Consider the following 234,131-nt stretch of genomic DNA (forward strand, 5'->3'; position numbering starts at 1 on the left):
TGTTCGGTTGCCAACAACAAAATACCAACATCCAGCAATCTTATTCACTCAACTATAGTGAACTTAAACTAATGTTTGTATATTATTAGTAGTATTAAAATAACGAAAATATTTATTCTAATAAAAATTTTTGTTTGAATATCCTCCCTAGTAAGGTATTTCCTTTGGTTGGAGATTTGTCAACAATAAATGCTATGTTTAAACAAAACATTTATTTAGAGCATAATGCTTCAAAAATGTATGCTGGGATCCCTAGAAAAAAAATATCGCCGGAAAATATATCTCCGAAAAAATATTTAATTATTCATATTCTTATGATTAATTATTAAATAATTAATAACTTTTATAATTATTAAATGAAATGCTTATTTATACTTTACCAAATGTACAGCAACACTCTTTCTTTACAAAAATACCATATTGAATAAATTATATTGTAAGCTAATAAGTAACAACATTGCTTTGTTTAATTAAGATACAATAACAAGCCGAACAAACATTAAATTGGAAGTCAAACAACAAAAATCAGCGTTATATTTTCAAATTTTCACAATCTAATTTTCATTATATCTTATCTCGTTCATTTGCGCTTTTGCAGCTGAAGATGATGGTTCGGTAAAACCATCGAAACTAGTCCTGTGAAAATTTGAAAATATAACGCTGATTTTTGTTCTTTGACTTCCAAATTAATTGCTTTGTTTGTTATTAATATGTCTCATCCTTCCTATTTAAGATAAAATTTACTAGTGTTTCTTGGACAGGCAAGCAAGAATTTTTAATTTGAATCCATAAATTTATGATACACTGAAAACGGTTTCATGTTATAATTCCCTTTCTGAATATCTTGAATGTATATGAAAAAGTAAAATGCAAATTTAATATTAATATTACCACCCTTAAAAACACCCAAATATTTCGTTTATTACTCTCTTAAAACTACGTAATAATTAAAGAAAAAAGAAATTATTTAAAATAATTATTAGTTGCCTGCAGTTGAAGAATATAGGAAAATGCAGAAGGTTTTAAAGATTTATAATTAATGACAAAAATACAGAAAATCGGAAATAATACGAAATATTTCAGCAATATCTCAGAAGGAATGAAAATTGCACCAGATATTTGTCAGAATATAATTTTAGTGATAACAGTTTAATCAGTCTGCATTGAAATTCCGGTGATAATCAGTGACATACAGATTTAGGTTACTTAGGTTAAAAATGCGTAATAATTTAAAATTTAACCGGGTAAATTTTAAAACCGATTTATTTGAAAACTATCAGCTTCGCTGCGAGCCTTCGTCTGGCTTTTAAATGTACCGGAAAAATGGCTGAAGGGAACTCCAAACGTTAAATTTAAAAACTGCGTAGGATTTTACTCTGCAGAACAACTTCATAAAAAAAGTTATTACGTATAACAAAATTACAATGAAATAAGCAATGTCCCTTAATACAAATATTAATTATCCTAATAAATAAATTAACCAAATTCCCTTTGCAAAATCTTAAGAACTCTAACGGTATAAAGGAGGTTAATAACTTTGTTTCCTAAAAAAAATCAGTCAAAACTTTTCAATATCTTAAAAACAGTGAAATGAGCAATAAATAAAATAAAGGAATGCAAAAACCAAAAATTCTGAAAAGCAAAGTATAATTAATGATATTTTATCTTATGTTTTCAAGGGAAAAAATTACAATGAAATAAGCTATATCCCTTAATACAAATATTAATTATCCTAATTAAAAAATTAACCAACTTTCCGTAGAAGAACAAAAATCATGTAAAACTTTTCAATATCTTATAAACAGTGAAATAAGCAAAAAAATGACATGAAAGCAACTCAAAAAACATAAAATTCCGCGCAGAATTTTACTCCACAGAACAACTTTATCAAAAAAAAAAAAAAAATCAATAAAAATATATTATATTTATATAAAAATGACAATGAAATATGCCAATCTCTTAAAAACAGTGACATAAGAAATACGATGAAAAATTGTTGCCAAACCCATATTTCTAAAAGAATGAAACTATTCAAAATGATGCGATTTCATCAAAAATCTATCAACAACAATAAGACAGGAAAATTGTTGCCCAAATCACATTTTTAAAGATGTGAGATGTGAGAAATGTACTCGGAAGCTTCATTTAAAAAATCTTTTAAAAATACAAAATATTATCATTTTTCCAAAATTTGTTTTGTAAAAGCATTCGCAAGGATGAAAGTTTAACGTGTCCAAAAATCAAAGAAAAATAATCTATACATTTTTAAAAATAAACTTTTTTAGAAAAAATCCCATTGAAAAAGTGTTAAGCTCCCTTTGTTAAATAAATTCGTATTTAATCGATTTATTGAAACACGAAATTTATTTTAAGTTCGTAAAATAGCTAAGTGCCTACGTTTCATGACGATGTGAAAATGGAGTGTGTAGAGTAAAATCTCACTTTCCTATAGCCCATTATGTTTCAAAATGACACGATTTCGTTACAAAACATGAAATAAAAAAAAAATTCGAATTCGAATTTCGAAAAAATCGCTTCGAAGTGCACTGGCTCTTGTGTAGATGTACCTATGTACCAAATTTCGTAGCCGTGGGTCTATTAGCTTACGCGCAGCGCGAACGAAAGGCGCGCACACACAGACAGACTCTTTCTTTTATTATATGTAGAGGTAAGATTATTTAAGGGAAGGAAACTTTCAAGTTTCGCAGCTGTAGCCTGCGGCATTAAGACGGACATCACGGAGAGTCTAGCCTTTTGCAATTCTCTTGAGAGCTCACAGGTACTGAACAATATATGGCAATCAATCTCACTTAGCGGAATCATTGAAGTAAAATTCTGGGAGGGATGGGAAATAACAAAAGAACTGCTTGAGAATTTTCAGAGGTTTAGGGTTATTTTCGCGACATTTTACGGGAAGTTCGGTCCAAAACTAGCGACAGTTTTAAAGAAATTCGCAGATAATCACTCGACAGGCCAAGGGTTAAGCATAGCAATGCATATCATAAAGATGAGGTAAATAAAGGTACAGTGAGAATTATACATGCTCTTAATAGAAAAGAAAATAATTATTGATAAAATATTGTAAGCAAAAGCTACAATGTCATTTCATCAGAAGTACAGGCAATTATATAAAGCATCGGTTAGAGTAGACTGAAGGGTACCCCTTGTATTATTGCAAAGATGTTGTTTCATTTATTGCCAAGTTGTTGTTTCATTTATGTTGATTGTTGAGTAGTTGAATGTTCTGTACATCTGTAAATATACTCAGTCAGTAAATAAAGTCAAGGGAGTGAACAATGCCAAGTTTCTGCAATTCTCTGGTGATTTTTTAAGTGAAAATAGGTCAACGTGTACATGGATAAAGTCAAGGGAGTGCACAATGCCTAGTTTGTGCAATTCTGTGATGTTTTTTTCCATTAACAAATGTATTTGTTATACCAATGTTTTATTATAACTCTCTTGTTCTGATCATAATTTGTAATTTTTCATGTAGCATTTATGTAGGTCAATGTGCACAAACTCGGTATGTATCCATGTGCCACCAAAAATCACCAATGGGTACTCGTAAATATACTTTTACCAAAACATCACTGTGCAAATAGTAATACTTTATTGATTATGCCAAAGCATTCAACTAGTTGATTTATACATGTATAATGGAGAGAAAATTTATGTGAAGAGGTCCTTTGCAAATGATTAGCATACTTGATATAAAATAAAATAATGGCTGATAATAGAACATCACTAATAGTATATTTCCTTAGATAACCACTCCCATAAGACAAATCTATTTAAGTAAGAGGTTATTCTCTTTGGAAAGTTCGATTGCATTTTCTACAAAAAAAGCACACACTGTTTTGCATATCATTACATTCGTCCATATCTGTGTTGATAGCAAAAACTGAATCATAATATTAAATGATGAGAAATATGCCCAAGGAAATTGAAATACAGTTTTTAACTAAATAAATGGATGTATAATAGAAATATAAAATTGCATGTTTCCACAGGACTTTCATTAAGAAATAAGAGCTAAAAATACAATAATAGTGGACAGCATGCAGTTGTCATGAAAAATTTCATTCATACACAGTTTATGAGCACTGGGTGAGACAGTTTTGAGGAATAATAAGTAAGAAAGTTTTCTCATCATCATATTCAAAGACATTTTTTTCATATTTTGTACTTTTGATTTTGATCTGTTTGGGGAAGTGACTGATTTTGCCATCAGTAAAAGTTATCCTGCTTAAAACAGTTTATTATTGTGTTTTCTGAAACATGGTTTCAAAATATGTATTTAGAAGATGCAGTAAATGCACCAAGTCCTTATTAATTCATTTGCACTTTCATCCAAATTTTCCACATTATGAAGAATACAGCTCACCTCACGAAGATCATATTCTTTCATCGCTCTATAAAATTCCTTAATCACAAACTGGAATAACAGATATCATGTTTTCTGGAAGGAATAAAACTCCAAATTTTCCTCATTATGAAGAATACAGCTCACCTCACGAAGATCATATTCTTTCATTGCTCTATAATAATTCTCTGATCACAAACTTGAATAATAGATATCATGTTTTTTGCAAGGAATAAAACTTCGGCATACTTTATGAAGTATGTTTTGTGACATGCAGTTGTGAATCAGATCAAAGGTAAAATTCTTTTCATCTTACAGTTTCTAAATTCATTCATTAAAAATTTCTGTCATCATCTACACCATACGTTATTTTTTCATAATTTCAAATTCATCAAGGAAAAAATCAAATACATTGCAACATTTTGCTCACATTAAATGACATAATAATTACAACAAACGATGAGTCAATTTCCCATGTTTCTGCACAAGTGCCGATGGAACATTGACATTTTGATACACTTAAAAACTCGCAAAACATTAGGATAAATTTTTATTTCAGAGGCAGAAACAATTTAAAAAATTATCACATCTGAAATTTAGTGTCATTCACTTCACAAATGATGTTAAATTATGCGAAAGCACAGTCATTTTACGATTAACTAGATTATCAACAGAAAAAATGCGTTCAAAATTCAGTATTAAAATAGTATATTTATAATTAAACAGTTTCAGTGCTTTCGTAAGGAAAAAAAAAAAAACTCAGTTTTGTATCTGATTTTAATAGTTTTAAATCAATATGCACAAATTTTTTTTCATACCACTAAAAAAATTATATGAAGTGCTAATGGAGATATTAAAAATTGAGATTGTTTTGTTCTTTTATTTATAATATGTTTAGCAGGAAATAAATGTTAATTCAAAGAACACTGCAATGGAAGTTCTCACATGTTCTATCAAACTTTTGTCAGTGATTTTAACTAAATTATCACCAGAATAAATTTATTAATAAGCGAACACTACAACCAACGAATATCTGAGATATCCTTTGACTACAACAACGTTTACACCCTAACACGAAATCTTCGATTTTGTTTACATCGCACGATAAATTGTTAATCTTTGCCATAATTCACCGCGAAATATGATAAAAAGCCAAATATTGTAATCCATCCAGAAGCCCGTGACGTCACGGTACACTTTTCCGTACACCTTTGGCGTGTGTCTGTACATAATTGTGACGGACTATTTATTAGCAACCTGTTGGGTGTACTTTACAGTTTTTCCTTTAAGAAGTGATATTTCTGATTTATTCACAATATTGTAATTTATTAAAGAATCATTTAAAATATATTTAACCTGAAATTAATAGCAGATAATTATCTAAAAAAAATAGTCACAGGCTGCATTTTTTTAAAATGAAAGTTTTAAATAGATTCTTTTCACAACCAACTTACTTATAACAACAGGGAAAAAATATTAATAAAATAAAACAGATTTATGTGAATTCAGTTATTTTAGTTTATGCGCAGTTATTTTAGTTTTTGTTATCTTGATCAAATGCACAAATTATATTCTTAACAGTTCAAAAAACTTTAAAATGAATAACAATTAATACATACATTACTTTATTTAACACCTTTACAATTCATAAAAATAGTAACAATTGGTGTCTTACTTTTCATGAAAATTATCAAACGAATTACCTAAAACGTTCAAATTATACAGTTTAAATCCTAGCATACATCATTGTATGTTAAGAAACAAAGATGCCAGCTATAAACAGAAACATTAAAATGTATTTAACATATTTTGATTCTTATTAAGTCCTTTTTTTCACATCTGGAAAGAAAACAACATGACATTGTGATATTTTTTTACCATAGTTATCAAATTACATAAAAACAGAAAATCAATACTTACGCGTGAAAAGTAATCCCAGGAATCTTTTTCGAAAATCTGTTTGTGCATCCATATACAACACAAGCTGACATGCTTCAAAAAGAAAAGAAAAAAAATTATTGCAATTACAGACTTCCTTGCACAAGTCACAGCGATAACAGGAGTATGGCCGCTAAGCTTCACCGTTTGAGTTGAACCTTCCCTCCTTCTATTCTAACCTCCTTGTTTTAAACTGCGCGAGAACATTTTATTTTAATGGCTTTGTTACTAGAGGGCGAGCATTTCGCTACAATCGCAATTGGCTGTTTAAAGTTTGGCAACACAACATTTGAAAGTTTCCTGGAAAAGAAAAACCAATGAGCTGCGAGTTCAAAACCCGTGTTATGGTGTTCTATAGTTTTTGCAAATATCTTTATTGCTGGGAATTTTTAGTTTCTGTAGCGATCTTTAATTAAAATGAATGCTTTAAAAGTAGCTGTTTCCTTTGTAATACTTACTACGCATAGTTATTTAACTTTTCGCCTGCTGTGGACCTCATAAATTTGTAAAATTTTAAGCAGGCTTATAATAATAATAATATATAAGTAATTAATTGCCATAATGTTAACTAAAATATTGAAACGTGTGAAATTAAAAAGCAGAATTGATACTCTTGTTCGTGAACAATACTTAAGAAATGACCTACCTTGTCATAGCCCAGTTTGTGGATCATGCACCTCCATCCAAACCAAGAGTAAGTAGGGAATTGCTGCCTCTTTTTAATTGAAAAAGATTAATTTAGTTAATTGTACTTGTTTAAAACATAATTAATATTAAAAACTGTAACAAGGCCGTACGTTACTATGACATATTTCCTGTTTTAAATTGGAAATGTTTTATTATATTATGTATAATAAATTCAGGCAAGTTTATAAAATTGCTAACAGTGATAGTTTTGTTTGATTTTGCTTTGTACTGGAGCTAGCTGATTGTTTTAGTTTGATTGTGTACATACATAATATGCAAAGGTGATTCCAACCCGTGCTTGATCTGATTATTTGACAGTTTATTCTGAAAAATCCCATTTACAACGCAAATAGTTCTTTTTTACTATCCATAATTAATCTAAAGCAGAAGTTGCTCATTTTTATAAATAATAAAACTTTATATAACTTGGTATGGGTTAAAAATTTTATCAAAATTTAGTGGCCAGCTAAAAATATATTTTAAGGTACCCCTTGGCGTAAATTATAGATTTTTTGCCGCCATTCATGTTTACGTCCCAACGCACTCCCCAGTAAAATGACGTCCAAAGCATAGTGCAATAGAACATAATTAAAACAAACAAAAAAAAAATCTAATCTCAATAAACTGCATTTTAAATCAAACAAGGAAATAACATAAGAATAGAAATACATGTTATCTAATCTACACAGTACAAAAAGGAAATGTCGACTTACCTCGTTTAAAAATTTTTGTTTCTTCGATATGTGCAACACGCAGAATTCCTTAACAGCATCCAAAAACTATTTAAAATTATCTAAACTAGAATCATTATACTGCCATCACCGCATCAATTCACAAAAATAAAAATTAAAAATATTCTTCCGACTGCCGGTAGCATTTCTTTTGAAAATCCCGTTTTATCACACCCCACATACCTTTCATATATGAGCTTCAGTTTTGAAATCCTTAAATCTCGCTGTGTAATTTACCAAGAGGTGAACGAAGCCATTTAAATCTTCGTTTTCACACCAGTCAATCAATGTTTCCTTTCTCGCTCGTTCCAAAGTGTACAGAAACTTCAGGTTAAACGTACCACCAGCAGGCATCTTTTGGTGTAAAGCACAAAATAAGCAATGTACTTTCTAATTAGCATCCATACCTAAGTAAGCCCTTACAAATATTTTCCTGTCAATAAAATTCACTGCAGTCACGCATTACAATCAATCACATCATAACAGGGTTTCCATGACATTCAACTACCCATGTTACTATAAATGAAACAACAACTTGGCAATAAATGAAATAACAACTTCCAAGAAGGGGTTAAATATAGACTAAGTCAGTGACCATTTTAAAAAGGAATATAGTCAAAAGTCGTTAATTCGGACACCAATAATCCAGAATGATCTATAATCCGGACCTCAAAGCTACAAACTTTCTGCACGATAAATGCGCGTAAGACCTTTCTTTACAGCTGCGAATACGCGTGTGCGCGCGAGCAAAATAAGGATTTAGGAAAAGAAGGTTTTGAACATTTATTTGTGAACCATAGTATGATGTTTGTGGATAGCGAGTCTGGCTGTCATATAAATACCGTAGAGAGTATGTGGTGACATGTTAAAAGCTACGTTCTGCTGTCCGAATAAACATCTATTATGGTAAGTGCATTTTATTTTATTTTTATTTTGTAGAATGTTATGTTCATTGTTTTTTACTATGAATTTCTGTTGGTATTGTTGTTTTTTGAATTATTTGTAATTTATTTTAGTTTATTTTGTTGATTTGTGCGCAATGCTTGATTGTGCAATTCGAAGATCTTTTTTTTAAGTTTAAACAGAATGCTGTGTACATGGTAGTCTTTGAAATTTTTTATGTCAGTTTATTAAAGCGAGGTGTGCACAGTTCGTAGATTCCTTCGTAGATGTTTTTTCAAGTTAAAACATATCGCTGTGTACGTGGATTCTTGTGAAATATTTTTGGTTAGAAACTTTGTGTTTTAGTTATCTAAATTTTTTGTTTTGGATTTTTAGCTTAAGTTGTGTGTTCAAAACGTGGTTTTTGCATGTGCAAAAAGCATGTTTTTTTGAGATATTTTAGGCTCAAAGTTTGAAATGTAGACAAAAAATTTAGATAGTAATGTAGCACCGTGAATTATTTGCAATTTATTTTAGTTTATTTTGTTGATATGTTCGCAATGCCTAGATTGTGCAATTCGTAGAAGTTTTTTTAAGTTTAAACAGAATGCTGTGTACATGGTATTGTTTGAAATTTATTGTTGTTTTGTTAATTTGGTACTTTTCCGTTTCACCGGCGCAAATCTCGCCAAGCAGACTTTATTGACGACAACATACACTATATACATAAACAATATTAAAAAAATTTTAGTTCTAAGAATTTTTTATTTTGAAGGCATAAACTTTTTAATATTGCTTAAAACTTTATAAAAAGACAATAAATTTGTAAAAAGACATTGATTTAAGAATTTACTATGCTTTCATGGTTCAACATCCTAATTCGCCGGTTCATATCACGTGACCCCAAGCGATCTCATCTCACGTAAACTACTCTACAAAATTGTAATGCTCTCAGTAACTATCTACATTAATTTCAAGTTAAATCTTAATTTGGAACACAAGTTTAAATGCAAGAAATATTTCAATGCGTACGAATAGCTTACTCAGAATTATGTAAAACTGCAGTGCTTTACTTCACTAATGCATTCTCATTAGAATTGATGAATTTAACCCTTGACTTTTCTTTTCTATATTTTCGGCCTCGGGTAAGTGCTGTGATTGCATCCTAATTGACTTAATTACCGAAATTGGCCTTAGACATAAAACTGAACTATCTGATAAAAATTCTATGTAATTATATGCCAGTATTGAAAGAAACAATCAATCTGATGAGAAAAAGCTGTGACTTGTTTTGAAAATGAGGCGTAAAAGGTTACCAACGAGAATATTCCGTTTGACATCGGTTGTACCATTATTGGCGACTTTATCGCTTACGCCGGCAAAACGAAAAAGTACCGTTAATTTATTAAAGTGAGGTGTGCGTAGTTCATAGATTCCTTCGCTGCCTATATTGTGCAATTAGTAGTTTTTTTTTTTTTTTTTTTTTTTTTTTTTTTTTAAGTTAAAACATATCGCTGTTTACATGAATTTTTGTGAAATATTTTTGGTTAGAAACTTTACATTTTTGCTATCTAAATTTTTTGGGTAAAAGTATATTTTAGGGTACCCCTGGGCAAAATTTGGCAATTTTTGGCGGTTCCTGGATACCGAGTTTGTACAATTCTTTGACTTGTTATTTTGGCTTGCGTAGTGGCGATTTTTGCCACAAAGCCAAAATAACACAAAGAATTGCACAAACTCAGTATCCATGTACACATCAACCTATTTTCACTTTAAAAAAATCCCAGAATTGCATAAAAATGGCATTGCGCACTCTTTTGACTTTATCCATGTACATATCGACCTATTTTCACTTAAAAAAACATCAGAGAATTGCACAAACTAGCCTTTGCGCACTTCCTTGACTTTGTCCATGTACACATCGAACTATATTCACTTAAAAAGGCAGAGGAGCAGCCAACAAAAAAATTTATAATCTGAATAAAGTACATTTTAAATCAAGCAATGAAATAACATAAAAAAGGAAATTCATCTTAGCACTATGCGAAGGAAATAATATCCACTTGGCTTATTTACGAATTTACGCATGTTCAGTCAAACGAAATTCCTTAATAGCATCCAAATGCTTAACAGCATCCAAACTATCTGAACTAGAATCTGTATACTGGTGTCACCACATAATGCATTTCCGTCCTCCAAACCAGATACTTAATAATGGCTACTAAGTAAACATTAATTTACGCAGCAGTCAATTTATGCTTTTTTCCCTTTCCTTCCAAATTCTACAGAAACTTCAAATTAATCTTACCACATTCAGCCAATTTACCATGTAAATTACAAAATAACAATGTACTAATCCATCACAGACAAGCCCTTACCCCAAATCCTACACACACTTTCCACATTTTTTCCCATGATTCAAATTCACCGCAACCAATTACGTCATAATAGGGTTTCCATAGCATTCTGCTCAGGTTGTTATAAATGAAACTACAACTTGGCGATAAATGAAACAGCAATTTCGCGATAATACAAGGGGCACCCTAAAGTCAACTCTAACCATTTTTTGTTTTTGTATCGGATTTTTAGCTTAAATTGTGTGTTCAAAATGTTGTTTTTGCATGAGCGAAAACCGCATTTTTAGAGAAATTTTCAGGCTTAAAGTTTGAAATGCAGGCAAAAAATTTAGATAGTAATATGGCACATGGAGTTTCTCGCCAAAAATGTTTGGCGAGAAATTAGGCGACCTGACAGTGCATATAAGAGTAGTTCCGAGATTCCAAAATTATTAATAATAATTTAAAATAAAAGTTTTACTTGTTAAATATATGGGAACTACTCTCATATCTGCCCTCAGTTGGCAACAAATAGAAACTCCACGCCACCATATTACTATCTAATTTTTTTTTTCTACATTTCGAACTTTAAGCCTAAAATGTCTGTAAAAACATGCACGTTTTAAACATACAATTTAAGCTAAAAATCCTAAATAAAAACAAAAAATTTAGATAGCAAAAGCGTAAACTTTCTAAAAAAAAAAATAATAATAATTTAAAAGAATCCATGTACAAAGAGATATGTTTAAACTTAAAATTACAGAATTGCACAGTCTATGCAGCGAAGGAGTCTACGAACTACGCACGCCTAGCTTAAATAAATTAGCATAACAACAATAAATTTCAAAGAATACCATGTACCCAGCATTGTGTTTAAACTTTAAAAAAAAAAAAATCTATGAATTGCACAATCTAGGCAGCAAAGGAATCTACGAACTATGCACACCTCGCTTTAATAAATTAACATAACAATAAATTTCAAGAATACTGTGTACAAAGCATTCTGTTTCAACTTTAAAAAAATCTAGGCATTGTGCACTAATTGACAAAATAAACTAAAATAAATTTCGAACAATTAAAAAAAAATAGAAATTGGTACTAAAAAAAACAATGAACATAACATTCTACAAAATAAGAACAAGAATAAAATAAAATGCACTTACCATGAATGAATGCTTCTTCGAACAGCAGAAATACCAATTTCATACCGCCACGTAATCACTATCGTATTTATATGACAGCCAGACTCACTATCCACAAAATTGATCTTTCACTAATAAATGTTCAAAACCTTCTTTTCCTAAATCCATGTAGGATTTCCAGCCATCCGAAAAAATGTGCCTCTCATATCAGCTCTGCATTTCAGACACGCCAGACTCCGCTTCAGAAGTCCCGACTCCCACAGAAATTGCAAAAATACACTTTGATCTGCATAAACACACCCATGAACAAAAGACTGATTAACAACTAAAACATCGTACTTTTTAATACTAAATTTACTTTGCACACAATCTAAAATACACGACTGAAATTTTCCCACTATGTCTTCCATTGCAACATTCCATTTCAAAACGCGCATAATGCGAACCAATGAGCAAATAAAACCACTGCAGTGAAAGAGTAAGTTTCAATGTGAAAAGGATTTTCATACAAACATCATCCCCAAAACCATTGCAGAACATGCAATCACGCCAAAAACCAGCACAGAACATATATCGCCACATTTGCCTACCTGAGGGCACATATAATAGTACCGATAAATGATATATTAAAATATGTGTGTGGTATATTTAAAAAATAAAATGCTTACATTTTCTAAAAAAAATCTTTCTCTTTAATTTTTAATTTTTTAATTTTTCTGCTCTGTTTTTCCTATGTGCTCAGTCATTTGCTTTTACTTAAACAAAATATTGCAGAAACTTGCTATCGCACATGGGCTATCTACCAAATGCATATCATGGTTCTCTTAGTGATTTTGCTGCAAAATACTGTATTCCAACATAATTTTACAGTTTCTTCCATTGCTGGCAAACTCCACAGACACATATTTGAAAGTAAAAAATATCATAATTCTAATGATATAATTAATAACCATTAGACTGTGGCATAAATAAAGGTATGCAAGGAATACCATCGCGTAGGGACCTGAATGCTTATGGGGCTTTACAACGTCTTGCTGAACTACATTTATATATTTAAGATGGATATATATATATATATATAACAGATTCTGTCTTCTTTTAAGTTTTTGCCATATACTACTTGCCATATACGCGTACGTACGTACTTTGCCATATACTACTTTACGTACGTACTTGCCATATATGTACTTTGCCATATACTACTTGCCATATACGCGATGCAGATAGAGGACCCTTGCAAGCAGATAAAACAGCTGAATTCATTGTTGAACTGAATGCAGAACAATAAAGCTGTATGCTTTTGTTTTGATTTTCTTCTGGATTAGAGCTATTATGTCATTTTCTCTAAAATTTTCATTTTTCTCTTGAATTTCCAGCAATTGTAGTTTTAGGAAACTATCTTATATTGCTACCACATGTCATATTTTCTTGCATGCAAAAACTGTGAGCTGGCCAAGGTAAAAATTACTACTTCATTTGGGTGCTCTAGACATAACACAAGTTCTTGTTATACAATTATTTTTTTTTTTTTTACGTGTATCCCATGGTTCATTCCGGAAGCAAATTTTAAAAAGGATTAAAATCTCTGTTTTTCCTTTCTTTCTATTCATGTTTCCTACTCTTACAATTTTTCATATTTTTTCCCATTAGTCAGACTCGAATAGTTTTTAACTCTTCTTCTGCACATTAATTTTAATACCAGTTTTTGTGCATATAATTCTGAGAAAAAATGTCTAAGCCTCTTTGCTTAATTATTCTTTAAATTGAGAAATCATTTTTGATATGTTTAATAAGATACTGATGTGTAAATATATTAGGACTTCTTGCATTGGATAGAAGAAAACATATGTTATAATCAAATGATGGTTATTCCAAAAATTGACCCAAAATAGACTTTCATCAGTTGTAGACTTTTTATATTGGTCATTGTACAAATTCATAAACCTGCACAAATGTAATAAAATAAAATCACGGCAACAAGAAAATGACATCATCAACGGTAGATTTTATATATAAATTATATATAAAAACAATATATAAAAAATATATTGATGATTTTGCTTCTCTAAAAGGAAGACTAATCAAATTACAGTTACATGATAATTAAATTGCAATTACAATTGCAATAATTAAATTACAAGATGCCTGAAATCAAGTATAATAAATTTTTATTATACTGGTATTTTATTTTTATGCAATTACTTTGTATATTATTTTATTTTTATATACACTGATCGACATTAAAAATGCAACACCAAGAAAGAGCGAGTGGTCAGAAATTTATGCAAATTTTACAGTAGACGCACGTCACTGAGTTATGCAAATGATGTGAAATGCGCAGCTCTCCGATGCATGTGAAGTAAGATATAAGGGAAGGAACGTGCAGAATGAGCAATATTCGTTTTGTTATTTCTGCCAGACGAATTATCGAAGTCCTGGAGGAAACGTGTAATAGTAGAGAATGCCAGGCCGCCGTCAACCGAAGGCACTTCCAGCAGATAGACAATTTTGCGAGGAGTATGGTGATCGGAATGAGAAGGGCGTGTTGGTCGCAGCTGATACCCACATGGATGGGAGCACGGTGCATCAGCTATGGCGAACATGGTTGGAACAAGGAAATGTGGGAAGAAGGAGGGGTGCAGATGCAGCCAGCGTGACGTCAGCACACGTGGATCAACACATCCGCTGACAAGCTGTGGCAGTTCCGCAAGTCACTTGTAGCATGATTCTGGAGCATGTGCAGGATACCCTGGATGTTCCCTTGTCGACCAAAACCATTTCATTTCGATTGGTTGAACGTGGCCTGCATTCACGCTGTCCGTTAAGAAGACTGCCATTGACCCCACAGCATAGAAGCCAATGTCTAGAATGGTGCCGAACTGGAGCGATGTGGATGAGAGAATGGCAAAACGTCGTGTTCCCTGATGAGTCGTACTTCTGTTTATCCAGTGATAGTTGGCGCATATGTGTGTGGCGTCAACATAGAGACAGATCTGATCCGGCTGTGGAATGCCCCACCGCGTGACAACATTGCATATTGGTTTGAGGCACTATTGCCTGTGATTCCAGGTAACCTCTAGTTTATATTCAGGGCACTATGACGGCCCAACAATACTTGGATAATGTATTGCGGCCGGTGGCAATCTCCTACCTTCAGAGGCTGCCTAAAGCAATTTTTCAGCAGGATAACGCCCGACCACACAGTGCTTGCATCTGCCAACATGCTCTGCAAGGTATACAGATGCTTCCCTGGCCACCGTACTCTCCTGACCTGTCACCAATCGAACATATGTGGGATGTGATTGGACGCCATTTGCAGACTCTGCCCCTGCCTCATTCAGAAGACAAACTGTGGCAAATGGTTGAAAGGGAATGGAGAGCCTTCTCTCAGGACACCATCCGCACTCTTATTGACTCTATACCTAGACGTGTTTCTTCATGCATCGCTGTCTGAGATATGGTCCTACCAGGATCATTAAAACTTTGTAATTTGTTCTGCCATTTTTCGTTTTTAAATTTATCAATATTTTTCTTAATTATTCTGCTAATTTTGTGGAGTTCACTTTTGATATGAGGATCCCAGGTCAGATTCCATCTTTTCTGAAGCTTATTCCTTTCTTTTATAAATTGCCTGATGTTATGGGGGAGAATCTCCGGTACTTTATTGGCAGGGATTTTCTGAGTGGCAATATTATAGGCATTTTTAATATTATTAGTTAGGTTATCAATGGCGCCTTCAATGTCATAAGTAATCTGCAGTTTACTAATTTTTGGAGGGTTATTTTGCAGTAAATCATGAAATTTAGCCCAATCAGTCTTGTTGAATAATTTATTGTTAGCAACTTTATTAGTGCCTAGGGTGGCAATCACTGGGATATGGTCCGAGGTAAGATCGATAACTGACTCAAGATAAATTGGGATAGAGGTATTAGTGATGAGAATATCAAGAATATCTCCTCCTCTGATATTTTCTGGAAGATAGGTATAATTTTCAGGAGCATATAAATATACCAATTGGTTAGTGATGAAGTTTTTCATGATATTGCCGTTACTATTTGTTTGTCTACAGGTCCAATCTGTGATTTTGGTGTTGAGATCTCCAGTAAGTATAGCTATTTTGTCAGGGCGAAGAATATCTTTAAGTATCTGCTCATCTAAGGAGTTGTTTGGAGGATTGTAGAAAGAGCTGAAATACGTAATTCCATAAAAAGGTAGAAGAACTGAGATTGTAATTAGTTCGTGGCTGTTATTATGATCTTCTTTAATCAAACTAGATTGAAGGCAGCTTTTAACAAAAATAGCTGTTCCCCCACCTCTGTGACTTAGTCTATCACACCGGTAGCACCGGTAGTTTGGAATACTCATGCGCTTGCTAGGGTTCGCATGAGTCTCTGTGATGAGTGCGATGTCTATGTCTTTAGTGATTAAGTAGTTTTGGAGCTCCGGAATTTTATTGAGAACATTATTGGCGTTCCATATCATGATTTGAATGGGTGCTTTAATAAGAAGGTTATGACCCATTATTAATAGGATTTTTTCAGTTGTTTTCCTGGTTGGTATCTTTTAACTGTTTTATTTGTTGTGTAATTTGTAGGAATCCTGCACTTTTGATAACTGAAACTAGTTCAGCAAGGTCTGAAAAGATTTTCTTAGCTTCACTTATTGTTTCATTAAAGGTTCCTGTGGCTAGGGTTTGAGCATAAGATTTTCCTTCTATTATTCGTCTCTGATATGTTTTTTGTTTATCTTGCTTTGGTTTAGAGAATTTGTTACACCCTTTGAAGCTCGAAGTGTGAGTTTGGCCACAATTGGCACAAAGCAGGGGCTTATCCTTATTATTTTTGTCAGGGCAGTCCCATGACTCATGGGAACCTGCGCACCTGACACAGCGAGGCTGATAGTTGCATCCTATTTGTGTATAATTAAACCCTTGGCATTTGAAGCATTGAAGAGGGCCTTGGCTCCCTTTATACTCCTCAACATTGATTTTTAATCCGCAAAGATATTTAACCTGATATATTTCTTTTGATTCCTCTTTTTTTGGTAAGGTTATGAGAAAGAGGGGAAGTTTTGAAAGTTCGCCGTTTCTTCTCCTAGTCATTTGTTTAATATCCTCAGGTTTAAAATTTAGTTCTAAATCTTCTTTGATTTCCTCTATCTCGGTGCTCCTTAGGAGACCTTTAATCACGACCTTAAGTTTTCTGTCCTGGGGGAGAATATAGGAATGGTGTTCCATCCCCAGGTCCTTAAGCATTTTTACCATGGCCCTATATATATTTGGATCGGTAGTAGTAATTTTGACTCCATCAGGAATGCTGTTTCCAATAAAATCGAATTTCTGTTGGTTGAACATTTTCTTAATTTTACCATAAGAGTATTTGTTTTCTTTTAATATGATAGGTGGAAGTTTATTTGGCAGAGTTTTCTGATTAGTATTATTGTCAGTAGAGGGATTATCAGTAGTGTTTGTAGTCTCATCCTGATTTGTGGTGTCCATGGGCGGATTATCCACTTGCACACTGGTAGTTTCATTAATTGGTTGAATAGCACTGATGCTGTCTTTATCAGAATTTATTTTCCTTGTTTCCTGATTTTTATTGTCAATTTTGGGAGATGTTTCTGGATTTTGTATACTTAACTTTAATTTTTTCGCAGCCATGTGCGAAGTTCTTTTCCGTATAGTGTGATCACCTCTACTTTTATTTGTGACATCTTCATCTGAAGAGATGTCTTTATCGAGGGTGATCTCCTCATCAGTATTCGTGGATGAATCGTCATGAAGTTTGATAGGGCTGCGGCCTCTATCATTATCTGAAAAGGAATTTTGATTAGTACATACATCAAGATTATGGTTTTTTGAAATTTGATCCTGACATTTTTTAAGATTCTCATCATTAAGTATCTTAATCATACCTAGCGAGCTGAGAAGAAAAGAGTGAAATTTCTCTTCAATTTCAGTGAAGGAGCCATTCTGCTCCTTGGATTTTTCGAGATCTCTCATCTGAATGTTATAAAATTCAATCAGCCTCTCCAATGACTGGTTTGTATCCATTGTGACGCATGGAGGCCATAAATCCTGCACCCAAGAGTATGGAAAACCTGTGCCCCGTGCCCCGGACCCGCAAGAGGGCGTTCCGGCAGACGGATGAGCAGGTGGAAGTCTATCTGGCCCCTGACTCACTCCTGACAAAGTGAGCTTGCTGATTCGTCCTCTGTTTCCTTCCTTTTTATTTTGCGCTAGAATCACATGACCGCTTGCATCTAACATCATCTGCATGACTTGTTTCTCTAGGCATTCCTTGAAATTTGCTATTTATACGCCGAATTTTCATGCTGTTGCATTTCCAATGTCCGACAGTGTCTATGCATGTAAATTTTCATATGCCAATTATATAACGAATAACAGTCCCAATTGAACTATATCATATCTTCGTTCAAGAATTCTGTGTCATACATTTCGAACAATCAGTAAAGATGTTAAAGTTTTTAGGAGAAGACATGAAAAATCCATTATGCCATCACCGGTTGCCAGGTTTTCCGACTATAGTAACCTTGAAAATTGTACTGTTTACAAATTTCAAAAAGTATGTGGTATGCGATGTAATTTCTAAAAGCTACCAGTAGAAAGATCAGACATTTGGTAACATAATATATCTTGTTTTATAAAGTGGCTTGTAAAAGTATATGCTTTTTAATGTATAAATATTTCTTTATAAAGAAAATATTACTGTAGATGCCTCTGATGTTGTTATTGCAGTTTATGTTATCATTTGAATATTGTTATTGAATTCCCACCTATTTGTATTTGAAAATGTAAAAAGTACTTCACTTATTGTGATCATCAATTCAGATCATATGATCAAAATAATGTAGAATAAATATTTTTAAACTGAAATAAAGTCATCAGTTCAGGTCAAAATCGATTATAAAAATTGCTTTTGATTTTAATCTATGATTTAAAATTAGGCAAAGAAAACAACTTTAGTTTGATATAGATATTGAAGATAGCCTCAGTACACTTTTATTAAGAAACTAAAAAAAAAAAAAAAAAAAAAAATCTCCAAATTTTACTCCTGAAAATAAAATATATCATGATGTTCTATTTCACATGTTCTGTTCATCATCATTTTTATCACTTTGGTTAATTCAAACTAAAATTTGGCAAACAAATTTCTTTTTTCTTGTTTAATGGAGAAAATACATGCTGTATTTATTACTTTGTGTGTCAAAATCATCTGTATTTCTTTTCTGGGTAAAGAGGGGCATTCCTAGACTATTGCATTTCCACTAAACGTTAGTGGCTGTTATTCTACTGTCCACCTGTTGTCAGTGTTTAGCAGGCAAACCTTCCTGTTTCCTTGGATCATTCAGAAACCTTGGTTGGAGTAGGGGGAGAATCATTTGTTTATTTTTTTCTAATTTTTTTTAGAATTTCTGAAAACCAGTCTTTATTACAGATTCCAGAGAGCTGCATTAGTTAAGCCTACAGTGCAGACAAGTTAATGTGCTCTAGTTTTTCTTCCTCAGTATGTGATATGAACGTATAAAAATTCAGGATGTCTAAATGTGGAAAGTACAAAACTCTTAACTTTGGAGACAAAGGTAAAAATTTTAGAGAAAGTAAAGAATGGTGAATGTAAAACAAAACTAGCAACTGACTATGGAATTTAAAAAAAGAAATACCTTGTCAGCTTCTTTGAAAAACAAGGAATCAATTTTGGATTCAAGGGGGAAAATATAAATTTGCTAGAGGAAGGAAATGCATCCCAAGAAGATCTAGAAAAAGCTCCACTGCTGTGATTCCAGGAGGCTATCTCGAAATTTTCCAGTAAATGGACCCCTATTGCAGACGAAGGCTGATGAATTGACAAGTCGAATGAGTACTGAAGATTTTAAATGCAATGATGGAAGTCAAAGCAGAATATTTATTATCAAACTGTATGTGGCCAAAGCTGTGATGTAAGCAATGACGTATGCACTAATTTCAATAGGAAACTGCCAGGACATTTCTCTACTTACCTGCTGAAAGGTATTTTTAATGCAGATGAAACTTTCTTTTTATATATATATATATATAAATTCTTGTCAAACAAGATTGTACATTTTAAAGGGGATGCTTTGCATAGGAGGTAAAAGCAGTATACGGAGGCTTACTGCTTTAATTTGTGCTAATATGAATGGGAGCGAAAAGCTTAAATTATTAATGACTGGAAAGTCAAGAATCCACTGTGTTTTAAAGGAATTCGAACACTGCCAGTCGATATGTGTCTAATACAAAGGCATGGATCACATGAAACATCTTCAATAACTAGTTAACTCTCTGAGGAGCAGGAAAAGGCATTTAACTTTTTCAGTAAAACTCTTGTTTTATTTACTATATCAAGTGTTACAATATGAAATTATTTGCACCAATTACACGTATCTTATTCAAGACGCGTGAAAAAAATAACCACTTCTGGTGGTTAGTGTCCACCGCCCACAGAACACATTCCTACAAATAAGTCTCTATGGTTACTCATGGAAACAGTTTTTCTGTTTCAAGGAGAGTGCAACTTTGGATGTGCTGCATTTCCACACTGTTCTTACAGACTTTTTCTTGGTGCTGCAGAGTGTACATCATCGTGATGTTGTCTTCGATGGCTTATTTTCTTGGAGACGAATTCCTGCATCAACTTCTGACTTGTGTTTCTTTTGCCATCTAGTGAGCTACAAGTGTACTTCAGAAACGGTCAGTCTTGAAAACCACTCGCATGAGTGAGTAAGACGTTCAATAGAAAAGGTGGTTACTGTAGATAACTACCGCCCTTCAAAGAGTTAAAAGGAATAGGTAAACAGTTTTCAAGGGTATAAAATTTTCTTATTTGTGGATAATGCAACATGTCACAATAACCTTCAAGAACTGAGTTCCATATATGTTGAATATTTACCACCAAGCAAGCTACAACCAAGGAATCATCCAGAATCTCAAAACAAGTTATCATAAGAGACTGTTACAACAAATAATTTTTTCTTTAGATTGTGGTGAAAAGTATGACATTACTCTACTGAAAGCTGTAAATGATTTATATGCTAATGGGATGCTGTTATAAAAAGCACAATTAGTAATTGCTTTCGTCATGCTAAATTCATGCACACTGAAGAGAACAATCATGTTGAAGAATGTGATGATACTGATACATGTTTTCCTGAATTCAAAAACATTTAAATGTGATAGCATTACCTTTTCTGATTATGTAAGGGGAAATGAAGACTTGCAAGGCTTTGGAAAACCGAGCAACGAAATGACATAATAAAAACTATCTGAGAAAATGAAAAAGAAGAGACCTTATCAGATTCAGAAGAAAATGCAGAGACTGTTAAGTGTGTAAGGTATTTCTCTCGCTTTCCTAGTGTGCCTTCGTGGTGTAGTGGTTCTGCACGCTGGGCCGGTATTCCAGAGGTCCGTGGTTCGATTTGATGGTTGCTAATTTTTCATCTTGCCTGCTTCAAAAAAATACCTAATGTCTCTACCGTGGCACCCGAACTAAAAGGATGGTGGATGATGATTTCTCCTCACCCAGGATTTGGCGATTGGGTCCCCTAAAAACCCCAGTCGCCCTTTAAAAAGGGGAGTATATAAGGTATTTCTCCCACTTTCCTAGTGTGCTTTCGTGGTGTGGTGGTTCTGCACGCTGGACCGGTATTCCAGAGGTCCGTGGTTCGATTCCGGCGAAGGCGGTTGCTAATTTTTCATCTTGCCTGCTTAAAAAAAATATCTAATGTCTCTGTGTTGAGTGATCAAGCCATAATGGACTCTAAACTCTGAAAACATTTATTCAGATTGAACCTTCCTCTAAATATGAACTCAAATGTTTACTTCAAATCCAGAAGCTGGCTGAAAAATGTAGGCATAATAAACAAAAACAAACATCCATTCTACAGTTTTTCACAAACCTGTAATTCATATTTTTAATTAAAGTTTACTTTCCACTCATATCTTCTGCTTCATTTTATGATTAAGGTTAGTCTTTGTTGCTTTTTAATATGTTTAATTTTAGATAGCATTGTATAATATATTTTCCTACGTTATGTGTACTAAATGATTTTTCTTCTTCAGTGATACTCTTTTTAAAGTTATATTTTCTCTTAATATTGGATAATTCGAACTTTGGATAATTCAGACTCTTTTCTGAGAAGAGTTTCAATTAACAAATACCCACTGAATTATAGCTGTAAAAGAGCTACAGACGATCTGAATATAAAAGCAAAGTATATAGGAAATCTTTCTGATAAATGCTTACAAATTTCATTTAAAATTATTTAGTGTTAAAGACCCTCCATTGAAATTGCACAGTGTTTCTTATTTACATTATGTTATACAGTACAAAGTCCGAAATCCGGACTCGTCGGGACTTCGGCGATTCCGGATTTGAGATTTTTCCGGATAATAATTATCAATTTAAATCTGGTAAGATGGCATGCAGAAATTACACACTTAAAAATATAAAATCGTAATTTATAAAATAAAGAACAATTATGATCTAAAAAACATCAAAATTAAAAAAAAAAAAAAGGCATAGTATTTATTTGTTTTCTTTATTAAACATTTCTTTCAGTGTAAGTTGTTTAAGTTTGTTTCCATAAAAAATTCAAAAATTTCCTTTTTCTTATGTCATATACAGTTGACTTTCCAATGCCATACTCCTCGCATAATTTTGAGACGGATATGCCTTTATCCTAAAGTGATCACATCACACTTCCCGATTTCCGCAGGACACTCTCGCTTTTTGGAGGACTGTCCCGCGTCCCGCCGATTTTTAAAAATGTCCCGCATTTTAGAAAACATCTGCATTTCTTATTTTAAATGAACTTTAAAAATATATTACCTATTATTTATTAATTATTAAAGTGAATATAAAGAAATTAAAAAAACACATAAAATGCATGCAGAGGCGATGTAACGAGTTAGATTTACTCGGTGGTGTTCGATCATTGTCTTTATGTCTCGTCAAGGAATAGTATGTATTGTCAGTGGAGGAACGGCTAGCAATAGCTGAATGGCTATTTGCTTTCCACACCATAAACCACAATCAAAGTTTCAGATTAGTTGATAGTACGTCGCAAATGATCAAAACATTGTACGACAAAAAATTTGCATGTGCAAGGACAAAAATGCAAGCAATTATAATGTATTTTCACCATATTCGTTTTCACAATTGCGGAAAGAATTAGATGAATACACATCTATATCCATATATTATGATGCTTCCAACCACAAAAATTTAAAATTATTTCCCAGAATTGTTAGACTTTTGATCCAAAAACAGGGCTTAAAATTAGAACATTAGATTTTGTTTCATTGCTGGGTGAAACTTTATAAATAATTTTTGAGTGCTATTTTAAGAAGGAATAATTTGAACAATAAAATTACTGTCTATTTTGGGAGGATAAAACTAACGCAAATTTTGTTGGAAAAGCTAGAAGAGGCATCAATAACGTTTTTACGAAACTTAAAGAACGTTTGAAACAAAAAATTATTCGAGTAGGTTGTGTAGCGCACATTCTACACAATATTATTCAAACAGCATCTGACTTACTTCCAGTGGATGTTGAAAATATTATTGCAAAAATTTATTCGTATTTTTATATATATACTGTGCGTGTTGAAAGTTTGAAGGATTTTTGTGAAAGCGCAGAAATCGAATACAGAAGAATTATTGGTTACAGCAAAACAGGATGGCAAGCTCTTTTACCAGCTCAGTTCATCCACAACGAAGCTATTATTTCACAGTGCTGTGAAAATTATTGAAGGGGACAAAATTTCAGTAACAGAAGTGTAAAATGAAATCAATAGTTTAAAAACAAAGTTGTGAGAAAGAATTAACGATTACGTTTCTTTAGTTATTCATCACTAAGTTGGAAGAACAAGGTGCCATTAAACGACCTGATTTTCTGAAAGACGTCAGAAATTTTTATTATAATTACTTGAAATATCTTGAAGAACGGATAGTTCAATTCGAGGATATTAAAAACTTGCATTGGGGGACATTAGAAAAGGAGATTTTATGGGAATATGTGGGAAAATCTTTTAAATATATTAGTAACCATTTTCCGAAAAATAATATTTGCGAAAATGATATTTTTGATGAGGTGTCGTTGGTTAAACGATACGTTATTAGTGATGAAAAAATTAAATGTTGTTTGTCTGCAAATGTGAAAGCAAACAAAAAAAATGGACGGAGTTATTCCTTTTTTACTTCCTTTTACGAAGTAAAAAGGAAGTATTGTAATCGCGAAAAGTTTCAGGCAGCATATTTCAACGAAAATATCCATTTTGATCGCTATCGAATGCAATTACGTACGTACGTATCTCGCATAACTCAAAAACGAGTAGCCTCAGAACGTTGAAATTTTGTATGTAGGACTGCTATAACATGTAGATGTGCACCTCGTATTTTGGTTGCAATCGGCCGCACCAAACGTATATAAATATATTTATATATATATATCCACTCTGTTACCCGGCTCAGTGATCTCAGTTTCTTTACTCTTATATGTTTGTAAATTGTACATTTCTTGCTTTAAAAATGATTCAATTATGTTGTTTTTATCTTCCGGTTAAGGTTTTTATGCCTTTAGTAAATCTGTATGCAATATTCTTAGAATTATCAACAATTTTAAAGTTGTCTAAGTGCCGCTAAGCCTTTTTTTTTATGGCGGTCATTGATGTTTACATTTGAAACAGGAGACTAGTGGATTTGTTGCCAATCTAGAGAAACTTAGCTTCCAACAACAAAGATAACGCATTCATTTATTATTGCCAATTAAATCATGCTTAATTCTTTCTGGAATTTTTTCGGGGAAATAAGTGTTTCAGATTTACTTCGTAATTTTTAATATAGATATTTTGAGTTTTTATGTATTTTTGCCTTCTCGCGAAGTGAGAACTGAATTAATTAAATGAGAAATACTCAATCGTCTGTGAAAAACTGTTTCTTTTTTGTTTTGTTTGCTTAATTTCTTTTATACATTATTCTAGCTTTATTATATTATTTGAATAGAACATGTGGCAACGATTAGATAATTCTATTCTTTAAATGATATAAATTTTGTGCATTATGAGTTATAATATGAACGAAATATATACGTTAACTGTTATATAATTATTGGATTATATAACAGTTAACTTAGTTTCCGTTATATAATTATTATATTAGTTAACTATTATATAATTATTAATACTGTTAAGTGAATCTAGCGCCAGAGTGTCGCTATCGTAAACAAGTACTAGAGTGAATTTTAAAGAATGCATTTATTCTATTGTGGTTTATGCGCTGTCAGCGAGTAGATTTAATTCAATCCAATAAGTTTAAATGAAATGCAAGAAAAAATGCGTATAATTTAATATTCCGTACAAGGAAGTCATGTGGTGTACACATCAGATTTTTTTTTTTTTTAAACAGAATAATATTCCTTATGAAAATAATTTGAAAATTATAGAACATGCGCTCTCCTTTCCAGGAATAAATGCAGCAACAGAGCGTGTTTTTTCCAGTATCAATAAAATATGGACAATTGAAAAACGAACATGAACATTAAAACTTTAAAATCTATTAAGCCTAAAATATCATTTGACCAATTCATGTGAGAAATTTCACCACATTTTATTAAATGATCCGAATCTATTGTAAAGTATTCACTCGTATAAAAAATATGACCTTAAAAGAAAATCGTAATTTTTTAAATAAAATATTAAATTAATTAAAAAACATAATATTCAAATTATTGTTTTTTACAAATATTTTATAATTACCAATAGTTAATAATAAATATATTTTTGTATATTTATAGACAAGTATATGAATGTATATACTAAAATATATTTTTTGAATTATTGGTCTGCTTTCATAACTAAATTATAATTCTCATTTCATTCTATTTGTCCAGCTTTGTCTCAGTGAAAATTTGGTCACTTTACTTTATCCACTTTTTGTTTAATGGACATCACTTTACTTTATCCACTTTTTGTTTAATGGACATAGAAACATGGTTTCGCGTTGTAGATCCTTTGGCAGCTTCAGAACTGGAAACTCTTTTCGATGTAGTCCATGGAGGTAGGAAGTAAGATGGAGTCGCCCTAAACAAGTTCCTCCCGTACCCTGCTCTGAAGCACCGGCGATCCCTACGTAGTGACCAAAACATTGGGTCATTTATCATTGAGTTCAATGGGATTTGACGCGTTCGGATGTAAATATTTTGTAATTACGTCGTAAATATACATATAAATGTATATATTTTCTTTTTCTACAACACTTCAGAGTCCTAAGTATATGAAAACAACATATTTTTAAACAACATTTCATTCTGAACGGAATTAAATGCTATACTTTTCACAGGACAGTTTTCTCAAAATAGTTTAATTTGAATGAAATATTTTCACAAGTTTTCGTTAATTACATTAGAAAAAAAAATTAAGGTAATTCGATTTTATTCGGTTAAGGTATAAAAATTAAGATCAAAGTTTATTGTATTATTAATATTAAAATTATGCATTATTTTTTTTTCTATTTATAGAGCTTCTTCCTAAAATACTTTCTAAAATATGACATGATTTTTTGGCTTCTGAGGCATCTTTTAAATAGAAAAATGTAAGTCAATTTATAATTAATGCTCTATTCGGTTCATTTTAAATTAGAGAATTATTAGGAATTAGCGAAATACTTTAAATAGTACTTGACTTTCTCTGAACATTTTTGAAAGGGAATAAAATAAGTTTTTTTTAAGTATTATTTAAAACTTATAACTGAGTTATTATAAAATGTAAGGGGAATAATTCTTTTAATTATACTTATCAGATATTTTTTTACCCTTCATTTCAACAATACATATTCCAAAACTCTTTATTACGTTCTGATCGGATCATTCATGATCGGACCTCCTTTGACAGGATATACAAATGTTTTCACCTGCGTCGATTACCCTATTTTCAAATTCTTAATAAGCTGTCTTGATGATGTAGCACGTTCACATGGTCACATCATCTTCACCGCACATGGTATTTCCGCCAAATTCGCAAATGTATCCCTCTTCTGTTCCACACATTTGGGTAAAACTGTACATAATTTTACACAAAAATGTGGTTCCAAATCAAGGGAAAGCTAACTTGTTGGCATATCTGTGTGTATATTTATTAATTTTGACGAGGATTGCAGCATTTGATGATAATTTTATTTTTAATTAACCCAAATAAGTAAAACGTGTAAGCCCAAAGTGATTATTTTTCAGATATATAAAATTAAAACGATGGGTTTAAAATGAGCAGCAGTAAAGCCTGTCCTCTAAAAAATTTTAAAAGGTACATGTTACAATAATATATGGATGTGAAAACAATTTCTTTTATTTAAAACATTTTGACGTTTGGAAAATAAAATAAAAGTAGCGAATACTCTATCAAGGGTATCGAAAGACGTATACAATTTTAAATGTACCGCAAGGTATTTTTCATTCTTTAAGCATAACATTTTTCTTAAAATCTATATTTTTGTAGTGCAACAGCTTAGAATTTTATAAAACAAATTCATAATCAAAATCGCTGTTGTTAGTTATCGAAAAATAACCAAGATGTGATTTTTGCGTAAATGTCACTAAACTATACAAATCGCTATTATCTATCACACTATGAATGTTTCTTTCATGCGAAAGTGTCCCTTTTTCGATTTCTATAGAACTGTCGTGTGTCGAAATACTATCAGAATCTTGTCAAGCGAGCTTCTGAATGTAAACAAAGAACACCCCATCTGGTGACCCAAGCTTCAAAGTAGTGCTTCACTTTTAGCGCTGGTTGGCCCCTCCTCCCTTTCCTACCTCCATGATGTAATCGAAAGTTCAAGCTTACTTTGGATAAACTTGCTGTAATAATAATAGTCTGCAAAAAGTAATAAACTGTATCAAATTAGAAGATTAAGGAGCAGCGCAGTCTGCTTCATTAACTGAAATGCCTTAGAATCAGTTAAGGTAATTTTAGCCTAGCTTAATAGCTTGCGTAATACATTATTGGTTGTGTATTACAAGATGGGCGACGAAAGCCAAGTTGTTCCGCTAAATTTTGTCTTGCTCCTATTGCCTACGGAATTAAGCCTGAACTGTATTAGTTATTTACTATACCTACGTTTATTTCTTGCTCATGCTTAAAACAAATCTGAGTCCTGAATAAATAAACTACCACATATACTTAAGGCTTTATCTAGGGCTTGCGCTAGATACCGCCTGGTGCAGTCTCTAAATTCTGCTACAAAGCGCCTCCCTAAGTTCTAAATTTTCGCCGCTCCTAAACTTTGGATCTCAGTGCTTCCCCCTCCTAATTATAAAAAACTTCTCATCCCTTAATTTTGCCGCTCGGTACTTCCCCAAATTCCAAAAATTGTATCTTCCCTAAATTCTGCCGCCGCTTCTGTGTTTATGGTGAATAACATATCAGTTATTCTTAATTAAAATAGCACTAAATGTAATGTCTTGGCCTATGAGTTTCATGAACAAAATCTACTTTTAGCATATGGAAAGAAGTTTTTGTTGAATTTTTCCTCGTCGACATTTCTTAGAGCATTTAAAAAATATATCGGGTTGGAGGGAAAGTTCTGTCGTATTTTAAATAGGCAGGTGATTTTTCTTGTAAATAAAAAAAAAAAAAAAAAAAAAAAAACACCTGGCTAGTGAGTCAATCAGATTTGTTTTTTGTTTTTTTAGCTGCTGTATAATATAAAAGGTGCCCTTTTTTACCGTTCGTCATTTACTTGTAATATTTAAAGGGAAAAACATGTCGGTAGATAAAGTGCATTTACGATACTGCATTTTATATGAATTCCAAAAAGGAAGCAACGCATCTGTTGTATGTAAAAATTTATGTGCGGTATTTGGAAAAGATATTGTAAATGTTCGTACTTGTCAAAGATGGTTTAGCAAATTTCGTTCCGGGGACCTGAGCCTCAAAGAAAGTGTTCGATCTGGACGACCATCCAAGATCGATAATGATGTTTTGCGATCCATGTTGGAAAATAATCCACATTTAACAAGTCGAGAAATTGCAGAAGAGTTTGGCATTCATCATACAACTGTTGGAGATCACATTAAATCTCTTGGGTTTGTGTTAAAGCAAAGTGTTTGGGTTCCACATGAATTAACGGAAAAGAATTTGTCTGATAGTGTAAGAATATGTTCATCACATCTGATTAGACACAATGTGGAGCCGTTTTTGGACAGGCTGGTTACTGGAGATGAAAAGTGGATTCTTTACGAGAATATTAAAAGAAAAAATCTTACTGCAAACCAGGAACATCATCAGCAACAGTTCCAAAATCAAGTATCCATCAACGAAAAGTACTGCTTTGTTTGTGGTGGGACAGGAAAGGTACAGTGTATTACGAGTTGCTGAAACAGAGAAAAAACATCAACGCGGATCTGTACTGCAATCAGCTGGATAAATTGAATGCAGCTATCAAAGAAAAAAGGCCAGCATTAACGTCCAGAAAAGAAATAGTGTTCCATCACGATAATGCTCGCCCGCATACTGCAGTGGTGACACTACAAAAACTGAATGCGTTAGGATGGGAAATCCTTAGTCACCCCCCGTATTCACCTGACATTGCACCTTCTGATTATTACCTGTTCAGATCTCTGCAAAATTATCTAACGGAAAAAAAATTCAAGTCTTTTAAAAGTGTTTCTAAGGCAGTTGCTGACTATTTTAACTCCATGGATGAGAACTTCTACAAAACAGGAATTTACAGGTTACCTGGAAGATGGCAACAGGTCGTAACAAATAACGGAGCATATATAATTGATTAATATTAAACACATATTTTTATAAATGAATTCAAATATTTTCTTTAAAATACGACAGAACTTTCCCTCCAACCCAATATAATCATGGCCAAGCGTAATTTTAGCAAAAAAGGTTGCCTTACTCTTGTTTTTCAATTACTAATTTAAAAAAAAAAGTTTAGACATCACTGCATGAGTTATTACTGAAGCTGTCATGTATTGATAAACATGCGGTGTTGAAAGCAAAATACAGTCAAAAGTCGTTAATCCGGACTCGTCGACGATTCTGGATTATAGATCATCAGTTTAAATCTGGTAAGATGGCATGCAGAAATTATAAAATGCACTCAGAACTTGTGCGCATCCCCCGATAGCCGAATGTGGCCGAACTCATGGTCTCAGTTTTCCAATCATAGTTTTGTACGATATATTAGTGCATGCATGTGCATGCACTTTGCTTTATTATTAATTATTACTTAATTCATATTGTTACGGATTTCATAGTTATTTATTTATTTAGTTTTTTTTATTTAGAATTGTAATTAGATTTGCTTCATGTTGCCTTAGCAACGCAGACGATTTTTGAAAAGACAGCTGCGTTGGAAGGTTAAAAATAGAACTGCGCGTGCATTTAATACCTAATAAATATCTCGTAATTGCTGTTGCCATCCACAAAAATCCAGATATTTATAGATGTTTCCAGTATATTCGAGAAATTAATTATAAAGCTTATAAAAGCCGAGAACAAACAACTCATCTCAGTAGTAGCTGTAGTTCTAGCGAACTGTTTGTTTACTTAATGCTGTGATTGATTTGTAGCGATTTCGCTGTGAGATAGAATTAGTTTCTCTGTTTTGAATTGATTTTTGCTAAACGTTTGACATTTTGTGATATTGTTAGAATATTTTTGAAGAAATATTTCAGCATTTTGATTTATCTCTTGTGGAAAGAATAATTTTTTGTTAACTTTTTAACGTTAACCGTGTTTATTCCAGCCCTTTGTATTCAGTATGTCTATATCAAAACCAAGTGGTAGTAAAATTAAACGAAAAATCGCTGACGAACATAGAATATTCCAAGTAAAATGGGAATTAGAATATTTTTGCTGTGAAATAAAAGATAAAATAATCTTCTTGATATGTAATAATACTATTAATGTACCAAAGTTATATAATATTAAACGTCATTACGAACAACACAAATCGAAATATAACAATTACGAAGGATTAATGAGAGAAGAAAAGTTGAAAGAGCTCAAGTTAGGAGTGAAAAAGCAACAGTCCATGTTTAGTAAAGTATTGCAAGAAAGTGAAGCGGCGGTACATGCAAGCTACGTCTTGTCCGAGTTGATAGCTAAATATTCGAAGCCTTTTACTGACGGTGATTTCATCAAGGAATGCCTAATGAAAGCTGGAGAAATTGTTTGTCCTGGAAATGTGAAGGCTTTTCAATCAATTTCATTGTCTCGAAATACAGTAGCGGAAAGAGTTACTGATTTAGCCGCGAATTTAAGTGATCAGATCAAAGCAAAATCATCTAGTTTCGAAAGTTTCTCCATTGCCTGTGATGAGAGCACGGACATTAGTGGCAAAGCTCAATTAGCAGTGTTTCTTCGTTCTTGTGACAAGAATTTTAACATTTTTGAGGAATTACTGGAACTAATACCGATGCCTGGTACTACCACAGGAGAAGATATATTTACTTGTGTTTTTGGGCTTCTGCAGAAATACAATCTACCTTTGGCAAAATTAAATTCTGTAGCTACAGATGGCGCTCCATCAATGACCGGGAAAAACAAGGGCTTCGTAACATTACTAAAAAAAAAACTTAGTTAAATTCACGGTTCAAACATTCATCATATGCATTGTATTATACATCAAGAAGTTCTATGTTCTAAGTTCCTGGTTTGCAGTAAGAATGACGAAAGTAATAAATATGGAGAATGTTTTGTCATATATAAAAAAAAGTTAAAAATTTTATAAGATCTCGAGGTTTTAAATCAGCGTCAATTCACTATTTTCTTAAGTGAGTTAGATAGTGAATATTCGGGTTTGTCCTACTATACCGAGGTACGTAGGTTATCTTGCTCCAAGATTCTCAAACAATTCTGGGATTTGAAAGAAGAAATATGTCAGTTTTTAAAAACGAAAAATCAAGACGTAAGTTTGTTTTACGATCCAATATGGATACAAGATTTATCTTTCTTGGTTGATATAACCAAACACTTAACCGATTTAAATTTATCGTTACAAGGAAAAGATCATATCATTACTTGTTTGACATAATTAAAGCATTCAAATGTCAACTAGTTCTTTGGGAAAAACAACTTAAAAATGAAGATTTGACGCACTTCTCGACGTGCAGCATGAATAAATCAAGTTTAGATGATACTTGTTCGTATCAAAAATTGCAAATTTAACAACTGAATTTGAAACGAGGTTTAATGATTTTAGTTCCCTCGAAGACAAATTTTTTGTTTTTTTGTTTTCTTCGATTTTTTTCAGTAAGTATTGACTCAGTACCCAGCCATATGCAAATGGAAGTGATCGAGATTCAATGGAACTCAAATTTGAAAGCAAAATTCATTGAAGTGGGCGTGCCTGAATTTTACAAATATTTACCAGCCAGGTTTGAAAATACTCGAAAATTCGCATATGAAATTATTTCCATGTTTGGTAGCACTTATCGGTGCGAGCAGTTATTTTCAGTCATGAAAGGTAATAAATCTCCTATTAAAAACCGTATTAATGATGCTCACCTTGGGTCAGCGTTGAAAGTTATCACTGCAAACAAAATTTCTCCCAAAATAGGAAAGATAATAGCAGAGAAGAGATGTCAAGTATCAGGACGTAAACATTAAATTTTTCTTGTTCTTTTCTATATAAATATATATATATATGTGTATTATTGTATTATTCGAAATAAATCTACGTTTCTATGAATATTGATTTTCTTTTTGCGGCCCGCCTAAAGTTAAACCTTGTTTGTTTGGCCCAAGTGTACCTATGAGTTTGACATCCCTGATCTAAAGGGTATTAAAATTTACAAAAAAAAAAAAAAAAAAAAGCTTAATATTTATTTGTTTACTTTATTAAACATTTCTTTCAATGTAAGTTGTTTAATTTGCTTCGTTTCATGTGATAATACATTCTCTTTAATTCTATAAACATACATAATTTCTTCTTCAGTTACAAAGTTCCACTGTTCAAGTCCTATAATTGCTGTGTCGAGAATACCGACTAATTTGTCAATCGAAATTTTTTGTTTTCAATAACCTCTTTTACTTTCTTCGCTATCGGAAGCGAATTATAATGACGAGGAATTGGATTTAAATCATATCAAGGACGGAGATAAGCCAAATAAAATAAAAACATCTGACCTGAAGATAAGGATAGTACTGACAGATCAACTTCCAATTCATTGCGCGCCGCGGCGTTAAAGATAAACAAAGTTTAGATAAACAAACGTTAAAGTTTAGATAAACAAAGGATATGCCTTTATCCACTTTTTGTTTAATGGACTTCGAAACATACTTTCGCTTTGTAGATCCTTTACATATTAGTAAATATATATCAGAAATTCTATTTGACATAATCGAAAGTTCAAGCTTACTTTTATAAAATTGCTCTAACAGTCTGCAAAAAATAATAAGCCAAATCCAATTCGAAGATTATGGAACAACGCAATCTGCAACATTAACTGAATTAGATAATTTTAGCTTAGCTTATACCGTCCGTTATATATTAAACGCGCATTCTTAAACGTATTTTGCGCACACGCATATTCGCAGCCGTAAAGGTCTTACGCGCAACGCATGCGCAGAAAGTTTGTAGCTTTGAGGTTCGGATTATAGATCATTCCGGATTATGGGCGTCCAAATTAACGACTTTTGACTGTATAATTAATGACTCGCCAGGTCGGCATCAGGGATATAAAATAGGTGAATGTTTCTCAATATGTAAATATTGTAAATACTTGTTTATCTAACATTTAATCAAGACTCATTAATCGGTACTTCGTTTGAATAACTATGTTTTTGCTATTTAAATTTATGTTTAGTAATTTCTTTATGTTCGCATACTCTACTTGTATTTGAATTGCATGTTTCACCACCTCACGATGTAATACTTTGCAGTGGCAAAGTGCCACCTCTTTATTTTTCACATCTTGTCTCTGTGACACTTTCACTCCAGGATGCCATGTTTAAAGACAACTGGCAAAAAGGCCTGCAAATTCACGCAGGCTAGGCCGTGACCTTCGAGAGGAAGGCCAGAAGGAGGCTCTCGAAGGTCACGGCTAGGCCCAGTATGACAGCGGTAAATGGAATGGAATGGGCGGTTTGAGAAGTAACGTCAAGCAGACACTCAGCTGCGGAGCCAAATTATTTTTTTAATCTCACAAATTTATGCTTACATGATTGTTTTTTCATAACGATGTATTTTATTTAGTGCCTAAGTGAAATTAAGAATCGGAATTTTGAAGTGAAAATCTCCACAAGTTTTATTATGGCAGGAAAAATCAAATGCGCATGCGTAAAGCATACCAAAAAAATAACAAGTTTGTGGCTTTGGGGTCCGGATTTTAGAAAATTCCGGATAATGGACGTCCAGATTTCGGACTTTGTACTGTTTATTGTCAGTTGTACGTTGGAACAAAAATTTAACAATAGCCTTTTATTTCTTTGAACATTTTTTGCATGTTATACTTAAAAGCCTGTTTGGACAATGTCATAGAAACAAATAACATACCTGAAGAAAAAACAACATCAGGTGTATTTTCCACCTCAGTTTGGATTTTTGGTGAGTTATGTTGTGAAACTAAGAATGCTTGTCGCAGTCCTAGGTCAAATAGCAACGAATTTAGTGGTTGCATTAGGGAAACATAGCTGATGATATTACCTATTTTCCAACAGCTGGAAAGAATACAAAACTGAAGAACGGAAAAATTTCAGATTTGAACATATTTCTGTCAATCACTCGTATTATTTTGTGGCCCCAAAAAATGGATGCTACACCCAGACAATAAAGCGATTGTGGAATTCTGCAAAATAACATAATAAACGTAGCGTGGAACTGCCAGAAACCACTTAGAATCTTCTTTAATTGAATTTATGTGGTGACGTTTGTATGCTAAGACGAATTTATTTTCAGCAATTATAAACAAAACTTAACTTCATTCCTGCTGCGTAAATTGACCTTTTTTAATTTCAAGGTTATTTTTTTTATGTGTTGATTTATTAGTGGAAATTAAATGTAATAAAAATAAAAGTCTATCAGGGTCAAATATTCTTGTATCCAGCTAACGCAAAAGTATCATTTTTACGTTAATAACTTTTAATTAGCTTTTCAAATGATTTTGATTATTAAAAGTAACAGATTAAATCAGGAAACCTGTGGCTTGGAAATATTTTACTTCAATACTGATTGATGATTATTTGCCTCGTAAATCAGGAGGAAACCCTCAAATTTTGTATCCTCTACAGTAGTTAATAAAGGAATAATACAAATTAAAAAAATGTTAAAGATTTTCAGCACTTTTCTTTTAAATCTTGCATGACAGTTATATGTAGATCACCAGGGTTCAATGAACCTCATAAATGGTATTCCTGGAAAAGTTCTGGGTTTTGCTCTACTGCCCAAAGTGTAGTATCTCAAAAGATTTCTATGTCATCGTTGTAGGGATTAAGATAGACTGGAGCACAGCATTCTTTCAGAGACCCCCCAATGACAGTTTTTCCTTGTTCTTATGGTTGAAACAGAATTATAGGGAGTTACTGAATTATATGGAGGTCTAGGTTGTAAGCAGGTCCTCTAACATGTATATTAAATGGTATTGTCTCTGTGAATTAGTGGAAGTGTGTACATGAGGGAAAACGTGCCCTTGTCTTCCATTCCAGACGAAAAATAATCATATTTACGTTCCTCGTATTAGAATAGCGCCGACATGAATGACGCAGTTTCGACTGTAAATATACTTAATAAATTCAGTCACTTTCGTCTATTTAAACCAAACTAAATACATTTAATAACAAAACATCCACACGTAAACATTTAGTAATAATTCAGCAGTACAGATAAGCATAAAATAGGAATTACAACAGTTACAGGTCAGCTACGCTTTTAGCGACCGAATTCTACGAACGACAAAATCTCAAAAGCATGTTGCCAACGCAGGGCAACGCAAAGGTAGAAATTAATTCGACAGGCGTGGAATTTAGTCCCGATACACAGGCAAAGGTGAAAGTTTATTAATTGGTCTCTTGAAAACACCAGTTTTAGTTTTGACTGTAGCTACGCGAACTAAGCCGTCCTTGCCCGGATGGACATCGATAATCCGTCCTATAGGCCAAGTTAGAGGTGGAGATCCATCTTCGATGACAAGAACCACCGTGTCGACTTTCAGATTGGCTTTGGTGTGCTGCCACTTGGATCTCTGCTGAAGAGAAGTCAAGTACTCCCTTTTCCATCGATCTGAAAATCCGCGACGTAGATTCTGTACAAAATCCCACCTAGAACTCCTTGTGCGAACAGACTGATGTGTCTCTGGAAAGGAAGTCAAAGTATCACCTGTAATAAAATGAGAAGGGGTTAAAACATTAATTGAGTCAATATCAGAATTGTTCACGTAAGTAAGTGGACGTGAATTCAGAATAGTCTCGATCTGGGTAAGTAGCGTTGACAACTCTTCGTAGGTTAAAAGTCTCTTTCAATACTCTTCTCAGATGAAATTTCGCTTAGCGAATGCCGGTTTCCCATATTCCTCCGAAGTGGGGCGAAGCAGGCGGTATAAAATGCCATTCAATAGATGACTTACTTAGTTCTCGGTAAATTGCATACAAGGAAGACCAGATCTGATTTAGTTCTTGTAGTTTTCGGCATGCTCCGATAAAATTGGTGCCGTTGTCACTGTAAATGGGCCGTGGTGCACCGCGACGTGAAATGAAACATCTAAGTGCCGCGATAAACGAGTTTGCCGTCAGGTCACTGACTGCTTCTATATGCACAGCTTTAGTCGACAAGCAAACAAACAGAGTTATATAGCCTTTCGTTGTTTTAGAACCATGACCTTTATTAAATTTCATGGTAATAGGACCAGCGTAATTCACACCAGATGCGTAAAAAAGTCGTTCCAAAGTCACACGATGTTCAGGTAAGTCACCCATGAATTGCGGATTTGAAGCAGCTTTAAATCGATGACTATTAAGCAATGGTTAACACAACTGCGTATCAGTCTCTTTCCTCCAATTATCCAGTAAGTTTGCCTGATGAGGTGTGATAATAAAGAAGGACCAGCATGAAGGTAAGTAATATGAAGTTCTTTCACTAGTAATTCGCTAAATTTATGTCGAGAAGGAAGTATGACAGGATGTTTGATGTTAAATGCTAAAGATGAATTTCGAAGACGTCCTCCCACCCGTAAGAGACCATCTTTATCTACGAATGGATACGAGGAACGTAGTTGGCTCTTCTTGGGTAAAGGTTTCTCTTCTTTAATACATTGTAAATCATCTTTGAAATAATGATTCTGAATCCAACGAATAATGAAATTTTCTGCTAATCGAATCTCTAGAAATGTTAGCGGCATAAGGCAGCTGGAGTTAATGCCACTACGTGAAATGTTCTGAGTAACATGATGCTTCTTGCAATTAGTAATAAATCTTTGACAGTAAGCCAGAATACGAACAATTTTACAACGCGAAGAATAATGCTCGAACAAATTAGCTAACAAATCATTCGATTCACGTATATGAGAAATAAAAATAGGATCAGATCTTTGTTCGGCCTTTACTTCAGTATCATCTTCAGATTTTAATTCATATTTAGGCTATTTTCCCTCTTCCTGACGCAACCATGATGGACCATTCCACCACAAAGTACAATTTGGTAGGAGTTGAGGTTCAATACCACGAGACGCAATGTCTGCAGGATTCTGTTTAGAGGGAACATGATTCCAATGTTTAATAGGTATCACTTCTATGATTTGAGATGTTCTGTTTGCCACAAAAGTTTTCCACTTACGTGGATGAGCTGATAGCCAAGACAGAACTACCTTGGAATCCGTCCACGCAAAGATTTCAAAATCAAACTTCTTTAAAATGTTCAATAGAGATCGCATTAATCTGGTCATCAAATACGCAGCACAGAGTTCTAATCGAGGAATGGATACTTGCTTTATAGGCGCAAATTTAGTCTTTGATACCAAAAGATTAACCTTAACCGTACCATTGCATTTTTGGCGACTGTAAATGGCTGCCGCATAGGCCTGCGAAGATGCATCAGAAAATCCATGTAGTTGGATAACACTGTCCGTTGTAAGTATGACACATCTCGGAATTTCACAATTATTGATTTGACTGAATGTCTCTTGAAATTTAAACCAATCATCTGAGATATGCTGGGGAACAACTGAATCCCAGTCGCCTTTAACTAACCATAGCTTTTGATACAATATTTTAATCAATATAGTTCAAGCAGATAAGAGAACTAAAGGATCGAAAATGCGAGCAGATTCTGCTAATGTGCGTCTCTTTGTTATAGGTGCGTTGATGTGCAGTGTAGCTTTAAAACTAAAGGTATCAGTAGTTGAATTCCAAAAAAGTCTTAAGACTTTCGAACTCGAATTAGGAGATATCTAAAAATCAGAATTCAATGAACAATGTTCCTTAAATTCAGTTAAGAATTCTACAGAATTTGAATTCCACTTCCTCAAATCAAAACCACGTGCATGTAAAATTGAAGATACTTTCTTGCAAACAGATACTGCATCATCAACGGTATTTGCACCCGACAATAAGTCCTCCATATACATATCCTCTTACAATATACGAGATACATCTGATTCCTCTTTAGAATCTAAAGCTACCTGCTTCAGACATCGAGTTGCTAAAAATGAAGCAGAGCAAAGACCATACGTAACTGTTTTCAACTTGTACATGTGCATTTTATCACTGGAATTTTATCGCCAAAGTATCAATTGATAATTCTGATCTTCAGGGGCTACCATCACCTGACGATACATCTTCTCCACATCGGCTGTGAAAACAATTTTAGGAAATCGAAAATTAATCAAAATCTCAAAAATATCTCTCTGTAATTTCTGACCTACCCCTAAAAGAGAATTCAATGATGTACCATTTTCAGATTTACAGGATGCATCAAAAACTACTCTTTATTTTGTAGTTGTGCTGGAAGGTTTAATGACCGCATGATGAGGAAGATAAAACTTTTCTATATCCGATCTGTTAGATAAATCATCATTAATCACAGTCATATGTCCTAACTGTTCATATTCATGTATGAAATCTTTATACTGTTTTTCAAATTCGGGATTATCTTTGAATTTTCGTTCCATGGAACGCAACCTAGAAATTGCTGCCAGTTTTGAATCACCCAACTTCAAATGCGATTTATAAAATGGAAGTTTTGCAACAAATCGCCCATGTGAATTAACAGAATGAGTGTTTTGAAAATGTGATTCACAAAATTGTTCCTCGGGTGTCAGACATTCCTTTTTCCCAACATCGACAATATCCTCCATTTCCCAGAAACGTTTAAGTTCGTAATCAATATTTATATTATCTTCTAGCTTTATGAAGTGTGCATTTGCTGTTCTGGGGCCTTCCATATTATTTCCGACCTTCCCAGCAGTCACCCAACCGAAAATTGTATTTTGAGTTACAAGCTCATTTTTCGAACCATATATTTGGCTACATCTTAAAACGGAGAAAAAATAATCAGCTCCTAAAATCAAATCAATTTCTTTGGGTTGAGCGAAATTCGGATCCGCTAACGGAATAGATTTAATGTATTCTATATGCTTTACATTAATGACTTGTTCCGGCAATGGCAAAGTTAACCTATCCAAAATGTATGCGTTAACATCAATTACTTCATTATTTAACTTTGACTGAATTTTAAAATCAACAGAACCACAAGTTTTGGAAGCTGGCACTCCGCCAATTGCACGCAAAAGTAACCTTTGATTTGTTCTTTTTAATCCCAATCTTCGAACAGCTCATTCAAAAATAAACGAACTTTCACTTCCGAAATCCAATAATAATTTAATTTGGATAGTTTCGCCACTGGACGAAAATGCGAGTGCGAGAACTGTAGGCAAAATCGCCGAGTTGCAATTTTGAATCGTATTACTGATAACTACCTGACCTTGACCCTCGCATGATTCATTCGAAATTCTCTCTGGAGTGCTTTCGGTTTCATTTGGCGCTTTTAAAAGCTGTACGTTGTTAGCTTTAATATCTTCATGCAACAAACTATTATGTGTTTTTGAATTACACAAATTACACTTTAACTGTGAATTACAGTTTTTGATTAGATGTGAATTTAAACATAAAAAACACAATCCTCGTTTTCGTACAAAGTTCTTTCTAGCAGTAACATCCAAATTCTTAAATTTAACGCATTTATATAACGCATGAAGTCCGTTACATTTCGAACATTTAGTATTACTAAATTTAGAATTCTGTAACATTTTCGAACTACCATTACTATTTCTATGAACGACGTTAGCTTCTGCTTCTTTATTTATGATAATTTCGAGAGAAGAACACCTTAAATTTAAAAATTCAAAAAATGATTCCAATGTAGGAAAATCATCTTCCGCTGTTTTCTGTGCCCATAACTTTCGAGTGTCTGAATCTACCTTTTGAAGCAACATAAATATTAACCATGGATCCTTAGAAGTTGCTTCATCACCAAGAGCTTTTAAACCTCTGATAACTTCATCGGAAGTATCAGCTAATTGCCGTAAATTAACATTATCAACCTGTGAAATACATTTTTGATCCATAAATGTTCTAATTAACGATTGTACGATTTGTTTCTTTTTATCGTACCTAGCGAGCAATTTTGCCCATGCTTCTTCATAAGAATTATTTGATAACGGAATATGTTTAATTATAGAAGCTGGTTCATCAGCAAGTGATCCCATTAAATACTGAAATTTCTGTACACTGCTGTGCAAAAATTAGGGATGAAGTCGAAAAATTAGCATATCAGTTGAACGAAGAGGCAGAGCGAACAGAAAGACCAATCAGGAGATTAAGTAAGGTGATGTTCGGTAGCACATGCGCAGATATACAGGTAGACGTAATGGGGGAGTGTCTGAGTAGTATAAAGCATGTTGTCGGTGTAAGATCAGTATTTCTGGCAAAGAGATTGCACGCAGTATAGCAGTTAAAATCACACCGAGTAGCTGCCTCAGCGAGAAATGGCGAATAATCAATCTGTTAGACGACATCTGGATGCTTTTACCCGAGGTCGAATCATTGGGAAGTTGGAGGAAGGCCGCAGTGTGACAAGTGTGGCTGCATAGTTCGGAATTGCTCACAGCATCGTTTCACGACTTTGCAGACAATTTCAAACTACAGGAACAGCTATCCGGGGTTTTAGTAGTGGTCGTCCACGAGGAACCACACCCGCAGATGACCGGTATATTGCCTTACAGGCCAAAAGAAACAGGCGGCAGACAGCGGGAGAAATCGCTAGACACACGACACAGGCGACTGGACGACCGATATCGCGTTTTACCGTGGCCAGAAGACTGCACGGTGGTGGTCTGTTTGCACGACGCCCTGTACGATGTGTACCTCTAACGTCTGCCCATCGGAGAAGGCGTTCTCTGTGGTGCCGGGAACACCGGAATTGGAGAGACAATGAATGGGGACGAGTACTCTTTACAGATGAGAGCAGATTCAGTCTGAGTAGCGATTCTCATCACATACTCATCTGGAGAGAGCGGGGAAGCCGCAATCATCCCTCGAACATCATTGAAAGGAACAGGTATGGAGGTGGCGGTGTTATCGTTTGGGGAGGCATCATGCTTAGTAGTCATACAGACTTTCACATTTTCGACGCAGGTTCAGTCAACGGGACCCGTTATTGTAACGAGATTCTTCTTCCATATGTGCGTCTTTTTAGAGGCGCTATGGGTCTGCAGTTCCTTTTCATGGACGACAATTCACCATGTCATCGCACAGTAGCTGTCGAACAGGTCTTAGAGAGTGAGGATATTGAACGTATGGATTGGCCGGCACGATCTCCGGATCTCAATCCCATCGAGCATGTATGGGATTTTCTAGGCAGACGCTTGGCAGCTCGTACCTTACCACCAGTAACGATTCCGGAGCTTCGATTGGCGCTGCAAGACGAATGGGCAGCAATGCCTCAACAACTCATTGACACCCTCATTCTCAGCATGGGCAGACGCTGTGAAACCTGCCTAGCAGTCAGGGGAGATCATATCCCCTATTAAAGACCGGATGTTTCTTGCTGGACACCCATCACAGGGATGTTTCGGCCTTCAGTCGCATTGCGCTCCATGCTACTTTTTCAATAAAGCTTCTTTTTATCCCTCTGATTTCTCGTTTAGTAAGTGTTGCTTACATTACTCATGTCCTTACGTACTGGGGATCTTACGGTATTAAATGTGTTGATTTGGAAATCTTTTGTACAAAGTTATATTGAAAAAACCGTCTCGTCCTTAATTTTTGCACACCAGTGTATATTCGATAAAGAAGTATTATGCACTGTTGCAACAAACAAATCTTTAAAATTCATTCAGTCATTAAAGTTACCCAAAAAAATAGGGATATTCAACTTAGGTAACTTAAAGTTACTAATATTAGAATTCCCTGGAACATTTGGCACATTCAATACGTCTAATAAATTTTGATACTGAAGTTTCAAACTAAAATACTTCGATTCAAAATCTTCAATTTCTGACTGCTCTTGTGGTAATTGGGCATCAAATTTATCAAAATCTAAATAAATCCTTTCCAAGCGCTCCAGATGCAAAATTACTTCATTTTTAGATAAATCGGAAGAAATAGTATTCTGAAGCCTTGTGAAGGCCGCTTTTGCCCTACCACGCAATCTAATGACAGTAGCTTGATCCATGATAAGTAATCGAAGTATTCAAGTTCAAAATGAAAATCAATACAAAATAGATATAAAACTTCAAGAATCAAATTCAGATGTAAATCGAAATAAAAAGCACTTATCTGTACTTGAACTGCTGACGAATTCCGCCTGAATCACGCCGCCGTGCCTCCAAGAATTTGTTTACGTTCCTCGTATTAGAATGGCGCAGTTTCGACTTTAAATATACTTAATAAATTCAGTCACTCTCGTCTATTTAAACCAAACTGAATACATTTAATAACAAAACATCCACACGTAAACATTTAGTAATAATTCAGCAGTACAGATAAGCATAAAATAGGAATTACAACAGTTACAGGTCAGCTAGGCTTTTAGCGACCGAATTCTACGAACGACAAAATCTCAAAAGCATGTTGCCAACGCAGGGCAACGCAAAGGTAGAAATTAATTCGACAGGCGTGGAAGTGAACAGTGCCCTTGTCTTCCATTCCAGATGAAAAATAATAATATGTATCAAAAAGCATAGTAACTTCCAACTGAACATCAACTTCACTATTGCTGCCATCTTCCTTAACCTTCAGCTTGCCTTTTTAAGCAGTGGTGATAGATTTAATTCTTTAATGTAATTATAATTTGTTCTTTTATTAATGTGCATGTTATATTTCCCAAATTTGAAATGGAATCTGTATGATTTAATAGTTATTACCGTTCTAATGACTACTTTAGTATATATGTCTACAATTTCATCTTTGGTTTCAGTTATCATGAATTGGATTAGATTTCTTTATTAAAAAAATAGTTTTGCTTATTATTAGCATTAATAATATGAAATGACTATATATTCTAAATTGTAATTTTATTTATTTTATGAAATCTCTCCCATAGCACCTAAATCTATGCAACTTGAGAAAGATGCAACCCATTATGTCATTCCTTGCTTGGATGTAGTCACAAAATATTTGGAAGTACTGGAGCTTCAAGATATAAAAGGAATTATTCTTTTACAAAGTATAGCTTCAAAGGTATTTAAATAAATTTCTTTATATATTTGTTGAATATTTGTCTCTTCATGTGCTTTAATTAAACTTCAGTGCTTTGTGTTAATACTTAAATGAGTTTAGTGATTTAACCATGAGCCTTCCCTAGTTCAAAATCACAGAGAATGGTCAAAACTGGAGAAGCTATTGCTATTTTGAAACACTGAAATGTCAAATTTCATATATCTGGCCTTTCTATGTCAGTATTATGCAAAACACATACATTTTTTGTCGTTTTATACATTACAATTATATGAAAGCTAATATTACAAAATGGATATTTTTAAAAAGTTAAAAGTAATGTGAAAGTCTAAGAACACATCTGTAGCTTGTATTAAAAGAAATTCCTGAATGTATCGATGGAGAATGCCAGTTTAATTTTTTTAATGTTATTCTAAAGACATATTATCAAAATCAAGTAGGTTTGAAAATATATATTCTATAAGTATTTCTTGTTTTCATTTGCAAGCACAAAGAGCAGTTTGTATTTCATTAATGGTCAGTTCAGAAATTTTTAAAAATAAATTTGTAACATAGAATCCCAATATTATTTGTATTGTTTTTGTCATATTGTTGATATTGCTGAAAAATTAAATGTAACCACAGATAATATGTCCATCATATCAAATCATTCAAATCTGCCCAGAAGGGATGGCAACTAAAAACGTATATTTAAGAAATAATCAGGAAACACATAAATTTACCTTACATCAAGCAAACAATCTTATAGTATCTCCAACTTCTGTTCTTCCAGTACAACATGCATCCTAATTGTTTTACAATGTCTGATTTCTTTCAATGCATTTGGAAAAAGGGATAAAATGGGAAAATTCTCTTCTGCATAGATGAGATCCTTATTTCTTAAATATTATATCCTTATTTCTTAAATAAATTGGATTGAATTGTAGTATATGAAATGGAGCACTGTTGTGCTGTTTGCAGACAGCAGAAATAGAAGTATCTCCAGATAGATGACAACGTGAAAAGTAATATTAAAAATCATTATTTTGAAGATAAATAGATTGATAGCCAGTTAATGAAAACTTTTAGGGTTGTTTACATATTTTAGACCAGATCAAGAGATTGATCAGAAGTGGCAATAACTTGCATCTGTTTCCCATCTTCAACCATCCCTTAGTCAACAACGTGACATGATATGTTGATATCCTCCACATGTTTCTATTTGTTATTTTTTTCAGGGATTTCTGGGATATATCAAAAGAAAAATTAATATTATGTTATTTATTTACTGTAATAATAATTATTTTGAATCTATAATGTAAGAGATACCTAGGCGGTATAAATAGATGAGAGGGAAAAGTCAGCCAGATTGCCATGGTGGTTACTTCCACTATAGACAGAGTAAGTAATAAGGAACATTACAGCTGGCTTTAAGTATACTGACATAGATAGCCACCTAAAGTACCAATTTTTAGAAGGCATCAGCTATATGTTTTTCTCAAATAGAAATTAAAAGTATATTTCACTCTGAATTTTTAAATGTTTAATTTATAATGAAAGGGGTGATGAAAATGCCAGAATTAGGACTTGTAGTATTTAAATCAGCTTAAAAATCAGCTGTGCATCTCCAGAATAAAATGTAGATAGTATTCCCTCCCTCCATGTTTCTGTTTGGTTTAATAATATTTTCTTTCAGCTGCTAAAATGAAATATGATCTGGAAATATTTTGCTCTTTAAATTTTCTCTAGTGATTTAGAAATCAAAATGCAGATCTTATTGAAAACAATAGTACAGTTTCGTAAAAATATTATGAAAAATAAAATAAATAATATATAAAATATTGTACTTTATATGTTGTTCTGAGGAACACCTCTATTCAGAAAGTAATTTCTTTAATAATAGTTACTTTTAAGCTGGTACTTCTACACTGCATTAACTGAAATGCAAATTATTTAAAAATGCAGAATTCAAATTTAATTTGCTTTAAAAATTATTACATCAATTAAATTATTTAAAATTCCTTTTCTTGTACCAAAAAATAAATGTTTTGTATATAATTTCGTTATTTTTTAACAATTATTTTAAATAATTTAAATCTTAAATTCTTAGTCATATAGAAAAAAAACATGAAAAAGGTATAGCAGATATACCAAATGTTTAAAAAATGATTGCATGCTTGCTTAGCTCTTAAATAAATGGTCAAAGTTCAAGATATAAATCAAATAAGGTAAACTTTCACACAGCAATGATTTTGATCACATGACACTTTTTAATTAAAATATGCAAAGTTTATGTTTTTATATGGAAATTTCAGTGGAATAAAAAAAATGGATACTTTTCTGTTTCGCCGGCGCAAATCTCGCTAAACAGACTTTATTGGCGACATTATACAGTATACACATAAAAAAATATTTAAAAAATGTTAGTTCTAAGAATTCTCTTTTTTTTTTTTTTTTTTTTTGAAGGCATAAACATTTTAATATCGCTTAAAATTTTACAAAAAGCCAATAAATAAAGACAATAAATTTGTAAAAAGACATTAATTTAAGAATTTACTATGCTTTCATGGTTCAACATCCTGTTTCGCCGGTTCATATCACGTGACCCCAAGCGATTTCATCGCACGTAAACTACTCTACAAAAATATAATGATCTCAGTAATTATCTACATTAATTTCAAGTTAAATCTTAATTTGGAACACAAGTTTAAATGCAAGAAATACTTCAATTCGTACGAATAGCTTACTCAGAAATTATGTAAAACTGCAGTGCTTTACTTCGCTAATGCATTCTCATTAGAATTGATGAATTTAAACCCTTGACTTTACATTTTCTATATTTTCGGCTTCGGGTAAGCGCTGTGATTGCATCCTAATTGATTTAATTACCGAAAATGGCCTTAGACATAAAACTGAACTATCTGAATGAGGCGTAAAAGGTTACCAGCGAGAATATTCGTTTGGCATCAATTGTACCATTATTGGCGACTTTATCGTTTGCGCCGGCAAAACGGAAAAGTACCAAAAAATGTATTAAAAAATTATGCTTAAAATACTTTAACAAAAAAGTCATCCTCGTGCTAAATTTTAAAGATTTTTCCATTGAAACCCTACCTACTGGCTGCATTCCAACATATTTCCTCAGCGCCAAGCATCACCAGTTTGGTATGGCTTCTTTTTTGGTGATAGTTGTGAGTAGTATCATTCATGCAATCACTCTTTTCATCTAATTATAGTTTTTTGGATTTATCTTACTTTTGGATTGTTCATACCCGATTAAAAAGCTACCAGTCCATTGGCAACTTTGTGAATTTGAAAGAAAAAAACTTGTGTTTCATTAACTTTACAGCTTATAGATACTGTTCTGTTCATAAATAATAATCCAGTGCTTTCTTTATCATCAGCCAATAAACTCCATAGCTCCATTACAATCTAGTATGATCAAAAAAAAAAAAAAAAAAAAAGGATGTACTTATGAAGGGGTTCAATATTGATCAGTGAAATTATGGTTAACTATGTTATAGATAAAGTGACCACATTTTCATTGAGACAAAGTGGGATAAATGAAATGAAATGAAAATTGTAATTTAGTTATGAAAGCAGACCAATAATTCAAAAAAAATTATTGTATACATTCATATACTTGTCTATAAATGTAACCCCCCCCCAAAAAAAAGAAATGTTTCAGATTTTAAATTACGTCCAAAGGGACATTTTTTTAACGTTTTGTGTTAAAATGTTACCTTTATTACCTTTATTTGTATTATTTGTCAGATTGTTACCTTTATTTATTAAATATCATGTTCTTTGTACTTAAACCATAAATTTCAGTTCAATAGCAATGTCGCAAAATAATTTTAAAATGAGCTTATCTTTAGAATTTCCGATACACTGTTTCCGATACGCAGAATTTCCGCTCGCTGGAGATAAAAAGGTACGTACCCCCCTCCCCCCCGGTAGATTGTTACCATTGCTTGCTTCCAAATCGTTGAGTTTTGTTACTCAAAAATTCGTTACAGTTTTGCAAAATATAAAATCGATAATAAAATAAATACCAAATTTCAAATTTGGGCTTCCACAAGCAGTAGTATTACTTCATTCAAAATTTGATGGCTCTATGTACAGTTGTTTTATCACAAAGCGAGAAATATACATACATTTATGCAGATTTTTTATTATTTAATTTCTTCAAATATAATGCAGGACTCTAACATTTTGTGGCAACAATTTGAAAAACGGACATATAAAATGATTCCACGCAAAATCACAAAATGAAAACAATAGTCCTTCTGGCACAAAGCCCCTTTAGACTAAAAATATATTTATTATTAACTACTGGTAACTATAAAATATTTGTAAAAAACAATAATTTGAATATTATGTTTTTTAATTAATTTAATATTTTATTAAAAAAATTATGATTTTCTTTCAGGTCATATTTTTTATCCGAGTGAATACTATGCAGTAAACTCGGATCATTTATTAAAATGTCGTGAAATTTCTCACATAAATTGGTCAAATTATATTTTATGCTTAATACAGATTTTAAAGTTTTAATGCTGAACTGTGTTTTTTCAATTGCTCATATTTTATTGATACTAGAAAAAACACGTTCTGTTGCTGCATTTATTCATGAAGGGAGAGCACGGAAGGGAGAGCACGTGTTTTACAATTTTCAAAATATTTTCATAAGGAATATATGTTTAAAATGAAGAAATAACTCTGTCCATTTTTTTGTCTATTTCCACGTTTGCAGACAACTAACATTTAATTTTTTCAATCACGTATCTTTTTACCAATGACACCTTATCAAAAAGATCATTTTCACAAATATTATTTTTCGGAAAATGGTTACTAATATATTAGAGATTTTTCCACATATTCCCATAAAATCTCCTTTTTTAATGTCACCCAATGAAATTTTTTAGTATCCTCGAATTGAACTGTCCATTCTTCAAGATATTCCAAGCAGTTATAAAAATTTCGACTTCTTTCAGAAAATCAGGTCGTTTAATAGCATCTTGTTCTTCCAACCTGGTGATGTCCTTTAGAATAACTAAAGCAATGTAATAGTTATCAATTCTTTCTTGTAATTTTATTTTTAAATTATTGATTTCATTTGACACTTCCGTAATTGAAATTTTGTCCCCTTCAATAATTTTCACAACATTGTGAAACGATGTTGCTTGGTTGTGGATGAATTGAAGCCAAATTTGTGATATGTAATTTTCAAAAAAGAGGTGCAATATTCTTGGACATTTATCTTGTGATAAAAAGTATGATTTTTAATGGTTTGTATATTTTTAAACATTTTTCTACAGCTGGTAAAAATCATGTTTTGCTGTAACCAATGATTCTTTTATATTCGATTTCTGCACTTTCACAAAAAACCTTCAAACTTTTAATATGCACAGTTTATATAAAAAAATACAAATAAATTTTTGCAATAATATTTTCAAGATCCACTGGAAGTAAGTCAGATGCTGTTTGAATAGTACTGTGTAGAATGTGCGCTGCACAACCTACTCCAATAATTTTTTGGTTCAAATGTTTATTAAGTTTCGTAAAAAACGTTATTGATGCCTCTTCTAGCTTTTCGACCAAAATTTACGTTAGTGTTATCCTCACAATTAGCAATAATTTTATTGTTCAAATTATTCTTTTTTAAAATAGTACTTATTGAATCAAAAATTATTTATGAAGTTTCACCCGACAATGAAATAAAATCTGATATTCTAATTTTAATTCCTGTTTCTGGATCAAAACGTCTAACAATTGTGGGAAATAATTTTAAATCTTTGTGGTTGGAAGCATCACAATATATGGATGTAAATGTGCATGTATTTAATTCTTTCTGCAATTGTGAAAGCGAATATAGTGAAAAACATTACAAATAATTGCTTGGATTTTTGTTTTTGCACATGCAAATTTTTTGTCGTATAATGTTTTGTACAATTTGCAATGTACAATCAATTAATCTGAAACTTTGATTGTGGTTTATGGTGTGGAAAGCAAATAGCTCTTCAGCTAATGCTAGCTGTTCCTCCGTTAACAATACATATTCCTTGATGAGACGTAATGACAATGATTGAACACCACCGAGTAAATCTAACTCGTTACATCGCCTAATTTAATTTACTTTGTGGCATGCATTTTATGTGTTTTTTATTTATGTATTTATGTATTTTTTATTCTTTTATATTTACTATAATTTTTAATAGGTAATATATTTTTAAAGTACAATTAAAATAAGAAATGCAGATGTTTTCTAAAAAGCGAGACATTTTTAAAAATCAGCGGGAGGTGGGACATTCCTCCGAAAAGCGTGACTGTCCCGCTACAGTCAGGACGTGTGGTCACTTAAGAGTCTTTTGCATAGTATCCTGTTTTGTCGTTCTTAAGGCGAAGGCTAATTCATTGACATAGCTATCCCAATGGTCATGGTAATTCTTAACATATCCCCGGGTAATTTTAACAATATTTTTTTTACGCATTCCGCTATATTCAGTTGCGGCGAGTACCATTTTTATTTGGTGTATGCCAACTCCTGTGCAAAGATTTTCAAATAAGTGACTAACAAATTGTTTTCCATTATCAGATATTACTTTTACTGGGTCGTATTTTAAAATATATTTATTTAAGAACGAATCTGACAATATTTTTGCTGATGCTGGTTTAAGGGAAATTATTTCCATGCATTTTGAAAAATGGTCAATGATAATTCAGATATTATCTATTCTTATTTAACCCTGTTCTAGGATAAGGTCCGATCAAGTCGATGCCCACCAATTCATTGGGGATATTGGTCTTTTATGTTATTTAAGTACCCAGTCAGGCTATAATTAACATCATTAATTAATTGGCACATGTGACATAACTTCACATATGCTGTTACTATTATCTGTAACTGTGAAAAATAAACCACTTCGCGAACCCTTTGCAATGTTTTCCTAATACTTAGGTGACCCAATATGGGTGAATCGTGCAGCTCTGCTAAAATATTTAATCATAGACTTGCCGAGATCACTGGCCGGTACTCTTGATTCTTATTAGTTCTTTTCGTGTAAAGCAGCAATTTATCAATGATTTCATAGCGGGCTGATGTATTTTTAATTGCTTTATGCCCACATTTCTCGAAATGTTCGGGGAGGTCTTCAAAATATGCATTAATATCTTTGAACTCAGGGTGCGACTTAGGTTCTGCAATTTTTATTTCACAGAATTATGTTTCCAAAGTTAACATTGTACATCTGACTGTATATCCCTCTTCATCAATCTTAATTCTTGATCAGGGTTCGTAGCGGTCCTTACAAGTGCTTATAAGTCCTTATATACAGTCAAAAGTCGTTAATCCGGACTCGTCGGGACTTCGGCGATTCCGGATTATCGATTTTTCCGGATTATAGATCATCAGTTTAAATCTCGTAAGATGGCATGCAGAAATTCTAAAATTAAAAATATGAAACCGTAATTTATGAAATAAAGAACAATTTTAATCTAAAGGGAATCAAAATTTACAAAAAAAAAAAAAAAAAAAAGCATAATATTTATTTGTTTACTTTATTAAACATTTCTTTCAATGTAAGTTGTTTAAGTTGCTTTGTTTTATGTGATAATACTTTCTCTTTAATTCTATAAACAGACATAATTTCTTGTTCAGTTACAAAGTTCCGCTGTTCAAGTCCCGTTAATTGCTGCACCGAGAATACCGACTAACTTCTCAATCGAAATTTTTTCGTTTTCACTAACCTCTCTGTAACATTCTTCATGTCTTTATCCATTTTTTGCAGCAATTCCACTTTTTGTTTGATGGACATCGAAACATACTTTCGTTTTGTACGATCCTTTGGGAGCTCCAGAATCGGAAATTCTATTTGACATAATCGAAAGTTCAAGTTTACTTTTATAAAATTGCTCTTACAGTCAGCAAAAAATAAGTAACCGGATCCAATTCGAAGATTAAGAAACAATGCAATCATCAACATTAACTGAAATAGATAATTAGATAATTTTAGATTATACCGTCCGTTATACATAAAACGCGCACGCGAAAACGTTTTCTGCGCTTGCTCACATGCATATGCGCAGTCGTAAAAGGTCTTATGCGCATGTGTCAACGTGGCGCACGCGCAGAAAGTTTTAAGCTTTGAGGTCCGGATTATGGGTGTTTGAATTAACAACTTTTGACCGTATTTGAAAATAAAATATAAAAGCCCTTATAGGTGCTTACTTTTTCTTTAAAGCCCTTATTTTTTTGTTTTTAATGCTTATTTTTTGCTTTTAGTGCTTTTTTAATGAACGTGCATTTTTCTCCCCGTACCAAATCTTAAACTAAATAAACAACTTTTCTTCCTTATATGCAACGTCAGATAGTGAATCATACTCCCGGAAATTGTTCCCCCCACTTTCTCTGCATTAACGTAACCTATGGTGCGCGCAAGAGTACAGACAGGTGCACGTCGTTCTATTGGTCAAAGAATTGCGAAAACGGTAGAAAATTCCGGTACATTCGGTATTCTTTTCCTCCCACCCAAATACTACACACGTTTGAATTTCTATCAAGATTTTAATAATTTGCATTCTCGTTCCACGTGGTCAGTTCATATTCATGTTTATTATGATCGTTATGCTTATATTATGAGCATAAGAAGGAATATTTATAATAATATAGTTGCAGTAACTGCTGAAGTATAGATAAACTTCCAAAAATGGGTGTGTTTTTACACAGATTAGCTTTCTAAGGAATAATATTTGGAATGGCTTAAATAAAAGGAAAGTAACCGAATAGTCAATATATATATATAGGCCAATACATTATATAGTACGGAAGTTGGGAGGTTCTCTCCTTTCTCCGCAAAATCTCTGATATTGAAGCAGCGGACTTTTTTTTTTTGGTCACTGTCTAATCTGGATTCAATAGAATTAAAAAGTTTTTGCGGTCTACCCAACCTAAGCAAAGATTGATTCTATTCCGGAAAGTTAACGCAGTGTGTTGAAAATTAGAATCGGAAACACTCCAGATTAGTAAGTCTCTTTCTTTTCCTTTATTTAGTTCTTTATTCTCCGAATACCGGCAGATGTTGATTCCAATTGCGTAATATGACATGTGGAAGAATTATGCCGCACATATTGCGCAATAACGTTTGTGGTATTTTGCAGAGATAATTAATTTATATGTTCAGTCCGAGATTTGTGTATGAACACTTAAAAGAGTTTTACTGTGCTTTTTAAGCAGAATTTTTCTCAGTTCCGTTGGTCCATTTTTATATGATGCACATATCGAAATGTCAAAATCATTTAAGAAATCTAAAGAACGGCTACAATCTCCCCCACTCCTCTTTTTCCAGTTGCTATCTGGAATATTTGGCAATTTCCGAGTATGTGGGTTAGCTAAGCTTTTACTGTTAAAGGATGACTGCATGAAGCAATTTCCCGTCTTCTGATTTCAGAAATGTGTCTCTTTTTTACTTAATTACTTTGCTTGGAATATATGTTAAAGGAAAACTGTTATGCAATGAAAATTTAGAAAATGTTCAGAATTTTGATTTAAGTTAAATTATTTAAATATTAATATGAGTGGAAAAATAAATTGTATTTATTATTAGGTGCCAAACGAATACAATATGGCTTATTATTATTTATTTTCTATATTTTGAACTGAAATTTCAATGCTCATTCTCTTAATAAATATTGCATTGCTCATATTTTAAATTACAAGTCTAATTTTTCTCTTAAGGTTATGCAGTTGTATATAATGTAATTAGACAGGTGCTTATTTTTTCCTTAAAATGTGCTTGAAAATTGCTTATAGGTGCTTTTTTTTTTAACTAAAATGTGGCTACGAACCCTGTTGATAGGGCATTCGCGACAACATTTTCCTTCCCCGGCATGTGTTTTATTATTAAACTCCTGCAGTTTTAAGATTAAACGTATAAGCCAAGATGAAAGATTTTTGCCAGAATACAAGCGACCAACTGCCACATGGTCTGAGTAGACCATCACCGGGACGCTTCCAAAGTAAATTCAGAGTTTCTGCACTGCTAATAAAACAGCAAGAGTTTCTCTTTCCTTTGCAGTATAGTTTCATTGAGTTTGGTTCAGCTCGAACACAGTGTTTGCCTCCGTGGTTCACAGGAACATAGTTTTCTTGCATTTGAGAACCAGCAAGGGTTCAACTATCTTTGCAAAGTCCTTGATAAAGAATGGATAGTATGAGCACATGCCCAAAAATGATGTTAATGTGTTTTCTGTATGAGGAGGCGGGTAACTCGCCTTAACTGATTGCTAAGATTTTAGAATTGTCAGTTTCAGTACCTTTTTTCAAGATATTGTACCCAAGGTATCTAAGTCCCTTTGCTGCAGATTTACATTTCTTAGGATTCACCTTGAGGTCAGCTTCATTTAATAATGAAAAAAACTTCTTTTAAATGCTCAGTATGCACGTCTATCATTTCGCTTGTAATTATTATATCATCTAAATAAATTAATGTACTTTATATTTATTTAGATGATATAATAATTACAAGACAAGATAGGTCTTAATAATCGCCTAAGACAGGTCTTAATACAATATCCATTACCTTCTGAATGTAGTTGGAGTGCCATTTAAGCCAAACACTATTCTCAAAAAGGCATACATCCTCGACTTTGTTATGAAGGCAGTTTTCTTGACAGTTTTGGATTTTACTGAAATTTGAAAATACCTTGACGTCAGGTCTAGTGTAGTCATATACTTATTGGTAGATCGAATTTTCCATATTACCTCATCAGTTATCAGAATGGAGTAAATAGAATATTTTGTTATACTATTCAGTTTACAGTAATACAAATCTACAAAAATTCGGATCTGACTGTGGGAGGTTGTTTTTCTATCTACATAAAACTACCGGGCTTGTGTAGGGACTGCTACTAGGAATAATTATTTTATTGACCAGCATTTGTTTAATATGACACATAAAAAACTGCATTGCACCCCAGTGTCGAGTAAGGCCATAGTAGGCACGTTGTTTTATAAAACATGAATTTCAAGTAAGGCTAAATTCTGTACCACTACCATATTTAATTTCTGAGAGAGTTTTCTTCATAGGGGGTGACCGGCCACTCCGATCAGTTTAAATCCTTTTGTTCTGCCCCTTGCTTCTGTTGCTCCTTCTTGCGATCTCCAAATACTCCAGATAATCGGTCGTCACTGAATCTTTGCCATCAAACATCATGGCTGGCTTCATAGCTGCCAGCGTGGTTTCTACTATGAAACAAAATCTCTTCATAGGGTTTGCTGGTGGATCAGGGATTTGAAAGGTAGGAGGGGTCCGCATAAATTTTCCATTTTCTAATGACATGGTTTGTTAAAATGCTTCGGGTTTGTAAAATGCTTCGGTTAAAATGCTTCGAAGATTTCCATGAATACAGTGTTCCTCACTTTTATTCTGTTAAACTAAGTGTCAAGGAACCTATTGAACTGCTAAGCGAATAACTGCTTATGTCCAAGAACAGAAACATAAACTCAGGAAGGGTTAATTACCCTTTATTTCACTTGGAATAAGATTAACAGTTGGCCTCTTTCTCAGGGCATACAGCAAAGCCTCCACTTGGGCTTAAAATGTAAGAAATAAGAACTAACTAATGACTAACTAAAGAGATTTAGCTGAAGCTAACACAATTCTAAACTAGTTGGCCCATAATAACAGCTTAGAGAGATGTAGCCCAAAGGCAAATGCCCGCTACTCAGGAATCCTCACTCTCTCTGGTGAAGTCAGATGAATTAAATACAGATGAAAAATTCAGATGAATTAAATACTATTCTCCTTCTCATTTGCATTTAACATGAATCTAGAAACTCATTCTGGTAGAGAGTTGTAAGTTGAAAACAAGGATTGAAAAAAAAAGGGTTCCAAATTTAAAAATAACTTATGAAATTAAAATATACCTTACAGTACAAATCCATGTATACTCATATACAGGTGTAGTACACTAATGCACGAGTTGATTTTTATTCTGTGTGTATTAAAAAATATCTTGATTCTATTCAAAGTTGAAATTGAGGTTGCAGATAATTAGAATGTGCATTTTTTTCTTTTTCACTGCAATAGATTTCACAATTTAGAATTTGCCAAGTAAGAAATATGCTGCTAATCTATTTCTTCAGAAAAAAAAGGTATTTTCCACAAAGAAAGATTGTGCTCAATTAACCATCTCATGGAATTAATGCGACTTGAAACTTTAATGGTATGCAGCCATTTCTCATGCAAGAAAGAAAAAAAGCATGCGGAACAAACACTTGATCCTTCATTCCTTTCTTTACTGCCGTATGATTCATTTACTTACGATGTCAAGAGTTAATGGCTTGCAGCTTCGAATAAATCACAACAGTTGACTGGAATAATTGCATGCGACAGATAATTGATAGAATAATTATAATGGTAACAGTTATGTGCCAATTCCTGGGTATATCATCATAATGTTAAGTAAGACTGGTAGATACAGAAGAGTGGAAATTAATGAAAGATTCTTCAGAAAAAGTTTAAAAAAAGGGGGGGCAGGCCATGTTCTTCCACCAGCTTGCACGTCCATGCTATTGTAATTGCTCCATTTAATTTGCTATCGTTTGCACGTATGTGCTATTGTAATTACTTCCATTTAATTTGTCCTTAGGTAGAATTTTATTCATATGCAGTACACTGCAGAGCATCAGCCATGTTGCTGTGGAGCATCAGCCTCACAATATTGCATGCCAGATGTAGAGAATTTATTCCTCCTACCTAATATCACTACCTTAATTCAATTGTTGGATCAAAAGATCATAAAACTTTCAAAGCCTTTTATACTGTGCATGTTTACACCTCTGCAAGTAAAATGCTAGATGAAGGAAACTGTTACACGGGGATGGCATTTTGAAATCAATTGAACATACTCCATTGCATAGAAATGATTAAACTCACATGAGAGTTCATCAACATCAAAGGTACGGTAACATCAGCTGTGGCCAAAAGTTGTCAATAATTTTAAAGGATTTCCATGAACTGAAAAGCCAAAGAAATCATACAAATTGCAAAATTCAATTGGGGCAAAAGAGTTTTAGATATGGAAGAAGTCAATGAATAAATTGGAAATGACTTTTTAAAAGAGAGAAATGAAGAACTGGATTATCTTATAAACCAGCTGAAAATGAAAGTAGCAATAGTGAACAAGATAAAATCCCTTTAAATTACATGAAGTTAAATAAATTGTTGAAAAAGCCAGAGGAGCTATTGAGTTTTGCAATGGAGATTGGTCCCAAGTGAAGAAAGAAGAAGGCACTTAATGAATGAGAAGAAATGAAGATCTGTGCTTTTTATTTCAAGTTTCACAGAGTTGCATCAGTCATTATTCCAAGCAAGTATCAGCAGATTTGAAAAGAAATAATTTTATCATATTTGTACTTATTAAACAACCTCTCTATTAACTCTTTTTTTTTTTTTTTTTTTTTTTCTCATTTCAAAAAGTGATACTAGAAGTTAATTCCAAAAATATTTAGATTCATTTAATTTATATATATTTTCTTAATTTGAACTGTACTTATATTTACCATAAAAAGGTAACTTTGTGAAATACAGTTTTGCCATATGTGAAGTGTATTAATGACATAAGCCCATCATTCACCAAGGGTTGACTGTATAAAGTGGTATAGCCTAAAAAACTATTTTACTCTTTTGCAGTGTTCATTTGCTTTTAGAACAATTGTAATAATTTTATTTATGTAATTTTAATTGCTGTTTACATTCTTTAGGTGATGCAAAGCTATGGACGTCAGTTTTATGATAGAGTTCTTAACCTATGCAAAGATATCCGGCGCGGTAATGTTGTGTTTCTCAATGAAATTTGTAAAGATGCATATGTTCCAAGGTTCACTTCAGAATCCCTAGATGAATGGATGATGAAGTTTGTTTTCTTTTTTTTTTTTTTTTTTTCTTATTTTTTCTTTCCATCTATATTTTATACAGTCAAAAGTCGTTAATCCGGACTCGTCGGGACTTCGGCGATTCCGGATTATCGATTTTTCCGGATTATAGATCATCAGTTTAAATCTCGTAAGATGGCATGCAGAAATTCTAAAATTAAAAATATGAAACCGTAATTTATGAAATAAAGAACAATTATGATCTAAAGGGTATCAAAATTTGCAAAAAGAAAAAGCTTAATATTTATTTGTTTACTTTATTAAACATTTCTTTCAATGTAAGTTGTTTAAGTTTTGCTTCGTTTCATGTGATAATACTTTCTCTTTAATTCTATTAAACAGACATAATTTCTTGTTCAGTTACAAAGTTCCGCCGTTCAAGTCCTATAATTGCTGTGTCAAGAACACCGACTAATTTGTCAATCGAAATTTTTTTGTTTTCAATAACATCTGTCACTTTTCTTCACTATTGGAAGCGAATTATAATGACGAGGAACTTGTTTTAAATCATATCAAAGACGGAGCATATCGAGATGAAATACTACATTTGGTAAGGAATTATAAGCCAAATAAAATAAAAACATCTGCGCTGAAGATAAGGATAGTGCTGACAAATCAACTTCCAATTCATTATGCGCCCGCCGCCGAGCAGCGTGAAATTGATAAACAGATTTCGGATTTCAAAACATACTTTCGCTTTAGATCCTTTACATATTAACAAATATATATCGGAAATTCTATTTGATATAATCGAAAGTTTAAGCTTACTTTTATAAAATTGCTCTTACAGTCTGCAAAAAATAATAAGCCGGATGCAATTCGAAAATTAAGGAACAACACAATCATCAACATTAACTGAAATAGATAATTATTTAGCTTATACGTCCATTATACATAAAATGCGCACGCGAAAACGTATTCTGCACTTGTGCACACTCATATGCGCAGTCGTAAAAGGTCTTACGCGCACGCGTGAACGCCTCTGCGCATGTGTCAACGCGGCACATGCGCAGAAAGTTTTTAGTTTTCATGTCCGGATTATAGATCATTCCGAATTATGGGTGTCCGAATTAACGACTTTTGACTGTATAAAGAATTATTCATGATACATATACATGATGTGCTCTAAGTATTGTGAAAAGCATTGAGATGCTTAATAAGATAGGTATTTAAGCCAAATCTGCATCCATAATTGGATATCAGTGTGCTATTTACTGCTGTGGTATGTTGCACTAATCAAGAAGTATATTCCATGAGTTCTGGAAGGTTCTAGCTGGAATTTGCCACAATTTTTTCCTTATCTTGTGACAAAACTGCTACCGTATAATGGTCATTTTAATTCATCCCATGGGTAACAGTTTAGTAATTGAACTTGCCGTAGTGATATAGTGTAAAGGTAATCTAAGTTCGTATGTGCTCCTTGTATGAAGTGATGCAGTTATAGACCTTGATCATGAATTAGGGCATGTAACGTTGACCAGAATTTGGATCTGTGCTGAACTGTTTCCACAATGTAGGCAGTTTAGAATAATTGTTAGTGTTCAGTAATACTTGCAAACCCATAATTTACTCTCTAGAGATCAATGATATAGCCCATTAAGTAAAACAGTCCCAATGCAAAAGCAGATTTTATAATGACGATCAGCACAACATATAATCATACATTTCTGTACCAAAATGTAACAATCAGATTGACAAAAATTTAGCAATATTCGGTGTACCATAAAGCATTTTTCCATTCCTCCATACTGCACCACTGTAATCTTTCTTAAGTATTTGGTCATCTTGATGTTTGATTTTCAGCAATTTCTGGCCTAAGTTAGGCATGCATTTCAGTTTGTATCCGACAGTCTTTGTGCAATAGTTGAAGCCTTTTGCATTTAAGAATTCATTCTTATTACAACAGTGTGTGATACTTCTTTGGCAATATGAAGCAACTCCAATGATGGAACACAGAAAAAACTTTATTTAGCACTCAAAATGGCGACATACAAAAGAAGAGAAAACATATTCTATAAACTTATTTAAAAAAAAATAATTGCATGCTTCATGCGAGAAAATGCATGCAGCTCTCGAGCCTGCATTTCAATATTGCCAGTAATCTGTACATTATTTATTATTCATCTATTTCAAATGCACGAGAGATTAATAACGATATTAAAGCTGTTACAAGTGGAAGCACTTTTTTTTTCCAGATGCATTTATACTTTCTTGTGCTGCTTTCTGCCTGAGTTTATGAAGCATATTGCTGCATCTGCTAAGCATATCACTATGATGATATTCATATGGAAATCAAATAAGTTTGAAAGGCTTAAAATTTTATGAATGAACTTCCTATTTTTAATAGCATCTCATGATTATAGCATTTATAGAGTTACTTAATTTTTATGTATGATTTTTTTTTAAGTAAATGATTTTGATTTATGTTGTTTATGAATCACTATTATGTATAGCTCTATTATTATTGCAATCTATGGCAAATTATGTTCATTTCTTTCCTTTTTTATTTTGTTAATAAATCTCTCAAAATAGTTTTCATGAGGTAAATGGAATTTTTATGTTTTTATATAAAATTATCTTGATTGATATCTGTGTAGCTTTTGAAAAGTTACTATAATCTGCAATTGCTTATATATATGTGTGTGTGTGTGTAATGAAAGCAAAAATTTAGAAGTACTGATGTAGGAACACTGAGAGGTAGAAGCGTAGCAATGTTGTTAGGTGTAGAATGTAGATCCATTTTGAAGAGGAAGAATACTGAATGCATAAAATGCTGAAATGCCGATCAATAATGAATAAAAAATTTGTCAGTCGAGGCAGTTTTAATTCGATTTCTATTTAAATTTATATTTATAGTTGCAGTTCACTTGGCACACTAATAGTGCATATTTTCAGAAAATTTACATTTTTGAATACTATTGCAATAAGAAGAGAACACAGCATAATGAAATGGTGTCCAAGCAGCAACAGAGATACAAGTGAAGTAAGCAGTCATCCAATTTCGCAGCTCACTAAAGAGGAAGGATTTGGTTCTACAAAGCATTCAGTTCTCAGAGTTTAGGCTCCGAAATAATTATTTCATCAACACTAAGCCAGCTTTGTGTCATAGATTAATTAGAAATGTTATTATTATTTTTAGACTAATAAAGATGAAATAACCAAACTAAAAACGAGCAAATAAAAGCCTGTTACTAGATTAAATTATAAAGCTGATTTACATATTTTTTATCTTACATATCCCCCCCTCCCTTCAAAGAGAAAAAAAGCCTTTTGAGAAGAAAGCGAAGTAAGAGAAAGTTTTCGCAATATTTAAAGTATACAAGTCATGAGTATACATTAAGGACGTAGCTTGTAGGTTTCAGTATGCCCCATCGTTATTCGTGAGTTCCCTCATATGTAAATTAGAAAATACTGAAAAGTCTAATTTTAAAATATTGTGACAAAATTTCTACTAAAGAAAACTAAATGACAATAACTTGACAAAAACACAATTTTGAAAATTTTAAGCTCTGTTTTCAAAATAGTAGAAAAATGTCCAATGAAATGTTTTTCAAAGTTTTTGATGTAATAGTTCCACAGAGTTCTTACTTATTATGAAAATATGAAATTATAACAGTTTGTGAGTAATTGATTAAATTCTCCTTACTGCAAATTCAATGCAATAACATAATAATAGAATAACTTCGATGATTAGTTGACATGACTTTTCCAAACAAAATCAGTGTACTAACTTGCTGATGAATGGGGATACTTAAGTACAGCAAATTGGAAAACCTCAATTCCTTAAAAAAGGTAACTGGTTTTTAGCATTGTACAATTATCAAAGTTTGCTATTTATATTAATTAATTGAAATATAGAAATTATACAAAACTAAGATTGAAGTTTAAGACAAAAAACTCGTATAATCAAATTAAGTCCTTTAAATTTTTCAAAATAGAATTTCACATTACTGTATAATAGGAAAGAAAAAAATTCAATTTTTAAAAATTTTGTGCTAAACTATGGCCAGAGGATCGTGGCTGATAAAAAAATATTAAAACCAAGTCAGTTTTGTCTGTATGTAAGATAAAAAATATGTAAATCAGCTTTATAATTTAATTAATTTTAATTGTCTTTTAATTACTCTGTTTTAATTTGGTTATTTCCCTTTTATTCTAAAAATAGTAACGTTTCTGGGCTATTTCTTTCATTATTTTGAATATGATTAGATAGTTCTTGGTACTTACACTATCTTCACATACAAAATTATTTTGAAAAAGTTTATCTAAATACCTTTACTTATTATATCTTTAAACTGATATACTTCTTAATTATTAAAATTCAGTTGCATTTTGAATAAAGAAACACAAGATGATGATAATAATAAATATATTAGACTAAAATTGACAACAAAAATATTATATTATTAGCAAGTCTGCCTATTTTACATGATAATTTAATTACTTTGGTCACAAAAAGACCTCCAGATAGAGATATTAATTTTGTGTTAGGGTTGTTCTCAATAATCTGGATTTGTGCATTGATACAGCTTAAAGTAGTTACAGAAATTATATTTATTTGACTGCCAGTGTCAATTATAGCAGGAAGATTTTGTTTTCTTATTTGAATATGTACTTTCAAGTATTGTCACTTCTTATGTAAAGGTTTTTGGGGAGGTGTATGATAATATAGAGCAGGATATGGCTGATACAGATAAACCATGTGTGGCTGGAAATTCCTCTAGGCCTGATTTTTGAGGTACATACCACCTAGGGTAAAATGGCCTTGGGGTACAATATCTAGGCTGTAAAAATTTTGCTGTAAATTTTGTCTGGGAGCTGGTACATTATTAGTATCTAGGTACATTATTAGTATTCTGTGATTCTCCTTGCAAACTTGAGGTAGGAAATATCTTACCCACTAAAATTCACTCTTCTTCCAGTAAATTAATATTCTGGACAGTTAGCAACATCCTTTGTTGCTCTGGCAATCCTTGATTTAAGGCTTCAATTAAAGTTTTGTTATTTAATTTTAAGCTAGATGCTGCAAAATGTAATTTTTGTCTGAAGTACTTTTCAGTATCATTAAATTTGGAATAGGTGACAACCACAAAATCATTATAGGTAATACATTACACTCCCGATTATCCACGGAATTGGGTGGCGCGGCCGCCGCAGATTACAAAAATTGCGGATAATCCGAAAAAAGCTAAAAATGGGTATAGCAAAAGAGAAAACAGTCATTCCAACTTTGAAAATTTGTTTTATGTGCAATAAAACGTAAACAGCAGAAAATGTTTAACTAATGCTTATTATTTTAGTATATCACTCAAAACTAACCTAAAATGCATTTAGTAAATGAAAACAGAAAAGTGTTTTGTACTTTCGAGAGGCGTCAAGGATACACTGAAAAATTAATACATATGTACTGTTTTAATACTGTAATGTATTATGTAATTACAAAAGCATAACTGCAAAACTACACCTTTTTGAAGAAATCAGTCATTTGTGTTTGCTTCTTGCTTTGGAAGCATTTTCTCTTGATCCGAGATTGCATTTTTCGTAGCGTAAGTTTCTCGGCCAACTCCGCGTCGTCTTGTTCTTCCAAATCGCTCAGCAGTCCGTTGACTTGTTGCAAAGCCGCTTCGTAAGTCTTCCGCATCTGCACAGTGGTCTCTTCTTCACCTTCACTTTGCTGTCCTTCATTCTCGGTCTCTCCCCTTGCTTTCTTCACAATTTCGTTATCTGTCAAGCGTTCGAAGCCAGGTTCATTGACGTCACACTCCAACCACTCGTTAATGTTTTCAAGCATTGACGTTCTCACCACGCGGAACTGTTTTAACCATATCGGCAAGAGTTGCCGTGGGGCGTGTCTACATCTTCGTTCTCTTTTTCGCAACTCAAAGGGGTTAGGTTGTTGTTGGCTTCAACTTTAGGCATGAGTTTTCTCCATGATTTTATAAGGTTGATGGTTTCACTGAGTCCCATGCAGATGCAATATTGTAGATGCTGTCCAAGATTGTGTAGTGTTTCCAAAACTCTTTCAGATCATAACCTTCTTCAATTTTGATCATTAACAGCTTGGTTCGGTATGTTGTCTTCATTGTTGCAATGACTTCCTTGGTCCGTGGGTTGGATTAGCGCAGTAACGTTTTGGGGGAGAAACTTTGCAAAAATTTGTCCATCAGAAGACTAGCACGCTTGTTGCTGGGTGAGAAGGTGCGTTGTCGATCAATAGCACAGCTTTTTCAGACAGCGCTTTCGATTTAAGATGTTTACACACTTGAAGAACAAAGATTTTTTCAAACCATTCTTGAAAAATGTTTCGGTTCATCCATCCCTTTTTTTTTTTTTTTTTTTTTTTTTTTAAGTAATCAACGGGCAAATGTTCTATCCTTGTGTTTTTGAAAGATCTCAGGTTTTTTTTTTATTTTCCAATGACAGCAAGTCTAAGTTTATGGCCACTACTTGCCTTACTGCAAGACATGATAGTGATCCTTTCCTTGCTGCTTTTATGACCCGCCACTTTACTTTCACTTTCAAATGCTAAAGTGCGAATGGGAAGACATTTCTACAAAAGTCTCGATTCGTGGGCATTGTAAATTTGTTCAAAAGATAGCTCTTTTTTTAAAACAAATTGTTCAAATTCATGGTGGAAATCATCGGCTGCTTGTTGGTCACCACTAAGTTTCTTCTTATGAAGTCCAATTTCTTGAATTCCATGTCGCTGCTTAAAACGAGTCAACGAGCCAGAAGACGCATCAAAAGTTCCTTTCAGGCCTAGCAACTCAAAAAATGTTTTTGCCTTGGCCGCAATGATAGGACCATTTACAGGAGTACTCTTTTTTCGAACTTGAGCTAACCACTCTGTCAATGCCGTATCTAGCTCATCAAAGGTAGAACTCTTCATAGTTTTTCGCGTTTTCATTGCGGAAGCACTGTCCGACATTGATGCAAAGTTCACCAGTTTGCCTTTTTGCTTTAGAATGTTACGCATTGTTGTTTCCGCGATTCTGTAATATTTTAAATCGGTAACAAAAAACACAAAACCAAAAAGCACAAGCAATAAAAGATAAGAAATAAACTCTGACTGGTTAGCAAACACTATCCATCTTAAACTAACAATGGCAAGTGGAAGGAAGTGGACGTGTCAGTAAGATTAAGACGAGTGAGGGCGGTGGAGCGGTCACTGCAAGGGTGATTAAGAAATCGCTTACTCATCAGAGGAGAAGGTTCCGAGAAACAGGGTTCGTAGCGGTCCTTACAAGTGCTTATAAGTCCTTATATTTGAAAATAAAATATGAAGACCCTTATAGGTGCTTACTTTTTCTTTAAAGCCCTTATTTTTTTTTTTTTTTTTGTTTTTGTTTTTAGTGCTTATTTTTTGCTTTTAGTGCTTTTTTTAATGAACGTGCATTTTTCTCCCCGTACCAAATCCTAAACTAAATAAACAACTTTTCTTCCTTATATGGAACATCAGATAGTGAATCATACTCCCGGAAATAGCTTTTCCCCCTTTCCCTGCATTAACGTAACCTATGGTGCGTGTGAGAGTACAGACAGGTGCACGTTATTCTATTGGTCAAAGAATTGCGAAAACCGTAGAAAATTCCGGTACATTCGGTATTCTTTTCCTCCCACCCAAATACTACGTTATGCTTATAATATGAGCATATGTCTGAATATTTATAATAATATAGTTGCAGTAGCTGCTGAAGTTTAGATAAACTTCCAAAAATGGGTTTATTTTTACACAGATTAGCTTTCTAAGGAATAATATTTGGAATGGCTTAAATAAAAGGAAAGTAATCGAATAGTCAGAATTTTTTTTTTTTTTTTTTTTTGTGCCAATACATTATACAGTACGGAGGTTGGGAGGTTCTCCCGTTTCTCCGCAAAATCTCTAATATTGAAGCAGCGAGCTTTTTTTTTTTTTTTTTTTTTTTTTTTGGTCACTGTCCAATCTGGATTGAATAGGACTAAAAGTTTTGCGGTCTACCCAACCCATGCACCCATGCGAAGAATGATTCTATTTGGGAAATTTAACGGTCTGTTCAAAATTCGAATCAAAAACACCTCAGATTAGTAAGTCTCTTTCTTTTCCTTTATTTAGTTCTTTATTCTCCGAATACTGGCAGCTGTTGATTCCGATTCCGATCGCGTAATATCACGTATGGATGAATTACGCCGCACGTATTGCTCAATCAAGATCAGCAAAATACTTTCTTATAGGATATTTTAGAAACCTTGTTGCGCAGTAATGTTTGCGGTATTTTGCAGAGATAATTAATTTTGATGTTCGGTCTGAGATTTATTTATGAACACACAAGAGTTTTACTGTTCTTTCTAAGCAGAATATTTCTCAGTTCCGTTGGTCTATTTTTATATGATGCACATATCGAAATGTCAAAATCATTTATTTAGCCGAGAAATCTAAAGAACGGCTACAATCTCCCCCATTCCTCTTTTTCCAGTTACCCTCGACTATACGGAGTATTCGGCAATTTCCGAGTATGCAGGTTAGTTAAGCTTTTACTGTTAAAGGATGACTACATGAAGCAATTTCCCGTCTCCTGATTTCAGAAATGTTCCTCTTTTTTACTTAAATTACTTTGCTTGGAATATATGTTAAGGGAAAACTGTTATGCGATGAAAATTTAGAAAATGTTTAGAATTTTGATTTAAGAGCGTTTAATACCCCTTTCTCATGTCGATTTTTAATAACAGATGGCGCTACGAACGTTGAGCGATAAAGACTCAAATCTGTAAGACTACCTACAGCCTGGTTACTATGGCAACGACGCTTCCTTCCTCTGTACTTGTTTGGCGGGAAAGTGAGTAAGCCATAAAACACATCCCCTCAGTTGAACAAAAGACCTGCTGTCATTTCTTCCGTCTGTGACTCAGACTGCAGGGTATGTTTTGAACAGGAATAGAACTTTTTCACCTTTGTGTTGAATGAAAGATATCTGTGAGATACGTGCAGCAGTCACTATTTCTTTTCGCAAAATTTGTTCATCACGCTTTTCAATGTTGCGTAATGTTTCATAATTTGCCGTTATTTTGCGGAAGAAAACAAATTTCATCGCGACATAAAAATTATATATAAATGATTTTATACTTGATGATATGTGTATACATATATAGCACGCACATAATATTCCATTTACTCATCCATCCATAATATTTCATAAATTACCATCCATAATATTCCATAAATATGTGTTAGCACTTTCCAGAGCTTTATATATATTTTTTACTTGTATTATAAAATCGTATAACACTCCTAACTATTATTTTTTTACTTCAAAAGTGGATAAATCATTATCAAATTTTTCTAGTACACGGAGAAATGGTCTATGTATCCACACACATAAACGTAGTAAAAGATACTATTGTTGATTGAATATCTTTTGGCAGCAATATCAAGATGCAACGAAAATTCGAAATCAATTAATAACATGCATTTTATTACAAAAACACTAGCAGGACGTATTATTTGCACAAAAAACTTAGTGTGGAAATAATTTGCGGCACATTATCTGAGATCCGCTTTGAATGAATACATAAAGTGTTATAATGAACAATCAGTTTTAATATTTCACTTGATACTGAAATGCATAAAATCAAATTGCGTTTCTATGTTTCAGGTTTATAAAATACAGCTGATAATTGAAGGGGTATCAGGTTTATAAAGTACAAGCTGATAATACATGATAAGGGAGAAGAAATTCCTAAATTACAAAATTGAATATTATATTTTAATAAAGTAAAATGATACATATTATAGATACATCCTAAAAAACGATAATATATATATATATATTGTATATCGTTGTATACCGTATATATATATTATGTATTTATATGTATATCTACTCTTTTCCGGATGTAACTGTAATTACGTACTGTGCTGGTTTATCATCTTCCTGTAGCGATGCATTTGGATTTGCTGTGTATGAATCTGTTTCATTGAACAGGAACAAATAGGAAACAGAATATTGAAAATTGAATTTTTTTAAAGCATTAATAATTTATATATATTAGATTGACTAAAAAGAGTATATTCATGCATAACGTATAAATATGCGAAGTGAATACTTTTTGGCAATCACCTTTCTAGGATGATCATTTTTAAAAATAACCAGTACTGTTGATAAAATAAACACCGGTACGATCTATCTGCCTAAGGGAAAGGATGCCTTCGTGGAAGACTTTCTAAGGGAAATTGGCTCCTAGACACGTTACACAGGGTAAAACCACGAAAGCGCAACCAGTCCTTTCGCGGGATTCGAAACTCGGACCGAAATACTGGTGTTCAGCTACTTTACCGCTTCGTGCCTCATTTCAGAGCGGATTCGCTATATATGAAACAGAGTAATGTGCTGTTACCGTATTTAGCAGCCTGCCTTTTTCCTTGACCTACCATAAAAAAATAAAATAGCAAAATTATAACAGCGTCTCTAAAAAGATGCTTTGCTATATTCTCATTAAATCTTTATCATTCTGCGCTACTAAAAACGAAGTACGATTATTTCAAATTCAAAATTTTATAACATTACTTTACAGAAAGCGATCTCATGTCTCATAAAAATAAAACCCAACATCTGTTTCTACTCAAGCGCTTACTTTCTAGACAAAGTAATTTCAGTGTAACGTACGTTCAGTTTTATCTAACTTTGAACGGGAAAAAAAAAAAAAAAAACTATGTACATAACAGGCAAAGATATTAACAGCACATAAATTTAATCAATTATATTGGATTACCAGAGGAGAAAAAAATAATTCGATGAGATAATTCTCTGAGAATTCATAAACGCTAAATTAAGAATAAATTTTATAAAATGTTTACTAATGAATACATGTATTTGCATAGTAAGTTTCCTTTTTTAAAAAATTTTTCATCTTTATCACGTTTATCGGAGTGTCGTATTTAACTTCACAATTATGCTCCGAAATTTCATTACTGTAGATTGGATTATTACCAATATATAATTCTACTAGTAACCAGAGCCAGTATTAGAGGTTTTTGCTGCTCACTACAATATCTGTGGCTCTTACTTCTGCCACGCGCCGCCAGTGGCTGAGTGGTTAAGAATATTGATTACTGGAAGTTCGACCTGGTTTCGGTTCGATCCCAGGCGAACCAGCTGGCTGCATGGTTTGTTTTCCTGTTGTGCAACATGAATACGACCCAGTTTCCTTCAGCAATTAGGCTCACCCGCGGCCGAGCGGTTAAATCGCTGAACACTGGTAGTTCCGACCTGGGTTCGAATCAAGGCGAACGGGCTGGCTACATGGGCGTTTTCATAATCTTCCCCGTGTGTAACGTGTATGGGGAGCTTTGCTATAAACTAAACTAAGCCTTCAGAAACTTCCTCCACGAAAGCATCTGCTATCTGCCACCTCGTGGCTTTGCTATATTCAAAGAGCCTAACCCAATTCTAGCACTCAGTTCCTCTCTAAATTCTAGCGGGCGAGCGCTAAAGTCGCCTATTACTGGTAGTTCAACCTCGGCACATTATCTGAGTTCAGCTTTGAATGAAAACAACATAAAGTGTTATAATGAACGATTAGTTTATAGATTTCACTTGATACTGAAATGCATAAAATCAAATTGCGTTTCTACATATCAGATTTATAAAGTACAGCTGATAATTGTAGGAATATCAGGTTCATAAAGAACAGTTGATAAATACATGAGAAGTGGGAAGGAATTCATAAATTACAGAATTTAATGGTTGTAACGAAAATTTTAAGCACGAACGTTCTTCATAAAGTTATGAAAAAAAAGCAGTCAGTACCTTTAGTGCGGATAGTAATCACTACCAAAAATCTATGCTTTTCTGCCAATTTTTTGGTAGTTTTTCAAAACCTTCGGCTCGGAAACTTGGTAGCCCGAGTCCAAACACAGGTCAACCTCATTTCGGACGTCTTGTGCAGAAGTGAAGATAGGACCAGCAAGATGTAGCTGAAAGTCCGAACGTGCGATGTCGGGGTTATATGGTGGATGTGGTGAAAGATCCCTTTCGAGTCCGTACAGAGGCTAGCCGGTGAATGCAGACACGTATGGTATTATCTTGATGGAACGTTACCTTTCTGCGCCGGAACTCAATTCGACTCTTTTCCTTGATAGCAGCGTCAACATGCACTAGCATCTCGTTGTATCCTTTACTGTCAAGGGTTTTACCTTTTTCCATATACTATTTGTGATTAATACCACGGCAATCCCACCAAATACAAAAGAATGATCTTTTTGTTAGTCAAATTACGCTTTACGATGCTGCCGACGGACTCACGGGCGCAGATCAACTAAATTTTTGGCCTATGTTGTTGAAATAAATTTATTTTTCAACACAAGTGACTATCCAGATCACCAGATCCAAAGCATGATCTTTTCGTTAGTCAAATTACGCTTTGCGACGCTGCCGACAGGCTCACCGGGCGCAGACCAGCTCCCTTTTCGACCTATATTGTTTGTGTAAACTTGTCTAACTTTGAAAAAAAAAAAAAAAACTATGTATATAACACGCAAAGATATTACAGAACATAAATTTACTCAATTTTATTGGATTACCAAAGGAGGAAAAAATACTCAGATAACTCTCTTAGAATTCTTAAACGCTAAATTAAGAATAAATTTTATAAAATGTTTACTAATAAATACAAGTATTTTAAATAATAAATTTTTCCATCTCTACATATACCACGTTTATCGGAGTGTCGCATTTGACTTTACAATTAAGCTCCGAAATTTCCTTGCTGTAGATTGGATGATTACCAATATACTTACAATCCTACTAGTAACCAGGGCCACTATTAGGGATTTTTGCTACTCAGTACATTATCTGTGGCTCCTACCACACGCCACCAGTGGCCGAGTGGTTAAAAACTACTGAATACTGGAAGTTCGAACTGGTTTGGGTTCGATGCCAGACGAATCAGCTGGTTGCATTGTTTGTTTTCACCGTGTGTAACATGAATACAAGCCAGTTCCCTTCAGCAATTAGGCCCTCCCGCGGTAGAGGAATTAAATCGCTGAACACTGGTAGTTTCGACCTGGATTCGAATAAAGGCTAACGGGCCGGCTGCATGGACGTTTTCATAATTTTCTGTATGTGTAACGTGTATGGGTTGTCAATTTCTCTAAGAAAGTTCAACATGAAGGCATCCTACTGTGCTTTGCCATAATAACCTAATCTAAGCCTTCAGAAAATGACTCCACGAAGGCCTGCCATCTTAAGAAGGTAACCCTCGTGGCTTTGCTACATTCAAAGAGCCTAACGCAGTTCTAGCAAGCGAGCCGCCGAACACTGGTAGTTCATCCGGAGTTCAAGCCTCGATAACGAGTTGGATGCATGACCGATTTTGGTGTTTTCCAAATTCACCTGCTTTGGCGTAATCAAACTCTATAATTCTAAACAAACTGACGTTCGGTTCGGCTCCAACGGCTCTAGCACCACGTTCCAAATTATAACTACAGTTCAACAAATAAATGTCTGGCGTATACATTCGAATAACCTAAGTAAAAAAAAAAAAGGGGGGGGGTTTAATTTCTTCCACAACCAAGCATGCATGCATGCACATAAAGCGAATAAAGAAAAACTTATGGAGTGCAATAGGGTTCTAATCCATAACATATTTAGTTAGTGATCGCCATCATTGGGAGCTATAAATATGCTATATTGACGGGAAGGAGAAAATTTTACTTCCTGAGTGAGCTAATTCAGAACTAGTCATTATTTCATCTGTCATCTTAAATTTAGGATGTCAAATTACGTGACTAACAAAAACCTAGTATTTATATGAAGCTTGATAAAAATCAAAGTTTTGAAGACGGTATATGTGATCATGTTCGGTTGATTACCATTATGATCAGCAAATAACAACAGCAATTTACTGATGTCTTTCTTATCTTTATATTCAGATGTAGTTTTCAGGGCAACTAGAGAAAATTTATTAATTACTTTTATTATTTTTGATACTTTATACGTACGAAGATACATACTTGTAGGAAGAGAGATATAAATATCATATTCGAACAAATAAAAACAAATCGTGACTTGAAGACCCTAGAGATACGGCTTCTGATTGCTTTTCAAATTTTTACCATATTAGTAACGATATAATCGAATAATCTTTCAAAGATTATTGTTTACCGATTTTAGGTAACAACTAGAAAACATTTTTTCAAACTTATCCTCAAACAAGTTTGCTATTGGTAATGAATACTGCTGTATCATGAATCAGGTACGGCGCTATGCATTTTGCTGACTTTGTACGCAATAAATTCTGTTGTCAAGTGCCCTTCCCACAAAATTCTAAAATTTTATTGCTTGATGCTTCGCTGAATTTTACAATTTTGCTGTACGTAAATTCTGCCGTACCGGCAGTGATCATGATTTCAAATTCCCCCTCCCCGAGATTTACTGTGTTATCTGAAAAACAGCTCACAAGTTGCTAAAAATAGCTATAAAACTGGTTCCACAGCTTTTAGCAACGGCCTCCCGTTGTGCGTTTGGAAACTCAGCTTTTGAAAGAAAAGGAAGGGGAATAATTTCTCTCTGACTACAGTATAGATGAGGTCCGTGACTTTGTTTGAGCTACTGCAGAATGTTCTGAAGTACACTTTTTTCTGTTTCGGCAACATTCATCTTGAGAATTCAACACTTGTTCATTAGCCCTTAGTAATTGACAGAAATGCCTTTAGAAAGTAGTGGGTTCATTGATACCAACAAAATGGTTGGTATCAATAAACTGGGGATACGTTAGTTTCAGTTGTTGGGTTCAAATGAACCTTTCAAATACTAAAAAAGTCCTTTTGCATAATCGAATCCTTTTGCATAAAGAATTTCATCTGAGAATAATTTTTCGACTTAAAAATGAGTTTTGCAGTACTTTTTAAATACTACTTGTATTTTTATTTTCGAAAATTTTCATAAATATTGTAATTAATTATTTCCAATTTTAATAACTCGCAGAAAAAACACAATTTTCAAGAAATTTTTTTATTATGGTTATTCAAACTTATACTAATATACAGCATCTTTTATATTCCTTATACATTTGACACTGCATGCTTCAACCTGCATGTAAGTTTCTCTTCCTTAGTAACTCCTGACCCAGAGACGTCTCAATGAAAGCCAAATCATGCACAAAATTTTCACCTGAAAAGAAAAAAAAAAGAAAATGATAAAATATTTTTAACACCATATTCTCGACCCCCCCAAAAAAAAAGAAATTGCAAGAAATACAAATTTCTAACAGAAAAATGCATTTTCAAGCAGCTGAAATTGTTTCACAAATTAATAATGCAGATAGCAAATGTAACACTATTGCCACTCAGTGCAATCTCTGCATATCCTAAATTCTGCTGGCTGATGTCTTCGTAAGTTCTGAACATTTTTTTGCCTCTAAATTTTGCTGCTCAGTGCCCTCTGCTAAATTATAAAATTTTGACTACCACTGGTTGCACAGGCCCTGATCAAAGCAAAGAGGCAAGATGCTACCTGCTATTGATAAACTGCCTTATAAATACCACAAATGTAAATAAATATCAGTTTTATTTCCAAAACAGAATTATCTCACAGCTAAAGCATTGCCTTTGCAGAAAATCTTCTAAATGGAAATAGAATTGCATCCACATTACATGTGCAGAATCCCAATAATTCATTATAAACAGTTCCAAACCATAGTTAGGCTTAGAACTCACAACAGTATTCTTCTTGGAAGTCTTCCTAAGGAAATGGTAGTATATTCAGGGAACATGTGGGCAAAATCATGACAGTATATCACAAGCCTAATTCTTGACCATACATACTAGAAAGATCACAGAAATTCCTCACAGGAAGCTAGATTCATATAACAAAATTTCATGCAACATATGGCATATGGGAAAAAGCAAGGACATTATAATCACTAGCATAGTTTATACCCAAATGAGTTGCAGATGGTGCACTATGTGCTCACAGCTGATTATCACTAATGCAGATATATATTTACTAATATTTAGAAGATGATGAAGTATAGCAAAATATACAAAACATTAGTCCTTAAATCCAACACATTTTCTGATTTTCATACCATCTAGAATAATAGATTTGACGTTAGGTACAATATCAGAATTTTGGGTACATGAAATGTGAAATGGTTTTTTATTTTTAGTCACTGTTTCTAGTAATTTGTTCGAAACTAACAAATAAGCTGGTTTCAGTCTGTCAATGAAATGTTAACTTGTCTGTCCTTAATTAAGACTCGGAAATATTTATCATATTTTTTCACCACAAAAAAATGGTCCCTCAATAAGCAAATTCAAGTGCCTTTTTCACACGATCAGTTCTCACAAACACATGAGAACATGATCTCAAGTCTTTATGCATAAATATTTTATGTTTGTTAGCAGTTGATAAACTGGTGCTGATCCATAAAAGACAGTAAATTTGTTACAAATGGTTCAGGTTTAGTTTTAGTGGTAGGTAGTCGAAAAACTCACATGGTAACCTTATTTGCATAAAATATACCATTTGAGCTACAGAGTGATTAGTATCAGGACATATTGCAACTCTGAATCCTAGAAGGATTTCTGTCCATCTGATGTTGCTGTGAGCCTTTATTGCATTTTTTTAAGTTCTGAGAAACTGCTCAATTTTCCCACTGCAATGTGGGTGGTATGGAGTGGAACGTAAAACTTTAGCACCACATACTTTTGCAAGGCTCTTGAAAGGCTGCGACTCAAACTGTCTTCCTTGATCTGAGATTATGGAACTAGGCACAACAAATCTGCTAATCCAATGATTGTAAAATGCTTTGACAACCATTTCTCTTGTGATATCTGGTAAAGAAACTACTTCTCCCTAACAGGAAAAATGGTCAATAAATGTCAGATAATACGTCCTACCAGCAGATGGTGGTAATAACCCAATCAGGTCAACTTGCACAATACTTAATCTAGCATGAGGTGCTTGGAACTCGGCTATTTTAGATTTTGTATGCCTGTTGACTTTGCTCCTTTGACAATTAACAGGACTTTAAGTCCTACCAGTCGCTTGGGCGAGCCCGTCGCAGCGGGACATTACCCAGCGAACCTGGGGGAAAACCCCCGGGCTACTAGTACCATGCTGCGCTAGGACGTGCCAGACTCCGAGGCCGGCCAATAAGTGACCTTTCCCAGAGCCTTCAGAACCACTAAGTTCATAAATTTTATACCCCCGTGGCCGAGACTGCCTAGATACAGATCCTAGCCAGTAGCTTCGCAGAGTTCTCTACGTCAACCCCCGGGGGGGGGAATGTCAGGCTGGGTACTGGCATTTCTATTTCCATCAGCTTTTTTGCAGCATCAAAAACCTTCATTCTCATGTTAGCAGACACTTTCCTTACTCTTTCTGGCTGGTGACAAATAGTTTTATTTCTTATTGGCTCATTGCCGGAATCTGAACTTCCGCCGATCGGCTTATAGCAGCTATCATCATTTAAATTTTCTTGCCTGTCGGGTCACCAGATTTTATGACTTTCATCATCCCCAGGTTGCTGTTCAATGCTATCCGCTTGCTTTGAAGAGTTTGGAAACTTTCATCTCTGGATGCTCATTTTTGCTTCTGCAGGAAATCGTTATGAGCAAGCATTTTAAGGTGTTTGAAGAAATCAAGGTCACATTCTTCAGTAGCAGTGAGAGGAACCACTACTTTCGAATATATATTCCAAGTTTGTGATCTCAGAAACAATAAACTGGAAAAAATTGCTCATTAATAATGCAGAAATCAGTAAAAAATTCAATAAAACCATATGGCATGCTAGGCCTTCCTACAGTGCTCCTAACTGAAGTTGGCGCACCAAACTACTATAGCAGTATCAGGCGAAACACAAAGCGAGGGGAACTAGCAACTTAACGCTCACTGTCTCGGAGTCCTCTCCGCAAACGATATCTATACCCTCTTAAGCAATGTCCTTGCCTTATAAAGCACATGTTGTAGCATACAGGAAAGTCCCTCATGTCCAATAGAATTCCTGTAAATCCAACGTATCTTTTTGCTTTATAAAGCACATGTTGTAGCATACAGGAAATACCCAATGTCCAATAGAATTCCTGTAAATAAAACGTGTCTTTTTACTCAGTACAATTGTAATTTCACTTTCGATGCCAAGTTATTAATTTCCAATACTTTCAAAAATTTCTAAAGCCTATCAGAATACACAATGTAAATAATTGTATTGGAGATCTTTCTTTGTGGAGCTTTTCCTTGGAGAACTGGAGTTATACTGAAATTACTGATGAATAAAAACAAAATATTTCATTGCAGACAATGTTTACATTGAAAAGTATAACACTTGGTGCAGAAAATGCTCACAACAAGTTAGCAGCTATAAATGAAAGCACACAGGAATATTTGGAAGCATAACTGGATGAGGAAACATTCGGAAAGAGATATCTTCTGCAATGGGAATGAGCACAGGATATGTAATCTTCAAAAGTTGATTACTGAAATAAGGCAGAGTTCATCAGATACATTTTTTTACAGAAACAGTGACTTTGTGGAGGTCATTACAGAAATGTGGTTATACTTAAATTACTGATGAATAAAACCAAAATACTTCATTGTAGGCACTGTTTACTCTGAGAAAAACATGGTGCAGAAAATGTTCAAGTTAGCAGCTACGGGAAAAGCACACAGGAATATTTAGAAGCAGAAGTGGATGACAAAACATTTGGAAATGAGATCAATTTAATTTTCTGCAATAGCAGTGCAGCACTGGAGATGCTCTCTTCAAACATTGATTACTGAATTATGGTACAGTTATCAGACACATTTTTCTACAGAAGCAGTGACTTTGTGGAGGTCTTTCTTGGAGAAATGGAGTTATACTGGAATTACAGAAGAATGAAACCAAAATACTTCACTGCAGGCATTGTTTTACATTGTGAAGTATAACACGTGGTGAAGAAAATGTTCACATGTTAGCAGCTATGGAGAAAGCACACAGGAATATTTAGAAGCAGAAGTGGATGTGGAAACATTCGGAAAAGAGATCAATTTAATTTTCAGCAATCGCGTGCAGCACTGGAGATGCTCTCTTCAAACATTGATTACTGAATTAGGGCAGAGTTCATCAGACATATATTTATTTCTTGTATTCAAATTAAGTATATGTAGATGTACATCACTTAATGGCTATCACTGTTTACAAGCAGGTGTATACAGTATGGTGGAGAAAATGTTCACAAAAAGTTAGCAGCTGCACAGAAAATATACAGGAATGTTTAGAGAACAAGCATATCAGGCCACATGAGTACTAGAACAAATTCAGAAAAGAAAAGATTTTCATTTTCTGCAACGGTAGGGCAAAAGAAACGATGTTATCTTTAATAATTAGTGGCAGTGCAGCACAGGAGATTATCTTCAAAAAATGACTGCTGAATTATGGCAGAGTTTATCAGACTTGTTTTGCTTTCTACAGAGGCAGTGACTTTATAGAGGTTTTCTTTACAAACATGTGGTTATTCAGAAGTTACTGATGATTGAAACCGAAAAACATCATTACAGGTATTGTTTACATAGCGAAGTATAATATGTGGCGCAGAAAATGTTCACAAGTTAGCAGCTATGGATCAAAGCACAGAAGAATACTTAGAAACAGAAGTGGATTCGGAAACGAGATGACTTTAATTTGCTGCAATAGCAGTGCAGCACAGAAGATGTAATCTTCAAAAATTGATTACTGAATTGTCAGAATTCATCAGGCTTATTTTTCTACAGAAGCAGTGACTTTGTGGAGGTTTTCCTTGGAGAAATGGACTTATATTGGAGTTACACATGATTCAAACCAAAATACTTCTTTACTGCAAGTATTTAAGTTCAGAGGTGTAACATGTGCAGAAAATATTCTCAACAAGTTATCAGCTATGGATCAGAGCACACAAGAATACTTAGAAACAGAAGTGCATGAGGAAACATTCAGAAAAGAGATGACTTTAATTTTTTCCAATGTTAGTGCAGCACAGGTGATGCTATTTTAAAAAATTATTTATTGAATTATGACAGAGGTCATCAAACTTATTTTCTTTTTCACAGAAACTGTGACTTTATGGAAGTCTTCTTTGCATAAATGTAGTTTTACCAAAGTTACTGATGATTAAAACCAAAATATATGATTGCACGCATTATTTACACTGCAAAATATAACATGTGGTGCAGAAAATGTTCACAACAAGTTAGCAGCTATAAATGAAAGCACACAGGAATATTTAGAATGAGAAGTGGATGATGAAACATTCAGAAAAGAGATGCAATGGCAGTGCAGCACAGGAGATTCTAGCTTCAAGTATTGATTACAGAATTATGGCAGAATTGATCAGACGTATCTATTACTGAAAGCAGAGACTTTTTGAACATATTTTTTTTAGAGAAATGGGGTAATATTCTAATTAGGTATGGATTTAATCATAATGCTTTGTTGCAGGCATAGTTTTTATTCAGACGTAGGAAATGTTACGGTGTGCTGGCTTGGCTTGTTACTGATTACAAATCAAAAATAATTTTTGGTTTCCTGATTCTTTTCTCTCCTGCATTCTTTCTAGGAGATGAAATAATTTTATCTGCTTCTGAAATTTCAATTTCTCTTTTTTCTTGTGTTTGTTTTACAGAAGCAGTGGCCTGTTTTTGTTTCTCATTCTGTGCTCTAGCATCAACAATATACTTCGGTTCTCTAAGAGACATTTTTCTTGGTGCTCTTGGATCAACAAGCTCAGGAAGAATACAATTCACGTAAAATTTTTCGAGTTTTGGAACTAAACTGATCCAGAAAGTTTTGTCTTCGGGTATTCTTAATGTGATTGCATCTTCTCTGCACCATATATATAAATCACACCAATTCCTCTCTGTTATGGCTAACTGCCCTTGAATTTGAAAATAATATTTGTGGCTTTTCAGTAAATAAAGATTATTATCAGCATCCATCCGAAGACCAACAGAATTAGGCTTGCTGAAAAAGTCTGACAAGTCTGCTGAGAATCTGGCTGTATAAGGACATTTTATTTCAAGTAATCCATCTTCGTCTATCAATCCATCTGGCGAAGTACAAAGAAAGGGATATTTAGGATCAATAAAAAGGCCACAACGTCTGATGTTTTTTCCCATGTGCTTTTCCTTGTATTGATTTAAGGCTACTGCTTCGTTAGCCAAGCCATACTTTAATGCTTTAGTTGAAACGTTATCATTATATATGATACGTTTCACTAAAGCAGCACTGAGTGTTGTTGGACGCCTATCAGCAACATCTTTGAAAAAGGATGATGATATTCTTCTTGATCTTTCATGACGCCATCTTTCAGATGATGACTGTCCACGTGTTACGGCCTCAAGAGAATCTTTTTTTGGAACTTCAATTGATATAAAAAAATTTTTAGCTGCCAATTCATATGCTTCATCTGATAGGTCTGGTTTCTCAGGAAAATCACCATAAGAAATATCCCCACCTTGCTGAATATGTCCTGCTTTCCTCATATTTCTCTTTTTCTTCTCCATGTCAAAAAGTCTACGTCTCTCAAGACGTTTTACATGGCGCTTATTTCTGGAAGCTAAGAATTTCAAAGTTGGAGTCCTGGGGCTACTTCCTGTTACAGCTTTTTGTGCATTTTTTTGCCACTGCTGTGCTGGATTTTGATAGGCCATGACAGCAATACTCGCACGCCTGTTCATGCCACCAGCTTTGGAAAAATCAACTCTTTTTCCACCAGATGTTTTACACAGTTGACTCATGAAGCTTTCAGCAGGATTATTTGTGGCATTCCAAATAAGAGTACTGCTACACGATATCAGTACTCTTCCCACTTCTGCTTCAATAGCTTGCAACATACCCGAGGAAAAAATTTCATTGTATGTGCTGTCCAACTCTGCACCTTTTTTTGCACAAAAAGCACTACAAGCATCATGCTTGCCAAATATATGATGTGGCCCATTTCTCAAGTCAGATACTAATGCATCAATAGCTTCTTGTGTGTGCTGATAATGGCTAGGTAAAGCATGAGCTTTTATAGCTACTCTAGCACCTCTGACTAACAGTGGCATTTTAATTTTCAGCAATTTACGGGCAGCAATTCCTTTAGCCCCGGGGAAGCGCGCAGTATTTTGCTGAAGTTTCTCAAGAGCTCTGCGATATCTTCGAACAGCATGGTTAGCACATTCTACTTTGATCACCCGTCCTCCATATGAAACGCTTTCTTTCACTTTGGCCATTGTGTTAGCATCTCCATCTCCAACAAGTCGAGTACAACGTATTTTGTGAACACACTGGAGATAATTCAGACCTTCCACAATGGCACTGCTTTCCATACCTGTAGAAGGCCCATTCCAATTTCGCCAACAAAGGTGCACTTTATTTGGCATCTTGCCATCTTCAATAGCACTGCATATAAGGCACACTTTGTTGCGAATTCCAACAAACAAAATTTTCTGGGTGACCATGCCTATAATAACAGATATGCCACTTGAAGCATTGTAACCATGCCCATAGCTTCTTTTACACCAACCTCCATCAACAATGACAGTTATACAGTGATAACCATCATTATCTTTATCATTGCGAAGTTCTGCCTGCCTTTTCTCCTCTTCTATAGCAGCACACATAGTTTCCTGTGCACATCCCTGTATTATTTTGCCAGTAGTTCGCTCACAAGAAGCAAAGGTCGAGTTGCTCATATACGGAATTTCCATGATGCTAAACTTTTCCTCCTCTTGTGAAAATCCACTGCCAGTAGATAACGCACCTAATACTGCAAGCTGATTTAGGCTGCTTTTCTCCATATCAGAACAAATTGTTGCCATTTCCCCACATAAAATTTTATCACATACATAGTTATATGTAGTGACAAGACCACGTCGAATCACTTTGTTAAAAATAAATGATCCTCCAAATTTACAATTTAGGGAATGTTGCTCTAATGTCCTAGCCTGCACTATTACAAAAGACATATTGCAAATTGTTCTGCCAGATGGTAATGGATTTGCCTTTCGTCGATCTTCCCTTTCGATAATTAAATGTGAATCAGGACACAGAAATTCATCATTAAGGTTCTCCTGAAGAGGCTCAGACTCCAAGCTAAAATATATATATATACAATATATATACATATATATAATTAATATATATAAATATTACAAATTAGGTTTAAATTTGGCTTATTTGATGACAGCAAAGCACTTGATCTTCCTAAGAGGAGGAATGCTTTCATGGAGGACTTTCTAAGGGAAATGGCTCATATACACGGGGAAAACCATGAAAACGCCCATGCAGGCAGCCCATTCGCAATTAGGTTTAGGAAATTTAGGCAACAGATAGCAAATAAATTAACAATAATAATACACTGGATTACCAGTATATTACTACAAGAAGATGAGTCATCTTCACAACTGCTGCTTCCATGCTCGCAGTGTCATTTGCTCGTGCAATATTAGTCACTGCTTTGTGTGCCGGAGGTTTCACTTGAAGGGCCTCTACACCTGAGTATAAAATGTTCGTGTTCCAGTAAACACTGAATTCAGAGGGGCAAGAATAACTCTTTCATGGTGGATAACTCAGTTACCAAATGGCTTTCTAAGGCTCTATTCAAGCCGTTGTATAAATGTCATAATTCCCAACTAACAACGCTTTGTAGTCAGACCTTGCTATGTCACAAAAACTAGTTTGGGCATTAAGCTTGAAGTTTTCAACTTTGTGCCGACTTGATATAAGAGTCGGCCAATCAGAGCATATACATAAAACCTATTGAGAGAGAAAGCTGTAGACACATACATGCATGCACAAATTTAGCTTCTCTAATTGGCTATGGCTTAGACCCTCTCTCGCAGGTGTGAATGGAACTCCCACATTTTGTGCCTTATGATTATGCGTCTATGACATTTATACCATCATGTGAACGGAGCCTTAGGATGGCATACTAAGAAGATGCACTGTCTTGTGGGGATAAGCAATTTATACTCCTAAGCCTAAAAAAAAAACTTGGAAAAAAAAGATCACGACTTAAATTTGTTGTCTAATTGCTCTAATTTGAGGCACATTATGAGAGGAAAGCAAAGGTAGTAATCAGAATTATTTAAAAAATTTTATCCTTATATTTTTCTTAAAAATTCTGTAAAATAATAAAATTTGTGGTTTTCCTCAAATAAATATATATGGAAAAAATAACAGCCACATAATCACAGATTTCATTTTGTTATATTTTATTAACAAAATTTAAATTATTAAAAATCTCTTTCATGAAGGGAACATAAAACATCATGAAAACAATGAAAAAGAAGCAATATTTAAAAAAGATAGTAGGCTTATTGATGAGGCTCCCATCAAAAGAATCAAACCCCAAAATATTTTCATTTGCTTCAGTGTCCCGACTGAAAATTTCACTGATTTCAATGAATATATTTTTAAAAAAATCTTTTATTTTCAAGTTCTTTCATGCAAAACGTCCAAATTTAGTACAAATCAAATTCATCCCCCTCTTTTTGATAGCTACAATATTATATTTAACAGTTTTAATAGCTATCAGTATGTAAACAACATAATGTAACACCATAAAAGAAAAACATAAATGATGACATTTTAATTTTGGCATAGAGAAATACATATTTACCCCAAAAGAGAGCTTGTATTTCTACCTTCTACGTCAGAGTCAATAACTGAAATGTCCAGATCAGAACTGAGAAGAAAAGAACCATAATTAGTTTAATTAAGATACAATAACACACCGACCAAGTATTAATTTGAGAGTCAAGCAACAAAAATCAGCATCATATTTTGAAATATTCACTATTTGAAAATATAACGCTGATTTTGGTTGCTTGACTTCTAAATTAATACATAATTCGTTAACCATAATTAAGTAACTGTAATATCATGCACAGCTAATATCTATTTTAAAAATAAACCAACTTACCTCAGGAAAGCCTGGTTTGTCTTAGGAACATTAGCTGTAACTTCTGGCGTAGAAAAGTCAAATTTTTCACTTCCGGACCTAAGAATGAAAGAAATAAACTGCTATAACATAATTAAGAAAAAAAAAAAAAAAAACATGAATAAATAAATAACACATAACAAATTTAAGCATTAAGCTATGTATGACTACCACCCATCTCAGACAGTGCGACAGATATTGCTGTATACTGTTTCGCCATACCCTGTGTAGCTATTATATCATGCTGTATAACCACAGTTTAGAAAAATTACAAAATGTGTTATTTATATCTATCTAAAATGGTACATTACTACATGATTTGTAAGAATAAATTAGAGGGCTCTGCGAATGAAATTCCTTCCAATTAAAAAATGTAGGAATAAAGAAAATGCAGGAATTGCAAATGCAGAAATGAAAAAGGGGATTATATTTTTTGTACAGAATCCAGATGACATATTTTTCAACATTTTAGAAATTTCAATATTAATTTTAGGGGCATAAAATATTAGGCCCCTAAAAGCAGAATATAGTTTTTAAATGTTCAGATAATCTTCCTATGAGAAGAATTCCTTTGAGAAGTACACATCTGAACCACAATTAAAAAACATGTACAAGAACAGAGCTGAGGACTTCTGTTTGCAGAAAGTCTGTCACATAACATATGAAAAGTTTCTTATTGGTAGATTTTTGATCAGACGGATATTTTAATGTTATACAGAGAAAGCATTCACTCCCTTTATACTGGAGATAATTCAATTTGGACAATGGCAAAAAGGCTAAGCAAGCCTGAGCGTATTGGTCCCATTCTTGGCACTAGTTTGGTTTACGCTCAAAATACACAGCAGATATTTTCTAATTACCTGCATCCCAATATCAATTCAATTCAGCTTTTGGTGGAATTTAACATTTGTGACATATTTTTCAAAAACTACACTTCACAACATGCATACATGACAAATACACAGAACCATAAATAAACAAGCAATAATATATATTTATATATAAATTTTAATAAATGATCATAAAATGTTCCAACGCTAAAAGAAAGTTTTAACATCCAAGTAAATGACATAATAAAAAAAAGCAAGTTGAACAGCGAGCACATGAATAAATGTGCATACACCTGTTAAAATATACCATAGGTAACTGACAAAGCATTTTGTAGCAAACATATGACTATAAAATTTCCAATAATACATGTAATGATGGTGAATTCAATTTAGATCGCAAGAACATGCTCATACTTTTGAAAAGATTCAATTATTTCAGCAATTCCTTGTGAATTGGAATTTACCCTTTCAATATTTCCCAACAATTTAGTGTGAATGGAGGAATAAATTCTTATAACAGAATTGAACAATTATTAGCATCCCCTCATACACACACATACAAAAAAAAAAAAAAAAAAAAACTTACTTGGAAAAAAAATCATCCGGGCAATGATTCTCCTTTGACACAGATGCAGTTGTATCAATAATTTCTGACCTTCAATAAAAAAAATACGCATATTTTACTTCGGAATTAACTTACTACGAAATCATAAACACGGGGTAGTCGATATAAAGAATAAATTATTTCTCACCTTTCGAAAACATCCGCTTGTTCGGAATCTTCCACATCTCGGGAATTTAATTTCATATTTTTTTCTTGAGCTCGACGTTTACGCTGAATTCTGGATCTTTTATTAAAACCAGGATGTTTTTTTGGTCGTCCTTGATATTTTCGCATATTTTTTGCAAACTGACCACAGTACAAATAAATGTAAACAAAACGAGTGCGGAATAGCAATGCAATAGGGTTGCCGTAAACGTCATTCTGCTGACAGCTGACAATGTTTAGTGAAAACTGTGTATAAAGGAATATATGAAACGCTTCTAAATATTATTTAGAAAAAAATATGATTTATAACTGATATCAAAATCAATTACTTCGTGAATTTTTGCAGAAATAAGATTACAATGTTAAATTTTAACTCGTATCGCCATCTATTGATGGCTTTCCAAACTACACATTAAAATTACGTATTTCAAACTAATTTTTTTAAAATATAATATTTAAGTAAATTTCATTTCAAACCTGATTCTAACATTGTGATTCGAAAACTGACCTATTGCTTTATATTTCTGCCAAATTGCACGCAACATAGTTTCTTAATTAGCGATTCTGCGTGTAAAAAAATTTTTAGTATTGTAATGCTGCTGTAGTAGACCACCTTAAGTTAAATTATTTAAATATTAACATGAGTGGGAAAATAAATTGTATTTATTATTAGGTGCCAAGCGAATACAATTAATATGGCTTATTATTAGTATTTATTTTCTATATTTTGAACTGAAATTTCATCATTAAATCTTGTAATATAGTTTAGTTCTGCATAGTTTTTTTTTCTCTCATTGTAAACTAATTCTGTAAATTGAACTGTCATTTAAAATTTAAAAAAAAAGTTAATTGTTTTCCATGGTTGGTAATGCTCATTCTCTTAATAAATATTGCATTGCTCATATTTTAAATTGCAAGTCTAATTTTTCTTTTAAGGTTTATGCAGTTGTGTATAATGTAATTAGACAGGTGCTTATTTTTTTCTTAAAATGTGCTTGAAAAATGCTTATAGGTGCTTATTTTTTTAATTAAAATGTGGCTATGAACCCTGGAGAACGCCTGGGATATTTTTGCCATAAATAAGCACAATGTTAGCAAATTTAACGTTTCGCTCAGTTTTGTAAACATTTTTATTTACTTTGCTTTACGCTTAAAAAAAAAAACTTTTTGCGGATAATCGGGAGTCTATTGTATTTTCGGAATTTGAAAAATAAGTTAAGAGTTGTCTTTAAGGACTACACAGTTATCAATACACACTCTCTAGTGTAAAAAGCTAGGGCTTCAACCGTTAAGAATTCTGGGAATAACAACAGTTTGTCCTTGCCAGTAACCTTTTTACTTTCACTCCCCCCCCAAAAAAAATGATGAATACTTATCTATTGAGAAATCAGAATCTTGACTTTTTGAATTTTTGAAATTTTGAATGAAAATTTGAAAAAATAATTTTGTCTACGTTTACGGATGTAGTTTCGAGTTTGTTTAAGAAAAAAGAGCCGGATGAAACTACACATTTCGATAACCTTCAAGGTATCAGAATGATTTGGAACATTGGCACATACTTGAAGCACAATAAACACACTTAGATGACCTTGAACTAACTGTAATGCTGAATCTCTTAAGAATTAATTCACTGATGGTTTAAAATGCTTTCTTTTTCCATGTGAATATTGTAGAGATGGGCGAAACAAATTCAGTATTTCTTTTCACTAGACATTCGAACCTTTGGATTTTATTGGGGGATTACTTTTATTCTGTAATCACTACACATGATTGTTATTATTATTTTGTTTGTTTGTTTGCTTGAAGTACTTGTGAAACACCACAGCAAAACAGTGATATTTTTTTCCACATTTAAATATATAAGAGGTAGCTGAATAAATTTTCCATTTGAAATAAATTTCACATTCTGCCCTTGAGGCAACCTGTCCCGTTAAAAAATGTAATGAACACAAAATTTTAAAAGTACTCATGTACGCTGAGGTGCAGAATTGCAGCAGTGTTGTTAGGAGTAGAACATAGATCCATATTGAAGAGGAAGAATACTGATTGCATAGAATACTGAAATATTGATCCACATTGAATAAGAAATTTGGCAGTTGAGGCAGTTTTAATTCCATTTTTAATTAAATTTACATTTATAGCCACAGTTCATTTGGCATTCTAATCATGCCTGTTCTCAGAACATTTACATTTTTAATACTGTTGCGATAGGAAGAGAAAACAGTGAAATGAAATGTCATCAAAGCAGCAACAGAGACATAAGCGAAGTAAGCATTTATCCAATATGGCAGCTCACCAAAGAGGAAGGTTTTTCTTTTTTAGATGTTTCAGTTCTCAGAGTTTCGGTTCTGAAATAGCTACATCATCAGCATTACACAAGCTTTGTGGCATAGATTATTCTAGAATTGACACAGTCCAGAAATGTTATTATCATTTTTAGAATAAAGAGGAAATAACTAAATAAAAAAAACAGCAATTAAAAGGCTATTACTGAATTAAATTATAGAGCTGTTTTACATATTTTTTTTTTTTTTATCTTACATACATAAATAAGAACTATGGAGACATTTGGAAGTTTATGTTTTTAATAGACCATGCTGCTTCTTATACAGGATGTTTGGAAAAGATGAATTCAGATTTTATTTTCTTTAATGTTGATCTTAAATATGCTCTTCCAATCACATACTTCTCTAAGTTAGGAATATTCCACTTTTATGTAGGGTTAGGGTATGATACACCCCACGCGCTTTCCCGTGGGTTAAAAGGATGAGTATATAAGATATTTTCTCTCTCCGCATGTTTTTGTTGTGTAATTGGAAGCACATGCAAAGCATATTCAAGCCCAGGTGATGGCACTGCACATTTTTCATGTCTCCTGGTTAAAAGAAAAAAAAAAGCGTACACTGTACAACTTCACTAAAATTATTTGCATATCTACAAAATTCATAACAATGTGCATAACATGATGCTAATTTCAAATGCTGAGAAGGAACAACTACAACAAATCCCTCAATAAAGTCAGCTCAACATAGATGGATTAACTCATGAAATAAACTGCTTTTCTGATATGATACATAGATTGCGTCTGTAAATTACATATTCATTTGCTGTTAAATTCAACTTAATTTGCATTCTAGTAATTACTTTTAGCTTAAATAAACCTTGCAGCTCCATCCCCCCCCCCTGTTTTTAATGTTGAGTTTAATAGCATGGAACATCATAGCTTGTAATTAACATTCATCATGCTATTCTGCTTTTATCCTTTACAGTCAGCACTTCTAACAGAAGATCTTTATGATAACTTTATAACATGTGTTAAGAGCATGGGCATAGCCAGGATTGGAGCTAGGAGGGTGCAAACAATCTTAGACCAAAAAAACGAAACTATGATATGACACGAATTCGTTAATGGTAGAGTAGATAAAATTGCTGAGCACTTTAAACTTCCTTGATCCATGTGCAAGTGTTTTTTTGAACAGATTAAACAAATTATTATACTTTACAATGTTCATTTCTTTAATTATTTAACTCTAAGTATTTTGTCAGATTTAAAACACCATATTGACTCGAATCAGAAAAGAGTTTTGCAACAATTTTCCCCTTGTCATAAATCAGAGAAAGAGATCTGGACGTTGCAAATGTCATCATTACAAAGAAGCCTCTGGTTAGCCCCCAGGGTACTAAAAATTATACTTAGACCAGACAAAAAGAGAACACTTGTTTATAGGAAACTCTTGGAATTACAACCAGACATCATTTACTTATTTATATCATTTAAGGTGAGTGCAAGCAAAAGGATGTCTCGAGACTAGGTGGTCCTTATTTGTATGACCGGCTATGAAAAATCTTTTGAGCTGGGTAAATATTAAAGTCGTTCAGCTAAGATTCTACTTGAGTGGGGAGACCTTAAAGATTAATATAAGAAACAGAGAAAACGTTTCACTAACTTGTTAATTGGAAAAAAAAAAAAAAAAAAAAGACTTTAGTGGGTGCAAATGCACCTCACTGTACCCCCATGGCTATGTCCATGGTTAAGAGTGTAGTATGTAGACAATTATTCTCAACTAACTATTTAATAAACTTTTATTATATTTATTGTAGCCAATGTGTTGCAAATAGCCTTTTAAAGAAATTATTTTTGGGGGAAAGGGAAGGGACCTTTATTAAAATTTTATTCTTTGAAACTTTTATCTAAGTCTGCTGCAATCGCAAAATGGAAAGCTGTGTTTTAGAGTGACATGCAGTTTAGCCAACTCAATCTAAAAGTTATAATTTAAAAATTATTTTATAAAATTCTGAGTGCAGTTTTTCATTTCATGAAAATAGAGAAGGGTTGATATAAAATACTAGGTAAAGCATCTTTTATGTTAAAGTAAATAAAACAACTGTATTAAAAAATGCTATCTGAAAAATTCATATGTAATTAAATATATTATATACATTCAATTACACACCTTAAAGAGTGTAAAGTTTAAATTGTAAACAGCCTTAAGATTAAAAAGAATGTGATCCTGATTTCAATCTAACATCCAAAACAATTTTAAGCTAGGTAACTACTATGGGATTATTAGTTTAAAAATTATTCTTCAGAAATTAAAAAAATGTATAGAACATAAATCTTGTATTTAAAATGAGCTTTTCAAAATGGCAAAGTTGGCATATAAACATATACTATGAACAAATTGTACAAAAAATTGTTATATTAGTTTGCAACGAATATTTCTGTCTTGCTGGTATATAGAATCTCTGAGCTAAAAACAATGAATACTTTGTAATGAATACCCCTGCAAATTCTGCAACATATATGTTCAGGTTAGCTTTGCTGGAAATGTAGACTCACTATCTCTCTATTTGCTTTCCAGGATGTTACTGTTTCATGTTGCTATTTTTTAGATATAATATCAGTTTATATTTTCCTTTCTTTTCAATAATATTTTATATTTATCATTGCAGGATTTAATAGTAGGATTTCATTTGTATTTTAAATTATTAAAATGAATGCAGTTTTCTCAAACTATTTATTAACTACTTAATTCATAAAATATATAATTACAAATGTTGACTCAGTTAAAATTATGAAATTCTGGTTTACACCAAAGTTGTTTTAGATGCTTGTATCCTGCAACCCTTTAGTTTGACCAAGAAAATAAAAGTCTAATTTAAAGTCAATAACTGATTAATACATGAAATTTTTTTTTATTAAAGTTCTGATGTTTGAAATATCTAAATATTGAGCTCTAATTTCTTTGTAATTTCTTCCTAGATGTTGTGTTAAAGCTGCTGAATATTATGCAGACCATTTAAAGACAGCAATTCCTATTGTTTTGGTATCAGAAAATGCTGAGGTATCTTATTCCTTTTATGCATTGCAAATGTAAAATTCCAACAAACGTAAAGCATAAAGTATTTATATCTCAGTTTCAATAATTTAGTTCTGGTCTTCCTTTTTGTAGGTGTTCCTTATGTTTTGCAAATGTGTATCATGCAATGTATGCCCATTACAATAATTTTGAGGTTTCCATAATTAAGTTTTGAGTGATTCAGGAAGAAGCGTAACTATTAGGCTATTACATCAAAAAAATTCATCTATAGTTGGCATTAATTTGAGTGGAAATCTCTGCAATTTAAGAGAATCTCGTGGTTTTCTTGCTTCTTCTTCAAACAAACTTATTCTGCTTAAATTTAATATATATATATATATGAGCAAATATCAGTTGAGGCATAATCTTTTAAACTAAGAAAAATAAATTTATTAAAAAACAAACTGAAGTAAAGCTTTTATTAATTTTTTTTAAAGATCAGGATTGAAATTTAAATGCTTTATTAAGGTTGAAACATTTCAGTGAAAATAATTTTTTTTTATTTAAAAGTGCAATTTATTAACTGTTGAATTTTCTTGGACAGGGGATAGTTTTAGCAGAAGATGCTTCTTTTTACTTCTCTCATAATTATATTAGTATTTGTTTGACATAAAATGGAATGATTTTTTTCAAATTTCCATTATATTATTTGTCTGTTTATTAAAATTGCATTAATATACAAGTTCTATTATTCATTATGCAGTCTTCATCTTAGATAAAATGTATTTTCAGGAATATAAGTCAATCATAAAACATGATGCAGTGAAAATATGTTCATTAAAGGAGTACCTTGAGACTATGTGGCCTGGCTTAGATTCTGCTTTGCAACTGTATGAATCTTTTACATTGGCTCTTTCGGCTGGTAGTGTTAAAGGTAAGTTTTTAATGTGTCTTATGGTTGATACCTAACAATATTGATTCTCAACCGAAAAATAGGTGCTACACAAAGAAGCAAAATATTTTTTAACTATTAAATTAAAAAATCTCATGAGGAAAAAGAACAATTGCTAGAAATTTTGTGTTGTTGAACTCTAACTGAAGATTTCAAAATTAACACACTTGTTAACTTTTGGCTGAACCGAGGTAGGTTTCTTGTTGCTTTGATTCTGTTGACAAATGAATGGGCTGTACAAGTCTGTTTTTGTATTTTTCCCCATTGTGGAATAATTACAGATAGTTTCTCTTGAATACTCTTTTGGTGAAACAGCCCTGTGGCGTTCCGACAGATACTTCAACTTCTATTCATGAGATGGCGCCACGTGTAAAATCCAGTTCTTAATCGGAGCAGCAAAGCGACATCTTTACTCACTCAGACTTCTCGTCACACGACGGTACGCGAAGGTAGCATGAACTGTGTTCCGAGCTCTGTGTTGATCTCTGCAATGTAATTTAAATTGTAATTTAGTATTTAATATATTCTTTTGTTATAGGAGATTGTCTACTCTTATTTTCTTTAATTATATCATGCATTAAGCACACACGACCACCAAAAGTGGTGACCTTTTGACTGAGCACGCTACTGAGAATGGATTTTCAACGACCCTAAGCCACGTGCATCCAAGGCATTCTGAAGAACTGACTAAAAATAACAACGAATATGGACATTAAATGTATGCTACAACGTACCCCTTCAATTATTTCTAGATGTATTGATATATATTGCTTGTGTTTTTTCAAAGTCGTGCATATCATCGCAAGGAGCTTCAGCAAATCATCAATGTGATCTGTTCCGTTCCGCTGACTTCGCCAGTCGTGCAATAATTCTTCGATCATTCAAGGACAAATGTGCTACAACAGTGATTTTCGCTAAATGTGCCACATCAGTAACTTTTGTGCAACGTGCTACGGCAAAATTCAAATTCGAAAGTAGTGAATTGTTTTCCCATGTGCTACAGGAGTGATTTCCTTTTTCCTTCGAAAGTGCCTTAGCAGTGTGAAGTGGTGATTTTGTGCGTGCGCAATACAAAATTAATGCATCATTTTTTCTCAAATAGGGGTTTCTTTTCAAATGCATTTCGGTAAAATATTATTTGTGTGTGTAATTGCTGACCCTGTATTATTTGTGTGTGTATCATTACGTAAATTTTTTATGCATGGTTAAAATATTTATTGTTATGGCAAAATATCAATAGTGTATCATCTTGCTACAATATTTGTGCTGTTAAGTGTTTATTATTTAAAGTGAAAATTATCTATCAGTATGCCCGACGATATTCCACCAGAGCCACAAATCACACGCGTTGCGGTGAAGCCACCGCCTTTCTGGAAAAATAATCCTTCATTGTAGTTCGCTCAGATCGAAGCACAATTTTCTATCGCTCGCATTAGTGAGGATTCTACAAAATTCAGCCATGTAGTTGCAGCAATTGAGTCTGATATTCTGAATTCAGCGCATGACTTAATTCTCAAACCACCTGATTGTGATAAATACTCCAAACTGAAACAGTGGCTCATTGAAATCTATTCAGAAAGTGAATCTTCAAAAATACGTACTTTACTACAAGGACTTGAACTTGGAGATCAGCGACCTTCATACTTGCTGTCACGAATGCGTGATCTGGCAGGAAGCCATTATAGTGACGACTTGTTGAAGTCACTATGGCTTTCGCGTCTCCCTAATAACATACAAATAATTCTCGCTGCTTCCAATGAAGATCTAACCCGTTTAGCATCAATGGCTGACAAAATTAATGAACTTGTTACTCCAGCTTATGTCAGTGCTGCTAATGCTGCACCTTCCAGTTCATCCCTCGAACAACAAGTGGCTGAATTGACCAAAAAAGCATCTGAACTCTCTACAAGTCTTCATGCTTCACGGAGATACAATCGATCAAATCAGGGCCCACGTAATAAATTTCGTGCCCGAAGCAGGAGTCAATCTCGTCATAATACTCGAACGCAGTACAAAGAACCCACAAGTGGCATATGTTTTTATCATATGAATTTTGGCTCTCAAGCTCGCAAGTGTGCCCCTCCATGCACTTTTGTACAAGCGGGAAACTAAATGGGCGGTCTTCTGCTGGCCAACAGAATGTCCGCCACATCGACAGAATAGTACTGGCTGATCGTTCAACTCAGTTATGTTTTCTAGTAGATACTGGAGCTGACATATCAGTGCTCCCGAGAACTAAAACAAATGCTCACCAACTTAATAAACTTGTACTGTATGCAGCCAATGGTACCCAAATTGCAACCTATGGCACCAAACTATTGACACTTGATTTAAACTTGCGCCGGACTTTCAACTGGCCTTTTATTATTGCGGATGTAACTCAAGCAATTATTGGTGTCGACTTCTTGACACATTTCCACCTTCTAGTGGATGTCAAGAATAATTGCTTAATTGATGCTACAACTCAGCTGACATCACAGGGCCAAGCTTCTCACATATCGAACGTACCTACCAACATAAGTGTTTTATCGGGCAGCACACGGTTTCATCGGTTATTAGCAGAATTCCCTGACATTTTAAACCCATCCAAATCAGGGCAGCATACTCATCAGCCAGAAGTGTATCATCACATTGAAACACATGGCCCACCTGTATTTTCCAAGCCTCGTCGTCTTTCTCCAGAGATGCTAAAAGCTGCTCGCAAAGAATTTGAATTCATGCTAGCACAGGGAACCATTCGCCCATCTAAAAGTCCATGGGCCAGTCCACTTCACATGGTTAAAAAGTCTAATGGTGACTGGCGGCCGTGTGGAGATTATCGTCGACTTAATGCCATCACAGTCCCTGACAGATATCCAGTCCCACATATCCAAGACTGTACCCATCTTTTTCATGGAACAAACATATTTTCTACCCTCGATCTTGCCAGAGCATATCATCAGATCCCAGTGCATGCTGAAGATGTGCCCAAGACCGCAGTGACTACACCATTTGGTCTCTTTGAGTACTTATATATGCCAGTTGGCCTTCGCAATGCTGGCCAAACATTTCAGCGTTTCATACACCAAGTACTGTCTGGCCTCGATTTCTGCATTCCATATTTTGATGATATCCTGGTTGCATCTACAGATGCGGAAGAACATTTTAAACATCTGCGTCAGATTTTCACTCGCCTTAAAGATCATGGATTAAAACTAAATCCATCCAAATGTGTACTTGGTCAACCCTCAGTTTCCTTTCTTGGATGTCTTATTACCCAGAATGGAGTCAAACCTTTACCGGAAAGAGTCAAAGCAATTAACAACCTACCCCAGCCCAAAACCATCTCTGAACTGAAGCGTTTTCTAGCAATGTTAAATTTCTACCGACGCTTTCTGCCAAATGCCGCAAAAACACAAGCCTGCCTACATGAGTTTCTGAAGAATAGCAAAAAAAAACGATCAACGAGCCGTCCCTTGGACTGAATCTGCATCTGCAGCATTCGTGCAATGCAAACACGATCTGGCAAATGCAGCCACACTTTCTTATCACTCACCTAGTGATCAGCTCTCTATAATGGTAGATGCATCTGACACGGCCATAGGAGCAGTGCTTCAAGCCCATACCACTAAAGGACTTTTTCCAATGGCATTCTTTTCCAGAAAACTCACTACTGCAGAAAGGAAATACAGCACATATGACAGAGAGCTACTTGCTGTGTACTGTGCTGTTAAATACTTCCGGCACAACTTGGAAGGACACGACTTCATCATTTTCACCGATCATCGACCATTAACCTTCGCTTTTAGAAAAAACTCTGACTCAATTTTCTCCTCGTCAGCTTCGACATCTGGATTTCATCGCCCAGTTTAGTACAGATATCAGATATGTCTCTGGTACTGATAATTGTGTCGCTGATGCCTTGTCTCGGGTAAACAATATCAACCTCACTACCCCAGATTTCTCTGAAATTGCAAAAGCTCAATTGCATGATGAGGAACTCAAGAACCTAATCTCAAATCCACAAACCTCCCTTCAGTTACAACCGCTGCACATTGATCCAACGCTTAAAATTTACTGTGACATACAGAACAATAGAATACGTCCCTATATTCCTGTCAATTTTAGACGTGAAGTGTTTAATGCCTTGCACAATTTGGCACATCCTGGAATCCGTGCCACCAAAAAGCTGATCGCAGACAGATTTGTCTGGCCAGCGATGAATCAAGACATCACAGAATGGACTCGTTCATGTATTAGATGTCAACGGTGTAAAGTATCCCGTCACACTCACAGTCCCATTCAACAATTTAACCTTCCAGCAAGACGCTTTGATCATGTACACTTAGACTTGGTTGGCCCATTGCCTCCTTCAAATGGTTACACTTACCTCCTCACTTGTATTGATCGGTACACAAGATGGCCTGAAGCCATTCCTATTGAAAATATATCCGCTGAAACTGTAGCTCGAGCATTCATCTCCCAGTGGCTTTCAAGATTTGGCATGCCTACCACCATCACTACTGACCAAGGCCGACAATTTCAATGTCACTTAATCGCATCCCTCACCTCTCTTCTTGGCATTCGCCATGTTCGCACAACACCATACCATCCATCTGGAAATGGGATGGTGGAACGCTTTCACCAATCTCTCAAACAAGGTCTGAAGTGCCACAGCAGCACACACTGGACAGAAGCCTTACCCCTAGTCTTGCTTGGTCTTCGCGCAGCATTCAAAGAAGACATTGGTAGCACTTGTGCTGAAATGTTATATGGTGCAACCCTCCGTCTGCCAGGTGAATTCTTTCACCCAGAATCTACTCCAGTTATCGACCCTCCAACATTCCTTCAATGTTTACGTGAGACCATGAGCAATATCTCGCCAACCCCAGCATCTTCGCATAACCAGCCAAGCTATTTTGTACGATGCAATTAAGCCAACTTTAACACCTTCATACGATGGTCCATTCAAAGTTGTCAAACGAACACCGAAACATTTCACCATCATCTGCAATGGCAAACAATCAGTGATTGGAATCGATCGTCTCAAACCAGCATTTCTAATGCAAGATCCAACAACTTCCTCATCAACATCACTCCCGGAAGAAAGCTTACATCCCGTTAAAGAGCAACCTAAAACTACCAGATCTGGAAGAAAGGTTAAATTTAACCCAAAGTACTTATAACGTACCGATGGTACTTGGGGGGGGAGTACTGTGGCGTTCCGACAGATACTTCAACTTCTATTCATGAGATGGCGCCACGTGTAAAATCCAGTTCTTAATCGGAGCAGCAAAGCAACATCTTTACTCACTCAGACTTCTCGTCACACGACGGTACGCGAAGGTAGCTTGAACTGTGTTCCGAGCTCTGTGTTGATCTCTGCAATGTAATTTAAATTGTAATTTAGTATTTAATATATTCTTTTGTTATAGGAGATTGTCTACCCTTATTTTCTTTAATTATATCATGCATTAAGCACACACGACCACCAAAGCCCTTCTTAACCAGAGCCCTCAAGAAATCTTTATGATAAATAATATAATCATTCATTTTAGTAATATTTTTCTACTTGGATATTTGAGTTGGGGTTTGGAAAATAATTTTATATCTCGTGTGTTATTCTCAATGTTTCTGTTTGTAAGTTAAAACTAGAATCAAAATGTTATCATGCTTTAATAATGTAGCAAAATATAATTGAAATTTACTGAATTGATGGGAGGCTATATTCATGTGTTTTTATATACTGCTTCCCAAAAACTAAATATATGAGGCAAAATTTCTACTATTAAATACCTCCATGAATTTTATTGGATTACTTATGAATGTAATTGAAAATATAAGAGAAACTAATGTTACATTCAAAAACGATTTGCTCCTTGAAAAGTATGCAGAGGATGAAAAAAACTGATATGCTTAAAATTTTTGAAGAGCGTCAGCATTCATTTTGAGGTTATATTAGTCTTGTTACAGCATAAAATTACATTAGAGAAATTCTTAACATTTGCACTTTGTTGGGAGGCTTCAAGTAGGGAAGTCTATTATGGTACTTGCCAGTATTCTTTCATTTTTATTTCCTTGTATGAAGTAAAGGAAGTATTTGTAATCATGAAAAATTATGGGTATCATATTTCAACATAAAAAGCCTTTTGAGCATTCTCAAATCCATTTGAATGATTTTTTTGTGTGATTTCTGTATGTACAGACAGAATAAAGGACACTTTTTCCAAAGAGGATTGTAAAATGGATTCAGAAGAGATTTTTCATGTTCTTTGTACATACATACATACCTTGCATAACTCTAAAATGAGTAGCCATAAAACATTGAAATTTTGTTTATGGGACTATTATAACATTTAACTGAGCACCTCCTTTTCTTGTTGCAGTTGGCTACAGCAAACATATATATATATATATATACAGTCAAAAGTCGTTAATTCGGACACCCATAATCCGGAATGATCAATAATCCAGACTTCAAAGCTACAAACTTTCTGCGCATGCGTCGCGTTCACGCAGGCGCACAGGCGTTTACGAGAGCGCATAAGAACCTTGCGGCTGCGAATATGTTTGTGCGCACGCGCGTTTAATGTGTAACGGAGTTATACGCTAAGCTAAAGTTATCTAATTCAGTTAATGTTGCAGATTGCGTTGTTCCTTAATCTTCGAATTGGATCCGGCTTATTATTTTTTGCAGACTGTTAGAGCAATTTTATAAAAGTAAGCTTGAACTTTCGATTATGTCAAATAGAATTTCCGATATATATTTACTACAAAGCGAAAGTATGTTTTGAAATCCGAAATCTGTTTATCAATATCACGCTGCTCTGCGGCAGAGGGGGGGGGGCAGAAACGTCATTATTAGATTATGATAGATTAGAAAGATTATGTCAAATAGAATTTCCGATATATATTTACTAATATGTAATTTGTATCTACAAAGCGAAAGTATGTTTTGAAATCCGAAATCTGTTTATCAATTTCACGCTGCTCTGCGGCAGAGGGGGGGGGGGCAGAAACGTCATTATTAGATTATGATAGATTAGAAAGATTATGTCAAATAGAATTTCCGATATATATTTACTAATATGTAATTTGTATCTACAAAGCGAAAGTATGTTTTGAAATCCGAAATCTGTTTATCAATTTCACGCCACGGATTGGAAGTTGATCTGTCAGCACTATCCTTATCTTCAGAGCAGATGTTTTTATTTTATTTGGTTTATAATTCCGTACTAAGTGTAGTATTTCATCTCGATGTACTCCGTCTTTGATATGATTTAAATCAAGTTCTTCGTCATTATAATTCACTTCCGATAGCCAAGAAAGTGACCCAGAGGTTATTGAAAACGAAAACATTTCGATTGACAAATTAGTCGGTATTCTCAACACAGCAATTATAGGACTTGAACAGCGGAACTTTGTAACTAAACAAGAAATTATGTCTGTTTAATAGAATTAAAGAGAAAGTATTATCACATGAAACGAAGCAACTTACATTGAAGGAAATGTTTAATAAAGTAAACAAATAAATATTAAGCTTTTTTTTTTTTTTTTTTTTTTTTTTGTAAATTTTGATACCCTTTAGATCATAATTGTTCTTTATTTCATAAATTACGGTTTCATATTTTTAATTTTGTAATTTCTGCATGCCATCTTACCAGATTTAAACTGATGATCTATAATCCGGAAAAATCGATAATCCGGAATCGCCGAAGTCCCGACGAGTCCGGATTAACGACTTTTGACTGTATATCCACTCTGTTTACCTGGCTTTGGGGAGCTCAGTATTTTTATTCTGGTATGTTGGTAAATTGTATATTTTTTGCTTTAAATGTGGTTTAATTATGTTATTGTTATGTCCTGGTTAAGATTTTTATGCCTTTAGTTTATCTGCATGCAATAGTTGTAGAATTATCAATAATTTCAAAGTTTAATTAGTGCTAGGCCTAATGAGGTCGCCATTTGTTTACATTTGGAACTCTTAGTAGAGATTTGAATTAAGTTAGTTGGTACACCAACTTCAATGTCTTTTTGGACAGTGGGACCAAAAGTAAACTTTCAGTTTGGTGCAATGGAAATTTTGCATTTCTTCCCATTGGCCAAATTGCTGGTTTTGATGTAGAAACTCTAATTTTAATTGTAAAAATTTGTTTAACTACATTTGGAGTTTTAGGATTTTCTGTATTTTACATTTTTTATTGAAGATGTTTTTAGCTTTATGTATTTTTGCCTTGCCGCAAAACCAGTTGATTGAATGAGAAATATATCTCTAATGAAATCAAAGGAAATAAATTTAAATGAGATGCAGCAAAAATGTGTATAGTTTAATAGGGTATGTAAGGAAGTCGTGGTGTACACGTCAGGTGTTTCATTTGTGTAAACAATTCCAAATAAATGGAATAGTTATCTGAAGCTCCATTCCAGTCTTTTTTAGGGTTACAACAGCTGATGGCCACATGTTATTGCCAAGCACATCTGCTGAATGATATCACCAACTCATCAAGCAGTGGTTTTAATCAGTTATTCCAAAAATTATAAAAAAAAATTTTTTTAATCCTAAAAAATTAAAAAATGCATGCATTAAATTGGAATATTATATTTATTTATGGATTTTGATACCTGCACACATTTACATATGCTCTCAGAATTTAAATGATGTTGTAGATTAGTTTGCAGCAATAATTAATCATTTATTTGTTTACAATTAAAATTTCGTAATTTAAATTTAATTTTTAATTATCTTTAAATTTGCTTTTTATGAATAAAGAATGTTTGTTAAATTCAAATATATATATATAAAGCTAGTCAATCCTTTTAATGCAATATTTTCATAAGTGTCATTCAATTTTCCTCTTTGTAGACATAACAATAACAAAATCATATGAACTGTGTCATTCAATTTTCCTCCCTTTAGATTTATCAAAATCATACGAAAATTACTTGCCAACAGAAATTCTTGAAGCAGGCATTAAAGCTGGACGATTTTATAAAGGTTATTTACGTGTGAATAAACATAATGCTTTACAAGAGGCATTTGTTGCTTCATCAAAGTGAGTAAACATTTCATATATGTGCTTTTTTAATAAAAAACTATGTGCATGAAATATTTTTTTCTTTTTATTTAAGTATTAAATAATCTATAATGAATAAACTGTGTAAAGTGTATAAAAATACTCTGTTAACTATAATTGTAATTGCTTTCCTTCTTCTTAACACTCCTGGATAAGAATTCTAAATTTGTATTTGTTCTGACAGATTGAGCTGTGTCGTTGCATGTTGATACCTTAATGTAGGGGTCTTCAACCTTTCATGTTCGAAAGCCACATCAGTAAATTCGCAAAGATCCGCAGGCCACATGTCTGTCAAAAAAAATAGTGTGGTCAAAAAATTTATATAAAAAAGGGAGGTTTGTGTTGCAAGAATACAGTTGATTCTAAGCAAAGAGGTAGTGTTACAGATTTGTATATATATACATTAGTTCTAAAAAGTCAAATGGAAATCAAATTAAAATGGTTTGCAAATGTTTAAACTATTAAAAAAGTATAAAGATGATTGTACCGAACAATGTTACAAAATGCATTTTCAATAAAAAAAATATAAAAAAGAAGAAGAATAAAACTTACCCAGGAGATGATAGTTACTTTAGTTTTAATGTGAAATTTGTTTTTGCTTGATTAAATCTTCAATATCCAATTTAATCTGTGTTGTTGCAATTCGTAAAGTTTTCTCCAAATGTTTGTCTTTCAGCCGTGTTCTTGTTTTTGAGTTTAGGATTTTAATTTTACTAAAAAGCTGTTCACATATACAGGTACTGCCAAAGATAGAAGACATGCAGAATGCATGTTTACGAATTCCTGGATACTTGTCTTCGGTCATGTACTTCAAATAAAAATCAATTAATGTATGAATTTCAAGAAACTTGTGATTTACTGCAGAGTCACACTATAAATCTATAAATTCTAATTGAAGTTCAGGTGGAACACTTCCAACATCTACTGAAAACATTCTTATAAAAACTTCATTTTCATGAAAATTGAAAAATTTGCTTTTGAATTTCTCTTTCAAATTTGAAATGCATTGTACATAATTATTTAAATTCCATGCTGTAGAATTCTTCACACATTCCATCAATTTTGGAAAGTGAGTGGGATTCTTATTTAGCAACTGACTTTGCCACAGAATTCATTTTGTCTCAAAAACTTTTACAAAGTAATAGAAATTATCAAGAAGTAGATCTTTTCCCAGTAAGCGGTAGTTGAAATCATTGAGATAACCTGTAATATTGATGAGAAATGCAAAGTCTCTCAACCATTTCTCATCACTAAAGTCGTGAATGGATTTTCCTTTAGATTCAATGAAATGTTGACTTTTGCTCTTCAAAGAAAACAGATGCTGAAGCATCTTTCATTGGCTCAACCAACATACTTCCACGTAATATACAACATCATTATATTTAGCTTCCAAATCACTCAAGAACTATTGAAATTGCCTGTGTTTAAATCCTTTAGACTTAATGAAAATTAACCACTTTTACAACAACATTCATCACAAATTCAATGTTTGAGAACTTCTTGCAAAAATTTTCTTGGTGGATGAGCAGTGAAAATTCATCATAGCACTATTTCTGCTTGCCTTCACATCAGACTTGAATAATGTTGTTACTCCTATTTTCTCTAAAGTCATAGATTTAGCACCATCCATGGTTATAGCAGATATATTAGTGAAGTCTAACTCGCTTTTATCCAAAGTTTGTGTCAGACTCGAATGGAAATCTATTCCTCGTGTTTAAGTGTAATGAGACTGGCTAATTCCTCTATAATTGTGAAGTTTCTAGCATTGCCACAAATAAAAATGGCTACTTGTGCAGTATCTGTTGCATCTGTTGATTCATCCATCGCTACAGACACACCAGACAAGCTAATAATCAATATTCAATATGACCTGAGCCTGTGATGGACAAAGCACATCAACTGCACTCTGAAGACATTTTTTTTACAAATTCTTCATCAGCAAAGGGTTTTCCACATTTAGCAGTTTTTTCTGCTATCATGTAACTAACACAAACACTATCTTCAGATTCTGTATTCTCTGTGGTGAAGAAAGACTGCTGAAAATTTGGTTTTGATTTTAATTCACTCTCCTTTTCACTTCGAAAATAACCTTTCAATGAAGAATATTCTTCACTGTGGTTAGTATCATAATGTCTTGTAATGTTGTATTCCTTCATCATAGCTATACTGTCGTTGCAAATAGGGCAAACTGCCTTATCCTTATGTACAACAAAAAAGTAAGGATCTGACCACTTTTCTTGAAAAAAATCCCACTTTTCCTTCAACATTCTTTTTTTTTTGTTATCACAGCTAGCCATTGTGTACTCATTCAAAGACCATATACACATCTGAATTTTAGAATGTGGAATGAGCGTGAGTAACCTAGCTTAAAATCAACTGTAGAAAATCTGTTTAGCACCAAATCAAACAGGATGTTTACGATCACCGTTCCCTTTGACAATTAATTCTAACATTAGGAGAAATAGAATTCTGTTAGTTTATTCCCCCTCCCCTCTATAGAAGTAGCATACTCAAGGTCACTTTTGGCGAAGTATTGACGAAACATTGACATCTGTTGCAAACCTGTTAGAGATAAGAATATATCCTTTTTTTGGAATTGAGATTTTATGCGTAATCAAATGTTTTATTTTTAAAATGACATAAGATATAAAGTGAAATTTTTGTAAAATTCGTCATTTTCAGAAAATTTTATCTCAAGTAATAGCAGGCATGCCAATAAAATGTTTTAAATATCAAGAATGAGAGGAAAACAAACTACGACAAAGAGCTGACAAGGCAATTTTTTCTTGAAATCAAAATAACATAAAATTCTTAAATTTTTCTTGAAATTCCAATCTGGGGCCACTAAAATGCCTCTTACATTCAGTATATACAAGCCTGCCATCTAACAGGTTAATGTTACAGCTTACTGCCTCTCTGCCACCTAACAGATAATGTATTACAGTCAAAAGTCGTTAATCCGGACTCGTCGGGACTTCGGCGATTCCGGATTATCGATTTTTCTGGATTATAGATCACCAGTTTAAATCTCGTAAGATGGCATGCAGAAATTCTAAAATTAAAAATATGAAACCGTAATTTATGAAATAAAGAACAATTATGATTTAAAGGGTATCAAAATTTACAAAAAAAAAAAAAAAAAAGCATAATATTTATTTGTTTACTTTATTAAACATTTCTTTCAATGTAAGTTGTTTAAGTTGCTTTGTTTTATGTGATAATACTTTCTCTTTAATTCTATAAACAGACATAATTTCTTGTTCATTTACAAAGTTCTGCTGTTCAAGTCCTGTAATTGCTGTGCCGAGAATACCGACTAACTTGTCAATCGAAATTTTTTCGTTTCCATTAACCTCTCTGTAACCTTCTTCATGTCTTTATCCATTTTTTGCAGCAATTCCACTTTTTATTTGATGGACATCGAAACATACTTTCATTTTGTAGATCCTTTGGGAGCTCCAGCATCAGAAATTTTATTTGACATAATCGAAAGTTCAAGTTTACTTTTATAAAATTGCCCTTACAGTCTGCAAAAAATAATAAGCTGGACCCAACTCAAAGATTAAGGAACAACGCAATGATCTACATTAACTGAAATAGATAATTAGATAATTTTAGCTTATACCGTCCGTTATACATAAAACGCACACGCGAAAACGTATTCTGCGCTTGCGCCCACGCATATGCGCAGTCGTAAAGGTCACGCGCACGCGTAAACGCCTATGCGCATGTGTCAACGCGGCGCTTGCGCAGAAAGTTTTTAGCTTTGAGGTCCGGATTATAGATCATTCTGGATTATAGGTGTCCGAATTAACGACTTTTGACTGTATATCATTAGCAGTAAGATACCCAAGATCTGGCCATTGGCATTTAATAATGCAACTAACTTTTTGCATGGTGCACCCTCTGGTAAAAATCACTGCAACTGGAGGTGACCAAACATCCTTTGCGCTTCCGATGAATTACTTTCATATCGCTACAATTTTCAATAGATGCAAACAATTAAATAAAAACATAGAAATTGAAAAATCTGCAAAAAATAGGAAATTACATTTATTTACACTACGTATTATCATCTAGCAAAATAGCTTAAGACTTATTGTATTCAGCAATTAGCTATAAGGGTTAAACTAAAATAAAAAAATTAAAATATTAGTACAGTAAGCAAATTAAAAAATAACAAAACATATTCAGTATAAATCTTCCACTAAAATTTAATGTCCTTCATTGATTGGCAAAAGACGCAGTTTGGTAAGAGGACGTTTAAGGTCCTTGTGTACAGTTTTTAGTTTTACCACTCAAAAATTGTCTTTTCCAGGAAATGTCCATATTATGCGACCGAATGTCCAATGTGAAGAAGGTATATTATCTTCTTTAATGAGAACCGAGTCTTTTATACAAGTACTTCTGCTAGGCTGCCTCCATTTGTTATGCTGCTATAATTGACACAGGTACTCTTTTGACCTCTGCTTCCTTCTGGAACAGCTGTTAAAGGAGTCTATATAATAAAGTGTCCAGGAGTCAGAGCTGTCAGGTCATTGGAATCACTGGAGATCAGTGTTATAGGCCTCAAGTTTAAACATGCCTCAATTTGGCTAATTAGTGTTCACAAGTCAACATTTAGAATCTAACATGTTTCTTTAAGTGCAGCTTCATGGATATAATAGCTGCTTCTCATATACCACCATGATGTGGAGAAGTTGGCATACTGAAACATAAATATACATTTTCAATTTGATAACCATCTTTCAAATTCTGAATTTGACTGGATAGAAGAAATTGTTTCGTTCATGATTTTATTTGAACCAGTAAAATAAGTTCCACAGTCACTTCTTATTTCTTGAGGTTTTTCTCTCAAGCAAATTTTTTCAGAGCAACTAAGAATGCTTCACTTGATAAGTCACTGATAATCTGTAAACGGATGACTTTTGTAACTAGACAAATGAAAATACAAGCATGACATTTAACTGGCCTTATTCCTTTTCATTTTCACAGCAAATGGGCCAGCATAATCAATGCCAACCTTTAAAAAGATTCTGCTTGGAATCATTCTACTTGCAGGTAGTTCGTCCATTAATTGGGTAGGTGATGCAGCTCATGGTCTGCAGCATTTTATGCACTTGTAGATGCATTTTTTAATTTCATTTTTTGCACTTAATATCCAGTATTTTTGTCTTATTGCAGATAATAGCAGTTGTAATCCTCCATGTAAATGTTTCTCATTATAATGTATAATCAATTTTGTAAAGTAATTATTCTTTGGCGTTATAATAGGATTTTTGCTTTCTTTGGCAATTTCAGCATTTCTTAACCTATCTTCCTCTCTTAAAATTTCATTCTCATTTAGAAATTAAGTGAAATGATTTTACTTTTAGCTTTGATCGGTTATCCTACATTTAAAGCTTTGATTTCTTCCGTAAATTCATTAAACTGAAAGTTTTTATAATAAATTTTGAAACTTTCTTTAGCTCATATGCAGTAAACACACCAGATTTCTTTCCACGGGCCAATTTAAAATTGTTCCCGAAGCGCAGAATGTATGCTGTTATTCCTAGAACCTTGTTCAGGTTTCCATACAGTTAAAGATTAATGGTTCTGTGGATTCCACATATGTTTTTAAGGTAATGTATTTTCATTCTTCACTAATGTTTTGCAAGTCAACTTCAGTATTTATTTCGGTTATGTGTCATGAAATGTCTACCTCTGAAAGCCAAGGCGGTCCCAAAATCCAAACACTATTATTAAATAGAGCTTCAGCACTCATCCCCCTCATTCATTAATCAGCATAGTTGTCTTTTCCATAGCAGAAGTATGGGTTGTTTAAATTTGTTTGTTCATTTATCTCTATCACAGGATATCTAACAAATTATTTCCTCTCATTGGCAGGTCCCTTGATCCAATAGTAGATGTAAATTGGGGAGTCAGTCCAATAATATATATTTCCTTTATCCAGCATTGTAAATATTGATTGCAAATATGAACATAATCATCCAGAATTAAATGTCCGGAATGATCTATAATCCGGACCTTAACGCCGCAAACTTGATTTTGGATGCTTTAAGCGTGCGCGTAATGCGTTTACGCATGCGCGTTTAATGTATAACGGACGGTATAAGCTAGCCTAAAATTATCTTTACAGATTAATTGAAACCTAGGAAATGTTACACTTTATGGGGCTAAATGAGATTTGATATTATGAAACCTGTTTTACATTTGTCTTTCGTCTCAAATCTGAAGTATGCTACCACACCAAAACACATGAAACTGCCATCAGAAAGTATATGAACTTTTAAAAACTTCCAACACACAACACTGAAGTATAGTCTAGGAATTTAAAAAAAATCTTTATTTTTTCAGCATCTTTTTAATCATTCTTGAAATATGAATTCGGTATGAAGGGAAACTTCTTATCCCGTTGAATACACTTTTCCAATATAGTTTGCATTAAGTGTTTAATTCAAACCATAAACAGATTCATGATGCCTTAGAAATCAAATAGCATACCACTTGCAGCTAGAATGATATGTTTGATTATTTTAAGATTTTTTAGCTTCTCAAATTGGGAGACATCTATTTTCAAGTTGTCATTGACATTGTTCTATATAAGACCTAAAACTTTCAATGGTATCATAGAGTCTTCAGTTGTCTCACAACAGTTAACTTTGTTAAATTTCCATAATTCATTCAGCTCAGAGAAATTTGAAACCCGTCTACATAAATTCATACTGGCCTCACTTAGAATGAAGATCATACTTAGCCTTACTTAAATTATCATAGCCTTACTTAAATGTAAAACTTTTGCTACATTAACTGTTCCAGAAATTAAATTTCTACATGAAGCTGTTTTAACATACTGCATGCATCTTTGCAGGCTTTTCCATATTTAACCCACTGGCTGCTCATCCCGCAATTTCCACGGGCAACTCAAATGTAGTAAAATCTTCTCATCCCGCGATTTCTGCGGGCATTTGTTTTTCTTCCTTTATTGAGGAGCACATCCCGTTTTTTCCCCCCGTTTAACCACTGAAATAAATTATATATAGTACTAGACGTTTAGTTTACGTTTTGGCCAACAGATATTGTTAGTTGTCCATTAAATTGCGACATTTGAAGGCACGTGGTATTACCACTCAAACTCCACTTTTTTCTTGCAGAAATGGCTGCTGGAAAACATTCAGAGATTATCTTGATTATTTAATTAAATTATTGAATTATTAATTAGATTTATTGATTAGATTGATTATTAATTAGATTTATTGAATCTGGTGCAAAGACTGTGAAGTTGGACTTTGCTTTGAACCCTATTTTGAACTCTATCATACTAAACTGCATTTCTAAGATATTTTTCCCTCAGTGCTTTATATTTTTTTTAATTTTATATATTTTACTTTTTTGTATTATGCAATAAATAGAAATGCACTATAATTTGACTAAAATTTATTTAACAAAAATTTTTTTGGTGATAACATCTGAAATTGGTTTTTCTGGCAACTTAGTTTCTCAAGATAAAAATCTATATAAAAAATATTTTCTAAAAAGGAAAAATGCATTTTTCAATTCTCCAACATATATAGATTTAAAATATGCAGGGAAAAAATTGCACAATTTTTAAAGCGATTTCGTTCTACAAATTGAGCAGTCAGAGGGTTAATGCAGCCTTATTGTAGCTGTTAATAAATGAGGCGAGCACTTGACCCCAAAAAGTACTCGACTATGTTGGAGAACTTGAAAGTTATGATTATTGTGATCAAGATTCAGCCTTTTCTCATTTATCCGTAGCTATGCCCGCGTCTGAAAATGGGCACAAAATGCCATTGAATGTATCTTGAACATTATGCTGAACTTTGATAAGTTGGGATTTAAATTAGGTCCACCTTCCAAGCAATCATTAAGTGATAAACTTCCCCTACTTTTAGAAGAAGTGTCAAAACTATTCTAACCTTTTTAAAATTCTTCTGCTTACACACTACCATGTTATGAGGCATGTAAGACTCTGTTCTTTAATTTTCATTTAAACACACATGCTCGTTCCACTATACCATCTCTGAAATATTCCTTGATAATCTCATTATATTTTGAATATGGCTGTCTGTTTTTCTGAAACCTATTAATTTAAACCTAGCAAAAAACCTATTAATTTAAACCTAGCAAATGCTGTTTTTCAATTTCATAAATATTTAAACCTTCAATACCCTCTTTCCACAATAATCAAGTCTCGTGCCTTTTATTCTCATAGATCATATTTAAATTTAGTTATCAGATCGAGAGATAATTTTGTCTGAACTTGAATAGCTTCTAACTCCCATAATAATTTTTTAATTCCTTTACAATGGTTATATTATTAACTCATACCTCCGTATAATTTAATCTTTCATCCTTGCTTTGAATCATGAAATCAAAAGTGCTTTCTGTTGCGACTAAGTTTTTGTGAATCCTCGTGTTTCATTCTCCTAAAATTTCCCAAATATAATTCAAACTTTTTAATACTTGAACTTTATTATATGTGCAAGTATCTCCTAATTCTAATTGCTTATCAAAGACAACCTTTTGTCTCTACTGATAAGGAATTTTTACTTACCCCAATGTTATAGAATCAATGACTACTGCATTAATTTTTATCTTTTTATTGGGATTTTTTGCATTCTACAGAAATTTCTACAATACAGTACAAAGTCCGTAATCCGGACGTGCATTATTCGGAATGATCTATAATCCAGACCTTAAAGCCGCAAACTTGTTTTTTGTATGCTTTAAGCGTGCGCGTAATGCGTTTACACATGCGCGTTTAATGTATAACAGATGGTATAAGCTAGGCTAAAATTATCTTTACTGATTCTAAGGCATTTCAGTTAATGTTGAAGGTGAAATTTTCCAGTTATTGGATTTTGTAAAGAAATGTGTAGAAGCAGTAATAAATGAAGATGATATAACAGAAGTTTTTCATTGCGACGACAGTGCCCCAATCATCAATCAATTAACGGATGGCGAAATCTGTAGTATGGTTCTAGATCCAGAAAATACTGCTTCCGATAGTGAAGAAAGTGACAGAGAGGTTATTGAACATGAAAAAATTTTGATTGACAAGTTAGTTGGTATTCTCGACACAGCAATTACAGGACTTGAACAGTGGAACTCTGTAACTGAACAAGAGATTATGTCTGTTTATTAAAGAGAAAGTATTAGCACAAAAAATGAAGCAACTTAAACAATGTACATTGAACGAAATATTTAATAAAGTAAACAAATAAATATTCAGCTTTTTTTTTTGTAAATTTTGATACTCTTTAGTTCATAATTACTCTTTATTTCATAAATTACGGTTTAATATTTTAATTGTATAATTTCTGCATGCCATCTTACCAGATTTAAATTGATGATCTATAATCCAAAAAAAAAAAAAAAAAAAAAAAAAAAAACCTAATCTGAAATCGACGAGTCCGGACTACGGACTTTGTACTGTATCATATAAACACTTTTGTACATTTTTGCATCCAAATATGAAAGTAATAAGCTATTCCTTATTATTAATTTTCAACCCCAGTAAATAAACCACTTATCACAAGATGACTGACTTTGTTGACCCTGAATCTAGCATACAATTTATTACCTTTCTTCTACCCCCTTTGCACCTCACTGGTGCCGAAAATGTCTGTAAAAGAATAGAAGTCGGAGGTTTAATTTTGTTATTTTCATTGCCTAGTTGCAAAAAAGAAGCTTCAGAGATCTGTTTTGTCTGATTGGAGCAATCTGCTTTAAATCTTTCTTTGCAGCTTCACCTATTAATGAATTATGTAATCTCTGGACATTACACAGCCTACACGTTTCATCTTTGAGAACATAGAAATGCCTTGGATGCCTTTTTGAAAAGTGAATAAAACATGAACCTTATTCCATAGATGCCTTTTGGCAAGCCTTTACATTAAGTGGACAATCGTGATTCATATGACAAGAAGATGAACAAAAAATGCAGACATTTTGATTCTATCTCCTCGACAAACTAGAGAAGTTTCGATTTTGATTAAAATGCAATTTCTGCCAGTATGTAGAGCAGGGATGAGCAAACATTTTCGATCGCGGGCCAAAAATCGACCAAAAAAAAAGTTTGTTAGGCAAGATAAAATTTTCTGAAATTTTAAAAACAAAATACAAGTATTACAAGTTTAATATGTTAATGAGATGAATGAAATTGCAATTTCATTTTTAAAAGTTCCTTGTATTGAGGTTCGAAGTAATATGCACTGATTCTAAGGAATGAGGCTAAATGCTGATCTGTCAGTCTACTTCTGATATAATTCTTTCTAAGGTTTATAGTTGAAAACATTTGTTCCCATGTGTAAGATGAAGCAAGAAAAGCACTGATTTTCTGGGCATGAGATATTAAATTTGGGAAACTTACTTTCGATAATGATATGTAAAACTCTAACTTTGGCATATTTAGAAACAACTGCTTGAGATGATTGTTAGATTGCAACTCAGTTAATTCAAGCTGCAAATATGACCTCACTGCTTCACAATTTATTTTGAAAGGCAGTTTAAAAATTTCCAATTCTGTTTGAATTGCACTGTCTTGAAATCTTCGTTCAAACTCAAAATGCAATTTTTTTCAAGTCATCATAATTCTTAAGCTTCTCTTCATTTACTGAGGGTATTGAATTTAACCTCAGGAAATGAGACAAAGCTTAGCTAGCTGCCCAGCTAACAGATTAAGTTTTATTAAATTTTAAGTTAAGTTTTTCTTAAGAGGTCTAATTCAACCATATTGGATTCCCGTATATCTGCTCCTTTAGAAAGAGATAACGCTTGTTGCAGCCAATCTACAGCTATAACTAATAAAGAGCTTCCGCTTTTAACACTTGCCAATTAAAAGCTGTCTGTGTTTGCTATTTCCATCAATTTATGTTTTGTAGAACAAAAATAGAGAAAGTAAAAAGATCATCAGTCCTTTGAAAAAAAAAAAGGGAAGAAAAAAACAATATTTAAACAAAGTAGAAAAGGTGATGGATATATAATATATAAATATGTATTTAATCCGCCTCCGACCGGCAAATTAAAATTCTATCCGTGGGCCGGATAGAACCTTCTAGCACATAATTTGCCCATCCCTGATTTACAGGGAATTTCACTAGTAGTTTCACTTCAGTGTAGTTAAAACTGAAGCCCCTTTACTTATGCATAGAGTAATCGTTCCTTTTAGAATAAATAGACATGAGATTTATTTTAAAACTTCAGTGCAAACTTTTGTTATATAATAATGGCTCATTTGCATAAAAATTTTTAAAATGCGCTAATATTATTAATGTTTCTCTGCATTGTACTTTTGTTTAAAAAACATTAGTAGTTCTCTAGCACTGAATTTTTTTTTATCGCTTCTTTTCCTAGTGAATTCTAAATTCTCAAATATTAACTAGATAGGGTATAATAAATGTCCATTAAAACCGCTAGTAACATTCAAAGAATTATATTTCTTATTTGTATTTCTGTATCATCTTAAAACTTCCTCAAGGCATCTGTACTTCCGGGACTTTTTATAGGTTCTAAATTTAGCAATTTATTTATATGAGCCTTAATTAGCAAGTCATCTCTGCTGAAATTATTTTTTAGTATATCAACAGCCTGTGTATAATTTTCATTAGTAAACGATAGTCTTTTAATAGCATTTAAAGCTAAATCTCTGAAAAGCGATTAACAAAACTTATCAATCAAGCTTAGACTTCATAAAATGAAGTATTATACAATTGCAAAATTGATTCCAGAATTTAAGCCAAGAACAAGGATCATCATAATATTTAGCAATCTTTAATGTCAGTAATTTCAAAGTCTTCACTTTAAAAGTTTTTAACTTCACAAATACATTTTCCTCACAAGAACATTTAGATTCAATTTTACATGCATTTTTTCTTATTTTTTCTTGAACTGTACATTTAACACTTATAATTAATTTGTGTGGAAATTACTTCCATTTTTAATTCATATTTCAAAACTATGAACTTTTCAATATCAGAATCATACTATTTCAACAACTGCAGTTTTCCAAGTAACATTTCAAGCAATTCTTTTAATTTTTCATTTTCCAATTCATCCTCTTCTAACAATGCAGATTCTATTTTACTGATCAATTTAGTAGTTAAGCTACGTGCCGCTATACACAATGTCTTTGCCTTATATATAGCTTTCATTTTAATACTAAATTCTAATCAATTATAATAATCAGCAAATTATAATTTTTTTATTGAACAATTCTATTCTATTCAAAACTTCAAAAAATGAAAAAAGGACTATCTCAAATTCCTTCCCATTTAAATCTCAGTTTTGTGTTTTAAAAGGCTCAATAATTTTCTTGGCCATTCTTCAGCTCCATTAATCATATTTGGCGTTCACTAAAAAAAAATATGCTTAAATGTGATGGGTTAAGCTGAGTGGTTGTGTGTTGATACCTTAATGTATACTACCACAATTTTTTTTATTGTGCATTTATTTACATTCAGTATATACAAGCCTGCCACCTGGCAGATAAATGTTACAGCTTACTGCCCTTCTGCCACCTGGTAGGTACAAAAGGCATTATATCATTAGCTGCAAGATGGCCATGATCTTGTGTGTCCATTTCTTTGGTGTTCTGTAGTGCAACTAACTTTTCATGCAGTACCCCTCTGGTAAAAATCAGTAATCAAAGGAGACCAAACAGTATTTGTTTTAGGATATTTTCGTGACAATAGTGGCGAGTTTCAGAATTAATATTTTCTGAGATACCATTGCTGTGTGAGTATAATATATACAAGCAGGAATCCACTACATTTCACTGGAAAGCACTTAACAAGGTCATAAGAGCAGACATCTTGCTTTTTATTACATTAAATATATCTATTAGTACATACATATGTATATGTATAAACTTAAAGCATTTAAAGTTTAAAATAAATTGGAGTCTGAGCAAGGCAATTCCTCAAAAATATTAATAATTGCAACCCTGTATAAGAGATATAAAACAATATCTAAATAAATCAAAACTGAAATAAGAATTCATAGTAGTACAAATTCAATAAATAAAAATGGAAAAGGGAAAAAATATACAAGACAATACAATTTAAAAATTAATTTCCTTTTACTGAAACTCCAATTAAGAACTCATCAGGAGAAAATGAACTAAAGTTTCATAAAAGTCAATTAAAAAGTCTCAAAAACGTGTTTCATTCTCCTGGTTCATTTGAGATCAAAACCTGAAAAAGAATCAATTAAATTTTCATTTAAAACATGAAAATTCATATAAAACATTTCTGTCGCTATTTCTGTGGCAGAAAATTCCTGTCTTGCCTGGATCATGCGTCATTGCTGAGACTGGTCGCACAACAAATTGCATCAACATCGGCTGACCAAGATCAATGGAGTGGCAAAGAAATCCAAAAAATCCAGCTGGAAGATGGTGACATTAAACCCATAATTGATTTAATGGAGACCTCAAACAGAAAACCTACCTGGCAGGACATTTCAAGCTATAGTCTGATAAAACAATATTGGGCTCTCTGGGACTCACCCTGGATTCCAGCTTTCCTTAAAGAACTACATAGCAGCCCTACAGGAGGTCACTTTGGAATAATGAAGGCCTTGCAGAGAGTTTGTCAGCGCTTTTACTGGAATAATGCAAAGAATGATATGCAAAAGTGGTGCTGATCTTGCAATAACTGTGCAAGCCAGAAAGGGCCAAAGAAATGCAGCCGATACAAGCTGCAAAACAACAATGTAGGAGCCCTTTTTAACATATTGCCTTTGACATTTTGGAAAACTGCCACGAACTGTTGATTGACCAAATACATCCTCGTTGTTATTCATTACCTTACTAAGTGGCCTGAAGCACATCCTATTCCTGATCAAGAGGCTGTCAAAATAGCAAAGGTAATGATACAGCACTGGAGTGCCTCTTCAGTTACATTCAATCAGGGGAGAAATTTTACCTCAACTGTAATCAAAGAACTCTGCAAGCTACTCAGCATTGTCAAAACCCAAACAACATCTTTACATCCTCAGTCGGACAACACAGTAGAGAGGTTTAATTGAACCATCCTTAACAACCTCTCATGAGTGGTTTCTAGAAGCCAACAGGACTGGAACAAGAAGTTACCACTGTTTTTACTGGCTTACTGCAGTGGTGTCCATGAGACTACCAATATTCCCCATGAAAGTTTTTTTTTTTTTTTTTAGAACTGACAATGATGAGTGTATGTATATAGAACAATGATGTTAAGTAGGTTAGAAGTGTTTTTTGTTGTTGTAATAATTGAGATATTGTTACTGTGTTGTGTGAAGTGTCAAAAATAAAGTGATCCATGCAAAATAGTGTCAATTTTAGATAAGTTTGAAATATATTCTCACTAAGTGGTGGACCAGAATCGAAGAACGAGGATTATAAAGGTAAACGACTTCATTTGCCTATCCTGAAGTTTGAATGATCTGTTTTCCTGAAGAAAAAAAAAAATTTGTCGCCCTCTGGATGTGCCTTCATCACCTGAGGAATACGTCCAAGATCTCCAGTCTCAGTTTGAAGTGATGCACAGTTTTGCACTAGAGTGAGTCAACTTGGTGACTGAGAAGATAAAGACCCAATACGACATCAGAGCTACTGGACATCGATTCAATGTAGGAGAGAAGGTGTTGTTGTGGAATCCGACTCGACAGAAAGGACTCTGTCCGAAATTACAGTCACCTTGGGATAGTCTGTACACAGTCCTAAACAGATTGAAATGATGTCATGGTTCAGATCTGTAAGTCATCGAACTCTAAACCTAAAGCTGTTCATTATGCCAGATTAGCTCCTTACTATGACCATAGTACGTAGTGTATGTAATGCAAATAATATAAGACCATGGTCCTTTATGCTTCTAAATTGGTATTTGGTTTGTATTTAGTATTTGATAGTCTTTGATTTCAGTTACTTATTGCAATTTTTGTTTATGTTGTTTGTAATGTAATGTTGATTATTGCATTTTTGTCTTAGTTGTAAGTTTGGCTTCCTGTCCAGGGATTGAACTGCCCCGGACATGCAGTCCTTGGGAAGGGGCAGTCTCATAGATTTTATATTTAATTTGCTATTTTTAGTAGAATTATAATTAAAATTGTTTTATTTCCCCATGCAATGCAGCCTGTGACAAGTTTTAAGAGAAAGCTATGCTGAAAAAGTAAAAATACAGGAGCATGCACATTTAATAAATAGATATCTTGTAATTGTACTCTTCTGCTTTCTAGAAACCTTGAGAAAATACCAGAATGTTCTCATGCATGATTAAAAAGCTTATAAAAGCTGGAGCAAAACATCTCAGTTCAGTTGTTTATTAGTTGTTTACTAAGCTCTTGTTGTTGATTGTAGCAAATTCGCAGTGAGATCAGATTAGCTTTCTCTGCACTTGAATTGTGTCTATTTAATATTCTAGTGGCTTAAAATATAGCTACTGTGTGATATTGTACGGATATCTGTGAAAAAAAAATTTTAGCTCTTTTTTTTTTTTTTTTTTTTGATAAGAATAAATTTTATTAACTTTTCATCAGACTTGTGCATTCAATCTTTTACGAATCCGTATCAGATATGGAAAGATGATGGAAATGCATTCCGATAATAGCTGATATTATCCGATAGTAGCTGATGGAAATATCAGCTACTATCGGAATGCGTTTCACTGCAAGTGCAAGGCACTGTTTCGAATATGGAGACAGTTCCAGAGAGCCCAGTATTGTTTTGTTGTAGGACTAGAGATCAATACGTCCTGCCAGGTAGGTTTCCTATTTGAAGAATCTATTAAGTCAATAATGAGTTTAATGTTGCTGTCTTCCAGGTGGTCTTTCCTGACTTCATCACTGCATGAATCTGGGTCACACGATGTTGTAGCTTCACATGCAACTGGATTAGCTATCTGGTATTTCGTTTCAACCCTGGAACAATATCAGCAGGTTTCTGGGCAGAGTGTTCTAGATAGGATATCAACATTTCCATGTGATGATCTTTCTCCTATGATGGATAGTAATGTCATATTCCTGGAGTTTCTGTATCCATCTAGCTATTTGGTCTTTGGGATTCTTGAAGTTTAAAAGCCAGGTCAACAGTCCATGATCCGTTTGGAGCAGGAATTTTCTTCTGTGGGGTTAATGGTAGAAAGACTGTATGGCTTTAACTATGGCAAGCAATATGATTCAATAATTCTTCAACAGTTTAGATAGACACTTACTCCAGTGTGTTAAAACATGTTCTTGACCGTTTATTTCTAGGGACAAAAGAGCGCCATCACTCTCATTGCTTGCATCCGTATCGAGAATAAATGGTTTGTCGAGCTGAGGGTACATCAAGATTAGAGCAGATGTGAAAGCCTCCTTCAGTTCGTTAAATGCATCCTAAAATTCTTTAGTCCTCAAATACTTTTGCTTTCTCTCTGTCAACTTTTGAAGGGGGGTCTTGCTATGGAAGAAAAGTCATTCACAAATGTCCTATAGTAGGTACAAAGTCCTAGGAAACTTCTCAGCTGATGGACATTTTCGGCGCATCTCCAATCTTTAACTGCTGATAATTTTTTTGGATTCATTCATACACCTTCGACAGAGTTGACATGACCAAGATAAGTCACTTCCTCTCTGAACAATTTACATTTGGCAGGACTTAATTTGAGAATGGCTTTTTTCAATTTCTGAAGCGCCTTTCAATATTTTCTAAATGTTCTTCAAACCTCTTCTGGATGATGTTGATGTCATCCAGGTATATCGGGCAGGCTTCATAGGAAAGACTTCTTAGCACAGTCTCCATGAGGTATTTGAATGTTGCTGGTGCACTACAAAATCCAAATGGCATCACCTTGAACTGATTTATTGAAGCAGTAATTATATTTATAGTCAACACTGATAAGGACAAAATTGTATAAGACTGTATCAGAGTCTCCATTATTATTTAATTTCATGCTTCATCACCAAAGTTTTAATCACTTCAATATAATTATGAAAATTTCTCCCATTCTTTACCTAAAAAAAATCTAACAAATCCCGTTTGTCACCATTTGAGCATATTTATGCTTAGAGAGCATTTAAATTATAGTTATTATAAAGCAGAACAACACAAAAAATAAAAACAAACACTTGTGCTTTGATAATGCTTATCATGTTCATCTTAAATCCGAATAACAAACGGACCAAGATGCTAACTAACATATAAAAATTATGGCTGAAGATATTAAGTGAAGCAACATGAGTCATGGTAAACTGTTATTTACTTTGTATGATTGAGTTAGAAAGAAGTCTAACTACTGTACAGTGCACATTACGGAATATTAAAAATGCATAAATATTTCCTTTGTTCTTCTCTACTTAATGTTTTCATCCTATATTTCTGCCAAATATCTTAAATTTGATTGTATTTTATAGGTCATTCATAAAAGACTCTGGAGATATTTTTGTATGTGGTATGATAGATAGAAACAGAGCCATTCATGGAGATGAGGTTGTTGTAGAAATGCTACCGGAACAACAATGGAAATCCCGTTGTTTGCGCTTGGTGGATAATCCTTATGATGCCAAAGGTCAGATTTTATTTATTTATGGCTCAGCTAAAATTGAGAAATTAAAATTGTAATACTATAAAATGGCTAAATGAATTATTTTACCATGGCATAGTAATTTAAACAGTAAATTTTGCAAAAATTTTACGTTGTGGGATAGGATCTTCTAAGCTGTCAAACAATGTTAATTCATTTTGGTAATTTTTTGCTTACCATCACAGATTAATTTCATGGAAATGTTTACAAGTAATGGAAAAGCTGTGAAAAATCTGTGTGAAAATTAAATTGGAGGGAATGGCATGAAGCTAAGCTACTTACAGTGAATTCTCCTAGAACAAAACCATATAACCTCAGTTTTCTCAATCAGTATTCTAAGACTTATCCTGTGTTTCATGAGTAGTTGAAGAAATTAAGTTTTTGATATTTCATTGGATTACATTAACATCAAGAAGCAAAATGTGTCATGTGCTTCTTTAGGCCCACCAACGATCAACTGATAGAATCACTGGTCACTGTCAATGCTGGTAGTTTAGACCTGGGTCCAATTCCATTGAATAGGCTGGCTGCATGGGGATTTTCATGATTTTCTCCATGTGTAACATGTATACGAGCCTGTTTCTCTTGGAGTCCATAAAGGGGTTCTCTGTTAGGCAGATAGTCCTAGTGTGCTTTAGCATTTTTAACTAAACCACACTATTTGCTTCTTTATAATCTAATAAAACATAATTATTTTTTAAATATTTTTTATGTATTAAACTTTTTTGATCTAGTAATCTTGAAATGTAAGATTTCATATTCAAAATTATTTCAGACATTGTCACATAACAATGTATAACACATTCAAAACATTTTATGTTATAAAAGAACAGTTAATTTCATCAACACTTATTTTGTACATTAAATTTATGTTTATAGATAGTTTTTTTCATTTCACGTATTTAATCTGAGTGAAATTAATGTACATTTTAAGATAAATTTTGAAACTCTTGCAGACGTGTTTAAATTGCATTATAAAATTAGACAAAGTTCAGCTTAACTCTTTCGCATCGAAGTTGCCCAAAACGTTCAACCATTCAAACATCGGCAGGTCGCCTGAATTATTTCTTACGTAGTTCTTTCCCCCGTCATGTTACTAATTTGCTCATTGCTTTCAGGAGTTGTTATATGACATACCAGTCATTGTTTTGAAGTGACTAAAAGTAGTTCTGTTATTTTAACCACTTGCGCTAAAAGACATGCCACACATGTCGAGATGCTTTTGTCTCAAACTATGAGCGACGTGAACACCACATCGACAGGCATTTATCGCAAAAATGAAAATAACATCGTGCACACGTCACCTAACAACGAGATTGTTTATTTCTCGAGTTACAGCTCTGGATTGCACTCGTAGATGCAGACGGCGTAAATGAGACACTTTACTGCTTGTTATATTGTAGCGCACGCCACCGCAACCGTGAAGTTTAGTCGTAGCGCAAGTGGTTAATGCACCTTCTTATTCCTTTGTTTACTATCAATGTTTAACTATTGATGCCCTAAGTTGCAATCGTGTCCTGAAGGTGAAACTTCACACAGGGTAAAAGCATCCAAGAAAGAAGTTGTTGCTTTTCTTAAGTAGATTATTGTTAGCGCTGTAGTATTCTATTTGTTACAGCGGACAGAAAACCGTTTAAAGGTAAATTTATATACACGGGGATTTTCGATGTTGGATGGAAAGAGATTAGGTCCTCTCTTGATGCCAAAGAGTTAAATCGGTATTAATCGTAGAAAAATGCTTTATGTGTCTTAGCCAGCTGTCTTCTGAACTAAAGCCCTGCAAAAACATTATGAGACATAAAATTAGTTACACAACAACCTTGAGTTTGGTGTAGATTTAAGTAAAGATCTGTATTGTTTCCAAAAGCAAACAGAAACAGGTACAGGTCCCTCTTTATTAGGAACAAAGTAATCTGCCAGACTGGAAAGCAGTTTATACTCCACTCTAAAGCAAAACAAGAAGATTGTGCCATCTATGGACAAAAATATTTACAAAATTCAAAAATTAAGTTAATAGAAATTTTAATTTTTAAAGCATCAGGAAGGACTGGATTGGACATAAAGTCATTAACTAAACAAGATTAATCTTTGTGAATGTGAAAAGCCTCAAGAAAATCCAATTCAACAATCGAAGAAGCTTTTTGAATGATTTTTGCAGACCTAAAGTCAAAATTATGATTCAATTTCCAACAGTGGTTAGCTATCAAGGATTTGTTAATTTTGCCTTTTCGAACATAAGATTCATATTTATTAATACAAAACTTTAATGTTGTTTTAGTTTCACCAATGTATCTCTAACCACATTGACACAATATCCTATAAATTTCCCAAGAATTAAAGTTAGAAATGGAATCTTCAAGGGTCGAGCCAGGGATTTTATTGATAGGTGAGAAAATGACATGAAAATTTAACTTCTGAAACATGCATTTTTATTACTGATTGAGGGATAAAATGGAAGCATGACAAGATTATTAATGTTATTTCTAATAGCAGAATGTCTTCTTTGATGGTAAGCGGAAAATTTTCTAAAGGCTTTATCAATGACCATGAGAGAAAATCCTCTTTCTGTTAAACTGTTAATCACCAAAATTTTGATTTAATTATTATATCACTCAATATATATGTGTGTGTATGTCTAATGAAGATAATAATAATTAAATAATTGTATCAGTTATATACAATTTGTTTTATATGTATATAAAACAAAATTATAAGAAAAATATTACACTGATATTACACTGTTCTGGAAGAATTTTATATATATAGAGAGAGAGAGAGAAGGAGAGGATGATTTATTTTGTTGAAGATAACTTGATATTAGATGAGAACTTGATTAGGGAATGCACCAATACACTTTTGTTGCAGCAAAAAAAAAAAAAAAAAAAAAAACTGCTGCTTGGATTACTGGAATATATGGTGCAGTGGGTGGAATTTTGGATAGAAGCAAATCCAGCTTGATAGTTAATCATCATTTATTTTTGGATGGCGAATCTTAGCATGTATCTTCTTAATTGGTAGAATACTGGAGGTACTAAAAGCATTCCACATTTTTAGATATATAGTTATATCTTACATGAGGAAGAATAGCTTAACAGGTAAATAAAAGGCTGATCACATTTCCTCCCTGAAACTATGAAATTCTGATCTGGCTGAGAACCTTTCCTCTAACAAAATATTTACTGTCTTAAAAATTTGGTAATCCAATTGCTTATGCTACTTTATTATCTGTGTAGTAATATGAAGAGTAAATTATTCAATTTTTTTGTAAAAATTATTTATTTAATATTATTATTTTCAGTTAAATTTAATTTTGAGCACAAATATCAGCATCATGTAACTTTTTCCCTCCCTACAGAAAATGGTGTTGATATTGAATTGGCTAAATCCCAAGTTATTCCAACTGGAAAAGTAGTTGGAATTCTTGATAGACGTTGGAGAAATTATATTGCTACACTTCCTGAAGAAGAAGTAACTATTTCTTTGTGTAATCTTTATATGAGATTTTAATATACTTTTATGACATTTCTTAAATGATTTTTTTTAAGTAGCCTTCTGTTTATAAATAGAATCTTAAGACTCATACAATGTGGCTTTATAAAATTGGTGAGTAATTCTGTTTGTTATTTTCCTTTTGTCTTTAATTATTTTCTGTCATTTATTGATGGTAGCATATAAATTAATCAACTTTCATACTCTTAAATTATTGTCACAGACATTTAAATTGGGTGTTTAAACTATCTGAGAAGAAACATTTTCACTGAAGACTTTTCAAAGGACTACCTGCTCTATAACTTTGTGCTTTTTAAATTTAATTAGATCATACTTCATAGGATGTTCTATGGAAATGGGCCATGGCTATGGGAATGTGTTATGGAAATGGCTAGTGTCTTCAGAAAAGTATGGTAGAAGTAATTTTTATTTTGTGGTCTCTGATGATGTTTTAGTGTTAGTAATTTTTAGAATTATACTGTACACTTAATTTTTCTTATTGAAAAGCAGATTTTAATTTTTTCATATGCTTATATCTAGTAGGCTTTAATGTATACCAGCTGTTTCCATATAATGAATGAAAAAATCACTCATCAGCATATATATTACAGATTAAGAAAAAAAAAGTTAGCCTTTGGAAATGATATCAAAGGAAATGCATTTCTGTATATTTTTGAAAGGAGAAAACGACTATAGTAAAAAAAGCAAATTTTTATGATGAAATTTGTTAACATTCTTTGATTTGAAACTGGGCATTAAAACCATTAACAAAAAATTATTGTTTCTTCTCGTGTATTGCTTACTAGGTTAACTCTTTGCTATATTTTGCTGTGTGAGCTATTGCACTTATGCAAAATAATTTCTCTTTAAAACAAAGAGAATTTCTTGTCTCTCAAAATGTATTAAGAAAACTTCCATTCATAATATATAACATCTTTGCCATTCATTTATATCATTTATATATTTATAATTCTATTCATCAAATATTTTTAATTTTCTTCTATTATTATAGCTTGATGAAAAGGGGAAAATTTTACTTGAATTGGGCAGGTTTCATTAACTTATGTAGTTTAACAAATTTAATCATGTTGTATCATATTGTGTAGTGATTTCAGATATTTAAAATACTTTTATAGAAGATCTTCAGCATAATCTTTTATTTCACAGGAATCCAACTCATCATCACGGAAAAATGAAAGAATTTTAGTCATTCCTTATGATTATCGAATTCCAAAAATACGAATTGTTACTAAGCAAGCCGAAGGGATTCGTAATCACAGGTATTTATGTTCATTGGTCTAAAAAAAAAGTTATTGTTATTAAAACTAAAAGCATTTCATTTCAGAAAATTGTTATTATTTTCAAAACTCTTTAATGCAAGTGCTACATTTATTGTGTTCATAAGTTACACATTTACTTGAACTGTTTTCAAGCATAATTGCCATTTGAACTCAGGCTCCAATAATTTTGTGCATCTTTCAAATCAGATAATGGTGGTTCAGTGAGTTCACTAATTTTAACACTTTTACATTTTTAACAATATTTTAATTACTATATACAGAGCGTATTCTTAGGCCGCCGCCTTCGACATGAACAAACTTTATTCTCTTACAACTAAGCGAGCAACAGCGCCCTCTAGCCTTTTTCTTCAAATTACACAACACTCCCCACCTGAACTCGGTGGAGAGTTCATCTTTCAATAATATATTCTAGAATATTCAATTAATATTTCGACAATAAATTCTGGAGAAATGGTTAAATATAACAAACATGCACACATAATTATAAGCACATAATATTTTACAAAACATTAAATGATACCTATCAGCAAGGTCAGGAGAATCAAACCTAAAAATACAAAATACAAACATTAGTTAAGTTCCATATTATATAACAATTGTATAGGCCTTTTTAATGTACCAGTAGGTGTTTTAATTATGCAAGATCTTATTTTACCATCTCTGCCTGGCATTAATTCCAAAATCTTACCTATTGTCCAGAGATTTCTGGGATGTTTGTCGTCATGAATCAAGACAATATCGTTGATTTTAAACTGAGATGCGTTAGAGTGTGGAGGACAAATATTGGCAGATCTCAGATTAAAAAGATCTCCAACGCTTCCAAAAATGATTTAAAATATCTTGATAGTATTTATATCATTTACTAATTGACTTTCTTGATCCAATCAAATTATTTGATGTTATTTTATTAGCAGGCAGAGATAGCAATCGTCTACCAACCAGAAAATGAGAGGGTGTTAGTGGAGAAGGTTCATTGGGATCGGTCAACACGTAGGTAATTGGTCTACAATTAATCATTGCCTCAATTTCAATGAGCACTGTTTCAAGCTCTTTCACAGTAAGGGATGATCGACCAATAATTTTTCGCAAGCTGGATTTTATGGTTCGTACCATACGCTCCCAAAACCCTCCCCACCATGGACCCCTCTCAATAATGAATTTCCAATTTATGCCTCTAGCAGAAAATAATTCTTTCACAGATGAGTCACTCAATGTTTTAAAAATATGTTTTATTTCTTTATCAGCTCTTTTAAAAGTCTTGGCATTATCGGAGTACACGGTGGTACACAGTCCACGGCGATCTAAAAATCTTCGGAAAGCTAGCAAAAAACTTTCAGTGCTGAGATCAGTTACTATCTCTATATGTAAGGCACGAGTGACCGCACACGTTAACAACAGCATGTAAACTTTACCTTGCCTGTCTTTCGTAAAAAATGGCTGGCGAAGTCCAACCCGGTCACAGCAAATGGAGGCGACTCTTGGATTCTGTCTGGAGGAAGTGGAGCGATATCCTGTACCCCAGGACGAGCACTATATCGTTTGCATATCACACATTTGCTGATGATAGTCTTAACATGCTGTCTTCCCTTAATGATCCAATATTTGTCTCTGATCTGAGTTAGTGTCGAATTAACTCCAGCATGGAATACCCTTTCATGCGAGTCCATGATGATCAACTCTGTAAACTTGCATTTTGAGGGTAATAGAATAGGATGTTTTAAATTCTCGTGACAGTCTGCAAATTGAATGCGACCTTTCAACTGAAGAATTCCCTCCTCATCAAGCCTTGGATTAAGGGAGTAGATGGAAGAATCAAGAATTGATTTTTTATTTGATAACTTAATTATTTCTGCTTGATACGATTCTCGTTGCGTAATTTTTACCCAATAATGTTCAGCTGCTTTAATCTCAAAAGCACTTAAAAGTCCATTCCTTGTAGACCTTTTCCGAAGCCTCCCAATAAATCTAAATACATAGGCAGTAATTCAAAGTAATTTTCCTAAAGAACTGAATTTTTCTATATGCAAAATTGGGGATTTATTGTTAATTACAGGTGCAGTCAAAATAATAGTTTTTAACTCCAACGATTCTGAATTTGGTTTTAATTTCTTTTGTTTTGGAAAGTTTTCAGTAGGAAAATGTAACCAGTGTGGCCCATGCCACCACAGATCATTCTTAACTAGTGACTCAGCACTAATTCCTCGAGTTAGTAAATCGGAAGGATTTTGTTTTCCTTCGCAGTGTTTGTTGCATATACTCTGTATTTCTGTAACACGATTGGCGATAAATGGTTTCCAATTATTTGGCGAACCTTTAATCCAAGTAATGGCGATTTCGGAATCACTCCAAAAATAAACATCCTCAATTAAATCACCAAACAATTTTTTCAAATATTTATACATTCGAGCAGCCACGAGTGCTGCCATTAACTCTAAATGAGGAAGAGTGATTGCTCTTAAAGGTGCAACCCTGCATTTTGACATGATAAAGGAAGTTTTAATTTTAGAATCACTCGTACAATATCTGAAATATGCGATGGCCCCATATGCTTTAGGACTAGCGTCCGAAAATAGGTGAAGGCATATATTCATTGGATCATCATCAAAGAGATTTCGCTGTATCGATATTTCAGTTAAATCATTAAGTTCCTCCCGCCAAATGTTGAATTTGTTCTTAATCTTTGCAGGAAGGACCTCATCCCAGTCAGAACCGGAACACCAGATTTCTTGCATAATAATTTTCGCCCGAATAACAAAGAGTGCAATAAATCCAAATGGATCGTATATTTGGGCGATGCTTTGCAAAAGTTTCCTTTTTGTAGCAAAATCGTTTCCAGTAGAAAAGTCAATTAAATTTTTTTAATTTAACTTTATATTGTCCTCAATGGAATTCCAAATCATGCCTAAGAAATTCGATTCACTAGTTAATTTGTTGTCTGATTCCTTAATCCCATCTGAGACTCATAAATCGTTTAATGCTTTAGAATTAGTTCTTAATTTTCTGAAATTCATCCCAGCATCCTTAAATATGTTAACCGCATCTACAGATAACCGATATGCATCTTCAACCATTCCTGCTCCAAAATATAGGTCATCGACATAGACAGAAGAATTTAACATTTGAAAACTGTCCTGCATTTTATCTTTATATTTTCGAATGTGATATTTCAAAGTGGCAGCCAAAATGAAAGGAGATATAGTCAAACCGAAAGCTACACATTTGCATAATCTTAAAGGAGTCATTATTTTCATTAAACCAAAGAAATTTTAGAAATTTTCTATCACCTACAGCAATTCCTATCATCAAAACGGCTTTTTCAACGTCTCCACAAAACGCTATCTTAAACTTACGAGAATTTAACATAATGTCTAGTATATTTGGATTTAGATTAGGTCCCGATTCAAGGCAGTCATTTAACGAATTCGTGTCCTCTGTCCTTGAGCTAGCATCGTACACAATTCTTACCTTAGTAGTTTCACTAGGTCGTATTACTGCTCGGTGAGGCATAAAATATCCCAAATTTGTATCATTATTTGGACATTCCTCCACAATTCCTTCTAATATCTGGTTCTCAATTATATTTTTATATTCCTGAAAAATCTCTGGAGTTTTACTTAGTTTATTGTGAAGGTTTGCGAATCGTTTCTTAGCTACCTCAAAATTATTTCCTAGATTATTCGGACTCTATTTCCAGATTAAATTTGCCTCATATCTTCCGTTTTTAAACTGCAAATTTCTTTCAAACTGGTCTACTATTTCGCAGTCAATATCGGAATAATCATCAGAATCATTAATTCCCATATGTTCTAATTCCCCAAAACCTCTTAAATCTTTCAACACAACAGTGTTTGTCATTACCGCTAAATTTTCAGAACAATTTTTGTTTGTTTTATTTTTCTCGATTCCTGCGGCAACCCAACCAAACACAGAACTGACTGCGTACAAAACTTCAGATATTTTAATTCTTTCAGAATAAATTACATTCCAGAATTCATCCCCCCAATTAATATCTCAACATCTATGTTATTTTTTCTTGTGCAATCGGCGATCTGCAACCCCATATGCTCCATGAAGTCTGCAATTTGTTTACTAGGCACACTGATGGATGCCGAGGAAATAACATCCGAGATCAAACATTCAATTTTTATTTTATTATTTTGTTTCCAATTCTGAATTTCGATTTCAACGACCGGATAGGAATGATTCATTGCCTTCATTGCACCAAATAAATAAACACAAAGTCTTTCATAACGGATTGGAGTAAGTTTTAAATGGTTGGCCAATTTTTTCGTTATAAAGGATCTGTGACTGCCTTGATCAAGAATTAATCTAGTTAATTTTGATTTATACTTAGAACAAGCATGAACTGTACAAGTTTGTAATAATATTTCCTCGGCATTACAGTCATTATTATTATCACCTTGAGGATCAGAAGCAATCAATTTTAAGTTTTGAAATTTATTTCTTTCCTCAGAATTCAAAGTCAGAGATTCAGTTTCATTTTTGGAATAACCTTGTTCCGACTTTTTAGGGAACTTTTTACAAGGGATTTATTAGTACAAATCGATTCATTGTGATATATACCGCCACATTTATTACATTTAGTTTTATTTCTGCACTTTTTTGATGTATGGAATTTTTTAAAACAAGAATAGCAGCGGTTTTCGGATCTTAGTTTCTTTAATTTATCAGAAACATTCACTTCGCATTTAAATGACTCGTGCAAATTATCACAAAAGATGCATTTTCGGTTAACTGCAGTATGAAATGCAGCCGTGGGTGTATTTTTTACATATTTTCTAGTTTCATATTTTGATTGATCGACTCGCGGAGGCACAGGATTTTTCCTTTCGCTTAATACTAGATTTGAAACTTCCCTGCATTCTATTTCCGTTTTAATAAATTGTGTTAAATCCAAAACTTCAACTTTATCTTTCGATCCTCTTTGCCGATTAAATTCCAAAACTAAATCGTCCGGAATTATTTTTAATAATATTGGAATTAATAAATGTCCATATGAGCCAGAAGTTACTTCTAAAGTTTCCAAATTACGAATCGAAACTTCTAATTCGTCATATAATTTACGTAAAGCCTTTACGTTAGCAGAATTTTTAACAGCTTCTAAATTGAGAATTTTATTCATGAATGAATTAATGATCAGGTCTTTTCGACCATATCTGTCCTTTAGTAATGCTACACAACTATCATAATTACTTTCTGTTAACTCAAAGCCTGACACAACATTCGAAGCTTGTCCTGTTAATAATGTTTTTTAGTATACAAATTTTTGTATTTTTGAAAGCGTTTCGTTTTTATGTATCGAATTTTCGAAAATATTCCAAAATTCATTCCATTGTTTGGGGTCTTTCATAAATCTTTCATTTGGGTCTTCATTTCATTTTGGTCTTTCCAAGGTTCGTAGCGGTCCTTACAAGTGCTTATAAGTCCTTATATTTGCAAATAAAATATAAAGGCCCTTATAGGTGCTTACTTTTTCTTTAAATCCCTTATTTTTTTTATTTTTAGTGCTTTTTTTTTTTTTTTTTTTTTTTTTTTTTAATAAACGCGCATTTTTTTCCGTGCCAAAGCCGAAACTAAATAAAAACTTTTCTTCCTTATATGCAACGTCAGATGGTGAATCATACTCCCGGAAATTGCTTTTCCCCCTTTTCTCTGCATTAACGTAGCCTGTCAGTTCATATTCGTGTTTATTATGATCGTTATGCTTATATTATGAGCATATGAATGAATATTTATAATAATATAGTTGCAGTAACTGCTGAAGTATAGATAAACTTCCAAAAATGGGTGTGTTTTTACGCAAATTACCTTTCTAAGGAATAATATTCGGAATGGCTTAAATAAAAGGAAAGTAATCGAATAGTCAAAATAATTTTTTCCCCCCAATACATTATACAGTACGGAGGTTGGGAGTTTCTCCCCTTTCTCCGCAAAATCTCTAATATTGAAACTGCGGTCTTTTTTTTTTTTTTTTTTTTTTTTTTTTTTTTTTCTGTCACTGCCCAATCTGGATTGAATAGGACTAAAAGTTTTTGCGGTCCACCCAGCCTAAGCGAAGATTGATTCTATTCCGGCAATTTAACGCAGTCTGTTGAAAATTAGAATCAGAAACAGCCCAGATTAGTAAGTCTCTTTCTTTTCCTTTACTCAGTTCTTTATTCTCTCAATACTGGCTGCTGTTGATTCCGATTGCGTAATATCACATGTGGAAGAATTACGCCGCACGTATTGCGCAATAAAGTTTGCGGTATTTTTCAGAGATAATTAATTTTGATGTTCAGTCTGAGATTTGTTTATGAACACTTAAAAGAGTTTTACTATGCTTTCTAAGCAGAATATGTCTCAGTTCTGTTGGTCTATTTTTATATGATGCACATATCGAAATGTCAAAATCAGTTATTTAGCCGAGAAATCTAAAGAACGGCTACAATCTCCCCCACTCCTCTTTTTCCAGTTACTATCCCGAATATTCGGCAATTTCCGAATATGCGGGTTAGTTAAGCTTTTACTGTTAAAGGATGACTGCATAAAGCAATTTCCCGTCTTCTGATTTCAGAAATGTGCCTCTTTTTTACTTAATTTACTTTGCTTAGAATATATGTTAAGGGAAAACTGTTATGCAATGAAAATTTATAAAATGTTCAGAATTTTGATTTAAGTTAAATTATTTAAATATTAATATGAGTGGGAAAATAAATTGTATTTATTATTAGGTGCCGAATGAATACAATTAATATGGCTTATTATTATTTATTTTCTATATTTTGAACTGAAATTTCAATGCTCATTCTCTTAATAAATATTGCATTGCTCATATTTTAAATTACAAGTCTAACTTTTCTTTTAAGGTTATGCAGTTGTATATAATGTAATTAAACAGGTGCTTATTTTTTCCTTAAAATGTGCTTGAAAAGTGCTTATAGGTGCTTATTTTTTTAACTAAACTGTGGCTACGAACCCTGTCTTTCATTTGTCTTTCATTTAGTTCTTCCCAAAATTTATCAATCATTAATTTTGGTAATTTCAGCATACTACTCCCACTAGAACTGGAACTTACATGCAAAATTCCATAACCACTAGACTGGTTTAAATCAGAACTTTGGGGATTCCTCGCTGGCGGTACTGCGGTAACCGCACCTAGAAACTGCTTAATTTGACTACAAGCAATTATACATTTGCCATTGTATTCTTCGCTTATACTACAATCTTCTTCAATTAAGTTAACATCAATTAATTCTTGTATTTCATCATCAAGCGTTCTCAAATTATTTTTCTTTTCGGTTAATAATTCAAACTAATCTCGTAATTCTTTAATCGAATTTTCCTCCCCTTCAATTTTTAATTTATCTTTAATCACTTTAATTAACCTAGTAACAGACGATCTCAATGTGGAACGTTTACGTTTCAATCTATCTAACTTCTCTTCCATTTTCTTTAATTTAAATACACCCACGACAGCAATAATAAATACTTACTAATGTACTACAAATAATCACTAAATAATTAATTTAAGATTTCCTTTATTTGGAATTCCATTGTCCCTTAAATATGAAATATCCATTGAAATCGAAACACTTGGATCGAACACCTAAAATCTTCACAAAGCCTTAATTCCTTATGCCGATGCACCATCTAATAATTTTGTGCATCTTTCAAATCAGATAATGGTGGTTTAGTGAGTTCACTAATTTTAACACTTTTACATTTTTAACAATATTTTAATTACTATATACAGAGCGTATTCTTAGGCCACCGCCTTCGACATGAACAAACTTTATTCTCTTACAACTAAGCGAGCAACAGCGCCCTCTAACCTTTTTCTTCAAATTACACAACACAGGCATTTGTGATAACTTGGTGCCATTTTCTGTGTATCCTCGTTGGAGAAGGTTATTATCAGGTAACTCATAAACTCTTGAATACCATCTTTTACTCCTGATTAGTCTGAAATTGCTGTGACCACATCTACTCTTTTATTTTTGCAAGCAAATAATATGTATTTCCATATTGTAAACCACTTAGAATATGGAACCCAAGGCCTGTACATTGTTGACGTAGACAGTAATGAAGCCCTTGTTAATCGCTTTCTGTTAAGCAGTTTTTCCCAAATTTAAGGAATAACACCAAGGAATATAAATTTGAAGTGAAAATGTACATTAAAAAATTATGTTAGTTAATAAGTTTGATGTATAGTGAGGCAAAATAGTGAATTTCAGGCATTGCAAGTGTATAAATATTAGTCATACCTTTCAGAAAATTAACAAAATATCAACAGAAGTTTTTATTTGCTTTTATACTTGATAGTGTATAGTTGACTAATGCATTTTAAATAATTGTAGTTAATGTATGAAAACAAAATTAGTGAAATCATGTTTAACTATGTCCAAGTATACTATTTATCACCCACATATTGTAAGTTTATTTTTTGAAAATTAGAGCAAGCAGATAATCTTCATTTGCATCCATCTATTACTGCAAGCATGTGCATAAGATGTCATACATGCACTTCAATACGTCCTTATTAAAAAGCATTAATTGCTGCCTAGGCTCACAGTATCTGGGCTTAGGGCTCCAGATTTTAGAAAGCCTTCAAATCATTCTGTAACTTCTCATAATCGTGTTTTCCTCTTACAAAAGTAAGGAAAATGAGCTTAAGGACAAGAAAATTAGTCTGAAACCCTGTGCCTAGAGCCCCAAGCTGTGGTGAAACTTAATTTAATGCATCATGGAGCAAGAGATTTATGTAAAGTTAATTGACATGGAGGGTTTTTTTTCCCCCATGTTATCTTTCAGTAATTTAAATTTCTAAATAATAATAATCTTTTTTTTTTAATTACTCCTTAGTTTACTAAAAAATTTTGTTTTTTAATGTACATTTTAAATCACTACTTTACTGTGATGCAGAAATACACTAGCAGGAATAATTGATAGAAAAATATAAAAGGAATCTTTAAATTAATTCTGTTAAAGTCTAATGATAGGTGGGTAGTAGTTCAAGATCAGCATTATCTCATGCTCCAATGAAATTCAACTTCACTATGCAGAAATATGCAAAATTTTGTGCCATTCTTCAGCATGTGTGGAAAGGAATGCTTGGTACTTAAAAATTTCAAGGATTGTACAATTAATATGATGCAATTGTTGTATGAGAAAAATGGAACATATTGTTGAAAAAGTGTATGATAGATGATGAGAAGTAGTGGGCAGTTGGAAGAATGAAAGCCAGGCAGACACTGATACAAGTCTGTAGAGATCTTCAAGTAGGCAAAGCATCGTGTTAGAAATCTGGAAATAGTTTAAAATCATTTTTGATATATGCAGGCATCCAGGTCAAGATAAAAAATGTGTGATAATTGACTATTGGCATTATTTGGCAATGATTGCTTAAAAAAAAATATGCGCAATTGAAATCAGCTCAGATTGTAGGAGACTTCACTGCAGTTACAAGAATCCAACTATCCAAATATACCATATGAGTGACCAGCTACATAAAAGAGGGCTGTATGCAAAAAAATCAATGATTTGTGTCCCAATTGCAATGATACAGAGAGCACTGTGATTGGAGGAGGAGGAGAGCCAAGATTACCATAGGAACCAAGATCTTTTTACCAATAAGTCAGATTTTTGTGGAAAGTGATTCTAGATATGTTATGATCTGGAGGAAGCAAAATACACATAGTAAACCTGAAAATATCTATGAAAGGCATTGGTATGAAGGTGGTGGAATCATAGAATGAACAGGCATTATCCAAAATGGCCATACTGACTTATATATTTGTACCAGTGCAACTATAAAGATGAAGGGCTTGATCTTTATGTCAAGTATTTTAGAGATGCTATCAGTAATAACTTTCTTCTGATGGATGATAATTCTCATCCCCATCATGCTGTACTAGGGATAAATTTTCTTGAAGTCAAAGTGATACAGCAAATGGAGTGATCTCTTGAATACCATCTTTTACTCCTGATTAGTCTGAAATTGCTGTGACCACATCTACTCTTTTATTTTTGCAAGCAAATAATACAGTCAAAAGTCGTTAATTCGGACACCCATAATCCGGAATGATCTATAATCCGGACCTCAAAGCTACAAACTTTCTGCGCATGCGTCGCGTTCACGCATGCGCACAGGCGTTTACGAGAGCGCGTAAGACCCTTACGGCTGCGAATATGTTTGTGCGCATGCGCGTTTAAATTGTAACGGAGTTATACGCTAAGCTAAAGTTATCTAATTCAGTTAATGTTGCCGATTGCGTTGTTCCTTAATCTTCGAATTGGATCCGGCTTATTATTTTTTGCAGACTGTCAGAGCAATTTTATAAAAGTAAGCTTGAACGTTCGATTATGTCAAATAGAATTTCCGATATATATTTACTACAAAGCGAAAGTATGTTTTGAAATCCGAAATCTGTTTATCAATTTCACGCTGCTCTGCGGCAGAGGGGGGGGGCAGAAACGTCATTATTAGATTATGATAGATTAGAAAGATTATGTCAAATAGAATTTCCGATATATATTTACTAATATGTAATTTGTATCTACAAAGCGAAAGTATGTTTTGAGATCCGAAATCTGTTTATCAATTTCACACCGCGGATTGGGAGTTGATTTGTCAACACTATACTTATCTTCAGGGCAGATGTTTTTATTTTATTTGGTTTATAATTCCATACTAAGTGTAGTATTTCATTCTGTCTTTGATATGATTTAAATCAAGTTCCTCGTCATTATAATTCGCTTCCGATAGTGAAGAAAGTGACCCAGAGGTTATTGAAAACGAAAACATTTCGATTGACAAATTAGTCGGTATTCTCAACGCAGCAATTATAGGACTTGAACAGCGGAACTTTGTAACTAAACAAGAAATTATGTCTGTTTAATAGAATTAAAGAGAAAGTATTATCACATGAAACGAAGCAACTTACATTGAAGGAAATGTTTAATAAAGTAAACAAATAAATAATAAGCTTTTTTTTTTTTTTTTTTTTTTTTTTTTTTTTTTTTTTTTTTGTAAATTTTGATACCCTTTAGATCATAATTCTTCTTTATTTCATAAATTACGGTTTCATATTTTTAATTTTGTAATTTCTGCATGCCATCTTACCAGATTTAAACTGATGATCGATAATCCGGAATCGCCGAAGTCCCGACGAGTCCGGATTAACGACTTTTGACTGTATGTATTTCCATATTTTAAACCACTTAGAATATGGAACCCAAGGCCTCTACATTGTTGACATAGACAGTAATGAAGCCCTTGTTAATCGCTTTCTGTTAAGCAGTTTTTCCCGAATTTAAGGAATAACACCAAGGAATATAAATTTGAAGTGAAAATGTACATTAAAAAATTATGTTAGTTAATAAGTTTGATGTATAGTGAGGCAAAATAGTGAATTTCAGGCATTGCAAGTATATAAATATTAGTCATACCTTTCAGAAAATTAACAAAATATCAACAGAAGTTTTTATTTGCTTTTATACTTGATAGTGTATAGTTGACTAATGCATTTTAAATAATTGTAGTTAATGTATGAAAACAAAATTAGTGAAATCATGTTTAACTATGTCCAAGTATACTATTTATCACCTACATATTGTAGGTTTATTTTTTGAAAATTAGAGCAAGCAGATAATCTTCATTTGCATCCATCTATTACTGCAAGCATGTGCATAAGATGTCATACATGCACTTCAATACGTCCTTATTAAAAAGCATTAATTGCTGCCTAGGCTCACAGTATCTGGGCTTAGGGCTCCAGATTTTAGGAAACCTTCAAATCATTCTGTAACTTCTCATAATCGTGTTTACCTCTTACAAAAGTAAGGAAAATGAGCTTGAGGACAAGAAAATGAGCCTGAAACCCTGTGCCTATAGCCCCAAGCTGTGGTGAAACTTAATTTGATGCATTATGGAGCAAGAGATTTATTCTCAGGATCTAAATCCATTAAAATATGTATGGTATACACTAAAATGCCGACTTGCATCATTGCAGCCCTTACTTAGCATTCTCCGGAAGCTACATGGCATTATTCATCATGAATATACTTTGTTACCACAAGAATTCCTCGACAACCTAATATGCAACATGGAAAATCAGTGTAAAACTTCTATTTCATCCTTGGGTGAACACATGCCTTGTTCACGGAGGATGTTTACTCATTTTTAGAATGATTTTGGGATGTTTAAATAATTTTTAAAACATAAAGAGTACTTTATTAAATGTTCAGTCTGAGAACCTTCCATCTGGACTGTAAGTCTGTGTCTTGATTTCCATGATAAAAGGCTTTTTCATAAAATTTCCAGGGATCATTCCTCTTTCACTACTTTCCAGAGTCCAACCAGACTTGTTGCTTTGTCTGGATAAGGTATAATATTCTCTTTAAAAATCACTGGAAAAAATAAATGTATTTTTTTCTAAAAATATTGGACTCCAAACTTTCTATTGATAATATGTTGAGTTGATTTCAATGTTTTTTCCACTCTTCATATTTTTAATTTCCCATTGTAAGGAATCTTGCCATAATCATAAACCCCTTACAGAAACTTTTGCATTGACAGAACCAGGTTTGTATGTTTTTTTTTTTTTTTTCCCTCTCTCTCTTAATTTTCAGTAATAAATAGATCGTTTCTTGTTGTAATCATTTATGTGAACCCATGCTTCATCAATGTTCACAACGTATTTCCATTTATCTGCTGCTAAATAGTTTTGTTTTGATACAGGGTTCTACAAGTTGTTCTGCGTTGAGCCATTCCCCTTGGGGGTTGACTCAGGAGAATTCCTGGCTAGGATCTGTACTTAGACAGTCTCAACCACGAGGGTATAAAATCAGTCTTCACAGGCTGTGCCTGAGTTTACTCGGGACAGTGTATGGCTCGGCAGGGACTGTACTGGCACTGTCTCGTCAGCCCCTGGGCTGTGGGTCAAAACATTGTAGATAAATAAGTTGTCAGGACGGCGCTTAATTTCGATTGGTAAATCAACCTTAGGAGGGAAGTTTTCTCGTCGCAATAGTTGTGTTGAGCCATATGCCTCAGGAAAAACTGGTAAACATTATATTTTTTATCTTCTTTAAGTCATAAATCTTGGTTTATTATTTCATTTATTGTTGCTTCAGATGTATCTAAAGACTTCATAATTGATTTCTGCATCAGCAGATTTTCACTTGTTGCTGATTTAACTGTAGGAACATTAAAAACAGTACATACCTTTTTGAAGTATACATTTGGAGCCTTCTTCCATATAGAAGTAATGATTGATGGTTTTCCTCTTTCTGATTATGCATTGAAGAAGTTTTAACACAAATCATTTCAAATATATGGGAGTTATGGAATAGGTTCCCTTCAGGAAATGCATACCATTTAATCTGCAGGGTTTTTTATTGTTATTGTTATTATTATTATTATTTATCAAAATCTTTCTAAAACTGTGTAAACACCCTCTGTATTTTTTTTTTTTTTTTTTTTTGTATCAAAGTTGTAGCATCATCTTTTGCTTACTCCACTTTATATCACATTTTCTATGTTCATATTTAAATTTAGTTTCTGCGGATGTATGCAATTCTGCATTTTAGAGGTATGTTATGCATGACATCTTAAAGATCTTCTTCCATAATTAAGACACAATAACACGCCGAATAAATACTAATTCAGAAGGCAAACAACAAAAATCAGCGTTAATTTACAAAATTTTCACAGGACTAGTTTCGATGGTTTTACCGAACCATCATCTTCAGCTGCAAAACCGCAAATGAACAAGATAGGAAATAATGTTTAGATAAGGTAAGAAAGCCTGGACAAGAATAAGCAAGTGGCGCCATCTGTTGGCGAAACCAGAACTAAAACATAATTTCTCTAAAAGCCGAAGGCAAATTTGGATTGGAATTAGGATCGTTAACTAGAACAGAAAGATTTTTATGAATGTGAAATGCCTCTAGAAAATCCAGTTCTCCAATGGAAGATGTTTTTTGAATAATTTTGGCAGCAGAAAAATTGAAAGTGTGATTTTCGGACCAACAATGTTGAGCAACAGAAGACTTCTGTGTTTCCTTTTTTCTAACATATGCCTCATGTTCTTTGACGCGAAATTTTAAGGCTCTCTTAGTTTGGCCAATGTAAATTAAACCGCACTGGCAAGGAATCCTATAAATACCCCAGGAATTCATATCCGGAATGGGGTCCTTGAGTATAGAAGTTGGAATTTTATTGATGGGAGAGTAAACAACCCGAAAGTTAAATTTCTGCAAAATATGTGCAACTTTATAGCTAATTGATGGAAAGAAGGGAATGACAACAGAATTTTTATAATCTCCTAAAATAAGAGTGTGGCTTTTAGTGTGTTGAGATGAGAATAGCTATAAAGTTGCACATATTTTGCAGAAATTTAACTTTCGGGTTGTTTACTCTCCCATCAATAAAATTCCAACTTCTATACTCAAGGACCCCATTCCGGATATGAATTCCTGGGGTATTTATAGGATTCCTTGCCAGTGCGGTTTAATTTACATTGGCCAAACTAAGAGAGCCTTAAAATTTCGCGTCAAAGAACATGAGGCATATGTTAGAAAAAAGGAAACACAGAAGTCTTCTGTTGCTCAACATTGTTGGTCCGAAAATCACACTTTCAATTTTTCTGCTGCCAAAATTATTCAAAAAACATCTTCCATTGGAGAACTGGATTTTCTAGAGGCATTTCACATTCATAAAAATCTTTCTGTTCTAGTTAACGATCCTAATTCCAATCCAAATTTGCCTTCGGCTTTTAGAGAAATTATGTTTTAGTTCTGGTTTCGCCAACAGATGGCGCCACTTGCTTATTCTTGTCCAGGCTTTCTTACCTTATCTAAACATTATTTCCTATCTTGTTCATTTGCGGTTTTGCAGCTGAAGATGATGGTTCGGTAAAACCATCGAAACTAGTCCTGTGAAAATTTTGTAAATTAACGCTGATTTTTGTTGTTTGCCTTCTGAATTAGTATCTTCTTCCATGTTCTTAGCTGAATATTATTCATATAGCATGAGTTTGTATAGTTTGTTCCTTTAGTTTTCTCCAGAAATGTACTTTTCAGTTTGATAAAGAATTAATTATTCATAACTGTGTTTAAGAAACTCCTGAATAATAATTTATAATCTATTAAACTATCTTCAGTGCTGTGTAAATGTTTTAAAGCTGTTTCTATGCGGGCTCAAACTTTTAGAAATTAAGAATTAATCTAGAGTTTGTAAATTTTCTTTGTGACTCAGAATGTGAAGCTTATTTTCTGAACTTTCTTCCTCATCTGGAATATCTGCATAATATATCGTATTTAAAATGACTGTACTGTGTTAAAATTTCTTCATTCTTTTTCTCTACACAACGGAAAATGTTTTTAGTTTTTAAATATTGTTCAAATTCCATATGTTCACTTTCAAAATTGATATCAGCATTTTGCTTTTTACTTTTTTGTTTTATTTTGGAAAATGAACAATAAATAAAATACTGGTGACAAGGAGATGAATTTACGTTGACTTGAAGTGAACATCCATTTCGCAATGTGAGGTTAGACCAATTTCTATCCATATCAAAATACAAGTATGTGAAACCAAATTTATTTTTCAGAAAAGTAAAATTATTTGGAATGCTTACTTATCTGAGTGTAGAAATAGTGAGGTTTTTCATTGTATTGTGTTTGCATAACTGAACAGTGTATATTTTGAATTTTAGTTGCTTTAGATTTTTCTAATATTCAATAATGATTTATCAGTTTTATGAAAGTGGCACACTTTCATAAAACTGATAAATCAGATTTATCATCTTTTTGACTAAATTTTTTAATTCAAATTAACTCATAATTCTTTATTATATAGTACACATATCTTGAAATTAAGTTTTTATTATTTTTTATATTAGTATTTTCTGAAATTAAAATTTGCATCTTACAGTCTTTATTACATAAAAAAAAGTTTGGAACAAACAATTTATTACAAACAATCAGAAAAGTATATTTTAATAGTTATCATTATGTTTATTGAAAGTATACCTTTTATCTAAATAAATGAAAAGTGAACTTGAAAAAATTTTCAATTGCACTGGAAATATAGTTAAATGATGTATCAGTTGTACTATGACCAGTGTATCAACTGCATGATGCATAACTATTATAACTTAATCATGCATTTTGTAATATTTATTATGGCTAGAAGAGTTCTCTGTAGTTTATAAATTATATTTGAAAACAATATACAGGGTGATTCCAAAATATCTGGCACAAATCTAAAAACCAATATATAAAGGGTGATTCCAGAATATCTCGCACAAATCTAAAAGCTGATAGAGGGGACTGTAACAAAAAGATTTTGTTATCAGTCTGCAGTGTTCTCAAGAAAGAAAAAGTGTGTTGAGAATGACTTTCATGAAAAGAAAAAAGTACTTTTAAAAACATGGCTATGCTTTCCATCCAAGTTGTAAACAGGAAGTCCATTTACTGGATTGGATATTAACTTATTGCCTTAAAAATATTTTTTCATCTGATGTTGTAAACATGAAATCCATTTACTGAATTAGATATTAACTTTTCTTAAAAATACCTTTCGTATATTACATATTTAATGAAATTGAAATTGCAAATACCAAAAGAAAAATAATAAAACTGTAATTTTCACTCACAGCTGAGAGATTCTAAAAGCTTTGTTACCAAAGAATCCTCAATCATAAAATTAAAACATGGAAAAAGGATTAAATGTAAATTTTGACACTTTTGAATATGCTTTTCATATTTTCTTGTATTAGTGTATCAAAAGGCAATAATTCTGGATTACAGTTGTTATGAATTTTGTACATGGACAGATGAATTTAGGGCAAAATTATTGTATTTTTCTGTATAATGTAACATGAAAAGCTGAGAGAAATGAAACTCTTTCGGAAAGGTCTATGTAACATTGAGTAAATGACTATCTCACTAATTTGGCAAGATATCACCAATCTGGCATTTTGTTGCCAAATTTGGCTAGAAATCGCCAAACTTGGTGACCATTTGATGACATTTTAGTCATATTCCTGTATCATCATAATAGGTATTATAACTAAATAACTGTAATTGATTTCATATGCAACTGTAACTCTATCCAGCCATAATACACTTTCCAATAATTTCAAGAAGCAGAAAGTGCTAGAAATACCTTGGGGGCCAGATGAAAACTATGCAAGACCAGAGAGAGCATCAGTTTCTCAGTTGTTATCAGTTACTTCAGTGGGAGTTCGGAGTACTGAGATATCTCTGGGCTATCTTCAATCTCGAAATGCGCTTTGCATTATATTATGTTTAATGTTCTTAGTAGTTTGAAGTGCAAATACTGATTGTACTCTGTGATATTGTGAAGAACTGTAGGACTCTTTTTGTGGAAAGTTCCAGAATTGTGAAGTGTTTCTTTGGATAAAATAGATTTTATCAAGCTACCATCAACTCTGTGTGCATTCAATTCATGTTCAGTGTTCTATCATGAACCCATATGCACACAACCATTTTAGGTGCCAGAAGTGGGAGTGGGTGGGCCCATCAGCTCCATTAAAGAAGTGATGAATGTGGGCCAAGAATCTGTTAAAGAAGACATCAAAGCTGACCAGGATTCTATTAAAGAAGAGATAAGGTCAAGCTGTTGAAGATAAGGTCAAGAAGAAAAGAGAAATTACCTACATAATAGAAAAAAAATCCGAGGCTATGGAAGGCAGAATATACACGATTAAAAACAGAGTTGGAGAAACTGATTGAAGAGTTTCAGCTGTCCCCAAAGAATTCATACCTACAGCAGGAAGCAATTCTGATAGTTTAAATTTCTACCCATGCCTTCTCGTTCCTCTCTAAAGTCCTCCTGGCAAGTGTAAAAGACACAATTTTCTATAGTGGCAGATGCAGATGATGGATGGGATTCTCAAGCTAAAGCCAGCCATCTCTTTGCTTCTCTGAGAGTCAGTGGATGAAGTGACAGCATAGAAGAGAATTTAACCAGACAAGTCAGTGCCTTGAGATGGAATAATAGTGACAAGAAACCAACCCTGCAGTGCAGAACTTGTGATGCTGAAGACTATATACGAAGGAACTGCAGAAAACTTCAGAGTAGGGAAAATAAGACAACTCCCCAGCAAGAATGCAAGAAACAAATCTGGAAACCATCTCATGGAGCAGAGGTTGCCATATAATGACAAGCCCCATTTTAAAGCACTTCAGATTTCTACAGTGAGGGGTGCCAGTAATGAACTCTATATCACGGGACATATGAATGCAATTCCTTTCAGTATGACCATCAATACTTGAGCCAGTGTTATCATCATTCGAAAAGATTTAGCTCAACAGATGGAAGGCAAACTCATCTGGGTGCCGCCCTACATTACACTTCAAACTGTGCCGGGGATAAAATTAACATGGATGGAAAATTAAGAGTTAAGATCTAAATGCCATCTACCATCACATGGCATATGTAGCAGATATTAAAGACCCTTGCATAATCTGATTAGACTTGCTATGGAAATGTAATTTTTCCTTGACTTTAAAAATAATGAGCTTCATTTTGCCTCTGAGGACATAACCCTAGTTGATGATGGAGTTAAACCTGTCCACCAAATCATAACTCAAGATGATATCACTGTACCAGCAAGAACAGAATTTTTATTTCCTGGATCTATATCCGAAAACAGAAATTTCTGGTATGGTGTAATGGAACATCCCAAGAACTTTAACACCCCGCGAGGCAGTACATCATGCTAGTAGCCTCAGCACAGGATGACTTATTGAGGACAGTTATCCCAATGAAAGTTGTCAACATCAGTGATAAAAAGAAAGTCATTAGGAAAGGTGAAGTGATTGCAGAATGTACTCTAGTAACTAGCATTAAATCAATTAGTTACCCTTTGGAGAATCCAACAGGTGAGTTATTCCAGAATGCACAACTAAGTGATGAAGAGAGAAATTATGTCGGTATCATTCCAGAATCCCAAGATGTTTTCTCCTGCTCTCTTCTGACATATATTGAACCAGTTTGACATAGCATAAAATTGATGCAGGAGAGTATCCACCTATCAAGTAACATCCAAGACATCTACTGATTGCTAAACATGAAGAGGTAGGAAAATTTCTGAAAGTCATGCAGGAAACCGATGTTATCTTACTGGCAGCAAATCCATGGGCCTCTTCCATCTACCTGGTTGGAAAGAAAAACGGTTCAACTAGATTTTGCGTTGGCTGTTGCTGGTTCAACGAGCTTACAATGAAAGACGGATATTCTCTTCTTGGAATTTGTGACATCCTGGAAACTTTTTCTCAACACCGCTCAAATCTTTCATTGACTACTGAAGATGTCCTGTGCAGTCAACATGAATTGCACTGTTCAAACCAGACTGAAGTTCCAAACAATCTATTTAAAATATATCTTTTTATATATATATATATATATATCCATTTGTATCAGTAAAAATATCTTCTCTTGTAATCATATCTTTGCAAAAAAAAATTTTTTTTTTTTTGCTTATAGCCCCTTTTTGGGGGGGGGCTTGAACTAAATCTCACTCGAAGAATAGTTTGACATCTCATTTACTTTGTTGTGTCGTCTTTCAGAAACTGATAAATGCTAATATCTTTGTTCCAAAGCAAGGACAATTTGACACATCATCACGTCAAACACTGATAACATAGTACATTGATAAAATCAACACCTAACAAGAATGTATGACTACTGCATAGTCAGCTGCAAAAATAAATGACAATGATGATTGACAAAAAGAAAGACTCACCCCCAAACTGTATGATATGTGCCATAGCAACACCTTCTTAAACACAAGCCTCCCTACTGAAGGCTCATAGTTTATGATGTCACAAACTGTTGGCTATCTCGATGGGGTGCGAAAGATAGCCACTTCGGTCAAAACCAAGGCCATCCAGATGGCATGAGCAAGTTAGGGAAATTTCATCCTTGGTCGTGAGAGGACTCGTTAATGAACCAAAGCGTTGTTTTAGTAGGTTGAATGTCTGCTTAATTTAATCTTTATATTTTTTTTTTTGGGGGGGGGTTCATTATGCCTTTAAAGTGTTGTGGGCCATTATGCTGAGGATATTATAATGATGGCCTTAAAGTGTCAGTATATAGATTTTCTAAACAATAAGATGTGTTAAGTAGATGGCTAAAATCGACACTGCGAGAAAATTTTACCATTTTGAAGTATTCTAAGGTATGTTATGCCTAACTTGAAATTTAAATTTATTAAGGTATTTGCTTCTGTATTTATTTAAAAGAATGGATACATCAATATTAAGGAATTTCATTTTGATATTATATCATTGTATATAATATTGTGCAAAGTAATTACGTATCATTTAGTATAATTATGTATCGAATTGTATGCTATATATTCACTAAATTTTTTAAATCTCCAATTTTTTGCTTTTTGATTAATTTTATAACTTGGAACTTTTAACTTTATACGTATATAGCAGAAAATGAAATTATTTAATTTATTTTTTACTATGGGTTTTTGTAAAGAGACTGTGAAGGTAATAAATATGCTTATGGGTTTTTTTTTAATTGTAATGTAAAGTGCATAGTTTTGCTTAAAATAAGAAATAAATGAAATTCCTAATGCATAAAAATTGAAATATTATTAAACCTTATGTCACTAAGAATCCTCCTCCCCCCCCCCCAAGTGGGAAATAAAGACACATATGCTTGATATTACATGTTTTGTTAAAAAATAAATTGCATTACAAGAAGTCTTACTTTTATTACTTTATAAAATTTATTTAATTAAGACTATTTTTACATTTGCTGGATTTAGGTCTGTCAATTACATTTCCATAAGAAAGATTTTCACCATTTACTGAGAAATACAGTGAAAAAAATGAGGAAGAAAATAGAAGTTCTATTAAAACAAGTATGATTGAAAGAAAATGTTGTTCCCTCAATTTTCAGTGCTTGCCCTAAATATTTGTCTTCAACAAAATTATTTCGTAAAGAGCCACTGAAGAGAGAAGGGAAAATAGGCAACTATTTTTATGTAATGTTAATTTATATGAAAAATCTACAATTTAAATGTAATAAAAAATGAGCACATTTTTATAATGTTATTAAAATACTTAGTAAAATGACAGCAGAAGGGAAAAAATTAATGTGAATTTCATTAAGGGAGGGGGGAAGGATGGAGTGTTAATGCAAGGGACGTCCAGTGTCCTATTATGTCATAGCACTTCTCCTGATTTAATTAGGCTCTACCACATACACTCTGGTAACGAGGATTGGAAACCTTGGCTAACACTTCGCTATTTGCTAAAAATAAGAAAGAACTTAGTTTCTTTAATGGAAACTTTTGTGCTTATAAATCTGCCCTGCTGAAATTTAAAAGCTTCTAATTTCCTTAAAACTATTTTTATGCTCTTAAGTGACTTGAATGTTATTAATATGGAGGGAGATTTTAACTTTTCATTATTATTACTTAATTAAAAGCCAACCATTGCTTTAAAGCATTATTTTAACTGTAAACATACAATATAAGAGCATAAAAAATTAATAATATATAATGTATTATGTGCATATGAATATGTTTCCAATATTATATCTGCGAATGAATTGAAAATATATATCTTCATCTCTCTCTTTCTCTCTGTATATATATATATATATGTAAAATATAAACATTTGGTGGCTTTGATCTATGCAAACACACAACCTCTAAGTAACTTTCCGTAATTTAGGATCTTCCCCCTTAACCAGTACCTTCCAGAATTCTCTAGTCTGTTACATAAACACTTGTATAAATAACGAGCTTGCACCATTTGCGAGGCAGAAGAAGCTTCCTCTGTGCTTGCGCTACGCACCTCGCTGCTTCTTATGTCATCTTTCCTTTATTAGAAAAAGTTATGACACAGAAAGTCAAAATCCATCGTACTTACTTTAAATTACTATTGAATATATAATTTGGAGAAGTTAATCTAAATTCTGCCATTCGAATGGAATAAAAATATATATTTGAAAGCTAAATCATATGTCGTCATTTTGATTCAGCCTTACCACTAAGCCATCACAATGCCAAGCTTCATCATGACTCTGGAAATCTTCACATATATAAAGTAAAAAGAAAAATAATATGTATCTACATCATTAGGAGAAACCATCCTTATAGTAAAGCTTTAAAAACACATATACTTTTAAGGCAGGTAGTGGGTGACCAACGGCGATTGTCAGCTGCCAGTTTGTGACGTCACAATCTGGTGTTGGGGCTTCTGTTTAAGAAGGTATTGGCCATGGCCTTCTTCTTAGGAAGGTCATGGTAGAGAGTGCTGTTGAAATTGGTAGGTTAAAGTCATTCACTAGTATGAATCATCATTCTCAGGTAGATTTTGAGCAGTATGCATTGCTATATGAAAGTAAACGTTGCTGACATTCTTATTATAGTAAACATCAGCAACGCTTTTTGGCTATGTGTCAAAATCAACCGAAATATATCTAATAAGAAGATATTTCATGTTAGTCTTGGTTTCCTTTTAGAACAGTCTTTCTTGGTGAATGATGAGTTTTACAAAAAAAAAATTATTACAATATGGTTTAAACATTAAAATTAAAATTGTAATTATCATTAAACACAAAACTAACTGAAAGACTTTCCTAACTTTCTCTTCAATATCAATGGCTCTTGGGAATCTGAACTTGTTACATCAATTTTAATCAAGTTTGGCTTACACTTAGTCATATTAAGGTGAATTCCAGCATATGAAATTTCAGTAGTTAAGCTGCTCCTGTTTTTACTTAAAATAAATTTCATGTGTTTGCTTGCATTTATAAGTTGAACCCAATGCAGACAAAATGGCAAAGTCAAGTTTTTATAATTGTAGATTATGGATCAATATTGCCAAACATCAATTTCTTCTTGAAATCGTTATAGTTTTAATTTTGTAAAACTAAAATTGCTTGTCCATTACCGCAACTTTGTAATCAGACAGAAATGTTATTGTTGTTATTTGTTTTCAGTTTTTTTTTATGTATTCTTCATGTGTTCATTTCATAGTTATGTTTTATAATTTATTTTTATATATGATACTGTATTTTTGGAAATCAAATGGGTTACTTGAAATTAAGAAAATGGGTCATGCACTGACCCATGGATCACAGGTGCCGAGGCCTGATCTATGGGGCTATAAACGAAAACAAAGCAGCTACCCAAAGCGTGTACAGAGAATGATTCCTGAGTAAATGGCTCCCAAACATTCAAGAATGTTTCCGAGAGCTGTGCAAGAGTGAATATTGTATTACTATTGATGCATCGACATCAAGCATCGATTCGAGCATCGACAGTAAAGAGATTAATCTTTAAAATGTTTTCTTTCTTTAGAATTTACTTCTCTTTCTCAGTTATATATAACTGTACCTTCTTTATGTGCTAGCACTTGTGTTATTTCCATACACAAAATTCCATAACAAAAGATCCTTTTTTTTTTTCAGTCCTAAGTACCTGTCTTTAAATTTTTTCCAGTTATTTTGAATCCCCCTGTATATCCTTTTTTAGCTGCACATTAGGCCTATTTTTTCCTTATTTTAGGTATATTTAATATGGAGCATATTTCTTAGTTTTTTAAAGCAATGCAATTCAGTTATATCATACATAAAGCTCTCTTATATCATCTTAATTTTTATTTTCTCCATTCCTTTTTTGCTTTTTTATTCAAGATCCCTTAAGTGCCTTTTTATATCATTCTAATAACTATCATTTTTCACCTTTGGAAAATATTGTTTTCCTTGCAGAGATAAATAGGATAAAAATATTGCTGTGAAGTATTAATTGTTCAGAAATTTGTCTTCAGGAATAAACTGCTTCATATGATGAAACTTGCATTGTTTATTTGATTAACAATTTTCCCCCTTCTTTTAGAATTGTTGTGCGAATTGATAACTGGGATAAAGAGTCACAGTATCCTAATGGGCATCTTGTGCAGACTTTAGGAGAAATTGGTGAACTTGAAACAGAAATTCAGTGTCTTTTAATTGAACATGACATATTTGTTGGAGAATTTGCACAAAACCTGGTATGATTGGAAATGGATTTTGGTATTATTTTGTGCTTGAATTTACTTTTTGAAATGTATTTCTAACTTGTTCTTTGTAATAAGCTCATTTATGACTGCTTATATTTAGATTAGATGTGTATTTATCTGGGTTTAAGATAAACTATATCGTTTTACTACCATTTTTTAACTTGTTATTTGATTAGAAACAAAATTCCTTGATTATTTAGTATATTTTACACTGCAATGAAAATTCAAAAGCATTAAAAATAATTATAGGAAATAAGGATTATAGCTAAAAAATTGAAGTGTAGATTTAGAAAGTGTGTGATTAGTGTGAGAAATTTGCTTTGATCTTATTGTGAATAAAATATTTTAAAATTGAGAGACAATTATTTGTTTTTAATAGAAAAGTTGGCTTAATTTCAACCAAATGCGACTTCTATAATTGTGAAAAGGCTTTGACATTTTTTTAAATTGTAATGTTTTTATGAATTACTGATGTATACATTTCATTTTTGTCGTTTATGATATAATAGTTAATTATGTAAATCAATAAGAAACAATTAGTGCAGGGGTTCTCAAACTTTTTCAATACGCGGCACACTTGAAGTTGTGTTATTTTTCTATGGTGCCAAGGCTGCAGTATTTCTACTACAGCATTAATCAAGCACAGAAATGAAAGCGACATTTTAGTGAAAAAGTTTTATTTTAATTGATAAAAAAATATATGAATTAAATACAAATAAAAGAAATCTTCAGTGGCAGATTAGTAAGTCAATGTGACAGGTTAAGCTTGTTAATCCCCACGCAATTTTTCAAATTGCGGAAAAAGGCTTGATACAGCTGTTCTCATTTCTTGCTCCACAATGATTTATGAAAGGTGTTTGGTCCTTAATATAGCGTCAGATTGAAATCCAGCTTCGCGTAGATAGGATATCGCAAAGAAAATGAGCGCAATGAGCGATTTTGATGCAAGTGTTTCCCTGTAGTCCACACAGCATGTGGTGTTTTGCTGCAAATACGTGTCTGCAGTCCTTCTTAGTGACTGAACACTAATCGAGCGCCATCAGTATATGCATCAACACACTATTTCCAACTAACTCATTTTCCATTATAAACTTGGCAAGCATTTCGAAGAAGTCTAGCCTTTGAGCTTCCGATAATATTCTTACAGAACAAAAGATCTTCAACAGCAATATTACCAAGCAGGAAGTGTACATAATATATAAGATTTGCATCTTTGATACTGTCAGTACCTCATCTAACTCCAAACCGAATTCGTTTCATTTCATTTTCTCTATCCACTAAACACTGAGATCCTGAGCTATGCATTAAATCATTCTACTAATTGTGTTGTTGGATAGAGGTACCTTTCCCACATCATATTAATCATCTCAAGATCAGCTGGTATAATAAGCTCTTCTCATATTGTGTGGTTTTTTGAAGTTCTCTCTCCTCAGACTATAGCTGAGCGTTATTTGGAACTAGCATTTGTTTAGTGAATGGGCTACTTTGCTTTTGTAAATTTTGCAACTTCTTACTAAAAAAACGTGAGATTTATCGACCGAGTTAGGATGAAAGGTCTCAAGAAGTAACTTTAGCTTACTTAGGAGCATAATTTTGAGTGCAAAGATTTTTTAAGCAGATATCACGTGTGTCATCCTTGTTTACTTCTACTGAAGTAAAAAAATCTATGTAACTCTCCTTGTAGTTACAAATTTTTGCTTCTTTACTCCTCCACGAATTGTCGATGCTTTATCATTCAAATTATCATTATGCTTGTTTAATAGAATTCTGTTTTTTTTTTTTTTTTTTTTTTTTTTCCTCAAAATATTAGTAAGGACTTTTTGATTTATTGCAATATTTCATCGAGATCACGACTCTTTTTCCTCAGATGTGTAAGACTGTACGACTTTTCCACACGTTTGAGTTCGATACTGATTGTCACGAGTGGAAAAAAGAATATGTCAGAATATGTCAATACATGCCAATGCTGAAAAGACAAATATAGCAGTCTTGTGAAAGGAAGTAATATGTGCGAAAATAATTGAATAAAAATCTTATGCAAAACATGGAATAATTTTCTAATTGAAAAAGCTAAGTGATAGAATAAAATGACATTTTGAGAAATTAAATGAGCAAGAATTATTTTAGATTTAAGGAGAAATAAAAATGTTAAAAATATAATTTAAATGGCATTAGATGACCAACTGAAACATAAGTATTGAGAAAAACTTAAGGAATTATTATTTCAAGAAAAGGAATAAAAAAATAAGGAAATGTATTAATGAATTTAGAATTAATGAAACATATTAATAAACACAGAATTAATGAAAAATATGGTCTAGTGTTTAACGAAAATCTTGTCTCTCCATGATGCAAGGCCAGGGGCGCCCCTGTCCTTACTTTGCAGTGCCCCACACTTTGGAAACCCCTGAATTAGTGTTTTAACAAGTTTAAAATTATAATAATTTTTTAATTAAGGTAAATGAACAACAAAAAAGTGCGAAAATAATTGAATAAAAATCTTATGCAAAACATGGAATAATTTTCTAATTGAAAAAGCTAAGTGATAGAATAAAATGACATTTTGAGAAATTAAATGAGCAAGAATTATTTTAGATTTAAGGAGAAATAAAAATGTTAAAAATATAATTTAAATGGCATTAGATGACCAACTGAAACATAAGTATTGAGAAAAACTTAAGGAATTATTATTTCAAGAAAAGGAATAAAAAAATAAGGAAATGTATTAATGAACTTAGAGTTAATGAAACATATTAATAAACGTAGAATTAATGAAAAATATGGTCTAGTGTTTAACGAAAATCTTGTCTCTCCATGATGCAAGGCCAGGGGCGCCCCTGTCCTTACTTTGCAGTGCCCCACACTTTGGAAACCCCTGAATTAGTGTCTTAACAAGTTTAAAATTATAATAATTTTTTAATTAAGGTAAATGAACAACAAAAAAGTTTTGCCATAATCAGTATAACAGGGAATCTAAAAACTAGTGTCATGAATTAATTTGTGAAACTGGTTATATGTTTGTCTCATTAATTATGCTAAAATCTCGCAGTTAATTTACTTATCTTCATTTTAGGTTTTGATGTGTATATTGCAGGTATTATTTAAATAATCATATGAATAATTTTCTCTTCTTACATGTTTTATTGAAAGAAAAATGTAAATATTTGAAATCATATAGTATTATGTTGAAAAATTGTTCCCGAAAACCTATTTTTTTTTTTTAATTCTAATTTGAAAAGTTTTTAACTTTCAACTTCAAGTTTTGATATAAAAGGTACTGTCTTGAAACATTATGAATCTTTATAATTTTTTTCTAAATAAATGGGCCTCATCATTGACCAGGCGGCTAAAAGACTGTACTGATAATTTGATCTGAGCATACAAGCTTGCTGCATGGGATTTTGTGGTTATATTGCCAGCTGCATTAGAAATTTTAAAAATGATACTGATTAGAGTAATAATAAAAAAAAAGTCTGTACAATAACCTCCATACCTCCAATTTAATTCAAATATATACTGATGGGAAAAAAATTCTCAACATAGAAAAACGTTAACGTAGAGTAATGAAATTTCAGCAGTGCATTTGTCTATGTAACATATTTAATTGATTACATTTTCAAAACCACAGGTTAATGCATGTGAGAGAGCCATTTCAAATTGTGAAATGCTGGTACACTAATAACCATATGACCATCAGAATTTTGAATACAAGCATGCAAAAGTGTGCATGCATTGTGTCATACAGATGCCAGATATTAGTTTGTGGAATGGAGTTTCATGTATTTTGCACTTTGGTTGGTCAATACAGGGACTGTTAATGCTGGCTATGAATGACGCTGGAGATTTTTTTCCAATGATGTCCCATACGTGCTCAACTGGAAAAAGATCTGGTGATCTTTTCCCAGTCAGCAGTGAAGGCTATATGTTGTCACTGTGTGGAGTATGTTGGGTTACAACTAGGGATTGCAACTTTGGACTAAAAGTTCAGTGCCGGTATTCGGTATTTTTTATATCTTAATACCGGAATACTGATTTTAATATGAGTAGTAGGAATTTTAGAAAAAGAAACAAAACACAGGTGTTTCTTTGCTTTATTTGCTAGTTTTATTAGAGAGAGTAAATATCACAAAAATTCATTTGTAACTTATAAATTATAACAGTATATAAAGAATCACAAAAAAGTGAAGAAACAAGGAACATCTTATGTATTTAAATCACAAAAAAAGTGTAAATATCATTATTCAGTCTGTGGTACTATTACGAATTTTTTAAATGTGATCTTAAAAAACATTAATCAATTGTACTGTCATTAAGGTTGGAATGTAATTTTCCACAAAAATTACCCAGCTGTCAAAAACACTCTTTCAGCATCTACACTAGTTGGTGGTACCGTTAGCAATGTGTGATATATACTTTTTCCAATTATTTACCTCTAAATCCCTCATCTTCAAAGAAGTCGATTTCTCATCAGATGGTTTTGGGTATAACTGATTTCTGTATTGTATTTTGGGTTGTTGAGATTTTTTTAGTTATGGCTAATTCTAATTTTTGTTCAAGAGACAATTCCTTTTCACTGTGGATGTGGACATTAGTGTCATCATCATCTTCAATAACTGTACCAAATTCTTCTAAATCTGGATAGGTTTGTGGGTAAAAGATTTTAAGAAAATTTACTATAAGCTTGATCAAATTTGATTTGGTTAGTCTCTTTTTGTTTTTTCCCTTTCATTTTAAAAATTATTCTGATTATGTAAGTACCATAAGACATTTTCTATTTTGGTATGCCTTTCTTCTGTGCGATTTTTCAATGTAGTATACAATTCTTCAGATAGTGATATGTGCTGTTCTTTTAGTGGCTGCAACATGAAATTTATTGTTGCATTAGCTGTTTATAAATTAGAATATCTCTAATGCTTCCACAGCCAGTTTTATTGGAAGTAGAGCTGATGCAGTTCTGGATATTAACACTAGAACGGTGGTAGGGGTCATTTTGACCCCTGAACACTTTTGACCGTTGATTACTTTTGTTTTATTAGAAGAAATTGTTTGGAATTTTTTGGCTTTTCCTAAAGAGATAACAAATATTTGTAAAAATATTTTCAGCATTCTAGGTTTGTTAGTTTCTGAAATATTTGCATGTATTGCTAGAATGGCGGACGGGGTCATTTTGACCCCATAACTTTTATCTCTCTTTCTGCTCGAGGCATTGTTAAATAACCCGTGAAAACATTCACTGATAAAGATTTTTCGATTGCATTCATACTATCTCCCAGAGGGATAAAAACCTGGGTGGTCAGACTGCTTTGTAATGTCTACATAAGTTGTTGTTCCTTTATTTGCAATTATCTATTCATTTGAGGAAAATACTGCAAGAAAGGTAGATGCAGCGTTTTTCATGCTTACATTTCTTTTCAGAAATAGTTTATTTTACAGATGTATTTTGCCATTTGTTAGTTCACTTACTTACTGCACGTGATAACAGTTAAGACAGATGTTTTCTTGGTAATCTCAAATCAGTATATCAGTACATATGAATTCTGCCATCAAGTTCATTATCACTTTTCCTTTACGCTGTGAGAATCATATGCTAAAATATATTCCCTATCATTGTCTGATATTTTACTACTTTTTTCAACTTTTACAAAAATGTCTAATAAGCGGAAAAGAGGTCTTGCGGATGCAGAAATTAAAAAATTGTTGCAGGAGCTATCTGAAAATGAGTCTGACGGAGGTGAAATTGATAATTTTTCTGTAGAAACTGAAGATGAATTCCAGACGAAAACTATTAGTGAATCCGAGAACAGTGAAGTAAACGAAGAACTCAGCAGAAATAAATGGGTAAAAACGGATCAGGTTATTTGCAAAACTGTTTCTACAGCTCCTGATAGCACTATATAAAATGAAATAAATTTCAAAAATTCAGTCTGTAGCCATGTTTCTGCTTATAATGTTCTAAGAGAAACAGCAGGACCAACATCTTTTGCAAAGAGTCGTGTTTCTGAGGGACAAACTGTCTAGTGCTTTCATGCTTTTTATTGATGATGATATCTTGCTGCATGTAAAGAAATGTACAGAATCCAAAGCTCATTGGCAGCTTGGAAATAAAGACTGGAAGTTATCTCTAACTGAGTTAGATGCTTTTGTCACTATATTGTATGTTCGAGGAGTAACAGGAGCAAAGGGCTTAGATTTATATTTCTTGTGGTCTGAAGCATGGGGAATACAATTTGCAAAGGAACTATATCAAGAGATAGATTGAAAGAAATAAAACGATTTTTAAGGTTCGATGAAAAGACAACAAAATCCACTTGATTACAGACTGTTAAATTTGCTCTTGCATCAGACATGTGGAACAAATTTATTGAAAACTGCAAAATGTGCTACCGGCCAGAACAAAATAGTATAACTGTTGATGAGCAATTATTCCCATCCAAAGCTAGGTATAGATTTACACAATGTATGCTGACAAATTTGGAATAAAATTTTGGTTATCTGTCGACGTTGATACTAAATACCTCTTGAATGGATTTTCTTATCTAGGAAAAGATGAAACAGCAAATTCTCAATTATGTTTGTGTGAAAATGTTGTCATAAAATTGTTAGTTTTGGTACATTTATCTTTACCATGTTGGCAACACTAAGTTTTCTTCTCTGCGTGCAAACCATCTGCAAATGAATTGAAATTATATGGAAGTAGAGTGCATGTAAGAAAAACAGAAGAAAGGAGAAAGTCTAAGTGGGATAAAAAGGCTGAATTTGGAATTTTACTTGGATATACAGAAGTTGGCTATAGAGTTTTGATGAATAACAAAGTAATAGTTTCCAGGCATGTTGACATCATTGAAGAAGACATGATGTGTGTAGGTTGGGATGATGAAAATGAGAATGATGATACAAATAAGAAGAATGAACCTCAAGAAGTGTCATATGAATCGAGTAATGATAACTCCAAGGACAGTGTGATAAATGAAGATGAAACAAAAAGTGGAATTAGACCAAGAAGGCAAATCAAACCACCAGTTCGATTTCATGAAGAATTCGGGTACTACTGTGTTAATGCAAATTTTTGTGACGCTACAGTTCCAGGTAACTTTGAAGAGGCGACAACATGCAGTTGCAGTGAGGCTGGACATTGGAAAGAGGCAATGGACAGTGAAATGAACAGTCTTGTTAAAAACAACACTTGGACACTAGTGACTAAACCAGAGGATAAAGCAATTCTAGATGTGAAGTGGGTATTCAAAAGAAATCCAGGTAATGTTTTTAAAGCTAGATTAGTGGTTCGAGGTTTTCAGTAAAAAGATAGTATTGAGGATATTTACTCCCTGTCATTGAGATGCAAACTTTAAAATTGTTACTTTCATATTCTTCTCAATATAATTTAAATATTCATCAAATGGATGTTGAGACTGCTTTTTTAAATGGTTATGTTGTGTCTGAGGTTTATGTTAAACAACCACAAGGCTACAATGATAATTCGAATAGAGTGTATGAATTAAAGAAAGCACTATATGGGTTGAAAGAAAGCCCTCGTGCTTGGTATGAGTGTTTTAACAAGTATATTGAGTGTATAGGATTTTGTAGAAATAAATATGATTATTGTCTTTATGTAAAATCTGAAAATGATGTATTTGTATGTATTCTTTTATTTGTTGATGATTTGTTGATATGTTGCAGATACTCAGGTAATTAATGATATTAAGGAACAACTACATAATAAATTTAAAATGAAGGATTTAAATAAAATAAAAAGCTACATTGGAATTGATGTTGAATATGATAATGAGAATAGTAATATCTTAACATTGAGTCAGGAAAATTATATTGAATCTTTAGCTAAACTGTATGGTATTGAAAATTCAAAGCTTTATGATACACCAATGGAGATTAATCTTAAACTAAGCCAATCTAATTTAAATCAAAATGTCAAATATAGAAATCTAATAGGAGCACTCTTGTATATTAGTCATGGTACTAGACCAGACATAGCTTTCAGCGTAAATTATTTAAGTAGATTTCAAAATTGTTATGATGAGACACATTTCAAATATGCCTTGAGAGTTTTAAAATATTTATACTTAACAAAACATCTAATATTAATCTATAATAAAAATCTTAAAACTGATATTATGAATTGTTATGTTTATGCTGATTGGGTAGGTGATATTGTTGACAGAAAGTCAACTACTGGGTTTGTTAGGCTGCTATCACACGTCGGTTTGTTTCGGAAGAACAACTGTTTGGAACAATTTTTCTGCTTTGTCACAACAGCCAATCAACACAGATTGCTTTGGGGTTAACGCAGGGTAAACTGGTTCCCCATTACAAACAAGCTGATAGCATTCGAAGCTGATAGCTGATTGGTTGAAAACAAACAACCTGCAATTTTTTTGGAAAGGAAGGAAAAAGTCGTGCATCTTTCTTTCAGTAGTAAACCAGGCAGAAAAATTGTCCGAAATAGTCGTTCGTGTGAAACAAACGCCGTGTGATATGGGCCTTATTGAATTATTTGGTAATCCAATTTACTGGAAATCCAAAAAGCAAAACTGTGTTGCTGAATATATTGCTCTATCTGAGGCTGTGACAGAAGTTAATTTCTTAAAAAAATGTTGTGAATGATGTTTTTGCTGATGTAACTCACCCCATTAAAATTTATGAAGATAATTCAGGAGCTATGGCCATTGCTAATTATGGGAATTTCACTAAAAATTCAAAAAACATAGAAGCTCAATATCATTATGTACACGAAAATGTTCAAAATGGAGTAATTTAAATTGTAAAGGTTGATTCAGAATCAAATATTGCAGATATCTTTACCAAGTCTTCAGGAAAGGTTAAATTTATGAAATTCAGAGAAGGTTTGAAATTGAAATAAATTTTGTATACTGTTTATTTAAGTGATGTTTGTTTAAATATTTTTGCTTGAGATGATATAGATTTGGCAATGTCCTTAAAAAAACTAAATTGTGTTTAACTTTGATTTTAACATTTAAGTTAATGAAAAAAACCTCTCCCCCCCCCTTTTTTTTTAAATAACTTGTGTTAAGTGTTGAATGTTATTGTTTATGTCTATACTTAATTGTAAATGGTAAAGATGAAAAGGTTGCTTATATCTATGTTTATTTGTAATTAATAAATATAAATGTAAGGAGGCATGTTAGTTTTGGTACATTTATCTTTACCATGTTGGCAACAGTAAGTTTTCTTCTCTGCATGCGAGCTATGGATGTCGTTGTAATGTTGTGCACGTGTTGTTAAATTTCAATAAAAAAATGTGAAAAGATATGCTTCTTATTTTTGACTTGCTTCTTGATATGATATCAGTTTATTTAACAAAAATTAACAGAGCCACATTTAAACAAAGGGAGGATTATTACCACAGATAACTATTTTACTAGCATTAAACTAGCAGAAATGCTAAAATCAAAAAATACAACTATGGTCAGCACAATGAAAAAGAACAGAAGTGAAATTCCCATATCTTTGAAAAATATGCATAGTAATCTTTATTCATCGACAATAGTGGAACATAATAATAGCACACTTACCATTTATCAAGGCGAAAGAAACAAAAACGTTTTTCTACTGAGCTCATTACATTCTACTGTAAAAATTGAAGACAGTCTCAAGAAGTTGCCCGATTCAATAGCATTTTACAACGCAACAAAGTATGGTGTGGATATTCATGATCAGATGTGCCAAAAATATTCAGTTAAATCAGCTTCTAGATGATGGGCCTATACATATCTTTTTCAATATTTTGGATCATGCGGCTTTTAATGTCTGGATAATTTATAAAAGTGTAAGAGGAAACACCATTAACAGGAGAGATTTTCTACTGAAATTAGGAGAGGAGTTAAGAGTGGTACATATGGCTTCAAAATTCCCAAAGATCCTTCCTGAGTATTCAGAAAAAACACACGAAAAGAAAATGAATATAAAGAGAAAAAAGTGCCAAGTACAGAGATGCAATGGAAACAAATCTCAAGAATATTGTGCATCTTGTTCCAAAGTTGTGTGCGGAAACTGCACTGAAAAAATTGATAAAAATTATTTTTGTATCATCTGCATTAATTCTTAATACATACGTGTAATCTCTAATATTTTAAACATTAAATAGAATTGAAATGAAATGCTTTACATAGTCTATTCAGCTACACATATAATGATATAACTTAAACATCAGAAAACATTTCTCATTTTTGGATTTAGAAAGTGAATCATCCTTCGAGTAAGTGCATAAAAAATATAATATAAATTGTGCTTTATTTTAGTTAGCATTAGTTTTAATTTGTGAAACAATTTGTTTGAAATCAATTGCTATATTAAATCAATGAGTTATTTGAGTAATTGTAGTATGATCCAGTTGATCGCCATGTACTTGATACATTTATCGTATTTTAAAAAGTCAATAAATTATCATGTGATATTAAATGTAAATTATGAAATATATATAAAGTACATATTTATGCCAATGTATGGCATTTAAAATTGTTTTACCGTTGTTATTTCTGTACTTTAATCGAAAGGTCAAAATGACCCCTTACCGCCATTCCAGTAAGTAAGATTTTCCCGCCGTTCTAGTTTTAAGTCAAATTTACTATCGGAAAAATTAATTTGCAGGTTCAAGTTAATTATTGCTTTTTGGATTGGATTTTTCAGTTTCAAAAACCGTTCCATCATTAGGAGTAAACTCTTCGAATGTGTTTTAGAATCTAATATTAGCATATGTTCTGTTTTGTTTTCAGTTAGTAAGTATTTTTGTATTAACCACTTGTGCTACGACTAAACTTCATGGTTGCGGTGCCTTGCGCTACAATATAACAAGTGGTAAAGTGTCTCATTTATGCCGCTCCTCGCCTGTGAGTGCAATCCAGTGCTGTAACTTGAGAAATAAACAATCTCGTTGTTAGGCGACATGTGCACCACGTTATTTTCATTTTTGCGCGCGGTTTGAGACAAAAGCATCTCGACGTGCGTGGCACATCTTTTTAGCGCAAGTGGTTAAGGCATTTTTTGTAGGGAAACTTTTAAATATCTTAACAATTTTTCGAACTTTGTCAATTACAGGAAGCAATTCTTAGTATGTTAAAAGGAAGCAATTCTTAGAATTAGTTAATATTTCATCCTTATTAACAATATCTTCTTCAACCATTACATTGTCAGTATCACTCTCACTGTCTTCAATGTTGGAATCAAAAGTTTCTAAATCCACAGTATTTGGGTTCTTCTATTCTTTATATAGTATATATATTTGGTATAATACATCTATTACTTCTATTTGAATTCCATGAGCATAGCACAATTACTGGTTTGCACCAATCAACTTTCCAACTTTTTTCATAACCGTTGCTTCAACAGTCGTTATGGATACAATATCTTCTTTCAGGGATAATCTGTGTTACCCTAATTTAGATTTAAGCACTTCCATACATTTTTCGACTGGCATACTTCCCAAGACATATGTAAGTCCTATATTCCAATTTTTTTTCTGAATGAATATTTATATTTAAATAGTTCCTATTTCTTACATTTGTCCATTCATCAAATGTAAGACTAAATTTTTCACCATTTACTTTTAGTTGTATTAACTCGTTTTTCAAAGAATTGCTAGCACCATTACTTGTAGTTTATAGCAGTTCTTCTTGTACAGGGTTTGTACGATCCTTAAAAGTCCTTAGCTTTTTATTTTTTGGAATCGATTTTTGGTCCTTAAAAGTCCTTACTTTCGGCCAAAATCGACAGATCGAATTTAATTTTAATTATCTGAAATTTCTCTCTTTTTTTTACCGCTGCCATTTTGTGTGTGAATTAGCATTTTGAAGAAATATTTTTGGCGATTCACTGACAAATATGGTTATCTTTTGAATGGGTTCATGGGTTATAATTTGTTCCTATTTCTAATATAAATGGTGGGATACTTGAGTTTCTGAGCAAGAATGAAACTTAAGCATTTCAAAATTATTTCATTTTTTCTAATCTCTTGATTTTCACTAGACACAGGTATGGAAAATATCCAAAATGCTTCTAATCTTATCATATGGACAGGCATTATAAAAAGGATTTTTTATTAATAAAGAACTTGGAAACTGATGATTTAAAAGATTCACCTAATATGTCTTAATATATCATACACATTTTCTGAGCATTTTACCACCTGATGCAGTCTCTGTGAATCCTAAATTCTGCTGTCTGGTGCCTTTCTAAATTCTGCTACCAATGTTTGTTCTAAATTCTAAAAGTTTTGCATTTATAAATTTAGTTGCTTGGTGTGTAATTAAATTCTAAAAATTATACCACACCAGCTCTGTAACCGGGCCTCACCATATATATTTCATATTACTAAAATAAAATTAGCAGCTTATTGTAAATTATTATTTAGCAACTTATTAGCAGCTTATAAGTGTAAAATATTTAATGCTACTTGATAAATTCCATAAAGTTTATTTTATTCTCAAGCTTATTAATAATTATGTTAATTAAGTTATGTTTAATAACAATGCATCCTACGTATGGATCTATTTTATTTTTAGAATGGTATTATAAAAATGAAGTTCAGGTATATATAATATTTTTAATTGAATTTATTCAGTTCCCATTTGCTCATAGGTCTTTAATTTTTTTCATTAATGGTCCTTAAAAGTACTTAATTTCCATGTGTAGAAATGTGTACGAACCCTGTTGTAGTGTTAATTGATGTTGGTAGATTTTTAAAACCTCTGGCGGATAGTGATTTTCTTAATTCAGTAGAAGTGCAAAACACTCGAAATGACAAACCATCTAATGCTCTCATTTTACTTATAATTTCATCCAAATTATCTTTCCCCCCCAAAAAAAATAATCTAAAATCCTTGATGACTTGGGCTTAGAAACCGTGCTTAAATTTGCATCTTCATCGCAATTAGATTCTTTTCTCTTTTACAAATTTGTATCATGTTTCGTTTTAAAATGTGTATGGAGTCCGCTTCTTCCTCCAATGGAGCTAACTTCCTCCATTCACTTTAATAACTCTTGAGTATTTTTTTCATTGTGCCATCATATTCTTTTCATCATATAAATAAAGAAAACAAACTGAAGTGTTATCAACAGATTTTTTTTATGTTCTTTAAAGTTATTCTTTTCATATTATGGGTTTATTAATTATGAGTGTATAATAAATCTGAAAAAGATTTTGAACCCTAAAGTATGATATGCAAATATAATGTGAATAACAAATTCTCCAATTTAAAAAATATTGAAATTTTTTTAAATACGCACTTTCTTCACAACTACAACCTTGTTTTCACAGATACAAATATCAGACTACTAATTCTGTGCATGTGCTGTATCGCTGTGAGCTGAAATAGGACAGAACAGTTTTAGCCAGCCTCCTTGGATTATTCACCTATTGTATCACTTCTGTAGACTGTATGATGCAACTTTATATTCACAATCTAATTAATTTTGCCCGTTAGGGAGACATAAAAACAAAAACGTTTACTATTTTGCTATGTTGGCAACCCCTGAACATATAGTGGAGAAAATTTTAAAAATTTCTAGTAAATACTGAAAAAACGGTATTTAAACCTGTTAATACCAGTATTACAAAATTGTATAAATGGCTCAAAAGACCGGTATTCAGTATTCCAGTATACAGGTATTGCAATTACTAATTACAACAGCAATATGAGAGTGAGCCTTATCTTGTTGGAACACACCTTCTTGTACGTTGTTCATGAATGGCAGCAGAGTAGGTTGAATCACTAGACTGACATACAAGTTTGCAGGCAGAATGCATGGGGTAACCATGAGAGTGCTCCTTATAATATCATACAAAATTGCTGCCCAGACCATAACTCCAGGTGTAAGTTTAGTTTAAAGTTACTGATTTGTAACAATTTGTTGTCTGACTGTAGTACCAACTGCAGCTCGAATTTCTGGTACAGACGCAGTATGATGGGCCACAGAATATTCCAAACACTGCAGCCTTCCCTCTCAGTAGTGCCATGTGGCAACCTAAAACCCTCTCTTCTTGAGCCAGTTCCTTCCTTTGACCACTGCTGCCAGCAATCATGCACAGTGGATACTTTCCTGCCAAGTCTTATTGCAGTATTGGGGAAAGAATATCCATTTTCTCGTAGCCCTATTACACAACTTCATCCAAACTGAGCTATTCTTAATGGTTTCTTCATGTTCTTAAAGGCTTTCTTGACTAACATCATTTTGCTACATCAAATCTCAGTGATAAATAATGCTCACAAACTTTACAGTACATATTTAAAGCAAACCTGATTTGCATGTTCATAGTGGCGCTACCAGTGCCACATTTATGCGCCACTGGTAGCGCCACTAGCACAAACGAATAGACATCATCTTTCAGATGTATAAACATGGCTACAAAATTTTCTTTATCACAAATCCTTCTTGGTGTTGAGATTTTGTTTCCCGTCAGTTTACATGTTCATATTTGTTATTCAAAATTGTTTTATTCATTATACACTCATGTTCATAAATTAAGGATAATGCAAAATCAGGCAAAGGAAGAGTTAGAAGCAAAACAAATTTGACTTATTTGTAAAGCTTATTTATTAAACAAAAGGTAAAGAGCAAAAAAAGATGCTATATGTTTGATACAGTCAAAAGTCGTTAATCCGGACTCGTCGAGACTTCGGCGATTCCGGATTATCGATTTTTCCGGATTATAGATCATCAGTTTAAATCTGTTAAGATGACATGCAGAAATTACAAAATTAAAAATTTGAAACCGTAATTTATGAAATAAAGAACAATTATGATCTAAAGGGTATCAAAATTTACAAAAAAAAAAAAGCTTAATATTTATTTGTTTACTTTATTAAACATTTCTTTCAATGTAAGTTGTTAAGTTGCTTGTTGTTTAAGTTGTTATTGTTGTTAAGTTGCTTCCTTTCATGTGATAATACTTTCTCTTTAATTCTATTAAACAGACATAATTTCTTGTTTAGTTACAAAGTTCCGCTGTTCAAGTCCTATAATTGCTTTAAATCATATCAAAGACGGAGTACATCGACGTGAAATACTACATTTAGTAAGGAATTATAAGCCAAATAAAATAAAAACATCGGCCGTGAAGATAAGGATAGTGCTGACAAATCAACTTCCAATTCATTATGCATAACGGCGTTTCCCCCCTCCCCCCGCCGCAGAGCAGCGTGAAATTGATAAACAAATTTCGGATTTCGAAACATACTTTCACTTTGTAAATCCTTTACATATTAGTAAATGTATATCGGAAATTCTATTTGACATAATCGAAAGTTCAAGCTTACTTTTATAAAATTGCTCTAACAATCTGCAAAAAATAATAAGCCGGATCCAATTTGAAGATTAAGGAACAACGCAATCTGCAACATTAACTGAATTAGTTAATTTTAGCTTACCTTTTACCGTCCGTTATACATTAAACGCACATGCGCACACATATATTTGCAGCCGTAAAGGTCTTACGCGCACGCGTAAACACCTCTGTGCGTGCGTCAAAGCGACGCATGCGCAGAAAGTTTGTAGCTTTGAGGTCCGGATTATGGGTGTCCGAATTAATGACTTGACTGTATAATTAAAAAAAATAGCAATTTTTTTCTCCTGGGAGAAAATTACAAAAAAAAAAAAAAAAAAAAAAAAAAACTTTTTACAAAAAAACAATATTACATGGTTGGTATGATTGTTAATACATGTCTCCCAGACGATGTAGTACAGTCCAGTATGTCTCTCAGACTATGCAATACAGTCCGTACAACGCCTAGGCATGCTGAATATCAAATTATCGATCTGATCTTGGGGGATGTTACACCATTCAAAAAGCAATGCTCTCCGAAGTTCTGGTAGACATGTAGGAGGAGGTTGACGGGCTGCAACTCATCGGCCAAGTATGTCCAATACGTGCTCTACTGGATTCAAGTCCGGTGAGAATGCTGGCCAGTCCATACGGGTGATATCCTCTGATTGAAGGCATTCGCTTACGATGTTTACACGGTGAGGACGGCGTTGTCATCCATAAACACAAAGTGTACGCCCATCGCGCCCCAAAACAAAGGTACATGTTGTCCCAGAATGACGTCCCGATAGATTTGGCTTGTCATGGTTCCAATTTGAACAAGCAGGTCAGTTCTGGAACCCAGAATAGTTCCACCCCAAACGAGCACTCCTGCACCACCGTAACAATGTCGTTCAATGATGTTTTCTTGGTGGTAACGGGTACCAGGAGCTCTCCATATGAAAGTCCCACGAGAATCAGACTGCAAGCTAAACCTGGACTTGTCAGAAAAAAATCACACAAGCCCACTGTTGCGGTGTCTACAATGCATGCTCTGTACTCCAGGCCAACCGCAGGCGACAGTGAGTTCAAGCAAGTGGAACGCATCAGACAAGTCTACGAGCATATAGACCAATCTGCCCTAAGCGTCTGTACACGGTCTGCCTTGAAATTGTCGTACCAGTGGCTGAAGAGAGCTGACAAAACAGGTCTGAGGCTGTGCTCCGGTTTCTTTTGGCAGTAACTGCCAAATACCGGTCCTCATTCGGCTTTGTAACGCTGGGGCGACCTGTGCTGTAATGTCTACTCACATTACCATCATTTTGGAATCGTTGCCAAAGCCTGGAGATGACACTCTGGGCAATTCCAAGTTCGTCTGATACTTCCAGTTGGGTACGCCCACATCCCAGACGGCCAATAATTCTACCACATAAAAAATCGTCCAAATGTGTCCTTTATGTCATAACTATTCGGTTATTGCACTGAAATGCTTATAAAGTGCCTGCGAACAATTTTACTTCTTTGCCTGTATTTCTTATATATCACTCTCTTACAATCTCGTCATTGTGACGTACCATCGGTGTCATCTGGTTACTTCCTGAAATTTGCATATGATTCTTGAAGATGTGTGTAGTAATTTTACAGGTGATATATTTATTTTAGAGTTTGATTTCCGTATGACTCCGAATTATCCTTAATTTTTGGACATGAGTGTATAAGACCCTTCTAATTTAATTTTACCCACTATATTGTAAACAGAGTGCTCTGTAATGCAGCAATAGGCCTAAATTAAGTCTAACATAAAAATGATTTTGGGCTTGTTGTGAGGTATAAAATTTATGAATACTTTGTATTTTGCTCAACTGAGAAATTTATTTTATTTCATTCTCTTTTATTATTTTACTTTTTCACATTGAACTTAACTCAGTACATATTTTACTATTATCAAGCACCATGCAAATGAGCTGAGAGAAAGGAGTGTTTGAACAAATGTTTCAGAACTTCGAGATGTGTAGATAATTTTCTGTTTTATCTTAATTTCGTAATGTATTTTCATCCGAAAAGCATTTCATAAGAGGGAAGCAGTGGATGTCTCCTTTTCCCAGGTACTCCAACCACTACATGTGTTCTGTCTTTAAAAAAAAAAGGCACTTTAGCATTTGCATCAAAATCTATGACACATTTATTTTTTATCTACATCTTAAAGTCTCTTTTTTCTGAGGGATCTCAATATAAATTCTACTGTCAGCTTTCTCAGAAATTTTGCTACCTTCAGTGAAGATTTTGATGCCATTTTTTGATATGCTGTGTATGATTTCCAAGGTCATCTGTTTAAAGGTGGTCAATGACAAAATCTTTTTAGTTAATAGGAGAAGAAAGATTGTGGACCTTCGAGAATCACTTTGAGGGACCAGAGTAATATTGCAAGGAATAGGGCTCAATGTCACAATAAGGTATGTGCTGACATTAGATATCCGCTAATTATTTCAGCATTGTTATCTTTGCTATAAAATAATTACTTCTACCACATTTCTTTGTCATGTCTTTAATTTTAGAAACATCTGCAGCTTTGTGACTGATATTGCATATATCTAAACAGCTTTCCCATGATTTTTCATTTGATCAAATCTGAAAGATTAGGTATTTCATTCGCTATTATGTTGTTTGGTGGTGATCTCCAAAGAAGAAAGTCTTCTTTAGGTCTTTTTAACTAACTATAACAAACAAATACTATTGAAACTACTAACCCAGTAACATCAATGTATTCATCCATTTATAATCCAAATTTAATTTACCTGATGTGACTAATAAGTGCCTCTTTCAAGTTATCAGTCTTATCTCTGACTCACCTAAGAAAGGGATTTCTTTCACAAAGGGATGTTGGAGGTTAACTTAGAGCTATTTTGTCAAGTAAGCATTTGGCAATATCAGTTATACAATCTTTAGTAAGAATCTTTAAAATAAAACATACTTTACCATACTTTTTTTACTTGAATCATATGTTTTTTTTTTTTTTTTTTTTTTTTTTTGTTAATGGTTTTAGAAATATTTTCATGATTTTTTCCGATGGCAAAATTTTGGTGCATTTCCTTGTAAAAATTTTAGACAGACTGCCTTTCAATTCAGAATGGTTTTCTCAAAATTATGTTGGATATTAGTAGGAAAAATGCAAATATTGGTAAGCATATAATCACAAATTACACATTGAAGTCAACCATCATTTGCTTCTGTGAATACTTTATTCTAGTATTTTTGTTTTTTATTTAGGGGATCCCCCCTCTACTACTGCTGCATTTCTGTTGCATTGTGCAAATAATGATTAAGTGGTTCTAGAAAACTTATGTGACACATACAAAATAAAACAAACACCCACTAATTGCCACCCAGACGGTATAGTGGTTAGGGAAGCCTGGGTTCGAATCCCGGAGAAGGCATGGTTGTAATTGTCTGTCCCTTTAAAGGAGGTGATGGTTGCCTACCTATTAGGTGCCTCCAAAATAAAGAGACCACCACATCTGGCCTTGTATAGATTAATGGACTGTGTTACTCTGTAATTGTTCACAATCTGCCATCGGATAAAAAAAAATCCACTAATTAACTCTCACATACGAAATGAAGCTTACGTACAAAATAAAGCAAATATCCACTATTATTATAAGCAAATAGTATTACTATTTTTATTAAAAAGTAAAATCTTTGAATAGTTTTCCTTTGTCTTGTATATCAGCAAAATTCAGTTATTCATAAACTATGAAATCTTTACAATTCATGATTAATTTACATATTATGAGTATATAGAAGTAAATATTTCTACATTTTTTAGTTTACTTGTCACATGCGTTTAGAGTTAGATATTTCTTCTCAGTGGAAAAGTTTTTTTTTTTTTTTTTTTTTTTTTTTGTTTCACATTGTAGATATGAATTTATGCTATCAGCTTTTAAAATAAAATCTTATTTCACATTTATCCCTTCCCTTCTTTCATAGTTTAAAAATTTTTAGGTATTGAGTGTATTATTATGCAAGCATAAATTGGATTTGTCCAGATTAATTGCAGAAATTTTCTCTAATCTAGATATTGGAGCTGCCTTCTGTTAGTGAAGAAAAGCCGTGGAAACCAGATGAAAGTGAGATAAAAACACGAAAAGATCTCAGATCTTCACATTTTATTTTTAGCATTGATCCTAAAGGCTGTGAAGATGTTGATGATGCTTTATCAGTAAAGTAACTATCACTGCATTTATATAGTAATTATATAGTTTTTAATTTCTGCCTGTTTCTGCTTAAAATGAATATATAATAATAAAGTTACACTGAAAAATAACTATTTCAACTGGAGTTAAAATTTTTACACTTTGGATATTGTGTAGCCAAAAAACTAATAAATATATAATTGCATTTTTATCAGTTCTTCATTATGGCAATTTTCCTTCATTATGGTAAAATGAATTGCAGTTTTAATATACTGTATAGTAGACTTTTTTTAATATATATGATGCTAACTTGGTAATATAGGCTTTTTATTGTACATGAATAGTTTCTTAAGTCCATAGTCAAGACATGTTATATGTAGATTTTTTCAATATTTTAGCCTTGTTTGTGTAATAAGAACTACAGAACGTGCTCTTATATATTTTCATAAATTATAGCTATACACCAATTTAAAAAAGTCTTCCCCCCCCCAAGAGCTTAAAAGGGCTATCAGGTTCAAAACTTAATTTTGCATTGTTTCCCTTTAAATGTTGCCTACTGCAAATGCGTCATTTTGCCTTTCATTCAAGTTTGTTGCCATTCAGTAAAATGTAATATCTTTCAAATTTAATCCATGGTACTGATTAATAAACTAAGCTATTTAAAAGCAATAGGTTCAGTTCTTAAAAATACTAGGTTTTTAATTTTTAATCTGATTGATTTAAATAAAAATGCATTTATTTTTTTATATATCTCATTAAATATTTTCATAAAATTAGATTTTTTTTCACTTTCTAAAATACAGAAGATACATAATGTTCCCATGTTACTCTTAAAATATATACATCTTGTATCTTCTGAAATGTTTCGCTGTTCCACCTAGGTCATCTCTATTGATAATTTCTACTGATAAACCATAACAAATTTTAGAAGAGCCCTTTTGAGCAACCATTAAAAATTTAAACCCTCTTAAAAAAAATTAAACGAAAGATCTTATAATAAATGTTTTATCTCAAACCAACAAACTTTCAATTTTTCTTTTACGAAATTTTTATTCCTGATATGAGCTATTTTAGTAACCATCATTAAACTAAGCCCTGTTCATCCCCTGTACCTTAAAACAGGCCTATATAAATAGGTTTTAAGCAATCTTTCTCTTGACATCTTTCACTTGAACAGTCTGGAAATACCACTGACTTTGTTTCACTCTATATTCAAAACCTAGAAGTAAAATGTTGTTAATCTTGCTTTCCATTGCATAATGCATGTTAATAAGTTTTGAATATGATAATTAGTAGAGAATTTTAAGTGAAATCTCTATTTCTCGCAAGCTTTCTTTTGTTGAAAAGGTCAAGTTCCTTGCATATAACTATTAGGATATGTTTAGCAGTATTGACAGTTTTAAGTTTTGAGGAAGAGCTGATAGTTACTGTGTACTAACTAGATGATAATCCTTTAGTGAAAAAAAAGATATGCTTGTTGACCAATTTATCGTACTATCTTAAAGTTGATTCCTTAACAATGCCTGTTGGTTTTTATTCAAATGTTGGTTAATTTTCTGCTCTGAAAGTTGATAATTATAAATATGGCTGAGTCAAAAAGCGAAAAAAAATTGTATTTGAATAAACCAGTTTTTAATTTAATTATTTAAATGCAATATTAAATAAATCTGAGAGAAATATTGATACTCATTAGTAGTTTATGGGTGCTGTATCTGAGAGCCTATTTGAAGTGAACACATTTTTGTTTTTTTAATTCTTTATGTTTTTACTGAATTATTTTAGTATTGACTAGTTTGTGATCAAACTGTGGTAATAATGAAATAAAAAATCAAGCTGTTAAAAAAAGGTTGTACAGTTAAACTATCAAAAATATATACCCAGTAACCAGTAGCACCATCAGCGCAAAAGTATATCAAAATGGTAGCCATTAGCAGATGTTTACTTATGAAAACATCTAACTTATATAAGATATTGCATAATTATTTCTCAGTGAAGGTTTATAAGCCACCTAGCAATAAGTTTCCTTAATTTTTTATTTCTATGAGAGGAAGAATAAATTGTTTTGTTATATTAGTTTATTTCAAGCAAATCTTGAAATGTTGCTTAATTTTGAAGATAATTCTGGGAAACTAGTTAAGGATTGTAAAATTAATTTTATGCATTATTTTCTTATTTTTATTCTTACTTGTATATATAAAAGACTTTGTTGTTGTAATTTTTAAGGGAGCTGTCAAATGGTATGCTAGAATTGGGTGTTCATATTGCTGATGTAACATATTTTGTTCAGCCATTATCTGCAACTGATCTTGAAGCCAGAAGTCGATCCACATCTGTTTACTTACCAGATCGCCGTTATGATATGCTGCCTCAAGTACTCAGTGGTAATTTGTGTTCCTTACTAGGAAATGTTGACAGGTATTTAGTTCTTTTATATATGCATCTTTTTTTTTTTTTTTTTTTTTTTTTTTTTTTTTTGTATTTTCTATGTAAAGGAATAAGGAGATATTAGAAGAGTTTTTTTTTTTAATCAAAATCTTAGGAAAGTAATTTGATTCTTTAATTCTTGTGGGAAAATGTAAAATGTCTTTGAGTATATGCAGTAATATTTAACAAGCAATTCAAAAAACCTTTGTGAAAGAAGAAATAAATAAAATTTAACGCATTTTTTACCATTAAATATTATCTTTTATCAATATTGTTTTCTGTTTTTATAAATCTTCGTTAAAAAATCATTTCATGGAAAATTCAAAGTATTTCATTGCATTTTGCTTGTATTCAGATGTTCAACCTATGCATTAAAGGTATTTGTGTGTTATTCATATATCTGTTTTGCATTACTTTGTCATATGAAGCACATTCAAAAATAAGGATTAGCCAGTCTTAAATTAAACCTCAACACAGAAAAATCACTTCTAGCGTACTAAGAAATAATAATATATTTCACTAAATTCATTAATAAATGATAAATACTCTCTCCTTGTAGCTATAATGTAACTCCATGCAATTTACCACTCTCTTACATTGTGGGAGGGGAAAAGAGAAAGGGGGAAGTCCTCTTTGCTGGATGACTGCAGTGCATTCGTCAGCTATGCACTGACCTTGAATGTAGTGGCTAATGACCAAAGAGAAACAGGACATGGTAGCACATTTCGCTTTGAATTTTTGATACTAGAACTGATGAATAAATGCATAACTGCAGATTAAATGCAGGTAATAAGAATTTTACTCCATGAATGAGTTAAAAAACAGTAATTCTTTTCTTCAAATTAAATGCATTGACGTGCAGCACAGGCATTAGAACCACTGAGACGATGGGGTATAAGATTCTGGTTAATATTTTAAATCACGTGAGGTCTGAATTAAATCACACATATTATCCAGAATTATTATTTTCATTCCATCACCTGCACATTAGTAACCAAGTGACTGAAGCCGCAGTGTTAGGAATACAGTTTAAAGTATTTCTTTCCCTCCACTAGGTGTTCCACAAATGAAAGTAATTTAGCTTATTGTTGGCATACTTGCTGTAGCTGTTTGTTATATTTCTACTTCATTCTGGTACAAACATATAGAAAATGTTTTATATAATGCATACATCAAGATGTAAAGTGCCGTCAGATTAAACAGCGTTTTGTCTAAAACAAAAAAATCCTTTCTTCAGGTAAGATGCCACCACCATTCAGCAGCTCTTGTCAACCCAAAGAAGGGTAATGAAATTTCTTACTTATTAACAAAAAGTGCAATCATAACAGAACCTTTTGTTGGATTCTGATGCTGTTTATCAATGGTAGTTGATTGATTACATGCAGATTACTGGTAGTTCATCCAGTACATAGTTCCCAACAGTCATACAGACTGGCTGTGTGGATTTTTATGGTTTGCTGTATTTGTAACATAATACAACAGCATTTTTTATGGAAGTTTGTGGCCATTAAATGATATTTTACTGAGATTCGATTCCTGCCAATTACATGGATCCTACCAGCACTTCTGTAATTCGAGTATGAGCCAGTTTTTCTGAAAACATCATCTTTGACCACATCCCTCATTTTTACTTACATATCATCACAACCACCTTATAGAAGTTGCCAAATTTTCAGGATGTACCAAACTCACATAGGCATAAATAACTATTGTGCACAAATACACATGCTGTTCACACATTTTTTAGATGATGTATATTGTATTCACAAAACTAAATTACATAAAATTCTTGTGTTTTAAATGTTCTATTTGACATCCCTTATTCTGAACTATCTTTCGACACCACAATTTCCAGGATAATAATGCCTTTTGAAGTGGCAGAAGAGATATTCTATCCCATTCCTCCCGAACAACTTTCTATAGTTCTGTTAGGGTTTGGGGATAACGTTTGGATAATGCAGTTTTTAAAAGTCCGAAAGCACAAAAATCCACTGGTGACGCATCGGGAGATTTAGTAGGGATATCGTTGAAGGGTATGGCCTTGATACCAGTTTTTTGTTCCATTTCTTTTAGGAAATTTACAGTGGATTTTGATGTGTGACTGCTAGCTTTGTCCTGATGGAGTCTCACAGATTGATGGCACTGTGAGTAAAGCGATGGTATTTCATTCAGAACAATTGGCGATAAAATATGTTCCTGTTAGTATTTGGAGTTAATCTTGACATTTTTTTGCACTCTCTTTATTTTTAACTTGCCATTATAAGAAAAACCAGCAACAATCATGAATCCCTTAGAAAAACTTTCTTTCGATTCTTTGAACCATGTACTTAAATTTTTTTCTCCCCTTTTATGATAATAAATGACTCTTTTTTTGTTACAATCATTTAAGTACACCCATGCTTCATCTATTGTGACAATTGTTTTTCATTTTTCTTTGGATAAGTATTTCTCATATAGAATTCTGCAGCGTGTCCTGCATTGAGCGATATGCTTTGGAAGAAGACGATGCACATTGCATTTTTTCGCTTTCTTAAGATTTAAATCAACGTTTATCACTTTGTTTACAGTGGACACCAAACATTTTAATGATTTTGCAATTGTCCTTTGACTAGGGGGATTTTCTTTTAACATTAAACAACGTACCTTTGCAATAGTCGAAGATGTCCGTTTTTTCCTTGGATACTTGTTTGGAATTTTTGTCCCACTTGAGGCTCCAGTTTGATGTTTTTTTCCTTTCTTGTTGATAATATTACCTATCGACGCTTTAGATATCACAAAACCATGACTCTCACATCGTTTTTGGATAACGGAATATGCATATTTCTCTTTGGAAAGAGCGTAAACATAGCCTTCGAACCACTGCTTTGTTAAATTCGCCATTTTGAATAACAGCAAAACTTTCAAGCCACAGATGATAATTTTGACTTTTAAAAACATAGTACAATTGCAATTACTTCTTTTGCAGCAAACGATTTTTTATTACCGCTTACCAAAATCGTCTAAAAAATGTGCGAACTACCTCTGTATTCTTCAGGTAACCATGCTCATAACAATCTTTCAAATAACAATACTTCAGTCAAGCAACATTGCCATTTTCATATGTGTTGTTTTTAAGTTCCGATTGTTTTTATAAAAAAATTGCAATATTTTTTGCCTTCAACTCAATTTTGAAATATCGCTAGTGAAATTTGCCAGCAGTGGAAGGAAATGTGGTAAAAATTCAGTAGGAATGTGGTATTTTGCTTCAAAATTGCTGAAGAGAGTTGTGATGAGATGAATTTGGTAGATAGTCAGTATGCAATGAGAAGTTTCTGCAGTTCTCTGATTTTTTTTCATCGAAAATAGATTGGTGTATACATGGTGAGAAAAACGGCATTAAAATTTAGAGAAAAATTTCGCAAAAAAATATGTTCTATTTTTTAATCTTTATTTTATAATTAATTTTTTTTTAATTTATATTTTCAAACACATTAAATGTTTTTTTTTTCTTTTTATATGTTAATAATATGTTGCCAACTTATAATAAATATTGATAATTTGAGAATGTTTTTAAAAGAAAGCCACAAAAATCACCAACTCGTACCAGGTAAATAATTTTTACTTTTTCATCTATAAAAGACCGCCAAATTGTGCTAACGGGGTTACATTATGAGAATCCATGAGAAACTAATCATACATTGATACATGAGAATAGTCCTTGAAAAAATATTTTTTATGAATAGTTCTTGTATTTTTTACAGTACATTTCTAGAATATTGTTAGTTTTCATAATTTTATGTGTTTTTATGTTATTTACTTTATATTAATTTAATGTGAAATATAAATTCATTTTTATTTTTTATACTGTTTTCATTAAGCATACATTTAAGAATGTCAGAAGTGTTAATATGTGTTTCTTGTAAGTCTTTTAAAAATATATGCAACTTTTCATCTTAATCACTAATCTTAATTAAAATTTACCATCATTTAGGTATGCAGTTAGTGTCCTATGGGAATTGGATTCAGAATGCAATGTGCAAAATGTTTGGTATGGGAGAACTGTAATAAATTCGAGATACAAATTATGTTATGAGGTGATTATTTTTTTTAACTTGCTCTGTATTTACAGCGTATTTTTTCTTGACAAATATTTTATTTATATGTATTTAAAATATTTTAAAACTTATATAATGAATCTTTGAGCTACAAAAAATTAATATTTGAATAATGATGATATAAATAATAAATAAACCTAATTTCTTAGAAATTAATTTTTTACAGCTGTTTAATCCTTTTTAAGTGTTATGCATACTTAAATTGTAAATCTTACTTTAAATTTGTATTAACTATACAAAATGAAAACATGCTGATGAAATTTGAAATATGTTCTTAACTTTTATTAAAGTTGGTAAAGTTATAAAATCAGCTCATGCTTTTGAGCTTTCTAACTTGAAATATGCAGGGTTTTAGAAATTGTTTTAACAACCGTTTGACGTTATTTAAAAAAAATAATAAAAAAATTAAAAATTAAAAAAACTGAAAAACTGTTTGTTCTTCTAAAATTTCATAACTGACAGATATTTTATGATCTTTGGCATTTTGATAGAAGAAGGCTTGTTCATTTCGATTTTCTGTTCAAAAAGAATTAGGTAGCTCAAAAAATATTTTGCATTTTAATTTTAAAAAATGTAATAATAAAATTCTAAAGAAATTCAAATCTAATCTTATATGCAGATTTCAGTTTAATGCCTGAAACTAATTTATGCTAAGCAATTTGATAGACTTGTTAGTTGAAGAATTAATCCTTCAAAAATTAGGCATAGAGCATGACATCTTATATTTAAATTAGGCTTTTAAATATCGAAACATAATGGTCATACTAAATCTTTTGAAAAACTTTCTATAATATCATTCTATTATAAATTAATTCTGCTTGGATACTTTTACATTTATTTAATGAAGAAAATAATAATTATATTATAACTTTAAATCACTAGATCTCTTGTGCATGAGCCTTGCAAAAAATATTTCCCTCAAATGCTTTCTGTTTTGCAGGACCTAAATTGAAAACAATAAATGTCTTAAAAAGGTTTTCTTAAAGATATTTAATAAGGCAGGTTGTAAATCATCTATAAGTCATTTTATTGCAACTAATTACTTATGTTTTTCCGAGTTTTAAAATAATATTAAAAGGGAAAAAACATAGGTTTAATATATATATATGTAAAAAAGCTGACAAATTACATAAAGATTTTGCATGATGAGAATTTTACTTGGCTATAGAAGAACTCTCAGAACTTTCCCGATGTGTAATATTATAATTTTACTCCAAAATTAACATAGAAAGTACACTGAGAATGTCTGACAATTCATCTCTGAAGAAGCATAGGAAAAAGAGATTCTGTTAAATTAGCTAGCTGTTTTAGACTCCAGAATTGCTCTCACCTACCCCTCAACATGTCTGCTTCCATCATTCTTTCTCATTCTTCTTCAGCCAAAAAACAACACGACTTCACGCAAATGCTCCTAAGTGACAACTACTCTATTGTGGCGAGGAGAACACCACTCTGCATTCAGGCAAACCCAAGGTGTCACAGTCTTCTCCAGTAGAAATAAGGGTATATTAGTAAACTATATAGAGTGTTCCAAGTTTGGCTGAAATTGCTTCTTTGTTGATTTACCTTATTACGTCGTTGGAAAAGGTCAACAGCATTGAAAATGCACTTTCTGGCATGTAGACCTCCATGTGTCCATGCTTCAGACTGTAAGTACATTCCAGCTGCTAGCCCCCAACCATGGTCACAAGCGAGAATCCCCAAGCATCAACCTCTTTCCTTCAACATTTTACAGGGTAAACCGTTGAAGGATTTTTCTAGCCTTACAGTTAAGCCCCTTATCCAATAGTCACAGGATATTCCTCATTCTTTTTTGCCTCAAAAATCTCATCCAGGAGAGAAAGCCCCCCTTCTGTACTGACAAAACGTGAAATTGTAAAAATAGATAAAAAAATAGTTTTGAATATTTAAATTCAGATACAGCTTTTCTAGTTACCAAATTCTTTACAATTACATAAAATTTTTACCATATTTACAAGTAAAATTAATGCCACATTAAATTAGAAGCTAACTAGTTACAAAATTTAATACTCTTTTAAATTTGAGGCCAACAAGTTGCACAACACAAAAGAAGAAAAATGTATGTGAGAAAATAATAATGATGCATTTCCCATATGTTGATATCAAGATTAAAAGTGCTAGGATAAAATGATCTGCAGTATCATGTTAAACTAATCTATAAAAAAGATTAATAAGCTGACTTTATTTATTCTCTTTATGAGATTAGCAATTAATTCTGATGATAATTATCTTTCAGATATGTTCAATTAGGAATAATTTTTTTCTATGGAATCTATTTTATGATTATTGCTTTCTTGGCAATTTACCAGCATAAAATTCTGATTTCTCCAACTGGGCAGTCAAAGTTAGAATAAGTTTTTCTATCTGTTGGTAAAATATAATAAAAAGTCGTTCGTTCCAGTTATTATATTACTGACTGGAACACCATGACGAAGTTCCAGTCAGTAACAAAAGTCAATTCCTTCATGGGTCCTTTGATCATGTCTCTTATAAAAGTTCAGTGAAAATGCATTAAAGTGTAATGATAGATTACCAGTGCATTACTTTTCAGACTCATCAAAATGTTAAATTCTGATTAAATTCAGTCCCTGAAAGCAGCGGGTGGGAAAAAAAAAAAAAAGCTGTTGATTATGATGTCTTAGTTAATTTTTTATTTAATGTTTAACATACAAATTATTATTTTCTTAAAGAACTAATAATGTAAATTAGTACTAAATTTTGATAATGTTTGGAAATTTAAGCAATAAAACATGAAATTTTTAACAAGCTCTATAAATTTGAAATTTTTGTTACACCGCTACTCAGTAACTCTAATAAGTAAAATCCATTAACTATTAAAAAGCAGAAAATTCTTAATTTCATATTCTTGTTAAAAATAATACATCTAAAAATTTAAATTCCTTTTATATTTTACTATAATCCTCAGGTAATTTGCCTTTAAGCCAAAAATTCTAACTTGTAATAACAAATTAGAAATATAGTTTTATGTGATAGATTTGAAACAGAGTTTACTATTAGTCTGGCTTGCAAATACATGTTAAGCAACCCTAATCCAAAAGTCCAGTTTTCTACTGTCATCATAACGCCAAAAGGGAAAAATTACCCTCTTGATCTATGTAAGGTATCCAAAATTATGTTTACAATTTAGAGGAAGATTGAAGATGTAAAGAGTCATATTCATTTAGGAATGTGAGACCAGAAATACTGCAGAAAACTGCTAGAAGAGAGAAAAGATATAGAAATAATACAAGTCAGTCAGTTGTGGGAAAGTTTAATTACAGCTAGTTCATTATAAAGTCAGGATAAGAAGTTCAAAATAAACATCAGTAGCAAATGATACATGCTCTTCTTATGACAGCTGAAGCTTCAGTGAAGAAATCATAAATTGCTCCTTTGAAGCAGTAGTTAACAGCATCCTATTACACTTTCCAATAGCAATTCTATTCTTTTTAATGTTCTCCAAGTTCATTCATAGGTATAATTTGACTCTTTCTTGTATTTGTGTGTGTATATTTATATATATGTGTGTGCATATATAAAAGTATTACAACATTTTTAATTTTAAAACAACGTTATCTCATTATTATTTCCGTGCAGTATGCTGCCAAAAAATTAATCAATCATTTCTTACTTTTTGTCTATATGTGTATATGTATGTGTGCATGTGCATGTTCATATATACACATGTAATTCCTGTATATATATACGAGGTGTATTCGGAAACTAAGTACCGTTTAAAAAAAAAAAATAGTAAAACCATTTTTTCAAATCCAATTTTATTTTTACATGAAAATACATGTCTTAAACTATTTTTCAACATAGTTTCTGCCAATAATCAAACACTTGTCATAGCGGGTGACCAGTTTTTGTATACCATCGTCAAAGAAACTTCCCGCCAGTTTCGATAACCACGACTCCACAGCATTTTTCGTGTCATCGTCAGATCCAAAGCGCTTGCCACCAAGCTCGCGCTTCATGTGCAGGAACAAGTGATAGTCGGACGGCGCCAAGTCCGGGCTGTACGGCGGGTGATCGAACTGCTTCCAATGAAACTGTCGAATTAACGATTGAGTGACACCAGCAGTATGGGGCCGAGCATTGTCATGGAGCAACACAGTTCCTTTACTGAGCATTCCTCTTCGTTTGTTTTGAATTGCACGCCTTAGTTTTGTTAAAGTCTCACAATATCGTGCCGCATTAATGGTTTCACCTCTGGAAAGAAATTCAGTAAGCAAAATGCCTTTCCTATCCCAGAAGACAGTGCACATGATATTTTGTGATGACATTGTCACTTTGAACTTTTGTTTTTTCGGAGAATGAGTGTGTCTCCACTCCATCAATTGTTGTTTCGATTCTGGTGTGAAATGACACACCCAAGTTTCATCACCTGTCACAATTTGGTTTAAAATGTTTTCTCCCTCATCACTGTACCGCGTGAGAAATGTCAGGGCACTACCAAGTCGCTTTGTTTTGTGAACATCAGTGAGCATTTTTGGAACCCATCTGGAACACAGTTTGCGATAATTCAAGCAGTCAGACACAATTTCGAACTAAACAGTACGTGAAATTTGTGGAAATGCCTCTGAAAGAGTTGTCATTGTGAAGCATCTGTTCTCATGAATTGCTTCATCAACTTTCCTTACCAAATCATCGTGACAACAGAAGGCCGACCACTCCGAGCCTCGGCGTGGACATTTGTTCGACCTGCATTAAACATTCTTACCCACTTTCTCACCATTCCATCACTTATTGCATATTCACCGTAAACATCTGTCACTTGACGATAACTTTCGGCCGGTTTAACATTCCTCGCGTTCAAAAATTTAATCACGGCACGAATCTCACAGTCAGCGGGAGAACTAATTGTCTTAAACATTTTGAATGTGCACAGCAAACTGAAAACACAACATAGAGCAACCAAAATGGCGACAATTGAAAGTCAGTGAATAAGAAAGACTAGTGCGCATGCGCGGACGCCTGCCACAGCACTGCGACGGCGCTAGAATGAAACGGTACTTAGTTTCCGAATACGCTACATATATATATAGAAGACTCTCTCTTATGTGCATAATTACTGTATACACTCGTGTAATGTACGCTCCCTAACTTTGCAGATAAAATTAAAAGTGACTTGCACAATGTCCGCACACCAAAAACTAAAGAATTCTTACATTAATTTTTTTTTTTTTTTTTTTTTTTTTTTTTTTTTTTTTTTAAATATCGCCTTTTTTTCCTTTAGTTAATATCAATAGTCAATAAACATCTGTAAAGAAAGAATATGCATTTGTTTTGTCTTTGTTTGGTGCCAGGATTGAAAGCGGTGACTTCCCTTGCATTCTGGTGCAGCTGTTATTCTGTCATAACATCGGCACCAGCAATCCACTCAGCAGACGCGATAATAAATGAAGGCAGTCCAAACAGGTTTCACCACACTGGCTTCCAAGAAATACTGTTTTGTAATGAAATTACTTTCCCCTCCTTTCTCCTTAGAGCATTCACATATTTCAGCCTTTCTCTTTTCACTCATAGTATCATTTAGAATTCTTAGTACAGTACAAAGTCCTTTATCCAGACTCGTCGGGTCTTCAGCGATTCCAGATTAGGGGTTTTTCCAGATTATAGATCATCATTTTAAATCTGGTGAGATGGCATGCAGAAATTATACAATTAAAAATATGAAACCATAATTTATGAAATAAAGAACAATTATGATTTAAAGGGTATCAAAATTTACAAAAAAAAAGCTGAATATTTATTTCTTTACTTTATTAAACATTTCTATCAATGTAAGTTGTTTAAGTTGCTTCCTTTTTTGTGCTAATACTTTCTCTTTAATTCTATAAATAGACATAATTTCTTGTTCAATTACAAAGTTCCACTGTTCAAGTCCTGCAATTGCTGTGTCGAGAATATCGACTAGCTTGTCAATCAAAATTTTTTCGTTTTTAATAACCTCTCTGTCACTTTCTTCACTATCGGAAGCGCTAGGGTAAATGCTTTACGCGCATGCGTAGCGGACGTGTGCATTAAACATGCATGTGTAGCGGATGCGCGCATTAAATGTGCATGCGTAAGTTTGTGGCTTTGAGGTCCGGGTTATAGATCATTCCAGATAATGGACGTCCGGATTACGGACTTTGTACTGTAGTTAGCATGTAACGTGCTTGAAATGGGAAAATACAGCAGCTATACTATCATAGAATTTGCACAGGAAAATGGAAAAAGAGCAGCAGCAAGAGTATATAAGGTGGACGAAAGTCTGTGCACAATTGGAGCAAACAGCGTGATCAGCTGGCAGCAACGAACAAAACAAAACATCCATTTCTGGGTTCGAAATGTAAGTTTTCAAACTTAGAAACAAAGTGGTTGCATATGTTCATGATATGCATGATCAAGGGTCCGCAGTAACATTGGAAATGTGCCAAATAAGAGCGCGTGCTGCAGCATGAGAAGAAGACATTCCTACATCGCAATTAAAGGCGACTGAAGGCTGGTTGCGGTGAATGATGAAATGAAATGGGTTTTCATACAGTGCGTCAGAACAGATTTTTTAAAAAATAATGTGGGGAAAAGGTTGTTGTTGTCTATGCTCACTTGTCTGACGTAGTCAGCCCAAGCCCATGAAATTTCTCATGGCAAATAGTGCTAGATTATGCCTGCCATTGGCAACAGCCTTGAGCACCATTCAGATGACAGTTTGATTTAGCTCGGTTCCACTCCCAATTTTTGATGGAGAGCACACCCCGGGGGTGACGGATCCGAGGGTCTCCAACCTCTCTCCCCTTCCACCAAACCATATGAGAGGACTTTCGGCTCGCCGCATATTTAGAGTGCTACCATGCAGCACCAACACTATACATTTACAAATGCCCATGCCTTCTCTGGGATTCGAACCCAGGCTCTATGGCACGGCAGTCGGCAATGCTAACCACTGTACCGGTTGGGCAGCATTCACGATATTAAAAGAACCAACGTTTATTTAATTTGTGTAAAAGTAAATATTAAAATTGCAACTGTTGGTTAATTTGTGTTTCTATATTGTGCTCCTGTGTGAACTAATATGCGCCGAGTATTGATAATGTAAACGAGGTAATTTATATTATATATGTGGATGGGAGAAAGTGAGTTTGTAAATTTTAGGTAGCTATTAGACAACTTTAAATTTGATACTTTTATTACTTACACCATTTTCTTCCACTTAGAACTTAACTTGGCTGTTTGAAATGAAATTTGCTCCCAAAATTACTCACAAGAAAAAGCGAAACATTTGAACGACACATGTAATGTCTGCATCTGCATTTTAGTAATGTAATTTCAGTAAAAAAGTGCGAACATTGCATGAGCGCATATGGTAATTCTCTTATATGTATTAATTCCCTTGGCCTTTGTTCTTTTAAAACATATTAAGCTATTTAATATATAATAGTTGCTATTTAAGGTAGCAACACAAACAGAAATCCTTTACTGCCTTGTTTATTACCTATAAAAAAATATTTGCTTATTTAGGCTGCACAAGATATACTTTTTGGAGCTACAGCTGAAGAAATGATTTCAGAAATACCAGAACTACAAGGGCTTAATAAATGTGATTTAAATTCTAGGTTTGTATAACTTCGTCATTTTGGCTGTCAATTGATATTCAAAACTTGTGACCGTATGTCAATTTTTTTTTTATTTTGCATAGATTTATTAATTAAGTTTTTTTAGTGAGTAAATGTAAGTTTTAGTGCTTTTTTAGTGCTTTTAACTTTATCATTATTGGGAAGTGCATCAAATTTTCATTTTTTATATTTTTTTGCCAAACTGACCTGTTCTGTAGTCTGTAGAAAAAGTCTTAATATAATTTTATATCAGTTTAAATGTAAAATCATAATGGAAGAAATTAACTGAATATCTGGAAACATGTATTTTATTTTATTTTTGTGCATGTGTGATCTTTTTAATTAATCAGCTCGCAATGGCATGAGACTAAAGATAAAAAAAGTAATTAATATAAGAAGAAAATGATTGTTTTATTATTGTAGTTATTGAAATAGAGTAATTAGTAATTTTCATTATTTGTTCTTATAGCAATAATTGTAGTTGCTTTGTCTTTAAAAGCTATTATTATTTGGTATTTAAACATCCAAAGAAGGCACCATACTTTCAAGTATTAAAATGCCCTTTCTAAAAATTTGCCATCTAAATATACATGGAAATATTCATATAGTGTATACATCAACTCTCTTGTTACATGATAGATGCATTCCAAAATCAAGTAATTTTATAGTTTTGAAAAACCTCAATACTTTTGCGTATAAACACCCAACTATCTTGGCACATGATAAAAATATTCCAAAGTTAACCATGTCAAATGCCACCATGAAAGGTATTTTAAAACCAACTTAAAATCTTTTTCCATAAAGATACTCCCAAAAAGGGTTACTGGAATAAAGTCGGGCAAAGTCATTCTATCACTGTAGAGCTTCAGGATAATCATGAGTATTTTCATTTCCACCCTAATTATTCAAGAGGTCATTCTGAAGGCCAGGGGCTGTACACGTTATTTAATTTAAGAAGACTGGCATGAGATTGCTGTTAAATTTTGAAAATCCCTCATTTTTTCCGGGGGGTGCTTTTAAATTTTACAAATCTCTCTTTTGGGGGAGAGGTTGTATTTAGTGTGTCATAATCATACTTTTGTTAGTTTTTTTGTTCCTGTGAATCGGGGTTATGTCTTATTTCATTTACAGTAAGTCAAACACATTATTAATAATGTAAAATTTAAAAGAGGTGGTGGAAAAAGCTGTCTGTTTTCAATAAATATATTGTTAGTATTGTATTTTTAGTTAGCATGATGACAACAGGATTCCCCTTAGTTTTTTTTTATTTAAAAAAAGTCACTAATTATTACTTAATTTTAAAATCTTATTTCATTTTATGATATTTTTTTCTTAAATTTTAAAGATTTTTGTATTTTAAAAATGTTTTTGTGCATAATTATCCACATTTGTTATTTTTTTTTAAAAGTTAAAACATTTAGTTAGAATTTTTTTTAAGTTACAATAGTATGACCTGTATATGTATATAACTGATGAGATGATTAAATTATATCTAATTGCATTTTCATGATCATGTTGAAAAATTTTGAATAGATTTCAAGAGCTGTCAGAAGCTTTATCTAAGCTGTATCAAACTGCCAATATTATACGCCAGTCTAGACTTTTATTGGGAGGACTCGAGCTGAATAGTATTAATATGAAGTTTGAAATTGATCATAGCCTTGCTGCTGCAGTTACAGATGTGAAGTCATCTAAGGTATCTTGTTTTGTAATTTTAAAAAGTCTTTTTAAAAGTGATTATAAAATGCATCATAAATACTGTTGCTCATATTTAATAAAATTCTTTTGGCATACTGCATAAATTACAGTGAAAATCGTTTAACACAAAAGAGGGAACTGAAATATTTTTTCGCATTAAAATAATTTCGTGTTAACCCTTTCGGTACGGGCATCCCATATACACATTCCCTAAGAACTATTCTTACAGCCGGGCATCCCATCCGTGTATCACTAGAGGATTGCAGTCAGAGGACGGGTGATGCGTATACTCATTTTAAGCTGGAATGTTTTTCTGAAGGCCACTAGATGGCATTCTATGTCCATTACTTTTGAAATGAACACAGTTTTAGGTTCCTGACCTTGATTTTGATATATTCTGTTTGACTTTGGTATTTTACTCATTGTTGCGAGGGGGGATGGAAAGCATAAACAGAGATGGGCTCTTTAAATCGCCGCATGCTAATATAAATATTCGCTTGTCTGATTTATATCCAATTCCTTTTTTTTTAATTCTATTTTTTTCCTCTAATATATATGGTCTTTTAGGGTTACTGTGTGGAATTCTGTTACATTTTGCATTGCCTTCAAATATAGTTCCGTTTCTTCTCTTTTTATTTCAGGAATCCTCACCTCCAGTCTAATATGGCGTGAAGGCGCTATTTATGAGAGGAAGAATACCCTCATATGGTTAATGAACCATTTACTAATGCAGATGAGAGTGATGATTATTTTTCTAAAGGGTTAGAAAGTGATGAGTTAGAAAGTGATACTTCTCCGTACGAGATTTACCATACTTAGTCTTCATTTTAAATTTGTTACTTCTTACTGTAAATAGTCTTTATTGTGTTGTTTTATTAATTTTAAACTTTATGATGGATTTTATCAATTAAAACTTTGGAATAATTTGAATAGCGCTTCCGAAAATTATCTTACAAGATAAGGAAATTTGTGAGTATATTTTCATGTAAAATAAAGAAAAAAAACTTATTAAGTGCTAATTTTAACATATATAAGACCTCAAGTAATAATCTAAAATGATGCCAAAAATTACGATGCTAGAAGTGAAACTATTCTTTCTGATTTTTTTCTTAGCGATGCAAAACCTCCGTCCTGTTCGGCGACTGCCTTCGATTTCCTTCCCGCACGAGCGTCTTAAACAAAGGTGCGCCGTCGCAAAAAGATTAAAGGATATTGGAAAAAACTATATATTCAACTATTAGAGTACATTTTATTTACATAGATATGTATATGCGTGCATTTAATAAAAATCAATAAAACAAAAACATCCACAAGAACATAATGAAATTTAATACAAAATTTTCAAGTTTTTTGAAAAACAAAACATTTATTGAGTTTATGGAAAATGGTCTGATCTTTTTATTTGCATTGTCTTTCTTAGCATTAAATTGTCAATCAATTGTTTGATGTCATCCATTTTGTTATTCATTTCATCATTGGAATGTACATCTAAATAACTGCACATTCTTTACACGATGTTACTCATTTCGCATGACGTGGTATCTGGAACTGCATTATTCATTTCATTTTCATCATCGGAATCTGCATCAATGATATTTTTTTAGCTTCGAACAAACTCCGAAATGTCTTTGTCTGCCATATTTAGAGCTGTGCACACGTTACCATCAACTACTGCAATGAATTCTTCTGATGATACAGTAGGACAGTCCAATAATACAGAAACTTTCTCAACATTTCATTAAGTGTTGGCTGAGCTGCAATATCCTCCTTCTCCATTTCTTTTGGCACCAAAGAATCTGATACTTTTGATGAGAATCCTGCATGACAAAAATAACTTTCAGTCACCCTTGGAGTCACTAAATTTCATGCAGAGTACGACATATGAAGAGTATCTAATAAATTGATTGAGAAATCTTAAATTGCGAGTAAATATTTTCAAAGGAATTGCTTCCAGTAGAGAAGTTTCATGTTTTGTATAATTCCTTGATCACAAGGCTGCAAGGCATGTATTCGGAGGCAAACAGATAAACTTTATAATTTCGATTACAACGTTGAGGTGAGCAGAACAGTTATCAATTATGATTGCAACCTTACCCTTTTCTCGTAAAACTCCCTCTTCTAACTTTAGGATCCAATCGGTGAACATCGTAGCTATCATCCATGCCTTTTTGTTTGCTGTATATTCGACCAGTAATGTTCTTACATTCTTAAAACACCACGGTCTCAAACTTTTGCCAATAACAGGCATAGTTTAGAACCATCCAAAATGCATCCTGTCAATACCGTAATCCATTGTTTATACAGTTTCTCCCCTGAACACAATTGTCCCTTAAACGATAAAGTTTTATTGGGTAAACAGCAATAAAATAATCCAGTTTTATCCGTGTTGAAGACATCTTTTGCTTCATATTCTTCAAGTATTGAAGGCTGAAAGAAACCAATTTGTTGTCATGGTTGGTAAAACTTGATTAGCTTCACTTTAAACATTTTTAGTACTATGCCATTTCTTTTCTTGAAACGTTCAAACAATCCTGGATTTGCAGAAAATGTAATACCGTAGAAGTCCAGAAATCTGCAAAGCTTAGGGCCTGAGGTTGTGTGGATTTTAGAATTTTGCAGATTTCAGTACAGAAAAGGTAAATCATAATATTCAGTGCAAAAAATCATATAAAAGTGCAAAATAAATAAGGCGTATTAGATACATTTAATTAAATTATTGTATATATTATTGCAATAACTTATTATATGCATTAAATTATTATTACATATATAAATTGATTATATTATTTACAGCACCGAGGTTTGCCGAGCATATATACACAGCATCGAGGTTTGCCGATTTCACCTCATGCAAAGATTTCCGAATCACTGTTGCTGTAAAATTTCAACAGCTTTTCTTTATTTTTCCGTATATCATACACAATTGTATCGCAATTCCATATGATTCTGCTATAAATCGAGAAGTAGCACCTGTCTCCATCTTTTGCAGAATTTGCACTTTTTGCATTACTGTCAATGCAACGTGTTTATGTATTTCAACATTTAAAAAAAAAAAAAAAAAAAAAAAAAAAGTCAGCACTAAATAATCTCGTGAAATAACAAAGCTAAAAAAATACAACAACGTGAATCGTAAACTTGAAAGAAGAGTTGAGTGAATCGTCTGCTTTCTTACCTCGATGCATATTAGAGGGGAAAAAACTTTTATCATGATGTCAATAATTTAGTATTTCCGTTATGACTCATTATTATTCGGTAATTATGACGTCATTATTCAGTAAGTATTTTTTCTTTGATATTTTGTACTTAATGCAGTTTCCAGAACCTATAAACTGAATGTTTATATTTTGAGAGGCAACGCGGATTTTCGGTATTTGACTGTACCAATTTGTTTAGCAAGTCATTGCTTCTTTCTAGCCCTAAACGTCCTGAAATGGGAGCACTCCAAGAGCTCTCTTGTTTGAACCAAGCAAGTAAAGCTGTCTAAATCCTCATGCTTGGCCATTCTCATCCGTTTTACCTTTGGCTCAAACTTACTCCCTTCAAACATTTCCTTAATTTGCTCTTTTTTAATTGTTTTTGATCGAAGCTCCATTTTCATTTTAAGCGAAATAGCAGTTTGCTCCCCTTCCAGCTCTTTGCTGTTGTGCTTCAAAAAAAAAATGCTAAAATAGGAAAAAAAAGTGAAACAAACTCACTTATTTTTACTCACATTGAGATGTACTCATCACCGAATTCCAAAGCCGATGAGAGATGATGAGATGTTTTTGTGCTGTGTTTGTATTGGTGGAGGGTGAAAGTAGCTCAGTTAAACAAAATTGGCTCCTATCACAAGCTATTCCTAGGGTATTTTAAAGCCAAGCTAGCCTCCTTTCTACAAACATGTGTAACTACCTCTCTTTCATTTCACACCCTTCTCAAATCTCACTTGTGTGGCTGGTGTTTTCTGTATTTTGTTCATTTCTAGAAGGGAAATCTTTTTCTGATAAGCAATTTTCATTTCGTGTTAAGAGAAAAAAATGCGTGAAAATACACAGTAGTTTATTGGGACTGCTGTATTATTTCATGTTAATTCATTCATGTGTTTCATGTTCATATTTCGTCTTAAGTGTTTTCATGTTAAACGTAATTTCACTGTATATGATTTAAATGGTAAACAGTATTTGGCCCTAAAGTAATCTCTTATAGCTCTTATGTCATTCATTTATTAAAAATCTCTGTTTATTTCATTTTCTTCTTTTTAAGTCAATTTCTTTTTTATAAGTTTATTACTTTGCTTAATATTTAGGAGTCATACTAGGCAAATCAGGTGAATCTAAAGATACCTACCTATCTTTTATATAATTTGTATCCTTCAGTTACCTTCTCCTTTCTCCTTGCCGCCCCCCCCCTTTTTTTGCATGTGACAAAGCATATATGTATAACATAAAAATTAACATTTTGATTTAAGATCTTCATAAAAAAACTGAAGTATAAATTATTAAATTTATTTCAAATATTTAAGTTTCTCTATGCTTTTTGAACGTAAAAATATAAATGAATTTTTTTTTTTATAATGTCCCTTTTAAGATCTATTTCTTTGATATGAAAATTTCTTTTCTGCTGTATATAATTGTGTAATTTAATTTTTCTGTTATAGTGATGATATATTTTTCCTGATAATAAATTCATAATGTAATTAATATATTTTAGGAACTTGCAATACACAAAACAGTAGCAGAATGCATGATTTTTGCTAATCACTGGGTAGCCAAAAAAATTAGTGAAGCTTTTCCTCATCACGCTGTGGTAAGAATGTTGTGGCTTATGCAGAACTCAAATTAGTGACTGTTCATCTCTGGCCTCTGTGCTGTTATCTTTTCTAGAATTCTTGAGTTTTTTTTTTTTTTTTTTTTTTTTTTTTTTTAAGTTTATTATTAGATAATTCCCCGTAATATACAAAAATTCGCTTAGTTTTGAAATAAAGTCAATAGTTTTGTTTATATAAAGAAAATATTAAACCTGTAATTACGTATAAATAATAAAATTAATATGCAAATAATTACATTTTCTGTCCTTCATTATTTTAGAATTTAACGTTCTTGTTTGATCGCTTTAAATTCATAGAACAGCATATAAATATATGGGATTTCAGTTCTTTTTGCTATTATATTGTACAGTGCAGAATGTTTAGTCCTTTTTCATTCTTTTAAAAGTCATACAAAATATTTGAGTACTAATATGTACATGATAAGTTAGCTTTCTTTGATTTTTTTAAGAAAAATTTTTAAAAAAGAAAGAAAAGAGGGGGAATCTAAAAAAATTTCATGTTTAGATCCCTTCTCACCCCATCTGAGAGTAAAATTTAAGATTATTATCTATAGTGAAAGTTTTCATTATTCTCTTTAATCAACAAAAGCAGAAAAGAAGGCTGTAAAATATCAAATAAAGTAGTATAGTCTTTTTCGAAAGTAACCTTTGATCATTTTCTGTTTAAAAAAACAATTATTTAGTGTATTTATTAGCCAGTGAATATGGATCAACATTTATTTAATGATTTTGTTTTATGGTATAAATAACGTTATTTTTAAATGATTTTTTTGTATAATTGTAGTACATTTTCTGGAAAATAACTTCAGAACATGTTTAATTTAATGTAAACCAATATTTTAGTTATATTTATTAATATAAATTTATGTAAATAGTTATTTAGTTAATATTTATTAATATGAATTTATGTAAATAATTATTTAGTTAATATTTATTAATATAAATTTATGTTAACAGTTATTTAGTTAATATAAGGTCTACTGGAAAGTTCTGTCCTTTTCTATGACAACAATTTTGGATGCATAAGCACTTGTTTATTTGGTGCATGTACGGCTCTCTATTTTTATCGCTTAACGTATACATACTGACGTAGCAATTTAACTAAAGCAAAGCTGATTCACATTAGTCTTAAGTGTGAAGCGATAGTGTAGCCATGGCTACTGATAAAGATCATTTACGCCACTGTATTTTATACGAATTTCAACAAGGAAAAAATGCTACAGAAGCATGTAGAAATTTATTAAAAGTGTTTGGTGAAGGTACAGTGTCTGATAGAACATGCAGAAGATGGTTCGAAAAATTTGAAACAGGTGATTTCAACCTTTCTGACAAGTCACGTTCTGGGAGACCATCTTTGATCGACAGCAATATTGTTAAAAGCATGTTAGAGCAAAATCCTTTTCTGACAACACGGAGAATGCAGAAAGGCTTAATTGCCATTACTATTAATGACTTCTTGCCAGCGTGAGGGCAATTTGCATATTCCATTTCTGAAAAATGTTTCATCTTTTGATGCGAAAAATTGAATACGTGCTAGTTTGATATCATTTTCATTTTTGAATTTTTTGCCCTTCAAAAAATTTTTTTGCCCTTCAAAAGACAGCTCAGCAAACCATTTCGGACCATATTTGGAAGATAGGATTGGTGTCGAATTATTCAAGATGGGTGCCACACGAATTAAGTCAGAAGAATTTGGATGATCGAGTCGTCATATGCATATCTCTGCTTGCTCAGAACAAAATCGAGCCCTTCTTGAACCGTATGATAACTGGGGATGAAAAGTGGATTACCTACGAATACATCGTAAGGAAAAGGGCATATTGTGAACCCGGAAAACCTAGCCCTTCCACCTCTAAACCAAATTTGACTCTGAATAAGAGAATGTTGTGTATATATGATGGGACATTCGAGGTCCAATACACTATGAGCTTTTAAAACTGAAGAAAAAGCTAATTTCGGAGAAGTATTGTCAGCAACTGGATAATTTAAAGCCAGCAGTCCATAAAAAGAGACTGGCGATGTTCAACAGGAAGGACATCATACTACATCATGATAATGCCAAGCCACCTGCAGCTTTGTGGACTCGTCAAAAAATTGCAGAACTAGGCTGGGAAATTTTGTCACATCCATTGTATTCTCCGGACTTAGCACCCTCCGACTATCGCTTGTGTTTGTTGTTAAAAAATTTTTTGAAGGGCAAAAAATTCAAAAATGAAAATGATATCAAACTAGCACGTATTCAATTTTTCGCATCAAAAGATGAAACATTTTTCAGAAATGGAATATGCAAATTGCCCTCACGCTGGCAAGAAGTCATTAATAGTAATGGCAATTATATTATTTAGTAAAGTTTATTGATGGTAAGAAAAATTTGTGTTTTATTTTATTAAAAAAAAAACAGACAGAACTTTCCGGTAGATCTTATATTTCATTATTAGTAAATGAATTGACTTATTCTATTTCCCGTCGGTAGCTATATATCACAATAAAATAACACCACACAGATTACAGAAAATAACATACTCAAACTTTCAATACATTTATTTTCCATAGCGACTCTCTGGCGCTAGGTTTCACTTTACAGCGTAACGTATGAATCGCAACTTCGAATGTACCACAAAAATCAAGTTTCTCACAGAATATATTTCAGCGCCAATTCTGGTGCACATACACTATTAGCCAAGATTCTCCTCTGTCGCCAAATATTTCTCAGCTAATACAAAATACTCCCGACGTTGAAATTAACAATTTCAAAACTATTATTACAATAAATGTAAATATAAATTACTGCAATAAATTACTTCACAATAACAAATCACAATATTAAAAAATATACATTCAAATCATTACAACAAATACCTGTTTATAATAGAAATAAACCATCATTCTACAGGAAGTATACATATATCTCGAACATTTCGTTTTAGCAAATGTTGATTAAGCAATCTTACAGTTACTACTCTTATTTTGTTATCCCTACCATGAAAAACCTCAGCTATTCTCCCCACTAATCATTTAGTTAAAGGCAAATTTTCATCTTTTATTAATACAAGATTTCCCAACTGAACGTCATCCTTTAAAAATTTCCACTTGTGACATTCTTGTAAATTATTAAGATAATCACGTTTCCATAATTTCCAAATTTTTTGTGTATACTTAGTTATTCTTTGCCATTTAGAAAGTCTGTTTTCATGTATGTTGGATAAATCTTGCTCAGCAAGAGTTGTGATACTAGGTCTACCAACCAAAAAGTGACCTGGGGTCAAAGTTTCAGAGTTATTGTAATCAGCTGAAATTGGTAGTTTAATACTCCTTCAATTTCAGTTAAAACAGTTAAAAATTCTTCTGAAGTTAAACACTGATTACTAATAACTCTCTTCAAATGACTCTTAAATGATTTAACCCTGGCCTCTGAAATTTGGCGACTTTGGAGGAATAAATTTCCACTCTGTACCTTCAGTGGTATACAAACTCGCTAAATTCTCATCTGGACACTCAATCAATTTTTTTTTTTTTTTTTTTTTTTTTTTTTTTTTAAGTTTTACAATAGTATTTTTGAGGTTTACACACTTACCTCTTTTCAACTTATTTATTTCTTCTTGAAACTCACTTTTTTGGGCCTCTAATAAAATATACACCTCAGCATCCTTTGTCTCTTCTAAAGTAAGTACTCCATACCTCCTTACCTGGGGGTTCTTAAGATTATGGATAAACCTGAAAATGAAACTTACAATATGAATAAGTTTAGTATAATTAGAAGACAAATTAAGAATATCATTAAAGAGGTTTGGTTCATTACATGCAATTAAAACTAAGTTAGAATCATTATGCAGTTCATTGTCCCTTTTAAGTTCATTTGGACACACCTCTTCAGCAACCTCAAGTGGTAAATCCTGATGAGGAATCTCTGAGCATGTTAGAAAGTCATAGCTTGACCACCATTTGGAACAGTTCACAAGAAAGTCAGTTTGAACACCACGCGTCATAACATCTGCTGGGTTCACTTTTGTTGAACAATATTAGAACCACTTTGTCGCCTGTGTTAACTTCCTAATCTCGTTAATTCTATTGGTGATGAAAGATTTCCATTTGGTACTGGTACCTTTAATCCAGCATAGCACTATTTTGGCATCAGTCCAATAAAATATTCTCGAGGATTTCTTTTGATCAAGCAATTTTTTCACACCAAAACCTAAACGCGCTGCTAGTAATGCATCAAGTAATTCAAGACGAGGTAACGTAATTCTTTTCACAGATGCAGCACGACATTTTGATGCAACGAATTTCACAGGAACTTCTTCTTGCTTACGCAGTTTTACGTAGACAGTAGTACCATACGCCCTCTGACTGGCATCTGAAAAGCAATAGATCTGTATGGAATCAGCTTCGAGTTTCAAAATGAATCTTGGAACTGCAATTTTACTTAGATGATGACACTCACAGCACCACTTTGCCCACTCTTGACAGATATCTGTAGGTAGTTCACCATCCCATGTCAATTTTCGAACCCAATTTCGAACCTAATTAAGTTCTTGTAGCAAGAATTTAAGTCTAACAGTAAATGGAGTTATTAACCTAAAAGGATCAAAAATCTTCCCTGCAGTTTTCAAGATGAATCGTTTCGTATTACGCTTATTCTTAAGAAATTCCGTCAAACTGTCTGTGTCTATACTTAGACTGTCTTCATTAGTATCCCAAAACGTTCCCAAGATCTTAAGTGCCTCGTTTGAGTCATTCATTTTATGTGGATGGATCTCAAACTCTTCTTCTTCCCATTTTCTCATCAGCTCAGGATCATTGGATACCCATTTATGCAAGTTCATATTTGCTTCACTCATAATTTGTTTAGCTTTACACAATAAGCTTAGAGCCTCGTCTATACTGACCTGTCCAGTAATAAAATTGTCAACATAAACACATGAATTCAATATTTCAAATACATCTGGCTGCTCATCTCAACATTTTCTAATGTGTTCTTTAATTGTTGCAGCCAACAAAAACGGACTTGACTTAATCCCAAAATTTACGCGCTTGAATCTATATGTCGTTAGTTGTAGATCATTTAATTGTGTGTTTTCCACAAACAGGAATCGCACTGCGTCTTGATCCTTTTCTGCCAAAGCAATCTGCAAAAAGGCTTTTTCCACATCCGCTGAAATTGAAACTTTATTTAATCGGAATTTAATTAGCAGATGAAACATGATAGGATTCAAATTTGTCCCTGTCTAGACAATCGTTCAGTGATAACTACCCGAACTCATGTGAGTTACCATCAAAAACTATTCTAGTCTTCGTTGAAGCACTGGTTTTTCTAAATACCGGTTGGTGTGGTAGGTAAAAGACTGGTTTACGGATAGGTATATTTCCATCTGACACTTTCTCAATAATACCTTGCTTGAGATAATCATCTAATATTTCACTATATGTAGAAAACAGTGTTTTGTCATAATTCATTCGCTTTGCAAGAGTTTTTAATCTATTTTCCGCTACTCGGTAATTATCAGCTAATTCACTCCAGTCTCTTTTCCAAGGTAAAGTAACCTCGTAGTGACAAGCTTTAAAACAAACTGTGTTATTAAATATTTCCAGTGCTTTGTCTTCCTGATGACAATAAGGATCATCTTTAATTCGTAATGATTCTAGTTCGAAAAACATTTTCAATTCACTCTCTGAATTATCATTTATTAACCCACAATATGATAAATTAATTTTCCTTGAATTATTTATTTTTCCACTAACTATATATTCAAACACACTATTTTGTAATATCAAGCCTGTGTGAGGAACATAGATTTTACCAGCTCGTAACATATCATAAAAAACTTCTGCACCGAGCAACAGGTTTACTTTCTCTTGTTTATAAAATTCCTGATCCGCTTAATTCACCTTTTCAAGAATCATAAGGTTACTAACATCAATAAACTAACATCGATAAAAAGCGGGAGTTAAACCTGCTATTTTTGGAATTACCAAAACCTGTAGTTTCCTTTTATACGTTTGTTCCTGATTGCAGATAAGGGCAACTACTTTTCTTTTTATTGTAGTTGAAATATTTGATATACTGCAAACCAAAATATTTGTCCTTTCCCTTTTTAAATTAAGTATATCTGCTAATTCAGTGGTACAAAAACAAGAAACACTTCCACTATCGTATAACGCTTTCACCTTAATTAAAGTTTCATCATTAGTCTCATTGAATACAAAAGCAGTAGATAAAATCACGTTTTTCCCACTGTTAGTACCCGTAGCGGCTGTAAAGGTTTTGTTTTGAGTTTTAGCTTGAAATGTAGGATCAAAACGCATTGCTGTTTTGATCACCCAACTCCTGATCTGAAGAGTCTGCCCTTTCTACTGTGGTACCTACGGAATTGTGTTTGTTTTGATAACATAAAAGAAAGCTATGTTTTTTCTTGAACTTCTCACAAGTAATTAGAACGGCAGTTTTTCACACTGTACAAATTAAAACAACAAAAACATAAATTCTGCTTTTTCACAAATTCTACCCTTTCTTTTACACTTAATTTCTGAAATTTAGGACAGTTAAAAAGCTTATGATTGCTCAAATTACATAACCTACACAAATGCTGTATATGTTTTTCATTTGCATTAGAAATGATGGCGGTAACTCTATGTGTAACTTTTTTTGTATTAGTCACACTATTTGAAGCATTGAGAGTTCTTGCATGATCTTTAAGAAATTCTATAAGATCTGTTAAATTAGGCAAATTTTCTTTCTCTAATTTTCTTTTCCACCATATTTTAGTGTTAGGATCTAATTTTTGCCCTAAAATATATGCAAATACATTGGAAGAAAATCCTTTAAAACTCTGATTTAAAACTTCTAATGATCTCATGCATTCATTTGTAATGTCAATTAAGTTTAATATTGCTGATGCAGACTCATTTTGCATAGGATGCATATTCATAAATTGTTTCAGATGAGCATACACTTGTTTGCGGTGATTAGAGAATCTTTCTTCTAGCAATGAAAAGGCTAATTTATAATTAGAGTCAGCTATGGATATTGACTGCACAATACGATAAGCATCTCCTCTTAGGGCAGATTTTAAATACTGTAATTTGATTGCATCTGTTAAATTTGGCTAATTAAAATTGGTTTTTAAATCAACACTGGCTAAAAAGATATCTTTAAATGAAAGCCACTCATGTAAGTTACCCAAAAACTTTGGCAAAGTAATTTTGGGTAATTTAACATTGTTCTCAGTATTTGTGCAAAATGAAGGTTCCGATTTAATTTCTTTGGAAAGTTTAGCTAATTTACGACTTAGTTTGACTTCTACATCTAAGAGAATATCGTCAATCTTTTTTTTCTCTTTTACATAAGCATCAATGCTTTCTTCCATACATAGCCCGAACAAAGATTCGAAATTGGAATTTATCTCTGTCTCAAGCACTTTAAACTTATTCTTCAGTACTTCCAAGTCACTTCCTTGGACGTTTTTGTCCACAACTTTTTGTTTTAACTTTGTTAACTGTGTTTTCAATGTACATTTTTTCACTAATATTGCCTTTAGTGACATTTTAATTATCAAAAGTCAATAAACAAATAAAGAGCTTCAAAAAAAGGGGAGGGTATTTACCCTTTTGTTTCTACAGAACTTCAATCTGGAAGTATCCTATGTAATTCTTCGTTTCACAAAACCGAAAGTAATATCATAGTCTCATAAACTTCAGTAGCTGTTCCGGCTCTGACCGGCCAAAAACTTGAATTGACTTATTCTATTTCCCGTCGATAGCTATATATCACAATAAAATAACACCACACAGATTACAGAAAATAACACACTCAAACTTTCAATACATTTATTTTCCATAGCGACTGTCTGGCGCTAGGTTTCGCCTTACAGCGTAACATATGAAGCGCAACTTCGAATGTACCACAAAAGTCAAGTTTCTCACAGAATATATTTCAGCGCCAATTCTGGTGGCGCATGCGCTACTACCCAAGATTCTTCCTTGTCGCCAAATATTTCTCAGCTAATACAAAATAGTAAACTGCATAAAAGTTGCAGTGAAATGGAAATATTTACAAACTGGCTGTCTTCTTTAACAGGTGGAATTCAAATGAATGACTTCATTTTCTTCTAGGATACATGGTAGGGAATAAATATCGGATATAAGCTCCCAGTAAGCCTATTTCCATCACAACAAAACAGATGTATTAGCTACATATACCATCTTCATGAAGTTATAGGAAATACAGTACAAAGTCCGTAATCCGGACTCGTTGGGACTTCGGCGATTTCGGATTAGGGGTTTTTCCGGATTATAGATCATCAATTTAAATCTGGTAAAATGGCATGCAGAAATTGTACAATTAAAAATATGAAACCGTAATTTATGAAATAAAGAGCAATTATTATCTAAAGGGTATCAAAATTTACAAAAAAAAAAAAACTTAATATTTATTTGTTTACTTTAGTAAACATTTCTATCAATGTAAGTTGTTTGCTAATACTTTCTCTTTAATTCTATAAACAGACATAATTTCTTGTTCAGTTACAAAGTTCCACTGTAATTGCTGTGTTCAGAATACCGACTAACTTGTCAATCGAAATTTTTTCATTTTCAATAATGTTCTCTGTTACTTTCTTCACTATCGTAAGCGCGCATTTGTAAACGCTTTACTGGCTTTACACGCATGCGTAGCGGACGCACACATCAAACATGCATGTGTAAGCTTGTGGCTTTGAGGTCCGGATTATAGATCATTCCGGATAATGGACGTCCGGATTAGAGACTTTGTACTGTATTATGCAATGTATCTTTAGCCATCTAAGATGTTCAGATGATATAAATGGAATATCTGAACTCTCTAATTAATTCATGACCGAAAACAAGACAACATTAATCAAATATGTAACAAAACATCCTCTTTATACTAAAGAAATGGACAAAGCTGAATTTTTAATAAACCTTAGCATAAAAGTGGTTTTAAAATCAGAGAAGCTGTTGAAATCATCTCAAGATCATGTTGTAATAGAGAACTATTTTTCAGTTTCCCATATATTTGGATGTCCATTCTAAAAACTGCTGCAACCTTGCATGAAACCACAAAAAAGTGTAACTGCCCTAAAAGAGCTGAATAGGAGAAAGTCATTTTTTTTCCAGTTAACAAAGTAATTGAGTTTGTGAAAGCTATTCCTCACTGTAATTCCTACATATTTTAACATTCTTTTATTCATCATTTTAATGCTATGTGTACTGTTTAACCCACTGAATACCATGACCACCTTTATCCAGTTAAGAGATTTCGTGTCAACTTTATCCAGTTATGAGATTTTGTGTCACCTTTATCCGGTCATGTGATTCATTAGATTGTAATTTTAAATATTTTACATTCTTACCTTTGTAATAATGTAAATGTTCTCTTAATGAATGGAAACTTAGATGCTATTTAATTATTAATTAATATTAAGCTATCTCTTAGAAACTGTATAAAATAGTCTTAGTAATTAGTCTTAGTAGTTTTAATATCAGACTTGTCTTTCATTTCATAGTTGCGTCATCATCCTAATCCCAGGGAGGCAGATTTGCTTGAAGTACAGAAGTTAGCTTCATCAAAAGGTTTTGCATTAAATATTCATTCAAACAAAGAACTAGCTGCATCACTTGAAAAAGCTGTAAATGTTAATGATCCTACCTTTAATCAGGTAATTCTGTAATGAAGTTTTTTCTCTTTCTTTACTGTTCTAGTACATTATAATCTTTAACATCTAGTTTAATTTCAGATACTTCGCATTTTAACCACTCAAGCTATGAATCAAGCAGTTTATTTTTGTAGTGGTAATATCAGTAGCTCAGCATTTTATCATTATGGTTTGGGATTAGACAAGTATACACATTTCACATCACCTATTCGAAGATATGCTGATATATTGGTAAATACTGGCATTTTTTATTTTTGTGCAAATTTTCAATTGTAATTTCCTTGAATGTGTATGTCTAAGATGCATGTTTTTCAAAGTTTTAGTTTGGTTAGTTAGTAGTGAATCTGGCAAAGTGCACAAGGGCTGTTGCCTAAAGGGAGGGATGCCATTCTGGAGAATCTTTTAAGCGAAATGGCTCAGCTTGTTTGCCTGAGTCAAACTAAAGTTGATTTATCAGTATTCAGCAATCTTAGCCACTTAGTCACTGGCAGGGTTAATGTTTTAAGAGTAAAACTTGAAAATATTTTTTTCAATAGTTGTAACATAACTTTTTTTAATTAGGTTATGATTAAGATATCTTTTTAATATTGTTTCAAAAATAATAAAAAATGTATTATATTACATTGCTTGTCAAATCACAAAAATTCTAACTTGAATCTTAGTTATGTCTTCATTAACATCCTCTTAATTAATATTTATTTATATTTACTTAAGAGCACATTTTCAAGTTTAATTTAATGTAATCCTAATATGTTTTTATATTTTACACATTTTTAATAAAAAATTTGATTAAAGACTGTTTTAATTTCAGAGTATAAAAGATCAATAAATAAGGCTGATTCAAGAATAAAATCTGAATTTTGAATAATTACTCACTAAAGAGGCCAAAAACATATGAAAAGGGGGAGAACTTTCATAATCATAATGCATATTTTAATAGTCACTGAAAAAAAAAACAGTTATTCAAAAAAAATTCCCACGAACAATAATTAATAGCAGTTAAAATTTTTGAAATTTTTACTGAAATTAATGCTTACTGAAAATTTCACAAACAATGAAAATATCTTTTATAAATTCGACAGATAAGTACTTTAATTCAGCTTTTGACCCACTGCTTGCCATTTAAATCTAGTGATGAGAGAAGAACATCCACAGAGATCTCCATAGTTTAGTGTAAATTTATTCTTGATTGTAATCTAAATTTTTTTTATTATTATCAAAGAAATAAGTAGTGACACTGCCATTGCCAATTAAAATTAATTTTTTAAATACAAGTTGAATTTTTTTAAAGCCTTAATTTCGATGTACTTTAAATTCCTTTTTCCTTGTAATGATATATTAGTAAGTTAGATTAAAATCTTTATGCTAAATCCTCATCAGACTATTATATCTTTGTTATGTACAATATTATCAGAATTAGTGCTCTTGCAAATTACATAAAATCCAGTAGTTTGATTGTTTTTCTTTGAACTCAGTAAACTTGCAAACATGAGAACACCTGAGAAAAGTAAATGCATTAAATCGTAAATCACCAAGTAACTAAAACCAAATTAGTGAAACAGATTTGAATTCTCTGAATTTCTACAAATTTATTTAGCACTGTTTCCATAAGTATTCATCATTAGCAGAGATGAACTTATGTCATCTACAAAAGCGGCACCCATTCAGTAAGTGACACTTAACCAGGTTCATATTAATTACAATGCTACAATACTAAATTTATTAAATGTTTTTAACCCTTAGGTAGATACAATTACTATAATATATACACTACTAAAATTACATCATCTTATTGTTTAAGATAGCATAATTGATTTTAAATGTTAAGTCATATATGTATACATTTCCTTTATTCATAAAAAGAGCAAATCTCAGTAAGGTATTTTCATAATTAAAAAAGTACCAAATACTCATTATTTTCACTTCAGAAAGAAATCTGAAGGAGTGACGTCTGAGCTGTAGGGTGGCTGGAGAAGATATGTGATTACATGTTTGGTCAGACAGTTCATGATAGCAAAGGTGGTGCGAGTTGGCGCATTGTTGTGATGGAGTCTCCATGATCCAGCAATTGCTGGACAGATACAGACAACTCATTTTCTGAGTCTAAAGTACAAGTACAGCCCAAATTTTGCTTCTTCAGACCTCTTCCTTTTCCCTGACTAAAAAGAGTCATGAAAGGTTGGCACCATGGCTCAGTCCAGCCATTCAAGAGGCCGTAATGAGCGAGCTGAAGAGCATTCTAGTTTCTGTGTTCCAGGGAGCCTTCAGTGATTAGCAGAGTCGCTGGAAAAGCTGTTGATGCAGAAGGGGCATTTTCAAAACTATTAGTTGATGTGTCAAAATTGTGAATGTGTTTTTTTAATATATATATATATATAATTTTTATTTATATATATATATACATCAGTTCTACTATTTACCGTGCAGACCCTGTGTAAGGCTAATAAAACTTAGTAACTTATAACCGTGAGATTTCTGGGCAAACTAGCCCTGCTTTCTTCATAATTTCTTGTATAAAATTTGATAATCAGAGAAGGGAAAGAGAAGATAATATATATGGCACTCAGAACATCCTTTTTGATGACAATAATGTTGCAAATGTTTATGAAATTTGTCACTGGGCTGTATATAAAAAAACTGCATGTATTTTGAATTAGATTAATTAGATATTTTAAAAAAATGTTCATTTAATTTATTGTGAAATTAGTGTATTACTTTTAAATCACTGAATTTGTTAAGTAAATATTTTTTTAAAGATAAATTGAAAATCTTATGTAATGTTTAATGGCAACAATGAAAACTGGATATTTGCTAGGTTAGATGGGAAATAAATGAGGGATCTTGTTTTGCATGATGATAACATTTGTCGCCTTGAGTGGATGATAAATGTGTGGCAGTGAAGCATAATGAAAAGTTCAAAAATTTTGGTAGCATTCTGTTAAAAATGTTTCTATTTTCTTTCTCTTTTATTGTCATCTGTTCTGTATACATTCAGGTGATCTCTTAAATTAAAATTTTACCTGTGCCCTCTGCAAAGAAAGTTCTGATCAGTAAGTCGTTTCTTATCCTACGAAAGATCATTTAAAAAATACGTATTGAGCAAAATTTGCCCTCGGAAAAATTCTTAAAAAACATGTTACCCTTTTACTTAATAAAAAGTAAAAGTAAAGGCATCATTTTAGAAATTATATAAAACTTGAATTATATTAAATAGAAAATTTGAAATTATATTATATAAGGAACAATTGAGCATAGGTGAATTCAATTTTTATGTCAAAAGAAGAAGTTGAATGCAATGCACCTGCATATTACATAAAAAGTATCTTCTTGAAATATATGTTCTATACTTACACTGCTCTGATAAGAAATGCCTTTAAAAAAATTGCATTGTCAGTTGGTTTTAGCAGTTACTTGTAGATAATTCCTAAAATTTTAGCTTAAGAATACAGTGGGTGATCGGTTAACAAACATAATCTGCTATAAGACTATGTTCGCTATCCGAATTGTTCGTTAACCGATCATAGATTTACCATATACACTCACTTCCAAAAGTTAAGCACGAAGATGTAAAATGCAAAAAAAATCAACAAATACTCCTTTGATTGACACAAAATTCAGCAGGAAAGTAGCATATATATTTATGCATAAAACAAAATCAATAATTATATACAGAAATGAAAACAATATTAAATTTTTGTAAGTTATCAGGTAATGACATACTGGAGACTTAAATAATAATAATAAAAATAAATAAATAATAATAATAATAATAAAGGTAATGACATACTGGAGAATTATGTTTAAAGCAAAAATAAACAGCATAAAATGAAAAAAAGGACATTAATAGGGTAGGTAAACCCCCCTCATATGTATACAAAGTTTACACTTTCTGACCATTCTTTCAATTAGGTGGTCAAATTAAGCAATCGCCATTCTTCTTGAAGAGCAGTTTCCAGCTCAATAAGAGTGGTTGGAGGTGGGAAACGTGAAGATACAGTATGGCCAAGAGCATCCCAAAGATTTTCAATGGAATTAAGGTCGGGCATATATGCTGGCCACGCCATACGCGCAATCCCTTCACTCTCCAGGTAGTCATTGACAATGTCAGCTCTGTGGGGAGATGCGTTATCATCCATTAAAACAAAAGTAGGGCCAACTGCTGCAGCGTACAATCTCACAACGGGTTCTAGGACTTCATCTCGATACCGGATAGCCGTCAAAAGAACCCGTGTAAAGATGTGCAGGTCAGTGCGGTATCCTAATGAAATCCCTGCCCACACCATAATGCTTCCGCCTCAGAAAGCGTGATGTTCGGTGATGTTTTGGGACTGATTGTGTGTTCGTTGTTCACGCCATATCCTTATATGCTTGTCATATGGCTTCAGAGCAAATTTTGACTCATCAGTAAACATTACATTATCCCAGTCAGACACATTCCAATTGACATGTTCCCGCCACCACTGTAATTGTGCCCCTCTTGATTAGACGGATAAAGAAGCTCAAACTCGAGGTACCCAGGCGTGCAATCCACTCATATGTAATCTCCGGTGTTCAGTAGCTGCAGATATCGCCTTACCAATGGACGCCGTAACCATAGATGTCACACGTGTGGAGGTTGCTCTGCGATTCCGCTTGGTTACAATAGCAATATATCGATCTTCCGCGTGGGTTGTAACCCTCGGGTGACCGGCTACGGACCTTCAGACAACTGTCTTTGTGGTTTATATTTTTTCCGTAAATGTGAAATTACAGAATGATGAACGCCGAAGAAAAGGGCAACATCCATGATCGACTGTCCTGCTTTAATGCACCCCACAGCACGCTAGCCCTCAGAATCTTCCATTCGTCTTCAGGAAGTCACCGAAACACGTATGTCTTGTAAACAAATATTTTGAAAGTTTTAAACATCTTCTATCAGCACTTACAATCAACTTCTGTAACCCTTCATAAAGCTGGCTTCTTATAAGACTGCCTTTTTTGCATATTTCCTGACATGAAAGCACAATTGGCTGTTACCTAACATATTTGCATACTTCCATCTACCTCTGCAGCGACAATCGTATCTTAACAGTACCAGGACGGAAGTTATTTTCATCGCCTGAATGACACAAGATTCTAAATTTCAAGTTAATCGGACAATTAGTTGAATTTTTACAACTTTTCGCCTAATTTTCGGACTTAGCGACTGTTAACCAAAGAAAGTTGCCTCCCTCGGCAATACAAGGTACTTGAAGATTTTAATTAATTCAATTACTCAACTAATTAGCATCGTACCTTCACAGAGCCATGTCTAAAGTCAATCTCATCGTTTGCACGACACAAGTTTAAAAAAAAAAAAAAAAAAAAAAAAATTAAGAAAATCGGTCATTTCTATGTTTTTTTTTTTTTTTTTTTTTTTTTTTTTTTTTTTTTTTTTTTTTTACTATTTCTAACAAATTTGTGCACTTCAACTAAGTGCCTCATTAATTAGTGCCTGGAGTTTTCTTCGTGTTTTAGTGTTGTGCTTGCGTTGTGCTAGTGTTTCAGCTTTGTGCGATCAACAAGAACGCTAATTGGATTCCAATACACAGTGTGTTTCTTCAGCTTACTTGTGTGTTTCTAACTTCTTGTGTGTTCCTTACTGTATTACCATTATACTTACAAGCACAAAAGAACAGATGAAGTTTTGTGGCCAAGGTATGCGACTATTTACATACATTTAATTACGATGTCAGCTAGTTTTAATTATCTCAATTTTACCCAGAATCTTGGAACTTCTTCTCAAATTGCCTTAATAGTGATTATGCTTACTTTCGTTCAAATTTTAAATCTATGTGTTTATATTACATCTAAGTATTTTTGACAATATAGTTCTTCTGCTAACAACTTTAATTGGTTTATTAGGACACAACTCATATCTATTCAGTATTATTAGCTTTATTTCGTTACCTTACCATTTATTAAATCATTATAAGAATTTTTTTTTTTATGTAATAATTAGCTTTGTAACTTTTCAGTATAGCAAATTGAATTCCCATAAGCTAGTTCTTGCATAGTTGAAATTATGATCTGACTGGTCCTTGTGTAATTAGCGTTAAGTTTTGCAATTTAGTCTTTTGTATGACCTACCTGTTTCTGCATAAATATTGTTTATTTTGATCGGATTACCGGTACAAACGCCATTTTCAAGGATTATGCATACAAATGTAATGTCTAAACCATTGCATTAATTGGCTAACTAATTGTACGAATATGTGTGTCCTCAATATCAAAGGCCAGGATTTACTGAAACCATTAGCAATTACAATAGTAAGCAATACTTCCTAATTGACTGTATTCTGGTTAATCTCGCCATATATGATTCTTATATATGAATTAATCCATTCCTTGTCCTTCATATTTGATTTATATCGTTTCCAGATTATTATTGATTGTTCTTATCGTTATATGATTGATTTAATCTGTATAGCTACATTTAATTGATTGCCTGCAATTTATTGTTCTTCCCTGTATTCCTGTTACATACCATTCAAACACCCGCAATTGATGAGCACACAACTTACCACACACATTAATCATCTGTAAATCTTTAGTGACTGTCAACTAGTGACTCTGTCACTTAGTGACTTCCAACTATATAACAACTCCTCAGTGTCTGCCATCGTCTCTGTGACTTTGCGAAGTAGTGACTACCAACTATATAGCACTTCAACTGGGACTCCAGCAAATGCGCATGCAATAGTGCATGCGCAACTCTAGTGACTCGACTTCTTAAGCAATTTCCTAGTGTGCTTACCACATTTAGGGACTCTAAGCTTGGTCCTTGCAGCGCAACGGTTCTCCTTCACAAAATGCCAAATACAAATACCTCATACTACGTCAGCAAACTCAATTTGGACGCAATCCTAGACTCCACCTATCTCTCACACAAAGATAAAATTTCTGCCCTGCACGAGGAGTGCCTCGAAATCTGTACATCTAACCGAACCGGCCGGCACTTACTGCCAACCAACTTAAGAGAAACTTTAGTGCAATTCCTGCAAGCGCTCAAGACCTTAGCCCTAAGCGGCTCCAATCTAAAGACAACAAAAGATTGCACGACCAACACGGACCACGTCCCTTCTCCACCAAGGAATACTACGGACTTTGAATTGGCAAGCACCAACCAAAACAGCAGGCTCCAACCAGCCTGTCACCCAACCTACGCTCAGGCTCTGACCCACGCATTTCAACCCCCGCCTACTCTGCTCATTTACCCACAAGAACAAGCCACGAGCAATACACTACGACATAAACTCGCAGAAGAATTTCCCCTTTCGGTTCCTTTCGCAGATTGGCATCAAGGTGCGCAAGATCCGGCATATACAGAACGGAGGTATCGCTGTTGAGTGTGCCACCCAAGCAGACCTCTCCAAACTCTCCATCACGCTTCAAAGCGATAAAGGCAAACAGCTCGTCTCAACAAAGTTTCCTGTCACAAGATCCCCACGCATAGCCATACACAATATCCCAACCTCCCTGCAGAAGGAAGAACTCGCGAACATCATAGAATTGGAATTCAGCCTCAACAAAACAGCGTTCAAACTATTACACCAGCTTAAAGACAAGAATAATAATGTCAAGTGGATCGCCGAATGCCAACCACCTGCCTTCAGACAAATTATGCAAACTGGCCGCATCTACATCGGATGGCATGCGCACAGGATCACAGAATATTTCAGTACCAAATGCTGTTACAGATGTCAAGAGTTTGGCCACCTACAACAAGACTGCCACAACAAGGAATACTGCGCCTTCTGCTCCGGCGCACATAACGTCAAAGACTGCGCCGCGATCCATCCAACATGCATCAACTGCGCAGATTTCAATCACAAGACAAAAGGCACAATCTCTTGTGAACACCCAGCGTACCACCCCACCTGTCCAACCTACCAGAAGTACATCGAGAGGATTCGAGGCAGCACCAACTACTAATCCTACCATACCCCAACCAAGTCAGTCTTACCCAAATTCTGCATAAGCTTACAATCTCCCACTTCAGAGCTCCAGATTGTGTCACAATCTGCCGCCAGGTCACTCCCCACCAGTTATATGCAATTTAACAGTCACAACTCCAGACAGCCTCCTCAAGTGCATTCAAATAAATTTGCAACGAGCAAAGGCGGCAACCATACAAGCAACAGCACATGCCATCCAAAACGATACCGACATCCTTCTCATTCAGGAGCCTTATTGCAAGAACGGCCAAGTAGCTTCCTCCCCGCTTTCCTGGAGAACAATCCAAGTGAACGAAAATACCCAAGCCCCGCGAGCAGCCATCATAATATGCAACCCGATTTGGACTCCCGTAATAGTAACAACAGAAAGAGACTGTGTCGCTATCCTCTTCGAAACTTCAGACATGAGTTTCATCCTCAGCTCCATCTACTCCTCCCCCACGGACACCATCACAGAAGCAACTGTCGCAATGGACAGAATTCGTCTCAAATGTCCTTCCGCTTCACCATCTTCAGCGGTAACTTTAATGCCCATCACACAATCTGGGGCTATACCGACATCAATAGGAAAGGTCAAGAATTTGAAGACTACATAGCCGCCAACAACCTCCACCTTCACAATTCCATAGATGCCCCCCCCTACGTTTGACAACACCTACAGCAAAGGATGGCCAGACCTGACCCTTACCAGTAACAACGCCAGCCATCCATTGCAAAACTGGGAGGTGTCAGACGATTGTAGCCTGTCGGATCACAAATACATCCACTTCAGTATCAGTACAAGCACCACCATCCCAATACTTAAACGCTACAGACTATCGAAAGCAAAAATCAAGACACTGAAAAGGCAACTTCACGACCTACTTAGCAGAGAACTTCCATCACTGCAGAGCTGCCACAATGCCGCAGACCTCGACCAGTACACAAACCATCTAACACAGGAGCTACAAAAATGCTGTGACAGTACTCTCCCCATCCGCACAGCCAAGAAAATTCAAGGTCTTTCATGGTGGTCGAAGGACCTTCGCCAGCAACGCCAAAAATGCAGGGCACTAAGACGCCGCCTTACAAAAGCAGACACCCCAGAGGAACGCGCCTTCTTCCTAACACAGTTCAGAAAAGAGAGAGCTACATACAAACGAAGCATACTGACTGCAAAAACTACCACCTGGAAGAAATTCTGCAGCGAGAACTCTGATCCCTTCGGAATTCTTCACAAAATCTCAACAAGCAAAGTTTTTCGACCCCACCAAATCTACTTGCAGCAACAAACTGCCAACTCGAACACCAGCCTTACCTCAAACACTGCTGCAATTATCTTGAGCACCGTCTTTCCCTCAGATAACCCAGCTGATGATTCACCGGAACAAAAGCTTCTTAGAAACAACCACGCAGCACCGATGACCCAAGACAACATTCCCTTCACCAGGCAAGAAATCGCACAAATCTATCGTACCCTGCCCAAGAAGAAAGCACCAGGCCCTGACGGCCTAGACTATAGCATCCTCAAGGTCGCCTACAAATCACATCCCATCTTCTTTCTTCACTTCTTCAACAACCTACTGAAACATGAGCTCTTCCCAAGCACCTTTAAAGCTGGTCATGTAGTCTTCTTCACTAAAAAGAACAAAGATCCCCAAAGCCCAAGCTCTCTCCGACCGATCTGCCTGTTGCCGGCTCTAGGGAAAGTCTACGAAAAACTAATAGTACAAAGACTCATCTTTCATCTGCAAGACAACCGCATCCTAAGCAGCAGGCAGTTCGGCTTCCACTCCGGCCTCTCCACACTGCATGCTCTGGAGGAAGTTCGACGGATAATCCACCACAACAAAGAACAACAGCTTCACACGGCCTTTGTCTCAATTGACCTTCAGAGTGCCTTTGACACCCTCTGGTGGTCGGCCATTAAACAAGCTCTCCGCTCATCTCGATGCCCCCGTAACATCTATGGCATATTTGACAGTTACCTCCAGAATTGTTTCCTCCTGGTCCCACACAACAACGGGACAACCATCAAACAGCAGGAGAGAGGATGCCCGCAAGGATCTTGCACCGGCCCAGTTTTCTGGAATCTAACTTTCAACAGCATCATCTCCACCAACTGGCCACAGCATACACAACTAGTTGCCTATGCAGACGACGTTGCGTTCCTAATCCAGGGTCGCACCAGAAACGAATTGGAACACAGAAGCACTCAAATATTACAAAAATTCAGCTTCCTCTGTCAAGAACTCAAATTAACCATCTCCACTGCCAAATCAACCGCTCTTATCATTCCCAAGCCAGGCACCAACCCAAGCAGAAATCCATGTATTAAACTCCAACAGAAAAATCTAAAAATCGTCAAAGAGCTCAAGTATTTAGGCTTAATATGGAACAAAGGCCTTACATGGATCCCACATCTACAGCAACTCAAAATTAAGACACAAGCCATTGCACGCAAGGCCCGTCAATTTCAAGGTATAAATTGGGGATGAAACTCATATATTAACAAGATTTTGTACACGACAGTGATTGAACCCATAGTCCTGTACGCTGCGGCAATATGGGCGAAGCCGATGCAAAGCCGGAAACGTAAGCAACTACAGACCATCCAAAGATTTTCGCAACAAAGGTTTTCGCACCACAGCCACCTCTGCGGCCATCATCCTTGCAGGCATACCGCCACTATATCTTAGAGCCGAGCAAGAAGCTACAATAACCAGAGTCCTGCAACTACGCAAAGACGCCACTTTCCACAATACAACCCACAGTCCGACCTTATATGAAAACCCTCGCCCCACCCAACGCCCACACCTGGGCATTCAAGGAAGAAACTTCGGCATCACCATAGACAACACTAGCAATTCTGGTATTCCCAACGCTACGTACGTCTACTACACCGATGGATCCAAGATTGAAGATGGAGTTGGTAGCGCGTACATTTGCTACCACCAAAATGATGAACATACCAGTTGGAAGGCAGCACTGCGGCACTTCAATAGTGTATTCCAGGCAGAAGCCTTGGCCATCCTCAATGCCACCAACGACATACTAAGTAACGACTACCACCAAGCATGCATCTGTGCAGACAGCCAATCTTCACTCCTGGCAATTCAAAACTTAAGCCACACCTCCCCAATTATATCCGAAATCCAAAAGCTACTCTCTGTAAACCACCAGCAACGCATTCACCTCACCTGGGTTAAGGTGCATGCTGGTCTAGCTGGAAACGAGGCAGCAGACACCCTAGCCAAAGAAGCTGCCATCAGTTCTGAAGTTCAGCAAATCCGTATCCGTGCACCACCATCGCATCTAAAGAGGCTTCTCAAAGAAGACCTACTCAAAATATGGCAAGAGGAATGGAACGCGTGTGACACCGGACGACGGACCTACAATCTCCTACCCAAAGTCTCTCTATCACGCCTCATAGCTATACCCCAACTCACCCGGTTCATAACGGGACATGGCCCCTATCCAGCGTATTATTATAGGCACAACATCTCCACTACAGATGCTTGCGTGTGCGGCCAACTTGGATCACCAGACCACTATATCTACTCTTGCCCACTCACAGCAGACAACCACATTAAGCATCCCACTCCTCCTACAGACGCCTTTCAACGGTTCATTATTAAAAACAAACCTGCAATCAATAAAATCTGTAAGGTCATTGACCAGCTCGCCGCTATGGGCCAAGATATATGTGACGCTGCATAATCCCACAACGTCCGCCACTAACAGAAGTCAACATGAACATCACCCTGTGCTGCTAACATGTCACCGCGCTCGGCATGCTCATATACTCAGCAACCTATGCGCTCCACAAATATATATTCGCCGTATCTCTATGTGTCCCCCATATCAATGTCCAGCAATCACATGTTATTCCCATCTTATGGCCCCTCGACTGTAAACATACCCCACAATGTACAGTATATGTGATCAATGAAGCCAAATATGTATCTGACATGTGGTATATGTGTATTACTATTTTTTAAGTGTGTTTTATCTGTCATAAGTCTTCAGTGTTAATCAAGTGTATCACTCTCCCCCCTTTTTTCCCTCTGCGTGTGTGTTTTCTGTACATTTTCATGTTTTTGTGTTTTCATACATTTAGTACCTAACTCTGAGCCCCTCACCTGTAAATCCGTCTCACAAGTCTCATACCTGTAATTATGTAATTAGTCAAGCAATGTTAATAAGTCGCCCCTGTTTGGCCATGTAAACTCCTGCACCCTTAATAAGCTCCCGGTGTGGACTCTTGAGGCCACAGGGAGTTGTTGCCATTAGATAGTGGAAGGCAAGGGATACATGCCTGTTTATCTCTGGTAGCCACCAAGCGTCCCCGTCTTCCGTCACCTACCTACCTACCTACCTCTGCAGAGAATTGTATCCTCTTCAATTATGATTGGCTTCTGGAAATTAGCATTTTCCTCTCCGTGCTTAACTTTTGGAAGTGAGTGTATATATACTATATATATATATATATCATGAGATAGATTAATTCGCTCTGGAGATTCAAAAATTAAATTTAAAAAAAAGAATGTATAATTTTTTAGTAAGTTTATTAAAAAAATAATACGTACATATAGTCTTGCAAATTAATCTGGCCTTTTCATTTTTTGTCATGGGGCATTAAGGAACGTGTCCAATGTCGATTGCTTTTACCTCTTTTCAGGATTTTCCGAAAGTGATTAATAGCATTGTCGTTGTAAATCCCCAAACCTACTGACATCAACTTTGTTTGGGTGCCATTCTAAGGCCATTGCTCTGACATCCTGCCACTTCTTGAAAAGATCACTAATGGCAGATGTCGGCATTGGTCCTCTTTTGTCTTCCTCTTGTTCAGAAGGAGACACATTTCACTGTGTTTCTTTGTGTTCTTCATTCGAGATTTGTTGAAGTTCTGTCGTCAGTTCATCTTCATGTTCCATTCTGAGCTCTTCTATGTCATCCTTGTTCACCTCCAATTCCAAATCTCTAGCAGTTGTCAAAATTTCATCCATAATTTCAGGGGTATCTTCCTGATCACCTCCATCACCTTGAACAAAGGATGGATACAGCTTTTACCAAACAGAAATAAAATGTTGCTGCGTGACTTCTGACCACGCCATTTGAATGATACGAATAGTTTCAAGAATGTCAAATTTTTCTTTCCAAAACGTTTTTAAAGTCATTGTTGAGGAGAATTGGCATGCTTCAAAACACTGACGAAACAGCGCACGAGTGACAATTTCTTGAAACCCGCAAATAACCTTCTGATCCATCGGCTGAATCAGCAAAGTTGTAATCAGAGGTAGAAACTAAACTGACAACCAGGGAAAGTCTGTCAGCAAATTGTCTTCAAGGTCCTTTGGGTGTCCTGCTGCATTGTGCATTAGCAGCAGTGCTTTCAATGGCAAGTCATTGGTATAGGTAGGTCATAGGTAGTCCTTGATACTTGGGTCACAAACTTCAAACAGCTATTCTTTGAAAAGAGGCTGCGTGACCCATGCCCTCTGATTCGATCTGCATATTACTGACAGTCTTCTCTTGATTATGGAATTTTTTTAATGCTCTAGGATTCTCAGAGTGGTAAACGAAAAGTAGTTTAAGTTTCATATGACCACAAGCATTAGCTCCCAAAAGTAACGTCAATCGGTCTTTCATGGATTTATGTCTAAGAGCACTTTTCTCACCTTTCGTGATGTAGGTATGGTTCGGTATGCGCTCCCAAAACAAACCAGTTTCATCAACTGGGAGGGAAACAAGATTATTGTTTCACAATGAGAGGAAAGGAGTCTGTCGTCTGGAATTCATCATTCAAGACTACATATGGGACAGTTAATGAACGGGGAGGGAGAGATGCTCAAAATGAAATAAGTTTCGGTTTTGAATGAAATCAAAACTGAAACTGATGGTCTACTTTGGCTATAAATATTCTATTAGAAAAAATCTTCTTTTCAATATAGAACTTTGAATTTTAATAGGCAAGCAACATAATTCAAAAGATGAAAAACGATTTTTGGTCCGTTGGGTTTGGCAGCCCTGCACATTATGATCCGGGAGCCGAGAAGTGTTCGTTAGAATTCGTTTTAGTTTGTTATCTGAATATGTGTTTGTTCTCCGAACACAAAAGTCTTTCGTGAAGGCGTTCGTTGTCTGATTTGTTCGCAGTCCGAACTGTTCGTTAACCGATCACTCACTGTATGTCAGGTAATCTTGATCACATAAAGATGATTTTTAATTAATTCAAATACTTTTCATATTGATACTTCCCCCCTTATGAAACTTAATATAAATTGCCATATTATCTAAATTATTGGGGAAAAGTGCAGAATCACCGACTGCTTGATGCGTTTTTATGAATTGCACAAACTTGGTATCCTATTTTCACTTACCTATTTCATTTACACATCGACCTATTTTCACTTTAAAAAAAAAAAAGAGAATTACACAAACTCGGCATTGCGCACTCCCTTTGTCAATGTACACATCGGTCTATTTTCATTTTAAAAGTCAAAAGAAATTGACCAAAATCCAATTTTTCTTACTTTTGTAAAAAGTGCCAAACAAAATGTGCCAAATATATGGGCGATTCTGCACCTCACCCAATTGAACTACCACTTATTTCATTCTTTTCATAAATTGAAACCTAAGTCTAAAACCAATCATTCAAGAGATTTAAATCATGCACTTTTTTAAAACACCCTATATTAGTATAGATAAGGAAATTATTTATTTTTTTACCAGAAATTGTTTCAATCAAATTAATTTTTTTTCACATTAAAAAGTGCATTCATAAAAGGTTCATATGAGGTACCTTTGGTATCAGAAAAAATTACTGTTGATTAGAAAAGAATCGAATGAAATCTTTGAAATTAATTCAGTTCATTTTTAGATACTTAATTTTTCATGTGTTTTAAAAATTTCAGTTTAAATAAATTAGGTGGTTTATAAGAAATTAAAAAAATTTCAATGGTGTTTTAAAATAACTAGCCCTTCTAATTTCATAAAAGGAGAGATAGAATCTGAAATAATAAAGTTCTCAGAATTAGGGATGGCCATGCGATTGAGATATTTAGTCTGAATGTTAAAAATGATAATTTCCAGACATTCGCTTGATAGACATATACGATGAGTAGGAAAAAGGTATAATATAAAGTTTAAGAAAATGTTGTTTTAGATTATTTAATTCCATTATTTTTAGAGGTCAGTTACAAAGCATAGATTTCTTTAAGGACAGTAGCATATTGAGGAGAATTTAAATTTATAAGTGACAACAATAAAAAAACAAATTGGGTAGAAGATTCTTTGATTGTTTTTCAATCTCTAAACCTACAAACAGCTATTAGTTTGAAAAATGATTAATTCTAATAAATGGAGTGCGATATTTTGATATCAAGCAATAAGTTACATGTTTAATATTTCTCATGTGACTGCTTTGTTATTTATTAAAAATCGTGTTAGAAATTATTTATTAAAAAAGACTTACCTCTCTTTTTTTTTTTTTAATATTTTTTAAAACTTTGAATAAAAATATTGCTTATCTATTATCAAAAGTTTCTGTCAATTTTCAATCAGTGTCAAAATTATCATTTTTAAGGCACCTGAAGGGCTCTTAACTTGAAAACTGAAAATGCACTTTTCTGTATTCTGCATTTGTCATTACTTAACAACAAATTATTCAAATTCTTATGAAACAAAAAATAATTAAGGTTTGGTTAGATTACTGAAATATAGCAAAACATATGAGGAATATCTTCCTAAACAGAGGGTTGCCTTTGTGGAGAACTTTCTAAGAGAAATTGGCTTGTATTCATGTTGTACATGGGAAAAATTAAGATAAACCAAGGATACAGCCAACCTATCTGTCCGGACTTGAAACTGGGATGTTGAACTACCAATGGCTTAGTGGTTTTAACCACTAAGTGTGTCTTAAAACAATTAAGCCACCTTTGAGGTGAAAAAAATTCAGAAATACTTTGAATTTTTTTTTCTGTGTAATACTAATAAAAAAATTATTAGATGCTATTAAATTATTAAATTTTAAAATAACCAGAATTTCAAAAATGCAAGTAAATAAAAAATTAATGCGTTTGATCTGAAATTAAATACAGTATAATACTTTTTGGAATATTTCAGTGAGGAGTTGCATTCATTTTTAACATTTTTTAATTTTGTTTTTTGGGGGAGTGCATGTTAGCTTTAAATAGAAATTTCAATGTATTTGAAGGTATACTATTCAAGTAAAATTATTTTCCTGGTCTTTTATTTTCATTTTCAGTTAAAAGCATAAGAAACTTTGCTAAAGTATTTAAAAAAAAAAGTTAAATATATATATATATTTTTTTTTTTTTTTTTAATTTTACAGGTTCATAGACAGCTTCTAGCAGAAATTGAAAAATCTGAAGCAGATGTTAAGTTTGATGCCGGAGAAATGACAGATTTATGCAATCATATGAACATAAAGCATAGAGTAAGATAACTTTGCATTTTACTGTGCTTCTAAGAACCTACATTATAATTTTTTTTTTTTTTTTGTTCCTTTTAAATTATATTAATTCAGTTTCTTTGCAACCAATCATTGCCATGAACACTCTACTATAATATCAGTCTACTAGTTTGGAGTGAACTAGATTCCCTTTTCTTTGTGAGATCCCCTGCCCTAATTTTTCAACATGATAATTCTGTTTTATAGTATGAATATATAGTATGGATGTATGGATAAATAGCAGTGTATCATGAAGAAATAAAAATAATGATATTAAAGACTATAATTATAATTAATTATTTTGAAGTGTATTACAGCAATAATAGCACATCCCTTAATGTATGCTTTTGTATCTGTCAAGCTCTTCTTTAATCTTCTTTTCAGAAATGGTATGCACATGCAGTTTTTCCATCTTGATTTTCTAGCAATAAAATTAATAAAGAAAGGGGTGAATATCTAAATAAATATGATAATATGTAAAATTTGCTGTTAGATAACAAAAATATATAGCATTATTTATAAAAATATTTTCAGATGCATTTGTATATTTAAATATTAATTTTTATTCATCTTAAAATGTCACCTTTTAATATTAATATTTACAGATGCTCTTTGTTAATTAGGAAATTATATATACCAGTAGAAAATTTGTAACTAGTATCATTTCAGTTCATAAGTAAATGACTGTAGAAAAAATATACTTATTTAAAATTTAAATGTGTTTGAATTATAAATATGAACTGCTATTTATAATATTAAAATTTTTATTTTACTATCTTGATAACTTATGAAAGTAACCACTTGCGCTACGACTAAACTTCACGGTTGCGGTGCCGTGCGCTACAATATAACAAGCGGTAAAATGTCTCATTTACGCCGCTCCACTTTTTAGCACAAGTGGTTAAAGTAATATAACATCATTATATTTACATTTTTATGTGAGGAATTAAATTTACTGTACATTATGAGCTAAAAAATAAGTAAGTTTCCTGTATAATTTAAGTATTACAAGACATTATTTCATAGTAGTTATGGCATTATGTTTAATACTTTTTCAAAATGTTTCCATTTCAATTAATTTTAATTAAATGTATTGATAATTATTAACCATATGTTTAAACATAATAATTATATAAGTCATTGATTTTATAATTTTCTATTCTTTTATTTAGGCTGTTCAAGACTTGGAAAAAGCTGCTCAACAGATTTATTTGGCTTACTTCTTTGAAGATTATTCTCGGCAAAATTCTAGTCCTTGCCTTGTAGATGCCGTAATTTATTCTTTATTGACAAATGGCATGCTAGTATTCATCCCAAAGTATGGCATTAAAGGCGCTGTTTCTCTTTGCAATAAAGATAAAAAAGTGGCAATTGTGAAAGATGGTGTAGAATGGCTTGAAGGTCAACTTACAATTAAAAACTCTTCTTTAACAGTAGAAGCCAGTGGTATGATTCAGAAATATAGTATTTTTGATCATGTCACCGTAAGTACATTGCTATTGTTCTAACATCCTAAATAGAAATCATACAATTATTTGTGTTTCTTTTCCATTGGATAACATTATGTATGAAAAAAAAATTGGAGTAAATGTTGAATGAATATTGAAATTATTCATATGAAAATGCCAAAGACTGTATTAGAAAGGCATTCTGCTGTTTTTATGTAAAAAGTAAGCAAAAGTGGTATCCGGACATAATCCAGACAGCCGAAATCCCGACAAGCCAGAATCCAGACAGACGGAATCCCGACAAGCCAAAATCCCGATAGGGTCGAAATCCCGATTGTCCAATATCCCGACATGGGCGAAATCCCAATAAGTCCTAATGACCCTTTAACATACTTCCACAGCTGCTTACGGAAGGACATCATAATGACAAAGTGGCGGCTGACCTCACGCGAAGGTCATTTCTTATCTTTTAGGCCTTTTATAATCTATGTGAATAGGAGGAAGAGGGAACTATTTCACAATAATCTATGTGAATAGGAAAAAGAGGGAACTATTTCACAATGACGGAATGATACAGCTCTAGGCTCTCTACATGCTATAGGGTTACGTTCGCCTCGAGATAGACAGTGCTCACTTGCCGGTTTATTTTTTGCTCATTAAACTGTTCCAAAATATGGCTGAAATTTGTGAAATTGTTCCGTCTCAAAAAGGAAGCAATAAAATTAATGCATGTGGTTATTTAATGGTGAAAGATAAGAATCGCGACGATTTATATTATTGGTGTTGTGAAAAAAGAAAATACGATATGTGCAAAGGTCGAGTAACAACAATTTTTCTGAATGGAGAACATCATCTCCGTAAATTTACTCAGCATAACCATGCTCCACAAGCAAGTGCAGCTGCTATCGCAAAATGTATTAGCCAATTGAAAGAAGATGCTCGGCATACTGGAAGTGAACCGTGTCAGATAATTCAAAGCAACATCGTAAAAACCTCTCAGAACATTCTCCCATACCTTCCATCAAAAGAAGCTATTCGGAAAAAAAATTAAATGGGTCAGGCAAAACGAAAGGCCACCAGAACCAAAAACAATGAATGAAATTGATATTCCAGCTATTTTAAAAAATACTTTAACTGGTGAATTATTTTTAGTGAGAGATTCTGCAGTTGGAGATGAGAGAATTCTAGTGTTTACAACAGTTGCAAATGTTAAACATTTATCACAGGCACCTTATTGGATTATGGATGGCACATTTAAAACGGTGCCCACAATATTTTACCAGCTATATACAATTCACGCACCTGTTGGATGGCGCATTTAAAACGGTGCCCACAATATTTTACCAGCTATATACAATTCACGCACCTGTTGGATCTCAAAATTTTAGAATCTTCCACTAGTATATGCTTTGATAACTAACAAATCTGAAGAAAATTACAAAAGATTATTCCAAGATTTAATTGATTTCGCTGAAGAAAATAATATTGAACTGAGGCCATCTAGAATCATTAGTGATCTAGAAAAGGCAACTATAAATGCTTCAAAATCAGAGTTCCCTGACGTTATTAATAAGGCTTGTTTTTTCCATCTGTATCAGTGTGGTTGGAGAAAAATCCAATCGGGTGGATTGGCTTCTCGCTACAGCACAGATGAAAGATTTAATTTAATGCTTCGTCATTTATTTGCGTTAGCGTTTATACCAGCTGATGAAATTTCAGCAGCATTTGACACTTTACTTCCTCACTTGCCACCCGATGCTCAAGAAGTCGTTCAGTGGTTCAAAGATAACTACGTTCGTGGAAGAATACGGCGCCATTTGCGTAATGGCATTGCCGTTCGCGTTCCTCTGATGTTCCCACCAGTACTCTGGAGCGTGTTTGATTCCCTACAACTGAGAGCTCTGCGCACTCAAAATGCTGTCGAGGCTTAGCACAGAAGATGGGAGATCTTAATTGGATGGGCCTATGTTGGCGTTTATAACATCATAGAAGGATTTCAAAAAGAACAGGAGCATGTGGAATACCAAGTTGAATGCATTCTTCACGAAGAACAACAACCAAAATGTAGAAAGGTAGATGATGAGAGAGAAAGGAGAATTATGACTGTTGTGGACGATCGTGATAATCGACCTGTGATGGAATATCTTCGTGGTATCGCTCACAATGTGTCACTGTAAATATGTTGTTTGCATGTGTAAGTGATGTTTTCTTTTTCGTAATAAAAAGAAATTTATAAATCTTCATTTCAAATTTTAATGGTCATTTCAATCTGTTAAAAATTATTTTAAGTAATGACATAATTTTTAATTTTCATGATTTTTTGATTTAAACTTTTAATTAGTAATATGTAATAGTTAGTTAAAAATTGTATTTTATTAAGCTAAATTGAATGTTCGTATTTAGATATTAACTTGTCGGGATTTTGGACACTCGGGATTCTGACCCTGTCAGGATTTCGACCATGTCGGGACTTTGGGTTGTCGGGATTTCGGCCCTGTCGGGGGTTTTGGACTGTCGGGATTCTGGCTTGTCGGGATTTCGGCCTTCGGGATTATGACCCAGACCCAAGCAAAAGTATAGCTATCCACTTTAGTTACTTTATTTGAATATTTGTCATACGGGTAATTTACAACTTTGGAGTTTTGTTGTTCACATATTTTCATCATTAGCATTGACAAAGCAAAAGGTTTCACTTTAAAAGTAGGGGGAGAGTTTCCATAAAATGATTTCTTTGATTTAAATTTGCTCTTGATGGCCAGTTATTATGCATTCCCACTGCTGTGTTATTTTTGCATATTGTAGTTTTGAAAATAAATAGTTCTTGCTGTAGTAATAATAATATAGTACAGTCAAAAGTCAAAATAATATAGTATAGTCAGTTCTTGCTGAAAGTATAATAATAATATAGTACAGTCAAAAGTCGTTAATTCGGACACCCATAATCCGGAATGATCTATAATCCGGACCTCAAAGCTACAAACTTTCTGCGCATGCGTCGCGTTGACGCATGCGCGTAAGACCTTTACCGCTGCGAATTTGCGTGTGCACGTGCGCAAAATACGTTTACGAATGCGCGTTTAATGTATAACGGACGGGATAAGCTAAGCTAAAATTATCTATTTCAGTTAATGTTGCAGATTGCGTTGTTCCTTAATCTTCGAATTGGATCCGGATTATTATTTTTTGCAGACTGTTAGAGCAATTTTATAAAAGTAAGCTTGAACTTTCGATTATGTCAAATAGAATTTCCGATATATATTTACTAATATGTAAAGGATATACAAAGCGAAAGTATCTTTCGGAGTCCATTAAACAAAAAATGGAATTGCTGCAAAAAATGGATAAAGGCATATTCTTTGTTTATCTAAACTTAAACGTTTGTTTATCTAAACTTTGTTTATCTTTAACGCCGCGGCGGCGTGCAATGAATTGGAAGTTGATTTATCAGCACTATCCTTATCTTGAGGGCAGATGTTTTTATTTTATTTGGCTTATAATTGCTTACTCAATGTAGTATTTCATCTCAATGTACTCCGTCTTTGATATGATTTAAATCAAATGCCTCGTCATTATAATTCGCTTCCGATGGCGAAGAAAGTGACAGAGTTTATTGAAAATGAATAAATTTCGATTGACAAATTAGTCGGTATTCTCGACACAGCAATTATAGGACTTGAACAGCGGACCTTTGTAACTGAACAAGAAATTATGTCTGTTTATAGAATTAAAGAGAATGTATTATCACATAAAAAATGAAGCAACTGAAACAACTTACATTGAAAGAAATGTTTAATAAAGTAAAACAATAAATATTAAGCTTTTCTTTTGTCAATTTTGATACCCTTTAGATCATAATTGTTCTTTATTTCGTAAATTACGGTTTCATATTTTTACTTTTATAATTTCTGCATGCCATTTTACCAGATTTAAACTGATGATCTATAATCCGGAAAAATCGATAATCCGGAATCGCCGAAGTCCCGACGAGTCCGGATTAACGACTTTTGACTGTATAATAATATTGCATGCTGTAGATATGGCATGAATTATTGTTTGAAATGCATTCTGTACCTACAGAAATTATAAATATGCATCCCTTAATATCAAGGTTAAATATTTTATCCTGATTTGAGTAGCTAGAAAAGTTAGTGTGTGCAGATTGGAATTTGTATGAACCATGTCATTTCACACATGTGCATGTGTTCACTAAATATTGTGCATGAAAACTACAGAATATTTATACCTTTGTTAATAGTCGTATAAGGGATGAAAAAGCAAAATGATGTTTAAATTTCTTCACCATTTGCTTCAAATACATGTTATTAGAAGTCAGCCAGGATTTGTAGAATGTAGTTGTTAATTTAGGTCAAAATAACACGCTGAACAAATATTAATTTGGAAGTCAACAAAAATTAGCGTTATATTTGCAAATTTTCACAGTGCTAGTTTGGATAGTTTTACCGAACCATCATCCTCATAGATTTGGGATCAAAGCGTATGTTAGAAAAAAGGAAACACAGAAGTCCTCTGTTGCCCAACACTGTTGGTCCAAAAATTACACTTTCCATTTTTCTGCAGCCAAAATTATTTTAAAAACATCTTCCATTGGTGAATTAGATTTTCTAGAGGCATTTCTCATTCATATCATACATTTACTTGTTTCAAGATGGCATAGCGTCAATAATGATTAGTTTCAGTTTTATATTACCCAGAAAAAATAACATCTACTTTGTCACTTTCATTTAAAGAAATCAAATACTATATAATGTATCCATAAAAGTCTTTATGCTACAATTATTTTCATTACTGTTAGTTGTAGACATATACTTCCACTTATAAAAGTGAATTTATAAAAATTATGAAATCTGATATTTTTTACAATTTCAGTCTGTAAACTTATGCAGTACAAAGTCTCTAATCCGGACTCATCGGGACTTCGGCGATTCCGGATTAGGGATTTTTCCAGATTATAGATCATCAATTTAAATCTGGTAAGATGGCATGCAGAAATTATAAAATTAAAAATATGAAACCGTAATTTATGAAATAAAGAGCAACTATGATCTAAAGGGTATCAAAATTTACAAAAAAAAAATAAGCTTAATATTTATTTGTTTACTTTATTAAACATTTCTTTCAATGCGCGCATACGTAAAGCATACATTACGCATAGTCGAAATTAGAAAATTGCAACCAGAAAACTATTTGATGTGTATTCATGATATTTATAATGACGAGGAGTTTGATTTAATTCATATCAATGAGAGTACATCCAGATGAAATACTACATTTAGTAAGGAATTATAAGCTGAATAAAATAAAAACATCTGTCCTGAAGATGAGGATAGTGCTGACAGATTAAATTCCGGTTCATTGCGCGTTGCGACGTTCCCCCCCCCCCCAGCGTGAAATTGATAAACAAATTTCGGAATGGTAGAGAAGCCTTTATCCATTTTTTGCAGCAATTCCACTTTTTGTTTGATGGACATCGAAACATGCTTTCACTTTGTAGATTCTTTGGCAGCTCGAGAATCGGAAACTCTTTTTGACATAATTGAAAGTTCAAGCTTACTTTTTATAAAATTGCTCTAACAGTCAGCAAAAAATAATAAGCCAGAAACAATTAGAAGATTAAGGAACAACACAATCTGCAACATTAAATGAAATAGATAATTTTAGCCTAGCTTATACTGTCCATTAAACGTGCATGCGTAAACGTATTATGCGCATGCGCAGAAAGTTATAGCTTTGAGGTCCGGATTATAGATCATTCTGGATTATGGATGACCGAATTAAAGATTTTGTACTGTATTAAGTGAAACTTTATATTCATTCTAAAACATTAAAACATAAAATGTTTTATTCCTATTTTGTTGAAAATTGTCTGAGATGTTTAATTTTAAAATTAGAAATATGTAATTTGAAAATTCAAGGCTCTTGCATTTGATTAAAGTGTGAAATATGCAGCTAAAATGAAATATCATTTTAGAAGACTTCAGATGTTAATAAATTAAGTGATGAGCATTTTAGCATTAATATGCAGACTGTGATGCAAAGTTTTGATGAACATAAATTTTTACAAAAAGGAAATTTTATTCACAGAATCTTATAAAATTCATGTTTGAAAATATAGTGGCATGTTTCTAGAGTTGGCACATGGCCAAATTGTAACACTGTTCACATAAATTTAAAACTTTAAATGTTTCTAGTCCATTGAATTTTTTTGTGTGCGTAAATTAAATCATGATTCTAAAATAATAAAACTGCTTTTGAATATTATTAATCTATTTTTAGCATTTGAACACTATAAATTAATCTTTGTATGAAAGTGTTATTGCCATGTTACATGTAATAAAATAACAAGTTAGAAAATATTATGCACTAGTAAATTAAAAAGGAGTATCACTGAATGACATTTAATGTGGGAATAAATCAACCTCAGATTATTGTAATTTATGTTTTAACCTGTGCTTTGAAGAAAACAGTTTTACAATTCAAAAACTAACCCCCTCCAAAAAAAAAATCATCTGAAATTGAATATGCGTGTCTATCATATGGGACTCAAACGTTTCTGTTTTGTTCCTTAACAATGAGCATAAACTTTACTAAATGTAACTATATCAAGCAGAGATATAAAAAAAAATTAGATTTCATAACTTTTACAAAACTGATTTTTTAAAAATATTGTAATATAAATATTTGCTTCATTTAAAACATTTTCATAACTAAATGGATGAGAATGAATCATAATGGATCATAATGGATGAGAATGAAACATCTCCCCATGATGGGTAGTAAGTCATGTGACTAAATGTAGTAGTTGTTTCTTTGTTTCTAAGGTGTGTTTATTTGGAATTAAAATTAAAGTTTTGTATCTTCGTAAGATATTTAGTATGTATGTATCTCTATTCCAAAGTGGAAAAAATCTTTAATTAAATTTGTGCAAAGGTAAATTTATTAATTTTGCCAAAAATTAATAAATTGTAGGTTTACAAATTTTTCATATCTTTTTTATTAGTGAGATATTTTTGCTATCCCTTACATAATGTCGCATTATTCACCTGTTCCCAAAATGAAATGGAAAGTGATTTCTTTGGAACCAAAAATTCAAATTTTAGATTGCTTAGCAACTACACAATGTGCTATATCTGTAGGAGAAAATTTGGATGTACATGAAGCTATTGTATGAACTGTTAAGAAAAAGGAAGCTGCAATTAGAAAGTCTGAATGTACTGGAATAAAAGTAAGTGTTAAATTCATCAAAATGTACAAGAGATATTGTCAAGGAAAAAAAAGAGACAAAATCTCTAGTAATATGGAGAAGACAAGTCACAAAGAGGAGTCCTAGTAGATAGAAATGTCATCAAGTAAATAGCACTAAAAATTTATAGACATATTAAAGAAAAGGAGCCAAGTACTTCCATCTCAGTTAAATAAAAAGTATGAATTTTCTACAAGTAATAGATTTGATGACAGGTTTCGAAAAAGAGATGCTCTTCTTATTATTCAAATTGTAAATAAAACTTCATATGCAGATGAATTGACTGCTAAGGTATTCTTGCAGAAACTTGCTAAAATTAGTTGGAGGATAAACTCTTAATCAAGTCTAGAATGTAGATGAAAATTATCTCTTTTGGAAACAAACTGAACACAATGTAGATAGCTGAAGAGAACATACAGCCGAGCAGAATGTTCATAGCCAAATTGCAAAAAACTGCTGGTGGTTTTAAGGTAGCTAAAAACTGTGTGACCTTATTATTTTGCTCCAACACCTTTGGAGATCATATGTTGAAACCATTACTTGTAAATCAAGCTCTAAACTCATGGTCAATGAAAGGAATAGGTAGCGATAAACTGCTTGTTTACTGTATGGCAAACAAGATCCTGCCCAAATAAGACCTGGGTGACCACTGCTATCTTTACAGAATGGTTCAAAAAAATGTTTCATTCCAGAATTTAGGTGTTATATAAATGTAAAAGATCTTGAATTGAAAGGTTCTGATTATTGACAGAGCACCTGACCATCCTGTCTTGGAACACCAAAATGTAAAAATTATATTTTTTTGCCAACTAATACTACTTTTTTGTTATAACTGTTAGACCAAGGTATAATTGCAGCATTTAAAACACACTACGCAAAACACATCAATACGTTTTGGGCATATTAAATAATCAAACACTAAATGTGATTGATATGTGGAAAAAAACTGTCCATTCTATATTGTATTAATCAAGCTGAAGTAGCATTAACAATTAAACTGTAAATGCATGTTGGAAAGTGGTTTGGTCATGATGTGTAAAAAGCAAACAAAGATCTCGTAATTTTTAAAATGGCCAAATTTCCCAGCATTATTATTATGGCAAACATAATTGGAGAAGGATTTAAGGATCTGTTGTGTGAAGATATTAATAAAGTATTAGTCAATAAAGCCTTTATCTAAGATGAAATATTAGAGGTTGTCTTTAAGACTCCTGATTCCACAGAATACAGTTATAATGAAGAAAATGATTCAATTCTAAAGACAGATTTAATAAAAAGAAGGTCCTAAACTAGCCTTAAAATTGGATATCATTTTATCAGACATGACCTGAATGCATAACATGCTAGTAAGTTTCAATGCAAACTGAAATTTTTGATAGCCTCTTCTAAAGAGTTATATATAATGGCTTCACAGCCTTTCTAGCAATAGCAGTGATATTCTACTCATACACATACATATGCATCGTTTATCGTCTGAAAGTGCAAATTACAAACGTTCTGTTATGTGTAAAACAGTTTTTTTAGGGGGGACGAGTAAAGAACAACTTTTTTCATTTCAAATGTATCTCTTGGTATATATTAGTTTATAATTTAAAATATTTCGCTATTTTACTTTCTTTGATGATGTCAATATCATCTTAATGAACAGAAGTTTATGAAAAAACACTTTACTTTAGGTTTAGAAGTGAATATGTTCATTCAGGTTCTCGATCATGTAGAAGGGCCCCTTCCAGGAAATCTACAGCTTAGGCAAAATCCCTTGATAATGCTAAGATTCCATGAATAGATTTTATTAGATATTTTAATTTTATATATTTTAATGTAATTTTACGCCTTTCAATAATGACCGAATCGCTGTCTGTTATGCATTTGTTACAGTTAAATAAGCATTTGTTAGAGCAAGACAAAGAAGGTCATCATTATCCATGAAGCTGGAATTGCAGAGGGGACATTCAAGGCTATCAAAAATTTCAATCGTGTTCAAATGGGCAGCCAAGCAATCATGTTTAACTGCCATTCAGAACAGTCTTTGAAGGCAATATGATAAATTGTCAAAATCCTTGCTCATGATTTTGTTTTTAATAAAATTTTAAAGATGGCAGTTAAAAGAATTTTTAACTTTGTTGTCTATGATTTAAAGGATGTTTTATTAGAAATACTTAGTATTGTTTAGATATCTTTTTGCTACACAATATTACAAATCATCAAAATCACTTACAAAACAAAGTGTAAAAACCAGTAATCACCAAACATGATGCTCTCTAGCAACACAATTACAGACTCTGAAATTTGGATCTGGACATCTTTGAAATCTGTACATTCACAACATCCTATTTATATGTTTGCGTGAAGGGAATAGTATGCACTTTTGGAAGTTTCATAAAAAATTATTCCTAAAGCTCGAAAATGTGCTTTCCAGTAACTTTTTAAATGTTGGCAAAGCTCAAAAAAACGATTTTTGCTTGTATCTCTTGTTTTACCTGAGCTGTTATTATAATTGAAATGTCATTTAATTCAGAATTAGGTTAGATTAGTTTATTTTAATATTGACAAAGCATAAAAATGGGTATCTGCCTAAGAAGATGTATGCCTTCGTGGAGGACTTTCTAAGAAAAATGGACTCATATTTATGTAGCTCATGGGAGCATGTTTTTGCCTGGATTCAAATTCGTTTGATTCAAAATTGAAAGACCTACATAATATATCAAATATGCACATATAAACCTAAGCAGTTGTCACAAATTCTAAAATTAACTATGTAATAAAGAAATATAAAATTACCATACAAACAGAATAAATAAATAAATTAAACAATACACAACACTACAAAATATATAAAAACTAAGTTATGAACAACTAACATAAATATTTACAATACTAATGAATGTATTTACAGTTTTTAATTCAGTTTAGAATGAATTTTCCCATTCTTCCATTGAAAACAGAAAAGTCAACTCAGCTTTTTCCTCTTGCATATCTGCCTTTGGTTTCTTGGGAGGTCCATATTTTAAGAATGTGTCTAAAATGCTCTACCTTTTTTTCAAGATGATTCTTAAGTAAGGTACGGCATTGTCATTTAACAGATCACTTACTGCATCCTCTTAGTTTGTTGGATGCCACAGCTTGACTGTTACTAAGCCATTTTTCCATTTCACTTATATGAAATCAATTTAAGTTATAGTAGTCACTGAATTTTGACATGTGAGCAGCATCTGTGCAGTGCAATAAACCACAGTTTCAGCAAGCTATGATTCTTCACTAATGAACTCAAAACATGCTGGTATGAATTCTTTTTTTATTATATATGACCTCCAACACATAAAACAATCAGTAAATACAATCAAAAAGAAAAATCAGCATTTCAGTCTGCCTTTTTATACTGCTTCAAGGTGTCATCACTCTTGCCTATGTTAATATGCTGTGAAATGCTAATTATTTGCATATGCTAGTCTTTTTGCAAACCTTTCGTGCAAATTTTAGGTTTGTTGTACATTTCCTTCATGGTGTAGGAATCTGAAAGTCCAGCATTGTATAAAGTATCAAACATTCAAAGTTCAGTTTGATAAATAGGTAATATGTTATAACAATATAACATTTAAAATACAATACAAATATACCATTGGGCATTCTTATGCTTTTCCAGTTATTTACATCACCTATAAAAATATTATCACTACAAATTTTAAAAATCATTTGTTATTTTTCTAGCTTGATATATATATATTTAATTTTAGAACTTTTCATCTCATTTTATGAAGGATAATAATAGAATTTATGTTTAAAAATAATTTGTTGCATAATTTATATATATAATTCAGATGCTTTTATTTTTATTTTATTTATTTATTTATTTTTAGTGATTTTTCTCTCTCTTTTCTCTTTATTCTTCTAATTTCAGCTGAGTGTGAGAATTCAAAAATCTCGAGCTCATCAACATAAAATTATCCTAGATTTGGTGAGAAATGTGCCATATGCATCTGATATAACTTTACCTGATGAAAATGTAAGTAATTTTAGATATTTTAATACTGTCGTTCTATGTTTAAAATGTCTATGTCTGAGTAAAATAATTTATAATTTTACAAAATTAATGATGAGCAAATGTAATTTGTTTTTGCATAACAAATTACATCTTTAAAATGCCTAAATGATAATATTTCTTGTCTGTTTTTAGATCGAGATGCTTCCAATAAAATCTGAAACAGGCAGTGAAGAAATCACAAAAAATGTAAATGAAAATCTGCTTTTACATGAAGCAAAAACATTTAATTTATATGACTTTCTCGAAAATCTCAGAGCCCTTACTCTTATCGATTATAATGACACTTCTCTTAGTTGACTCATATTGTAGAATTTGTAAAATAAATATTGTATAAAATTTCTCAAGTTTTCTTAGTAATTATGTTACGCGGATTAGTCCCAAAACAAATTAGACTAATTCTGGAAAAATAATTTCATTACTAATAGGTTCAGATTCACTTAATGCTTTTCAAGATGGGATCCTCAAGCATCAAATTTTTATTCTAGAGATACTAACACTTCTTCACTTCTAACAAATCTGATTGGTTGGTTGACTAATGCAAAGAAATACATTAATCCTACCTTCTACATTCGAAAGCCTGGGAAAAATCTTCGAATGAATGAATGACTTCGAAAGATTAGAGCATTGCACATGTATCTTTCAAGTTTCTCCATAAAGAAAAGGGTGCATGTTATAAGGCGAATCTAAAAATTTTAGAATGTAGTTTGAAATAGTAGGTGTGTATCTGGAACATATGTTACATAGTTTTTATATATCTGTCTGTCTGTATATATGCACCTAATAATATACAAGAAATATTGAGACAGAGCATGCACAGTGAAACATTTTCACCAGCATTGTAAAATACCCTAGATACACTGTGCAAAAAAAAAGGGGGGACAGTTCTACTGGGCCGATTGACAAAATGCAAATTGCGTTTTTCATGTCTCGAAAGAGCGTCTTACGATATATATTAGATTTATATATAGCATTGTTCTAACATAGGTATTTTGACACAAAATCGGACGTTTTCTGAAATAACATATCAATTTATTTCCATATTTCGATTCTACAACTCAAATTATGCCTAGACATTAAATTTTGTAAAATTTGGCGCGAAATTTACGGAGAAATTCAAAAATTTATCTTGACGAATTTTTTTCCAGTTTGCGCCAAGAATAATTCACTTGGCGAACTTCTTAATATGTGGCAACCAATTTTCCTTTCCCTTCCATTATACCAGAGTGGAAAAGAAAAGGCACCTCGTTCTTACCTTTTTACATTGTGAATGAGCAGGAGGAAAGTCACATCGATTCTACTTCCAAATAATTTTAGCAAAGTGTCTAAGTGTCTAAACCACATTTGATGTTTTATTGCTTTCAACAAATATGCCAAATTTCAAAATGCACCAATATATAAATTCACATAAATCTTCGGAAATTTTGAATAAAAAATTATAATTTTTTGCAGGTATGGTTAGAAGGACGTCTATTTTAAGATGATGGTAAAAATTTTATAGATTTTAATTCAGAACTTTTTTGACAAATTTATAAAAATTATATTTAAAAAATTTTATGAAATAAATTATAAAAAAATGGGTAAATTTTAATTTGGAATGAACCTAAATTTTGAAAATGTCAAAGGAAGAATCGAGTTTCTTTTATTAAATAAGTTAAATAAGTTTAATAAAAAAAAAGAGAGATATTAAGATATACCAAACTCAATTAACATTGAGGAGCTAAAATTTTTAGAGCTAATTTTTTAAAAACTATGTGTGCAATTTTTACAAAACTTGGCAATCTGGCATAATTTGAGTCGTAGAATCGAAATATGGAAAAAAATTGGTATGTTATTTTTTTAAAAAATATCTATATTAGAACAATGCTATATATGAATCTAATACATATTTTAAGTCGCGCTTTCGTGACATGAAAAACGCAAGTTGAATTTCATCAATCGACGCAGTAAAACAGGAGGTATAGAACTGTCCTTCCCCCCCCCACACACACACACACCCCATAGTGTACATACATACCTGTAACACGTGGTTGAGCCAAAATGCTTCACCTAGAAATCTCCTGTTTAAACTAGTGCTGAGAGAAGCTTGTTTCTCAGGAAAGTTTATTAGAGCGCTGTTGTCCCAAAATGGGCAGACCTTGAAACCCCCTTTGAGACCAGTCTTTAGCCTTGGAATACAAAGAAATCAGATGGACCAAGGTTGAGAAGCACTGTCATGTTTTTATTGGCGAGAAATTCTCTTATTCACAAAAACATGTGACTCAATAATTACAGCATTCAAAAACTGATCAAAGATATCATTTTAACTATAATTTCAGGAGTTCTCAACATTGCTGGGTGCCTGTAATGTTTTTCATCTTTTGCATCCCCTTTCTTTCTTTGAACACCTTATGCCACCTGCATGCTTTTGTTTTTGACAGTCTCATTCTTAAAGGGTGGATAACTTTCTAAGGGAAGCTGGTCTGTAACCACGTAACATGTAAGGAAAACCACAAAAACTTTCAAGCAGCCTGGAATCAAACTCAGCTCAAAACTACTAGTACTCACCAAATTTCACCATACCATTTCACCATACAGCCATTCCGATAGGCTTTTAGCATGTCAGTAACAGATTTACTCAGTTTCATGCAAAATTTTATCATAAAGTATTTTTCTGAATTACACTGTATTTTCCCATGATGACATAACCCTGAAACATTTTCCATTTAGAGCCAAGAGTATAAAGATTAATTTAAAAGAAAATAGAAAAAATTTTATGAAAAATCCAAAAGTTAAGTTTACAGTTTTATATTAAGCCCAAAGGGGTGTTTTTTAATGTTTTGTGTATTACCTTTACTTGTTAAATATCATGTTCTTCACACTTAAACCATGAAATGCAATTCAAAAGCAATAAGACAAAGTATTTAAAAGAGTGCATCTGTAGAATTTCCGATACACAGTCTTGTGTGCTGGAGATAAAAATGTTTTTTTCGCACAGTGTTGACATTGCTCGCTATGAAATAGTTGAGTTTATTAATCAAAAATTCTCTAATGTTTGACAAAATATGAAAAAGATAATAAAACAGATTCCAAATTTTGGCTTCCTGATGCCCATATTCGAATGGAGGATTGCATCATTCAAAATTTGATGTCTCTAGGTACCATTATTTTTTCACAGTGTGAGAAACATACATACATTCACACAGATTCTTCATTATTTAATTTCTTTAAATGTAATGTTGGGATCTATTATTTGGTGGCAACAATTTTGGAAAGTGAACCGACACAAAATGCCAAAACAAAATTTATAGCCCTTCTGGGCAAATTGCCCCTTTGGGCTAGGTGATGGAACTTTCAAATGGATGTCCATTGCTGTTTGGCATCTTTATAGTATCCATGTAAGATATTGAGAAGTTTTGATAACATAACAAATATAGTGCCAGTTATATATTACTTTCACAGATGAAAAGAAAAGAAAGAAACATTTTTGGAAAGCGTGAAAAAGTACACCATGGTCACTAAAATTGTTTGGAATTGATCTTGTATTTGTTGTTTGTACTGTTAAAAAAGCTTTTCCTTTTGTAGAAATGAAGAACTGTAATGTACATTATAATCACTAGTAGTAAAGGAATTGCAAAGTTTAGGTTAAGTAAACCACTATAAAAAGTGATCCAAAAATTAACAAAATCTCACATAAAAATTAAATCTTGATGTTCTGCACTGGCTCACATTCCTTTAAAAGCAGTTAACAGTGTGTGAGAACACAGAAGTCTCACAGTGTACACTGTGGCTGCATCGATTCTTGTATCGTTATTATGCGCTAGCACGTGCGTCGAAAGGTATAAAAACTGGAAGGACTGGTTTGTCTTTCTCTCTTTTCCTCTTTCCCCTCTTGCTGCTTGACGTCGTGTTAACAAGTGTGTGGGCCTTCGGGCCACACACACTCAGCAGTCGCCATCGTTCCTGCCTATTTTTGCACGTGGAATGTCGTCGTATTTTTGCATAGAAAGAAGCATAATGAAGAGATCCAGTACCTAAAGTAAAATGTTTGATTTGAGACTCACTAAGTCCTGCTGACGTGAATAACATAAAATAAACGCTCAAGCAGAATATCAATAGGTGTTCGACTTCAAGATGTGCTTGACCAGCGATGTGTCACCACGTGATGATAAGTGTGTAAAAATAACGTGAATGTAAAAAAAGAAGAGCTTACAAGTGTGTAACCAGACAGCGCGATAATACGAAAATGAATATGACAACTTTTCAACCTCAAAATTATTTGATGGGACAGGATTGCGCGAATAGTCACGCTTCGGCACTCCACGAACATTCCATTTTTAGTTATCGCATTGTGTGTATCTAAGTTATGATATTTTAGTATTTTATATGTGTGTGATAAATGTGCCTTATTTAATCCAGAAAATATGTTCGATAAAATAAATGTGAGATTGAAAAAAGAAAATATTCGGCTCATGCATGCATCATTGGGTAAGTCATGTTATTCTAATTCAGAAGTCAAACAACAAAAATCAGCGTTATACCAACAAAATTTTCACAGGACTAGTTTCGATGGTTTTACCGAACCATCATCTTCAGCTGCAAAACCGCAAATGAACAAGGTAAGAAATAATGATTAGATAAGATAAGAAAGCCTGAACAAGAATAAGCAAGTGGCGCCATCTGTTGGCGAAACCAGAACTAAAACATAATTTTTCTAAAAGCCGAAGGCAAATTTGGATTGGAATTAGGATCATTAACTAGAACAGAAAGATTTTTATGAATGTGAAATGCCTCTAGAAAATCCAGTTCTCCAATGGAAGATGTTTTTTGAATAATTTTGGCAGCAGAAAAATTGAAAGTGTGATTTTCGGACCAACAATGTTGAGCAACAGAAGACTTCTGTGTTTCCTTTTTTCTAACATATGCCTCATGTTCTTTGACGCGAAATTTTAAGGCTCTCTTAGTTTGGCCAATGTAAATTAAACCACACTGGCAAGGAATCCTATAAATACCTCAGGAATTCATATATATATTCGGAATGGGGTCCTTGAGTATAGAAGTTGGAATTTTATTGATGGGAGAATAAACAACTCGAAAGTTAAATATGTGCAACTTTATAGCTAATTGATGGAAAGAAGGGAATGACAACAGAATTTTTATAATCTCCTAAAATAAGAGTGTGGCTTTTAGTGTGTTCAGATGAGAATTTTTTAACTGCTTGATTAATAATGTTGGGTGAATTTCGCGTCAAAGAACATGAGGCATATGTTAGAAAAAAGGAAACACAGAAGTCTTCTGTTGCTCAACATTGCTGGTCCGAAAATCACACTTTCAATTTTTCTCCTGCCAAAATTATTCAAAAAACATCTTCCATTGGAGAACTGGATTTTCTAGAGGCATTTCACATTCATAAAAATCTTTCTGTTCTAGTTAATGATCCTAATTCCAATCCACATTTGCCTTCGGCTTTTAGAAAAATTATGTTTTAGTTCTGGTTTCGCCAACAGATGGCGCCACTTGCTTATTCTTGTTCAGGCTTTCTTATCTTATCTAATCATTATTTCCTACCTTGTTCATTTGCGGTTTTGCAGCTGAAGATGATGGTTCGGTAAAACCATCGAAACTAGTCCTGTGAAAATTTTGTAGGTATAACGCTGATTTTTGTTGTTTGACTTCTGAATTAGTATTTATTCGGCGTGTTATTGTGTCTTAATCATGTTATTCTATTTAGTAAAGATTATGCAATGTACTAACCACTAAATTTTAATTTAAGTATTTACGCGAAATTAATTTGTATTTGATATTCTTAGTATCGTCACTTTTGGCGGTCACGCCAACAACACCACACAGTGGACGAAATATGATATAATAAAAAAAACTTTCTTCAAAAGAATAAAAATATTTCAATAAATATGCTTGAAAATTGTTAAAAATGACACTTTTGGTGGTACATGGAATTTCGTGATGAATATCAAAGAACAATGCATGTTTTAAAAAGTTGGATAAGTAAATAAAAGCTTCAGGAAAAGTCTCCAAATATGTTTTAATACATTTTATGTTTAAAGAAAGATGCAGCATACATTATGAGTTTTTTCAATCAGAAGAGATTAATAAATATTGTGGTACAGAGAATAAAATAAAACAAATAATCCGGGATGTTAAAAACAGAAAAATGTATTTTGGGAAATGCTTAAATGTATTAAGTTATATTATAAAATTTTAAGAAATAAATAACTAACTTCAATGTAATAAATATTGGAAAAGAATTCATTTCATTGCATTTTAAGTAAGTATTGAATTACTTAAATTCATTAAAGTGGCGGCATAATTATATTTTATTTACTTTATTAAATTATGTTTTCAAATGCCTTTCTAAAAACATTGAAAATATTGCAGTGCATTCTGTTAATAGTGAATAAATGGGTAATGAATTATAGCTGAATCAGTAGAGTACACTGAAGGAAAGAAATATTGAAATAGAGCATATTTAATATTTTACTCTAAGTTATGTTATCCAAGTAAATATACACCAAAACTGTCTCAGATAAAATGAAAAATCATAATCATTTCTGGTTTATTATTCTAAAAAAATTTTGCCAATTTATATATCATTTAATATTCTTTTCATAACTTGGTGGATTTAATGCAATTTTGTAATGAAGGTAAATAATTTATAATTCTGCTTATCATTTATTAAGTACAATAATGGTTATGGTATACAGTAATAATATCTTATTTGTACTACTGATATAAACTTTTCATAAATCTTTTTATAACATGCTTTTTCATCTCAAGTCCTAAACATAATTATAGCTTATTTAAAAGGTTTTCCATTTTTGTGGTTAGTACAACACAGTAATTAGGTTCTTGAAAAATTAATAAAATAATTCAATAAATAGAAGAAAAAATAATATCACCCATTTAAATTTTTTAGGTCATCTTATGATGTGAAAGCAAATTTATTGTGGATTTCAAATATGAAAATTTTCTCAAAACTTGACATTTTAATTTTTTTAAATATAAAAGTAAACAAAATAAGGTACTTTTCCATTTTGCCGGCGCAAGCGATAAAGTCGCCAATAATGGTACAACCGATGCCAAACTGAATATTCTCACTGGTAACCTTTTACGCCTCATTTTCAAAACAAGTCGCAGCTTTTTCTTATCAGATTGATTGTTTCTTTCAATGCTGGCATATCATTACATAGAATTTTTATCAGATAGTTCAGTTTTATGTCTAAGGCCATTTTTGGTAATTAAGTCAATTGGGATGCAATCACAACGCTTACCCGAAGCCGAAAATATAGAAAAGGAAAGTCAAGGGTTCATCAATTCTAATGAGAATGTATTAGTGAAGTTAAGCACTGCAGTTTTACATAATTTCTGCGTAAGCTATTCTTACGCATTGAAATATTTCTTGCATTTAAACTTGTGTTCCAAATTAAGATTTAACTTGAAATTAATACAGATAATTAATGAGAGCATTAGATTTTTGTACAGTAGTTTAAGTGTGATGAGATCGCTTGGTGTCACGTGATATGAACCGGCGAATTAGTATGTTGAACCATGAAAGCATAGTAAATTCTTAAATTAATGTCTTTTTACAAATTTATTGTCTTTATTTATTTGCTTTTTATAAAGTTTTAAACGATATTAAAATGTTTATGCCTTCAAAAAGAGAATTCTTAGAACTAAAATTTTTTAAATATTTTTTATGTGTATACTGTTTGTTGTCGCCAATAAAGTCTGCTTGGCGAGATTTGCGTCGGCGAAACGGAAAAGTACCCAAAATAATTGCCAATTATTTTTTATGGCTAAGTATTTTGCGAGATAAAAACAAGCTGAATTCCTGTGGTATAGTTTGGAAATTTATATAATGGGATTAAAATCTTTCATTAGAATAATACAAAACAAAAAGTAAAACCAAAAATAGTGGTGCAACAGAGTATTTCTATAAATAATAATATCCTAATAAGATAAACCACACTTAAAAAAAAAATCTGTTATGTTGTTTGAAAGCACTGATTTTACTTTCTTTTATTTATAAAATGGGTGCATAAAATGACCCAGAGATCCACTGCAAGCCTACTGTAGTGTGTTTGATGACAATCGGACTTGAGTGATTGGCATTTAAAACTCTCATAAGACCTCAGGTAACTGATGGATAATATCATCAATGGCTGTGCTAGAATTGGAGGAAATGAAACATTTTCTTGACCTGAACTGCTTACATCTCAACTGATTTAAAGCTGTTTGAAATGCCTTTACTTGGCCATCAAAGGAATATGCAGTTTACCACTAAAGTGTAAAATGAAGACTGAAGCCACCCATACCAGCATTTACAAAACCATCAATTCTTAACCCAATCACTATGTATATCACTAATTCTCTGGTAATTGTAATATACAAGCTAATTATATACAATATTATATATAATCATGATATATTTCTTTTTAATTAAAAATAAGAATACTGAAATGTTTTTCTGAAAAACAAAAAGTGTAAAAATAGATAAAAAAGAGAAAATAACTAAAAGATGTTTTCAGTGTGGAACCTAAAACTGTTTTATAACTGGCATTTAAAATTTTCAAAAAAAATTCACTCGTTTGTACTTCATTTTTATAATGAATATACATAATTTTACAAAAACAAATTGAAAGAGGGTTCACAGTACTGAGAGAAAGTTTCAATGTATATGCATGATTTAAAAGATTTTAAATATTTTTATCTGATAAGTTATTGAGTTCTGCAATGTTTTTAATAAATTAAGTTTTTATTTACAGATAATCAACTGACAGAAATCACTTATGTTGATTGTCCTTAATTTTACTCAGTTCAGCCAGATGTAAATAATTCAGAAGAATCAAATTATAGGAAACTGATATTTGCTTTTTTGAGGATGCAAAGTCACAGAAGGAAACATGACTTCTCACTTTTAAACCTTCAGACAGAAAATGTTGAGTACATAAGAAAAAGAAGTATAAAAACACACAAAATACAGGGCTAGCATAAATGATTCATTCATTTTGAAAAGGCTATATTTTCAAAAGTATTTCATGGATACATATGAAAGATATACGAAAAGAACCACAAACTCACCAAGTTTATACACCCTCTACAAATATTCAGTTTGTGCCCCTTTGGTGACACGACACACATCCAGACAATAATCGAGCTCATTCCATACATTTTGTAGCATTCTGGTCCAGTTGTTCGTCCTGTCAATTGACCAGATGTTTAGAATACAGT

At 33.0% G+C, this 234,131-nt stretch overlaps 1 protein-coding gene and 1 long non-coding RNA gene across 3 annotated transcripts; one reads left to right on the plus strand and one right to left on the minus strand.

Moving 5' to 3' along the window:
• The first annotated feature begins 6,586 nt into the window (after positions 1–6,586).
• Positions 6,587–225,245, plus strand: LOC118188817 (DIS3-like exonuclease 1). Of its 2 annotated transcripts, XM_085815331.1 has the most exons (22): positions 6,588–6,995; positions 43,660–43,796; positions 57,538–57,689; positions 89,490–89,571; positions 90,319–90,460; positions 99,375–99,510; positions 116,923–117,077; positions 120,448–120,560; positions 121,749–121,861; positions 145,786–145,939; positions 165,292–165,440; positions 167,633–167,824; positions 171,804–171,906; positions 179,455–179,549; positions 181,083–181,245; positions 185,937–186,032; positions 195,575–195,727; positions 195,806–195,955; positions 212,036–212,140; positions 213,328–213,639; positions 224,763–224,867; positions 225,039–225,245. In XM_085815331.1, exons 1-22 carry the CDS (start codon positions 6,863–6,865, stop codon positions 225,201–225,203), a joined length of 3,105 nt encoding a protein of 1,034 aa, XP_085671457.1. In that variant the 5' UTR covers positions 6,588–6,862; the 3' UTR covers positions 225,204–225,245. The 2 variants fall into 2 exon arrangements, with proteins under 2 accessions (XP_085671458.1, XP_085671457.1); XM_085815332.1 differs by lacking the exon at positions 185,937–186,032 and having other exon boundaries at positions 6,587–6,995.
• LOC146997636 (uncharacterized) lies at positions 72,680–84,280 on the minus strand. Its single transcript, XR_015040737.1, has 4 exons — positions 84,210–84,280; positions 82,610–82,687; positions 82,307–82,372; positions 72,680–72,854 (listed from the first exon to the last, which is right to left on the minus strand). It is a non-coding gene; the product is annotated as an uncharacterized LOC146997636 (long non-coding RNA).
• Positions 225,246–234,131: the final 8,886 nt, after the last annotated feature.

Source organism: Stegodyphus dumicola, chromosome 4 (assembly GCF_044657685.1).
Source record: "Stegodyphus dumicola isolate Sdum_Otavi_A_Nest chromosome 4, ASM4465768v1".
NCBI lineage: Eukaryota > Metazoa > Arthropoda > Arachnida > Araneae > Eresidae > Stegodyphus > Stegodyphus dumicola.

Bases quoted from the DNA above. Each gene is read 5' to 3' on its own strand.
- LOC118188817 (XM_085815331.1), top strand. From the start codon at position 6,863: ATGTTAACTAAAATATTGAAACGTGTGAAATTAAAAAGCAGAATTGAT. The intron at 120,561-121,748 runs GTAACTATTTCT...TTTATTTCACAG, and splicing joins CTACACTTCCTGAAGAAGAA to GAATCCAACTCATCATCACG. The intron at 212,141-213,327 runs GTAAGATAACTT...TCTTTTATTTAG, and splicing joins ATATGAACATAAAGCATAGA to GCTGTTCAAGACTTGGAAAA.